At 48.8% G+C, this 222974-nt stretch overlaps 1 protein-coding gene across 1 annotated transcript; it reads left to right on the top strand.

Moving 5' to 3' along the window:
- The first annotated feature begins 51863 nt into the window (after positions 1-51863).
- On the top strand, positions 51864-215181 carry SERPING1 (serpin family G member 1). Its single transcript, XM_078674150.1, has 8 exons — positions 51864-51934; positions 91474-91547; positions 105680-106736; positions 118174-118317; positions 152640-152843; positions 183247-183380; positions 199320-199539; positions 214808-215181. Exons 2-8 carry the CDS (start codon positions 91497-91499, stop codon positions 215059-215061), a joined length of 2064 nt encoding a protein of 687 aa, XP_078530276.1. The 5' UTR covers positions 51864-51934; positions 91474-91496; the 3' UTR covers positions 215062-215181.
- Positions 215182-222974: the final 7793 nt, after the last annotated feature.

Here is a 222974-nt window from a genome sequence, read left to right as displayed (position 1 = left end):
GGGTTGGTCTGTACGCTTTTGTTGGTTTGGTGGAAGCGGATCGGTCAGCGGCGTTGGTGATCTAGGCGTTGAAGTTCACTATTGTCTAGTCCAAGTTTATGGTGATGTTAGGCTGTGTGATGCTGAGGGCGTTAGTCCGTTGTTGCTGAGTGGTTTTGGTCCAGCTGGGGTAGGGGGCACTGTGGCAGTTGGGGGTGATGCGTAGAGGTCCGACGAGGGTGAAGTGTACGATGGAGTAGTCTGACTAGGTGAGTTCCGAGCTGTGGCTGTATCTGATTTTGTTACTGGACGTGAAGATTGGGTCCAACGTGTGCCCTGCTTTGTGCGTCGGGTCAGTGACCAGCTGCTTGAGGCCGATATTGTCCAATCTTTCCAGGACGTCAGTGGTCTTGGGGTATTGTCCATGTGAAAGTTGAATTCTCCCAGGAAGTCATAGTGTTTGGATTCGACATCGACCGGAGTGATGAATTGTGTAATGGCGTGGTTCGTGGTCTTGGCGGTCTGTATGCAAATTTTCCATTGTTTTTTTTCTTTTTTTTCTGTTGATAATTGTTTTTTTTTGTTGTTTTTTTTATAAACTTTTTATTGTTGCATCAGAAGGATCATATACATAAATGAGGTCACACGGCAGAGCGTCAACATTCCACTCCCGCCGCCTATCATGCAACTTTTCTGTTATTATAAAATAGTGTACCCTCATATTGAACTTCATGGCTCTTGCACCAGCAACAGCAGTAAAACATGTAAACCGAAAAACCAAAAGAACCCCCCCTAAGCAGCAGTTTACCACCTCGAACGTTCCCTCCTCCCTCACTCCCGTCCCCCCCTTTCATCAGTTGTAAGTACATCCGGATACTCCAGAGTCGTAGGCAGAACATCTACGGTATATATACATTGTTCAGACAGTTCCATCTTATAGGGGATCTCAGCCAGGGACCCATTGACCTTAGACATTCTGGACGTAGTGACTCATTCCAGACCATGGTAGTGTCTCCATTTAGTCCATATTTTCCGGACTTTTTTGGGGCAACCTCTGGCTTTATAAGTCACTATCTCTGCCGCCATGTACAAATCTAGCCCTTTCCTCCATTCCTCTAGGTCCGGCTTTCCGGGTGCCCCCCCAGAGTCGTGCTATGTCTCTCTTCGCTACCACCAGAGCCAGCAACAAAAAGATAAGCAGAGGGCGTGTGAGATCAACTTCTGTGGTCACGCCCAGGAGCGCCAGTCTAGGGTCCCGCTGGATGTCTACCTCCAGCACCTCGCCCAGTTCCATGAACACAGTTTCCCAGTATTCTTGAATGACTGCACATCCCCAAATTGTATGAAAGAAATCGCCTGTGTGTTGGTGGCATCTAAGGCATGTTGTGTCTGCAATCCTACCGAGTTTAAAGAGCCGCACCCTGTCAAAATATACTCGGTGTAGCACCTTAAATTGTATGAGACGGAGTCTCGATTTTATCGCCACCTCACGAGGATGCATGAGCGCAAGCTCCCATTCCAGATCCTCCATGGCGCCCACGTCGGTCTCCCATTTCTCCCTCAGGGCCCGTAGGTCGCCTAGCATATTATTCGTCAGGGTCTTATACGTCAGTGATACTGCCCCTCCCTGTATCTGTTCCTGTAGCAATCTGCCCTCCAGCGGTGCATACTCCGGAATGTCAGTGAGTGTAATGTGTTGTGCCCTCCATGCATGTTGCAGTTGAACGTATTTGTAGTACTGGGTGTTGTAAAGGCCAAATTCGTCTTTGAGCGCCTGGAAAGTTTTCAAGTCCCCCCGTGCTATCACGTCTCCCACAGTGGAGATGCCGATGTCATCCCATCTGCCGAAGCCCTTCAGCTTGCTGAGCTCTCCCAGCCATTGACAGCACCAGAGTGGCGTCTGGCGGGTGGTCCTCTTGTCCCATCCCATTCGTGATGTCGCTCTACGCCATGCCGACAACGTAATTCTGGTGGCAAGGAGGAGCTGTTGACCCCCCTTCCCTCCATAGAGGAAGTGTAGGATAGTCGTGTTCGACCACTTAGACCTCTCCAGTGAATATGTAGGGTGGTCGGCTGCTGCATGCAGCCACTCATTAATGGGGGCGAGGTGTTCTGCCCAATAGTAGGCCTCCATGTTAGGAAGCGAGATCCCCCCACTATAGTGATGTCGTTGCAACGTGGTTAGGGCCACTCTTGGCTGTTTCCCCAGCCACAGGAAAGTGCGGAGATCCGCATGTATCTTGGTTAAGGTCATATTTGGTAGGGGATAGTACTCATTTTGGAGCGCATAGAGATACTTGGGCAAAAGGACCATTTTATATAGGGCGGCACGACCCAATATAGTGAGCGGGAGTTGTCTCCATCTGTCCATCTCCGCCTTCGCACCCATCATTATTCGGTGTATATTGGCAGCAAAGGAGCGATCCCTATCTAAGGTTATAAAAACCCCTAAGTATTGAAAGCCCTCCTTAGTATGTATAAGTAGCTCCGGTAGACACTCCCATCTCTCCCTACCTTGTGGATCATAAAGGACCGATTTGTGCCAATTAATTGCGTGTCCTGCCCTCGCCCCGAAGTTGCTCAGCTCTTCGAACAGCGCCGGGATTGTCCTATTTGGGTCAGTCACGTATAGTAATACGTCATCCGCATACAGGGATATCTTTTCCTGTGTCGCGTCTGACCTTCCCCAAGTAAAGCCTTTAATGCCTTGATTATGTCGGATTCGTAATGCTAGAATTTCAATTGTAAGTGTAAATAGAAGGGGGGACAATGGGCATCCCTGACGGGTCCCCCTCTCAATCGGAAACTCGCGGGACAGCCGCCCATTGATCCGCACTCGAGCCCTCGGGTCTGTATATAGGAGTCGAACCCAGTGTAGGTATTTGGGTCCAAGTCCGAACCGTCGGAGCGTCTCCATCAGGAAAGGCCAGTGGACTGCGTTGAACGCTTTCTCCGCATCCAGCGAGAGGAACCAGTGAGGTTCACTCCTATCACGGACCTCTTGCAACCAATTATGGGTGCGGCGGAGATTAAGTTTGGTTGCCCTGTCGGGCAGAAAGCCGGATTGGTCCATATGTACCAGGTCTGTGATGACCTGCCTCAATCGTCTCGCTAGGATGGTGGCCAAAATTTTCGTTTTTATGTTCAGGAGAGAGATCGGGCGATAGGAGGAGCATTGATCCCTCGGTTTGCCCTCTTTGTATATCGGGACAATAGTGGCTAAAGCCAGGTCTGGGGGGAGGTTCCCGGCCTGGTACGAGTCCGTGAAGAGGGCCATCAAATGCCGTTGCAGCAGATCCGTTGTTCGTTTGAAAAACTCCGCCGGGAAACCGTTGGGTCCTGGGGTTTTCCCCGGTTGCAGTGCTGCCACGGCTTCCGTTATTTCATCCAGCGTCAAGTCCGCCTCAAGGTCAGCATTAGCCTCCTCGGACAAGGTAGGTATCACCATATCACAGAGGTAGCGCTGTGTGTCCTCACAGTCTCCTAAATCCCTGGCCCTATAAAAGTCTTCGTAGTAGGTCGCGAAAGCCTCCGTTATGGCCACATCTGAGGATACCCGTCTGGTTCCAGGCAACTGGATTTGGTCCACCCACCGGGCCTCTCTCTCCCTCCTGCCCAACCAGGCTAAAAGTTTCCCGGATTTGTCGCCTACATCATATAGTCGGTGGAGAGTCGCCAGTGCCTGAGTGCGCGCCTCGTCCGTGGCTAGCTCCCTGTAGTGCCTTTGAGTGTCTAGTAGCTTCCTGAGGCGTGTCTCACCCTTCTGTTGTAGGTATTCTGCTTCTAGATCCAGAATGTTCGCCTCCTCGTTCGCTATTGCCTCGTGGCGTTTCCGTCTGGCCTCCCTCAATCTGCTCTGAATGCGATCCCTTAACACTGGTTTCATAGCTTTCCACAGGGTCGCCCCCGATTGAACCGATCCCTCATTTTCTGCTATGTAGACCCGTATGTCCGCTCGTAGGCCCCCTAGAATTTCCGGCGTTTGAATGTCCCATGGTGCTAGTCGCCAGTGTGCCTGCCTTCCCCCTCTCTCGCGCCCTAGGTGAACAAATAGCGGTGAGTGGTCGGAAATCCCTCTTGCCTTATATTCCGCTAGATCCCCCTCCGAGATCTCCTGCCTAGATGTAAAGATATAATCTAATCTAGAGAAGACTTTGTGTGCCCCAGAGTAGAATGAATATGTTTCTTGTGTGGGGTGTAGCCATCGCCATACATCAGTGAGGCCGATAGTGGTCATTTGGCGCGCTAAGGCTGTCGTGGTTGCTATATTGTGGGTCGACCCCGATCTATCTTGGGATGGGCACATTACATCGTTAAAGTCTCCCCCCACAATTTGTGTCGTGTCAGCTGTGTCCAAGAGGATATTCAAGACCGCCTTCAGGGTGCGTGGCTGGAGCTTGGGTGGGGCATATACAGAGAGTATCGTGTATTTACGTCTCCGCCACAGCCCCTGAACCCCCGCGTATGTCCCCTGCGAGTCTAACCAGGTACGTGTAATCTTGAATGGTGCTGTTTTCTTAATGAGGACTGCGGTTCCTCTGGAGCCCATCGTGTAGCCTGCGTGTGCTAAGACCTCATAACGCCCACGTGCTATGAACGTGCAGTGGTTGCCCCTAAGGTGTGTCTCTTGGAGGAGAATTATGTCGGGCGCCAAGCGTTTGAGATACGCATTGACCAAGCTTCTTTTTTTTTTTTTTTTTTAACTTTATTTTTGTGCAGGTATGAAAGGACACAGGTGCCGCCCGCCCCCATCATCACATCAAATATCCATTATGTCACCTTTCCACAGCCGTCATGCCCACATCCCTGGGGCTGGGCGGCAACTTCCGACACATCAATTAGTGTATAATCGTGCTAAGGCTTACGCGCTCCACACGCAAGCCTCCAATCCTGCTTTTCGTTTTCTACCCAACAACTCCCTCCCCCTCCCCCCCACCCCCCTGCACATCAATAAACGGATAGCTGTATCCCCTAAAAGGGAAGACAGTCAGTTCTACTTTCTCTCTGTCCATGAGTCACGTATTCCTCGGTGCCATTCGTATACAAAGTACAGTAGCTTGTCTCCCTACCCCTTTCTGTGCATATCACCCCATATGTGTGGTGAGTTCGGGTTCTCATTGTCGCTGCCTTCCCTCAGGCACGTAGTGCAATCCAGTGGTCCCCACTTCCCCGCTCCGCCCTCCACCCCTCTATGTGTTCCCCCTATCACCCCACTTCTAGGCCGTGATATTGTCTCCACTTGTTCCACACCTTCTGGAATTTTTTGGGACAACCTCTAGCCTTGTATGTCACTCGTTCTGCTGCCATATAGAGGTCTAGCCCTCTCCTCCACTCCTCTATTTCCGGTCTCTCTGCCACCCCCCAGTATTTCGCAATATCCCTTTTGGCCACTACTAGAGCCAGCACCAGGAAAGTGATATGCGGGCGGGGCAGGTCTACTTCCGTTACCATTCCCAGGAGCGCTAGTTTCGGGTCTAGTGTTAACTCTATCTCCAGTACCTCCCCCAGCTCAGCGAAAATGTGGGACCAATATTCCTGTATTACTGCGCATGACCAGATGGTGTGGTAAAAATCACCCTGCTCAGATCTACATCGAAGACATGTGGCGTCCGTTATCCTGCCCATCTTGAGGAGGCGCCTCCTATCGAAATATGTCCTATGTAACTCGTTCAATTGGATCAGCCTCAACCGTGACTTAATGGCACGTCTCGGGGGTGCATCAGGATTAGCTCCCAGTCTAGGTCCTCCAATTCCCCTACTTCCGCCTCCCACACACCTCTGAGTTTCGCCAGTGTCCCCAGCATATTATTTGTGAGTGTTTTGTATGTGAGGGATACTGCCTGATGTGCCATCTGTTCCTGCAGGAGTCTCCCTTCTAGAGGTGAATATTCCGGTATGTCTTGTAGTGGTATCTTCTGCGCTTTCCAGGCATGTGCTAGCTGTACGTGTTTGTATTGTTGTGTGTGGTGTAGTCCAAACTCCGCCCGCAGCATCGTGAATGACTTCAGCTCACCGTTCCTGATCACATCCCCAATAGTGGATATCCCTATGTCATCCCACCTGGCGAAGCCTCTCAATTTTTGAAGTTCCGTGAGCCACTTGCAGTGCCATAGTGGAGTCTGTATCGTGTTAGCCGCCCCTCCCACCCGGTGGCTCTCGTAGCCCGCGTCCACGCTCGGAGTGTAATCACCGTAGCGGGCAAGAGCGTTTTCCCTGTCTTCCTGCCATACAGATAGTGAAGTATATTGTGTGTTGACAATTTATGCCTTTCCAATGCATACATGGGGTGGTCCGCTGGTGCATGTAGCCAGTCATTTATGGGGGTCAGGTGTTCCGCCCAGTAATATGCCTCTAGGTTCGGCAGCGAAATCCCTCCACTATATTGGTGTCGTTGGAGCGTCTGAAGTGCGATGCGTGGTTGTTTGCCTAACCATATGAATGATCGTAAATCTGCGTGGATTCTGGTGATAGTGGTAGTCGGGAGCGGATAGTATTCATTTTGAAGTGCGTATAGGAATTTGGGTAAGGTGATCATTTTGTACATTGCCGCTCTCCCCAAGAGGGTGAGCGGCAACTGCCTCCATCTCGTCATGTCTTCCACCGCCTCCTTCATTATTCGACCCACATTCCTCTGGAATGAGAGCTTCTCGTCCACTGTGATATAGACCCCAAGGTATTGGAACCCCTCCATAGTGGTGAGTAGGCGGTCTGGTAGCGCTATCCCCTGCACCGCACCCTGTGGTGTGTACAGGATTGATTTATGCCAGTTGATGGTGTGGCCCGCCATTGCCCCAAAGTCCTCCAGCTCTCTGAACAGCGCCCCTACCGTGACCTCGGGGTTCGTAATGTACAGTAATACATCGTCAGCATAGAGTGAGATTTTTTCCTGAGACCCCCTTAGTGCACCCCACGTAAAACCATGGATCTCCGGATTTTGTCGAATTTTGGTTGCCAATATTTCTATTGTGAGTGTGAAGAGCAGAGGCGACAGCGGGCATCCTTGTCTGGTGTCTCTCTCTATTCGAAATTCTCACGATAGGCCTCCATTCACCAAAGCCAAACCGTCTCAATACCGCCATAAGAAAGGGCCAGTGAACTGCGTCAAACGCTTTTTCAGCGTCTAATGACATGAACCAGTGCGGCTCCGCCCTATCTTTCACCTCTTGGAGCCAGTTGTGCGTCCGTCGGAGGTTGAGTTTTGTCGCTCTATCCGGGAAAAACCCGGATTGGTCCGTGTGAATAAGGTCAGGGAGTACTGTTCGTAGGCGCGCCGCCAGAATCATAGCCAGTACTTTCACTTCCATATTCAGGAGCGAGATGGGGCGGTACGAGGCACAGTCCTCCATTGGCTTGCCCTGTTTGTAAATTGGTACTATGGTTGCCAATGCTAAATCTCGTGGGAGGCTCCCTGTCTCGTAGGCTTCGGCATATAGGTCCACGAGGTGGGGGGTCAGCAGGTCGGCTGTTTTTTTAAAGAATTCCGCCGGGAACCCGTTGGGTCCCGGTGTTTTCCCCGTTTTCAGTTTATTAATGGCTGTGGTTATCTCTTCCCGAGTGATTCCCTCCTCTAGTGTGGCACTGAGTTCTACCTCCAGTGATGGAACATCTACGTTTACCATATAGTGCATGGCCTCGTCCACTGTCCCGAGTTCTCTTCCTCTATAGAAGTTCTCATAGTGCTGTGCGAATGCTTCTGCAATGCCTTTGTCGTTTGTTTCCAAGCCTCCCTCGTCCCTCCTGATTTGGGCCACCCACCGCGCCGCTCTTTCTTTTCTGCCTAACCATGCCAGCAGTTTGCCCGATTTGTCGCCTACATCGTATAGGCGGTGTAACGTTGCTAGTGCTTGCGTCTTTGCCTCATTAGACATCAGTTCTCGGTACTCTCTCTGTTTGTCCTGCAGCTGCCTCAGTAAATCCACCCCCTTGTGTGTATGGTAGTCTCTTTCCAAAGTCAGGATGTCAGTTTCTAACACCGTCGCCTCCCTGTGCTGCCTGTTTCGCTCGTCTCTCAGTCTCCCTTTAAGTCTGTCTCTCAACACAGGTTTCATGGCTTCCCAAAAGGTAATTTTGGAGTCTACCGAACCCTCGTTTTCGGCTACGTACACTTTTATGTCCGCCCTCAGACCACGTAGTATCTCTGGGCTTTGTATGTCCCATGCTGCCAGGCGCCATTCCGTCTCCCGTCGTTCCGTGGTCTTCCCCAATTTCGCATACAGGGGGGAGTGATCCGATATCCCCCTCGCCTTGTACGTGAATTCATCTCCCTCTGACATGTATTGCCTTGCCACGAAAATGTAGTCTAGCCTGGAGAAGGCCTTATGTGCCCCTGAATAGAAGGAGTACGCCTCCTGTGTCGGGTGTCGCCATCGCCATGTGTCAGTGAGCCCCATTTCTGCCATATAGGCCGCTAGTGCTGTCTGTGTCCCCCCTCTACGTGTAGGTCCTGAACGGTCTAGTTCTTCTGACATTACGTCATTGAAGTCCCCCCCCACTATTTGCATCGTGTCTGCCGTTTCCAGCAGGATAGAAGCCACCTCTCTGAGTGTGCGTGATTGTAGTTTCGGTGGGGCATACACTGAGACAACTGTCATGTTTAGTCTATTCCACGTTCCCTGTATCCCCACGTATGTACCTTGTGGATCACTCCATGTGCGAGTTACGGTAAAGGGGTGTGTTTTGTCAATTAGTATTGCGACTCCCCTGGCGCCTGACGTGTAGCCCGCGTGTGTCAAGACTTTGTATCTCCCCCTCGCTATGAATATACATGTTCCCTCCCTCAGGTGCGTTTCCTGCAGGAGGATAAGGTCTGGGGCGAGCCTCTTGATGTATGCATTGACCAAACCTCTCTTTATTTTGGACCCCAGTCCATTAACATTCCATGTCAAAATGGATATCCCCCTGTGCCTTCTTTCTGTGGTCGTCAATGTACCTGCCATACTGTGCAACATTTCTGTAGTTCTGTAGGAGATCCTCGCCACTGTGTGTGCCCAATTCGATTCTCATGTGTCTGACCGTGGTCCCTCCCGTGCACCCTTTCCCACTGCCCCCCCCAACTTCCCCAACGTGTAGCAACTCCTCGTACCCTACTCCCGCCCCCCTCCCCACCTCTCTCCCCCTCCAGACTCGTCCTCATCAAGGTACAAGCCGTCGGTAGAAGTCGGTCTGTCACCCCCCCTCTCCCTCCCTCTATTCAACTATGTCCCACAGAATCTGCCTATATTAACCCCTGATGCATCCCCCACGCCGGGTGAGGTCCCCGGCCGAGGTATATACCACTCCCTGTGCTTGCGTTAAGGCGATGGAACAACTGTTAAACTAACAAATATACAGTTCCTGAAAACAGAAAAGGGTAAAAAAGGAAAAGAAAACAACAACTAAAAGGGTTGTGGCCACTTGCGTGTCATGTCCGTGCCCCGACCGACCATTAAGCCGTCCACCTCTTCCACGTTCAGGAGTGTGAGTCTTGCATGGTCGGTACCGTGCTGCAGTTCTTATCGGGCATGTCCTGTTCTAACTGTCGTATCTCTGCTTCTAATGGATGTAAGGAATGTTGGTCACTGTCCGACATCTCATCATTCCTGTCCGAGTCCCTGAGGCGTTCCCTTTCCCCCTCCGAACAGGCCTGGTCCTGGTGCCTCATCGGAGACTTGTGTGCCCTGCTCGACGTCCCCGGTGATTCAGATCTCCCTCTCCTGGTGCCTGCCGACGGGCGTGGCTGGTACGGGGTCCCCGTGTATCTCGAGTGCAGTCTCCTGGATTTCCTCCTCTGCTGTTGAGGTGAGCCCCACCGCGCCTTTTCTTGTGCTGCTTTCGCCAGTTCCTCTCTCCCTGCCGTTTCCCGACTATTGAGAATCGGTCGCTCCTCCAGCCATTCCCATGCGTCGTCCGGGTGGTTGAAGAAGTGTGCTTTGTCTTTGTAGATGACCTTGAGCTTTGCCGGGAAGAGTAACATATATGTCATGTTCAATGATCTCAATTTGACTTTCACTGAGTCGAAGGAGCGCCGCTGCCTCTGGACCTCTTGGCTATAGTCCGGAAAGATCATTATGGTGGTGTTCTCCAGTCGGATGTTGCCCATCTTCCTCGCTTCACGTAAAATCAAGTCTCTGTCAGCGAAGTTTAGGAAGCGGGCGATCACTGGTCTGGGTCTGGCGCCCTCCGGAGGTTTCGCAAGGAGCGCCCTGTGCGCTCTTTCGATCACAAAGCAGGATGAGAAGCGGGCTTCTGCGAAAGTGTCCGTGAGCCATGTATGCAGGAATGCCGCCATATTGTTCCCCTCGATTCCCTCTCTAAAACCCACGAATCGGAGGTTATTGCGCCTGGCCCTGTTTTCCGCATCATCCACCTTCCAGAGTAGCTGTCTGTGTGACGCCTGAAGCTCCGCCATATCTTTCTTGAGCGTCGTGATCGAGTCTTCGGCCTCACCAATGCGCTTTTCAGTCTCGGTCACTCTGGCGGAGAGGTTCTTGAAGTCCTGCCGCAGTAGCGTGACCTCCGAGCCTACTTCCCCAATTTTAACCTCCAATGCTGCTCGGGAGTCCTGTATGTCAGCTCTAGACGCCTGGATCGCTGCTAGTAGCCTGTCCGTGTCAGTGGCTCCCTCCGCTGCGGCACCCGCGTTGTCTTTGGACGGTTTCGGCGCCGTGAAGGTGTCCAGCGTGCCTTGTTTGGGGGGCTTGGGTGGGAGGTGATCTTTCTTCACCATCGTCCCTGTGTTATTTGGTGTGCCCTGCGTCGAAGCGTGTAGGCCGATCTGACTTGGTTGCCTCCTCGTAGTACGCCTCACAGTGCGCCGATTGCGCCGGGGGGTGTCCACCTTATGTCCGATCTCCGTTACCGGCTCTCTTGTTAATTGGCCCCACCTTGCACGCCCCTGGATAACTGTTCCGAGTGTTGCACTTGCTGGGCGTCCTGTTCCCTTCCGATCGGTCCGTCAATGTCCCCTCCGGGTGTGTGCCTCCATCTGGTCTCCCGCTCCGCTCTTTGGTTCGCGGCACCTTCACCCAAAGGAGCACAGGTCAGTCCCACTCTATGGCACTGCAGTGGTAGCGCTGCCTCTGGCGTCCCAGCTGCCACTCGCTGCCTCAAATCACCTCCGTGCCCGTGCTGCAGCTACCGTCCCAGTCCCACCTCCCCAGAGCTACAAACGTGGACCGCGTAGCTCAGCGGGTGTCCTCTCCCAGTGCCGGCAGTCCGCGTGAGCGGTCACTCCCCCGCGCTCTGCGTGTCGGTAGGGGGGTCGTGGTCTGTAGCGTCGCTCTTGGGGCTCACCCCTGTGTGGTGTTCCGCGGCTCCCCGTGTGTTCAGACTTCCGCGCCGGGTGTAGTTGCGGTGGGGGGGGGGGTTCTGCCACAGTCTCCCCCTATGGCGTATCAGCGTGTCACTCACACCCCACCGCGCGGTCCAGCTCCCTCGGCCTCACCGTTCCCCCGGTGGTCAGCACTCTTCACGCACAGCAACCCACTGCTGTAGTGGCCGCCATCTCGGTAAAGGATGGTTACCTCCGTGGTCTCTTCTCCAGCGACTCTCCCGCTCCGGCCGTCCCCAAGTACCTCCTCTGGGCCGTCGCTGCAGTGGTGATTGGCAGGAAATCGGGTACTCTTGCCGCTGGCACCTCCGGTCACTCCTCCGCTCGACAGTAAGGTGTGGCGGCCGCCATCTTGAGTAAGGGCGTCTCGCGCCCCGGTGTTCTCCGCCGCCCCCGCTGCACCCAGTTGGCGGTCCGGTGTCCTTCTCACGCCCCCGTCCAGGTGTCAACAGACGGGGTCCCTCCGGTTCTGGTCACCGTGTACCCCACGTCCTTGGGACAGTTTTTCCGCCGGTGCACCTCTATCCCACGACGGATCCTTGACCGTTAGGTCTTCCGGCCACTCCAGGTGTTACTTCGGCCCCCCCAGGTTTCTCAGGCCGTTCTCCTCCCCTGTGGGTGCAATCGCCCGGTATATTGGTGCACTGCCTCTCCGTCCGTTCACCGAGCCGCCATCTTGTCCGGCGTCCTCTCCTCTCTCATGTGTGCCGCATAAAGCTCGGTTCAGCTCACTCCAGCGGCTCCGTTTGTGCGCACCGGACCGCTCTTTCCCCTCCAGGTGACCTCCGACAGTTTTGGGCGATTTTCAGCTCGTGATGGTGGAAAGTAAGTCGGATATTTAGACGTCGGCCGGGAGCTCCCGGGAGACACGTCTAGTCTCGCATGCTGCTGGCCACGCCCCCAGCTTCTTTTTATTTTTGATCCCAGGCCGTTGACGTTCCATGTTAACACGGTGACCCCCAAGCCACCCATGTGTGGATTACCTAGTGTATCTGCCATTGTATGACCCAGTGTCCACCATGTGTGGGATCCCGGTGATGGGATGGATCCAAGTGTGGGATGTCATTTCTCTGCTGTTTCTCTACTAACTCCCCCTTCCCCCCCCTATACCCCCAGAACCCCAACATGTGGTAATTCCCGTGCCAAACTCCCCTCCCACCCCCCTCCCCACCTCCCTCCCCTTCCAGCTGTGTCCCAACTGGGGACCAGACTATCCATGGGAGCAGGTCAGTGGCCCTCCCACACATCCTCCCCGCACTAAACAATAACTATTTCAAGAAATTCAAGAAAAAAGAAACAGTAGGGGGTGTGCCAACTTGCTTGCTCCGTTATGCCGAGCTGCTATCATCTCCGAGCTTCGTGCACCCATCATCACGAATGTGAGTCCTGTGTGTCCATGGTCGGGCCCTGGCCCGAGGAGTCCTGTTCCAACTGTTGTATTTCTTTGACCAGCGGGTGTAGGGAGTCGCCCAAGGATTCGTCCTCCTCCCCTCCGGATGTGGGGCCCTCCGACTCCTCCACGTCATCTCCCTCAGAACGGATTCCCTTCCTCAGGCAACTGAACCTTGAGCCCGCAGCGGAGACATTGCCTGGGGACTCAGATCTGCCTTCTCTCTTTTCCGCCATGCCTCGGGTTCTGTAGGGTGTTGCCGTTGACTTCTGTTGCGTCCTCCGTGGTCTCCGCCGCTGCGGTTTTGGCAGCTCCCATCTCGACCTTTCCCTTACCGACCTGTCCAGTGCCTCTCGGCCAGCCGTTTCCCTGCTATTCAAGATGGGTCGTTCCTCGAGCCACTGCCACGCGTCGTCCGGGTGTGCGAAAAAGGTTGATGTATCCTTGTATATCACCTTGAGTTTGGCGGGGAAGAGGAGCATATATTTGATGTTTAACGACCTCAACTTCGCCTTCACCAAGTCAAACGAGCGGCGTTGTTTTGCGACCTCCTGGCTGTAATCAGGAAAGATCATTATAATATTGTTCTCTGAGCGGATCTCTCCCAGGGCTCTGGCTTCCCGTAGGATCATGTCTCTGTCCGCAAAGTTCAGGAAGCGTGCTATAACTGGTCGTGGTCTCGCACCCTCCGGTGGCTTGGCTAGTAGCGCCCTATGGGCCCTCTCAATTATGAAGCACGGGGAGAACTGCGCAGTCGGGAAAGTAGTTTTCAGCCAGGTTAGTAGGAAGGCAGACATGTCCTTGCCCTCAATCCCTTCTCTAAATCCTACAAAACGGAGGTTGTTGTGCCGTGACCTGTTCTCCGCATCATCCACTTTCCATTGCAGTTGGCGGTGGGAAGCCTGTAGTTCCGCCATGTCTTTCTTGAGCGTAGTGATCGACTCCTCGTCTTCCTTCAGTTGTGCTTCCGTCGCCGTCACCCTCTCAGCCAGGTTTCGAAAATCCTGTCGTAGTAGGGTTACCTCAGACCCCACCTCCCCGATCTTAGTCTCCAGGGCCGAACGCGACGCCTGAATGTCTGTCCTGGACGCCTGGATGGCCTCCATGAGCATGGCCGTGTCGTTGCGTGCGCCTGGCTGTATGGGCTGGTTATCCGCCATCAGCCGTGGTGCTGCGAAGGTATCCATGGGGCCCTGCCGCGTGACCTTGGGCGTCTGTTCTGTCTTCCCCATTGTCTTGCCGCCTGCAGACTCGGGAGTAGGCGCGGAGAGCCTTGCCTGTGCAGACGTATGGGGCCACTTCGGATTGTATAGATATAGATATCGGCCTCTGGGGGTACAGTATTACTGGCCTCCCCCGCGGTCGCTCAGTGGCCTCCTCCGCTTCAGCTGTTGTCCCTTCTAGATTTACCGGTCCTCCGCTGGGGGCTCCACTCCGCCACGTAGCAGCACACACTCCGTGTGGCAGGTCTAGCAGGGGGACTTACCCCCTAAGTTCAGCCCTCGCGGGCCACAGGACACCTCACCCAGCACTGTGTCCCGGCGTCTAGCTCTCAGGGCCCTCGGACCTTCCCGCCGCCATATTGGTGTAGGCTGGTGCCGCAAGAAGGGGGTTCGTCGCAGCTCCGCAGGTGCTGTGTGGCCGGCTCCTCGCTCCACTGCCCTGCAGCCTCTATGTAGTGTCACGGCGGGGTCCGGGTGGGGCCGCCGTGTGATCTCGTCGGTGTCAGCCGTTTCAGTCTCTGCCGGCCGCCATCTTGGTAAAGGCGGCCGGCCGTCCGCGGTCACTTCAAGCCGCCGTTGTCCACCCGCCGCCCGCGTCCAATTTCACCTGGGAGCAGGGCAGGTCCAGCAGCCTCCGACAGGACTGCTTCCAGCCGTCTGATCCTCGGGAAGGGCTCTAGGGTGGCCGGAATCCTCAGCGCCTCGCGGCCTCCATCATGGCCGCCGGGTACCCGCCTCGGTCAGCTTCATGGACGGTTTCCCCATGTAGTTAGGCGAGCGCCGGTCGAGCGGCGCTACATCCAGGTGCCACAGTGTGTAGTCGCCCTTCCGGTGCCTCGTACAGCTCATACAGGATGGTATATGTCGGATTTTCTGGGCAGCTCGGCATTTTGAAAGGATGCATAAGAGTAACAGGGACCTGTTATCATATGCATGCCTTGACAGTGTATCGGCTAATATCAGAGGAGGAGATCGCCTCTTAAAACTCAGATGGCTGGAATCCAGGTACATAATTGATTTGCAAAGCAAAAATCCACACGGCCTTAACATGCATGAGGAGTTATCAGTACATCTGGGTTGAGGATTGATGAACTTGCTTTCTTGCAAAATCTTTAGACCTATTATACAATAACTGCACCATTGAACTTTTCCCTGTGTTCCTTGTATTTATGAATTTTGTATATATTTTTTTGATAATGGGTTTTATTGATTTCATGTATGATACATCTTATATGAATTAGGGTCATTCTGTTTGATGAACATTTTGTGGATTTGAAGCTAGCAATTTATATATGCCCATCCAGGGCAAGATTTGAATTTATATAGGTAACAGCAGGAGCAGCACTCTATGAATGGATTTATACTTCAGAGTGCTAATGTACATATGCAATAGTTATATTTATAACCGGTATTTGCATAATGTTAAGGTCATTGTAGCTTGTCTACATGCCAGAAGAGGGCGGTTGTTCTTGGCGCTATACATTGTACCATAGTCCTTTCCGCATTTCAGTTTTGTGATTTTGCTTATGCTTCAGATATGCCCATTCAGGGCGTGATTTTCTTTGTTTATATGCACATATTTGGACTACATCTATTAATTATGGTAAACACAGCGTGTTCGGAGTCTGGACCGTTGTGGTAAATTTTGAAATTGTATATATGTATTTACATTGAACAATTTTGGTTATACTTGAAATGGGGCTGCCTGTGTGATCACTGCTTAATGATAATTTTATCGTTATAAGATGGCGGCCTTTTGTGACAATTATGTTATAGTCCTTCTTTGCACTTTACCTTTTTTGAATGACGTCTTTTAAGGAAGACGGGCGCCTCGGCTCTGCACAATTTGACAAAGCCCGATGGCGAAACGCGTCTTGTTGCTGTAAAGTTCCCGCAATAAATTCTTCGTGGAACTGCCCCCTGCGTGTGCTACGTTCTTTATGGATTGAGTATCCGTGGACATTGGAAGCATTGAGATATATATATATATATATATATATATATATATATATATATATATATATATATATATATATATATATATATATATATATATATATATATATATATTAATATTATAAAGAGACAGCCCAAACCTTTGAGGCGGGTAATCTCAGGGACCACAGGACCAATCACAACACCCAATACAGCATGGGAAAGGGCAGTTGGAGCAGAAGGACATAGGCTATACAGATGCCCTCCATATACATTAGAAAGGTAAAAGAACCTTACCAGCAAAGTAGTCCCTTGTGGGCGTGGGCGGGGCGCGGCATGACGACAAAAAAAAGCGTTCCTTAAACGTGTGCGTTGTTCTGGGGGCGTGTGCTGTGGGTGTGAACAAGGCCAATGGGCGCGGCAATTGCAATTGCGCGGCAGCAAGGGGTGTGGCCAATGGGCGCGACAACCGGCAACAATCGCGCGGCATATCCCAAGATTTCGTGTGGAAAACAAACGTGTGCATTGGGCCAGGGGCGTGGCCAAGGCCAATGGGTGCGGCAATTGCGCGGGAGCAAGGGGCGTGGCCAATGGGTGCGGCAATTGCCAGGGCTTAGGCGGGGCAGACGCGACTGATCGTGCATGCGGGGACAATAACTGCACAGTATCCTGCGCGCTGTCAGCCAGTCAACTCTCTACATAAAGGACCGTGCCTGCGGGGACACTAACTGCGCGTCTCCTGCGTGCTGTCACACACTCAACTCTCTGCATAAACGAATTGACACCAGGCGCACAACATCAACCAGGGCTGGAGCCGGGCTCAGGCGGCAGATGACGCGACTAAGTGCGCCTGCTGGGACACTAACCTTTGAACTGACTGCACTTTCCCACAAGTGCAGGGTCTCCAGCGCGCGCTGTCACCCTCTCAACTCTCTGCATCAACGACTTTACACCACAAGCACAACATCACACAAAACTGGAGCCGGGCCTCAAGCGGGGGATGACGCGATTCAGCGTGCCTGCAGGGGTACGAAATTTACAACTGAATGCACTTTCACACACGCTTACCTACGGAAGTGGAGTACATACACACTAGAGACATTTGCTAATACTGCTTACTCCAAGGTACACACAGTATCTGCACACATGCCTAACTAATGTGACGCTTCATGCTAAAAATGTTCTCTACCGCGAGATTTTAAAATAAATTTCCCTTGCCTATTACACACATTCTATTTCATACCCGGACAACGTCGGGACGGGCTGCTAGTAAAAATAATAAAAATAAAAAAAGACATAAAAATAATTACAGCACTCATTAATGCCCGCTCCCTAGGAAGGCACAGACAGGACATAGCAGATCTGATCTGTGACAGGAACTTAGACACATTATTTGTTACTGAGACATGGATGGATGGTGAATCCGATCCAGACTTAGTGGTCGCTGTACCACACAGATATAAGGTCTTTCGTCAGGACAGACAGGGAAAGAAGGGAGGTGGTCTGGCAATAGTTGCCCGTTATACCTTCTCCGTGAGAACGTCCCCTGTACCTTCACCTACTTGTGAAGCAATCCAATTTGCCATCATGCTGGCCCCCTCGTACAATTTCAAAGGAGCACTTGTATACAGGCCGACATCTATTCCGAGTTCTCAGCTAAGGACAAGGCGGCAATTCCTCTACTGGGTACCAAACTCCTTGACTGCTCACTAACTCAATTTAAAGAAATTGAGGAGGAGCAAACAATGGGTATCATGAAACGCATAAAAACAGGGTCAGCCTTAGACCCTTGCTCTCCCAAAGCCCTTTTTCCCGTGATAGATTCCATAACGGATGTTATTACACAAGTATGCAATGCTATGTTTAATTCAGGGATCTATCCGGACATGTTGAAGAACACCCTGTTAAAACCACTTCTCAAAAAACCTGGCTTAGACAAAGACGTGCTCAAGAACTACAGACCAATTGCGAGCCTGCCGTTCTTAGCTAAAGTGGTTGAGAAGGCTATGAACGGTCAGCTGTCCGAATACATTGAGAAACACAACTTGCTAGATGACACACAGTTTGGGTTCCGCAAACTTCACGGCACGGAAACTGCCCTAATCAAAGCCGCTGATGATATTAGAGTCATCAGAGACCAGGGAGGGACAGCAGTGCTTATATTGCTGGACTTATCTGCGGCGTTCGACACGGTCGATCATTCCACTCTGATCGACCGTGTCGGAAACATGGGCATCCAATCAAGAGCAAATGACTTGCTGGCTTCCTTTTTAGCGGGCAGAACGCAGGCAGTAACGTTAGGACCTTTTCAGTCGGCAGAACTAGTTCTGCCCTGTGGCGTTCCTCAAGGCTCATCCCTAAGTCCGACACTTTTTAACATCTATGTGTCGGACCTAGCTAGAGTTATTAAAACTTATGGGATGAGCCTTACCTCCTATGCTGATGTTCGCCGTCAATAATGATGGAGAAGAGGTAGCTGAGCGCTTCCAAGAAGGCATGTTGGTGATCAGAGACTGGATGGCCAGTAACTGCCTTAAACTTAACACCGAGAAGACGGAGGTTGTCATCTTTGGGAAAATGTCCCCGGGTTGGTCATCCGTATGGTGGCCTCCAGCATTGGGAGCTTTGCCTATTCCTGCCCCAAGGGTGAGGAATCAGGTAGTCATCTTTGATGAGAGTCTTAATTTTGTCTCCCATGCCAATCAAACAGCTTCCACGGCTTTTCACAAGCTCAGGCTCATAAAGAAAATTATCCCGTTCCTTCCAGAAAGTGCCAGAAAAACTGTGGTTAGCACACTGGTGCTTTCCTCTCTGGATTATTGCAATGGCCTATTTTCCAACGTACAGGCTCGGTGGTTAATAAATTGCAAACGATTCAGAATGCCGCGGCAAGACTGCTCTCTAGGACCCCAAAATTTATATCGATTATGCAAATTATTCGGAATTATCATTGGCTGACGATTAAAAATCGGATCAAATTCAAAACCTTATGCCTGACATTCAAAGCGCTACACAAACAAGGCCCGCAGTTTCTTAGGGAGCAGCTCATATCCTACTGCCCTACCAGACAACTGAGATCTATGACACAGTATCAACTAGTGGTACCGCGGACGAGGACGGTCTCCTGGGGAGATAGGCGTTTCGTGGTCACAGCAGCCAGACTGTGGAATTCACTTCCGGTACTGATTAGGTCAAGTAACTCTCTTCCTCAGTTCCGTAAAAGGTTGAAGACCTGGTTGTTTAACCAGTAACCTGGCAATACACCTAGTAACTGGACCGGTTTCTCTCCCTCTTCCTTCTTAGGAGGCATTAACTGATTCTATAGCGCCGAGACGCGCACGGGCATTTGTTCGCGCTTTAAAAATACCAAAAATAAATAAATAAATAAATCTGGAGGGAGTCAGACTCATTAGGAGGAGTGTAGGGCTGCAGTCTGTGCCATGTGTAGTGAGTCACATTCATTAAAGGAGGTGTAAGGCTGCAGTCTGTGCCATCCGTAGTGAATCACACTGATTAAGGGAGGCTCAGAGCTGCAGCCTGTGCCACCTGCAGTGAGGGAGTCTCACTATAGGAGGAGCAGGGCTGCAGCAGTGAGTGAGACTCACTACAGGAGGAGCAGGGCTGCAGCAGTGAGTGAGACTCAATACAGGAGGAGAAGGGATGGAGCAGTGAGTGAGACTCACTGCAGGAGGAGCAGGGCTGGATCAGTGAGTGAGACTCACTACAGGAGGAGCAGGGCTGCAGCAGTGCGTGAGACTCACTGCAGGAGGAGCAGGGTTGCAGCAGTGAGTGAGACTCACTACAGGAGGAGCAGGGCTGCAGTGAGTCTCACTCACTGCTCCACCCCTGCTCCTCACTGCTGCAGTGAGACTCGCTGCAGGAGGAGCAGGGCTTGAGCATTGAGTGAGACTCACTACAGGAGGAGCAGGGCTGGAGCAGTGAGTGAGACACTACAGAGGAGCAGGGCTGGAGCATTGAGTGAGACTCACTGCAGGATGCGCAGGGCTGCAGCAGTGAGTGAGACTCACTGCAGGAGGAGCAGGGCTGGAGCAGTGAGTGAGACTCACTGCAGGAGGAGCAGGGCTGGAGCAGTGAGTGAGACTCACTACAGGAGGAGCAGGGCTGGAGCAGTGAGTGAGACTCACTATAGGAGGAGCAGGGCTGCAGCAGTGAGTGAGACTCACTACAGGAGGAGCAGGGCTGCAGCAGTGAGTGAGACTCAATACAGGAGGAGAAGGGATGGAGCAGTGAGTGAGACTCACTGCAGGAGGAGCAGGGCTGGATCAGTGAGTGAGACTCACTACAGGAGGAGCAGGGCTGCAGCAGTGCGTGAGACTCACTGCAGGAGGAGCAGGGTTGCAGCAGTGAGTGAGACTCACTGCAGGAGGAGCAGGGCTGGAGCAGTGAGTGAGACTCACTGCAGGAGGAGCAGGGCTGGAGCAGTGAGTGAGACTCACTACAGGAGGAGCAGGGCTGGAGCAGTGAGTGAGACTCACTATAGGAGGAGCAGGGCTGCAGCAGTGAGTGAGACTCACTACAGGAGGAGCAGGGCTGGAGCAGTGAGTGAGACTCACTGCAGGAGGAGCAGGGCTGGAGCAGTGAGTGAGACTCACTACAGGAGGAGCAGGGCTGGAGCAGTGAGTGAGACACTACAGGAGGAGCAGGGCTGGAGCATTGAGTGAGACTCACTGCAGGATGCGCAGGGCTGCAGCAGTGAGTGAGACTCACTGCAGGAGGAGCAGGGCTGGAGCAGTGAGTGAGACTCACTGCAGGAGGAGCAGGGCTGGAGCAGTGAGTGAGACTCACTGCAGGAGGAGCAGGGCTGGAGCAGTGAGTGAGACTCACTACAGGAGGAGCAGGGCTGCAGCAGTGAGTGAGACTCACTACAGGAGGAGCAGGGCTGGAGCAGTGAGTGAGACTCACTACAGGAGGAGCAGGGATGGAGCAGTGAGTGAGACTCACTGCAGGAGGAGCAGGGCTGGAGCATTGAGTGAGACTCACTGCAGGATGCGCAGGGCTGCAGCAGTGAGTGAGACTCACTGCAGGAGGAGCAGGGCTGGAGCAGTGAGTGAGACTCACTGCAGGAGGAGCAGGGCAGCAGCAGTGAGTGAGACTCACTACAGGAGGAGCAGGGCTGGAGCAGTGAGTGAGACTCACTGCAGGAGGAGCAGGGCTGGAGCAGTGAGTGAGACTCACTACAGGAGGAGCAGGGCTGGAGCAGTGAGTGAGACTCACTGCAGGAGGAGCAGGGCTGGAGCATTGAGTGAGACTCACAGCAGGATGCGCAGGGCTGCAGCAGTGAGTGAGACTCACTGCAGGAGGAGCAGGGCTGGAGCAGTGAGTGAGACTCACTGCAGGAGGAGCAGGGCAGCAGCAGTGAGTGAGACTCACTGCAGGAGGAGCAGGGATGGAGCAGTGAGTGAGACTCACTGCAGGAGGAGCAGGGCTGGAGCATTGAGTGAGACTCACTGCAGGATGCGCAGGGATGGAGCAGTGAGTGAGACTCACTGCAGGAGGAGCAGGGCTGGAGCATTGAGTGAGACTCACTGCAGGATGCGCAGGGCTGCAGCAGTGAGTGAGACTCACTGCAGGAGGAGCAGGGCTGCAGCAGTGACTGAGACTCACTGCTGGAGGAGCAGGGCTGGAGCAGTGAGTGAGACTCACTGCTGGAGGAGCAGGGCTGCAGCAGTGAGTGAGACTCACTGCTGGAGGAGCAGGGCTGCAGCAGTGAGTGAGACTCACTGCTGGAGGAGCAGGGCTGCAGCAGTGAGTGAGACTCACTATAGCCCTATTTACAAGAGAGTACAAACATGCATAATCACATATTAGCACCCTTTTTCCCAGTGCCTCCCTTTGCATCTCCAATGAGATGCAAAGTGGCGTCACTGGGCGTACCCCAATGGACTACCTTGTAAAATATCGCTGATGTTCACATTGCGATATTTACAAGGCAGACCACAGGATTTTAGCACACGTTAGATTTTGGCGAAAATGGCGGTTTTTGCCAAAATCTACGTCTGCTAAAATCCTGACTTAGCTATCCCTGACATAGGGGGTGGATTATGCAGATACAACCACAGGGTCGTATCAGCAAGGAACACGGAACATCGCTGGAAAACCAGCGATGTTCCATGGGTAACAATGCCATCGCTGGGAAATTATCGCCATTGCGCTATGCGTTGTTAATACAGCGCTAGCATGGCGATAATTTTCTGTGATAGCAGTCGATTACTATTTTCTCGCTAAACGCGGCCAGCGATAATTAGCGCTGCCACTTGTTAATATGTCCCAAAATTGGCTGCGAAGTTTCTTCCCTCACGAACTGCATTTAAGCAAAGGCAAAAATATGACGTAAAAAAACACAAGTATACATTTGGCATACCTCTGCCCCCAGTTCTTAGGTGTTTAAACCCAATGGCGATAAAAAATCCAGTGATAGCGGGGAAAAGCAGAAATAGCGCGAGAATACCAGCGCTAAATTAACTGCGCTAATGAAAAGCTTGCTAATAGGCAAGTGTGTACTTAACCTAAAAATCCACCCCCCCATTGACAAGATGGCTAAGTCAAGTTTTTATCAGGCGTTAAAATCAAGCGATAATCTCGGTTAACAAGACTTTTTTTTTTAATCGCTTCGCGGGAATTGATAATAGTTGGAAGTTGTGTTTGCGACTGTTTCCCTTTACTTTTAGTGGGGAACGCCTACTTTGCATGTCATTAGCGATAAATATCTGAGTTGTTTTGTCAGGTGGTTGTTTCTTGGGAGACCTGCCTCTCCCTCTATGCTCACAGCACTCCTGTCTCTCATGCCCTGTTCTCTTGGGCTGGACTCTGAGGCCTGCAGACAGGCTCTGCTGATGTTTGCTTGTCTCTGGTAAACATCTGGCTGTGCCAAGGGCTCTGTGCATTCCTCTCGGGCCCTCTGAGGGTGGGAGGAAGGGGCTGGACCCGGCTGGTGTTGCAACAGAGGGGGAAACCCAGAGCAGGGAGGGGGGGGCAGCAGAGGGGCAGTGACCCAGAGGCCTTCCTACATCTACTTTCGGTTTCTCAGTCTGATCACACAGGCACCAGAGGCCTCTGTGGAGCTGCCAAGTCCAGAGGCATCTGTGTTTTTTTATTTATTTTTATTTAATGCATTTTTATAAAGAGCAGACTTTACCTGAAGGTGTCAGAGCAATAGAACCAGTTACGTTACATGAGAGAACTGTTACAAAAATGGAACAAACAAAGGTAGCGGGAAATAGAATCAAAACAACGCAGGCAAAAGGCACACATTATTTAAACACAGAATGTACAAACAAAAATATATGAGTATATATGACAAATTTACAATGACTAAAGAAATTCCTGGCGAAAAATAGCAGACCATAGAAACAAAACAATGCAGGTAAAAGGGAACACAATATCAAACACAGCAAGCACAGAATGTACAAACAGAAATATACATATATATGACAAATTTACAATGACTAAAGAACTTCCTGGTGGGGTCCGAGAAGGAGGGAATTCGTTCTGAAAGTGTCTTTGGAATAGAAGAGATTCGAGGTCCGCTTTGAAGACCTGGATGGAGGTGAACGCACGGAGCGTAGGAGGAAGCGAGTTCCAGGTTCTCACCGCATTACCTGAGAACGATTGCGCCATCAGTTTTTCTCTTTTGAAGGAGGGGGTTCAAGAAGGAACTTTTCCGCATTCCGAGAAGGTCTTGAGCCTCCAGACAATTTCAGTTTATTCGCCAGATAGCGAGGGGAGGAAGAGTGCAAAGCTTTGTGGGTGATGGACGCCATTTTGTAAATAGCTCTCGCCTCGATGGGAAGCCATCGGAGAGAATACAGGATAGGAGTGATGTGGTCACTTGGTTTGGACCTTGAAATGAAGCGAGCTGCTGAATGGAGGACGGAATTGAGGGGAGAGAGGTGAGATTTGGGTAGGCCAGTCAGAAGAGAATTACAATAATCCAGTCTAAAGAGAACGAGCGATTGGACAAAGGTTTTTAGGTCATTCTCCGGGAAGAACTGACGAATCCCCCATAGAAGGCGCAGCTGATAGCGTGCGCTCTTGGCCATGGAGTTGATGTGTGAGATTAGGTTGAGTCTTTTGTCAAGTATGACACATAAGGATTTAGCGCAGTCCACAATGACGGGTTTACTGTTGAGTAAATTCAACTGATCCATCCAGGATTGAACAGGAGTCGGGGAGAGAGAGCTAGAGAAGAGGAGGAATTCCGTTTTGGAGGGATTGAGAATGAGTTGGTGAACTAACATCCAGTTGTGAATAGCGTTGAGAGTAGAGCTGAGTAGTGAGAGATCATGAGGGGAAGACACCTTGAGGTAGATTTGGGTGGCATCCGCATAGAGATGGTAGGGGATCCCAGATTTGCTTAGGAGGTTCCCCAATGGTTCCAGATAAAGATTAAACAGAGTGAGAGCAAGGATAGAACCTTGAGGGACGCCTTGACCAACCACCAGTGGAGACGAGAGACTGTTCGAAATCTTGATCATTTGGGATCTGTCCGAGAAGAATGAGGCAAACCATTTGAGGACTGTGACGTCCGAATTTGCAGTGCTCCTCTGTGCCACGTTTACCAGCCTCTCTTGACACTTTATCGCAAGCACTTTATCAAGAAAAGGTTACTGAGCTGAGATCCCAGCCCTCTTCCTTCTCAAACTTCGAATTCCTGTAGTTTTCTGTTTGTAATGAAAATAAAAAAGACTACAAGTACCAGAATGCATTGTGAAATGACATTTTGATGAACTGACAAATGAGATGGGAGAAGTTAACACTTACAGTGCTGAAGTAAATGCCTGGGGTGCCTGGAAAGAGAGTGATGCATGCTGCCCCCGTGCCTTGGCTGGGGGGGGCCGGTGGGGGCTTGGAAAACAGCTCGGGACCGCCAAAGCAGCCAGGTGTGGGACACTGGGCAACTTATAACTGGGTTGAACTTATAGTCAGTGCAGTGGTATAAGTAAGGGGTGCATGTCCAGGTGTGGGTACCCGTGCTACATCCCACTAGAGCGGCCAGCGGCCAGGGACAGAAGGTGGGTATTTGGGATGGGTGGCTGAGAGCATTCTGGGGGTACATTCCATGGCGCTCTCCTTTAACCCCTTGCATGCTGATGACGGCCCCCGTGCGTCATGCATCGCGGTGCTCGTGTGCTGATGACGGCTGGGGGCCGTCATGAACCTGCCCACTTGCGACTTTGCCGCACAGGCGCAGAATCGCAGCCGCATGCAAGGGGTTAAAGTACTGCCCTCCTAACCCTGGTAAACAGCAGCACTGGGCAGATGTTTACTGGAGAGGGCACTGTGTAGTAAATTAGTAAGGTTTATTCAAGCAGGTAACAAGTAGTTATGTTCCGAAGGAGAGCCCTGCCAGGAGCAGCCGGCCCGCGGCTCAGCCCGTGCTCCACGGTCCTTCACCTCTATATGTCCCAACATTCCGAGGCACATCAGACTCCAACTTTCCATCGGGCACAGAACACAGGCACCGGCTGAGGAGGAGGTGGAAAATACATTACAATACATAGGCAGGATACTAACACTGCGTTCAGAAAAAATAAAATAAAAGGGCAAGCATTTATTTAAAAGTTAACTGTAGATAAATCAAGTAAACTTGGGTGTCCTGCACCATTTAAATTTAAGAACACCCTCATTAGGTTCAAGCTTTAGGCACGAAGTAGTAGAGTATGGGAGACAAGCTGCCCTCACTCTCCGACCATATTTTTCATTGGCTTCTGTGTTTGTCCTTCGTAAATTCTGTCTTCTGATTGATTATGAGGCTTTTTACTACCGCCTTATTATGCCAGGTCGTCATTTATACCCTCCTATGGCTATTGGCCCCTTTACTTCGAGTGTTACACTGTACGGACATGTTATTTAGAGGACTATCAGCCACATGCATCAAGCGATTTAGGAATCGCAAACGGTGCGAATCGCAAAAATCGGCCGTTTGCGATTCCTAAATCACTATTTGGGATGCATCAATCAAAAATACAAGAAATCGCTTTTTTTGCGATTTCAAAAAATGCGATTGCATTTAAGGAATCGCAATTTGCGATTCCTTAAATGCAATGCATGACATCTTTAAAAATTGCGAATTCGCAATTAGGAGGAAAAAATTACCATGAGGTTGGACCTCATGGTAATTTGCGAAAAATCTGAAAAATGCATTTTTGTGCTTTTTTCAAACTGTCATGTTGTGCACACACATGCCCTTAGGGCATGTGTGTGCACAACATATGTGCATAGATTGATTTCAGGGGTGCAACAGGGTGTCCTTTGGACACCCCTGCACCCTTGAAATCGCAATCTCAATTTAGCTAATTGTGAATCGCAAATTGAGATTGTCTTCCCATTCATTCCTATGGGCCTTTTGGCCCATAGGAACCAATGGGAAGGGATTCCTTAATTGCGATTTGCAAATTGTGAATCGCAATTAAGGAATAATAAGGAATCGCTAAAAAAATTGAGATTTTTTGATGCATTGCCGTTTGCGATTCCTTAATTGCGATTCCTTAATTTTCGCAATTAAGGAATCGCAAACGGCAACAATGATGCATGTACCTGTACATTTTTCCGTGCCTTCTCACCCACTCCCCCACCTGCACTCCCGTTTACCGTGTCTTCTTCCCCCTCCCCCGCACTCCCGCTGTCTGCGCCTTCTCGCATCCCGTCTCCCCGCCCGCACTCCAGCTGTCCGTGCCTACTCACCCCTCTGCCCCCGCCCGCCCTCCCATTTGCAATGCTAAAGGTCTTGCGTAAACACGAGTCCTATTGCATTGCAAATGCTTGTTTTTAAAGACCTCTTGCAACAAACGTGTAAAAGGCTTAAAAGAAGGGTATTTCATGAACACGCAGAAGCGTTTCACCTAAGTACATCAGATTATATCAGTCCAGTGAGAAATATTTTTGTAAAAGTGATAGTTTTCAAAAATGAGCATGGAAACATTCGTGCTCCCCCGCCCTGACAGCAACGCCAACAGTGAATGAAGATGCAAGTCGCTTGTTATGTGCATGCACCCTTTGGGTGTCCGGGGTTGCCCTTATACACGGACAGCATGATATTTTATTAAATCAAACCCAAGAGGAGGTTTTCTAGAGTGCACACCCTAAAGCCATGTATTTCGAGGTCCTCTTTTTTCTTAAGTGGAGAAGTGTGGCTCAATGGTTAGAGCGGCAGACCCTGATGCAGAGGTCTAGCCTGGGACCAGGGTTCAATTCCCCGCCTCGGCGGGTCTAGAGCTCAAAATTCCACGGACCTGATAATTCTCGCCTCGGTGCCTATTCCAATCATGGGTACCACTCAAACTCTGGGCAATAGCTTGCTTAATCTCCACAACGGCCCCCACAACGCTAAGGATGCCTGGCCTCCACCTTGGGGGTGCCCAGGAGTGGACACCTCACAGGGAAAGCCAGGATGGGTTCCACAGCGGTATTCGTACAAGGGCCTTGAGACCCTTGCGGGTGGGTAGTGCGCTATACAAGTATCAATTTACAATTTACTCTTTTTTGCAATAATGAAGAAAAATTAGGGAAAGTGGAAATAAACTGTTGGCTAGAGTCACACAATTGGTCTTATGGGGAAGCCAGGATTGATCTCAGGTTTTCTGCTTTCACATTTTGCAATTTAGCCACTTGTGGTAAATAAATAATTAATTACCGGTACTATTTTTGAATACATTAATAATAACAGATAGCTCAATAAATAAGAGGCAGGATCCGGGGTATCTGAGTCTAACAGGCTTTAATCAGGCACAAGGGAAGGGACAGGATCGGAACAGCCTGAAATAGAATGGCATAGAAGGCAGCTGCAACGTCTCATTAACAGTACAAGGTATATATAGTAAAACATCACAATTACATTACATACAGTAGGCGTAACAAGTGACAAGCGTAAGATAAGAGTACATGGGCGTGAAAAGAAGGCGTGCACAGGGCGTGCACGTAGACATGTGATGAGAACGTCACAGAAGTGTCATAAATGGGTGGATACATGGAGGGGGCTACCTGAGCAGCTGAGACCTTTAACCTAGTGGTGCGCGCAAACGGACAATGACGTGTTACCGGGGAGAACTGGGGGCTATGACTTCTGCACTAGAAGAGGAGACTAAAGTCTGCGGTGTCAGGACGACATGTACCTATAGCATATCTGGTATCTGGTGTTTGGAGTACATGTTGATAGAATCTAAAAGTTATCAGGGCAAAGGCTACTTGACACTAAGGCTGGTGCATGCATATATTCTACATGTATTGCGTGTGCTATGAATCTTCCATTAATATTAATACAGTAATTCACTTGCATGGAGACAGAAAGACTAGACTATAGATGAAGCTGTTTATGCAGTTCGCTAGCTTAGGAATGTGAAGACGGAGAGCTGAACTGATAACTAGAGGCATAACATATTCTTGGCAGACAGGCAGGCAGAGCCAGGCCGGGCACCGCGCTGCGCGGCAGGAAGTAAGTGAAGGGTCAGGGATGCAGGTGGGGGCTGCATCGCTCCTCAGAGTGGGTTCAGGAGACAGGAGCTTGAATCTGGTGTCCGGGCCCTTTTCAGGCCTAGAAACGGGGACAATGCGGGGAATATAACGTGCACACTGTAAAGCGTGGCAACATAGGCCTAATACTCGTTGCTTTCACGAGAACTGGAAACTGGCATACTAGAGTTGGACACAACTATAATTGCGTCTTTAATCGATCATAGGGGGATATATGCATATCGATCATGCACATATAACATAGGATGGGGAACACGTAGGCACATATGACAAGGCAAAATTCAATTTTCCTCATTCCCTCCTTGTGCCCTACGTTTCCATCAGGAAACATCAATATTCATGATACCATCTATCTGTTCATATAGCATCATTTGCTCGTCTCGAATTTTCTTGGAACGGGACTTAGGACTAGGAATACAAGAGGTAGCACACAAGCCGCAAATCGCAGGGCCACATTGTAAACAGAGACAGCAACTGAATATAATCATTACTGCTATACCCAGGAATGACAATACTTTCCATCCCCAGGCAGATATTATACTCCAGAGCCAACCGGACCATGTCCAGGTGCCTGGATTCTGGTGTAACTGATGGGCAATTTTATGAAGTCTGGTTATAGCTGAATAAACAGACGGTGCGTTATTAGGAATGAAAATGCAGCAACTAGATCCGATGACTCTACAAGCTCCTCCCCTATCGGCCAGTATGACGTCAAGGACGAGACGATTTTGGAGCACGACAAATCTCATAGCAGATTGCTCTTCAGTTAAGTTACCTAGAGCGGAAGTAGTCTCATTCACTACTGCTTCAAGGGTTCTGGTTAGCCTACGTATTAACTTACTATTCTGGACAGGACCTATGAAGAAAAAGAAACCTTTATTGAAATCTTGATACTGTTCTAAGGCAGTTTCAGTTTGATCGACTATTGGGGACTCGGTCTCCCTTCTATGTCGAACGTGTACTAGATGTGTGTTTCTGTGATAATCGGATGGGGCTACGAAAACTGGTGGCAGTAGGAAGGCAATATAACATGTTCCATCCCAATCGAGGGGCAGACGAACATATGCGGTCTGACCGCACACAAAATAAGAATGACGTGAGGCTTTGAAAATAGATTTCCCACTGTCACTATACTTGACCACAGTAGTACAATCACTATGGCCTACATGTGCGGAACCATTCTTTCTGACACATAATTCGCCTTTCACTGATAGAACTGAAATAGCAGGCAAATCTGGAGTAGTCTCGGACTGAACATTCAAAACCATGAAATTGGAGGAATAATTACCTAGATCATATACTTCATTTTCTAGATCTAACCCTGTTCTATGGGAAAGACCTTCCTTGTCTGGGAAACATGTTCTATTCAGAAGGGACATATCATTTGAGGATGACGTTAACGTGGACCATGCTCCACACGAACCATTATGTGAAAACGGATAAGGAAACAGTGGCAGAACTCCCTTCGGTGTCTGGAAAGGGGGGAGTCGACCACACACCCAACAATTAGTGGCATTGTTGGTCTGGTGTGAATAGTGTAACATTCGGATAAACGTGTTATTGCGCATGGCAAGACGATAGGATAACTCGTGAGGAGGCAGGTCACTAAAAGTGTGCTCTACTGTAACATTAGAAAACATACGTGCATGTGAATTAATAGGAAAACATAAATGTAAGGCATAACTTATGCAGGTAACCATAAGACTCAGAAATATCATAAATACAAGAGTAATAATACATCTACTTCGAAGATTCTTTTGATAACGTATTCTCTTAGAGTTTTGACTAACTCTCTCACTGTGTGGGTCTATCTCATACATGTCAGGAACCTGTCTAACCGTTTCACCCGAGAGGGACTTAGACAATTAAACTGGCTGACTTACTAGACCTTAACTTTTCTTTATACTCCTGCTGCAGAGTTTTCTCTAACAGGGGAAGTTTAGATTCAGTGTCTGGGCAGTCCTTGAGAACGGGGCAGTCCTTGAAAAATGTTTTTGGCCGAAGTCCATGGAATCGCTTCACATGACTGGAGTGCAACCACCCCTTCCTGCCCTCCACCTTGATGGCCGTCCTTGTTGTTAGTAGTACAAGTCTTGGCTCTTTCCAGCGGGGCTCCAGCGGACTTGAACGATCAAAATTACGAATCAAAACGAGGTCGCCTGGTATGACCTCATGCGGTTTCACTTGGGTGTTGTCTGGAAAAGCAGCGGCAACCTGTGAACGACAAGAGAGTAGTGCAGACATCAAGGAAGCCAGGTAATCTGTCAGCATATTACTGTCAACATCTGTAATTGTACGTGGTCTAGGTGTACCCCACATGTTTGGGGGACGACCGAACACTACCTCATAAGGGGACAGACCTGAACGGGAGTGAGCGACCATTCTCATATAGAAAAGGGCGACTGGCAGTGCTACTATCCAATCTACGCCTTTCTCTGCACATACTTTGGCAATGCGGATTTTCAGAGTCTGATTATGTCTCTCTACGAGACCGGCTGCTTCAGGATGTCGTACACAATGGAACTTCCACTGGTACCCTAACAGAAGAGATACTTGTTTCATGAGCTCGGATGAGAATGGCTGGCCGTTATCTGAATACACGACCCTAGGCAATCCATAGCGGGGAAAATACTCACGAACCAACTGCCTGGCAGTGGTCGCGGCGGTGTAATCTGGAACTGGATATGCTTCTGTCCACCTGGACAAAGCGCATACAACTACGAGAACATACTTGAAACCTCGACATCGCTCCATCTGAATATAATCCATCTGGAGGACTTCAAAAGGGTGGTCAGGAGGATGGAATCCACCTTGTTCCACCGGGACACCTTTACCTGGATTGAACTGACAACAGATCATGCAGGTACGCACTTTCTGTTTGGCTGCTGCTCGTAGATGCTTGTTAAACCAAAGGTTCTGAATACTGTCTAGCATGGCTTTTTCTCCTAAGTGTGCTGGACTATGTGCGGTGTTAATAATGACTTGAACCATAGAGTCGGGGAGAAACCATGTGGCTTTTCCCTTCGTCAACCATCCTTGATCTGTCTGGACCCCTCCTTGTTCGGACCATTTCTTGATTTCCTCGGGAGTAGCATGTGACTGTATATCTAGTACGTCTTGTGTAGGGTCCTTAACTGTCATACAAGTCGTCTGAACTGGAATGTCTGTCTGTGTCATGTTAACTGGAATGTCTGGAGTCTGAGCTGTGAGCTTGGCTGTTCGATCTGCTAGATCGTTACCCTGGGAAATGATATCAGTGACTTTCGTATGTGCCTTGCACTTCATGATGGCGATAGCTGTCGGTAAATGTATTGCATCTAACAGAGCTTGAATGAGGGGGCCATGCTGAATCTTGGTTCCATGAGAAGTCATAAAACCTCTTTCTTGCCAGAGCACCCCAAAGTCGTGTACGACTCCGAATGCATAACGTGAATCTGTGTATATGTTTACTTTCAGGTTCTTAGCTCGTATGCAGGCTTGGGTCAGAGCGACAAGCTCTGCTGCTTGAGCAGACACTGTGTCAATACGATGTGTTTCTATAACTTCAGTTTCAGTAGTCACTGCATACGCGGCTACTAGTTCTCCTGTACTTGTTCTCATACATGAACCATCCACATAAAGTGTCAGGTCGGGATCAGGTAATGCAATGTCTGTCAAGTCTTGTCTTGGCTTTGTCATGGTGTTAACAACTTCCACACAGTCATGTGTGGCAGGATTAGAAGTAACTGAAGGTAACAGTGTAGCGGGATTTAAAATGTTGCAGCGTCTGATTTCTATGTGTGGCTGAAACAGTGTCAGTTCATAACCTGTTAAACGTGCAATTGTCAAGTGCTGAGTCTGTGTTCGGTTTAAAAGAACTTCCACGGAGTGTGGAACATGTACTGTCAGGGAGTGTCCTAACACTATGGAATCACTTTGTCTGATAGCTAGAGCTGTGGCTGCAACTGACTTGAGGCACGCAGGCAGAGCCGGGGCCACTGGATCTAATGTGCTGGAAAAATAAGCACAGGGCTTGTATTGTCCTGCTTGATCTTGTGTGAGAACAGATAATGCAGTACCATCACGTTCAGTGACAAAAAGTGTAAAAGGCTTACTGTAGTTTGGTGTTGCTAGAACAGGTGCTTGGCATAAAACTTTCTTTAACTCATTGAAAACAAGTGTATGTTCCTGGGTCCAAGGGAGGACAGTCGATACGGCTGCCTCCTGTGTCGTTAACTGTATCAGTGGCTTGGCTAGATATGCGTACTGAGGAATCCATTGTCTGCAGTAAGAAGTGAGGCCGATAAAAGCTCGTACCTCCTTCTGAGTCTTGGGCTGTGGAAGAGGTGCTATTAACTGGATACGGTCAGGTGTCAACTGCCTACCCCTCTTGGACAGTAAGTGTCCAAGGTAGACCACTTGCTGGACACAGAATTGTAATTTAGAAGGGGACACCTTGTGCCCCATCTCGGCCAGAAAATACAGGACCGTAAGTGACGCACGTTCGCAGTCACGCTCAGAACGGGCTGTGATCAATAGATCATCGACATACTGGAGCAGAGCAGTGTCAGTTGGCATGTGAATATTGTCTAGTTGTCTTTTAAGTGCTTGACTGTAAATGCTAGGGCTTTCTGTGAAACCTTGAGGAGCTCGTGTGAATTTGTAGCTCCTTCCATTTAAACAGAATCCGAAAAGGAATTGACTGTCTGGATGAATGGGGACACTAAAGAATGCGTTCTTGAGATCGATAACAGTGAAGAACGTAGCTTCAGAATCAATGGCAGTCAATAGGGAAGAAATATCTGGAACCACTGGGTACTGGGGTATGATACATTTATTAAGTTCTCGAAGGTCAATCACTAATCGATAAACTGGAGGTGCATTTGGATCAGTACGTTTCAGAATCGGAATGATAGGAGAATTACATACATTGGAGTCAGTTTCTACAACTACTCCTTGAGCAATGAGTTCATCAATAATTTTGGATAAGGCTGCTACAGCCTCAGGTGGCAATTTGTACTGTCGGATTCGTGGTAATACAACAACTTTCTTCAGAGTGACACGATGGGGTGTGATGTGCATACAACCTACATCAGTTGGACCTTGCGCCCATAAATGCTGTGGTACATTCAATAATCTTGGATCAAAATCACGTAATACATAATGACCTTTAAAGTCTCTTAGAAACAATCGCACCCCCTCTGGGGAACAGCATATAACTGCTCCTAATTCTTTCAGAGTCTTAATGCCTAGTAAATTTTCTGGACATGATTTCGTGAGTAACAAGTCTGTAGTTCGGGACAATGGACCAACTTCTAGAGTAACTGGTTTCGATATTTCATTAACAATAGGCTTTCCTGAAAATCCAAGGGAAACATTTCTAGAGCCTGAGAGTGGAGCCCCTGGAACCTCGTCATGACTGATGGTAGTCCTACTTGCCCCTGTATCAATCAGAAACTTTCTGTCTTTCCCTAATACTTGACTGTGTACATAGGGACCCTCTTGATCTACAGGAATCTCGATGAGAGGCAAGCCAACCTCCCTCTCTAGGCTGTTTCATGAATACGGCTGATAATCTGGATACTCTGACTGTGCGTACTGGTACATCTGCTGTGTAACATGTTGTGTTGCAGCTATAGGCTGCGGTACTGTAACTGTCTGTTGTGCGTTCTGTGGTGGCTGGGAAGTCTGTGAAACTTGTTCTTGTCTAGGTGGACGTGGTCTCTCTTTCGTTTTACCAGTAGCTATGTTGTGTTTCAGAACTGCACATTTGTTTATATAATGACCTGGCTGTTTTCAGTAATTGCATGTCCCTTTAACGGGAACTGCAGGATGACTGGCTTGATTCGGACCCCTCTTCTGACTGTCTTGTGGCACAGATTGTGCAACTAATACTTTCATTTTCGTGTCTTTCATACGTCTCCTTTCGTGTTCCTGCTCCTCCCTAATTCTGTTCTGGTGGTACTGTAGCATCTGGAGCATTTGTGACGGAGTATTAGCTTGCCAGGTACTTTCGACTTTCAGTACTCGATTTTTAACTTGTGGTAAAGAATTCTCAACTAACTTGGTAACAAAAAGATGTGGATACGATTCACTACTTGTTTTCAGACCACTATTAATAATGAAACATTTCTCAAATCTAGAATAAAAATCACTAGTATCTTCGTCTTGTTTCTGTTTACAGGTTGAGATGGCATCCCAGTCTTCCTTTTTCGTGGCTAGTAATCTTGGCAAGACTTGTATTAACAATTCGGGCAAAGCTTTAGCTTTATCCCCAAGACCGGTACCTGGAACTCGTGTGTTATCTTCAGTTTCTAATGCGGTCCAATCTATCTTATTCTCTCCCACCTCCCATTCTTTTTCTTTAAGTTTTTCATATGTGCCCGCAGGCAACAGGACTTTTAACATTTTAATGATATCCGGATACGTGTATTCTCCCATACGGAGCATGTCCTTTAATTCACGGTGGAACCCTGCTGGATCTTTATCGTGACAGGGTATTAACTTTTTCATTTCCAGAAGTTCTATTTTCGTGATAGGGGTGTAAACAAATACTCGTTCTAGACCACCCCCCTCTCCCTTAACTGGATGTACTTCTCGTAACGGATTCTGTCTGTCTATGTAGAATGATTTTCTTTCTGGGGGTGGAACGGGAACAAAATGTGGATTCAGGAACGTTCTGTATTTGTGGCGCTGTTCTAAAATGACACTAATTAAATCGGTACCTAGACCTTTCCATCTGTTTAGGAGTAACTCGTTCAGTACATCATGTAAAGGACCTGGATCAGAATGCTGATCCTCATACAGTGTAATGAGGTGCTGGATCATATACGTACCCACCAGACGCTGCTCGGCTGGGGCAGTTTCAGAAACGTTTGGGCCACTATTTCATCTGGAAACGTGGTAGAATCACTAGTCCATCGGACTGCTGATCGGGCTAGTTCTTGTTCATGCATTGTACTAAGCTCGCTATAACCTATTCGTGATTTCAGAATTTGATCGGTGGCCTGGAATACTTGTTCAAGAGAACACTGTTCTGGTACTGGAGGAGGAAAGACTTTCTTGTAATCTAGGCGTGAATGTCTGTCGGAAAATCTAGTTCTACCTACATACGCTATTCTGGAGGGATTCTCGCTGTCTACCTCTTCACTAGAAGAGTCATTCTCTTTCTCGGTTCCTCTTTTTGCTTCCTCCTTCTGGTGTACACTTATAACTTCCTTACGAATTTTCTTGTACATACTTTCTACACTACCTTGTGTCTTGTGTTTTCCCTCGGCTATATTGTCACTCCACCTGATCAGGCCTTTCATCTCGTCTTTGTCTTTACCAGGATAATCTTGCTCTCTTATTACACAGTTAATCAAGAACTGTAAAATCATATGTTGAATCTCGGCTTTCCTGTGTGCCATAGCTTCGTGAATACTTCCTGGATTCTCCCCTGTACGGACAAAACGATATATTCTGTCTAGATGTTCCTTCATATCGGGCAGGGTGACCAAAAAGTTGGCAACCCTTCTTAAACGTACTGAATATAATACCATGTGATCTTCGCCTGGAACTGGATCATATATACAGTCAGAGAGAAGTCGCTTGAGGTCTGTGTATGTAGCCACTTTTGGCGTACGCTGTAACGCTGCTTTTCGCGGCGTCAGTCGTCTTACTTGAGGCGGGGTGATAGGAGCACCTCCCCCCGCTGCTCCTAGACTAGAATCGTCAGTTAATACTGTACGTGCTGGTAGAGTGACTGGCAAAGCGGATACATTTAATGTGGGCTGGTCCGGGGGTACTGGCACATTAACTTGGTCCCCTGGACCAGTGGCTGGAGGAACAGGAATTACATTATTTACAGGGTGCTGAGGGTGAGCGGGCGGAGTACGATTTGCATATGCTGGGACTGTGTCGTCCAAGTAGGACGAAAGAAAAATTTCAGCTGCGGTCGGTTTATGACGTAGCTTAATCGGGACCAATGGTGGCGGTAAATTACAGGGTGCTTCCGGGGTTGCCTTCGGCAAGCCCTCGACAAGAAGAGGATACATACCTTTAATAAGGGCATTTCTCTGTCTGTCTGACTGTTCTGCTCTAACTCGTTCACCTTCTTCGATTAATTCCCTTTCTTGGGCTTTTTCTGAGGATTCCCTACTTAATTCTGTTTTTCTGAATTCTTTTTCGGTTCTTTTATGAGATTCTTTGCGCCATAACTCGATGGCATCTTTCTGGGACTGTCTGGCTTTCTTTTTCCATAATGCCTCTTCTACTCGCATGATGCACTCGGCATCCCATGTACCTGATACGGGCCATCTATATTTCTCTTCAAGATCCTTCGTGTAATCCGCCCATAAGTCTAGATATAATATGGCATCTAAGCCGTGCTTGTGATACATGAAATGTCCAGGACTGTCCCTAGGAGGGACAGGAACTGCTTCTTCGAGTAACCCTTTTCTAGTTTTTATCTGACGTAACTTCGAAAACAGAGGCATGGCTGAGTTGTACTTGCGAACACAATACACAATAATCACAGTAATGAAATGGCAAACAAATCACTCATACCACGACATAGTAATACATTAATAACAGTTCGAACAGAAAACATAACACTTGAATTTCTCGAGAACGGACTTACTAGAATTACTGGATGCACTGCTAAAACAGTACAGAACATACCGGTCTCGTAAAGAGACACGTTATACCGTATCCACCTAGATGAATACTTCGGACTGGATCTGTGTACCCAAACCCATCGGACCAGGAACAAACTAATGAACCTGTCTAGATACTTCCCCCGCAACGGTACTCACCGGGAAGCAGAAACTGAAGGCCTCGGACTGGACTGGACTGCTACGACGTCGGACTACGAACTTCGGACTTCAGAAACGGGTGGGCCTCCGGATACCTCGGACCTTGCTCTCTCGGCTTGGGCTCTGGTCGGGACGAACCGCATTCCTCACGGCCTCGTCTGGATGCTGGACCGCAGGTTCCGTCTCCTCCGTGGGCCTGAGGGAGACTTGAAGCAGAAATATCTGCACGTGCACGGTAGAGTTCCGTCACGGCTGTAGAAGGGTCAGGGGGCCTGCGTTACATCGCCGGCGCGTGGGGAAGGGGCACGTTCCTGTTCGGGCGCCATTTATGTGGTAAATAAATAATTAATTACCGGTACTATTTTTGAATACATTAATAATAACAGATAGCTCAATAAATATGAGGCAGGATCCGGGGTATCTGAGTCTAACAGGCTTTAATCAGGCACAAGGGAAGGGACAGGATCGGAACAGCCTGAAATAGAATGGCATAGAAGGCAGCTGCAACGTCTCATTAACAGTACAAGGTATATATAGTAAAACATCACAATTACATTACATACAGTAGGCGTAACAAGTGACAAGCGTAAGATAAGAGTACATGGGCGTGAAAAGAAGGCGTGCACAGGGCGTGCACGTAGACATGTGATGAGAACGTCACAGAAGTGTCATAAATGGGTGGATACATGGAGGGGGCTACCTGAGCAGCTGAGACCTTTAACCTAGTGGTGCGCGCAAACGGACAATGACGTGTTACCGGGGAGAACTGGGGGCTATGACTTCTGCACTAGAAGAGGAGACTAAAGTCTGCGGTGTCAGGACGACATGTACCTATAGCATATCTGGTATCTGGTGTTTGGAGTACATGTTGATAGAATCTAAAAGTTATCAGGGCAAAGGCTACTTGACACTAAGGCTGGTGCATGCATATATTCTACATGTATTGCGTGTGCTATGAATCTTCCATTAATATTAATACAGTAATTCACTTGCATGGAGACAGAAAGACTAGACTATAGCTGAAGCTGTTTATGCAGTTCGCTAGCTTAGGAATGTGAAGACGGAGAGCTGAACTGATAACTAGAGGCATAACATATTCTTGGCAGACAGGCAGGCAGAGCCAGGCCGGGCACCGCGCTGCGCGGCAGGAAGTAAGTGAAGGGTCAGGGATGCAGGTGGGGGCTGCATCGCTCCTCGGAGCAGGTTCAGGAGACTGGAGCTGAATCTGGTGTCCGGGCCCTTTTGAGGCCTAGAAACGGGGACAATGCGGGGAATATAACGTGCACACTGTAAAGCGTGGCAACATAGGCCTAATACTCGTTGCTTTCACGAGAACTGGAAACTGGCATACTAGAGTTGGACACAACTATAATTGCGTCTTTAATCGATCATAGGGGGATATATGCATATCGATCATGCACATATAACATAGGATGGGGAACACGTAGGCACATATGACAAGGCAAAATTCAATTTTCCTCACACTAAATGTACTTGCTTCGCTTCCCCTACACCCACCTTACAACCCCCTGAACCTCAATCCCTCCAGACTGCAACCCCACTGACATCAATCTGGCCCTTGGTCTCACCACAGGCCAAACATTTTGGCCCCTGAGAGAATATTTGCAAGTACCTGTGCTCTAGCAGATGTAGGTCAGGGCTTAATTTGAGCCTGTGGTTTCAGATGCTTGGCACCCGTACTCAATTGTCAGCACCACCACTTATGACAGCCTGCCACATTGTGGCGCTGTCTAATTTAAATGCATCTAACTGTTTGGTGCAACCCTTGCGACCCTCGACCCTGATCCAGGCAGGTCGCTCCCCACGCCGCGCAGCTCCACTGTGTCCTGAGCCCGGCTGCTGCTGGGCTCAGGACACGGCTGCTGCTGACACTGCTAAGAGTTCGAGGCCCACCTCCACCCGGAGGCTACCACCTGCGCCTCATCCCTGGTGGCCAGTGGTAGGCCCTAGGTTTGCTTACTTGCTTTTTGCCTGTTTTTGGCGCTGTTGCCTGTTTTTGTAATTGTTTACTTGTGCTTGTTTTTTCTCCTCCTTTCATTCCCCCTGCTTTGTTGTGCCCATTTGTTTGCCTTCTGTATCCTTCGCCGGTCCCGCTTTTTGCCTGTTTTTTGTTGCTGTTGCCTGTTTTTGTAATTGTTTATTTGTGCCCGTTTTTTCTCCTCCTTTCATTCCTCTGCTCTGTTGTGCCCGCTTTTGTCTTCTGTGTCCTTCGCCGGTCCCGCTTTCCCGCTGCTGCGTCCGCTGTGGCCCGCCCGCCTGCTCCCATTCGTCCGCCCCCCCCCCCAGCTGACTCCTCCCTCCCACCTCCCCTTCTTATGGCAGCCGCTGCGCAGTAAAGGGAGCGACCCTTGACCCTAATCCAGGCAGGTCGCTCCCCACGCCGCACAGCTCCACCAGCCTATGCCCGTGTCCTGAGCCCAGAGGCTACCACCTGCGCCTCATCCCTGGTGGCCAGTGGTAGGCCCTAGGTTTGCTTACTTGCTTTTTGCCTGTTTTTGCTGCTGCTGCCTGTTTTTGTAATTGTTTATTTGTGCTCGTTTTTTCTCTTCCTTTCATTCGCCCTGCATTGCTGTGCCCAATTTTGCCTTCTGTGTCCTTCGCCGGTCCCGCTTTTTGCCTGTTTTTTGCTGCTGTTCCCTGTTTATGTAATTGTTTATTTTTGCTCGGTTTTTTCTCCTCCTTTCATTCCCCCTGCTCTGTTGTGCCCATTTTTGCCTTCTGTGTCCTTTCGCCGGTCCCACTTTCCCGCCGCTGCGGCCCCTGCGGCCCGCTCCTATTCGTCTGCCCCCCACCCCTTTCAGCTGCCTCCTCCCTCCCACCTCCCCTTCGTATGGCAGCCTGTCTGCGCCAGTCCACGCCTGGACTGCGCCTAGGGCCAGAACCCCTGGCCACACAAATGCCACGGCGCCCATCTCCGCTACGATGCCAGCACCCTCCACGCACTCAACACCGGACGAGCACACTCCTGCTTCCAGGTCGCCCCGAAACACACCCAAGGACCCTTCTCCTGCCGGAACTGCAGCTTCACCAGCAGCAGACCCGCCAATCCACCAACCAGGACAGCACGCAACCACCTCAGATGCATACTCCTGAACACCCGCTCCGCACGCAAACACGCCGTCGAACTCTGGGACCTGCTCGACACATCCTCCCCGGACGTCGCCTTCCTGACAGAGACCTGGATGAATGACTTCTCGGCACCCGACATCGCCATAGCCATCCCAATGCCTACAAGATCACCCGCAGAGACCACACCAATGGAGTAGGAGGTGGAATCACCATCATACACAAATCCACCCTCAAGGTCTCAACCAACTCCGACGACACCCTCAACACCGCCGAACACCTGCACTTCCAGATACGCACTGATCCCAACACCATCCTCAGAGGAACTCTGATTTACAGGCCCCCCGGACCCAGACCACAGTTCAGCGACTGCATCGCCGACTTCATCAGCACGTACACCCTTGCGTCCACGGACTACAACCTCCTCGGGGACCTGAACTTCCACCTCGAGACAACAACGACAAAAACGACACCAACTCCACCACCCTGCTCGACAACCTTGCCAACCTCGACTCAAACAACTTGTCACGACTCCCACCCACTCCGCCGGACACACGCTTGATCCCATCTTCTCCACAAGCTCCCACGTCTCCTTCAGCCACACCAGCTATTCCACTGGACTAATCATCGCTGCATCCACTTCACCTTCGAGAAGCCTACCACGCAACACCGCACCCAACAGATCCCCCACCGCTGCTTGAGCAAAATTACCGAAGACCAGCTACACACCACCCTCGCCCAAAGCCCACCCACAGACCCCACCGACCCTGACGGCAGCAACTTCAGACGCTGGATCAATGACTGCGCCAACACCCTCGCCCGATCAAAAACCCCTCCAACAGTCGCACCAACAAGACTGCCAGCTGGTTCACTGCTGACCTCCAAGCAAAACTGCCAAAAGCTGGAGAAGAAATGGTGCCACGAACACACACCAGAGAACCAAGCAGCCCACAAGAACGCCATGCGCCAACATCATCACCTCATCAGATCCGCCCAAAAAACCTCCTTCAAGGACCGCTTCGACAACAACGCACACAACCTCTAAGAGCTCTTCAACATTGTGAAGGAACTCTCCAACCCCAGCTCCAGCACCAACGACATCCCACCTTCGCAAGACCTGTGCAACTCCCTGGCCTCCTTCTTCCACCGAAAGATCATAGACATCCACAACAGCTTCGACAACCAGTCTACCACGGCAGTCAACGACACCTCAGACCCCATGGCCACCATCCACGGTGATCCCCTACTCACCTGGACCAACATCAACAACAACATCACCATCAAAATCATGAGCACCATCCACTCCGGCTCCCCATCGGACCCGTGCCCTCACCACATCTTCAACAAAGCCAGCGCCACCATCGCACCCCACCTCCGCAAACCCATCAACATCTCCTTCAAGACCGTGACCTTCAGGGAGAGCTGGAAGCACGCCGAGATCAACGCCCTGCTCAAGAAACCCAAAGCAGACCCCAAGGACCTCAAGAACGTCCGGACCATCTCCCTGCTCCTGTTCCCGGCAAAGGTCATCGAGAAAACTGTTAACAAACAGTTGACCCGCTACCTAGAGGAGAAGAACATCCTAGACCCGTCCCAGTCTGGGTTCCCGTGCAACTACAGCAACGAAACTGCCCTCATCGCTGCCACCAGTGACATCAGGGCCCTGCTGGACAACGGCGAGACCGCGGTCCTCATCCTCCTGGACCTATCAGCCTCTTTCGACACAGAGTACAACCGCACCCTAAGCACTCGCCTCCACGATGCAGGAATCCGAGGCAAAGCACTGGACTGACCACCTCCCTCCTCTCCGGCAGAACGCAGTGCGTCCGCCTCCCCCCCTTCCGATCCGAAGCCACCAAGATCATCAGCGGCGTACCCCAAGGATCCTCCCTCAGCCCGACGTTGTTCAACATCTACATGGCCCTGCTCGCCCACGTTGCCAGACTGCACAACCTCAACATCATCTCTTACACCGATGACACACAACTGATCCTCTCGCTCACCAAGTACCCTCTCACAACCAAAACCAACCTCCACGAAGGAATGAAGGCCGTCGCCAAATGGAGGAAGAACAGCCGCCTAAAGCTGAACTAGGACACGACGGAGGTCCTCATCCTCGGCTCCACCCCTCTGCCTGGGACAACTCCTGGTGGCCGACCACCCTGGGAGCAGCACCAACACCCACCGACCACGCACGCAACCTGGGATTCATCCTCGATTCAACACTCTCCATGACCAAGCAATTAAAGGCCTTCTCATCCTTCTGTTTCAACACCCTCTGCATGCTCCTAAAGATCTACAGGTGGATCCCCACCGACACTAGAAGAACGGTCACCCAGGCCCTCGTCAGCAGCAGACTGGACTACGGAAACGCCCTCCATGCGGGAGCCCCGGCCAAACTGCTGAAACGACTGCAAAGCATACAGAACGCCTGATCCTCGACATCCCTCGCCACAGCCACATCACACCCCACCTGAGAGACCTGCAGTGGCTTCCCGTCAACAAAAGGATCACCTTCAAGCTCCTCACCCACGCACACAAAGCAATCCACTACACCGGACCAGCATACCTCTACAAACGACTCACCTTCTACACCCCGAACCACCAGCTCCGCTCCGCTGACCTCGCCACCATCCCTCGCATCCGGAGAGTGACCACCGGCGGCAGATTATTCTCCTACCTCGCCGCCAAGTCCTGGAACACCCTCCCCATCCTACTACGGCAGACCGAAGGCCTACTTAACTTCAGGAGGCTACTCAAGACCAGGCTGTTCGAGCAGTAGCAGCAGCCCACCCACCCCCTAGCGCCTTGAGACCCTCATGGGTGAGTAGCGTGTTTTACAAATGTCTTGATTGATTGATTGATTGAGTGACAACAGGACCTAACAAATTCTCCCTACTGTCAGTAGCACATATCATTTGCACTTTGCCCTTTCAAAAACTGGGGTACTAATTCTTTAGCAAAAGAAGATCCATAAAATGTCCAGTCGTCCCAGAATCTATTAACATATCTATGGAGATATTTTTATAAGGTACCCACTCTAGGTGCACAGGTATACGAAGAGGACGCATACAATCCTCAAGCGTAGTATTGCCAAGTTCTTTGAAGACCCTGAAGCCCTGATCACCTACACGTTGGGTCTCAGTAACTACTGGGCAACGGCCCTTCTCTCTTCTTCATTGTTGGCAGAGGCTATCTTTAGTTTCACTTCCGGTTTGCCGGTACAGCCTTGTAAAACGCGGCAGCCCGCCCACACTATACACAGAGCTTTTGATCCTGCGTCTCTCCCGCGCTTCCTTAGTGCGTGGCCCAGGAACGCCCCCATTTTGGATAGGTTCACTTTCGTTCACCACGTTAGGTTTGGATCTGTTTTCCCTAATGAGCGCTATCATCTGATCAGTTCTACCACAATCTTTTTCTCTTTCCAATAAACAGTGATCGAATTTGACCACCAACAGAGGACTGACTACTTGGCCCAGTAAGTCAATTCATCCCATAATCCCAGATCAAACAGCAAGGCTCTTGTTTCTTCTGGCCACCCAGATTCAGCGAACACTTGATTAAAAGTGGTTAGCTAATTGATGACGGCCTTACGTCTTGTTTTGAATTCAACAACTCTGAATCTACAGATTGCATAAACATATCTTTATCAAAGAGATTCTTCCTCTCTTCAATTTATTTTTTTATCATTATAGGAAAGGGGGTCATCCCTTGCAACTAATGGAATGGACCATGGAGCAGCGGAGTCCCTCAGGTAGGGGAGTATATAAGCGAAGCCGAACTGATTTCTAGAAAATAAGCAGGTTTACTCAGGTGACTAACTTAGCTGACTCCCCAAAGAAGTGTTCTGGGGGTGCTAAAGAGCCTGTGTGAAGAGTGCCTATGTGAACTACTGTGCTTGAACCCACACTCCTACCTGCACCCTCACTTTCTTCTAATGCTATAAGTGTAAGAGTGTGAACAAAGGTAGGTGGTTTCAATGTAAGGTTTGCTGTAGCTCCTCCAACCATGGATTGTTTTTCCCTTAGGTGAACACTGCTACCACTGAGGGGATTCTGTAATCCATCTAACCTTTGTCAAAGTTGTCGTGTTTCTGCATTAGACGGTTGTACATCCCTGGTATCAGTCTGTAAGGTTACCAATAAACTGATTGCCATCAGCTAAAGACGGGTTCTGAGATTCGCCCTCGCTCGGCCAGGATAGTATACATGGGCTATCGTTCTGTAACACCTGAGCACCAACCTGCTTGAGTTTGTGATCCTGTAGGAGTGAGATACAGTCAGAGCGGCTAGTCCCAAACACCACAGCGTGAACACAGATTGCACTCCAGACAGAATCTGTCTTCAGGGGAAAGGGGAATGGGATTGACGTAAAAAGAATAAACTTCTTCCGTACTCTTCAGACCTTGGGTCCGATTCACAGAACTAACTTGAAACAAATTCCTAAACTTACTACTTTTGGTATTCACAGAAGTTAGGATTTTGTCTTAAAACAGACTTAAGACAGAATACTAACTTAAGTCTGTCTTAAGTCAAAATCCCAACTTCTGTGAATACCAAAAGTAGTAAGTTTAGGATTTTGTCTTAAGTTAGTTCTGTGAATCGGGCCCCTTCTTCCTACTGGATGCTAGCGAAGGTATGTATATGTGTACCTACCAAAGAAGAGAAAGAAATAATGTAAAGCAATTAAAATGTAAATCCTATTCTCCAACTCAACCGTCAATCTCCTGTGTTTCTCCTCCTTAACTAAAAGTTCCCACTAAGAATTCTACTCTATGTACAGGACGGGGTTGGGCCTTTTTTAGTTTTTACACAGGGAAAAGCAGCATGTTAGTGGGGTTTAATAGGATATATTCCTAATCAGTAGTTTAGGCTACCCACAACACAACTCACGTTGAATACCTGGTTTTCAAGTCAGAAAGATTGTGTACGTTTTCAAACTCAGAAATTAAATCATCCTTCCCAGGTGACCCCTGCAACCTTTTCTTCCTTATTCTTATCACTAAATGGAAGAAACAAAGAAAAGGGCTGATGGACAGGTACAGAAGATTACCAACATCAAGAATCAATTGAGGAGTCTTCAGATTATTATTAGAACATTGGAATGTTGGGAGCTCCATTGAAAACAATGGGGTGCTCCGGGCTTGTAATGGCTGGTATAAGCCCGGAGCTTCAACATTCCAATGTTTCTCTGTTCACAGCTCTGGCTGTCTGCAAAGCCTTCAGGGAGCCTGAGGGAATTGCAATCCCCTCGCGCTCCCTGAAGGCTTTGTTTTTTTGTTAGAACATTCTGTCCTCTAGTGACAGAATGTTCTAATAGCCTTATAGCCCTTCGTAGTCGGGCTATACCGCTATTAAAGTCCCTCTCCCTTGTTAAAGGCCCTCGCCTTCAGCTCGGGGCCTTTAACGCTGGAGAGGGCCTTTAATAGCTGGTATAGCCCTCTACGGCGGGCTATAAGGCTATAGTAAAGAACAAACATTTAGGGCCCGATTCACAGAATGAACTTAAGACTCGATCCTAAATTTACTACTATTTTGGTATTCATAGAATGAATTTAAGACTCAATCCTAAACTTGCTACTATTTTGGTATTCATAGAATGCACTTACTACTTTTGGTATTCACAGAAGTTAGGATTTTGTCTTAAGTCTGTCTTAAGTCTGTCTTAAGACTAATTTAAGACAAAATCCTAACTTCTGTGAATACCAAAAGTAGTAAGTGTATTCTGTGAATGCCAAAAGTAGTAAGTGCATTCTGTGAATGCCAAAAGTAGTAAGTGCATTCTGTGAATACCAAAATAGTAGTAAGTTTAGGATTGAGTCTTAAATTAATTCTGTGAATTGGGCCCTTGTAGCTTAAATGTTGACAGTGTTCCTTTCTTCACAGAATAACTATAACAATGTCCTCATCTTTCAGGGACCCCAGAATCCATTGCAGGCGAATACAAGGAATAGGGGTGATAAGTATGAACCCATCACATAACTGAGCATGCGCGTCTCACCGCCTTAGCTTTGCAGGCGTCTGTTGGTAAGGGTTCCTTCATGCGTGTCTCTAGAGGTTTCTTCTGCAATATACTCAGGGCGCCTGGAATTACACGATTGCGTGGCTGCAGCGATTTTCGCATAGTTTTAAATTTGCTGAAATTGCCACATAATTCATCAATTGCAGCATAATCTGCAGATTGTAACAAAAAAAATGTTTCTAGCACAAATGCTTCAATCGTTACTAAAAAAAGTGACAAGTGTTGCTGCTCAGTGGAAGGCTGTCTTAAGTCTGTCTTAAGTTTGTTTTAAGACAAACTTAAGACAACATCCTAACTTCTGTGAATACCAAAAGTAGTAAGTTTAGGATTGAGTCTTAAGTGCATTCTGTGAATACCAAAATAGTAGTAAGTTAGGATTAAGTCTTAAATTCATTCTGTGAATCGGGCCCAGTGTTACTAAGTGTAGAAATGACAACATAATGAAGTAATACTGTTACAAAATGTGCAGCATTTTGCTGCATAATTTGCCTTTTCTTGACACATGATTTACTCAACCCTGCCGCATAATTTGGCCCTCTCCTGCCACATAATTCCAGAGGCCCTGAATATACTATATGCAGGCGGCAGTCCGGGAAGGATTAGGCGGTGAGCATGAACCTTGAGGGGACAACAGGCAGAAGTTACAGAAGAAGAAGCGCCTCTCCCCCTGGGGGCTTGAACTGGGGGGGAAGCAGGATATTCAGGTAAGTCAAAATGTGAGCCTAAAGTAACAGGCACGGGTTAATGCATTGACAGAGCTTTTGTAACTGCAGCATCCCAAAACATGGCGACCACTCCCAGCCTCCCGACCGCCACAGTTACTCCCAGCTTCTTCCACTCTCTTAGGGCCAGATGTAGGTAATCTCAATTGACCTATTCTTAAATACCGAATCATACCAATTCGGTATTTAAGAATAGGTAAATGGGAGGTAGGTATTTTTTTGATAAAAATTACCGAATCGGTAAGTTCTATGGGTCTGGAGGCCCATAGGAATGAATGTCAATTACCGAATCGGTAAATACCGATTCGGTAAAAGGGGGAAACATTGAGGGTGGCAGGGTGTCACTTTGACACCCTGTTGCACCCCTCAATTGTGTATGGGTGCACATGGTGCAGACATACATGCCCTAAGGGCCTGTATGTCTGCAACATGGCACTGTTGGAAAAGCAAAAAAATATGCTTTTTCAAAGTTTTTCTTTTTTTTTCCACCAATTTAGTTGATGGTAAATAACGAATCCTTAACTGAGGAATGCACCAACTTGAGTGCTCCCTACATCCTGGATTCAGTAATTTACCAAATCGGTATGTTAAGAATTCGGTATTTTACCGAATCCTTAAATTACGATTCGGTAAAATACCGAATCCTACAAAAATGCCACCTACATCTAAAAAGCCCAATACCGGTCGGTAACGGCCAAAATTTGGTAATTTCGGCCGTTACCGACCGGGATTGGGCGACCTACATCTAGCCCATAGTCTTTCTTTTGTCCCAGTCTCCACACGGCCACAGTCTCGCTCAACCTCTTCCACTCTCATAGCCTCTCCCAGGTTCCTGCCTCCCCATAGCTGTGTCCGGGTCAAGAGACCCTCAAGACCTGAGCGCCCCTTTGGGTTCTGTCGGACTTCTCCCCAAGTTCTTCCTTGCAGCCTTTCTTTTTCAGGTACTTTTGCCATTGACTTTACCGTGCAGCGCTGGAAGCTACCAACACGACCAGCACCTCTGCACCCGGACTCCCCAGGACAGGTAAAACCAAAGTGCTGGTGGTTTCTTGGACCTTGGCCCCTAAGCACCTTAAGTTCTGAAGGGCACCCTCAAGAACCGCTCGTAAGTAAATGTATGCAGTGAATGTTTCTCCCATAGGATAATAACTGCTTTCGAGGCTCGTACCTCAAAACGGATGTACGTCACTACAACGCGGGCTATTGCCACACGTGCCATTACAACGCTGTTTTTACAACGCAAGTCGTTACAGCGACTTGCGCTGTAAGGGCTGGATAGTAGAATAGTTTAATTTTCTATATCAACTCCAGCCCACGTTGACAGTAGGGAAGGTGTTAGAATAGAAAATTAAACTATTCCTTTGCCAACAGCGCCCTCCAGCGCAAGTCGTTGAAACGACTTACGTTGTAAAAGCAGCGTAGTATTTGCAGCGCGTGGTAATGCCCGCGTTGTAAAGGCTGTTCCCCCCTCAAAACCGTTATTTGAGTGTATTTTTGCTAATACTACAAAAATCCATAACTCCGGAAGTACTTACCTGATTCCGATGATCTTGGTGTCTGAAATTATATAGAAATCAGTGTTGTTTTTCTAACTTGGTTTCAAGTTTCTTCTTGAGTGTGTATCTCATTTATTGACCTCGGGGGCACAACAGCTGCTTAACACTCCTCTATGATAAGCCTAAGCTCCTTGAATACACTACCACAAAAAGAGCACTTGGGAGTATTCATTTAAGCCCTGTACAACAGTAAGAGTCATCTGTACTTTGTGCACGGTGGGCCCTTACATAGGCACTACCAGATAAAAAACTGTTTCCTACAGTCTCATCCTCCCACCCACCACAGACTCTCTCAGTCTCTTGCACGCTCATGGCCTCTACCAACACTGCACTGAGTCAACCCACTCCAAAGGCGCAATCCTGGAGCTTGTTATCTCTAAAGCAGGCATGCTTTCTACTACTACCCCAATTCATGTAGACTGGTCTGACCACCACCTCATCCCATTCTCCCTTCAACTTTCACACTCTATAACTCTTGGCCAACCCAAGAGGGCCATCTCCTGGTTCCGTGATGCCAAAAATATTGATGTCCGTCCCCTCTGTGAATCAGCTTTGTTGTCACTTCCAAGGCTAGACCCGAACATAGCTGTTGACGATCTCACCTCCCAATGCCTCACAGTTCTTGCAGCTGAAATTAATAACGTCGCTCCACTCAAAAGCAAAAGGATAAGGCCCACTCCCTCAGCACCTTGGTTCAACAAATCCCTTTATGAGGAAAGGAAGCAGCTAAGATTCCTGGAGAAGCAATGGAGGCAAGTGCCCTCCACTGACAATGTGGCCACGCTTCGCTCAGCAAGATCCAAGTACCACAAGCACATCTTCCTTGAGAAAGCGACGCACTTCAAAACCCTCCTTGACTCCGCCAAAAATAGACCCAAAAAACTATTCGATCTCTTCAAGACTCCGAGCTGCTCTCCCCCAACCTCCAAGGTGGAGGATTCTACTAAGAGAGCAGCGGATTTCGCTATTTTCTTCAATGGAAAAGTGAAAGCACTTGTGGATCAGGTCGCTCATCCTACCCCTCCAGAGGAGCGCAAATCCTTAGCCATTTGGCAGAGCTTTGACCCCATATCTGAAGATGCCCTTCTCAAGTGCATACGCGAAACAAAGCCCTCCAACCATTCTCTTGACCCTATCCCCAGTGCCATTGCCTTTGACTTCTATACCCATTCCCTTTCCTATTGGACTAGCCTGATCAACCTCTCCCTCTGGCAAGGCTCCCTTCCTGTCTCCTTCAAAACTGGGCAGGTCACCCCTCTGCTTAAAAAGCCCACTGCTGATGCGAATGACCTCAACAACTTCCGCCCCATCACTAACCTACCCTTTCTTGCGAAGATCACAGAAAGATGTGTAGCAAAACAACTCTCTCGTCATATCAAGGACAATGATCTTCTTGACAATTGTCAGTCCGGCTTCATCCAAAACTGCAGCACTGAAACAGCCCTACTGCAAGTGGTTGATGATGTGCTGAGGATACTCGACTCAGGTGGGTCCTGTCTGCTAATTCTCCTTGACCTTTCCGCAGCCTTCGACACTGTTAATCACAACACCCTCCTCAATATTCTTCAACAGAGAATGGGCATGGAGGGCACTGTACTTAAATGGTTTGCTTCCTTCCTCTCTGATAGATCTCAAATGATCAAAATAGCGAACAGTCTTTCATCTCCTGTGGCGGTAGGTCAAGGTGTTCCCCAAGGCTCGATACTAGCACCAACATTGTTCAATCTCTACTTAGAACCACTGGGAAACCTCCTAAGCAAATCTGGGATTCACTATCATCTCTATGCAGACGACACTCAACTCTACCTCAAGGTTGCCTCCACTCATGATCTCTCCATCCTAAGATCTACTCTTGACTCCATTCAAAACTGAATGTCAACTCATCAATTGATTCTGAATCCCTCCAAAACTGAGTTCCTCCTCCTCTCCTCCTCACTCTCTCCTCCCCCGGTTCAATCATGGATGGATCAGATGAATCTACTAAACAATAAACCCATCATTGTCGACAGCGCAAAATCCCTTGGTGTCATTCTAGACAAAAAACTCAATCTAACTCCCCACATCAATTCTATTGCAAAATCTGCTCGCTACCAACTGCGCCTTCTTTGGGGAATCCGTCGCTTCTTCCCGGAGCAGGACCTTATAACCCTGGTGCAATCGCTGGTCCTTTCTAGACTAGACTACTGCAATTCTCTACTTACTGGCCTCCCCAAATCCCACCTGTCCCCACTTAAGTCTGTCTTCCACTCAGCAGCTCGTTTCATTTATGGGGCCAAAAGAAGCGATCACATCACACCGATGTTATCCACCCTCCGCTGGCTTCCCTTCGAGGCTAGAGCTATCTACAAGACTGCCTGCATCACCCACAAAGCCTTGCACTCCTCCTCTCCGCGCTACCTGGCGAATAAACTGAAACTCTCTGGTGGCTCTAGACTTTCACGCAATGCGGAGAATCTACTGCTTGAACCTCCCACTTTCAAGAAGGAGAGAACAATGGCCCAATCCTTTTCAGGCAACGCGGTGAGAATCTGGAACTCCTTTCCACCTCAGCTCCGGACGACCGCCTCCTCCCAGGCCTTCAAAAGGGACCTCAAAGTTCTCCTCCTCCAGAGACACCTCCAAAAGTAACTCACGTCCTCTTGCTATTTGTGAGGAAGACTTCCCACTACTGATAATTTCCATGACCATGGAAGTGCCTTCCCAGTGTATGCCTGTGATTGGAGGGTCTGCCTTTTTGCAGTATTTTCCATGTACTGGTGTTCGGTGCCCTTGTGTAACATGCACACACCACTTTGCCCTTGCAACACACGGCTGCTACCTCTCACATGTCTTTGCCTTTGATACTTGCACAAGTGCCACCTTGCCCACGTAACGCTTGTTCCTGAGCCTGAGTGTCTAGCACCTATTGCAGGACTATACCTCTAATTATACTCTGTTTTCTCTTATAACTGCACACTTGTCACTTTCATTTCCTCTTGTGCACTTTTGACTACCTCATGTATTTTGGTTGCTCACAATTTTTACTCAAGTATTTTGTTTGCTCACAATTGTCACTATTACCTTATGTAAGTAACGTATGTTTTTGCAATCTTTTCTTTTGTAATGTTTCTCATTATGTTCCATTTCTGTTCCTAATGTGAAGCGCTCTGACGCCTTCGGGTAAAGTCCGCGCTATATAAAAATGCATAAATAAATAAATAAATACCAGGACCTGTCTCCCCCTCACCCACCCCCCCCCCCCTCTCCCTGTCAGGCCCCCTCGTGCTTGTTCTTGTGCAATGGGATTTACGGGAATCGGAGAATCAATGTCTCTTAATCTTTAACTCCCCCTTCCAGGGCCAGGCTGAGCCCCGCCCCCGCACCCCCCCTCCTGCCCCCCCCCCCCCCCCTTCTCTGCAGCTCTCCAGCCCGGAGCGCACCGGGTCAGTACCCGAGGGACCCCAGGAGCAGGTAGGAGACCTCCGCTCTCCCCTCACGACCCTTCTTGTACCTCACCCCCCCCCCCCTACAGAGAGCGAGCAGCCCCCCTCTACCCTGACCCCCCTCTCTCTACTGGCCTCGTAACGCACGGGCAAAGTGTGCCCTGGCCCCGGGCCCCAGTCTACCAGGGGCCCCCGATAGAGCCAGATCTCTTCTGCAGAGCTTCGCCCTGATGACCATTAAGAATTCTTAAATTGATTGTTTTTGATATAGTTTTCCTTTAATTTATTTGTAATTTGGGTGATGAACAGAGTCTATTACAGACAATTTTACCAGAAAGTGTGTTTGGGCTTCATGCAAAAGAAATACAAAAGTTTCTGTTAATTCAAAACTGGATCCTGGATATGAGAAATGGGAGGATGTCACCGAGATTAATTGCAGGAATATGACTGAGCTGCTGCTGTGTGACAATATTGAAAACACATCACTAGCCCTGAATATGACACTTTTAGAGTGTGGAGGAGTGCGCCTGTGGGAGACCGGGCCAAAGAGGGGGCGAAGGGGCAGATATTGGATCAGAACAGGGGCCCCCTAAACACGCCTGGCCCAGGGCCCCCAAAATTGCTAGGATGTCTCTGTCAGGACCCTCTCTCTCTCCCCTCCCCCCGCGCCCCCTCTTCAGGCAACGCGGTGAGAATATCCTTGTACCTGTGTCTGGTTCTCTTTTGTAACTTGCACACGTCACTTCTCTCTTGTAACACACAGTTTGCTCCTCTTACATTTTGTTTGTTTTCGATACTTGCACAAGTGCCACCATTGCCGACGTCACGTTTGTTCTTGTGTTTGAGGGTCCTCCATTTATTGCAGTATATTACCTCTAAATGTACTTTGTTTCTCTTGTAACCGGCACACTTGTCACTCTTTCCTCCTGTAATGCACTGTTTACTACCTCATGTATTTTGTTGCTCACAATTGTCACTTTTACCTCATGTAACTTATCGTCTGCTTTTGTAGTTTGCTCATTTATAATTTTCTGTTCCTAGTGTGAAGCGCTCTGACGCCTTCGAGTAAAGTCCGCGCTATAGAAAAACGCACAAATAAATAAATAAAACTTGCAATCTGCCCGGACGCCCCTCCCGCACTCTCCCCCCCCCCCACACTCACCCTCTCTCCTGCCGCCCCCCTCCTTCGTCAATATACAGTGTTATCGCTTGTTTATTGTCAAACCTCTCCTCTTTGGGTTCCTCCTCCCTCCCTCTCTGTCTTTCCTTCATCACCCCCCCCCCCTCACCCCCCTCTCGGTTCTTCTTCCTCCGCCCAGAGTCCTCTCCTCATGTTTGCAGTCACCTCTAGCGACTGTCCCTGCACCACACCCCCCGTGCTTCTCTGACTGTCCCCCCTGTCTCCACTCCCCTTTACCCCCCCCCCCCACTCTGTTCTCCCCTTCTCTCTCGGTGTCGGGGTGTTTGGACTCAGAACGGGGTGCAGGACAGCGCCCCTTCCTCATACGCGCTGTTTTTTTACGTGAATTCGGAGATTGAGATAGGGAGGCTTTCTGAAGGGTCTGGTGATGGGAGCTGCAGCTGTGGAGACCTAGAGTCTGGTGATGGGAGCTGCAGGTGTGGAGACTGTCGAGTCTGGTGATGGGAGGTGCAGCTGTGGAGACCTAGAGTCTGGTGATGGGAGCTGCAGCTGTGGAGACCTACAGTCTGTGATGGGAGCTGCAGGTGTGGAGACCTAGAGTCTGGTGATGGAAGCTGCAGGTGTGGAGACCTAGAGTCTGGTGATGGGAGCTGCAGCTGTGGAGACCTACAGTCTGTGATGGGAGCTGCAGGTGTGGAGACCTAGAGTCTGTGATGGGAGCTGCAGGTGTGGAGACCGTAGAGTCTGGTGATGGGAGCTGCAGGTGTGGAGACCTAGAGTCTGTGATGGGAGCTGCAGGTGTGGAGACCTAGAGTCTATGATGGGAGCTGCAGGTGTGGAGACTGTCGAGTCTGGTGATGGGAGCTGCAGCTGTGGAGACCTAGAGTCTGTGATGAGAGCTGCAGCTGTGGAGACCTAGAGTCTGGTGATGGGAGCTGCAGGTGTGGAGACCTAGAGTCTGTGATGGGAGCTGCAGCTGTGGAGACGTAGAGTCTGTGATGGGAGCTGCAGCTGTGGAGACCTAGAGTCTGTGATGGGAGCTGCACGTGTGGAGACCTAGAGTCTGTGATGGGAGCTGCAGCTGTGGAGACCTAGAGTCTGGTGATGGGAGCTGCAGGTGTGGAGACCTAGAGTCTGTGATGGGAGCTGCAGCTGTGGAGACGTAGAGTCTGTGATGGGAGCTGCAGCTGTGGAGACCTAGAGTCTGTGATGGGAGCTGCACGTGTGGAGACCTAGAGTCTGTGATGGGAGCTGCAGCTGTGGAGACCTAGAGTCTGTGATGGGAGCTGCAGCTGTGAAGACCTAGAGTCTGTGATGGGAGCTGCAGCTGTGGAGACCTAGAGTCTGTGATGGGAGGTACAGCTGTGGAGACCTAGAGTCTGTGATGGGAGCTGCAGCTGTGGAGACCTAGAGTCTGGTGATGGGAGCTGCAGCTGTGGAGACCTAGAGTCTGGTGATGGGAGCTGTAGGTGTGGAGACCTAGAGTCTGGTGATGGGAGCTGTAGGTGTGGAGACCTAGAGTCTGGGGATGGGAGCTGTAGGTGTGGAGACCTAGAGTCTGGTGATGGGAGGTGCAGCTGTGGAGACCTAGAGTCTGGTGATGGGAGGTGCAGCTGTTGAGACTGTAGAGTCTGGTGATGGGAGCTGCAGCTGTGGAGACCTAGAGTCTGTGATGGGAGCTGCAGCTGTGGAGACCTAGAGTCTGTGATGGGAGCTGCAGCTGTGGAGACCTAGAGTCTGTGATGGGAGCTGCAGCTGTGGAGACCTAGAGTCTGTGATGGGAGCTGCAGCTGTGGAGACCTAGAGTCTGGTGATGGGAGGTGCAGCTGTGGAGACCTAGAGTCTGTGATGGGAGCTGCAACTGTGGAGACCTAGAGTCTGGTGATGGAAGCTGCAGCTGTGGAGACCTAGAGTCTGGTGATGGAAGCTGCAGCTGTGGAGGCCTAGAGTCTGTGATGGGAGCTGCAGCTGTGGAGACCTAGAGTCTGGTGACGGGAGCTGCATGTGTGGAGACCTAGAGTCTGGTGATGGGAGCTGCAGCTGTGGAGACCTAGAGTCTGGTGATGGGAGGTGCAGCTGTGGAGACCTTGAGTCTGTGATGGGAGGTGCAGCTGTGGAGACCTAGAGTCTGGTGATGCGAGGTGCAGCTGTGGAGTCCTTGAGTCTGTGATGGGAGGTGCAGCTGTGGAGACTGTAGAGTCTTGTGATGGGAGCTGCAGCTGTGGAGACCTAGAGTCTGGTGATGGAAGCTGCAGCTGTGGAGACTGTCGAGTCTGGTGATGGGAGCTGCAGCTGTGGAGACCTTGAGTCTGTGATGGGAGGTGCAGCTGTGGAGACCTAGAGTCTGTGATGGGAGCTGCAGCTGTGGAGACCTAGAGTCTGTGATGGGAGCTGCAGCTGTGGAGACCTTGAGTCTGTGATGGGAGCTGCAGCTGTGGAGACCTAGAGTCTGGTGATGGAAGCTGCAGCTGTGGAGACTGTCGAGTCTGGTGATGGGAGCTGCAGCTGTGGAGACCTAGAGTCTGGTGATGGGAGCTGCAGCTGTGGAGACCTAGAGTCTGTGATGGGAGCTGCAGCTGTGGAGACCTAGAGTCTGGTGATGGGAGCTGCAGGTGTGGAGACCTAGAGTCTGGTGATGGGAGGTGCAGCTGTGGAGACCTAGAGTCTGGTGATGGGAGGTGCAGCTGTGGAGACCTTGAGTCTGTGATGGGAGCTGCAGCTGTGGAGACCTAGAGTCTGGTGATGCGAGGTGCAGCTGTGGAGACCTTGAGTCTGTGATGGGAGGTGCAGCTGTGGAGACCTAGAGTCTGGTGATGGGAGCTGCAGCTGTGGAGACCTAGAGTCTGGTGATGGGAGGTGCAGCTGTGGAGACCTAGAGTCTGTGATGAGAGCTGCAGCTGTGGAGACCTAGAGTCTGGTGATGGGAGCTGCAGCTGTGGAGACCTAGAGTCTGTGATGGGAGGTGCAGCTGTGGAGACCTAGAGTCTGTGATGGGAGGTGCAGCTGTGGAGAGTCTGGTGATGGGAGGTGCAGCTGTGGAGACCTAGAGTCTGGTGATGGGAGGTGCAGCTGTGGAGAGTCTGGTGATGGGAGCTGCAGCTGTGGAGATCTAGAGTCTTGTGATGAGAGCTGCAGCTGTGGAGACCTAGAGTCTGGTGATGGGAGGTGCAGCTGTGGAGAGTCTGGTGATGGGAGCTGCAGCTGTAGAGACCTAGAGTCTGTGATGGGAGCTGCAGCTGTGGAGACCTAGAGTCTGTGATGGGAGCTGCAGCTGTGGAGACCTAGAGTCTGGTGATGGGAGGTGCAGCTGTGGAGAGTCTGGTGATGGGAGGTGCAGCTGTGGAGACCTAGAGTCTGTGATGGGAGCTGCAGCTGTGGAGACCTAGAGTCTGTGATGGGAGGTGCAACTGTGGAGACCTAGAGTCTGGTGATGGAAGCTGCAGCTGTGGAGACCTAGAGTCTGTGATGGGAGCTGCAGCTGTGGAGACCTAGAGTCTGGTGATGGAAGCTGCAGCTGTGGAGACCTAGAGTCTGTGATGGGAGCTGCAGCTGTGGAGACCTAGAGTCTGGTGATGGAAGCTGCAGCTGTGGAGACCTAGAGTCTGTGATGGGAGCTGCAGCTGTGGAGACCTAGAGTCTGTGATGGGAGCTGCAGCTGTGGAGACCTAGAGTCTGGTGATGGGAGGTGCAGCTGTGGAGACCTAGAGTCTGGTGATGGGAGGTGCAGCTGTGGAGACCTAGAGTCTGGTGATGGGAGCTGCAGGTGTGGAGACCTAGAGTCTGTGATGGGAGCTGCAGCTGTGGAGACCTAGAGTCTGTGATGGGAGGTGCAACTGTGGAGACCTAGAGTCTGGTGATGGAAGCTGCAGTTGTGGAGACCTAGAGTCTGTGATGGGAGCTGCAGCTGTGGAGACCTAGAGTCTGGTGATGGAAGCTGCAGCTGTGGAGACCTAGAGTCTGTGATGGGAGCTGCAGCTGTGGAGACCTAGAGTCTGGTGATGGGAGCTGCAACTGTGGAGACCTAGAGTCTGGTGATGGAAGCTGCAGCTGTGGAGACCTAGAGTCTGTGATGGGAGCTGCAGCTGTGGAGACCTAGAGTCTGTGATGGGAGCTGCAGCTGTGGAGACCTAGAGTCTGGTGATGGGAGGTGCAGCTGTGGAGACCTAGAGTCTGTGATGGGAGCTGCAACTGTGGAGACCTAGAGTCTGGTGATGGAAGCTGCAGCTGTGGAGACCTAGAGTCTGGTGATGGAAGCTGCAGCTGTGGAGACCTAGAGTCTGTGATGGGAGCTGCAGCTGTGGAGACCTAGAGTCTGTGATGGGAGCTGCAGCTGTGGAGACCTAGAGTCTGGTGATGGGAGGTGCAGCTGTGGAGACCTAGAGTCTGGTGATGGGAGGTGCAGCTGTGGAGACCTAGAGTCTGGTGATGGGAGCTGCAGGTGTGGAGACCTAGAGTCTGTGATGGGAGCTGCAGCTGTGGAGACCTAGAGTCTGTGATGGGAGGTGCAACTGTGGAGACCTAGAGTCTGGTGATGGAAGCTGCAGCTGTGGAGACCTAGAGTCTGTGATGGGAGCTGCAGCTGTGGAGACCTAGAGTCTGGTGATGGAAGCTGCAGCTGTGGAGACCTAGAGTCTGTGATGGGAGCTGCAGCTGTGGAGACCTAGAGTCTGGTGATGGGAGCTGCAACTGTGGAGACCTAGAGTCTGGTGATGGAAGCTGCAGCTGTGGAGACCTAGAGTCTGTGATGGGAGCTGCAGCTGTGGAGACCTAGAGTCTGTGATGGGAGCTGCAGCTGTGGAGACCTAGAGTCTGGTGATGGGAGGTGCAGCTGTGGAGACCTAGAGTCTGTGATGGGAGCTGCAACTGTGGAGACCTAGAGTCTGGTGATGGAAGCTGCAGCTGTGGAGACCTAGAGTCTGGTGATGGAAGCTGCAGCTGTGGAGACCTAGAGTCTGTGATGGGAGCTGCAGCTGTGGAGACCTAGAGTCTGTGATGGGAGCTGCAGCTGTGGAGACCTAGAGTCTGGTGATGGGAGGTGCAGCTGTGGAGACCTAGAGTCTGGTGATGGGAGGTGCAGCTGTGGAGACCTAGAGTCTGGTGATGGGAGCTGCAGGTGTGGAGACCTAGATTCTGTGATGGGAGCTGCAGCTGTGGAGACCTAGAGTCTGTGATGGGAGGTGCAACTGTGGAGACCTAGAGTCTGGTGATGGAAGCTGCAGCTGTGGAGACCTAGAGTCTGTGATGGGAGCTGCAGCTGTGGAGACCTAGAGTCTGGTGATGGAAGCTGCAGCTGTGGAGACCTAGAGTCTGTGATGGGAGCTGCAGCTGTGGAGACCTAGAGTCTGGTGATGGGAGCTGCAACTGTGGAGACCTAGAGTCTGGTGATGGAAGCTGCAGCTGTGGAGACCTAGAGTCTGTGATGGGAGCTGCAGCTGTGGAGACCTAGAGTCTGTGATGGGAGATGCAGCTGTGGAGACCTAGAGTCTGGTGATGGGAGCTGCAGCTGTGGAGACCTAGAGTCTGGTGATGGGAGGTGCAGCTGTGGAGACCTAGAGTCTGTGATGGGAGCTGCAACTGTGGAGACCTAGAGTCTGGTGATGGAAGCTGCAGCTGTGGAGACCTAGAGTCTGGTGATGGAAGCTGCAGCTGTGGAGACCTAGAGTCTGTGATGGGAGCTGCAGCTGTGGAGACCTAGAGTCTGTGATGGGAGCTGCAGCTGTGGAGACCTAGAGTCTGGTGATGGGAGGTGCAGCTGTGGAGACCTAGAGTCTGGTGATGGGAGGTGCAGCTGTGGAGACCTAGAGTCTGGTGATGGGAGCTGCAGCTGTGGAGACCTAGAGTCTGGTGATGGGAGCTGCAGCTGTGGAGACCTAGAGTCTGTGATGGGAGGTGCAGCTGTGGAGACTGTAGAGTCTTGTGATGGGAGCTGCAGCTGTGGAGACCTAGAGTCTGTGATGGGAGGTGCAGCTGTGGAGACTGTAGAGTCTTGTGATGGGAGCTGCAGCTGTGGAGACCTAGAGTCTGTGATGGGAGCTGCAGCTGTGGAGACCTAGAGTCTGGTGATGGGAGCTGCAGGTGTGGAGACCTAGAGTCTGTGATGGGAGCTGCAACTGTGGAGACCTAGAGTCTGGTGATGGAAGCTGCAGCTGTGGAGACCTAGAGTCTGGTGATGGGAGGTACAGCTGTGAAGACCTAGAGTCTGTGATGGGAGCTGCAGCTGTGGAGACCTAGAGTCTGTGTTGGGAGCTGCAGCTGTGGAGACCTAGAGTCTGTGATGGGAGCTGCAGCTGTGGAGACCTAGAGTCTGGTGATGGGAGGTGCAGCTGTGGAGACCTAGAGTCTGGTGATGGGAGGTGCAGCTGTGGAGACCTAGAGTCTGGTGATGGGAGGTGCAGCTGTGGAGACCTAGAGTCTGGTGATGGGAGCTGCAGCTGTGGAGACCTAGAGTCTGGTGATGGGAGCTGCAGCTGTGGAGACCTAGAGTCTGTGATGGGAGGTGCAGCTGTGGAGACTGTAGAGTCTTGTGATGGGAGCTGCAGCTGTGGAGACCTAGAGTCTGGTGATGGAAGCTGCAGCTGTGGAGACTGTCGAGTCTGGTGATGGGAGGTGCAGCTGTGGAGACTGTCGAGTCTGGTGATGGAAGGTGCAGCTGTGGAGACCTAGAGTCTGTGATGGGAGCTGCAGCTGTGGAGACCTAGAGTCCGGTGATGGGAGCTGCAGGTGTGGAGACCTAGAGTCTGTGATGGGAGCTGCAGGTGTGGAGACCTAGAGTCTGTGATGGGAGCTGCAGCTGTGGAGACCTAGAGTCTGTGATGGGAGCTGCAGCTGTTGCTGTGGAGACCTAGAGTCTGTGATGGGAGCTGCAGCTGTGGAGACCTAGAGTCTGTGATGGGAGCTGCAGCTGTGGAGACCTAGAGTCTGTGATGGGAGCTGCAGCTGTTGCTGTGGAGACCTAGAGTCTGTGATGGGAGCTGCAGCTGTTGCTGTGGAGACCTAGAGTCTGTGATGGGAGCTGCAGCTGTTGCTGTGGAGACCTAGAGTCTGTGATGGGAGCTGCAGCTGTGGAGACCTAGAGTCTGGTGATGGGAGGTGCAGCTGTGGAGACCTAGAGTCTGTGATGGGAGCTGCAGCTGTGGAGACCTAGAGTCTGTGATGGGAGCTGCAGCTGTTGCTGTGGAGACCTAGAGTCTGTGATGGGAGCTGCAGCTGTTGCTGTGGAGACCTAGAGTCTGTGATGGGAGCTGCAGCTGTGGAGACCTAGAGTCTGTGATGGGAGCTGCAGCTGTGGAGACCTAGAGTCTGTGATGGGAGCTGCAGCTGTTGCTGTGGAGACCTAGAGTCTGTGATGGGAGCTGCAGCTGTTGCTGTGGAGACCTAGAGTCTGTGATGGGAGCTGCAGCTGTGGAGACCTAGAGTCTGGTGATGGGATGTGCAGCTGTGGAGACCTAGAATCTGTGATGGGAGCTGCAGGTGTGGAGACCTAGAGTCTGGTGATGGGAGGTGCAGCTGTGGAGACCTAGAGACGAGTCTGTGATGGGAGCTGCAGCTGTGGAGACCTAGAGTCTGTGATGGGAGCTGCAGCTGTGGAGACCTAGAGTCTGGTGATGGGAGCTGCAGCTGTGGAGACCTAGAGTCTGGTGATGGAAGGTGCAGCTGTGGAGACCTAGAGTCTGTGATGGGAGCTGCAGCTGTGGAGACCTAGAGTCTGTGATGGGAGCTGCAGCTGTGGAGACCTAGAGTCCGGTGATGGGAGCTGCAGGTGTGGAGACCTAGAGTCTGTGATGGGAGCTGCAGGTGTGGAGACCTAGAGTCTGTGATGGGAGCTGCAGGTGTGGAGACCTAGAGTCTGTGCTGGGAGCTGCAGCTGTGGAGACCTAGAGTCTGGTGATGGAAGGTACAGCTGTGGAGACCTAGAGTCTGGTGATGGGAGCTGCAGCTGTGGAGACCTAGAGTCTTGTGATGGGAGCTGCAGGTGTAGAGACTCCAGAGTCTGTGATGGGAGCTGCAGCTGTGGAGACCTAGAGTCTGTGATGGGAGCTGCAGCTGTGGAGACCTAGAGTTTGGTGATGGGAGCTGAAGCTGTGGGACCTAGAGTCTGGTGATGGGAGCTGCAGCTGTGGGACCTAGAATCTGGTGATGGGAGCTGCAGCTGTGGAGACCTAGAGTCTGGTGATGGGAGCTGCAGCTGTGGAGACCTAGAGTCCGGTGATGGGAGCTGCTGGTGTGGAGACCTAGAGTCTGTGATGGGAGCTGCAGGTGTGGAGACCTAGAGTCTGTGATGGGAGCTGCAGCTGTGGAGACCTAGAGTCTTGTGATGGGAGCTGCAGGTGTAGAGACTGTAGAGTCTGTGATGGGAGCTGCAGCTGTGGAGACCTAGAGTCTGGCGATGGGAGCTGCAGCTGTGGAGATTGTAGAGTCTGTGATGGGAGCTGCAGGTGTAGAGACTGCAGAGTCTGTGATGGGAGCTGCAGCTGTGGAGACCTAGAGTCTGTGATGGGAGCTGCAGCTGTGGAGACCTAGAGTTTGGTGATGGGAGCTGAAGCTGTGGGACCTAGAGTCTGGTGATGGGAGTTGCAGCTGTGGGACCTAGAGTCTGGTGATGGGAGCTGCAGCTGTGGAGACCTAGAGTCTGGTGATGGGAGCTGCAGCTGTGGAGACCTAGAGTCCAGTGATGGGAGCTGCAGGTGTGGAGACCTAGAGTCTGTGATGGGAGCTGTAGGTGTGGAGACCTAGAGTCTGTGATGGGAGCTGCAGCTGTGGAGACCTAGAGTCTTGTGATGGGAGCTGCAGCTGTTGCTGTGGAGACCTAGAGTCTGTGATGGGAGCTGCAGGTGTGGAGACCTAGAGTCTGGTGATGTGAGGTGCAGCTGTGGAGACCTAGAGTCTGTGATGGGAGCTGCAGGTGTGGAGACCTAGAGTCTGGTGATGGGAGCTGCAGCTGTGGAGACCTAGAGTCTGGTGAGGGGAGCTGCAGCTGTGGAGACCTAGAGTCTGTGATGGGAGCTGCATGTGTGGAGACTGTAGAGTCTGTGATGGGAGCTGCAGCTGTGGAGACCTAGAGTCTGTGATACGAGCTGCAGCTGTGGAGACCTAGAGTCTGTGATGGGAGCTGCACGTGTGGAGACCTAGAGTCTGTGATGGGAGCTGCAGCTGTGGAGACCTAGAGTCTGTGATGGGAGCTGCAGGTGTGGAGACCTAGAGTCTGGTGATGGGAGCTGCAGGTGTGGAGACCTAGAGTCTGGTGAGGGGAGCTGCAGCTGTGGAGACCTAGAGTCTGTGATGGGAGCTGCACGTGTGGAGACCTAGAGTCTAGTGATGGGAGGTGCAGCTGTGGAGACCTAGAGTCTGGTGATGGGAGCTGCAGGTGTGGAGACCTAGAGTCTGTGATGGGAGCTGCACGTGTGGAGACCTAGAGTCTGGTGATGGGAGCTGCAGGTGTGGAGACCTAGAGTCTGGTGAGGGGAGCTGCAGCTGTGGAGACCTAGAGTCTGGTGATGGAAGGTACAGCTGTGGAGACCTAGAGTCTGTGATGGGAGCTGCAGCTGTGGAGACCTAGAGTCTGTGATGGGAGCTGCAGGTGTGGAGACTGTAGAGTCTGTGATGGGAGCTGCAGGTGTGGAGACCTAGAGTCTGGTGATGGAAGGTACAGCTGTGGAGACCTAGAGTCTGTGATGGGAGCTGCAGCTGTGGAGACCTAGAGTCTGTGATGGGAGGTGCAGCTGTGGAGACTGTAGAGTCTTGTGATGGGAGCTGCAGCTGTGGAGACCGTAGAGTCTGGTGAAGGGAGCTGCAGGTGTGGAGACCTAGAGTCTTGTGATGGGAGCTGCAGCTGTGGAGACCTAGAGTCTGGTGATGGGAGCTGCAGGTGTGGAGACCTAGAGTCTGGTGAGGGGAGCTGCAGCTGTGGAGACCTAGAGTCTGTGATGGGAGCTGCAGGTGTGGAGACTGTAGAGTCTGTGATGGGAGCTGCAGGTGTGGAGACCTAGAGTCTGGTGATGGAAGGTACAGCTGTGGAGACCTAGAGTCTGTGATGGGAGCTGCAGCTGTGGAGACCTAGAGTCTGTGATGGGAGGTGCAGCTGTGGAGACCTAGAATCTGTGATGGGAGCTGCAGCTGTGGAGATGTAGAGTCTGGTGATGGGAGGTGCAGCTGTGGAGACCTAGAGTCTGGTGATGCGAGGTGCAGCTGTGGAGACCTAGAATCTGTGATGGGAGCTGCAGCTGTGGAGACCTAGAGTCTGGTGATGGGAGGTGCAGCTGTGGAGACCTAGAGTCTGGTGATGGGAGCTGCAGCTGTGGAGACCTAGAGTCTGGTGATGGGAGCTGCAGCTGTGGAGACCTAGAGTCTTGTGATGAGAGCTGCCGCTGTGGAGACCTAGAGTCTGTGATGGGAGCTGCAGGTGTAGAGACCTAGAGTCTGTGATGGGAGCTGCAGCTGTGGAGACCTAGAGTCTTGTGATGAGAGCTGCAGCTGTGGAGACCTAGAGTCTGTGATGGGAGCTGCAGCTGTGGAGACCTAGAGTCTGTGATGGGAGGTGCAGCTGTGGAGACCTAGAGTCTGGTGATGGAAGGTACAGCTGTGGAGACCTAGAGTCTGGTGATGGGAGGTGCAGCTGTGGAGACCTAGAATCTTGTGATGGGAGGTGCAGCTGTGGAGACTGTAGAGTCTGGTGATGGGAGGTGCAGCCGTGTAGACCTAGAGTTTGGTGATGGGAGCTGCAGCTGTGGAGACTGTAGAGTCTGGTGATGGGAGGTGCAGCTGTGCAAACCTAGATTTTGGTGATGGGAGCTGCAGGTGTAGAGACTCCAGAGTCTGTGATGGGAGCTGCAGCTGTGGAGACCTAGAGTCTGTGATGGGAGCTGCAGCTGTGGAGACCTAGAGTTTGGTGATGGGAGCTGAAGCTGTGGGACCTAGAGTCTGGTGATGGGAGCTGCAGCTGTGGGACCTAGAATCTGGTGATGGGAGCTGCAGCTGTGGAGACCTAGAGTCTGGTGATGGGAGCTGCAGCTGTGGAGACCTAGAGTCCGGTGATGGGAGCTGCTGGTGTGGAGACCTAGAGTCTGTGATGGGAGCTGCAGGTGTGGAGACCTAGAGTCTGTGATGGGAGCTGCAGCTGTGGAGACCTAGAGTCTTGTGATGGGAGCTGCAGGTGTAGAGACTGTAGAGTCTGTGATGGGAGCTGCAGCTGTGGAGACCTAGAGTCTGGCGATGGGAGCTGCAGCTGTGGAGATTGTAGAGTCTGTGATGGGAGCTGCAGGTGTAGAGACTGCAGAGTCTGTGATGGGAGCTGCAGCTGTGGAGACCTAGAGTCTGTGATGGGAGCTGCAGCTGTGGAGACCTAGAGTTTGGTGATGGGAGCTGAAGCTGTGGGACCTAGAGTCTGGTGATGGGAGTTGCAGCTGTGGGACCTAGAGTCTGGTGATGGGAGCTGCAGCTGTGGAGACCTAGAGTCTGGTGATGGGAGCTGCAGCTGTGGAGACCTAGAGTCCAGTGATGGGAGCTGCAGGTGTGGAGACCTAGAGTCTGTGATGGGAGCTGTAGGTGTGGAGACCTAGAGTCTGTGATGGGAGCTGCAGCTGTGGAGACCTAGAGTCTTGTGATGGGAGCTGCAGCTGTTGCTGTGGAGACCTAGAGTCTGTGATGGGAGCTGCAGGTGTGGAGACCTAGAGTCTGGTGATGTGAGGTGCAGCTGTGGAGACCTAGAGTCTGTGATGGGAGCTGCAGGTGTGGAGACCTAGAGTCTGGTGATGGGAGCTGCAGCTGTGGAGACCTAGAGTCTGGTGAGGGGAGCTGCAGCTGTGGAGACCTAGAGTCTGTGATGGGAGCTGCATGTGTGGAGACTGTAGAGTCTGTGATGGGAGCTGCAGCTGTGGAGACCTAGAGTCTGTGATACGAGCTGCAGCTGTGGAGACCTAGAGTCTGTGATGGGAGCTGCACATGTGGAGACCTAGAGTCTGTGATGGGAGCTGCAGCTGTGGAGACCTAGAGTCTGTGATGGGAGCTGCAGGTGTGGAGACCTAGAGTCTGGTGATGGGAGCTGCAGGTGTGGAGACCTAGAGTCTGGTGAGGGGAGCTGCAGCTGTGGAGACCTAGAGTCTGTGATGGGAGCTGCACGTGTGGAGACCTAGAGTCTAGTGATGGGAGGTGCAGCTGTGGAGACCTAGAGTCTGGTGATGGGAGCTGCAGGTGTGGAGACCTAGAGTCTGTGATGGGAGCTGCACGTGTGGAGACCTAGAGTCTGGTGATGGGAGCTGCAGGTGTGGAGACCTAGAGTCTGGTGAGGGGAGCTGCAGCTGTGGAGACCTAGAGTCTGGTGATGGAAGGTACAGCTGTGGAGACCTAGAGTCTGTGATGGGAGCTGCAGCTGTGGAGACCTAGAGTCTGTGATGGGAGCTGCAGGTGTGGAGACTGTAGAGTCTGTGATGGGAGCTGCAGGTGTGGAGACCTAGAGTCTGGTGATGGAAGGTACAGCTGTGGAGACCTAGAGTCTGTGATGGGAGCTGCAGCTGTGGAGACCTAGAGTCTGTGATGGGAGGTGCAGCTGTGGAGACTGTAGAGTCTTGTGATGGGAGCTGCAGCTGTGGAGACCGTAGAGTCTGGTGAAGGGAGCTGCAGGTGTGGAGACCTAGAGTCTTGTGATGGGAGCTGCAGCTGTGGAGACCTAGAGTCTGGTGATGGGAGCTGCAGGTGTGGAGACCTAGAGTCTGGTGAGGGGAGCTGCAGCTGTGGAGACCTAGAGTCTGTGATGGGAGCTGCAGGTGTGGAGACTGTAGAGTCTGTGATGGGAGCTGCAGGTGTGGAGACCTAGAGTCTGGTGATGGAAGGTACAGCTGTGGAGACCTAGAGTCTGTGATGGGAGCTGCAGCTGTGGAGACCTAGAGTCTGTGATGGGAGGTGCAGCTGTGGAGACCTAGAATCTGTGATGGGAGCTGCAGCTGTGGAGATGTAGAGTCTGGTGATGGGAGGTGCAGCTGTGGAGACCTAGAGTCTGGTGATGCGAGGTGCAGCTGTGGAGACCTAGAATCTGTGATGGGAGCTGCAGCTGTGGAGACCTAGAGTCTGGTGATGGGAGGTGCAGCTGTGGAGACCTAGAGTCTGGTGATGGGAGCTGCAGCTGTGGAGACCTAGAGTCTGGTGATGGGAGCTGCAGCTGTGGAGACCTAGAGTCTTGTGATGAGAGCTGCCGCTGTGGAGACCTAGAGTCTGTGATGGGAGCTGCAGGTGTAGAGACCTAGAGTCTGTGATGGGAGCTGCAGCTGTGGAGACCTAGAGTCTTGTGATGAGAGCTGCAGCTGTGGAGACCTAGAGTCTGTGATGGGAGCTGCAGCTGTGGAGACCTAGAGTCTGTGATGGGAGGTGCAGCTGTGGAGACCTAGAGTCTGGTGATGGAAGGTACAGCTGTGGAGACCTAGAGTCTGGTGATGGGAGGTGCAGCTGTGGAGACCTAGAATCTTGTGATGGGAGGTGCAGCTGTGGAGACTGTAGAGTCTGGTGATGGGAGGTGCAGCCGTGTAGACCTAGAGTTTGGTGATGGGAGCTGCAGCTGTGGAGACTGTAGAGTCTGGTGATGGGAGGTGCAGCTGTGCAAACCTAGATTTTGGTGATGATAGGTGCAGCTGTGGAGACCTAGAGTCTGGTGATGGGAGCTGCATGTGTGGAGACCTAGAGTCTGTGATGTGAGCTGCAGCTGTGGAAACCTAGAGTTTGGTGATGGGAGGTGCAGCTGTGGAGACCTAGAGTTTGGTGATGGGAGGTGCAGCTCCGCAGACAACAGAGTTTAGTGATGTGATGGGCACCTGTGAATACTGTAGTGTTCGGTGATGGGAGATGCAGCTGTGGAGACCGTAGAGTTTTGTGATGGGAGGGGCACCTTTGCAGACTGTAGGGTTCGATAATAGTAGGTGCAGCTGTGAAGTCCTTAAGGTTTTGTGGTGGGAGGTGACACTGTGGAGACTGTAGGGTTTGGTGATAGAAGGTACAGCTGTGGAGACCTAGGGTTTGGTGATCGAAGGTATAGCTGTGGAGACCTAGAGTCTGGTGATGGGAGTTGCTGCTGTAGAGACCTAGAAATTGGTGATGGGAGGTGCAGCTGTGAATACTGTAGGGTTTGTGTTGGGAGGTCCAGCTGTGGAGGCAGTATAGTTTAGTGATGAGAGATGCATCATTGAGGCTGTGGAATTTGGTGATGGGAGGTGCATCTGTTGAGACTTTAGAGTTTGGTGAAGGGAGGAGCAGATGTGGAGACCTAAGGTTTGGTGATGGGAGGAGATGCAGCTGTGGAGACCGTAGAGTTTTGTGATGGGAGATGTAGTTATGAACTCCTTAACGTTTGGTGGTGGGAGGTGAAGCTGTGGCGACTGTAGCGTTTGCTGATAGGAGGTGCATCTGTGGAGACCTAGGGTTTGGTGATGGGAGGTGCAGCTTTGGAGACCATAGAATTTAGTGAGGGGAGGTCTGGCTGTGGAGACTAAGAGTGTGGTGATGTGAGGAGCAACTATGGAGACTGTAAGGTTTCGTGATAGGAGGTGCAGCTGTGGAGACCTAAGGTTTGGTGATGGTAGGTCCCGCTGTGGAGACCGTAGAGTTTAATTATAGGAGATCTACCTGTTGAGATTTAGAATTTAATGATGGGAGGTGCAGCTGTGGAGACTCTAGAGTTTGGTGATGGGAGGTGCAGCAGTGAAACTGTAGAGTTGGTGATGGGAAGTGCAGCAGTGAAACTATAGAGTTGGTGATGGGAGGTGCAGTAGTGAAGACTGTAGAGTTTGATGATGGGAGGTGCAGCTTTAGAGACCTTAGAGATGGTGATGGGATTTTCAGCTGTGAAGACTTAGAGTTTGGTAATTTTGTTCATGGGAGGTGCATCTGTGGAGACCTAGGGTTTGGTGATGGGGGTTGCAGCTGTGGAGACTGTTGGGTTTGGTGATGGGGGTTGCAGATGTGGAGACTGTTGAGTTTGTTGATAGGAGGTGCAGCTGTGGGGACCTAGAGTTTGGTGATGGGAGTGTGGAAATGAGCCTTTTTAGGGGCCCATCGGTGCAAGGGTTCACCCTTATCTGTCCACTGGTCCTTAAACCAACAAAACAGAGATTGGCACGGAAGCTGGAATATCAAATAACAAGTTTATTAATCAATCATGAGTGGGACTACATCAGTACAACAACCTCGGGCACTGTATGAGGTAGTACATGGAATACAGAAACCAGGGGCCTTTTATACACATTTTGTAGCTGAGTAAGCATGGAGACTCAAATAGAGGGTACAGGCATACACAGGAATAGCTATTGACGAACATGGACAAATAGAAACCACTTTGTCAGCAGAGTGGGAGGGGAGACAGAACTGCTTACATCAGTTAGAATAGCCTGACAGTTACATTCTAAAACAGGTGCATTCTAGCAGCAACAGGCCTTTCTGAGCTTACATAGTGCTCTGGCTCAGTACTGAAGGAGTTAAATACAATTGATGACTCAAGCAGAATAGAAAGGCAGGCAACAATGAAGGCGGCAGAATCACACGGCTAACAAAATGGATGCCGCTAGAAAAAATGGCTTCAGCTTATGCTAACGGCTATTATCTGCGATTTCCACAGACGGCCCTTTTAGCATTAGCTGAAGACATTGCTATAAAGTAGAAGTAACATGGAAGTTATCACAAATATCAATCGACATTAGTTGACTTATTTTTTTTGAGTCAGATACTAGTCGGGCATTTATATTCTTGGCATTTTGTTTGGTTGGTATACGTGAGGTACAGGTAGAAGCACAAAGGGAGAAAATAATGGCTATTATCACAAACAGAACTGTCAATATGTTCCAACCCCAAGCAGAGAGCAAATCCCAAAACCACCCAGTCCAATTCCAAGTTCCAGGGCTCTGATGTATTTCAGTAGCTATCTTATTCAGATTGGAAATAGCCCACAGCATGTGTCTAATGCAATGTCTAAATAAAAACATTATCTTGATAGACCTTCCAGTGTTCTTCTTTATGAGGGCTAGAGTACCAATGATATGTTCAGGGGGGGCGGAGTAGTACTTATCAAAGTGTGCACAAAATATTTTTCTTGCAGAAAAAACAGTATTCTAAATACGAATAAAATAATTGTCACAACAACAATCTTTGTTTTGGGGGACCAGGAGGACCAAACGGTCCATTGGATTTAGGACGAGGAGCCACAAAGGGCTGCTCCTCCTCAAAATGGGACGACCAAAGGGATACATTGCTAACGAAAAAGTACTTGGGGAATTGAAGCCACTGTACAACCAGCCAGAGGGGAGTCTTTTCCTTGTGTCCGTCTGAGCCTCACAGGCAGGCTCTTACTGTTCATCAAGTGTTCACTTCTCCCACGGTGGAGCTGCACAACTTGCAACTCAGAAAAAACAATACCGGCCCAGGCTAAGGAAAAAGTATTTCTTTCAGGATAGGGCAATCACTCTCCAGGGCAAATACCCTCAACGATCCTGTCCAGTGTCTCAGGCATAGCACCAGTATTTTTCACTCTGATCTAACAGGCACCAGAGGCACAGCACCTGTACCCTGAACTCAAGTCCTTCCCTACATCTTGTGTTACTCTGCTGGCACACTGCTCTTTCGTCGGGGCCGCAGATTGTACCTAGTGTGCCCAGGCACCTCCTTATCAACAAGCAAAGGTGCAGACTTGCATTCACTTGGGGACCGGGTCCCTTATAATGCTATCTGTTTCCAATATGACAGCAATGTGCTGTACTCTAATGTCCTCACAGAAACCCAAAAAAGTTAATAAACCACTCATTACCTCCGTCTGCTTTGACAGACATCTTCCTTCGGACAGACAGCTTGAGCAGCTGTTAAAAGCTCTCTTTCTGGTGCTGGGAATGAGGCTCAGTTCATTCTATTAACAAGCATTTACAATGCAACGGTTTTGCCTTTGTAAAAGTTAGAGCTATTGGCATTGTAAATGACAAATTTTTTATTTATGTGTTCGTTTTGAAAACAGATAAATAAATGGCATTGTCATTTACAATGGCAATAGCCTAATCTCTCGCAAATGCCACACACACACACCCACAGAGAGCCCCCCCACACAGAGCCCCTCCACACAGAGCCTCCCCACACACACACACACACACACAGAGCCCCCCCACACACACCCACACAGAGCCCCCCCACACACTGCGAGCCCCCCCCACACAAAGAGCACCCCCTCACACTGCGAGCCCCCCCCCACAGACTGCGAGCCCCCATCCACACACTGCGAGCCCCCATCCACACACTGCGAGCCCCTAGAGAGTAAAATACATAGGGCCTGTGCAATGAGTAAACAACACCAAGTCCCTCCCCCCCCTTCCAGAAAGATGCCACGGAGGTGTTATCTGTTAGCAAATACCTCGGATCGAACCAGGGACCGTGGCTCTAAAGGAAAACGCTTTCCTTACGGCCATCAGAGAGCTCCGGCTGGGCTAATGCAGGCGCGACCTGGTCTTAGTCCAATGTATTCTATTGGAATTAACTGAACGCAAAGTTCCAGAATCTATTCGCATGGTGTCCCAGAATGATATGGATTATTGACTAACCTTTGCTACTAAACACAAACTTTAGAATTTAAAATATGCTTCAGCAGGAACCTTAGATTCTGAGATAGACCTATGGAGTTCACCTATTTAAAACTATCAAAGCGTTTGCAGAGGCAAGTCCATACATTCCGGTCTAAATCAGCAAGCTGAAGCACTGGAAATCAAGAATACTTCCTACTAAATATCGAGCACATTAAATCTGATTTAGAATTGCACAAGCCTGTATAGTTTTGGATTGGAGCATTCTAGCACATCATCAATCTGCTTTACGTGAATGATATCAGGTGCCTGAAACTCGCAAATGAGATGACAAGATGATTCTTGCTGAAGGTCTTGAGTAAGCAGTGTTATCAAAAAGCATCAACAATACTTGCAACATAACTTCTCACAACAACAAAAACAACGGTTGGTAACCATCAGCCTACAGACTAGTGTGACATGGAACAAGTGCTCTCTACCACCTCCAAACAATCAAAAATTGCAATGCTGAGAAACCAAGTATACAACTGCATCGTGCAAGACTAATAAAAAAGGCTGTTATAACACAAACATTAACATTTGTCTCTAAGGCTGTACATCAATCACACAGCGTTTGCAGGACCTAGCCACTTGGCAATCAATGTTTGAGAAATGCTGGCTACATTTGTGTACTCACATCAAGTACATATATATATATATGCCTTGCGCTTACAGGCGGACACATTCATTATGCTAGGCACGGGCATCATTGATTTGCCCAGAATCACAGGATGTTGAGATTCCCTGCCAAGACTCGATCCCTGTTCCCCAGCTTCGAGGTCGATTGCTCTGGCCGTTAGGCCACATCCTTGCAATAGCAACCCCATTCACTTGCCAAACAAATCAACGCAGTAACAATGTTAGCAAAGTACTTATAACTGCCCCGTGTTCCGAAAAGGGGCTTGGTCTCTATTCTGTACAAGCCTTACCTGGATCCACTCGTGAAGGTCACTCGGCGGTCTTCTGCGGTGTAATAGTGCCCCAGGAGGAGGGTGGAGAGGGTGACAATGGCCATCCAAAAGAGACCGCAGCGGTTCAGCCGGGGAGCCCGGGGGCAAAAGACTTTCATCCCTGGAGGCTACGTTTGGGGATTCTGCCCCTCCCCTTAACAGTTACTTCAGGCTCTGCAGGAACGCGAGCGTGGGGCTCTGGGCCCCTCTAAGAGCGCGCGGTGAGGCAATGTAGTTCTAGCATGTGTACTCCGCGGACCATCTGTTCCAATCTCGGTAGGTTAATGCGCCGGCTGCAGAGCTCTGTGCGAGCCGACGAGGTCAAAGGTTCCAGTAGAAGTGTAGGGTGGGTTAACGCGCCGACTGTGGAGCTCTGTGTATGCCCGGGAAACTACAAATTCGAAGCCCATCAGGGTGGCAGTAGGCGTACAGCTAAATGTACCTTCACAAGTCACTTGTACTTCCAAAAGAGTACTTCAAGCCCCCCCACCGAGCTCCGCGGGGACCCGGTGCAGCGCCCAGCGAGCTGCCCCCGTGCCCCATCTCTGACGGACTCACTTCCTCCCCATCGGGGCGCCGGCCGGGGTTCTGTGTTGTAGTCTGAGAGGTCCCTCCCCGGGGGTGCAGCACACTCACGGGTCCCCACTCACGGGTCCCCTCCCACGCGCGCTCCTGCCCTCTTGTTCTTCTTCCTCCCCTGTGCCTTCCTCTCACAGGCACCAGCCGGCAGCTGCACCTTCTGGCTGCGAGGTGTTGATGCTGTTACTTGTTGCTAAGAGGGCGGAGGGGCGGGCGGATGGTGCGAGGCACTGACTTTTCGACCGGTTTAGACTTGCCAAGGGTACACCGAACGAACCCAGCTATTTCGCGCCTGGGTCCTCTTCCCTGTGTTTGGGATTAAACATTTGCTTGCTGCTGTCATGTGGGCAAAAATGCAGGTGCACATTCCGTACTTCCTTTTACCTGCCCCTCCCATAGCAAAAAACATCAGACGGTGCGCGCGCGTTTACATGAGAAACAGAAATGCAGGTACTCTGTCTCAGAGGAGGCGCAGCAGTGCTGCACAGTGAAAGACACTAGAGTCTTGCTAAGAATAGTATGCAATCTCATTAAAATAATTAGCAAGTCAATGATACAGCACTCCTGGGGAGGGGCCGGCGGGAACGGGGGAGGGGGCGGGTTAACGGAAACACTAACAAAGTTAACAAGACGAGAGGGGGGGCCGGCGGGAACGGCGGAGGGGGGCGGGTTAACGGAAACACGAACAAGTTAGACAGCGGGAGGGGGGGCGGGAACGGGTACACACTTACCTGCTCGGCAACATAAATCGCGCAGCCCACTCCTGCAAAAGGCAGGACGAGAATAAACAAAACACGGCTTGAGAAGAAAAAAAAAAAACCCCGCCCACCGTAGCGTGACGTCGCCAAAAGGGAAAAATTCTCGGGAACGCCCCCGAATCTGGTCCGGGATTGACGGACAGAGCCGTCTCCCAATGGCTAGCCTCCATTTATGGAGCTAGTCAATGGGAGCAGGGGGCGAGTCCCTGTTCACCACTGTAAGACATAAGATTTTGCTAGCGCATGCGTACTTCGTACGCATTTTGCTAGACAAAACCTAAAAACCAGGCATTCAAAGACAGTCAAAATCTATCATTTGCAGTGTGGTAATAGGAGGATGCTTTTATTTTAGCAGCAACCAATTACTCATATAATGTGAATGCCTTTTAATATTTAATAAGATGTATCTAAGAATAGTGCGGTAACATTTTGCACAGCTGATAGGCAGTACTAACAAAATGCTGGGCATCTATTTTTAATTTTGTTAAGTCCTAGTTCTGCAAAACACACAAATTCGCTTTTCCCTGTGAGGCCTACTTTCCCTACTGAGTGCCTTTTTCTAGGTAAAGTTAGTTTAAACATTATATAGCTCTAGCTATACCCAAAGGTTTCAGAGCGCTTTATTTGTTGTGAGATAACATTTTCTCTTTTTATATGGAATGCTAGGCAATTCTGCCTCGAGTTTTAATTCTAATTTTTTTACCATTGTGGCAATATAATAATTGAATGTTCACACATTTATACTTTGTTACTGCTTTACTTTCCATAGTAGCGTGCAGCTACTTAACATATTTTATATAATACATTCTTTGAAATTTAAAGTGTAATTCTTCCAATGGCAACTGCGGAACACAATGACGACAACAAACCAAATTGAGATCATTCCAGACATTTTCAAGGAGGGGCCACACACTCATAACACACAACACAGCTTGCTAAGGCAAGCCATCCTTACACAAAGAGCACAGTAGCTACAAGTACTTCACAAGCATAACCACCGGTGTCAGTCCACAAACCTCATAGACACTCAAATACACAATCAACCCACAAATCAACACCAGGACAAAAACAAGAGGCATCCCACAGACTGTACACAAACCAAACTAATTGTAAATCATACAAAAGAGCTCTCAAAAGCAGTCCAGAGACTGCACCAGGACAAGTAAACAGCCAAAAGACTGTTTCATGTTCATCAAACAAATATCATAAGGAGAAAAATCCCCACATTTGTACACAATCAAACATATCTTGCCGACTCTTTTGTTTAAACAGACTCTGCTCAACATACTGAATCTTTATTAAATCAAATGGCCCATTTACTGGCCATCGTAGATCAGGATCCTTTTTCGTATATTTGTTCCACAGTGTACTATACATTATGGAAGAAATACCATATTTAATATACATAAACCTATTAAGTGTCCCCTCTAGGGGAGCCGGCTGACTTCTTTCTAGTACCATATGGGTACCTCCAAGACAGCAACACATTCTACGAAGTATGCTGGGAGCAGGCATTCCAAAAATATTATAATCAAGTATAATATTATAATCAAGTAGTATTTATAACAAGTATATCAAAATTAGAGACAAAAATCTCCTCATTACCTGCCTTTATTTATTGCAATAAATAAACAAACAAAACCAAAATCTTGGCCAAGCAAATCCAAAATCAAGAGTGTCGCTTCAGCGACCTTACCAAACCACAGTCTCCAACCTCCACCTGCCAAGCTCTGGGTTGACCTAATGGTCACTGCAATACTTACGCCAAAGGAGATCTCAGTCGGGACCAGCCACCACCTGGAGGGGCAGATCGGGAAAACCAGAAAAATACGCCGGTCTGCAAAGACAAAGAGTCTCCTTGTGCAGGGTTCCTCCTCAGTAGATTCCATTCCTCTGTCAAGACCACTCCTTCGGGCGGCCGCATCTCCGATGAGCCCCACGAGTGGGGCACCAATTTGTGGAAATGAGCATTTTTAGGGGCCCACGGGTGCAGGAGTTCACCCTTATCTGTCCACTGGTCCTTAAACCAACACTATAGAGATTGGCACGGAAGCTGGAATATCAAATAACACATTTATTAATCACTCATGAGTGGGACAACATCAATACAACAACCTCGGGCACTGTATGAGGTAGTACATGGAATACAGAAACCAGGGGCCTTTTATACACATTTTGTAGCTGAGTAAGCATGGAGACTCAAATAGAGGGTACAGGCATACACAGGAATAGCTATCGACTAACATGGACAGATAGACACCACTTTGTCAGGAGAGTGGGAGGGGACACAGAACTGCTTACATCAGTTGGAATAGCTTGACAGTTACATTTTAAAACAGGTGCATTCTAGCAGCAACAGGCCTTTCTGAGCTTACACAGTGCTCTGACTCAGTACTGAAGGAGTTAAATACAATTGATGACTCAAGCAGAATAGAAAGGCAGGCAACAGTGAAGGCGGCAGAATCACATGGCTAACAAAATGGATGCCGCTAGAAAAAATGACTTCAGCTTATGCTAACGGCTATTATCTAAGATTTCCACAGGAGGTGCAGCTGTGGAGATCGTAGAGTTTGGTGATGGGAGGTGCAGCTGTGGAGAAATAGACTTTTGTGATGGGAAGTGGAGCTGTGGAGACTGAAGGGTTTGGTGATGGGAGGTGCAGCTGTTGAGACCTACAGTTTTGTCATTGGAAGTCCAGCTGTGAAGACTGTAGAGTTTGGTGATGGGAGGTGCAGCTGTGGAGACCTAGAGTTTGGTGATGGGAAATGTAACTTTGGAGACATTAGAGTTTGGTGATGGGAGATGCAGCTGTTGAAACTGTAGAGTTTGGTGATGGGGTGCAGCTGTGGAGTCCGAGGGTTTGGTGATGGGAGTAGCAGCTGTGGAGACTGTAAAGTTTAATGATGGGAGGTGCAGCTGTGGAGTCTTGTGATGCCATTTCAGTTCCCAGAGGTTGGACAATCTTGATATCCTCAGTGGTATCCTGAATTGGTTCTATTGAAAGTAAAAGGTCAAAGGCCACTAGTGTAGGTGCCAAACACCATCTTTTCTCAAAGATTATAGGAGAGACTGGTGAGGGACACAGTACATGCGTGATCTTCCATTCTGACTGTCCGGGGCCATTGCCCATGTGGACTAAAAGCACCAGAAGTAGATACCTGCAAGACCTAGGCGCTGCTACGCTAAACGATCCACCCCACAATCTTGAGGCTAGCCTTGAGCTTGGTATGGTCTCTAGCTGGCTGTTCATCTGTATACAATGGGTATATCTTCGCAACATACGTCCTCCGTTGCAACCTGTGGGGAGGACATGTTAGGACCTGCCTTGGCAGCAGCAGTTGTTTTTCAAGTCCATGGAAGCTAGATATGGCCTTGTGAAAAGACACACTCTGGTGGTCTGAAGTTTAGAGTTTCACAATTCTTGTCTCCCAGCTTCCCTTGAGGTAAAGAAAAGGCGACCAGCAGGAGGAAAACAGGCCAACTTGCCCTTGACTCCTGGTCTTGCACTTCTCTTATCCTGCACTGAGTCGGAGCTGCTGCTCAGGTCTGTGCAGTCTGTGTCATGTACAGAAGAAACCATCCACCATCTTGCCGATCTGTCTGGTGCTTGACCTGCTGATCTGTCTGGGTGGGCTTGATCTGCTGGTCTGTTCGGGTGTGCTTGACCTGCTGATCTGTCTGGGTGTGCTTGACCTGCTGGTCTGTGCGGGTGTCCTTGACCTGCTGATCTGTGGGGGTGTCCTTGACCTGCTGATCTGTGCGGGTGTCCTTGACCTGCTGATCTGTGGGGGTGTCCTTGACCAGCTGATCTGTGGGGGTGTCCTTGACCAGCTGATCTGCCCGGGTGTGCTTGAGCTGCTCATCTGTCCGGTTGTGGTTGAACTGCTGATCTGTACCAGTTGTGCTTGACCTGCTGATAAGTCCGGGTGTGCTTGTACTGCTGATCTGTTTGTCCGGGTGTGCTTCACCTGCTGATCTGTCTGTTTGGGTGTGCTTGGCCTACTGATCTATTGGGATGTGCTTGACCTAGTAATCTGTCCAGGTGTGCTTGACCTGCTGATCTGTCCGGGTGTGCTTGACCTGCTGATCTGTCCGGGTGTGCTTGACCTGCTGATCTGTCTGTTCTGGTGTTCTTAACCTGCTGCTGTGTCAAGGTGTGCTTTACCTGCTGATCTGTCTGGGTGTGCTTGACCTGCTAATCTGTCCGGGTGTGCTTGACCTGCTGAACTGTTTCAGGTGCGCTTGACCTGCTGATCTGTCTATACGGGTGTGCTTGACCTGCTGATCTGTCTGTCCGGGTGTGCTTGACCTGCTGATCTGTCTGGGAATGCTTGACCTGCTGAACTTTTTCAGGTGTGCTTGACCTGCTGATCTGTGCGGGTGTCCTTAACCTGCTGATATGTCTGTCTGGGTGTGCTTTACCTGCTGATCTGTCTGAGTGTGTTTGACCTGCTGATCTTTGCGAGTGTCCTTAACCTGCTGATATGTCTGTCTGGGTGTGCTTTACCTGCTAATCTGTCATTCCAGGTGTGTTTGACCTGCTGATCTGTCTGTCTGGGTGTGCTTGACCTATTTAACTGTTGAAGGTGTGCTTGACCTGTTTAACTGTTCCAGGCGTGCTAGACCTGTTTATCTGTCTGGGTGTGCTTGACCTGCTGATCTGTCTGTCTGGGTGTGCTTAACCTGCTGATCTGTACGGATGTGCCTGACATGCTGGTCTGTTCGGGTGTGCTTAACCTGCTGATCTGTACGGATGTGCCTGACATGCTGGTCTGTCCGGGTGTGCTTGACCTGCTGATCTGCATGGGTGTGCTTGCCCTGCTGATCTGTCCTGGTGTGGTTGACCTGCTGATCTGCATGGGTGTGCTTGACCTGCTGATCTGTCTGGGTGTGGTTGACCTGCTGATCTGTCTGTCCGGGTGTGCTGGACCTGCTGACCTATTGGTTCCGTTGGGCTTGACCTGCTGTTGTGTCCAAGTGTGCTTGACCTGCTGATCTGTCCGGGTGTGCTTGACCTGCTGAACTGTTTCAGGTGTGCTTAACCTGCTGATCTGTCTGGGTGTGCTTTACCTGCTGATCTCTTTGTTGGGGTGTGTTTGACCTGCTGATCTATGCGAGTGTCCTTCACCTGCTGATATGTCTGTCCGGGTGTGCTTTACCTGGTAATCTGTCGTTCCAGGTGTGCTTGACCTGCTGATTTGTCTGTCCGGGTGTGCTTGACCTATTTAACTGTTCCAGGTGTGCTTGAACTGTTCATCTGTCTGGGTGTGCTTGACCTGCTGATCTGTCCGGGTGTGCTTGACCTGCTGATATGTCTGTCCGGGTGTGCTTTTCCTGCTAATCTGTCGATCCGGCTGTGCTTGACCTGCTGATCTGTCTGTCTGGGTGTGCTTGACCTGCTGATCTGTACGGGTGTGCCTTACATGCTGGTCTGTTCAGGTGTGCTTGACCTGCTGATCTGTCTGAGTGTGTTTGACCTGGTGATCTGTGCGAGTGTCCTTAACCTGCTGATATGTCTGTCCGGGTGCGCTTTACCTGCTAATCTGTCGTTCCGGGTGTGCTTGACCTACTGATCTGTCTGTCTGGGTGCGCTTGACCTACTTAACTGTTCCAGGTGTGCTTGACCTGTTTATCTGTCTGGGTGTGCTTGACCTGCTGATCTGTCTGGGTGGGCTTGCCCTGCAGATCTGTCCTGGTGTGTTGCCCTTCTGATTTGTCTGGGTGTGGTTGACCTGCTGATCTGTCTGTCCGGGTGTGCTGGACCTGCTGACCTGTTGGTTCAGTTGTGCTTGACCTGCTGTTGTGTCCAAGTGTGCTTGCCCTGCTGAACTGTTTCAGGTGTGCTTAACCTGCTGATCTGTCTTGGTGTGCTTGACCTGCAGATCTGTCTGTCCATGTGTACTTGACCTGCTGATCTGTCCAAGTGTGCTTTACCTGCTGACCTTTATGTTGGGGTGTGCTTGACCTGCTGATCAGTGTGGGTGTCCTTTACCTGCTGATATGTCTGTCCGGGAGTGCTTTTCCAGCTAATCTGTCTGTCCTGTGGGTTTGACCTATTTAACTGTCCCAGGTGTGCTCGACCTGTTTTACTGTTCCAGGTGTGCTTCACCTGTTGATCTGTACAGGTGTCATTGACTTGCTGACTTTACCTACTAATCTGTCATTCCGGCTGCGCTTGAGCTGCTGATCTATCTGTCGGGGTGTGCTTGACCTATTTAACTGTTCGAGTTGTGCTTGACCTGTTTAACTGTTCCAGGTGCTTGACCTGTTGATCTGTCTAGGTGTGCTTGACCTGCTGATCTGTATGTCTGGGTGTGCTTGACCTGCTGATCTGTATGGGTGTGCCTGGAATGCTGATCTGTCCAGGTGTGCTTGACCTGCTGATCTGTTTGGGTATGCTTGACCTGCTGATCTGTCTGGGTGTGCTTAACCTGCTGTTCTGTGTGTCCGGGTCCTCTTGACCTGCTGATATGTCTGTCCGGGTGTGCTTGACCTGTTGATGTGTCTGGCTGTGCTTGAACTGCTGATCTGTCTGTTGAGGAAAGATTGCCCTGCTCATCTGTCCGGGTGTGCTTGACCCGCTAAACTGTTCCAGGTGTGCTTAACCTGCTGTTCTGTCTGAGTGAGCTTGACCTGCTGGTCTTTCTGTCAAGGACAGCTTGACCGGCTGATCTATCTGGTGGGATGAGCTTGACCTGCTCATCTGTCCGGGTGTGCTTGACCTGCTAAACTGTTCCAGGTGTGCTTAACCTGCTGATCTGTCTGAGTGCGCTTGACATGCTGATCTTTCTGTCAAGGACAGCTTGACCCGCCGATCTGTTGGGATGTGCTTGAACTGGTGATCTGCCCGGGTGTGCTTGACCTGCTGAATAGCTTCTGGTGTGCTTGATCTGCTGATCTGTCTGAGTGCGCTTGACATGCTGATCTTTCTGTCAAGAACAGCTTGACCGGCTGATCTATCTGGTGGGATGAGCTTGACCTGGTGATCTGTCCGGGTGTGCTTGACCTGCTGAATTGCTTCTGGTGTGCTTGATCTGCTGATCTGTCTGTCCAGGTGTGCTTGACCTGCTGATCTGTCTGTCCGGGTGTGCTTGACCTACTGATCTGTCTGTACAGGTGTGTCTGACCTGCTAATCTGTCTGTTCGGGTTTGATTGACCTGCTGTTGTGGCCACGTGTACTTGACCTGCTGATCTCTAACGGTGTGCTTGACCTGCTGAACTGTTTCTGGTGTGCTTGACCTGCTGATCTGTCTGTCCAGGTGTGCTTGACCTGCTGATCTGTCTGTTGGGATGTGCTTGACCTGCTGATCTGTCCGTGTGTGCTTGACCTGCTGATCTCTCTGTTGGGGTGTGCTTGACCTGCTGATATGTCTGTCTGGGTGTGCTTGACCTGCTGATCTGTCCGAGTGTGCTTGACCTGCTGATCTTTCTGTCCGGGTGTTTTTGACCTATTTATCTGTTTCAGTTGTGCGTGACCTGTTGATCTGTCTGAGTGTGTTTGACCTGCTGATCTGTGCGAGGGTCCTTAACCTGTACTTTACCTGCTAATCTGTCGTTCCGGCTGTGCTTGACCTGCTGATCTGTCTGTCCTGGTGTGCTTGACCTGCTGATCTGTCTGAGTGTGCTTGACCTGCTGTTCTGTGTGTCCGGGTCCTCTTGACCTGCTGAAAAGTCTGTCCGGGTGTGCTTGACCTGTTGATCTGTCTGTCCGGGTGTGCTTGACCTGCTGATATGTCTGTCCTGGTGTACTTGACCTGTTGGTCTGTCTGTCCGGGTGTGCTTGATCTGCTCATCTATCTGTCCGAGTTTGCTTCAACTTCTTAACTGTTCCAGAAGTGCTTGACTTTCTTAACTGTTCCAGGTTTACTTGACCTGTTGAACTGTCTGTCTGGGTGTGATTGCGTGTGCTTGATCTGCTTAACTGTTCTGTCTCCTCTTTCTCGCTTGTACATTCGCGAGTTAGTGTTTCACATTGGGTGGGAAACCAACTTGGAATGTGCGAAGCTGGTAAGATTTGTGACTGAGTGAAACTGAGCTCAAAATATTCAAGAGCAACCCATACACGAGGTGGTCCCGGGTAACCTCAACCCCACGCCTCAGTGGTTCATCAAGGCAGTGGGGGCTGATGTGTGTTTGGTTTGCCCGACTAATTGCCTGCAGTAATTACTTGGTATTCATTTTACAAACTTCCTTAAAAGAGAATTTGGTGAACCACTCTTTCTTGTGAGTAAAAACTATGGCTCCATGCAAGAACTCTTTTCTATTGTATTCAATGCAGATGTGCCTCTGATTATCCCCATTTTAACCTCAGCAGTGTTTTTATGTACATCAGGACAGACATAATGTGACCTTGGGACAGATGTATGAAGCTCAAATCAATCAATCAATCAATCAATGCATTTGTATAGCGCGCTACTCACCCGGAGAGGTCTCAAGGCGCTGGGGGAGAGGGACCGTTACTGCTCGAAAGGCCAGGTCTTAAGTTGCTTCCTGAAGGAGAGGTGGTCTTGGGTCAGCCGGAGGTGGATGGGGAGGGAGTTCCATGTCTTGGCTGCCAAGTAGGAGAAGGATCTCCCTCCGGTGGTGGCTCTGCGGATGCGTGGAACGGTGGCGAGGGCGAGGCTGGTCGATCGTAGCTGGCGGGTGGGGTTGTAGAAGGTCAGGTGGTTGTTGAGGTACTTTGGGCCCAGGTCGTGGAGAGCCTTGTGTGCGTGGGTGAGGAGTCTGAACGTGATCCTCTTGCTAACGGGGAGCAGGTGCAGGTCTCTCAGGTGGCCGGAGATGTGGCTGTGTCGGGGGATGTCCAGGACGAGTCGTGCGAAGTCGTTCTGGATGCATTGGAGTCTTTTCTGAAGTTTGGCTGTGGTTCCGGCGTAGAGGGTGTTTCCGTAGTCCAGTCGGCTGGTAACGAGTGCCTGGGTGACCGTCTTCCTGGTTTCGGTGGGGATCCACCGGAAGATCTTTCGGAGCATGCGCAGGGTGTTAAAGCACAATGATGAGACGGCGTTGACTTGTCTGGTCATCGAGAGGGAGGAGTCCAGGATGAAGCCCAGGTTACGTGCGTGGTCCGTTGGCTTGGGAGTGGTGCCCAGGGCAGGGGGCCACCAGGAGTCGTCCCAGGTGGAGTGCGATGATCCCAGGATGAGGACTTCCGTCTTGTCAGTGTTCAGTTTCAGGCGGCTGTTCTTCATCCACTCGGCGACGTCTTTCATCCATTTGTGTAGGCTGGTCTTGGCGGTGGCGGGGTCGTTGGTGAGGGAGAGGATCAGCTGGGTGTCATCGGCGTAGGAGATGATGTTGAGGTTGTGTTGGCGTGCGATGGCTGCGAGGGGGCTCATGTATACGTTGAAGAGGGTGGGGCTGAGTGATGATCCTTGTGGTATGCCGCAGAAGACTTCGGTGGCCTCGGATCTGTACGGGGGGAGGCGGACTCTCTGGGTTCTTCCGGCGAGGAACGAGATGCTCCACTCCAGTGCCTTCTCTTGGATTCCGATGTTGCTGAGGCGCTGCACTAGGGTGCGGTGGCAGACAGTGTCAAACGCTGCGGAGAGGTCCAGGAGGATGAGGGCCGCTGTTTCCCTGTTGTCGAGCAGGGATCTGATGTCGTCAGTGGCTGCGATGAGGGCGGTCTCGGTGCTGTGGTTGGCGCGGTATCTGGACTGCGAGTGGTCGAGGGATCCGTTCGTCTCGAGGAAGGCGGCAAGCTGTCTGTTGACGGTCTTCTCGATGACTTTGCCAGGAAAAGGGAGGAGCGAGATGGGTCGGTAGTTCTTGAGGTCGGTGGGGTCCGCTTTTGGTTTCTTCAGGAAGGCGCTGAGCTCGGCGTGCTTCCAGCTCTCCGGGAAGGTGGCGGTGTTGAAGGAGGTGTTGATGATGTCCCGGAGTTGGGGTGCGATGATGGAGTCGGCCTTGTTGAAGACGTGGTGGGGGCAGGGGTCGGTCGGTGATCCGGAGTGGATGGTGTTCATCGTGCGGGTGGTGTCTTCGGTGCTGACCGGGGTCCAGGCGCAGAGGGTGGTGGTGGGGGGCGTTGGTTGGGAGGTTGGGTGCGTGGTCTGTGCGCCGAAGCTGTTGTGTATGTCGGCGATCTTGCTGTGAAAGAAAGAGGCGAGTGAGTCGCAGAGGTCTTGCGAGGGAGTGATGTCGTTGTTTCCGGCGCTGGGGTTGGAGAGCACTTTGACGATGCTGAAGAGTTCCTTGCTGTTGTGGGCGCTGTTGTCCAGTCGTTCTTTGAATACTGTATTCTTGGTGGTGCAGATCAGCTGGTGGTGTTTGCGGGTGGCGTGCTTGAGGGCAGTCATGTTGTCTGTGGTCTGGTCATTGCGCCAGGCTTTCTCGAGGGTGCGGCAGTTCTTCTTGGAGTTCTTAAGTTCGTCGGTGAACCAAGAGGCTTTCTTGGTGCCGGGTCTGCTGGGAGGGGTCTTCAGTGGTGCGAGGTCATCTGCGCATTTGGTGATCCACTGTGTGAGGTTCCTGGCTGCTTCGTTGGGGTCCGTTGTGCTGGCGGGAGGGTTCTGGCTGAGGGAGGTGGTGAGCTGGTCGGCGGTGATCTTGTTCCAGCTCCTGCGAGGAACCTGTTGCGGGTGGTGGTGAGTCATGGTTCTTCTGAAGCTGAAGTGGTCGCAGCTGTGGTCAGTCCAATGAAGTCCGGTGGAGTGGCTGAATGAGATGTATTTGCTGGAGGAAAAGACTGGGTCAAGCGTGTGGCCGGCGTAGTGGGTGGGGGTGTTCACCAGTTGCTTGAGTCCAAGGTTGGCGAGGTTGGCCAGCAGGGTGGTGGTGTTGCTGTCCATGTTGTTCTCCAGGTGGACGTTGAGGTATCCTAGGAGGATGTAGTCAGCGGAGGGGAGGGCGTGCGGGCTGATGAAGTCTGTGATGTCTTCGCTGAATTGTGTGCGTGGTCCCGGGGGTCTGTAGATGAGGGTGCCTCTGAGTGTGGTCTTGGGGTTGGTGTGTATCTGGAAGTGGAGGTGTTCGGCGGCGGTGAAGGTGTCGTCGGAGTTGGTCGTGATGCGGATGGTGTTCTTGTGTACGATGGTGATGCCTCCTCCGGTCTGGTTGATACGGTCCCTCCGGGTGATCTTGTATCTGTCCGGGATGGCGATGGCGGGCGCTGAGGAGGCGTTCATCCAGGTTTCCGTGAGGAATGCGACGTCTGGTGATGTTGTGTCGAGCAGGTTCCAGAGTTCCACGGCGTGTCTGTGGACGGAGCGGGTGTTGAGCAGGATGCACTTGAGGTGGTTACCGCTGGTGCTCGGCTTGGTGGGTGTGGTGCAGTTCCAGAGGCAGGTGAATCGGCAGGCTTGGCAGGTGAAGGGTCCGTGGGTGCGTTTCGGGGTGGCTCGGCAGCAGGCGGGGTTCCGGCCGGCATTGAGTGCGTTGAGAGTGGTGGCGTCGTAGGTCCGTCGGGTGGGCTGGCAGCGGCGGGGTCCAGGGGTTCTGGCGCTGGGCGCGGTCCAGGCGCGGACGGGCGCAGACGGGTTTGCCTTCGGCGCACCAGCGGCGCGGTCGCGCAGTGGTCTCCATAAGAGAGAAGGAGGGGAGGAGGGGTCAGCTGGGAGGCAGGAGGGAAGAAGCCAATGGGTGTGGGGGGGGGGGGCCGCATGGGAGGCAGCGTCGGGAAAGGCGGGAAGACGGGGCTGAAGAGCCCGTCTGGAGAACGAATAACAAAGACAAACCACTCACTCACTCGGGGGTACAGAAAAAAGAGAAGGGGGCGGCCAGGCACACGGGGCACACAGTCAAGGCGCAGGCAGTCCAGGCGGCGCTCGTGCAGGGCAGTAGAGCGCCGATCTGGATGGAGGAGCAGGCGGCAACAAAATCAGCAGACAGAGCTGTAGCGGTGGGGAAGTGACCTACCCGAGGGTCAAGGGTCACTGACTCCGCCGCGCAGCGGTCTCCCTAAGAAGGGAAGGAGGGGAGGAGGGGTCAGCTGGGAGGCGGGAGGGAAGAAGCCAATGGGTGTGGGGGGGCGGGGCTGCATGGGAGGCAGCGTCGGGAAAGGCGGGAAGACAGGGCTGAAGCGCCCGTCTGGAGAACGAATAACAAAGACAAACCACTCACTCACTCGGGGATACAGAAAAAAGAGAAGGGGGCGGCCAGGCATGCGGGGCACACAGTCAAGGCGCAGGCAGTCCATGCGGCGCTCGTGCAGGGCAGGAGAGCGCCGATCTGGATGGAGGAGTAGGCGGCAACAAAATCAGCACACGGGGCTGTAGCGGTGGGGAAGTGACCTACCCCAGGGTCAAGGGTCACAAATGGGTTCGCAAACGCTGAAATTCGCAGAATTTCGGCGTTTGCAAACTCATTTTTGCTAAATGGTATGTATGTAGCAAATTTGAGTGCACAAAAAGGAATGGTAAATTTGCGATTCCTTATTTTGCGATTGCATTTGCATGTATGAAGCACCCAGACGTGCGATTTCTCATTAAGAAATCGCAAATTACAACCAACTTGGAGTTGGTGGTAATTTGCGATTTCTTTCACAAAAGCACTTTTTTGCATTTGTGAAGGTGCCATGTGGCGCACATACATGCCCTTAGGGCATGTATGTGCGCCATATGCGCACACATGTGAATTTCAGGGGTGCATCAGCACCCTTGAAATTATTCTCAATTTGGATTCTCAAATTGTGAATCGCAAATTGAGCATAACTTGACATTCATTCCTATGGGCCTCCTGGCCCAAGAAATGAATGGGAAAATTATTCCTTAATTGCGATTCGCAATTTTCTAATCGCAATTAAGGAATTTTAAGAAATCGCAAAGAAATGCAATTTTCTACATACATACCAATTTGCAAATCTCAAATAGTGATTTCTAAAAAATTGCTATTTGAGATTCGCAAATCTGGATGTTGATACATCTACCACCTTATTCCTTCTAACGTGTATTTAGTAGAAACTCAGGTTTAATGCACTTTTAGTTTCTGGAATTCAGGGCCGGTTCCACCCCATGTATGTAATGGTTTTATTCTCTACTGTTTTGACACTGTATCTGCACAATAAACCATCCATTGCTCCTGTAGTTTCTACCACCGAGTCGAATGGTCTGCTCTCTTCCCAAAGCTTGGGTTTAAGCGCATTCACTAAGACAGTCTTGGTCGGTGGACTCTTCCATTCTGCTCTTTTCCAATACGTACCCAAGTCGGACGGTAGGTCACAAAGGCCTGAGATGTAGCGTTGAACCATCACGATAGCTGGGTAGTGATGGTTGTCTAGAACTCTGTCCATGATCTCAGTCTGGCTGGTGTGTGGTCCACTGCACCTGATGGGAACACTAAGGGGAATCACAGGGACCCACTCGATGTTAGATTGCGTCTATTGACCTCAACAAGATGCATCCGTTGGGCCAAAATACAGGAGTCCACCGATTGTATTCCCATCATTTATAAAACATTGAGGACTACTATGGAAGGCTTGAGTGCTTTTATGGAGGCAAAAATATAGAAAACAGGTTTAAGGAAATGGCCGTGATTCACCCGCTTTGAGTAGCTGCACTGAGGGGTTTTTTTTTTTGTCGGATCAAGGTCCGGAGAGAATAAACAAATCATTCCAACCTGGTATAACAAGCACTGCAGAAAAGCTAAATCCACCCTAATAATAGCAATAAAATCTAAGGACAAACCCCAGATTACAAGAGTCCGAACTAGGCATAAGGATGCCCCATCAAACAGGCCAAGATTGAGTGGGACATGGCCAAATGGGAGTCTCCCCTACAGGCCCTCAAACAAAAAGATCCAAGAGCATTTTAGAACATAGTCTCCTTTGCCAATCGGGAAGGGAGATATACTCTAGAGCCAAACATAACAGCCGAAGCCTGGAATGATCATTTTCATTCACTTTATGATGTCCAGGATCACTCTGAGGTAGTGGTTCCGAAAAATGCAGACCATCAAACATATGACTTGAACCAGGCTGGTATAAAGGCTAATGAGGACTTACCCATAATTTCTCTTGAGGAAGTATGTAGAGCTATCTCAAGTGTGCCCCCTCACAAGGGCACATCTGGCTGATATTTGGGCTACATTTGGTTTTTTTTGTCTCTGGTGGCCATCTTTGGGCTACATTGGGCTACATTGGGCTACATTTGGGCTCTAACATATATATAGCCCAATGTAGCCCAATATATATTTTTTCAAAGTTAATTTAAGTTACGAATTGATAAGATACCAGGGGCTTGTATCGTTCTGAGCCAGATGTTTTGGGGCCCGACCTGCAAGTCGTCTTTAATGATGTATTGGGTCGTATGCCCATCCCGGAAATCTGGGCCAGTGCTGACATAATGCCTGTGCATTAGAAAGGTTCCCCCTTCAACTGGGGAATTAAAGGCCTTATTGATGTGATGCAGAAGGTTTTCTCAAGAGTCATCCTAGAACAGCTCAAGAGTGGATAGAGGTCCATGATTCTCTTAGCACTCTCCAAGCAGGTTTTAGAAACCGAACATCCACCATTGATCAGGTATTCTGCCTCCAACTCCTCTATTGGAAAACAGTGGTGCTGGAGGGTGGCGGTTTGTATCTGATCTTCTTAGACCTAAAATCTTCCAAACTCTGGTCTGTCATGTCTCACATGGGGGTTCCCACCTACCTCTGTAAAATCCTTAGGAGGCTGCATGAAAAGAACATTGCACAGGTTCTTTGTGGGAAAGTAGGGGAGCTTTCGGAACCACTTCCGGTAACCAGGGGCATACGACAGGGCTGTGTGTTGGCACCGACCCTATTTACTTTGTATATCAGCGGGTTGCTGGATACCCTAAATGGGTTCAGCGACTATGACGCTCCTATGATTTGTACCACAAAAAATCCAGCCCTGATGTCCACCGATGATACCCTCCTCCTATCCAGACTTGCAAAGTAGCAAGGAAACATGCGCTAACGCTTGTTATCATGTCCTTGTAAATCGCGCAATAAAAAATGTGCTGCTTTTTAGGCGCTATGTGCCGAGAAAGCTGCAAAATATCCCTTGATAGTATGCCCCTCAGCCCTTCTGTTACACTGACTAACATAAGGCGCTAGAAAAGGGAGCGGGAAAGGAAACATACCTATTTTATTCCATGATAATCCTTGCTTGATCTTGTCCTGGCGTGCAGAAGAGTAGAGGGATGGGGTGATGCAGACGAGATGGTGGGCAGATGGGGAAAGGAAAGGAAGAAAGGGGGAGTGAAGGGACAGAGAGGAACGTAGCGAGGGAGAGGAGAGAGAGGGAGGGTGAGAACAGATAGATTCCCTAGTACATCTCTGGCTGGGATTATGAAGATTGGCGAGGAAAACTGGTTCCGTCCCCTCACAGAAGATCTCCCGCTCCCCCCTCCTCCCCCACCCCTGACATCACATGGTGCACAGTGGAGCAGATTTGTGCCGTTTATTTATTTATGCGTTTTTATATAGTGCAGACTTTACCCGAAGGTGTCAGAGCGCTTCACAATAGGAAGAGAACTGATACATGAGAACATTACAAGTGAACAAATTACAAAAGCAGACGTTAAGTTACATGAGGTAAAAGTGACAATTGTGAGCAAACAAAATACAAGAGGAGCAAACGGTGCATTACAGGAGGAAAAAGTGATGTGTGCAGGTTACAAAAAGCGTACAAAGTACAAGTAGAGGTATAATACTGCAATAAATGGAGGACACTCAAACACAAGAGCAAACGTTACGTGGGCAATGGTGGCACTTGTGCAAGTATCGAAAGCAAACAAAATGTGAGAGGTAGCAAACAGTGTGTTACAAGAGAAAAGTGACGTGTGCATGTTATAAAAGAATACCAAACACAGGTAAAAGGGTAGTACTGCAATAAATGGCAGACTCTCAAACCACAAGAACACACTGGGAAGACACTTCCATAGTCATGGAGAATAGAAATTTTCTATAGTAAGAGATCTTCCTTCAGATAATAGAGAGGGCATGGATTAACTTTGGAAGTGTCTTTGAAGGAGGAGAACTTTGAGGTCCGTTTTGAAGACCTGGGAGGAGGTGGTGGTCCGGAGCTGCGGCGGAAGTGAGTTTCAGATTCTCACTGCGTTGCCTGAAAAGGATTGGGCCATCGATCGTCTACTTACACATCACCTATAAATTATCCTTCTGGGGGTGGGTTGCTTAATAACTCTGAAAGAAATGCAATTAAGTACAGTAGGCACAGAAAACATTCGCCCAAGGCACGGTGAAGCTGGGAAGGGCAAAGTACATTGCACCTTAATCAGAGAACACAAACAGATTGGTTGCAGGTCAGCGCCATCTTGTGGTTGGCTGAAGCAGCTCTGTTTGTGATGTTTCTTATTGGACCCCAGCAATATTCAAAAGGTTTGATTGCAATTGCAGTTTATTTGGAAAACATGTTTTATTTACTTCACACAAGGCGAAATAATCATCCCTGCTTTCACCCCTCGTACACAGGATGAGAACGAGAGTTAAAATCTGAGTCTCACCTCGCCCCAAACAGTATGGACCCGATTCACAGAATGAACTTAAGACTCAATCCTAAACTTACTACTATTTTGCTATTCACAGAATGCACTTACTACTTTTGTATTTACAGAAGTTAGGATTTTGTCTTAAATCTGTCTTAAGTCTGTCTTAAGTCTGTCTTAACTTTGTCTTAAGACAAACTTAAGACAAAATCCTAACTTCTGTGAATACCAAAATAGTAGTAAGTTTAGGATTGAGTCTTAAATTAATTCTGTGAATCGGGCCCGTTACTTTTAATTATCTAATTTCATACATTTCAGGGGAAATTATTTCTCATCACTATCCCTGAACGTCCTAGTTTGCCAATTTTCGAATAGACTGAATGCTAATTAAACAAGCAGTGTTTAGTTATCCAGCACAATATCCTTGGGGCAACAACATCAACTGTTGCATGGCTAAACACTAATAAGGTCCCAAAGGCGAGACCTATTGGCTATGCCAATGCTTGTTACTTTTGGTGGTGTTGAAATTGTGTTGGGTTTTGGTTTTGCTGGTGCTCATGCTGCAATCCCAGGTAGTGTTTCGAGTTGCTTGTATATTGGTGGGCGGTTGCATTGTGCTGTTGTTGTGTTTGTGGGTAGTTTTAGAGGTCAACAAGGTGTTGGATGTTAATTTTTCTGGCATTAATGTTTTCATGTGTGGCCTTTCCTGTGCTGGTGTACCCGTGGGTAATTTGTATGGCGCAGAAGTTGTGGTACAGGATAATACTCCTTGTAAACAAGTTAGATTAGGCGTTACTTTAGCTGTTACTGCAGTCTTCACGTGTAGTCTCTTGAGTAGGCAGGTACTGGGGACAATTTTTCTGCTGCTTAGTTAGGTTGCATGATATTTTTGCTGCTCTTGTGTTCTTGAGATGTTTCTATTGTTAATGTAGTTATGTTGGTGTAGCAACTGTGTTGATTTGTAGTTTTGCTTTAGATGAGGTTACTTTGGATCATGGGGTTGGCGGTGAGTATGTTGTTTAAGTGTCTAATGTTGATACGTTCATGACTAATGCCCTGTTCTGATGTTGTCGCTGGGTTTAGAGCATTTCTTTCCGGTATACAACGTTTACAACGCAATTTTTACAACGCACTACCATTACAACAAAACTTTTACAACGCAAAATCCATTACAACGCATGCATTTACAACCCAGTCATTACAACGCATGGCACTACAATGCACACCACTTCAACGCATACCATTACAACGCAGTCATTACAACGCATACCATTACAACGCATAACTTACCATCCAACACTTACCCTACTGTTGCACCCCCTGGAGTTAGAATAGTAATTTTAACCCCTACACTATCCAACACTTACCCTACTGTTGCACCCCCTGGAGTTAGAATAGTAATTTTAACCCCTACACTATCCAACACTTACCTTATATGCAAAGTAGTGTAATGCGTTGTAATGGTATGCGTTGTAAATGTACTATGCGTTGTAGTGGAATGCGTTGTAAAGGTAGTTTTAAAGTATTCGTTGTAATGGTATGCGTTGTAATGGTGTGTGTTGTAATGGATGTTGCGGTGTAAAAAATGAGTTGTAATGGTATGCGTTGTAAAAGTGTGCGTTGTAACGTCATACATCCTTTTTTTCCTGGTGCTGATGAAATTGTGTTGTGTTTCTAGTGGGTGGTGATGCATTCTGCATCATTTTGAATGTGCTGAGGGTAGTTGGGTGGTGGTTTGCTGTACCACACTTTATAGTGAACATTTAATTTTCTGGTGCTTAATTTGTGTTGGTTGTTTTCTAGTAAGATGGAGTGAAACTATATGTATTGAACAACTACAGAGTTTGGAATAAAGTATTTAAGAAATGTTCCATGGCTCGGATGCTCCTTGTCTATTGATGAACCGTATGGAAATACACCTGACCAACCCCTAATGAAGTTTATTGATGGACTGTTTATTATTCTAATCAATATATGTAGTAACTTATATTTGTGGATCTCTGTTATTCTATTCTTTTCATCACATCTCTTGCTTTCTTGCGCTTTCTCTCCCCCACTTTCTCTCTTTATCTGTCTCCCTCTCTTTTTTCGCTATGCCTCTTTCCCATACTTGTTTCCTCACTCCTTCTCCTCTTCTGACTCTCTTTTTCTCTCTCTCTCAGACATAGGTTCAGAAGACGTCCAAATGAGGCTGTGGCTCTCCTTCCTGGCCCTGGCAGCCTTGTGTTGTCCGGCGGTGAGTACATCTTCCACCCTCGTCCAGTGACAGCCCTCAACATTTAAAACACCTCAGACCGGATTTAGATCTTGGCGGTCAGTATATGGTGTTCACTTATGTAAGTGTAGCACCCTGCACTAACCCGGGCGACCCTTATGGTGATTTTATGGGTTTAGATAACCATGGAAAGCTCTCTAAGTGGTAGCTGTGGAGAGCAGCCATCAGCATAAGCTAAGAGGAGTGCAAAGCAGTTTGGTTCACCAGTATCCAATCGTTTAGTGTAGACTAAATGAAAAAGACTCACACAGTGTCCTTATAAAAATAACTATTTATTACAAGCACTCACTAACACGTTACGGTATCTCCTACCCAGAGATATTCCCAATGCACACAATACTTTGGACATAAAACAGCAGTTAGCACCAATACAAAGTGGTCCCCAGGGGGGAGACAGACTATATCAAATACTTCTACATCTCCTGGGTACAGAAGACTGTACCCAGGAGATGTAGAAGAGTCGGGGACTCAAGAAACCACCCCAGGTGAGAGTCGTGGGACCCCCCAATGGTCAGGTGAAAGGGAATACTTGACCATACACTCAATCCTGTTCAGCGGTTATGTCGTGGTTGCAGTCTTACCACTGAAGGGCAAAAGAGTCTGTTGCAACTCAGAAGCGAGTTCGGAGCGAAGAGTACCTGAGAGCAGAGGGGACAGAGTCTGTGCCACACCGGAACGTCCAAGAAGCACTGACGACGAAGGCCGCTCGAGTTCAGGAAGACAAGTTAAGTGAACTTGGGGACACCGAAGCGGTAGCTCTTCCTGAGCCATCGGGATCAACCGAGTCGGTCCGTCCAACCAACTGCATCGGCACAGGTCAGTTATAGCGGGTACAGACTCGTCGACAGAACCTTTTGATGGGTACAACTCGGTTTAACACAGGTCGGGGTAACCATTGCGGTCACCGGGTGATTGAAGCGATGCAGCAACACGGTTCACAGGGGTTCAGTTCTGAGGCGCTCTACGAGGGAGGCTGACTTCAACCCGACGAGATCACAGCGGATTCTCAGGTGAGAAGCAGTGAGTGCACGGGACGACTGTGGGTGCATTTCGGAGGCGGCCTGCATGACAGCTACAGAGTGTGCCGTTCTGTGGGCTACAAATGCAAACACAACAGTTGATGGACATAATGCAGAAAAATGTCATAAATTCACCCCAATACAGAGATCTGGGCTTAAATCCATTGTTTTTTTGCTCACCATGCCATTCCAGTTTGAACCCAGCCATATTCAAATCAGTCTTGACCCTGTGCCCAATGAGAACAGTCCAGCCCAAACTGCCATGCCAGGTCCTCCCTGGACTTGAAACAAGCATCCTAGGACCAGTTTCGGGCTTTCAACCCTCATCAGCCAGTATAGCTTGATTCCAGTGGCATGGAGAGCACGGGACTCACGTCTGAGCATACCCAGCCCACTCGGGGTGACAAATGCAAAAACAAGTGCCACTATCCAAGATTGAACTGTGCGGTCAGTAGCTTGTTGGTTCAATGCAGAACTCCGACTTAATTTGCTACCACATGTGCACTGATGAGCTACTATTTCCTTGCCTACATTTATAAACCTCGCACATGTGCTGGAGGGTGCCCCGTGTTGCAAAGGGAGGAACTGACATCTATTAAGACCGCTGGGGAGCCCTGCTCTGCACCTATCTAGGTGCCAAAGAGACTCTGTAAACTGCTTGGCCAGTAGGCCTGCCCATTCCCATGCAGACCATTGTACACTTTAAAGGCTGCATGCTGACTGAGATCAGTCCTGTGCTGGACCGCTTGACCCTAAAACTCTTGCGATCAAATTAAACTAAGCTCTGCTGCAGTCTGAGTTCGCTGACTGCACCCTGCACAGTGGGTCTGCCTGACACCGGGCCCTTGAACTGGATCTTACACAGGCAGGGGGTCCACAGCCTGCTCGTGCCCTCCAGGGAGCTGGGGAGAAGCGGGGTCGACTAACTGCGGGGGCTTACCATTGGTAGTCATAATCCACCTGAGACCCCAAGGTTAGCTGCGGTCGGACCAGATTGCATGGGGACTGTGGACGATGCGGTGCCCGTGCCATGCTTGCGTCCCTCTGGTGGTCAGTGACTGGGACTGAGGGAGCTGCATAGGCGGCCATGGCTGACTGGAGCTTGAGCATCACGTCACACGGCCAGCATGATAGCGGCACACACGAAGCCTGAACTCTTCAATGATGGGAAAGACATATGCGAAGCAGGCTAAGCTAGCTTTGAGCACTGGAGGCAGACGCGCATGGTGGAATTCCTCCACGACTGACCCCCTACAGAACCGAGGGGGGGGCCTTGTTCCCTGAGCAAGAGATAAGATCTATGTTCTTAGAGTTAAAACAAAGCCTCAAGGAGATTTACATGAAAATGGACCTCATAGCGGATAGATTCAAATACCTCAAAGATAAAATTGGCAAAGATGACAATCGAATAGAGCAGCTTGAACATTATACTTCCGAGGTGGAAGTTGGTCAGTCAGTATACAGCAAAAATCTTCTCCGCATGGAGAAGGTGTTAGAGGTCAAATGAAATAAGAATAAAGACCTTGAGGCTAGATCAAGAAGGAACAACCTTCAGATCCTTGGAATACCCAAATCCACGGCTATGGACAAAATGTAGGATTATGTGGAGGGGGTGTTAAGAACTCTGGAGAAGCCCTCTCAGCTACGTTCTCAGTGGAGGGCATCCATCTCTCCCTGGGCCAGAGGCCTTCTCTTGAGACGCCAGCCTGGCCTATCATTGCCTGCTTGTTAAATTACAGGGACCGAGATGTGGTCCTGTGCCTGGCTGGTGAAAGGCGCCCATTGCAGTATCAGGGAAATCAATTATCAATTTATCCAGACTCCACAATGGCGGTGCAGGCCGCTAGGTAAGACTTTTTGCCAGTGGAACACGTCCTTCAGAGCACAGACACTTAATATTACCTGGTATGTCCCGTCAAGCTGCAAATTCTCCAGCAGGGAAAAGACTATTATTTTACAGATTCCCAGAATGCGGCAAAGTTTGGTAAAACTATTTCGACAACGAAGATTAGCATTCTACCTGCCTCCAAGATGGGGAATGTGCACCAACTCAGTGACAATGGCAAATCCTCTGCTACCTACCAATAGGATGAGATGACAGATTTGCGGTCTATCTTTATATCTGTAGCGGCTTTGACTCCAGGGGCTTGGCCGGCCCTCACTTAGCCGTTGGTGCCCATGCAGGTGATGCACCTGTGGAGCACTGTTCCGTTTACTCTTGGTAAGAGGGTATGAACCTGGGATAAATGTTGTTCTGCTGGATGCAGACTGCATTGATGCAGTGGGAGGTGGGGCTGTGAGCAGGTAGTGGGTGGAATGTTTATGGGACATTGGTGGTTGTGGCGTGTTGGCTGCTTTATTCCCTTCCCTTCCCTTCCCCTCCCCTTCTTTCCTTTTAGACTTCCCAGTGTAATTTCACTATGTGGGTCATGGCAAATGTTGCCTCTGCAGTTGAGCCCCCCAGTCTGTTGTGTTGGTTTGTATGTAGTCAGTTAAGGTTATCACCTGGAATATACGTGGTCTCATTGACTGCCATAAAGTGCAACAAGTTTTAGCGTATCTGCAAAGACACTCAGTGGATATTTGGTTTTTACAGGAACTGCACCTTACAGAGAGTACCCAGGCGCAGCTGCGGGTTGGCTAGGTGGGCGAGCAACAAATGGCATGATATTCTAGTTATGCTCGGGGTGTCGCCATACTTATTCGTAAAGGAGTGGCATGGCAGCTGCGGCGCACTATTTGCTACCAACTGTGGAGGTATCTCATGCTGGCAGGGGTTCTGTATGGCCACCCGCTTAAGCTCATTGCTGTTTACAGGCCAAACTCAGATGATCCCCAATTCTTTCCCGAGGCGTGACACCATGGGGTGCAGATTTCCATGTTGTTCTTGACCCAGAGGCAGGCAAGTCCAGAGATTCCAGACATCCCCACGCAGGGGCAGCTCCCCAACTGCGCTTACTCATAGCTGACTATGCTCTTGCCACGCTAGACACCTAAATACTGATGAGGGAATTTGTGTTACTACAGAGCATGCTACCTAGTCGCAAATTGATTATTGGTTAGCCTTGCGTGATGTAGACACATGGACCAGGGACATTTCACACCTCCCACAAATGCTATTTGATCATGCCCCAGTGCTATTGGAACTCAATGTCCCAGGAGGCCCCCCACTGGCATTCACATGGAAACTGCCGGCAGGGGCACTGCGCGACCAAGTATTTAGAGATGAAATTAGAACCGCGATCATAGAATACTGTGAGCACTGATAGGCCTGAGATGGGCGATTCAGGTTATGGGAGGCTTTTAAAGTTGTCGTCCGGGGTGCATGCATTACAAAATAGACCGGGGTGCTGTGCTCGCTGTGGGGAAAATAGGCGTATTTAGAAAGGGAGATCAGAGAGTTGGAGCTTCAGTGCTGGCGGCCATTGTTATGTTATGTTATGTTATGTTAAATTGTCTCTTCTATAGCGCACGGCTACTCCGAGGAGTGTCCCGGCGCATTGGCGAAGAGAGAGACAAGGAGAGATACAGCATGACAGTGCTCCAGAAAAGACACAATTTACAGAGAGAAAAGCCAGGTCTTTAGCTGCTTTCTAAAGGCAAGCAGATTGGTCTCCAATCTTAAGGATCGAGGGAGATCGTTCCAGCACCGAGGAGCAAGGTACCGAAAGGAGCGACCTCCGATTCGAGTGCGCCTGATGGAAGGAACCACGGCTTTGGCCTCAAAGGCAGACCTGAGAGCTCTTCTGGGGACATAGAAGGCGATCCGCAAGCATGCTGGCGGAATATGAGGAGACCGCACAGAGGGAGAGTAATGATCTGGATGGGGCATCCTGTGCCAAACACTACAGTGAGAGGGATAGAGCGGGCGAGACCTTAGCGCACATGCTTTGCAAACCCTGGGCAAGCGATTATTTCACAGAACTACAGGATGACAACAATGATGGCTGGGTGGGTGATGACGCTATTCAAAGGCTAATGGTAAATTTATTTTCCTCGCTGTATCTGGCTATGCAGAACACGCCTCCTCCGGATTTTAACAACTACTTTGATTCCATACAGCGCCGGTGGTTTGAAGAAGGTCATAGAAAATAGGAAGTAGTAAAAGTCATAGCTGGCATGCCTGCAGATAAACCACCAGGCTTGGATGGCCTCATGGATGTTTTTTATAAAGAATATGCGCACATACTAGCATCCCACTTGCTCGCTATGCACGAAGAGTCCCTTTCAGCGGGAGTCCTACCTCAATCATTGCGTGAAGCACTAGCCGTTATGATTCTTAAGCCTGGCAAGGACCCCAAACGTTGCAAATCTTATCGCCCACTATGTATGATTAACATAGACAACAAGATCCTTGCTTTGCGATTACGGTCATACCTATTGACCATTGTGAGACCCGACCAATCTGAATTTGTGCCGGGACAGTCCACCTCCTACAACCTGCACACCTTCTTCACTCTTTATCATGCCATCGAGCCACGCCTAAGTGCTGCGGCGGTTTTCCTTGATACCACATATCTTTTTGCACTGCTGCTGCCTCTGGGTGTTAGCCATCGCTTTATCTGTTTAATTTGGCTTCTGTAAAGTCAACCTGTTGCTCGGTTGCTGAGCGGGACCTATCAGGGGTGACCTCTCTCTCCCATTTTATGTCAGTGTACGCAAATGATGTCATCTTATATGTTAGGGATCCCCAGACCAATCTGGAACTCCTGTTATGTGAATTAACTTGGATTAATTGGGCTAAGTTGGTCCTGTTCCCCGTAACGGAAGCAACAACGGTGTTCACTCCCGAACACCCACTCGAATGGGCAGATGGCCCGGTCAAAACCTTGGGGTCTGGCTGAGCAGGGATGTCGATACTCTATGGTGGGACAACTATGGGCAGCTGATGACGTGGCTGAATGAGCATGTAGTAAGCTGGCAGAGAGATGCCGCTCTTCCTGACTGGCATGTCTGCCATAGCTAAAACGGTGGCCCTCCCAAAATGTATTTATCTGTTCATAAACCTGCCGATCCCACTATCACTTGCCTTCCTCCACAGGCATTGCTGTGACCTGGTTGTCCTTTGCATGGGTACAAAGGCAGACAAGAATCGCCAAGGAAATCCTCACGCTCCCCTTCGAGCATGGCGGATGCTCCCTTTCGAGCATGGCGGACTTGGAGCGCCGGATATATCTTTAAAATGCACCCAGGGGCTATTTGTGCATCACTGGTGTTTCCCAACACAGTTCCAGGCCCGCGCTGCCCCTGAGCATGACCATGCCTGGCCTTGCCCCCTCCAGATGACGCTTATCTTGCCCCCACGATGTCCACGTGCACAAGTAGATATAGTGGTATGTACCGTGTGGGTGTGGCAAGAGCTTCGGCAGCGTTCTTACCTGCAGCACCTATACGCCCTGTTTGTGCCACTTATTGGACACCCTGAATACCCCATCACAGCTGATGCTGGTGCTCCGGCCAGTTTGTGTTCTCTGGGCCTGACTTCCATGAGCTCGATTTATCAATATGGCTCCTTTATGCAGCCACAGCAGGGCCCTGGCCCTGGCTTTACCCAGCTTTACTTACTACAACTTTTGGGCCATGGTTAGAGCGCTCCCCTCGAGCTGTACTGTTGGGATATGTGAAGGATGCCCAGACAGAGGGCCGCAGGTGGACGGCGCTCCTACTCTTGCTAGCGAAACGCTGCATAGCGATATGCTGGGTACGGCGCAGGATCCTGCGCATCTCAGATTGGTAGTGGTGCAGATGTGTCCTCTTGCAAATATCAGCACCAGCAAATCTAATGACAAACATCAGCAGAAACAAAACTAATCACAAATACATTAGTACCAGCAAACCTAATCACAAAAATCAGCGCCTGCAAAACTAATCACAAATACCACATCAGCACCAACAAAACTAATCACAGACACAGCATCAGAACCAGCAAAACTAATCACAAATACCACATCAGCACCAACAAAACTAATCACAGACACAGCATCAGAACCAGCAAAACTAATCACAAATACCACATCAGCACCAACAAAACTAATCACAGACACATCAGCAGAACCAGCAAAACTAATCACAAATATCAGCACCAGCAAAACGAATCACAAATATCACATAAGCACCAACAAAACTAATCACAGACACAGCATCAGGACCAGCAAAACTAATCACAAATATCAGCACCAGCAAAGCTAATCACAAATATCAGCGCCAACAAAACTAGTCACAGACACAGCATCAGAACCAGCAAAACTAATCACAAATATCAGCACCACCAAAACTAATCGCAAATATCAGCACCGGCAAAACTAATCACAAATATCACATCTGCACCAACAATACTAAGCATAGACACAGCATCAGGACCAGCAAAACTAATCACAAATATCAGCACCAGCAAAACTAATCACAAATATCAGCATAACTAATCACAAATATCAGCACCAGCATAACTAATCACAAATATCAGCACCAACAAAACTAATCACAGACACAGCATCAGAACCAGCAAAATGAATCACAAATGTCAGCACCAGCAAAACTAAACACAAATATCAGCACAAACAAAACTAATCACAGACACAGCATCAGAACCAGCAAAACTAATCACAAATATCAGCACCAGCAAAACTAAACACAAATATCAGCACAAACACAACTAATCACAGACACATCATCAGAACCAGCAGAACTAATCACAAATACCACATCAGCACCAACAAAACTAATCACAGACACAGCATCAGAACCAGCAAAACTAATCACAAATATCAGCACCAGTAAAACTAATCACAAATATCAGCACCAACAAAACTAATCACAAATATCAGCACCAGCAAAACTAATCACAAATATCACATCAGCACCAACAAAACTAATCACAGCACAGCTTCAGGACCAGCAAAACTAATCACAAATATCAGCACCAGTAAAACTAATCACAAATATCAGCACCAACAAAACTAGTCACAGACACAGCATCAGAACCAGCAAAACTAATCACAAATATCAGCACCACCAAAACTAATCACAAATATCAGCACCGGCAAAACTAATCACAAATATCACATCTGCACCAACAATACTAAGCATAGACACAGCATCAGGACCAGCAAAACTAATCACAAATATCAGCACCAGCAAAACTAATCACAAATATCAGCATAACTAATCACAAATATCAGCACCAGCATAACTAATCACAAATATCAGCACCAACAAAACTAATCACAGACACAGCATCAGAACCAGCAAAATGAATCACAAATGTCAGCACCAGCAAAACTAAACACAAATATCAGCACAAACAAAACTAATCACAGACACAGCATCAGAACCAGCAAAACTAATCACAAATATCAGCACCAGCAAAACTAAACACAAATATCAGCACAAACACAACTAATCACAGACACATCATCAGAACCAGCAGAACTAATCACAAATACCACATCAGCACCAACAAAACTAATCACAGACACAGCATCAGAACCAGCAAAACTAATCACAAATATCAGCACCAGTAAAACTAATCACAAATATCAGCACCAACAAAACTAATCACAAATATCAGCACCAGCAAAACTAATCACAAATATCACATCAGCACCAACAAAACTAATCACAGCACAGCTTCAGGACCAGCAAAACTAATCACAAATATCAGCACCAGTAAAACTAATCACAAATATCAGCACCAACAAAACTAATCACAAATATCAGCACCAGCAAAACTAATCACAAATATCACATTGGCACCAACGAAACTGATCACAGACACAGCATCAGGACCAGCAAAACTAATCACAAATATCAGCACCAGCAAAACTAATCACAAATATCAGCACCAACAAAACTAATCACAGACACATAATCAGAACCAGCAAAACTAATCACAAATATCAGCACCAGCAAAACTAATCACAGACACAGCATCAGGACCAGCAAAACTAATCACAAATATCAGCACCAGCAAAACTAATCACAAATATCAGCACCAACAAAACTAATCACAGACACATCATCAGAACCAGCAAAACTAATCACAAATATCAGCACCAGCAAAACCAATCACAAATATCAGCACCAGCAAAACTAATCACAAATATCACATCAGCACCAACAAAACTAATCACAGACACAGCATCAGGACCAGCAAAACTAATCACAAATATCAGCACCAGCAACACTATTCATAAATATCAGCACCAGCAAAACTAATCACAAATATTAGCACCAACAAAACTAATCACAAATATCCGCACCAACAAAACTAAACACAGACACAGCATCAGAACCAGCAAAACTCATCACAAATATCAGCACCAGCAAAACTAATCACAAATATCAGCACCAACAAAACTAATCATAGACACAGCATCAGGACCAGCAAAAACTAATCACAAATATCAGCACCAGCAAAACTAATCACAAATATCAGCACCAGCAAAACTAATCACAAATATCAGCACCAACAAAACTAATCACAGACACAGCATCAGAACCAGCAAAACTAATCACAAATACCACATCAGCACCAACAAAACTAATCACAGACACAGCATCAGAACCAGCAAAACTAATCACAAATACCACATCAGCACCAACAAAACTAATCACAGACACATCAGCAGAACCAGCAAAACTAATCACAAATATCAGCACCAGCAAAACTAATCACAAATATCACATAAGCACCAACAAAACTAATCACAGACACAGCATCAGGACCAGCAAAACTAATCACAAATATCAGCACCAGCAAAGCTAATCACAAATATCAGCGCCAACAAAACTAGTCACAGACACAGCATCAGAACCAGCAAAACTAATCACAAATATCAGCACCACCAAAACTAATCACAAATATCAGCACCGGCAAAACTAATCACAAATATCACATCTGCACCAACAATACTAAGCATAGACACAGCATCAGGACCAGCAAAACTAATCACAAATATCAGCACCAGCAAAACTAATCACAAATATCAGCATAACTAATCACAAATATCAGCACCAGCATAACTAATCACAAATATCAGCACCAACAAAACTAATCACAGACACAGCATCAGAACCAGCAAAATGAATCACAAATGTCAGCACCAGCAAAACTAAACACAAATATCAGCACAAACAAAACTAATCACAGACACAGCATCAGAACCAGCAAAACTAATCACAAATATCAGCACCAGCAAAACTAAACACAAATATCAGCACAAACACAACTAATCACAGACACATCATCAGAACCAGCAGAACTAATCACAAATACCACATCAGCACCAACAAAACTAATCACAGACACAGCATCAGAACCAGCAAAACTAATCACAAATATCAGCACCAGTAAAACTAATCACAAATATCAGCACCAACAAAACTAATCACAAATATCAGCACCAGCAAAACTAATCACAAATATCACATCAGCACCAACAAAACTAATCACAGCACAGCTTCAGGACCAGCAAAACTAATCACAAATATCAGCACCAGTAAAACTAATCACAAATATCAGCACCAACAAAACTAATCACAAATATCAGCACCAGCAAAACTAATCACAAATATCACATTGGCACCAACAAAACTGATCACAGACACAGCATCAGGACCAGCAAAACTAATCACAAATATCAGCACCAGCAAAACTAATCACAAATATCAGCACCAACAAAACTAATCACAGACACATAATCAGAACCAGCAAAACTAATCACAAATATCAGCACCAGCAAAACTAATCATAAATATCAGCACCAGCAAAACTAATCACAGACACAGCATCAGGACCAGCAAAACTAATCACAAATATCAGCACCAGCAAAACTAATCACGAATATCAGCACCAACAAAACTAATCACAGACACATCATCAGAACCAGCAAAACTAATCACAGACACAGCATCAGGACCAGCAAAACTAATCACAAATATCAGCACCAGCAACACTATTCATAAATATCAGCACCAGCAAAACTAATCACAAATATTAGCACCAACAAAACTAATCACAAATATCCGCACCAACAAAACTAAACACAGACACAGCATCAGAACCAGCAAAACTCATCACAAATATCAGCACCAGCAAAACTAATCACAAATATCAGCACCAACAAAACTAATCATAGACACAGCATCAGGACCAGCAAAAACTAATCACAAATATCAGCACCAGCAAAACTAATCACAAATATCAGCACCAGCAAAACTAATCACAAATATCAGCACCAACAAAACAAATCACAGACACAGCATCAGAACCAGCAAAACTAATCACAAATATCAGCACCAGCAAAACTAATCACAAATATCAGCACCAGCAAAACTAATCACAGACACAGCATCAGAACCAGCAAACCTAATCACAAATATCAGCACCAGCAAAACTAATCACAGACACAGCATCAGAACCAGCAAAACTAATCACAAATATCAGCACTAGCAAAATTAATCACAGACACAGCATCAGAGCCAGCAAAACTAATCACAAATATGAGCACCAGCAAAACTAATCACAGACACCGCATCAGAACCAGCAAAACTAATCACAAATATCAGCACCAGCAAAAGTAAATACAAATACAATGTGAGAATCCCGGTCAGTATATGTGTGTGGTGTGTGTGGTGCATGTGTTGTGTGTGTGTGTGTGTGGTGTATGAGGGGTGTGTGTGGTGTATGTGTGTGTGTGTAGTGTGTGGTGTGTGTTGTGCCCCTGCCTATGTCACGGCATAGTTATCATGGTCTTTGGTCTTTTTTTGCAATCTGTATGAGATGTTTCCAATGCTGATGTGTTGAACAGGCCCTAACCAGTTCAGCGTCATCTCTGTTTGAGTAGCTCTTGTGCTGTCTGTTCCTCTGTCTACTGCTTCCCCGAGTGCCTCAGACAGAACACCTCACCTTCCAACAGACTATTTTTTAGTGGAATAATGCTTTTATTTGCAAACAGCCTGCAAATGTTTCATGACCTAGGAATCTTCTCACAATAGCATTCAAAATTCTTGGCATAGTAGAACCCTGTCATTAGAGACTAAACTGATTCTCAGGGCTTCTAGGATTACTCTGCCAAGAAGAAGCAAACATTGGCAAAGGAAATAGACCTGGCTTCTTGTTAAAGGAAGTCTTTTGTAATTCCTGGGTAGTGCGTCATGGTGAGAAAGAAAATCTCCCAATGAGGCAACATCTTGAACTACAATTTGGAAGTTGGTAACTGGGCCCTTTCACTGAACAGACTGTGCTGCACACCCAAAGAATGAATAGCCTTCAGAGGGTGGCGTTTGAGTGCTAAGGTTTTTCATTATATGTTGCCCTTTGAGGATGCTTCTCTGGGCAACTACATGTTTTCTGGTGTCTCTGGGGCTTGAATCTCGAGCCCTCAAAATCTTGACCCGAGAATTCTGGCCCAAAAGGCTTCAGACCCAGAGATCCCATTAGGAGCTGTGGGGGTGCAGGCTCTCCGTCCGCCCTCATACATTCATCGGGCAGGGGGAGACAAAAGTACCTCATCTGAAGTGAACGGAAATATGTCCTAATGATGCCCTCACCCACAAACCACAACTCACCGCATAGGTTATATATATTTTGGTGGACGGGATAGTCATCACTGTTGTGACGAAGTAACCCGTCCGCCAAGATCTATATCAGCCGCTAAGAAAGCACATGTTTCCCGTACAAAAAGCCGTAAATCAGCAATTAGAATGCTGTGTCAGCAAAGTTAAAATATCAAAGACACATGCTGGCGAATATATGACGTTACAACACAAACAATTACAACGCATGCCTTTACAGCGTGGTTTTTACATCGCAACTACCGTTACAATGCATGATTTTACAACGCATGCCATTACAACGCATTTTAGAAACTGCCATTACAACGCATACCATTACAACGCATACCATTACAACGCATAATACTTTTGGGGTAACCGGGGGGTAAGTGTTAAATAGCGTAGGGGTAAAAATTACTATTCCTACTTCAGTGAGTGCAACAGTAGGGTAAGTGTTTGATGGTGTAGGGTTACAGATACTATCCCCATGTACCCCAAAACCCATACCCACCCTAAAACTAAAAAATACCCACTACTTACCTTATATTGTGTTGTAATGGCATGCGTTGTAATGGTATGCGCTGTAATGGCATGCGTTGTAGTGACATGCATTGTAATGGCATGCGTTGTAAAGGCATGTGATGTAAAGGCAGTTGCGTTGTAATGACTGCTGTGTTGTAAAGGTAGTGCATAGTAATGGCTGCGTTGTAATGGTTGTTTCACCATTCGGGCTCTCAGTCACAAGCTACACATCTTGTCACATCTGCAGTCTAACAAAAGGCCTGCTTGATGCCACATTATCACACCCAAGGGGATCACAAGTCTGACAATTAATCATACAAACATTTCTTGGCCTCGATGGACTGCCCACCCAGGAAGGCAAACCATGAAAAACACATGAAAGTCAATAGCTTCGGGGAACAACCCATACCACACTCTTTCTCTGGATTTAATTGTACTTGTTTGAGGAATGGGTGACATGAGATCTTCAAGAAGCTAAATATGTCTGTAGCGAACCCTAGAAAGGTTTGTCTTGACATGTTTTATTAGAGTGGTTCCACGTAACTCAGGGGGGAGCGAGTGGGGCAGGAGGATTCCGAGGCTAACCACTCACTCCGTAAGTCACTCCCAGCTAGACTCACTCTCTGTAAATGAATTTTATGTGAATGATCTGGCGCTGGTATCGATGGCTCCCTCCTCTGCCATGGACCAACACTGGGTACGTCTGGTACAATCTCCTGGGATCAGTAAGACATCATTCAACTGCAGCCTAACCCTGAGCCTCCAAGAAATAATGCTTGAACTCCCTGTAGATATCTGTTTCTGCCGAAAAGAATTCACAGTGGAAAGATAGTCTCCAAGCAGAGAATGAGCAGCAAGTGATGAGTGCTGGAGTAAACGATTAACCACAAGTAACTTTTCGCCCTACTTTTTGTTGTCTTGGATTATGTACAAAGACCTAATTGTGCAAGCCCCTAACTCTTCTCTTTGCCTTTTGTTTTCCTATTCTTCTTTTTCCAGATTGCAGATGAGAAAGCACTACCTGATTCTACAAGTGCTGCAGGAAATACAGCAACCGGGATTAAATGCCCACCACCCAGGGATTACAAAATATTTCAGCGAAAAGGGGAATCCTTTGTGGAGATCACCGCTTCTTTGCTGCCACAATCAGAGACTGATAGAGAAACAAGTGGTTCATCTGTGACTGATCACCAAACAAGGCCAGATGTGGCAGAGACTGAGGGCTTGGTGAATTCAAGCCATCAGCAACTTCAGCAGGAGAGACCTCCAGAAAACACAGACCTTCATAAGCCCCAGCAAGACAGACCTGGGCTCCAGGAGCAAAAGGACAATGAACAAAAATCAGAGCATGAGAGACGAGACTCTGCAGGAGAGACTGAGGTTAAGCCTCAGAACACAACTGATGAGAAGGATCTTGAGCAAAGTGAGGACATGAACAGTCCCACAAGTCGTATTCCATCGAACGAGAGCAGCCATCAGGTACAGCAGACTGAGGTCAAGCCGCAGAACACAACTGATGCGAAAGATCTTGAGCAAAGTGAGGACAGGAACAATCTCACAAGCCGTATCCCATCAAACGAGAGCAGCCATCAGGTACAGCAGACTGAGGTCAAGCCTCGGAACACAACTGATGAGAAAGATCTTGAGCAAAGTGAGGACCGGAACAATCTCACAAGCCGAATTCCATCCAACGAGAGCAGCCATCAGGTACAGCCGGAGCCAAAAGTGATCCATAATGAGACAGAGGAAGACAGCCCTGACTACTGCGAGCATCAGCTTCACTCGACTGACGAGGTCACCACTACGATACCCTCTACCACCCAGGAACCCACAACCGTGACCACGGAGGATCCCAACTGGTGCAGGCAGAACAGATTTGTGAAACCCTGGCCGCAGTGCGCGGACGAGGCGGAGCGGAATGACACCAAGAATCTGGCAGAAGATCTAACCAAGTTCTCATTCAGGCTCTTTCACCAGGTCCTCAAAAAGGATCGCACTGCAAACGTGATCTTCTCACCACTCAGCATCGTGATGGTGCTGTCTCAGCTCCTCCTCGGTAAGATAAGGGACCCTCATAAGTGAGCCTATATTTTGATCTCCTTCGTTCACAAAAAAAGAAAAGATGGCGGATACTGCTTCCATGGTATTAGGGCTGGGTGGGTGCGTTTGCCAGCGACCGAAAGTTTGCATGAGCGGCACATTTGGTGTCCCTGTGCATAGTCCAATTCAGACTGCTTCCAAGGTGAGGGAGTGTGTGAGTATGAGTGAACGAATCACTCAAAAGAGCGAGGGTTAAGAGAACGTCTTTAAGAATTGGATCGGCCACATCACCTCTCTACCCAATGAGGATAGGCAAGATATACCAAACCATTTTGCTTTCTCAAACCCAGCATTTCACAAACTTGTGACTACAACATTACTTTCTGCTATGTCATTAACCCGTTTTGTGAGTCAGAAAAGTTTTTCTACTTGCAAAATAGGTTCTGCATTGCAGTTCGGAATGGGAATGAAGGGGTTTCCCCTTCTAATTGCAGTTGTATGACAGAGGCACATATGGCTAAACCATGCGTGCCTCTACAACGCAGCCTGAACAACAGATGCATCTGAACAACGCATTCCTTAACACACATGCATTTGCCACGCACGTTCGTGATAAAAGCATGATGGGTAAAGGGTTGTGTGGTAAAGATCACACCCCAGCCCCTCCACCCTGAGCACTTAAAACCTGGCACCTGCCCAAAAACCAACCTGACCCCCTGAGCCCTAAAACCTACCCCCATTCCTCAAACCTAAAGCTACCCCAACCCTCACTGCCCTGGGCTCTTAAAACCTTGGCCCTACCCCTATAAACAACCAGACCCCCAACCCTAAAAACGACCCCATTCCTAAAACCTAAAATTACCTCGACCCCTCCTGCCCTGAGTCCTAAAACCCTGGCCCCTGCCCTTTAAACAACCTAACACACCCCATAAGAGCTAAAAACGACCCCATCCCTAAAACCTAAAACTACCCCAACCCCCCTGCCCTGAGCCCCAAAACCCTGGCCCCTGCCCTATAAACAACCAGACCCCCAGCCCTAAAAACAAGCCCATTCCTAAAACATAAACGTACCCGGCCCAGCCCTGCCCTGAGCCCTACCTGGCCCCCTGCCCTACAAACAACCTGATTCACCCCCTGAGCCCTAAAAACCAGATCCCTTGCCCTAAAAACAACCCGACTCCCCAAGCCCAAAAACTACCCCTACCTTTAAAACTACCCCCCCCCACTTTCCAGTCCGCGTCCTCTCCCGATCCCTCCTCTTCCTATACCTGCCTATCCGCGCATCTAGATGGCATACTGCGTTAACCAGGCAAGTGCGTGCTTAAGGCAGGCATGGTTGCGCTTGTGGGGAAAGGCACACATAGCTCAGATCACTCTGTAAAGGCCGTTACCCTCTAATTGTATTTCATAATGGTATTTATCAATCGATAGCAAACACAATTGTGGTTTTAAACCATTCTAAGGAGTTGGTAACATATTTACAAAGAGGATAATTGTCCCCATTGGACAGCTTCCCATGTCCTGCCCATCGATGGCTTCCCAAATGGAATTTTCTTTCCCATATTTCTTTTATTGATTTTGTGCAATCAAACAGTACTGAAGAGACTAACATCCCCCCGTCTCCCTCCTCAACCCTGCAGATCCAGATAAAGAGGCATTGCTTGGCAAACTCGCTTCGCTGAAGCCAGGACATGACATTGGAGCAGCATAAATATAACTGTTCACATCACACACTGTGGCACCAGCGCCCTGTGAACACCGCACCCCTCAAGCCTTCCGGCATAGTCCTTTTTTACTCATCGCCTGAGTCCGCTCCATCCCCCACAATGGCTTCCTCAATTTCTTGCTGTAAGCAGATCTCCGCCATGTCCCTCTCCATTCTAGCCCCTGTCCCCGGTCAGTCCCGCTATATCCCAATCTGTGTTGTACCCCACACTCCGCTCGCACCCCTCATGCCAAATCCTAAAGCCACTGGGCCCGATTCACAGAACTAACTTAAGACAAAATCCTAAACTTACTACTATTTTGGTATTCACAGAATGCACTTACTACTTTTGGTATTCACAGAATGCACTTAGTACTTTTGGTATTCACAGAAGTTAGGATTTTGTCTTAAGTTTGTCTTAAGACAGACTTAAGACAGACTTAAGTTAGGATTTTGTCTTAAGTCTGTCTTAAGTCTGTCTTAAGACAAAGTCCTAACTTCTGTGAATACCAAAAGTAGTAAGTTTAGGATTTTGTCTTAAGTTAGTTCTGTGAATCGGGCCCACTGTTTCCTAGTAGTTGACCGGTTAGTCAACCAATGTGTTGCTATGCCTTTCTTCGTCACGGCTAAACCCAGTTCAACGACCTTCCCTGCATGTTTACTGTGCTGCTTGGGTCGGGTCACAGGGCTCAGAGGGCACAGCCGCATCATGGGCTGGGATACTTACGGGTGACTACGCGCTTTATAAAATTTATTAATAATAATAATTAATAATATTAATAATGGGCAACATTTGTACTTCAGTGAAAACACCAGTATTGGAATAACCTCGCTCCAGAAAACTCCCACAACAGGGCACATGGACCCCATATGGAGCCTCCCCCCCCGCCCCCACAGTGCCTTGAGGCCCTCATGGGTGAGTAGCGCGCTTTACAAATGTATTGATTGATATAAGTCCCTGGGGCTCACCGACCGGCACCAGGGGCAGTGTTTCTGCTTGGTCAGGCCTCATCTGTGTAGCCACAGTGCTCGATTCGGGGTTACAGGCAAGTACACGGCGTCCCCACACTCTTTTCACAGGGTAGACACCATCCCCCCTGCCAAGAAGTTGGGCCCCACAGTAATATCCTGAATTTGTCCCGGTGTATTTTCAAACACGTTCAGCAGCACCTGCACGTTGCCGGCTTTCCATTCCCAGCAGCAACGAGCAGGCGGTGAGGGGGCTTTATTTCACCTCCAGCTGGGCCAAAGTTAAGGGGACATCCGGCCTCCATTTGTTTGTATATGCTGACTGGGGGCCGCTGGGAACCTCACACTTAAGCAGTTTACTGCGGCGGACATTCCACCGCGGTGCCGACGTTCCACGGAGTGGGCGGGGCTGCGTCAGCCGTTGGTCGTGCGCAGCACCCCAGAGGTAGTGCTCGCGTCGGACAACGGCCGACGCGAGCACGCAACGGGTTAAATGTAAATGCCACAGAGGGAAACAAAGGCACACAGCTTACCTGCTCTTCACAGGTACGTAAGGGAGGCAGCTTTTGCCTTTGTTCTGTTCCTGTACATAAATGCAGACACTGTAAGACTTTCAGATGGGTTTGTCTGTCCCAGTATTTACACAAATATTTTAAATAGCACTATTTTATTTATTTTATATTGCTACGTCGCGACCTCATGAGGTCATTTGCATAATGTCTTATTTGGTCAGTCCCCACACTTCTTTTTATAGGATTTGTGCCCTGCCTGGGTACACATTTATAATGTATCAGCTTTAACCGCATGTTATGGGTCACCCTCCTGCAGCTGCCCAGTTTAGAAGCCAAATCTCGTTCGGATTGGTCAGGCCATCATCAATTCTACAGGGTCGGTCCCCCCTTCCTGAAACCATTCTCTCGTGTGTTGAATATGAGCTGTCAAGTAATACATCCTGAAGTTCAGAGCCTAAAATACCCCGCTATCCCATGGTAGTGAGAGGATTTTTTTTTAATTACCACCAGATGCTTTAATGGCAATTCAAGAACAAGGATTGTGGTCAACTCTTCCATGCAAGTCACCATCCACGTTTGGTAGCCAATCCTCCGAGATCACAAATAGCGACCTTCCAAAATAATAGTCATCAGACAGGTTGTTGTACAATCCCCTTCAAGTGGGCATTTTGCAGTGCTGTCTATATGTGCATCGCTCGCACTGCAAAATTAAAAAGGAGCTGCTAAAAGTCGGTGCACAATTTGTGACCCTTTAATGCAACCAGTGTTTCTGTACATCTGGCCCTGTACTTTTACCAACATTAGACAAGGTTCTTATTTGTGAAACAAATAAGTGGGTACTGATGAGAACTGTGAACATCGGGGACCATCTTTAACGCCTTAACCGCAGCGGTTTTTCCACTGCGGTGCTGGCATTAAATAGGGTGGGTGGGGCCGCGTCGGCCGTTGGATATGCGCAGCACCAGCGAGGTAGCGCTCACGACGTCCAACGGCCGACGGCAGCACGCAAAGGGTTAAGGACTTGTACCATTCTCACCTATAGAAAACCAAATAATTGATCAGTGTACCAATTCCACCAGAAATTTGTTTATACACAGTCGGAGAGGATTGTTGGAGGGGGCCCTAAGGGATTTCCAGCATGACTAGTAATGTACGCACTGTAACGCCTGCACATTCACTTGGTGGACAGAGAAGACATTTTCATTGGATCCTTATAACATCACACTCTTCCACATACTACATTCCACATACTACATACCACAGCACCAGGAACTGTGTACCGTAGTCAAATATTTGTTCAAAATCAAGATTAAACCACAGTCATTCAATGTTAACGAAGTATAAAACATGGTTAGCAATAATTTACCCACGAACATCAGCGAATCGAGAATAAAAAGGTATTCACTTTCGGCTACAACTTTTCTGTTGGATGCATAATCTGCACAGGAGAGGAAGGGGCGATCGGGGGCTGCGTGCCAGTAGATCCGCGTATCATATCCACCAGTGCAAATCAGCGGTGCTCAATCCTCCCACAATACTTCTGACAGAAGCGGGATCACAGGAAATGGATACAGCAGGCCAGAGCCCACATGAAACCTGAACCCATCCCCCAGGGAATCATTTAGAGTGGAGTGTATGGTACAAAACTGAGGATGCACCCTGCTTTGGGCTATTATGAAGAGATCCATGAATGGAAACCCTAGTCTGGAGCTCGCCTCTGTCGCTTGAATGTGTCACTCCCACTTGTGGTCCTCCAGTATCTGTCTTCACATTGAGGAAGCCTGCTAGGTGAGCGGTTACCGGGAAGGCTCCCCATCGCTACACCCACATCCGCAGGTGAATCGCTTCCCAACCCTGCTCTGCCCTGCATGTTGACCTAGTGGTCATTGTTGGTGTTGTCCAACAGGTCTAGATGCTGCTGTCTGTGATGGAAGACAGAACGACCTTCAGGACAAGAGGGACCACCCCCAGCCCAAGCACATTTACGTGCAAGCGATGCTCAGACACGGTCCAAAGGCCCTGTTCTGTCATGTATTTCAGATGAGCAACCATGGACGTATCCATGTCCACGCTAACCTAAACCTGTAACGACTTGAATTGGCGAAGGGTCAAGTCTCTGGTGCAGATCCTGATGCATCAAGTGGAAGATCTGCACCTGAGCCGAGAGACTCTCCCGATGTTGCAACCACGGCCTCCGCAGACACAACTGTAGGGCATTCATCCACCTCCTGGTGTGAGGCACCAGCAGGATGCAGGATATCTTCCCAGACCAGCGTCGGGATGTTGGTCTTCACCAGCCAGTGGTCCAAGTTTGGCACTACAAACCTTTGCAGAGAAGCTGCACCTTCCACCAGACCCCTAGGGTTGCTGTCAGTCAATTAGAAGACCTTCATCTGAAAGTGTTGGGACCACCATGAACCTCTAGTAGTGCCTGTGAGTGTGGAGATTTGAAAGCTTAACTTAGGAGTCTAGGAGGTCAGTGGACACCAACCATGAGATCAAGGCCAACAGGACATGGCTCAGGGTCAGCATCATGAACAGGTTCAGAAAGAGGAGATGAAGACAAGTGTCAGGCCTTCGTCCTTCTAGGGGCCCAAAATATAAATGGAGTAAAACCGCATGCCACTCTCTGCCAGGTTGCAACTTCTAGACCCCTTTTGCAGAAAGGCCAGGGCTTCAAACTGCAGGATCAAAGCATTATCCCGCATCACCCGTTGGTGTGGGTGGAGGCTAGGAAGGACAGCACACAGCTCTAAGGATCAGCTGGATCCCCCAGTGGTCTGTCACAAGCGCCTATTATTGAGTGATAAAATGGGAGACCCCCTCACCACAGAACTGGATCTGCTGCAGTTGCTATTAGTGATGCCTGCCGGACCCACCCTTGCCTCTGAAGGAGCAAAAGATGTGGTGTGCAAAGCCTGCATGACAGAAATCACCCACTGGATGACGGCCACCTGTCTAAAGCTGAATACGGACAAAACCAGAATAATGGTCTTTGGGAAGAACACATCACCGTGGGTCTCCACCTGATGACCAGAACGAGCACTGACGCACACACCCACCACCCCCGCTAAGAACCTCGGGATTGTCAAATTCAACATGATCGCCCAAATCACAGTCTTGTGCTTCCATACCCTGAAGATGTTGAGGAAGATTTTCCAATGTCTCCAAATCAACACCTGGAAATCCTCATGCATGCCCTGGTCACAAGCAAGATGGATTACGGGAACATCCTCTGTGCCGGAATCAGCAAAAAAACTCATCAGAACACTGCAGACTATTCAGAACTCGGAACCCATAATCACTCTCATCCTCCCACGCCGCACTCACTTCACAGCACACCTGAAGTTGTTCCACTGTATCCCCATACACGAACGAGCACAATTCAAACTCCTCACCCACATTTTCAAGGCACTACAAAATATTGGCCTAGCATACCTCAATAATTACATCAGCTTTCACAAACCCTCTAGACACCTTCTACTTGCACACATTCCAAGCCAGCGAAAAACTAGATCCGGCTGTTGAGCCTTCTCCTACATCGCTCCTAAAGGGTGGAACCACCCGCAACTACACATAAGAGCCTCTTCTTTACTTGAAATCCACAAGAAGTGGAGCATCTGGCTTTTCGAGTAGTCCCACTGGGCCCTCGGCTTGGCTAGACTCACACCTGCTCAGCACCAGGATACCCTCTTGGGTGATAGTGTGCTGTACAAATCCACATAACATATGGCGTTTGGGCGATCTGAGCCGGCTGCCATTCTCAGCACTGCACAGCGCTAGAATAACCACGGAGCTTCCAATACTGATAGTGCAGGGAAAGCTAGGCCCAGGCCACGGGCTGCGGCCACGCAGTTCTTGAAACATGCCAATGCTGAGTCAGCATTCTCTCTATATTGATACTTACAGTAAAAAGGTATGTCTATGAGCTTGAAATGGACTCCTGCAGAAACTCTAGTGAACTCATCCATGCACGTCGGCACAGAATGACGACCATCCCCACGGGCCATACAAACATGTATTTAGTGTCTTAACCGAACTGCAAGATCTGTTTTGATGCTTCCAGGGCAGCCCTCACCTGGTCAGTATATTACTTCTTCATCTATCAGACTGAGGGGACTGATTCAGATCTCGGCGGACACGTTACTCTGTCACAACAGTAACGGATATTCAGACTGCTGAAATATAAATCCCATTATATCCTATGGCCTTTATACTTTGGTGAATGGGATATCCTTTACTGTTGTGATGGAGTAACCTGTCCGCCGAGTTCTAAATCAGGCCGAAAGCTATCAATTAGACAGAGGCATTCAGGATGGAATGTAGTTTCACTACCAGAGACCTCTGGAGCCCCCAATGCTGGTTGATTCCAGCATCCACCTGGACTGGTACCATGCTCTGAACATCACAAAAGTCTACTGCCACCTTCCTTTCCAGGCTTCAAAAGGCCTCTGTACCCTGGGAATGTTTAACATTCATTATTGTATTTGCCCTCTTTTTTTCTTTTTACACTACACTTTTTTCCCCGCTGGCCCTTTATTTGCTTCTCACACACCTCTTGTTTGCCGTGGTAATACAATTTACAATACAAGAAATGTATACAGCGCAGAGCTGCCTCCGAAGGGGCGTCCCGTCGCAGTAATCAATGTTGCGCGTGAACTGTCAACACCAAACAAGACTGATTCTGGCAAAACCCATTGCCCTCTACAAGTTCCTGTACTAGACTATTGGGACATGGTTGTATGGTGGAAACACGCAGTCCCCACCAACAAAGGGCTAAACAACGCGGTCTTAACAACGACCAGGTCATAACCACCCATTGCCTTTACAACGGATTCCCTTGAAATGGCATAGTTGGTAAAGGCATATGCGTGGTTAAGGTTACACCCTAGCCCCTGCCCTGAGTCCTAAAACCAAGGCCCCAGCCCTTAGTATGAAGCTGACTCCAGCCCTAAAATCAACACCCCAGTCCCCCGCTCTTAGTCCTAAAAGCAGACCCTAGCCCTAAAGACAAACCCCACTCCAGCCCTAAGAACACCCTAGCCCCCGCCCTGAGCCCTAAAAAGCAGCCCCCTGCCTTGATAACGACCCCCAACTCCTCTTGCCCTAAGGCCTACAAACTTGACCCCAGCCCTAAACAACGTCCCTGACCCCACCCTGAGCCTTAAAACCGTCTCCACAGCCGTACAAGTTCCTTGACCCCCAGTCCTGAAACCCTAAAGCACAGCCCTACAAACTACCCAGTCCCCCACCCTGAGCCCTAAATGCCCCCCCGCCATTAAAAGTACCCTGACCCCCTGTCCTGAAGCCCTAAAACAAGGCCCTACAAACTACCCAGCCCCCCCACCCTGAACCCTAAAATCAGCCTCCCCGCCCCACAAAGTACCCTGATGGCCCGCCCTGAGCCCTAAAACCATAAAAACGTCCCCACTCATTTGCTCCGAGTCTAGAGCGCTAACTACCACTAACGTCTAAGCCACGCATGTACATGCTAAAAGTATATGTGTGGTGTAGACATGCGTGGCTCCGCTTGCGTTGTTTAGCCATGCGTAGGCTGCGTGGTTCTGGCTGTTTACCTCTGGACACGAATGTTAACATCTTACCCTACTACCCCCAAAACATCCCAGGCTACACACCTTCAAACCTGTGCTCCCCAAACAGGTCTAAAACACCCTACAACTCAACCCAATTAGATCCTTTCAGCTTTCTGATCCCCCCTTCCGCCATCTTGTGCTCTGTTACAGACCCGCAAAGAGCTTGTTTCAACGCTGTCCATGACTTTCAATAAATAGAAGGGAGAAGAGTATTACCACCAAGACACACAGAGGACAATGAATCTTGAAGCCAAGAGGAACACTAAAAAAGTGGTATTTGCAGCAGCAGATAAGTGAAAAAGACCACAGTGGTCTCTAAGTGCCCTTGACTGTTCTCTCTTGGAGAACTCACTGGATCGGAGAATTGTTAGGGCAGGGGTATTCCCAGGGGCGTAGCTTCAGTGGGAGTGGTCGGGTGTGACCCCACCAAATAAATGCATTCTTGGCTTGATAGTTGGGTCTGGGGAGCCTGAGTCAGGTCTGATATGTCTGTATTGGTTTTTCACCTCATCCTGATTTCACTAAGAGGTTTTAACATGTTTATTTTTGTTGAATCAGGAAATAAGGGGCTCATTTACAAGAGGCCTGCGCCGCTAGAGGCGCAGGCCTCTCAATCATATCTATGAGGCGGCGCAAAACCACCCTGCATGGCTCTGCATGGCCGCCTAGATATGAAGCAAGGCAACGCAAAGCACAGCATTGCCTTACTCTGCGTCAACGAGGCGTTCCATGGGCGTTGCGGTGGGCGTTCCAAAACTGCACCCATGGGGCCCGATTCACAGAACTAACTTAAGACAAAATCCTAAACTTACTACTTTTGGTATTCACAGAAGTTAGGATTTTGTCTTAAGTTTGTCTTAAGACAGACTTAAGACAGACTTAAGACAAAATCCTAACTTAAGTCTGTCTTAAGTCTGTCTTAAGACAAACTTAAGACAAAATCCTAACTTCTGTGAATACCAAAAGTAGTAAGTTTAGGATTTTGTCTTAAGTCTGTCTTAAGACAAACTTAAGACAAAATCCTAGCTTCTGTGAACACCAAAAGTAGTAAGCTTAGGATTTTGTCTTAAGTTAGTTCTGTGAATCGGGCCCATGGATTTTGACGCTTCCCCATATTTAGAATCACGTAAACCTGGGCATCGCCAAAACCTTACGCCTCCCGAGAGCAGGCGCAACGAGGAGAAATGTTTTCATTTCTCCTCATTTGTTCCTCTTTTCATGCGTGCTGCAGAAGAATGAGTAAAATGCCTCCAAGGATTGTTTTTGTGCAGGAAGGTGTCCCTTCCTGTACAAAAACAATCCTGCCAACAATGCCGACGCCCCTGCGTTGGTGCGAAGCTCCAAATTGTGTGCCAGCGCTGGCTGAAAGGAACGGAATGCGCCGTATATATTGTAAATACAGCGCATACTTGCCCATTCTTTTTTATGCAGGGCAGCGCAACAAAGTGACACGCTGTGCTGCCTTGCGCCAAAAACTTGTAAAAGAGGCCCCAAATATTTATAGTTTTATAGTACATATATTATATTTATATTTATAGTTTTCCTAAAAAGTAGCAAATCTGCACCCACATAAGTACTTCTCGAATGGATGCAAATGTACTTCTTTCTGGAATTCACACACATTGGCAGTAGTAGGCTTGGAAATCCTCACCAGTCTCATGTTTCCAGACATATTACTGGCAACAAAGCACCCAAAAGGTGATGGGACGAATGCTTGCAAATAGTATAACCACTTCCCTCGGTGTAGCATTCCAAGCCATCAGATTCGCCCGCTGTGCCACTCTTGACAGTGGGTCTCATTTAGGGTGTGAAAGATGGAGTAAAGGCAGACAGGGTGGGGGTGGGCTTTACGTCAGCCACCCTGCCTTTATTCCGCCTACAAAACTTAGAGATGTCCGGCAGCCCCACGGACATATCTATACATTGGCAGGTACTTCCATCATGGCGGTTTCTGTCGAAGTAGGAAAATATTTGATGGGTGGCTCCGTCAAACGCAATGGCCAGCCGTCAAAGTTTTCCAAAGTTTTTTTTATTTTTCTCAAACTCTTAAAGCAGGAGTTTGTTTTTGAAAAATAAAACACAAATGATCCCCAGTCCAAAGGAGTTTTCATCCACATTTGAAAAGAAGTCATCCAACCATCCACTTTACTCCATCGGGCTATCGGAGGGAGTTTTACTGCAACTGAATTTTACTCAGTCGGTGTAAAATTTGTAGTGCGCCTGACTCAGAATCGGTACCCTGTTCACAAAACTCTAAATCAGCCAAAGAGGTACACCTAAATGCCAATCAGTACTGACCCCACTCCTCAAGGGATCAAGCCATCCTGACCTTGGTCATCTCACTCAGTCGCACCCCGTCCACTACTTTTTTTAGTTGGGAAATTTGAGATTCAAACCCCCTCGAATCTCACTGTCCAAGGGCCTAATTTAGATTTCGGTAGACGGGTTACTCCATCACAACGTTGACAGATATCCAGTCTGCCGAAATATCCTACTGGATATTATGGGATTTATATTTCGGCGGACGGGCTATCTGTCACTGTTTTGATGAAGTAACCCGTCCGCCGAAATCTAAGCTACGCCTTAGGGCATTCCAGTTTTACCACTATTTACGAGTGCTGTTTCATGCTTCCTCTTCCATAAGCTTACCTTATCTGCTGGTTCTCTTTGCAGGTGCCCGTGGGGACACGAAGGACAACCTCCTGGATGCACTTTTTGCCCTGAAGTCCAGCGAGTCAGACTGCGTCCACAGCACGCTAGGAAGCATGGTCGCCTCCCAGGGCTTTAAGTCTGCCTCGGGCATGTTCTACCAGAAAGGTAATATTGAGGCTATGTCCAAATAATATAGCCACGCGCAGGCACTAAGGCAGGGCACAAGCATGTCTTAAAGGAACAGCTCTGCTCAGCAGCGGGGGACCATAGTCTTCAAGGCGCTAGTTTATGACTTAGTCCCTCATGGACCTGTGTCTTGGAAGAGCTTATAATTGGTGCTTCTACCAGGGGCAGCTCCACCATGTGGGCGGAGGAGCGTCGCCCCACTGCTTTCTCATAGTACCAAATACCATTTTATGTTTCTGCTTCTCATACTCCGTACTGCTAATTTCTAATTTCTAATTTAAAATGCTTGTAAAGCGCAGCATACACCTTGCGGTTTCTTGGCGCTGAGGGTTCAGTGGCTGAGGGGAAGGAAGACCGGGGAGAAAATTTAGGCGGGGAAAGCCTGGCTAAATAGGAAAGTTTTCAAGTCTCCACGGAAAGAAAGGTACTGAGTTGCGGAACGGAGGTTATCAGGGAGAGAGTTCCAAAAGGAAGGGGCCAGAGTAGAGAAATTGGATCCACCCCATTTTTTGCGCGAGAAACGGGGGATCAGGAGAAGGGACTTGGAGGAGGACCGGAGGTTTCTTGCAGGGACGTAGGGTTTGATAAGTGAAGTGATGAAAGCAGGGGCAGTGCCCTGACGGGCCTGGAAAACCATGCACCCGATTTTGAAGAGGGAACGTTGTTTCACGGGGAGCCAGTGGAGTTTCTTTAGGAGGGGGGTGGAGTGGTGATAACGTGGGAGGCCAAATATCAGTCTGGCCGCCTGGTTCTGGATGGCTTGGAGTCTACGCAAACTATAGGCAGGGATGCCATGGAAAAGAGCGTTGGCGTAGTCCAAACGCGAGATTACCAGGGCGGCCATGATGGTCTTGAGGGCCTGAGGGGTGAAGAAGCGGGAGACAGAGCGGATGGTTCGAAGAGTGAGGAAACAGGAGGAGACCACGGAGCTGATGTGTGAGTGAAGAGTGAGCTGATTGTTCATTTTTACACCCAGTGTTTTGACAGTGGTGGAGGGGGAGGGTGCAGGGCCGAGAGAGGGGGGCCAGAAAAGAGAGTTCCAGGGACTGGACGAACCACCAGTGAGAACCAGCTCAGTTTTATCAGGGTTCAGTTTAAGGTGGTTGTGATTCATCCAGTCCCTGATGAATGTCATAGTAGACTGGAAATTGGAGACCGAGAGAGAAGAGGGGGACAGATCAAAGATGAGCTGGAGGTCATCCGCGTAGTTGAAGACGGTGACCTCCAGCTGCTGGAGAGCAAAGATGAGAGGAAAGATATAGAGATTGAAGAGAAGGGGGGAGAGGGAGGAACCCTGGGGAACACCGCAAGTGACAGGGAGGGGAGTGGAGGTGAAGTCGCCTAGACGGACCGCCTGGGTGCGGTCCCTCAGAAAGGAGGAGAGCCAGACAAGGGCTGATCCCCCGATGCCAGCCGCCTTGACACGGGTGAGTAGGATGGTATGGTCCACCGTGTCAAAGGCGGCGGAAAGATCGAGGAGGACCAGTGCCTGGTGGTTGTTGTCATCCATGCCCTTTCTGAGGTTGTCTAGGACGGCGACTACGACCGATTCTGTTGAGTGCCTGGGGCGGAATCCTGCCTGACGAGAAGCCAGCCCCCCATTAGCCTCAATGTGGGTGCTCAGAGCCGCGGTAACATGGCGTTCCATCACCTTGCCCAGAAAGGGCAGCAGGGAGATGGGGCGAAAGTTGGACGAGATAGAAGGGTCCGAGCCGGGTTTCTTCAGCAGGGGTACGATGGTGGCTGCTTTTAGTACCGGGGGCACCACACCCTGTGCCAAGGCGCTGTTGAGGAAGGCAATCGGGGGATCAGGGCAGCTAGAATAGATTTGCTGTAGGATGCGAGCGGGGCAGACATCCGCCGGGGACCCAGATTTAACTTTGGGGAGAATCGACAGAAAGGATTCCTGAGTGAGGGGAGGGATAACAGTGAAATGATTTTGTACTGGGGGGGGGGAGGGATCGACGAAGGTAGGCGAGGGTAAAGGGATATTGGCCTTGATATTGGTGATCTTATCCACGAAGTAGTTGTTTAATTGGTCGCAGAGAAGCTGGGAGGGAGGGATTTGGGGCGAGGCTCGATCTGAGAACGCCAGGTCGTTTACGATGTCAAAAATAGCCCTGGGTTTGTTGGCGGCCGACATTATTCTCGTAGAGAAGTAGTCGGTCTTTGCAGCTAGGATTGCTGATTTGTAATCAGCCAACAGTGTCAGAAAGTGGGTTTTTAATAACGGGCAGTAGTTCTTCCTCCACTGCCTCTCCGCCCTCCGAACGCTCAGCTTAAGTTCTTTTAGATGGTCGTTAAACCATCGGTTAGAGTCCTTAAGCCGGCGGATGGAGATGCGTCGTAAGGGGGCCTCTGAGTCACAGGCTCCAGCCAGCCAGGTGTTAATGGCCTTGGCCTGTGAGGCCGATGATAAGCCAGAGAGGGGGGGGATGGAATTGTGAAGCAGGGAGGTCAGGGAGGGGAGATCCAACCTGTTCCAGTTCCGCGCCCAGGTGTTTTTGGCAAGCGGGGTTTTGGGGGATGAGTTGTGGGGGATGGAGAAAGAAATGAGGGCGTGATCGGACCAAGGGCAAGGGGAGACCGCCACCGAAGCCAGTGGGAGGTTAAGAGCCCAGACCTGATCAAGTGTGTGCCCGTGAGAATGAGTGGGGACAGAAATGTGTGGGACAAAGTTGAGGGAAGACAGAGATTCGGTAAATTCTTTTGAGGCGGAGCACTCGTGTGGGTCTGAGGGCCAGTAATTAAAATCCCCCAGCACCAAAACCGAGGCAAAGTTGACCGCCAGATTTGCCAGCAGGTCATGGAAGGCAGGTAGAAATGAAGGCGAGGGCTGAGGGGGGCGGTACATGAGGAGACAAGTGATGGGAGGGGCGGTCTGGAGGGAACGGGCCACCAGGAAGTCGACAGGGGCCATAGGGGGAGAGGGAAGTAACTGGAAGTGCAGATCTGACCTAGTAATTAGTGCGACCCCACCGCCCGCCCTGCCGGCCGGTCGATCGGCACGTAGGGCCACGTAAGACGGTGGAAGGGTGGCCAGGAGAGCGGGAAGGGAGGTATCGCAATACCAGGTCTCGGTCAAGAGCAGTAGGTCAGGTTTCTCGGTATCGAGTAGGACGAACAGCTCGTGGTGATGCTTGACCGCCGACCTGGTATTGAGTAGAATAACGGACAGAGCTGGGGTGGAGGGGGGTGGGTCAGGGCAGGGGAGGCAGGGTGGCAGGGGAGATTGCGGCGGGGAGTGCGGCAGTGCAGGGAGGGTGAGGGCAAGGCCCAATGAATCGACGAGTCTACGGACAGGGTCCGGAAGTGGCCAGGTGCCTTGGAGGGCGATAAGGTCTTTGGAGGAGTATGATATAGTTTGGGCATAGCGTCGTGCCCCTTGCCCCGGTCGGCCGCGGACGGGCGCAGACGGGCTTGACTTATGCGCGACTTCGGCGCGAAGTCGGCGCTCCCGCTGCGCTCGTCCGCTGCGCGTTCTGTATTGACACATTAATAAAGGCGGCCGTAAAGGCGGTAAGGGGGCGTGGCCTGGAAGTGGGCGTGGCCAGCCGGCAGGAGGGCGTCACGTGAGCGATGGATCCGCTGCACGGAGCCCTCGATGTGCAAACAGCAAGTAGCAGCAAGGTACAGTTTTAAAACACAATTTTAGAGTAAAACACAAAGCGTCTCCCGGCTTCCGCCTCAGGAGCAATGAACCAGGTGAGCGCTCGATAGCTGGCGCTTAAGAAGGGCGGTAAGGGGGCGTGGCCTGGAAGTGGGCGTGGCCAGCCGGCAGGAGGGCGTCACGTGAGCGATGGATCCGCTGCACGGAGCCCTCGATGTGCAAACAGCAAGTAGCAGCAAGGTACAGTTTTAAAACACAATTTTAGAGTAAAACACAAAGCGTCTCCCGGCTTCCGCCTCAGGAGCAATGAACCAGGTGAGCGCTCGATAGCTGGCGCTTAAGAAGGGCGGTAAGGGGGCGTGGCCTGGAAGTGGGCGTGGCCAGCCGGCAGGAGGGCGTCACGTGAGCGATGGATCCGCTGCACGGAGCCCTCGATGTGCAAACAGCAAGTAGCAGCAAGGTACAGTTTTAAAACACAATTTTAGAGTAAAACACAAAGCGTCTCCCGGCTTCCGCCTCAGGAGCAATGAACCAGGTGAGCGCTCGATAGCTGGCGCTTAAGAAGGGCGGTAAGGGGGCGTGGCCTGGAAGTGGGCGTGGCCAGCCGGCAGGAGGGCGTCACGTGAGCGATGGATCCGCTGCACGGAGCCCTCGATGTGCAAACAGCAAGTAGCAGCAAGGTACAGTTTTAAAACACAATTTTAGAGTAAAACACAAAGCGTCTCCCGGCTTCCGCCTCAGGAGCAATGAACCAGGTGAGCGCTCGATAGCTGGCGCTTAAGAAGGGCGGTAAGGGGGCGTGGCCTGGAAGTGGGCGTGGCCAGCCGGCAGGAGGGCGTCACGTGAGCGATGGATCCGCTGCACGGAGCCCTCGATGTGCAAACAGCAAGTAGCAGCAAGGTACAGTTTTAAAACACAATTTTAGAGTAAAACACAAAGCGTCTCCCGGCTTCCGCCTCAGGAGCAATGAACCACTGCGAGAGAGCAGAAGGGGTGGTTGGGGGAGGGCGGGTAGGTGGTCCTGCTCCAGGGCAGTGGAGGAGTGGCTTGCCCACCGTTGTTGGCGCTGACTGTTTGGTCGGCCCCAGAGCTGTAATAGGCGGGATGGATGGATGGATGGACATACAGACAGATAAGTGGTCAGTATGTTTGAACCTCCATTACCTCCTCATCCATCGTTCTGTCACAGTCCTTATGCCTTTCAGTCCTTATGCTACAGTCCAAGTAGCTTTATCTGCTACATTTGTCCTCTGGTCACAGACTTAAGTCTATGACTGGAGCACAAATCTGCACCACTACAAATAATGGACTTCAGTCTATGACCAGAGGACACATCTGCACCACTACCAATGATGGACTTCAGTCTACGACCGGAGGACACATCTGCACCACTACCAATGATGGACTTCAGTCTATAACCAGAGGACACATCTGCACCACTACCAATGATGGACTTCAGTCTATGACCGGAGGACACATCTGCACCACTACCAATGATGGACTTCAGTCTATGACCAGAGGACTCATGTGCACCACTACCGATGATGGACTTCAGTCTATGACCGGAGGACACATCTGCACCACTACCAATGATGGACTTCAGTCTATGACCAGAAGACACATCTGCACCACTACCAATTATGGACTACAGTCTATGACCAGAGGACACATCTGCACCACTACAAATAATGGACTTCAGTCTATGACCAGAGGACACATCTGCACCACTACCAATGATGGACTTCAGTCTACGACCGGAGGACACATCTGCACCACTACCAATGATGGACTTCAGTCTACGACCGGAGGACACATCTGCACCACTACCAATGATGGACTTCAGTCTATGACCGGAGGACACATCTGCACCACTACCAATGATGGACTTCAGTCTATGACCAGAGGACTCATGTGCACCACTACCGATGATGGACTTCAGTCTATGACCGGAGGACACATCTGCACCACTACCAATGATGGACTTCAGTCTATGACCAGAAGACACATCTGCACCACTACAAATGACGGACTTCAGTCTATGACCAGAGGACACATCTGCACCACTACCAATGATGGACTTCAGTCTATGACCAGAGGACACATCTGCACCACTACCAATGATGGACTTCAGTCTATGACCAGAGGACACATCTGCACCACTACAAATGACGGACTTCAGTCTATGACCAGAGGACACATCTGTCCCGCTACCAATGATGGACTTCAGTCTATGACCAGAGGACACATCTGCACCACTACAAATGATGGACTTCAGTCTATGATCAGAGGACACATCTGCACCACTACAAATGACGGACTTCAGTCTATGACCAGAGGACACATCTGTCCCGCTACCAATGATGGACTTCAGTCTGTGACCGGAGGACACATCTGCACCACTACCAATGATGGACTTCAGTCTATGACCAGAGGACACATCTGCACCACTACCAATGACGGACTTAAGTCTATGACTGGAGCACAAATCTGCACCACTACAAATAATGGACTTCAGTCTATGACCAGAGGACACATCTGCACCACTACCAATGATGGACTTCAGTCTACGACCGGAGGACACATCTGCACCACTACCAATGATGGACTTCAGTCTATAACCAGAGGACACATCTGCACCACTACCAATGATGGACTTCAGTATATGACCGGAGGACACATCTGCACCACTACCAATGATGGACTTCAGTCTATGACCAGAGGACTCATGTGCACCACTACCGATGATGGACTTCAGTCTATGACCGGAGGACACATCTGCACCACTACCAATGATGGACTTCAGTCTATGACCAGAAGACACATCTGCACCACTACCAATTATGGACTACAGTCTATGACCAGAGGACACATCTGCACCACTACAAATAATGGACTTCAGTCTATGACCAGAGGACACATCTGCACCACTACCAATGATGGACTTCAGTCTACGACCGGAGGACACATCTGCACCACTACCAATGATGGACTTCAGTCTACGACCGGAGGACACATCTGCACCACTACCAATGATGGACTTCAGTCTATGACCGGAGGACACATCTGCACCACTACCAATGATGGACTTCAGTCTATGACCAGAGGACTCATGTGCACCACTACCGATGATGGACTTCAGTCTATGACCGGAGGACACATCTGCACCACTACCAATGATGGACTTCAGTCTATGACCAGAAGACACATCTGCACCACTACAAATGACGGACTTCAGTCTATGACCAGAGGACACATCTGCACCACTACCAATGATGGACTTCAGTCTATGACCAGAGGACACATCTGCACCACTACCAATGATGGACTTCAGTCTATGACCAGAGGACACATCTGCACCACTACAAATGACGGACTTCAGTCTATGACCAGAGGACACATCTGTCCCGCTACCAATGATGGACTTCAGTCTATGACCAGAGGACACATCTGCACCACTACAAATGATGGACTTCAGTCTATGATCAGAGGACACATCTGCACCACTACAAATGACGGACTTCAGTCTATGACCAGAGGACACATCTGTCCCGCTACCAATGATGGACTTCAGTCTATGACCAGAGGACACATCTGCACCACTACAAATGATGGACTTCAGTCTATGATCAGAGGACACATCTGCACCACTACAAATGATGGACTTCAGTCTATGACCAGAGGACACATCTGCACCAATACCAATGATGGACTTCAGTCTATGACCGGAGGACACATCTGCACCAATACCAATGATGGACTTCAGTCTATGACCAGAGGACACATCTGCACCACTACCAATGACGGACTTCAGTCTATGATCGGAGCACAAATCTGCAGCACAACAAATAATGGACTTCAGTCTATGACCAGAGGACACATCTGCACCACTACCAATGACGGACTTCAGTCTACGACCGGAGGACACATCTGCACCACTACCAATGATGGACTTCAGTCTATGACCGAAGGACACATCTGCACCACTACCAATGATGGACTTCAGTGTACGACCGGAGGACACATCTGCACCACTACCAATGATGGACTTCAGTCTATGACCAGAGGACACATCTGCACCACTACAAATGACGGACTTCAGTCTATGACCAGAGGACACATCTGCACCTCTACCAAAGATGGACTTCAGTCTACGACCGGAGGACACATCTGCACCACTACCAATGATGGACTTCAGTCTATGACCAGAAGACACATCTGCACCACTACAAATGACGGACTTCAGTCTATGACCAGAGGACACATCTGCACCACTACCAATGATGGACTTCAGTCTATGACCAGAGGACACAACTGCACCACTACAAATGATGGACTTCAGTCTATGATCAGAGGACACATCTGCACCACTACAAATGACGGACTTCAGTCTATGACCAGAGGACACACCTGCACCGCTACCAATGATGGACTTCAGTCTATGACCAGAGGACACATCTGCACCACTACAAATGATGGACTTCAGTCTATGATCAGAGGACACATCTGCACCAATACAAATGATGGACTTCAGTCTATGACCAGAGGACACATCTGCACCAATACCAATGATGGACTTCAGTCTATGACCGGAGGACACATCTGCACCAATACCAATGATGGACTTCAGTCTATGACCAGAGGACACATCTGTACCACTACCAATGATGGACTTCAATCTGTGACCGGAGGACACATCTGCACCACTACCAATGATGGACTTCAGTCTATGACCAGAGGACACATCTGCACCACTACCAATGACGGACTTCAGTCTATGATCGGAGCACAAATCTGCAGCGCAACAAATAATGGACTTCAGTCTATGACCAGAGGACACATCTGCACCACTACCAATGATGGACTTCAGTCTACGACCGGAACACACATCTGCACCACTACCAATGATGGACTTCAGTCTACGACCGGAAGACACATCTGCACCACTACCAATGATGGACTTCAGTCTATGACCAGAGGACACATCTGCACCTCTACCAAAGATGGACTTCAGTCTATGACCGGAAGACACATCTGCACCACTACCAATGATGGACTTCAGTCTATGACCGGAGGACACATCTGCACCACTACCAATGATGGACTTCAGTCTATGACCAGAGGACACATCTGCACCACTACAAATGACGGACTTCAGTCTATGACCAGAGTACACATCTGCACCTCTACCAAAGATGGACTTCAGTCTACGACCGGAAGACACATCTGCACCACTACCAATGATGGACTTCAGTCTACGACCGGAGGACACATCTGCACCACTACCAATGATGGACTTCAGTCTATGACCAGAAGACACATCTGCACCACTACAAATGACGGACTTCAGTCTATGACCAGAGGACACATCTGCACCACTACCAATGATGGACTTCAGTCTATGACCAGAGGACACATCTGCACCACTACCAATGATGGACTTCAGTCTATGACCAGAGGACACATCTGCACCACTACCAATGATGGACTTCAGTCTATGACCAGAGGACTCATGTGCACCACTACCGATGATGGACTTCAGTCTATGACCGGAGGACACATCTGCACCACTACCAATGATGGACTTCAGTCTATGACCAGAGGACACATCTGCACCACTACCAATGATGGACTTCAGTCTATGACCAGAGGACACATCTGCACCACTACAAATGATGGACTTCAGTCTATGATCAGAGGACACATCAGCACCACTACAAATGACGGACTTCAGTCTATGACCAGAGGACACATCTGCACCGCTACCAATGATGGACTTCAGTCTATGACCAGAGGACACATCTGCACCACTACAAATGATGGACTTCAGCCTATGATCAGAGGACACATCTGCACCACTACAAATGATGGACTTCAGTCTATGACCAGAGGACACATCTGCACCAATACCAATGATGGACTTCAGTCTATGACCGGAGGACACATCTGCACCAATACCAATGATGGACTTCAGTCTATGACCAGAGGACACATCTGTACCACTACCAATGATGGACTTCAATCTGTGACCGATAGACACATCTGCAGCCAATGATGGACTTCAGGCTATGTCCAGAGGACACATCTGCACCTCTACCAAAGATGCACTTCAGTCTACGACCGGAGGACACATCTGCACCACTACCAATGATGGACTTCAGTCTATGACCAGAGGACACATCTGCACCACTACAAATGACGGACTTCAGTCTATGACCGGAGAACACATCTGCACCACTACCAATGATGGACTTCAGTCTATGACCGAAGGACACATCTGCACCACTACCAATGATGGACTTCAGTCTATAACCAGAGGACACATCTGCACCACTACCAATGATGGACTTCAGTCTACGACCGGAGGACACATCTGCACCACTACCAATGATGGACTTCAGTCTATGACCGGAGGACACATCTGCACCAATACCAATGATGGCATTCAGTCTATGACCAGAGGACACATCTGTACCACTACCAATGGTGGACTTCAGTCTATGACCAGACGACACATCTGCACCACTACCAATGATGGACTTCAGTCTATGACCGAAGGACACATCTGCACCACTACAAATGATGGACTTCAGTCTATAACCAGAGGACACATCTGCACCACTACCAATGATGGACTTCAGTGTATGACCGGAGGACACATCTGCACCACTACCAATGATGGACTTCAGTGTATGACCGGAGGACACATCTGCACCACTATCAATGATGGACTTCAGTCTATGACCATAGGACACATCTGCACCACTACCAATGACGGACTTCAGTCTATGACCAGAGGACACATCTGCACCACTACCAATGATGGACTTCAGTCTATGATCAGAGGACACATCTGCACCACTACCAATGATGGACTTCAGTCTATGACCAGAGGACACATCTGCACAACTACCAATGATGGACTTCAGTCTATGACCATAGGACACATCTGCACCACTACCAATGACGGACTTCAGTCTATGACCAGAGGACACATCTGCACCACTACCAATGATGGACTTCAGTCTATGACCGAAGGACACATCTGCACCACTACCAATGATGGACTTCAGTCTATGACCAGAGGACACATCTGCACCACTACAAATAATGGACTTCAGTCTATGACTAGAGGACACATCTGCACAACTACCAATGATGGACTTCAGTCTATGACCGAAGGACACATCTGTACCACTACCAATGATGGACTTCAGTCTATGACCAGAGGACACATCTGCACCACTACCAATGATGGACTTCAGTCTATGACCAGAGGACACATCTGCACAACTACCAATGATGGACTTCAGTCTATGACCATAGGACACATCTGCACAACTACCAATGATGGACTTCAGTCTATGACCGGAGGACACATCTGCACCACTACCACTGATGGATTTCAGTCTATGACCAGAGGACACATCTGCACCACTACCAATGATGGACTTCAACCAATGACCAGGGGACACATCTGCACCACTACCAATGATGGACTTCAGTCTATGACGGGAGGACACATCTGCACCACTACAAATAATGGACTTCAGTCTATGACTAGAGGACACATCTGCACAACTACCAATGATGGACTTCAGTCTATGACCGAAGGACACATCTGTACCACTACCAATGATGGACTTCAGTCTATGACCGAAGGACACATCTGCACCACTACCAATGATGTACTTCAGTCTATGACCGAAGGACACATCTGCACCACTACCAATGATGGACTTCAGTCTATGACCAGAACACACATCTGCACCTCTACCAATTTGAGATGCACAGGATCCTGCGCCATACCCAGCATATCGCTATGTGGCGTTTAGCTAGCAAGAGTAGGAGCCCCACCCACCGGCGGCCCTCCGGCAGGCCATCCTTCACATATCCTAACAGTACAACTCGAGGGGAGTGCTCCAACGCACCCCTGAGCATTGCATCAATCGCAGCAAACACCATCCTGAAAACTCTGCACAGCAGTACACTCGAGCACCAGCATTAGCTGTGATGGGGTATTCAGGGTGTCCAATAAGTGGCACAGAGAGGGTGTATAGGTGCTCCAGGTGAGAACGCTGCCGAAGCTCTTGCCACAGCCACACGGTACATGCCACTATATGTACTTGTTAACGTGGCCATCGTGGGGGCAAGATAAGTGTCATCTGGAGGGGGCAAGGCCAGGCATGGTCATGCTCAGGGGCAGTGTTGGCCTGGAACTGTGTCAGTAAACGCCAGTGATGCGCAAACTGCCCCTGGGCGCATTTTGAAGATATATCCGGCGCTCCAAGTCCGCTATGCTTGAAGGGGAGCGTGAGGATTTCCTTGGCGATTCTGGGCTGCCTTTGTACCCATGCAAGGGACAACCAGGTCAGAGCGATGCCCGTGGTGGAAGGCCAGTAATAGTGGGATCGGCAGGTTTATGAACAGATAAATACATTTTGGGAGGGCCACCATTTTAGCTATGGCAAGCCTGCCAGTCAGGGAGAGCGGCAGTCTCTGCCAGCTTACTACATGCTCATCCAGCCACGTCATCAGCTGCCCATAGTTGTCCCACCATAGAGTATCGACATCCCTGCTCAGCCAGACCCCAAGGTTTCGACCGGGCCATCTGCCCATTCGAGTGGGTGTTCTGGAGTGAACACCGTTGTCGCTTCCGTTAAGGGGAACAGGACCAACTTAGCCCAAATAATCCCGAGTTAATTCACATAACAGGAGTTCCAGATTGGTCTGGGGATCCCTAACATATAAGATGACATCATCTGCGTACAATGACATAAAATGGGAGAGAGAGCTCACCCCTGACAGGTCTCTCTCAGCAACGGAGCAACAGGTTGGCCTTACAGAAGCCGAATCAAACAGATAAAGCGATGGCTAACATCCAGAGGCAGCAGCAGTGCAAAAAGATATGGCCACTCCAACGAATCAAACGCATAAGTGGCATCAAGGAAAACCGCAGCTGCACTTAGGCGTGGCTCGATGGCATGAAGAAGAGTGAAGAAGGTGTGCAGTTTATAGGAGGTGGACTGTCCCAGCACAAATCCAGATTGGTCGGGTCTCACAATGGTCAATAGGATTGACAGTAATCGCAAAGCAAGGAGCTTGGCCAGGATCTTGTTGTCTATGTTAATCATACATAGTGGGCGATAAGATTTGCAGCGTTTGGGGTCCTTGCCAGGCTTAAGAATCATAACGGCTAGTGCTTCACGCAATGATGGAGGTAGGACTCCTGCTGAAAGGGACTCTTCGTACATATCAAGCAAGTGGGATGCTAGTATGTGCGCATTTTCTTTATAAAAAGCGTCCATGAGGCCATCCAAGCCTAGTGGTTTATCTGCCGGCATGACAGCTATGACTTGTACTACTTCCTATTTTCAATGACCTTCTTCAAACCACAGGCGCTGTATGGAATCAAAGTAGTTGTTAAAATCCGGAGGAGGCATGCTCTGCATAGCCAGATACAGCTAGGAAAATAAATTTACCATTAGCCTTTGAATAGCGTCATCACCCACCCAGTCATCCTGTAGTTCTGTGAAATAATCGCTTGCCCAGGGTTTGCAAAGCATGTGCGCTAAAGTCTCGCCCGCTCTATCTCCCTTATTGTAGTGCCAGGCACAGGATGGCCTTCCAGATAATTAGTCTCCCTCTGTGCGGCCTCCTCATATTCCGCCAGCATACTTCTAATGGCTGCCAACACTGCCGTGTCACAGCCATCATAGTATTGAAGCTCCAACTCTCTGATCTCCCTTTCTAAACACGCCAATTTGCCCCACAGTGAGCACAACACCCTGGTCTATTTTGTAATGCATGCACCCCGGATGACAACTTTAAAAGCCTCCCATAACCTGAATCGCCCATCTCAGGCTTATCAGTGCTCACAGTATTTTATGATCGCGGTTCTAATTTCATCTCTAAATACTTGGTCGCGCAGTGCCCCTGACGGCAGTTTCCACGTGAATGCCAGTGGGGGCCTCCTGGGACATCGAGTTCCAATAGCACTGGGGCATGATCAGACAGCGTCTGTGGGAGGTGTGAAATGTCCATGGTCCATGTGTCTACATCACGCAAGGCTAACCAATAATCAATTTGCGACTAGGTAGCATGCGCTGCAGTAACACAAGTTCCCTCAGCAGTATTTAGGTGTCTAGAGTGGCAAGAGCATAGTCAGCTATGAGTAAGCGCAGTTGGGGAGCTGCCCCTGGGTGGGGATGTCTGGAATCTCTGGACTTGCCTGCCTCTGGGTCAAGAACAACATGGAAATCTCCATCCCATGGTGTCACACCTCGGTAAGGAATTGGGGATCATCTGAGATTGGCCCGTAAACAGCAATGAGCTTAATCAGGTGGCCGCACAGAACCCCTGCCAGCATGAGATGCCTCCACAGTTGGTAGAAAATTGTGCGCCGCAGCCGCCATACCACTCCTTTACGAATAAGTATGGCGACACCCCGAGCATAACTAGAATAACATGCCATGTGTCGCTCGGCCACCCAGCCAAGCCGCAGCTGCGCATGGGTCCTCTCCGTAAGGTGCAGTTCCTGTAAAACTATATATAGAACCCTACACAAGAAGGGAGTACATGTCACCTGCCTACGGTATAGGATGAGCGTGTGGCGTCTCTCAATAAGCAAAGGGATGTCCCTAGCGGGGAGCAGAAAAATGAGTAACATGACCCATAGAAAATGTAAAATAATATAGATATCAAAAATGCTTTATACAAAAATATGTTATTAAAGGTAGAGAAATCTATCAATATTTTCAATAGTTTTTATAATATTTTAACATATATAATAAAACAAATCAATTAAACTGAACGTACATATTCTTCTTCAGAATGCACCCACAAAAACAATAATGTATCTCAAAAATGCCCCCCAGTCCAAGTGAATCAAGGCAAAATAATTGCTATTAAAATCATCAATTACACAACACCACTCTCTCATAAAGTCAGTCATACCCCAATCATATCCATACATTTGCCATACTGTCAAACCGACCAATAAAAAATACGGATGAAGACAGGGACCACAGATCAGACTGGTAGTGGTATAATAAGCAAACAATTATATAAATGGAAAGATACAATGTTATACAATGATAAAAGATAGTTTTTATCCGAAATGTAATAAGTATCTATATCTGTTATGCTGATAACCAAGCATTCTTATTTACATTTTCTTCAGTTAAATAACATATATTCCATGTACTTATGAAAAGAGGAAAGTAGGTTGGAAATGTTTAAACAAATCTTGTTCCTCTTGTTCTTTCCTGAGTGGTTCCAGTCATAGAATGTGCCGACGCGTGTCTCGGTGAAGGGCTTCAATGCAGCCACCACCTTCTTCGGGGCACAAGAAAGATGGAGAAAAGAGGGTGCCACGTGGATGGTGGGGGAGAAACTGGGTGCCAAAAAAGGGGCAAAAATCAGGGCTCCATTAAAGACGAATAATGACCCTTGGCGTTTATACACGGTCAATATTAACGTATGATGCGGCTTCAAGCCGAGAAGCTGGATAGCTTAGATAAGAGATCTTTCATGTACTTGGGTGAGAGAGACTTTGTCTGTAAGGAGAAGACAAACACCCAGCTCGGGGCGTAATGGATACCGCGCCCGGGAGAGAAAGGACCACCAGGAAATCACGACTGAGAACAATACCTGTCCAGTGATGGAACAGACAACTGAGGGTCCATCCTGGGGCGAGAGCCCCCTCTAGTGCGGTCGATAGACGTGGGCCCCAGGAGGCGTCAAGGATATAGGAGTCAGAGATGATCTGGCTGTAAGAGGAAGTTTATCATGGGGCTCTGACAGGAATTTCCGGTGCCACTGATTTGCTCCAAACAAATCAAGAGTGCCTGTAAAAACCAAAGATCCACTGAGCGTCTTTGCAGATACACTAACACTTGTCGCACTATATGGCAGTCATTGAGACCACGTATATTCTAGGTGATAACCTTAACTGACTGCATACAAAGCAACACAACAGACTGGAGGGCTCAATGCAGAGGCAACATTTGCCACGACCCACGTAGTGAAATTGCACCGGGTAGTCTAAAAGGAAAAAGGGAAGGGGAAGGGAAGGGAATAAAGCAGCCAACAGGCCACAACCATCAATGTCCCATAAACATTTCACCCACTACCTGCTCACAGTCCCACCTCCCACGGTGATCAACGCAGTCTGCAGGCAGCAGAACAACATTTATCCCAGGTTCATACCCTCTTACCAAGAGTAGAGTAAACAGAACAGTGCCCCACAGGTGCCTCACGTGCATGGCCACCACAGGCTAAGTGAGGGCCGGCCAAGCCCCTGGAGTCAAAGCCGCTACAGATATAAAGATAGACCGCAAATCTGTGTCATCTCATCCTATTGGTAGGTAGCATAGGATTTGCCATTGTCACTGAGTTGGTCTACATTCGCCATCTGGGAGGCAGGTAGAATGCTAATCTTTGTTACTGGAATGGTTTTGACAAACTTCGCTGCCATCTGGGAATCTGTAAAATGATAGTCTTTTCCCTGGTGGAGAATTCGTAGCTTGGCAGGACATAACAGGTAATATTTAGTGTCAGTGCTCTGAAGGACGGTGTTCCACTGGACAACAGTCTCGCCTAGCGGCCTGCACCGCCATTGTGGAGTCTGGATAAATTGATAATTGATTTCCCTGACATTGCAATTGACGCCTTTCACCAGCCAGTCACAGGACCATGTCTCGGTCCCTGTAATTTATCAAGCGGGCAATGATAGGTCAGGCTGGCGTCCCAGGCGGAGGTCTCTGGCCCAGGGAGAGATGGGCGCTTTCCACAGAGAACATAGCTGAGAGGGCTTCTCCGAACAGAGCTCTTAACATCCCCTCCACATAATCCCCCATTCTGCCCATAGCCGTATATTCAGGTACTCAAAGGATCTGAAGGTTGTTCCTTCTTGATCTAGCCTCAAGTTCTTCATTCTTATTTCATATGACCTCTAACACCTTCTCCATGTGGAGCAGATTTTCGCGGTCTACTGACTGACCGTCTTCCACCACGGAGGTAAAATGTTCATGCTGCTCTATTCGATCATCATGTTTGCCAACTTTTTTTTTGAGGCAGTCAAATCTATCCGCTAGGAGGTCAATTTTTGTGTCAATCACCTTGAGGCTTTGTTTTAACTCCAAGCACACAGATCTTATCTCTTGCTCAGGGGACAAGGGGGGCCCACCACTCGGTTCTGTGTGAGGTCAGTTGCAGGGGAATACCATCATGCACATCTGCCGCCGGTGATAAAATGTTCACTTAGCCTGTTTTGCATCTTTCTTTCCCACCATCTAAGTGTTCAGGCTCATGTGTGCCGCTATCAGGCATACATGTGACGTGATGCTCAAGCGCCAGTCAGCCCTGGCACCTATGCAACTCCCTCAGTCCCAGTCACTGACCACCAGAGGGACACAAGCATGGCACAGGCACTGCATCGTCCACGGTCCCCACACAATCTGTTCCGACCCCGCTAACCCAGGGGTCTCAGGCGGATTATGACCACCAATGGTAAGCCCCCCCAGTTAGTCCACCCTCCTCTCCCCAGCTCCTGGAGGGCACGAGCAGGCCGATGACCTCCCGCCTGTGCAAGATCCAGTTCAAGGGCCCAGTGTCAGGCAGACCCACCATGCAGGGCGCAGTCAGCGACCTCAGACTGCAGCAGAGCTTAGTTTAATTTTATTGCAAAAGTTTTAGGGTCAAGCGGTCCAGGACAGGACTGAACTCAGTCAGCAGGCAGGCTTTAAAAGCTGCAACAGTGTAAAATGGTCAGCAAGGGAATGGGCCGGCCTACTGGCCAAGCAGTTTACAGAGTCTTTGTAGCACCAAGATAGGTGCAGAGCGCCCCAGTGGTCTTAATGGACAAGGTCAGTTCTTCCCATTGCAACGCGGGGCACCCTCCAGCACATGTGCGAGGTTTATAAATGTAATCAAGGAAAATAGTAGCTGATCAGTGCATATGTGGTAGCCAATTAAGAGGGAGTTCTGCATTGAAACAACAAGCCGCTGACTGCACAGTTCAATCCTGGATAGTGGCAGTAGCCCACAGAACGGCACATTCTGTAGCTGGCATGCAGGCCGCCTCCGAGATGCGCCCACAGTCGTCCCTTGCACTCACTGCTTCTCACCTGGGAATCTGCTGTTTATTTTCTCTCAGGGCCGCGCAGGCCCGCCACGCTGTTGTACTCGCATCAGGGCGGTCGGGCTCTCTATTTCGCCTGCAAGGACATTAACAGGAAACTGGGCCGCAGAGGCGTCTCACCTCATCATTTGGATGCACCAGGCACAGGGCCTCTCGTTTCACTGCTGCCAAATCTCCCGATCCGGACTCTGTGGAACCTGGCCACTAGTTGCAATCCACACCTGTCCCTAGCAGCAGTCACAACCAGGGCCCGTCTAGCCCCAGATCAGCAGAGCGGCCTTACTCTGTGCAGAAGCGATATCCCGTCAGCCGCCACGCACCTCCAAAACGTTGTCGGGCCGCCATGCCGTCCCTCAAGTTGGTAGTTCCAGGCCAACAGGTTAAAAATTAACGCACCCCAGAATGCTCAGCCTTTTTTATCATGGGGTCAGGGAACCCGCAAAGGGAGGAACAGGAAGGGCAACAATGTCACCTGGCAACCCGCAATGGAAGCAGACCCCAGGGTGAGCACGAGGAGCATGACTGCGAACCAAGCATCAACGAGCAGCAGGGGGACTTAGTTATTAACATAACCCCATGGCCCCTGACCCATTTACAACTTGAAGTACTCATCAAAGGCTTAGGGTACGTCCCGACTAACAAACCTGACATTTTCCTCCTACACAAAGAAATCCAGGACTTCATCAGAACAATCAAACTGAGGGCTTTCTTTAAAGACAAAGAACTACCTCAGGAAACTTCTGATACCGGATTAAGACCAAAGTCTAACTTTACACCTCTAGACAACCAACTACCTGTGGAAGTTTTGGCTTTCGAGAATGCCATCATGCTTGAACTAAGCAAAATAGATACCAAGCAAAGGGTGTTCCAAAACTTGAGCAAACTGGAAAATGAGGCGATAAAGAATTAAAGATAAATAAATAAAGATAAAAGAATTAAAACAAAACGAAAATCTGGTTATAAAACCAGCAGACAAAGGTGGGGCAGTAGTAATACAGACTACCACCTCATATGACAGAGAGTGCAGGAGACTCCTTTCTGACAGAAGGAACTATCAAATGCTGGCGGAAGACCCAACGGAGTCCCTACGAGTAAGGATTGAGGTTATGATTGAGGAAGCCTTGGCGCACAACTGGCTCACTAAAAAAGAATCAGAATTCCTTGTCCAAAAAAACCCTTGCATTCCCTACTTCTATACTATACCTAAGGTCCACAAGAACCTTCAAAATCCACCTGCCGGCCCATTGTGTCTGGCATTTCATCCATCCTTGAGCCACTGTCGAAGTTCGCGGATGCCTTCTTACGTACCTTAGAGACACCAAAGCAGTTCTACAATTGTTAAAGGACCACCCCTTTAACCCCGAATCACAAATGCTGTTGAGCCTTGATGTGGAGAGTCTCTACACCGGCCTCCCACGCGATGAGACACTACTTATCATCGAGGAAGTACTCTACTCTGATTGATGGAAATACCAAACCCCTCGGGGAGTGGTCATGGAGTGTATCTCATTAGCTCTTACAAAAAACTTTTTCGAGTATGAGGGAACTCTCTACTGGCAAAGCCATGGAACCAGCATGGGGAGCACATTTGCCCCGAGTCTGGCGGGATTATACGTTCACCATCTTGAATCTTCAAAAATTCTCCACCCAGACAACCCCTTCAGGGAGAGAATCCACACATGGCGTCGTTACATCGATGACATTCTGGTGATCTGGGAAGGGGACGGCCAATCAATAAGTGATTTCATGCAGTGGCTCAACAACCAGAACTCTTTCCTTAAGTTTACCCACCAAATGTCTAACAGTTCGATGGTCTTCTTAGATCTCAACATCTACCACGAGACAGGTGTGTTAAAAACAGAGACCCATTTTAAACCGACGGCGCGGAACTGCCTCCTCAGGTTTGACAGTTTCCATCCACGTCACCTGAGGGAGAATTTACCATACGGGCAGTTCCTACGCCTACGTCGCAATTGTAGCGACATAACTAAATACAAAGCTCAGGCAAAAGACCTAGGTATGAAATTGAAACAGAGAAAATACCCGGACCAGGTTATTCAAAAGGCAATGAAAAGAGCCAGAAATAACAATCGTGAGGCCCTTTTGGAAGACAAACCTGCGAAAGACAACCAACCGAGCAGAACAGTCTGTGTCACCACTTACAGCCCAGTCTCAAACCAAGTTACCAAACTGGTCAATAAACATTGGCGCACTCTGACAAGTGGCTCATTGAACCTAGAAAAACCACTATTTGCCCATAGACGTGGTAGGAATTTAAAGGACATGCTTGTCCACACCAGACCTCCCACCAACAGAGTGGAACAAACAAGGCTACAAGGAGTACATGGCCACCATCCCTGTGGCAACTGCAACAGTTGTCATTTAACCAAGAAAAGCCTTACTCTCACCTTCACGAACGGTACCAGTTGGGAACAACGCAGTTTCACCAACTGCAACAGTAAGAACGTCGTGTACCTGATCACATGCCCCTGCAAAAAAGAATACGTGGGGATGACAACTAGGCAAGTGAGAATACGGATCAATGAGCACAAAAGCAACATAAGATGCAAAAAGTCAACTACAAAAATGGCAGCCCATTTTTTGGAATTCCAACACTGTGTGAATGAAATACACTGGACAGTCATTGAACAGCTCCCTACAGAGACAGGACTATTTGAAAAGGAGCAGAGGTGGGTGTTCCGCCTTGGGACGGACACCACTGGGTTGAATGACTCCATTCCATGGAGCCAGTTACGCTGATCGGTTAGGATCACAGTTTTGTATCCTCTTGGATGGCAACGTAACTAGTTCATTACGTGCCTACTTTGAAGGCTGTAACAAGACATTTGCAACTGATGTGTTTTTTTCAACATAGAAATTACCCCCATAGAGTTCGGAATGGGCACATAGTAGCGCTGCACTAGGTATTAAGACTCTAAATCAATGTGCCTAAGTTACGTCTTACTGGCAGCGCAACGAGCTTCACAACCTGTTTGCTTTGAAGGTTGCTATTAGGTAATCGCAATTTACAGTTTTTTTTGTTTAAATATCCCCTCATAGTGTTTTTTCAATATGCCCCCGTAGTGTTCAGTATGGGTACTAGTATTGTTATCCGGGATACTGAAACCAATTGCTCGAGTTCCACCTCCCACGCTGTGAGCATGCGCAGACCTACACGTCTGCTTCCAACGCATGCGCCTCGGAACGGCGCGGGGAATGAACACGAGTGCGCTAGTATAGGCACGCCGATCCCTAACACATGCGCAGTCTAACCACGATTCACGCCCTTGCCTGTAGCGCATCACCGGACCTCCCTTCGCATTAAACCCATGTAAGGGCAGGCTTCCGCTTTCAATTTAATCACTAATTGATGCGCTCTGCAGTATATAAGAAGCCCCACCTCGACCTGACTCTCCACTTCATCGGAGCCGCGTTGAGGGGAAGGCAGTCGACTAGACCGTGCAGTAACCATGAGTTTGTTTGAAGAACCGAGGGCTATCCAATTCTTTCTCTTCGCACTACTATTTGAACCTAAAAACCTACCCTTAACATTCTTTAGGTTGCTATATTAAGCTGTAAGGAAGGATTCCCCCAATACCACGCCTGGGCTTATGAGGTCAGAGAATCTTGAACTATAAGTAAGCCTCCTATATAGACTTTGCCTTCTTTTTCAGCTAGTCCTTTGGGACGGACATTTTGGCGTATTTCTACTACGTGTGTGTCTGTGTCTAATGTGTGTCTTCTTTTTAGTATTTTTTCACAGGGTCCTTGGGCCACAATTTTGGTTCATTTACACCCTAAAATAACAGGGATTTTATTTTTTTCCCTTGTTCCTGGACGTCCGACTGTGATGTTTACTGTATGTTTTGTATTCCACAGGTTCTACTCACGCCAATTGGGCGCAACGGAGCTTACAAAGAAACACTGATAGGTACATTTCACCTAGTTTTTTTGTAAATTACCCTTTTACATTTACATTTTTTATCCATGTGAGTAAGGTGGGGATTAATGTGCAGATCCCCGTCCTGAAGAAGGAGTCCCAGCACTCCGAAACATGTCGACGCTTTTCACAGGTTGACATACCCTAATACGTATATTTAGTCAACCTTACCTTGCACCTTTTTAATAATACCAGCCGAGGATATAATAAATAGTTCTTTTTCCTACGAGCCAGGTATTTTTTATCTCTCACCTTTTCACCTCACCTTATCACTCACATTCCTACACACACATACACATAGGTCACTACTAAGTGCTCCTGCGTATCCGTGAAGTCGTAGCACGCCGCATCCCGTAGAGGGGTGCGAAGGCCCCAATGATGAAGCATGACACCAAGGGGCCTGTTGGTGTGTGCGGGGCATTTAAACAACACTGTGTGCTCCCCATCACTTTAGGGATCATTACCACTCTCTAGGTGGATTCCATTATGTTTATACAAATTAGCAGGGGAGACTGAATCCACTATCTCTCCCTCCCCCCTCTTGTTATGTTTACACCTATGCAACTCCCTCAGTCCCAGTCACTGACCACCAGAGGGACACACGCATGGCACGGGCACCGCATCGTCACTGGTCCCCATGCAATCTGGTCCGACCCCCCCTTCCTAACCCAGGGGTCTCAGGTGGATTATGACTACCAATGGTAAGCCGCCCCCAGTTAGTCGACCCGCCTTTCCCCAGCTCCTGGGGGGCACGAGCAGGCCGATGACCTCCCGCCTGTGCAAGATCCAGTTCAAGGGCCCAGTGTCAGGCAGACCCACCATGCAGGGAGCAGTCAGCGACCTCAGACTGCAGCAGAGCTTAGTTTAATTTGATCACAAGAGTATTAGGGTCAACCGGTCCAGCACAGGACTGATCTCAGTCAGCAGGCAGGCTTTAAAGGTTGCAATGGTGTACAATGGTCAGCAAGGGAATGGGCAGGCCTACTGGCCAAGCAGTTTACAGAGTCTCTGTAGCACCTAGATAGGTGCAGAGCAGAGCGCCCCAGTGGTCTTAATGGAGAAGGTCAGTTCTTCCCATTGCAACGCGGGGCACCCTCCAGCACATGTGCGAGGTTTATAAATGTAGTCAAGGAAATAGTAGCTGATCAGTGCACATGTGGTAGCCAATTAAGAGGGAGCTCTGCATTGAAACAACAAGCCGCTGACTGCACAGTTTTACTAACCCCAATGAAATTACCCCCATGACAAACTGAGAGTCAAAATATTTTTGGGGGAATGGGCATCTTCACGTAGGGCCGCTGTAGAAGAACGCAAACCCACTGTTGGTGCCTATAGAGTAATGAAAACAGAGGAAGGAATGGAACCTTATCTTGCCCTCATGCACAACGCACAAGACAGATTTTTATTGACCCGTTTTAGGCTCAACCTTTTACATCACATACTGGCTGATCCACCAGGTTTTACTTCAACGGTTGAGCAGAAGGGTACCTGCGACTGTGACAATAGGTCTCCGTAGGATACCCTTCATTTTGTACTTGTATGTTCATTTTACACTTTACCGAGGCGTAGTTTTTTAGTAGGAATTTTAAAACAGGCAAAGTTTAAACACGCCAAGGTTGCTTTATTGTTTCTGCAAAGGGCTAATGATCCTCACACTCTGTTTTGTATTATGAATTTTATTAAGGTCTCTATAAGGCAACGGAACTCAAGAGGGCGGTGTTGAATGTATCTCTTTTTGTCTATTGTTTAATTACTGGCACATGTATTGTATTTTATGGATTTTAACAGTTTATCATATACTTTTATGGTATTTTTTGAATACCGAATAAAGATCTATTGACTTGACTTGACTTGACTGCACAGTTCAATCCTGGATAGTGGCAGTAGCCCACAGAACGGCACACTCTGTAGCTGGCATGCAGACCGCCTCTGAGATGCGACCACAGTCCTCCCTTGCACTCACTGCTTCTCACCTGGGTATCTGCTGGTTATTTTTTCTCAGGGCCGCGCAGGTGTACTCGCATCAGGGCGGTCGGGCTCTCTATATCGCCTGCAAGAACATTAACAGGAAACTGGGCCGCAGAGGCGTCTCACCTCATCATTTGGATGCACCAGGCACAGGGCCTCTCGTTTCACTGCTGCCAAATCTGCCGATCCGGACTCTGTGGAACCTGGCCACTAGTCGCAATCCACACCTGTCCCTAGCAGCATTCACCACCAGGGCCCGTCTCACCCCAGATCAGCAGGGCGGCCTTACTCTGTGCAGAAGCGATATCCCGTCAGCCGCCACGCACCTCCAAAACGTTGCCTGGCCGCCATGCTGTCCCTCAAGTTAGGCCGACCGACGTGGTTGAAAGAAAAGCGAGAGAAGAGAGGGGACACGGTTAGAAGCGATGTGTTACAGAACGGTGTCTGTCTTGGACAACAGAGTGTGCCCCAGCGACTAAAACACACAGAGAAAAACCGAAGATCTCGAAGAGAAAAAGGAGCAGGAGACCGGTTGCTATGTAGTTGTACTTGAAAGACGACTAAGTTTAAGACTAGTTTGGAGATAACATTAGCGCATCTCTTTAGGTGCTTACCCAGCCATTTTTTGTGCCCCTCAGTGAATATAAGATTGATGATGGACCCTTGAAAGCCCATTTCCTGATGAGGCCCATAGCCAGAGGGCTGAAACGCGTCGACAGTTCCACAAAGACACCCCAGATGAAATTATAAAAAGTATTGGTATAATAAACAAAAGAGAGTACACAAAAATATTGAGGTGGAAGTATTACACCTTGGGTACTCCATTGTTCCAAGGGTGATCTGTATCTAAAGGAATGCCATTTATAATCTTTAAAGCATCCTTTTCTTGCGAAAGTATAGGGCATTAAGGTCCAACAGGTGATTTGGCCTACAATGTATAAAATGTGTGTGTATATATTTATGTAATTTTTTGTATATTTGTTTGACAAAAAAAGAAAAGACAGTACTTAAAGCATTGAAAAAATGAATTTGATATATGCTTTGAAAAATAATTGTTCGATCACGCTTGCTGGATTACACTTGGTTATACACAGTTTTTGAGAAATAGATACATTGATTATTTTTTCTTTATTAATTATTAAAGGTAGGACTAATTTATGTTTTCCTGCTACAAATAGAGTGAGTATTGATCCCCTGGCATCATTTTTTTTTCTACAGTTTTGTAACTTACCCAGATGCCATTGGGTTACTTGGGTTCCCCCCCCCTTATATTGCTAGGTCCCTCAAGTTAGTAGCTCCAGGTCAACAGGCTGATGCGTCCGGGACCGTTACCTCACACCACAGATTGCACGCTCTGCATACCAGCTCAGGGTCAAACCAGGCCTGATCTCGCAGTGGGACGTGGAAGGTGTAGTTCACAGGTTTTTCACTCCGATGCCTCAGTTTATACATGATAATGAATGGATAGATCACTCTGGCCGGCACAGCCTCACTGAATGGCGGCTATCTTGCAGCCGGGCTCTCTAGCGTCCCTCCCCACCTTGGAGAGAGGTTTAAAGGCTTTAGACTTGTGTTTACGCGTTCTTTGGCTAGAGCCAAAGGGGTCTTGAGAATAGGAGGTACGCGTAGTTATATCTACTGGTTTGGTCATTGGTACCTAATAGAAATTACCAGATATTATGTATACATGGTCCCTATGATATAGTTTAGCCAGTAAGCCCCCTTGTTGCTCATTAGGCCTGTTGTCCGTAGCGCTAGGACCCCCGAGGGTAGCTAACGCGCTTTATAAATGTTCTTTCATTTCATTTCATTCATTGTTTAGGCAGCCAGGAGGCCCCATTTGCCGGTATCCTTCTCTGATCCTCCAGAAGACCCAGCATCTTCAGACGTGATTCGTTGCACTTTACAAATGGATATATTATAACATTACATTGCCTCTACCCAATGTCTCAGCGCTTAGCTCTTCAGATGGCTCAAAAGGGGTTGAAGAGCTTTGGCTTACGCTTTGTCCACTGACTGCTGGACTGAGTTGCCAGGGCTTAACATCGTTATCGAGATAATTTTCATAACAGTCATGAGAGCCCTCAACATCAAAATAAGATTAATCCATATTAACAATATATGGGAAACATCCTTTACGACGCAACTTTTACCACGCAGTGCCTTTACAACGCAGGTTTTTCAACGCAAGTCATTACAACGAATTGCGCGGGGGCGCTCTAGGATAGGTAATAGTTTAATTTACTATCCAACACCTTCCCTACTATCCGCGGGGACTGGAGTTGGAATAGTAAATTAAACTATTCACTATCCAGCACCCCCCAACGCAAGTCGTTGTAACGACTTGCGTTGAAAAACCTGCGTTGTAAAAGCATGCGTGGTAAAAGCATGCGTTGTAACAACGTACATCCCAATATATTACCAGTCCTAGACAGATTGATTAGGAGAGCAGATCCTCAGGGACGTCAACAGAGTATTAGTTACTAATGATTAACAGAAACTGAAAAAAAGCGTGGAGGAGGTGGAGTTGCTCTGGGAGGTACCCACATTCAAATTACTACAACCCTTTCTATAATACGATAAGGGCATCCGTGGGACAAATGACTGAACAGAAGTAGCCAGCAAACCATTCACTAACTCTCTCCTACTTGCAGAGTGCAAATAAACTTGTCCCACACTGGGTTTGAGCACTGATCAGCAACTCTAGGCACCGGTCAAATTATTATGCCCCAAGCGAGAGGTCACTCTCTGACAAGCCAGAGCTGATGTGCTGGGGTTCGCTCACCGAGAGCTGGCAGTAAAAAATAGGTTGTGCACCTATGCTATGCTAGGGGGATTATAAAGCGCATGGCGACCCGGAGGCATCCCAGCGCTGGCGGACAGAAAGAACCACTCCACCAAGATCAGAAGCATCATCTAAGAGGTCAGTTCCTAAACAGCCAGGTCTTACGGGATTTTGGACGCTCAACTCATTATTCATGGATCGAATGGCCAGAGAAAGAGCGTTCCACAGTTTGGCTACGTTGAAGCCAAAAGACTGCCCTCCACTTTGAGCTCTTCTGACAGTGGATGTGGCTAAATATGAGTTGGTAGGTCTAAGAGGCCTTTTCGAGGATTAGGGAGTAACCAGTTGGTGAGAGATGGGAGGGCCACTCGCATGAAAGACTCAGGAACGAAGCAGCTCCAGAACAAAGGAGCGCAGCCAGCCCAAAACTCCTGCTCCGTGATGAAAACTGCAGCGGTGGTTAAATGGGCACATGTGGAAGCAAAAAAGCCCACACAAAAACTTGGATCAAAGGTGTGAAGTGGCGTCGGAAACCGTAGTCGAACTCAATGGAGTACTTCAGAAAGATGCCGCTGCTTGAGAAGGTGAAAGTGTCCGGTGGAATCCAAAGGTGGATCCAAGATGTGAAGTACCTGCCAGCAGAGTCTATCCCACTCAGGAATGACCAGGAGGCACGGAAGACGAATGTCGGGTGCTGCAGGAGAGCTGGCGGTGACCTTGAACTGAGCTGTGCGGACCATATTACTTTGTGGAAAACCAGGAGCCGTTCACAAGCTGTCCCACATCGGATGTCAAGAGTTGAGGGGTCGGTGTCTGTCTGCACCAACAATCCTTGGCAACTGCAACCAATGTGGAAAGCGAAAAAGGTGCACTGTTGGGACCAGCAAGGTCCAAGTGACTCACCACAAACAGGGGAGTTGGAGTAGTCCCTGAGCAATCATGGGACCCCACTGAACCAAAGAAGACCCTCAAGATGACCCACAGGCCGAAGGCACTGGAGTCGCAAGAGTACCTTGAGCAGCTCACCAAACATGCAGGCCCACGGTGCAAGAGTTGTGGTGAGGACAAAGAACTTGGTCACAGGAGATGCTTGTGGTAGAGGCTACTTGGAGCCCAAAGATCTCTGAAGAAGAGAGCCAACACAGCTTTGCAATGACAAGTTGATGGGGGGCACAAGGGTTTGGCTCCTGGGGCTCCGTTGAGGGATACTGGCCTCAAACTCTCTGAGAAGACAGTGCAGGCCTCAAGGGAGTTGTAGAATCACAATCTGTGTTGCTGAGCCTTTCGGAATCCATGGGAGCCCAGGAGCAGCAAACCGGTTTGCTTGGTTGTGGTGCCTGCAGATGCAGGGGAGTGACTCCTTCATTTCAAGGGAGATTCCTTCAGGTGTCTTAGATGTCTACAGGCTTTGGAAAGTTCCTGTATGGACCAGCAGCAGCAGGAGTCTTCCCAATTGCAGTCTGCGTGCTCAGAGCAAAGTCCAGCAAAGTCCAGAGTGCCCAGACAGTCGAAGATGAAGTTGTGACTTGACCTGAATCTGATTTTAGGGCCCCATTCACAGGTAAGCCCTTAAGTACCCTAAGGAAAAGGTTGGGATGATTCAGGGGTCCCTCCCAGGGGAGGGTCTGGACAGTGGGGAGGATACTCCCATGTCCTTTGTACAGTTTTGTGCCAGAGTGGGAGCCAACGGCTCCCTGAACTGGTTTGAACTGGAGTGCGCAAGTTAGGGCAAGCGCCCTCACTCTGCCCCAATAGACTAAACCATGTCTGGGAGGTGGTCATACCCTCCTGTGACAGGATGCCTATTGTTCTGCCTTCCCTTGCCCGAGCTTGGCTCAGCAGCAGGAGGGCTGAAACAGGTCTCTGGTCGGCAGCAGCCATAGCTTGCTGTCCGGTTCTTGAAGACGGGTACAGGGAGCACTGAGGATCTCCCAAAGGAGCAGCTTTACAGATACTAATCACGACAGGGTTAATTCCAGCCAGTTTAGAGATGATCATCGCATAATGACGCATGGCCATTCTATGTATCGTAAGGGCTGATGCACTTACAACCCGGGAGAATGGACTCTGAAGTTTTTAGGGTTGTCCTGCTCGTGCAGGGGCACCCTCACACTTAGAACTGAACACCCTGCCTTCAAGTTTGAAAGGCCTACCAAAGGGGTGACTTAAAAGTTTTAAGTGCATTGACCTCAGATATAGGGAAACCTATATCTGTTGTAAGTGGTGCAAGTACCAACTTACACAGGCTGCAATGGCAGGCCTGTAGTCAGAATTTGAGTGGTCTCTCCTGGGTGGCATAATACATGCTGCAGCCCAGGGGAGAACTCTAGTGTACCTATGCCTTGGGTATCACAGTACCATATACTCGGGACTTATAAGGGTACACCAGTAGCCAATCTGGGGTGTACCTAAGTACTCACCATAACCAATTTAGGGGAGAAAGCACAGAGGCTGGGGCCCTGATTAGCAGGATCCCAGTTAGACTAATCAGAAACAGCATAGCACCAGCGTGAGAAGTTGGCCTGGTATATGATGTCCACTAATTAAAGTGGGCACCTTGCACCAGTGCAGGCACAAGAGTCGTGAGGGGACTTCGAGCAGTGTAACAAAGCAGCAGCCCACGGAGCTCTCAGTGCGAGGAGGCTGGAGTTCTTTGTAGGAAATGGTGGCAAGAGGTTGTGGCTAATCAGATCCCAGTGCACTGGTTTTGGAAACGCCAACAAGCATATCCACTTGCAAAAGTACCCGATGCACAGGGGTATGGGTAATGCAGCCCCCACAAGGGATTCTGACCTCAAACTTGGTAAGAGGGCAGCTCGGACCCCAGGGACTTGGAAACCCACTTCCTGTGTTGCGGGAGTCTTCGGAGTCCATAGGAGCTCAGGAGCAGCAGACCAGTCCGTTGAGATATGGTGCCTGCGGTTGCAGGGGAGTGACTTCTTCACTCCAAGGGAGAAATCTTCAGGTGTCCTTGATACTCCACGGGTCCTGCACAGAGCGTGTATGGTGCAAGGGAACAGACGATGGTTCAGGCTGAGAGGGAGATGAAGTAGGGCCCAAACGAAGCCCAGCGAAGTTCAGAAGGTCCTGACAGTCAAAGTTCAGTGGTTTCTGGTTCAGAATCTTTTCCACGTCTAATCTAGGGTCCTACATCCAGGTACGCCCTTTTGCACCCATGGGAGAGGGTTGGACAGATTCAGGTGACCCTCCCAAGGGAAGGTCAGGACAGAGTGGAGGTTACTCCCATGTCCTTTGTCCAGTTTTGCGCCAGCTCCCAGCTCCCAGGACTGGTTTGAACTGGACAATCCAAAGGGACACCAAATATGCCCCTCATGCAGTCTTTCGGTCAATGGCAAGCGCACCCACCCAGCCCTAGTACACTAAATCCTGTCTGGGAGGTGGTCACACCTCCCTGTGACAGGATGCTTATTGTTCTGCCTTTCCCTGCTCCAGCTTGGCTCTGCAGCAGGAGGGCAGAAAGGTGTCTCTGGTCTGCAGCAACCCTTTTGAGCTGCCCGGGACAAGAAGACTGGTACCGGGAACACCAGGGACCTCACAAATCTCATTTCTAAGGGGTGGAATCATACCTCCCCCACTGTGGGGATATGATTCCACAATGTTTGATACAAAACATGATAGGGTTACTTTCAGCCATTTTAGATTTGGTCATTACGCTGCCGCTTAATGCCACTCTTATGTCGTAAATGGCGGATACACTGACAATCCGGGAGAATGGACTCCGTAGGCTGCAGGGGTGTGCTGCTCATGCAGGGGCATTCTCTCGCTTAGAACCAAGCACCTTGCCTTCAGGATTGTTAAGACCTGCTATAGGGGTGACTTATAGGTTTTAAGTGCAGTGACCCTTAGATATAGGAAACCTATATCTAAAGTAAGAGGTGCATGCACCAACTTACACAGGCTGCATTGGCAGACCTGTACATCCATTGTGCATGGCCTCCCATGAGTGGTATAATACATGCTTCAGCCCATGGGAGGCCTGTGGGGTACTGATGCCCTGGGTACATGGGTACCATATACAAGGGACTGGCAAGGGTACCCCAGTATCCAATCTGGGTTGTACCTAAGAACATGGCATAAAAGTTTTGGGAGAAAGCAGATAGACTGGGGTCCTGGATAGCAGGATACCAAACAGACTAGTTAAAAAACTGAGACATCAGCAAAAAGTGGGGGTAACCATAAGAAGCAGATCCTACTTTCCTACAATACTGTATATAGGACCCGGCAGTCATACACACCTGCAGCTCTAGACTGTCTATATATGTATCTCTATATATGCAGAACCTATGAGTTTGGCTGATTATTAAATCCACTTTGCATATAATCCAGCATGGACATAATCATTTGGCACTAGGTGCAGCAGTATGTGCTCTGTGTGTTGTCCAGCATGGAGGTACACAGGACCAGACGCGCAACACCCATTGGGCTCACCAGGCTTCAGCCCCCCCCCCCGTCGTGTGTCTCAGCCCGGGCTGACACAGCTTCGCGGCTACCGACGTTTTAATTGCAGCCGCACATGAGTACTTCACAGGTCTGTAAAAGACCATTTCAATGTAAATGAGGTTTTTGTTATGTTTTTAGCCCTTCTTGAAGAATTAGCCCCCCCCCCAAATCTTTTTCAGCCCCCTCCGAAATTTGACTCTAGTTGCCGCCTGCCTCTTGTCGTCGCCTCCACCCACACACCTCTGCTGATTGTTTAAATTGGGGTGCATTGTAAACCCAGCCTGATGGCGTGAAGCGAGACTTTATTTGCTGGGAGGTGTGAAGGTTTTAACGTGACAGTGGAAAGAAAAAAAGATGGACTACCCAGAATCGTGAATGTCCTGAAAGCTGTCTCCACTGAAGTCTGGAAATAGGCGTTACGTGAATAAGGAAATTATGCAGTATTCTCACGTTTCCCCATTCCTTGCGCTAGAAATGTCCAGTTAACGTTTTCTCTGCATTCTGGTTCTTGTAGTCCTAAATTTGTAACGGGATGAACACTTCTATAAGTGCCTGAATTTACAGAAAACCCTTAACTGGAAAAGCTACTCGCGCACAGAAACAAGAGGCCTGAAACCTGCTTGAACGTTGTGTAAATTGCTGAGGTTCAAAGAAGGGAATAAAGGAAGCGTACTCTTTTATCTGCAGAACTTCTGCTGTTTGTAGACAATCCACGTTCACGAGCAGTTGTGAAAAAGTGGGTGTTCTCAAAGCTGCACTATAAAAAGAATGTACGTCTTCTGCTAAATGGGAATAGTGAAGTGGAATGGCCAGGGGACGGCAGTGCAAAATGTAGGTACACAGCTACATATGAGTGTACATATCTGCCAGGCGCGCAACACCCATTGGGCTAAAGAGGCTTCAGCCCCCCCCCCTCGTCTTCTGCAGCCCGGGCTAAGATGATCATGACAGCATGACACTTTACTGACACGCATTAAAATAATTAAAGCATGGAAACCCCTTTCGGAGAGGCCCAGAACCAACCCCTGCCAGCCCACCTCTGAAAGGTTTCAACAACCCTCCCTGCCCCACACCTCTTGTTTTGTTTGAGACGGGCTGCCACCGAGGTGATATCCTTGCCTGAATGCAGGGATTTCACCTACGCACTTTTGGTGTGTTGAATTTGTATTCAGTTGTTTTAACAAGGCAAGGCAGCAGCTGCTTTGAGGGGAACATTGGCCGCAGACGGAGAACTATGCTTGAAGATAGGTGGTGCATGTTGTTTTGGGCACATGTCAACGGTTGTTTTAAGAGAAATGGTACATGAGCGTCAAGGCACCTGGGACATCATGGGCATGGTGTTAGGATCGATTTTCAGTATGGACGAGACTGCATAATTTCTGTCAAATTCACTCAGTCTCCTATGATGGTGAATATCAACAGTGGTTGAAGTGAGGTCTGTCACTGACCCTTGGGAGGAAAAAAGGGATAAGGCGGAGAGAAAAGGGAGACACCCCCAAAAGATCACCACAAGGACGCGCCAATCAATGCGTTGCCATGGTCCATCTATCAGAGGGAAAGTCTGGAGTAGGTTAGAGAAAATATGATCAAATACAAAGTAAGAAATGTGAACCAAAAGATCTCTACATTAGCACAGAGAATTTTACTGCTAACATTCAGAACAAGAGTGTGACCAGTCTCCCAGCTGCCTGAATCCAGCCTGAGATCCTAAGAGAAGAAAGGCAGGATACTTTGCTGAGGTGGAAGACACTGTCAACCCCATAGAAAGAAGTGAAGTAGCTGCAAGCTCCAGATTCAGGTCCACAGAGCCAACCCCATACGGAACAAAATAAAACTGTAGTGACACAAATATGTGATAGAGCATCGTGGAGTGAAGGTAACTCACCAACTGCTGTCGCAGGTGAGAATAGTCAGGGGACTGTGGCTCTTATTCTATCTCTGCTCATCCCTTCCTGGGTGTGCTCCCATAACCAGTGTTCTACCAAATCTGTGCCATAAGTGTTTCCATCTTTGTGACCCCAATCTATACTGTCAACCACTGCATCCTTCAGCCATAGCCTGTTTGGAATTCTCCTTCGACCGGACAGATCAGTCCTACCAATTCCGACACTTTTCATCAATAGTTGAGATACGTTAATGCAGAGAGCAGGCACAGTCCTCACATAGTCATTGTGTTCCAAGAGAGACACACAATGCAGGGCGTATTATATTGTATTTGTAGAGCACTTACTACCCCTATGTGCGATGCTGAAGCACTTGTCCATGCGGGTAGCAGGTTACACCTTATGCTTGTGTGGTTGGAAGAGTGTTGTCTTTGCTTTGAGCCTCTGTGGAAAGCGTCTCCATGCGGTGCATGATGAATACCAAGGTGCAGTTTTGTAATGCAGAATCGCCACTTCTGTTTCTCAGCTTGGCCTGAGCATTACCTGATCCTGATTGTCTGCCATTTTAGCTCCGCCCCCTTGATTAACTTTAGCCACGCCCCTTATTTGCTATGTTAGCCACCCCCGAAGTTAAGACCTAGTTGCGCCCCTGCACAGGACTTTAGGTGATCCATGTATTGCCCCAAGAATTGGAATGCCTTACCCCCTGAAATCAGACTCAACCCCTCACCTGCTCAACACATTTCTGTCTTAGAATCCACAAACTCTACTCCTGGATACGACGTGTCCCTCAGTCTGCACGCATGCTTATCTCTCTGCATGTTATGTTCTTATTTTTGGCTTTTGTCTGTCTTGGACCCTGTGGGGATTTTTCTTGGGCATCCTGTTATAACTTGTTCCGTCCCTGATGATGGTTGTACTTTATTCCACCTGTCTCCTTGCACCTTGTAAAGCGCTCCGATGCCCGTAAAGGTCATGTTAACGCGATATAAAACTTTACAAATAAATACAAAATAAATACATTAAATATATGCGTTTGTGTTGCATGTGTGACCCAGCAGATAAGTATAGAAATGGATTAAGTTATCATGCACATATTTTATATGTGACCCAGCAGGCAGGTACATAGGACTTTGTGTGATCCATGTATGCAGTGCATGTATTTTCTATGTTGCATGTATGACCCAGCAGGCACGTATGAACAATGTAACTGAGTGATCATCCATATAGTTTATGTATGACCCAGCATGGACTTAGCTGTGGCTTTGTGTCATACATGTATGAACTGCATGTATGGCACAGTATGCATATAGATGAGTAGTTTTAGGGGCTCCTAAAGTCCTGTAAGAACGAGCATCTCTTGCACACACGCATTTAAACTGACGCGGCACTCACTGGTGAAGAGGAGGCAACGGTCCCAAGGCTGCGTACTTTAGTCTACAAGCATTGGTTGGATATCACAACCCACAATAACCCCCCAGATTTATTGTGTGACCCTCTGTTTCTCACTGCAGACCTCAACATGAACCCCTTCTTTTTGAATCAGTCTGAAGAGCTCTACAAAGTGACACCACAGCCGCTCACCGAAAGCCCCAGCGCCAACCTAAAGATGGTCAACACCTGGGTGGCGCAACACACCAACAACAGAATCAAGAAACTCCTGGACGAGATACCGCCGAACGTGAAACTCCTCCTTCTCAACGCCATCTTCTTCCAGGGTAAGACCATGTGATTCTTATACATGCCTCGACTCCGCGCTCCCACACTGAACACTTGCATGACTCCAAACTTGAGATGTCGGTCTACAGGTCAGTAGTCAAATCAAGAAGGTCTCCCCAATAATGGTTGCCTCAACAAGGGTGATCGTGAGGCCAAACGGTCATTTGAAGTCTTTATTTCAATTCTAGCACTAGCAGGCTACGTTAAGTAAGGATAACTCTGGCAATAATGCATTCTTGAAAAACAATTTACACTCCATACTCATCCCAAACTCTTGCTTTATAACTGATGTAGGTTTATAGATATGTGAGCGCAGCCCAAGCGGGAGCATCTCATTGAGGCATAGGAAAATGATGGTTGATAAAAACCTCAAGGCCTATGGAGCGTTGAAGGTCCCTGCCACTGTGCCCATGTGACCGCCCGCACCCAATGTAATCCTTCTGGTAGACGCAGAATGCTTTCTTGTACATTAGACACTTGTACCCAGACATGGCTGTGGTTTTAGCATGTTGCTCACAGCAAGAGCCTACAGCTAGACTCCTTTAAGGGATTTGGTTCCATCTAAAGTGGTGCTCCTCTGGGCTTGAGTAACTTCCTCTCCCATGATCAGTCTATGACACTACCAATGGTTAGTACTGGTTGATAATAGAACTAGGGTACAGGCCCTTGTACCAGAACCCCACCAGCGGAGACCGCCTACCTGCTCTCCCTGGTAAATCAAAGTTGTTTGGTTTCAGGAGCTACTGGGCCACAACTGTGGTTGTCGGAGTCGCTTGCCTCTGGTATGGATACTTTCCGCACTTGGCCATCAGGCTACCGACAGCGAGTAGTTAAAACTAACCCTGGGCGTAGTAGCGCTACATGTAGCTATGTGAAGTGCACTTTGCACTACGCAAGCTACGCAAACTGCGTAGTGCACTGTGCAAAATGCTACTCGCAATGAGAAACCTGACTTTCCCGCGTTGAGAATCTCGCCGGGAGGTTTATTTTCGACGCTCGCGATCCGCAACTTGATGTTGCTGATTGCAAATGAGAAAAAAGTCTCGCCGGAATGTTATTTTTATCGTTCGCGGTCGCCAACTTCACATTGAGGGCCACGAGCAAGCAAAAAATGCCCGCCACGCTATGCTACCCGTTTTGCACTGTGCTATGTGCAATTCGTGTAGCGCGTAGTTGCGCAAACTACACGAGTGTAGCGTACTCCTACGCTCAGGGTTAGTTAAAAGCTTCTCAGGGGAGGAATTAGGGGGGAAGAGAGTCAGAGCTTGAACAGTTATGCAACAGAGACATTAAATTATGCCCAGCCCAGAGCTTTTCATGATAGGAAAAGAGAAGTATTTTTATTACAGACCACATAAGTTAAGGGCCATCAAGCACAGGGTTCTACTAAGGGTGGTATGGGGTTACAGTCACACAGGATATGATAGGTGAGATCATGGCATGCTCACTAGGGCATGTGTGAGCAGCCTTTCTGCCTCAGTAACCCATAGGTACTTCAGTCATGTTCCACTACTAGAAAGGTCGTCCGGTTCTTCAGTGTGTAAAGAGGAGAAACAGTAGAGGCACAATCAGTGTTCGAGTCCAATTGGTTGCTTTACCTGAACTATCAGAATTCTTGATGCTGAAGCCCACAGACAACAGCAGCACCAGTGATCCTGAGAATCAAAATGTATGTATATATAGTGTAGGTGTGCGACTGCGGAGCACCGCAGTACCACAAGCTTGCAACGTGTGATCTGAGAGGCCGGCCGCAACACGTGGCTGCCATCTTACGACTTGTGGACTCAGTTGGGGGGTTGGCCGCCTGCGAGGGGTGGGCCGCACAGCTTTTTGCTTTACATAATACATCACTCATGACATGTTCTATGACATCATTAATAACACCAAGCAACATCTAAAATGACATCATTGATGACCACACTGATGTAATCACTCAAGCTTCGTTTGCAGACATTGCTCTATAAACAAGTGCAGCCTTAGAGGCCTGAAGGAACAAAACAGATCAGAATAATATGAAGCAACATTAATGCATCGCAGATACAACTCCCTTAGGTGCAGCAAGCATGGGTGATGTGCAACATTTACCCTATAACATTCATTTCACATTAACAATCATCCCCAGATAGATGGGAAACCCTCATTACATACGGTGTCAATATGTATACAACTGTGTGGAGAAGTGTGGCTCACTGGTTAGAGGAGGCAGACCTGGAAGCAGAGGTCAGCCCGGGACCAGGGTTCAATTCCCGGCTCGGCGGGGTCTTGAGTCCTAAAATGTCCATGGACTCGACAATTCTCGCTCCGGTGCCTACTCGATTCACGGGTTCACACTCTGCGACTCTGGGCAATAGCTTGCTTAATCTCCACAACGGCCCCTCGCGGCGGTATGCCTGGCTTTCACCTTGCGGATACCCTGCCGGGGTTATCTCACAGGGGAATACCAGGACGAGTTCCCTAAGCAAGCGCTTAGAAACCGCTTGGTGATTTGCGCTATATAAATTCCTGTACATTTACATTTACAACTGTTCAGAGAAAGCCAAGTTCCTCACAAAACTCAACATCTGTTCTAAAATGAAAGCCCTACTATAGCGCCGGGATGCCTCAGGGTAGCTGTGCGCTATATAAGTTTTAATAATAATAATAACTATGGACAGCCTTTATCTGCATCAAATCCCTCACAGTCTCCAAGTCCGAACCTACATTGAGAAAAGAAAATGATATGAGTAAAAAGTGGGTATTGTAAACAGTGTTTACTCTATGGAGAAAGTTTACTCTGTAACACACTGTTTGCAGACAGTGAAACTCTTATGAGAAATACACCACAGCATATTAAAAAGTATCTACTAAGAACAGTGTACACTCTATGCAACACTTGTCAAAGAAGGCACTGGTCACTTAAAATAACCAAGGCCTGAAGGTGCCAATCATCATACTATCTGCAGAATTCATACTATAAATAGGGCATTGTTCTGAAGCTAACAAGCACTTGTACATAGGTTAGTATCTGGTGCACACGGTCTTCTATGTTAAATAGAAATTGTCATGCGGAGATGATTCTATCTAATAACTCAAGGCTGCTTAAAATACTTGCCCTTTTGGAAACTTTTTCTGCATAGACACAAGTCGTCAGCTGTCAGTTGCAGACAGAGTTACTCCTCAAATCAAAGTTGAATAACATGTTTAATACGTCTATACACCTATGATGCATTTCAAGCACATGCGTTTTGTAAACACTAACATCCATTAGCTGGACAGTGGCTCTACAAAATTAGGTAGAAAAGTAATATAGTAGTTACCCGGCATTATGTAAATTATAAAATAAACTAGCATACTCATTTGAAATGTCAGCAGTGATGTGATAGAACATGTCATGAGTCCTGCCGATGCGGGGGACCGCGGCTAGGGTGAGGTCGGCAGAGCAGGGGTTTCGCTTGGGGGCGTGAAAGGAGATTAGTTTGTTGAGGTTTTTGGGGTCCGGTGTTATGGAGGGCTTTGTAGGAGTGTGTGAGCAGCTTGAAGGTTATTCTCTTTTCGACGGGGAGCCAGTGGCGGTCACGGAGGTGTTGGGTGATGTAGTCATGTCGCGGGCTGTCGTGGATGAGTCTGGCTGCTGCGTTCTAGATGGTCTGGAGTTTGCAGACGAGTTTTTTGTTGATTTCGGAGTAGAGAGCATTTTCGGAGTCCAGTCTGCTGGTGATGAGTGTATGGGTGACGCTCTTCCTGGAGTTGGTGGGATCCATTTGAAGGTCTTGGAAAATATGCAGAGGATGCTGAAGCAAGTGGAGGACACAGCGTTGATCTGGTGGTTCATGGTGAGTGAGGATTTGAGTCTGATGCCAAGGTTGCGTGTGTGGTCTATTGGGGTGAGTGGGTTTCTCATGGCAGGAGCCACCAATTTAAAACAATTTCCAATTTAAAACATTTATAGAGCGCAACGTTCACCGTACGGTTTCTTGGCGCTAGTAAAAGGTCCGGCAACTGAAGCAAAATAAGCCAGTCATATGACAGGAGTGAGCCAGTTTACTCGGAAAAGGCCTGTTTGAAAAGGAAAGTTTTTAGGTCTTTACGGAAAGAGACATAATGGGTGGCAAAACGTAGGTGGGCGGGAAGGGAGTTCCAGAATGTGGGAGCCAAGATAGAGAAATTGGCTCCACCCCACTTTTTGCGCTTAAAGCGTGGAATTTGAAGGAGAGACTTGGAAGAGGAACGAAGCTCTCTGGTGGGAACGTATTCGCTTATCAGCGAGGAGATGAAGGCAGGGGCAGTGCCTTGACGGGCCTGAAAGGTCATGCAGCCGGTTTTAAAAAGGGAGCGTTCCTTGACAGGAAGCCAATGGAGCTCCCTAAGAAGGGGTGTAGAGTTGTGGTAGCGTGGGAGACCATAGACTAGCCGGGCCGCCTGGTTCTGGACCATCTGGAGCCTCCGCAGGCTGTATGCCGGGATGCCGTTGTAAAGGGCATTGGCATAATCCAGCCGCGAGATTACTAGTGCGGCCATGATCAATTTGAGTGCCTGGGGGGAAAAGAAACGGGAAACAGTGCGGATTGTTCGGAGGGTAAGGAAGCAGGAGGAGACTACGGAGCTAATTTGAGAATGAAGGGTAAGATGATTGTTCATTTTGACTCCCAGTGTTTTAACCGTGGTTGATGGTGTGGGGGCGGGACCGAGAGAGGGGGGCCAGAAAAGGGAGTTCCAGGGACTGGACGAACCACCAGTGAGAACCAACTCGGTTTTGTCCGGGTTCAATTTGAGGTGTAGTCCCATGTGGAGGGGGTGGAGCCAGGGATGAGGACTTCTGGTTTCTCTGAGTTGAGCTTCAGGCAGCTGTTGCTCACCCAGGTTGTGATGTATTTTATCCCTTCTTGGAAATTGCGCCAGGTGATGTCGGGTTCCTTGGTGAGGGAGAGGATGAGCTGGGTGTTGTCGGCATATAAGACTATGTTGAGTCTGTGTTTTCTGATGATGGTTGCGAAGGGGGCACTTAGACGTTGAAGAGGGTGGGGCTGGTGGTGTGTGTGTGCCTGGTGGAAGCGTTCACTGACGGCTGGTGGTGTTTGTGCCCGGTGAAAGCGTGCACTGACGGCTGGTGGTGTTTGTGCTTGGTGAAAGCGTGCACTGACGGCTGGTGGTGTTTGTGCCCACTGAAAGTGTGCACTGACTGATGGTGTCTGTGCCTGGTGAAAGTGTGCACTGACAGTGTGGTTGTGTGTGTGGTTGTGTGTGTGAAGCACGTCTATAGTGTATGAAAAAGTCCTCCAGGACAGTGCTGTTCAATTTATACTATGGGTGTAACTATTGATAGACTAAAAATCAATACATTAGACGTTAAATAGAGAAGACTCTCGTGTTGGATTCTTTTTTTAATCTGATTTCATTGACCAGGCTGTGGTAAATTATTTCGCTGCTCTCAAATCAGCTGCTGTTTAAGTTACTTTGTGGTGGAAAAATGCCTATGAAATAATGTCTGCTTTAAGAAAAGTGCAAACACGATGTCATAAGAAACGAGTTTAAGCTATTGGCATTGTGAATGACAATGCCCTTTATTTATGTTTTTAAAACGAAAACAAAAATAAAAGTCATTGTCATTTACAATGCCAAAGGCTCAAACTCGCGTAAATGCGAGACCTATTGCATCGCAAATGCTTGTGTTTTTTAAGCAGTGTTGGCGAGTAACTCTGTCCAGCGAAAGATGTTCGAACGTATGTCACGAAGACTTCTGTAAAAGTTTATGCACTTACTTCTGTAAGCATGTGAACATGTGATTTGCCAGTGGAACACAATTACCTATTAAAAGACGGACCACCTATAATAATGCATTTCCTGTTTATTTTAATGCTTTTTTTTCTCATATAGTATTCTGGTTGTTAATATTTTTGTTTGCCTTTATAATCAAAGATAATCCATTCGAATCCCTCCAGGTTGCCACTATGACTGTGCGTGATACAGAACTAAGACATTGACAAAGTATTTTTGTGCTGCATCTTGATGCCTCTTAATTTTGAGAGTTTCCGTAGTTGGACGGGACAGAAATGTTGACATGTTTGTTGGAAGCAGTGTGGAGAAATGTGTGATCACCTCTGGCTGCGGGAGGGTGCTGGAAGCTTTGATGAAAGGGAGGGCGTAAATGGCGTGACCTTAGAGACTTGGTAGGGTCAGTGCCCACTGCCCAGATAGACTTGTTGGCTTTGGAAAGCAAAGCTTTACACGCGTGTGTAAAGGAAACATTTGTTTGCAATGCTGTGCCCACATAGGTCACCGTTGGTGTAACCACAGTGACATTGTACATGCTTTTTGGGTCTTTCTTGGAACCAGCTCGTCTGTGTGCATATATACTCACCAGGGAGGGCACTCAGTGAGGCCATGGAGATATAGTATATAGTTTATTTATTAGAATAAGGGCACATGTCTCTGAATCCAAGTGTAAGAAAGGGAGAAGTGGTTAATTGATAGGTGCCCTCTAGAATTATGCACCGCTCGGCCTCGGCTGCACAGAGAGTGTTAGTATTAGTGCACAAAGACTGATGTTCCATGTCAACCGCACTATTCTATATCAGACTAGTCAAGGTACATAATTGTCCCTAACATGAGGCCTCACCAAAATGACATTGCCATGAACTAAATAGAAGGTGAGAAAATTCTGCACATACGTCTGGCGGCCTGAGAGATTCCTGACACCTTAAATCATGATGGGCAAAGTTAGTTTATACTATTGTCGTTAACGTTTAGGAAACGGGGTGGTGTCAGATGCACCTTTGCTGTGTGCCGAAGTAGCTTGGTAAGTGAGGGTGCATGCTGAGAGGGCGGCCATGTGCAAACAGCAAACAATAGTTAACATATCCCAATTATACCACAGAAGCTTTCACCCATTAACAGTAAGCGCTTAGGCAGACTTACTTAATTTTGCTGCAGGGGGAGGGCGGCCAGTGAAAGCAGCAGCATACTCGGGCCGGCAGGAGGTCTGGGTCACATCTGTGTCAGTGTGGCAGCCCTCTGGTCTCTAGAGCTACGAACGATGGACCACCTCTCTGTCGGCGGACAAAGTGGTCATGTGTTTCAGCCTCCACCCGCGATCGGGCCCGCCGCCTGGCCTGGGCCCGGCTGTGTCGGCATTGCGGGAGCTGAGCTCCTGATAGTAGGAAGCACTGCAGCATGAGCAAAATTAAACAAATTTCAGATATAGCGCCACACCGCGCATTATTCAATTCTAGTGTTACACTGTAACTGCACCAATCTCCCCCTTTATCGCATGAAAATAGTTGATTTGATCCGAAGAGAGATAATGCATTTGTTTTTCTTGTCGCAAGCCTCGCATTCTAGTGATCTACGTTAGAAGCATAAACCTTAACTGTTGGTATTTGGCTTCAAGCGTGCCAGACACAGACTATTATCTCAGGCATTAATTATCTGCCTGGGAGTGGACGCTCTGTAGCTGAGATGATCACTGTGCGATCAATGATGAGATCCGGCCGCTCGTGTTTAATGATTGCTGTAAAGAGAAGCTGATACGGAACGTTTTGGGTTTTTTCCGCCGCGCGATTATGAAACATGAATCCAAAAGCACACAGGCTAACTTCTCAGAAGAAAAACAAGCAGCACTGAAAGCGATCGCTATAGGCATATGTCTTCAATTATCTCGCCCGTGTTGGCACAATAATTGAAGACATATGGGCTTTGGTGCACGTAACAGACACCAATAGGCCATGGGCGGAGCTATGCGACCGCCTATGGCCTATTGCTTGTTCTGTTTAAAAACAACACGCACGCAAAGCCAAATCAAAATGGACCTAGGAAATAAACGCACAAGCTGTGTGGAATTTCCAGGTCCATTTTGAAAACCCCTACAAAATGGCTCACCTGCGCGAGCACTGCTGCGCAGTGTGCTCGCGCAGTGCATCACAAGGGCTCGCCCTAAAAATGACAGAAAAAGGCAAACAGAAAAAGACAAAAAGGCAGAACAGAAAAGGATGACACATACAGCGCAGACTAGCAGAAGAGCAGGCTCTTCCACTAGACCACGAGGGATAAGGTGCAGGCAGGAGCCTGCGGGTGGAGGAGGGTCTCGAACACCTACCTGAAGCTCAACTTGGTTCTAAGGACAGAGCCTTAACGGTGGAGCTGCGCGAGGGAGAGTAGTGACTTTGACCAGATAAATCTATGTTGTTTGCGTGCTTGTGGGTGAGAGTGTGTTTATGTGTGAGAGAGTGTAGATATTTGAATTTATGTAAATGTGTAAGTATATGTGTGTGAGTGAAAGTGGAGGTCAAAGGACGTGTGATGTCACTTCTGCTACCCATGGGATTTCGGTGAATTTACGTCCATGTCTTAATTATCAACATCTTCACCTATGACAGTCTGCTGTATGGTGGCGCTGTTTTTCTTCTTTGGTACAGTTGTGTATTAATTTAGTATACTTTATAGTACCTGCCGCCCAAGCTATTCTTATATCTTTTGGGGGCCTGGAAAAGTTTGAATTGTCACATTTATAGCGGTGTGATGGTTAGTAACTTTGTTGGTAGTGTCATTTGCACCAATGGCAGGGGCAATGGGTGGTGCAAGCTGCAGGGGCCCTTGCTGAGGGCCTAACCACCTACTTTCTTTTTTTTTTTTTACTAATTAAACACTGCCCTCCGGTATATTCCCACACCACATTCTAAATACACGTCCTCTATTGGAAAGAACAGGTCTCCAAATACTGCTAAAGCTGCCTGCAGCCCAGACATTAAAAAACACACAGGGCCCGTTTCACAGAATGAACTGTGGAGAGGTGTGGCTCACTGGTTAGAGGCGGCAGACCTGTAAGCAGAGAACGGCCCGGGACCAGGGTTCAATTCCCCACGCAGCAGGGTCGTGGACCAGGGTCAACGGACTCGATAATTCTCGCCTCAGTGCCTACTCTAACCAGGGATCACACTCGGCAACTCTGGGCATTAAGCTTGCCTCATCTCTACAATGGCCCCCCACAAACGCCGGGATGCCTGGTTTCACCCTGGAGATACCCAGAAAGGGACCATCTCACAGGGAAAACCAGGACGGGTTCCCCAGCGGTCTACAGCGCCAGGACACTCGGGTAGAGTAACAGTTGGCTTTACAAGTATCCAACATTTACATTTAACTTAAGACTCAATCCTAAACTTACTACTATTTTGGTATTCACAGAATGCACTTACTACTTTTGGCATTCACAGAATGAACTTACTACTTTTGGTATTCACAGAAGTTAGGATTTTCTCTTAAGTTTGTTTTAAGACAAACTTAAGACAGACTTAAAACAGACTTAAGACAAAATCCTAACTTCTGTGAATACCAAAAGTAGTAAGTGCATTCTGTGAATACCAAAATAGTAGTAAGTTTAGGATTGAGTCAAATTCATTCTGTGAATCGGGCCCACACATACTAGTTTCAACAATGATTCCAGAATGCATTTACTTTTGGAAATATATATGAGTTTGATGCGCCCTCTAGTGTTTACTATGTGTAATACAACACTTGCACAGCCATATTTATATGACAATTTTAGCAAAGCGTTTTACATTACATACAACACGTTTTGTATAGCAGACATTCAGTTCTACTACCTATATCAAACTCAAGTGCTTAACTCGCTGAGTTACCGGCAATATGAGTGAGGAAACAGGTATTTGCTAGAAACCACGTTTGTATTTTTATGTCACAATATTTTATATTATTTTTCAAACTTGGTATGGAACTAGAATTTTTGGTTACAAGGGGACGATTTTGCAGTAAATTTGCAAAACCGGCCCCCAGTAATAATAACAGTCCCCACCGGTCCAAAACCTGCCCCCACCCTTCCGACTCACCGGGAAAACACCTGGTGCCCGCTACGGCCAGTCCGGCTCTGTCTCGGAAATATATTTGTGCAGGTGAGTTATGATAGATCTAATCGACATTTCTTAGCCTTTCAGGGAGGTTTATATGCTCTAAAAATACTAGGGCTATTTATCGAAGATGAATATCATTATTGAGAAAAACAGCAGGGCACCAACTCCTCATGACATTAGGAAGAGGAAAGAGGCAGGCGGGAGTTTCAGGTTAGGGATTCCAGAAGACCAAACTGAAGAAAGAAAAAACAAGGGGCAAAAAGAATGTGAAGTGGGTAAAGAAAGTGAAAAGATCTCGGCGGACAAGTTACTCCATCACAGCGGTGACGAATATCCTGTCCACTGAAATATAAATCCCATAGGACAGAATGAGATTGATAATTCTGCGGACGACATATCTGTAGTGACGGAGTAACCCATGCCCCCGAACTCTAAACAGGCCCAAAATATAAAGAAACAAATACGCTGCGATGCACATTGCTCTCGCGACTGTCGACCTCAAAAGTGATTAAAACAGGAACCCTTACAACAGGAAAATATTCAGTTCCATCTCAGATTGGGAATCTCAAATAGTATCTCTACCAGGATGTATGACATTACAACGCATGCTTTTACCACGCATGCCTTTACATCGCAGTTTTTACAACGCATGCTGTTACAACGCATAGCGTTAAGGGGTGCTGGATAGTGAATAGTTTAATTTACTATTCCAACTCCAGTCCCCGTGGATAGTAGGGAAGGTGTTGGATAGTAAATTAAATCTATTCCCTATCCTAGAGCGCCCCCCAGCGCAATGCGTTGTAATGACATGCGTTGTAATAGTTGCGTTGTAAAGGCTCTGCGTGGTAAAAGTTGCGTTGAAAAGGATGTTCCCCTCTCTACTATCTTGCGAATGCCTGTTAATATGTCCTGACCACACCCATTTTAAGGAGGTTATGGCACACGGGTGATGATAGAAGATATTGAAGTTCACCATTTTCCGTTCCACGTTGGATTCCAGCCCATGTCCCAGGACCCTGTGGGCTGCAGCGCGAGGAGCTCTGCTTTGTTACCTGAAGACATTGAACCTTCGATTAGATCTTGACATGACTCCTTTACACGTGTAAACTGCAAACGTGATGGGATACATAGTGGTCTGAGAAGCACTGGGATGCCTATGGGTAGCGATGCGCTCTACAAGTGCTTCATAGAATAGAACAGAATAGAGAAGTTATACACCTGTTTAATATTGTGGAAATATATCAAGTCCCCTTAGCCAAGAGCTTCACCCTGAGGAGACCTCAGATGTGAGTGTCTAGTGAAGAAGCAGAGTGGCAGGGACTCGGCATGTAGCTTGCAATATAACTTGAATTCTTCTAAAATATAAGTAGGTAGCAACTTTTGTTCAAAAACCTACACTGTGTCGGGAGGCTGCCAACACTGGGTTGAGATCAAGAGACTCGGGGGTCCGAACTGTGAGTTTACCGGTTTATCCCTCCATCCTAGCCAAGGAGAAGAGCTTGCAGTTGCCTCATCACCAGCAGAAGTGCGCCTCTCAACTGCGTCCGACTTCTTCCCGGCTACAGATTGGACGAAACCTCTCTGTCTCCAGAGCACCAACATGGCGACCAGGGCTCTCAGGGGCAGGGCTTCATCAAGGCCATTGTAAACAGCTACTTTACAGAGATAAAACCAATGGCCACAGGAAAACGCCAGACAGCAGCATACGCCTCAAGCATGGCCTCGTTGCTGGCGGAAATGGAATGACTAAACAGCAAAACATCATTTTGCCTAGGGCTTCAAAACTCCCTGCACTGGAGATCTTTACTCTGTGTCATTATCTCTGCATGTTGCACAGTCTTTACATACTCTATAAGGCTCTACCTCAAGTATGAGATAAGCAAGCCTGTTGCTTGTATATGTTTTTGCTGTAGAACTGTCATGTGTTTCTTGCATGGCCCATTGAAGTTTTCCCTATGTTAGCCTAACTGTACATGTTGTAGGCCTCATTTTCCTTTGCATGCATTACTAAATAAGCACTCTTGCCTTTGTGTCACACTGTAAATTCACACGGAACCTTTATATGTTTTCGCGTTCTCTTTTCCTGAGATTTAGTCTGAACACCACCAACAAGGTCAAACAACAATGTCCCTTGTTATTCTTTCTGGCCAGGCACTAGCACCTACACAAAACACAAGAAAGCAGCTGTTGTTTATGTGCATACAGGTCCTATCATATAGATGACTATATGAGCCACAAACAAACACATGGAATGACAATTCTGAGACAGACAAGAGCGCTGTATCCGCTGAGATGTAGAGCGTCCATCTGTGCATGTTAAGGTACGGGGTCTGCAAGTAATCCCAGAGATCTTTGATATATAATCATTGAGCTTCAGTCGCAAGGGGAGGAGGGTTTTGTCACTCTGAACTATAAAATGACAGGGCTTTTCATGGTATTTGGATTATAAACCATGTTAACAGTATTTATATTATGCATCTTTTTTCTAATTGTGGCACGTATACTGCATTTCAGAGCACGAGAGTTTGAATACATATTTTAAACTTCCTTTGTGTCTCCTGGTTATCTCATTGTGGAAAAGTAAGAGCGAAAGGGTCTGTCCTGTTACTGTGATCCTTGAGAGGGTCGAGAGGGTTGTGGTCTGGGGGTGCCAGTTCACTTGTTTCTCTGGTAAGGTTAGTAGGGCAAGTGATGCACTATAGCTAGTCGGACCCGGACTCATGGACACTGAGGTGGTACGGTGACTCAGTTCGTACATACTGATGTTCTATGGTCCCGAGCATAGTCCTGTTCCAGTGTAGAATCCCTGCAAAAGAACTAGAAGTCAAAGTAGAAAGCCTCTGGGAGGGGGAGTCCTACTTTGTTACCTGTGACTATATAAAGCCACACTCCTTCTTCCTGCCCTTACCCTGCCTTATTAAAGGCTCAGCTCTCGGGTGGAATTTAGTGAGGGTGGCCGTATGAGTGTGTCAAGGAAGTTCAGATTCTGATTAAGTCGACCAGTCAATAATCAGGCATTTTCACACACTGGCTGCTCTCAGGTGGAATTTAGTGAGGGTGGCGTGTAGGAGTGTGACAAGACAGTTCAGATTCCAAGTAAGTCTACCAGTCAGTAATCAAACATTTTCAAGGACTGGCAGGTAGATGTCCTGAGGGTGAAGTACGGGCTGCACACAGCTTGCACTGAGGGAGGCATCGGAACTCCTAATGTGAGTGACACACATTAGTCCACAGAAGATGCTGCTGTGCAGGTCCTAGTTTTACTTTGAAAATCAGCAAAAGAATATCATTAGCATCAAATGAATTTAGGACAATGGACCTGAACTAATAGAATATTTGAGTCATCCTTATTTAACAATGATTTCAGTGCAATGTGGACACCTAAAATGGCCCTGAAAGGAGCCCAGTTCGGTGAATGCATAATGAGGATGGAAGTAGAAGGATAAATATAGAGATTGTGGTCACTCCTGACTGACTTGATAGTGCTCAGTGGCAATGCTCCAAAACCAGTGATCCTCCAGAGTTAGGAGGCTGGGGAGAAAATGTATCCTTACGGCGAGAGGGTTCGACCTCGAAGCTGGGGAACCGGGTTCGAGTCTCTGCAATGAAGCTCAACATCCTGTTATTCTGGGCAAATCACTTAATGTCCCCGTGCCTAACAAAAATGTATGTGTCCTTCTGTATCGAAACTGGTGCTCGTGTAAAGCGCTCTGATACCCAATTTCTCGGGTCTAGTTTGCGCTACATAAAACTCTTAACCGCATGCGCGCTAGCGGTTTTCCCGCTGCGCGCTGCGATTCGCAAAAACCCTCGTTACGTGACAAGGTCAGCTCGTCACACGCGCAGCGCAGGTAACGCCCATGACGAGCTGACCTTGTCACGCGCGTCAAAAGGGTTAAAGAAAAAAAAAAGATAGGCATTTACTAACCAAGTATATCACAATGTAAGCTCTTCAGTGAGTGCATAGGGGAGATACTTACAATAAAGTGGCGAAGCGTGCCGTTAAGCCAAGAAGGCTAACAACATGCTTTGTTACTTTAGAAATGCAGGGCTGCACCATATTTACTAGAATATGGTGCAGCCCTTCGTTATCCCCTGCACTGGCGCTACACTAAGCAGCCTAGCGCAAACGTAGGCACCCTTGTAACATAGTGCAAGGGTGCCTGTGTTGAGGGGAAAATTGTTTATGTGCAAGAAGGTCCCCCTTCCTGCACATAAACAATCTTTAAATGCCGGTTTGTAACTTCTATGGGTGCTGCTTAATGCAGCAGACATAGAAGTTGCAAAACTTCATATTTTTAAATGATTGTTTATGTGCAGGGAGGGGGACTTTCCTGCACATAAACAATCATAGGCAATTTGCTGTTTATATGTGTGCTGTGCAAAGCATCACGCAAGGAAACAGCAAACATGAGGAGAAATAAAGCATTTCTCCTCGTTTTACCTGTTTAAACCAGGTTTTGCCTGGTCTTAATTTTGGTGTTGCCTCCTATTTTACGCTGCACTTGTAAATAAGGGGCAGCGTCAAAATCAATGGGTGTTGCAGTGGAACGCCCACAGCAACACCCATTGCCCCCCCATCACACTAAACACAGCGTGAAAGGAGCCTTATTTACAAGGCAGTGTTAAGCCACGTCAACGCTGTAAATAAGGCAAGGCCCCTATCGCCACCACAACGTCACTGGAAGTGACATGGTGGCGATAGGGGCTTGTAAATATGCCCCAAAGTATCTCAGAGATTGGTATTTACTAACCAAGTATACTGTTGTGTTAGCTCTTCAGCGACTCCTCAGAGTGTCTCAGAGATTGGTATCAACCAATCAAATATATGAACCTGGATAGCTTCACCCAATGCCAAGTCACTTGAAATCACCTTGGACATCAACCTCTCCCTCCAGGAACACCCTGCCACAAAAACAAAGACAGCTCTCTCTTATAAAGAAAGCAAAACTGTTTCTTCCAGGAAGTGACTTCAGAATGGCTGTCGCTTCTACTCTCGCCTCTGGATGGAGGTAACCCTCTGCTCCATGGCCTTCCAGACTCCACCACTAGGGGCCTCCTCCCCACAGCGGCACATGTCATCCAGGTCCTGAAGAAATATGATGATATCACCCCCATCCTGGTGTGACTTTGTTGGCTCCCCCAGCCATTCCGCACAATTTTCAAACTATCTGCTTCCTTTACAGAGCCCTTACAATCACCACTCCCACTTTTCTTGCAGACAAGCTCACCATCTCTTGCAGTTCTTGGTACCCCTGCTGCCAGGACACCATCTGACTGCATACTAAAAAGTGTAAAAATAGGAAAAACAAAGCAGCAGCCCTTACCTTCTATGCACCCAGAACCTTGAACAACATCCCGCAGCCTTCAAGACCATCGCTAAAATGCTCCAACCTAATGAACCTCCAGTCCAGGCTCGCCCTATCGCACGCTCCCCAGCAGCTCCGCTCACTGAGCCCCCTGCCTCTGTGTTGGAAGCCCTCCGCCTCCAGATTCGCACCAGCTGTGCACCGACGCCGCAACACTCTCCTGGTCAGGTCTGCTCCAGCTAGGAGACTCGTCTCCTCCTCACTTTATTTTTATTATTATTTATTTTAAATCTCTCACATTCTGGGCACAAGACAGTATCCCTACTGGTCCTGTACCCATTCCCGGTAGCCTTTTCCTGCCGCTAGAGCCCCACGGCCCCGCCCACCGTCGCAGCCCAGCTCCTGCCTCCCCACGTCCAGTCCCACCCCCCTCCCCTACTTTATGGCGGCTGCTGCGTGGTCGCGCCGCTGGCGTGCCAAAGGCACGCATAAGGCAAGCCATTCTGCGACCGTCCGTGCCTGGACCGCGCCCAGTGCCAGACCCCCTGGCCCCCGCGAGCGCCATGACACCCGACGCCACTATGAGGCCCCCTTCCTCCATGCGCTCAACACCGGCCGATCACCAGACTGTGTCCAGGCCAACCCGAGGACCACCCACGGACCCTTCTCCTGCCGAAACTGCAGCTTCACCAGCCACCGAACACCTGCACTTCCCGCCCCACCCGTCAGGATAGGACGAAACCACCTCATATGCCTTTTACTCAACACCCGCTCCGTCCACAAACACGCCATCGAACTCTCGGACCTACTCGACTCAGACGTCGCCTTCTTAACAGAAACCTGGTTGAACTCCTCCTCGGCACCCAACATTGGCATTGCCATCCCAGATGGCTACAAGATGACCAGGAGGGACCACAACAACAGACCTGGATGAGGAATTGCCATCATCTACCGGAATACCCTCAGAATCTCGACCAACATAGCAGACACCTCCAGCACCGCCGAACATCTTCATTTCCAGATCCACACCGGCCCCAACACCACCCTCAGAGAAACACTCATCTACAGACCCCCGGGACCCGGGCCACAATTCATCGACGCCATGTCTGACATCATCAGCACGCATGCCCTGGCGTCCAAGGACTACATCTTCCTCGGACCCCTGAATTTCCACCTTGAGAAAACCGGCGACAGCAACTCCATCGCTCTGCTCGAGAACCCTGCCAACCTTGGACTTAAACAGCTCGTCACGGTCCCCACCCACACCGCTGGACACATACTAGATCCTATCTTCTCTGCCAGCAAACACATCACCTTTAGCCACACCGCCGGACTCCACTGGACCGACCACCACTCCGTCCACTTCACCTTCAAGAAACCCACCAAGCAGCACCACCCGCAACAAACCCCCCACCACAGCTGGAACAGGATCACCGAAGACCAGCTCATCACCACCCTCGCCCGCAACCCACCTACCAACACCACTGACACAGCCGCCCGCAACCTCAGGCAGTGGATCGACGGCTGCGCCAGCACCCTCACCCCAAAACCCCCCCCTGCAAACAGACGTACAGACAGAAAGACCAGCTGGTTCACCACCGACCTCCAGGAGTCCAAACGGAACTGTCGAAAACTCAAGAAGAAGTGGCGCCATGAACAGACACCGGACAACCACTCAGCCCTCAAGGACGCCAGCCACAAGCACCACCAACTCATTCGAGCCACTAAAAGGACGTCCTTCCAGGAACATATCAACAACAACGCGCACAACAGCAAAGAGCTTTTCAATGTCGTGAAGGAACTCTCCAACCCCAGCTCCAGCGCCGACAACCCACCATCGCAAGACCTCTGCGATTCACTAGCCTCCTTCTTTCACTGCAAGATCGCAGGCATCCATGACAGCTTCAACACCCAGACCCTACCAACAGCCGCTAACACCATCGATTCACCACCCCCCAGCCTCACAAACCCCCTGACCTCCTGGACCCACGTCAATGACGACGATACCATCAAGACGATGAACACCATCCACTCAGGCTCACCATCTGACCTCTGCCTCACCACGGGCCCGATTCACAGAATGAACTTAAGACTCAATCTTAAACTTACTACTATTTTGGTATTCACAGAATGCACTTACTACTTTTGGTATTCACAGAATTAACTTACTACTTTTGGTATTCACAGAAGTTAGGATTTTGTCTTAAGTTTGTCTTAAGACAAACTTAAGACAGACTTAAGACAGACTTAAGACAGACTTAAGACAAAATCCTAAGTTCTGTGAATACCAAAAGTAGTAAGTTCATTCTGTGAATGCCAAAAGTAGTAAGTGCATTCTGTGAATACCAAAATAGTAGTAAGTTTAGGATTGAGTCTTAAGTTCATTCTGTGAATCGGGCCCAGGATCTTCAACAAAGCAAACCGCATCATCGCCCCCCGACTCCGGAAGATCATCAACAACTCCTTTGAGACCACCACATTCCCGGAATGCTGGAAGCACGCCGAGGTCGACGCACTACTCAAGAAACCCACAACGGACCCAAAGGACCTCAAAAACTTCCGCCCCATCTCCCTGCTCCCGTTCCCGGCGAAAGTCATTGAAAAGATCGTCAACAAGCAACTGTCCCACTTCCTCGAGGAAAACAACATCATGGACCTGTCCCAATCAGCGTTCTGCAGCAAGCATAATCAATCAATCAATCAGGTCATTTATAGAGCGCACTACTCACCCGTAGGGTCTCAAGGCGCTGGTATGGGGGGGGGGGGGTGCCGTTACTGCTCGAACAGCCAGGTCTTGAGCTTCTTCCTGAAGGAGAGGTGGTCTTGGGTCAGGCGCAGGTCGGTTGGGAGTGAGTTCCAGGTCTTGGCGGCCAGGTAGGAGAAGGACCTTCCTCCTGTTGTCGCTCTTCGGATGCGGGGGACGGCGGCGAGGGCGTGGCTGGTTGATCTGAGGAGGCGCTTGGGGGTGTAGAAGTTGATCCGGTTGTTGAGGTAGCTCGGGCCTTGGTTGTGTAGGGCTTTGTGTGCGTGGGTGAGGAGACGGAAGGTGATTCTCTTGTTGACCAGGAGCCAATGCAGATCTCTCAGGTGTCCGGAGATGTGGCTGCGTCGGGGGATGTCGAGGATGAGCCTGGCCGAGGCGTTCTGGATCCGCTGGAGTCTCTTCTGGAGCTTGGCGGTGGTTCCGGCGTAGAGGGCGTTGCCGTAGTCCAGTCGGCTGGTGACGAGGGCCTGGGTGACCGTCTTCCTCGTCTCGGTGGGGATCCACCGGAAGATCTTGCGTAGCATGCGCAGGATGTTGAAGCAAGACGAGGAGACGGCGTTTACTTGTCTGGTCATGGAGAGGGAGGAGTCCAGGATGAAGCCTAGGTTGCGTGCGTGGTCCGTCGGTTTGGGTGCGGTGCCCAGGGCGGGGGGCCACCAGGAGTCGTCCCAGGCGGAGGGCGCGGAGCCCAGGATGAGGACCTCCGTCTTGTCCGAGTTCAGTTTCAGGCGGCTGGTCGTCATCCATTCGGCTACCTCTATCATCCCTTCGTGCAGGTTGGCTCTGGCGGTGGCGGGGTCGTTGGTCAGGGAGAGGATCAGCTGGGTGTCGTCGGCGTAGGAGATTATGTTGAGGTTGTGTTGCCGTGCGATGGCCGCGAGGGGGCTCATGTAGACGTTGAAGAGGGTGGGGCTCAGTGAGGATCCTTGAGGGACGCCGCAGATGACTTTGGTGGCCTCTGACTTGTACGGTGGTAGGCGGACTCTTTGTGTTCTTCCGGCGAGAAAGGAGACGATCCATTCCAGTGCCTTGTCCTGCATTCCGATGTTGCCGAGGCGCTGTATTAGAGTGCGGTGGCAGACAGTGTCGAAAGCCGCGGAGAGGTCCAGGAGGATGAGGGCCGCTGTCTCTCCGTCGTCCATCAGAGTTCGTATGTCATCGGTGGCCGCGATGAGGGCGGTCTCGGTGCTGTGGTTCGCTCGGAAGCCAGACTGTGAGGGGTCGAGGGATCCGTTCGTCTCGAGGAAGGCGGCCAGCTGTTTGTTGACGGTCTTCTCGATGACTTTGGCCGGGAACAGGAGGAGCGAGATGGGACGGTAGTTCTTGAGGTCGGTGGGGTCTGCTGTGGGTTTCTTGAGAAGAGCGCTGAGTTCGGCATGCTTCCAGCTCTCAGGGAAGGTGGAGGTGTCGAAGGAGGTGTTGATGATGTCCCGCAGGTGGGGTGCGATGACAGCGTCGGCCTTGTTGAAGACGTGGTGAGGGCAGGGGTCAGTCGGAGATCCGGAATGGATGGAGTTCATTGTGCGGATGGTGTCTTCGGTGCTGATCGGCGTCCAGGTGCGGAGGGTGGTGGTGGGTGGCGTTGTTGCGGTTGTGGCTTGCGTTGGTTGGTTGCTGAAGCTGTTGTGTATGTCCGCGATCTTGTTGTGGAAGTAGGATGCGAGGGAGTTGCAGAAGTCCTGCGACGGGGTGATGTCATTGTTTCCGGCGTTGGGGTTGGAGAGCTCTTTCACGATGTTGAAGAGTTCCTTGCTGTCGTGTGCGTTGTTGTCCAGCCGGTCCTTGTATGCATTTTTCTTGGTGGCGCGGATCAGTTGGTGGTGTTTCCGGGTGGCGAGCTTGAGGGTGGTCATGTTGTCCGTCGTTGGTTCCCTTCTCCAGACTTTCTCGAGGGCTCGACAGTTCTTCTTGGAGCTCTAGCACCGAAACTGCCCTCATCACTGCCACCGATGACATGAGGACCATGTTGGATAATGGTGAAACCGCGGCCTTCATCCTCCTGGACTTCTCGGCCGCCTTCGACACCGTCTGCGACCACACCCTTCGCACACGCCTCCATGACAAGTCCCTGGGCTGGATCACCTCCTTCCTCACCGACGGAACCCAGAGTGTCCGCCTCCCCCATTCCACTCTGAAGCCACCAAGATCATCTGCAGCGTGTCCCAAGGATCATCCCTCAGCCCAACCATTTTCAACCTCTACATGGCCCTGCTCGCCACCATCGTCCGCTCGCACAACCTCAACATCGTCTCCTACGCCAACGACACCCAGCTAATCCTCTCACTCACCAAGGACCCTGCCACTGCCAAAACAAACCTCCACAAAGGACTGAAGGCCGTCGCCGACTGGATTGAGAACATTCGACTGAAACTGAACTCAGACAAGATGGAGGTCCTCATCCTCAGCTCCTCCTCCTGCACTGGATCCACGTCAACAAGAGGATCACCTTCAAGCTCCTCACCCAGGCTCACAAAGCACTCCACAACGCCGGACCAGCATACCTCAACAAGCGTCTCACCTTATACACCCCAAATCGCCAGCTTCGCTCCGCCGACCTCGCCCTCGCCGACGTCCCATGCATACACAGAACCACCACCGGCGGCAGATCCTTCTTCTACCTCACCGCTAAGATGTGGAACTCCCTCCCCACCCATTTGCGTCAGACCCACGACCTTCAGGAGGACTCTCAAGACTTGGCTGTTCGAGCAGTAGCTGCTATCACCCCCCTCAGTGCCTTGAGACTCTCACGGGTGAGTAGTGTGCTATACAAATGGACTGATTGATTGATAGATTGAAGGAACGGTTGAAGTTGCATCTCTTTAAAGAACACTACATCACAGCGCATTAACTGTCCACAAACCAGCTTCCTCTCCTATTGCTCATTCAACTTTATACTCATCTTTAACCCTGCTTTTCAGACTCCCCTGACCCCTGACCCTGCCCACAGGTCGGGGCGCTCCCCACACCACACGGCTCCCCCTGTGCACCGTGACTCCTACCCCTGCTGCTGCCACCGAGAGTTCGCCACTGGTGTGCTCCTGTGGCCACGATCTGGTGACTGCCTGTGCCTTACTGCATTTTTCTCTATTTTGAATTGTCATTTCTTTATTTGTGTTGCTGTATTGTAGGCGCCCTTAGCGCCCCTTGCCCGCTGTACCCCCCGCTCCCCGCTGCTGCAGCCCTGCGGCCCCGCCCCTTTGCCTTCTGTTTCCCGTCCCCGTTCCCCACGCCCATTGGCCACCCCGCTCCCGCCTCCCAGCTGCTCCTCCCTCCCACTTCGCCTCTTATGGAGGACGCCGCGCGGACGCGCGCAGCGAGCACGCTGCTGGCGCACCGAAGGCGCGCCAAAGGCAAGCCCGTCTGCGCCTGGAGCGCGCCTAGCGCCAGAACTCCTGGACCCCAAGGCTGCCACATCACCAGACTGCACTACGACTCCAGCACCCTCCACGCACTCAATCCCGGACGAGATCCCCCTGCTACAGGGCAACCCCGAAGCGCACCGAAGGGCCCTTCACCTGCCGGAACTGCAGCTTCACCAGCATCCAGCCCCCCAAACCATCAAACAGAGAACCTAACCACCTCCGATGCATCCTCCTCAACACCCGCTCTGCTCGCAAGCACGCCATCGAACTCTGGGACCTCCTAAACTCGACCAACTCGGACGTCGCCTTCCTGACGGAGACCTGGCTGAACACCACCTCGGCACCAGACATCGCCATAGCCATCCCAGAAGGCTACAAGATCTCCCGCAGAGACCGCACCAACGGAGTGGGAAGGGGAATCGCCATCATCCACAAGGACACCCTCAGAGTCTCAACCAGCACCGACGGCACCCTCACCACCACCGAGCACATGCACTTCCAGATCCACACCGACCCCAACACCACCCTCAGAGGAACACTCGTCTACAGACCACCCCGACCCCGGCCACAGTTCAGCGACTCCATAGCCGACCTCATCAGCTCCCACGCCCTCGCCTCCACGGACTACATCCTCCTCGGGGACCTGAACTTCCACCTCGAGAACAACAACGACGCCAATTCCACCGCCCTGATCGACAACCTCGGACTCAAACAGCTCGTGACGACACCCACCCACGTCGCTGGACACACACTGGACCCCATCTTCTCCGCAAGTCCCCACGTCTCCTTCAACCACACCACCGAACCCCACTGGACAGACCACAGATGCGTCCACTTCACCTTCAAGAAACCCACCACACACCACCGCACCCAACAGATACCACGCCGATGCTGGGGCAAGGTCACCAAGGACCAACTGATCACCGCCCTCGCCCTGGAACCACCCGCCGACCCCACCGACCCCGACACCGCCGCCATCAACCTCAAACAGTGGATCAACGACTGCGCCAACACCCTCGCCCCATTCAAGACCTTCACCACCAATCACACCAACAAGAAAGCCGCCTGGTTCACCGAAGACCTCCGGACCTCCAAGCGCACCTGTCGGAAGCTGGAGAATAGCTGGCTCCGCGACCGAACACCAGCCAGCCACACAGCCCACAAGAACTCCACCCACAGACACCACCAACTCATCAGGACGGCCAAGAGGACCGCCTTCAAGGACCACCTAGACAACAATGCACACAACAGCAAAGAGCTCTTCAATATCGTGAAAGAACTCTCCAACCCCAGCGCCAACACCAACGACATCCCACCATCACAAGACCTGTGCGACTCACGGGCCACCTTCTTTCACCGCAAGATCACCGACATCCACGACAGCCTCAACACCACCACCCCCACCTCCACCGCCGAGACCACCACCCCTGCGACCACCACGCGCACCAGCCACCTGACCACCTGGTCCAACGTCAGCGACGAAGACACCATCAAGACCATGAACTCCATCCACTCCAGGTCCCCATTTGACCCATTCCCTCACCACGTTTTCAACAAAGTCAGCACCACCATCGCACCCCATCTCCAAAAAACTATCAACATCTCCTTCGAGACAGCAACCTTCCCAGAGAGCTGGAAGCACGCAGAGATCAACGCCCCACTGAAGAAACCCAAGGCGGACCCCAAGGACCTCAAGAACTTCCGGCCCATCTCCCTGCTCCCTTTCCCGGCGAAAGTCACGGAGAGCATCGTTAACAGGCAGCTGACCCGCTACCTCGAAGACAACAATATCCTGGACCCATCCCAGTCCGGCTTCCGCGGCAACCACAGCACCGAGACCGCCCTCATCACCGCCACCGCCGACATCAGGATCCTTATGGACAACGGAGAAACAGCCGCCCTCATCCTTCTGGACCTATCAGGAGCCTTCGACACGGTCTGCCACCGCACCCTAACAGCACGCCTCCACGACGCCGGAATCCGAGAGAAGGCCCTGGCCTGGACCACATCCTTCCTCTCTGGCAGAACCCAGAGTGTCTGCCTCCCACCCTTCTGCTCCAAGGCCACCGAGATCATCTGCGGCGTTCCCCAGGGATCATCCCTCAGCCCGACGCTGTTCAATATCTACATGGCACCACTTGCCCACGTCGCACGACAACACAGCCTCAACATCATCTCCTACGCCGACACCCAGCTGATCATCTCCCTCACCGAAGACCCCCACACACCGCCAAAGCCAACCTCCACAGAGGAATGAAGGCCGTCGCCGATTGGATGAAGGACATCAGGTTGAAGCTGAATTCAGACAAGACGGAGGTCCTCATCCTCGGCTCAACCCCCTCAGCCTGGGACAACTCCTGGTGGCCAACATCACTAGGAACAGCCCCAGAACCCACCGACCACGCACGCAACCTGGGGGTCATCCTCGACTCCGCCCTCTCCATGACCAGGCAGGTCAACGCCGTCTCCGCTTCCTGCTTCAACACTCTCCGAATGCTCCGCAGGATCTTCAAGTGGGTCCCCTCCGACACAAGAAGAACCGTCACCCAGGCTCTCGTCACCAGCAGACTGGACTACGGGAACGCCCTCGACGCAGGAACAACAACCAAGCTCCTGAAACGGCTAGAACGCATCCAGAACGCCTCGGCACGGTTGATCCTCGACGTCCCCCGATGCAGCCACATCACACCCCACCTGAGAGGCCTGCACTGGCTCCCCGTCAACAAGAGGATCCCCTTCAAACTCCTCATCCATGCACACAAAGCCCTACACAATGCCGGACCAGCATACCTCAACGACCGACTCAGCTTCTACACCCCCACCCGCAGCCTCCGCTCTGCCAACCTCGCCCTCGCCACAGTTCCACACACCCGGAAAACCACCGGCGGCGGCAGGTCCTTCTCCTACCTCGCCGCCAAGACTTGGAACACTCTCCCTACCGGCCTACGACAGACCCAGGACCTGCTGGCCTTCAGAAGACTTCTCAAGACCTGGCTTTTCGATCAGTAGCAGCTCCCCCTTCAACCCCCCCACCCCGCCACTCCCCCCCAGCGCCTTGAGACCCTCACGGGTGTGTAGCGCCCTTTACAAATGTAATGATTGATTGATTGACTCCTAACCTGGGCCCCCATCAAAGCTGAAGTGGAGATGGCAGGTAGAGGCCTCAGTGTGGCTCGTCTTTTGCCAAGAAGCCCGGCTCTCCACTGCATACATATGTTTTGTATCATGAACAAAATGATCGCTAGTGTCCAGAGGGATTAAAGGTCACCAGAAGTTGGCAGACTTTATCACAGAGATTCCTGGAGCACGGTGTGCTTCTCTCAGTCTTATGGACACCATTTTTTATAGTAGGTTCCCTTGGGGAGGACAGAGAGATGCTACCCCAATACCCCATACTACAGAAGGCGAGACCCACTAATTACAAGAGATTCTTTTTTTGTATAAACAGAGAATTTACAAGACTTTTGTGTCATGGCCCCATGTCAAGTCTTTTTCCGGCCCCAACCCTGCTGTCGCCCACATCACCTGTCAAAACAAGACCACAAAGTTGAGTGACCGCAACACGGTGGAGATTAAGACTCAAAAATTGAAACATACGGCTGAAGTTTTTGAATTTGTGGTTTGTCATTGAGATTTGAGTATGGCTCATCTCCTGGTTCGTTACCCTGGTTTGGCAAATACACAGGAAAACCAAGTATGCCCAGACAGCTCTGAAGAGTAGAGACCTGAGTCAATTTAAGGGAGTGTGATTTAGATGCATTGTACAATCTCCCCTTGCCCTGCAAATGTCAAGCGTCAATGAAAAGCTTTATCCCTAAAATAAACACAGCAGTGAGTACAGGATTTGAGAGGCTGTGGCAAAGGTCCTACCAGCAACAGTCTGGCAAGAGATGGGTGCAGGTCTGGCGATAGAGAGATACGGACGACTGATACCAGTAGGTGTTACAGAGATATGGGCGACTGATACCAGTAGGTGTTACAGAGATACGGCGACTGATACCAGTAGGTGTTATAGAGATACGGGTGACAGATACCAGTAGCCAAAGTGTCACCCAGGGCTGGTAAGTCACTGGTGCCTTCCAGAATGATCCCCAAAGGAAAGAAAAAGCCCAGAAGGGTAAAAAAAACTTCCAGAAGATGTCAAGTCAAGTCAAGTCAAGAAATTTATATAGCGCGCTACATACCCAGAGGGTCTCAAGGCGCTTGAGGAGGGGTGGGGAATTACTTCTCGAATATCCAGGTTTTAAGTTGCTTTCTGAATGCTAGGTGGTTTTGAGTGAGGCGAAGGTGCAAGGGAAGTGAGTTCCAGGTTTTGGCCGCCAGGTAGGAGAATGATCTTCCTCCCATGGTGGTTTTGTTGACGCGGGGAACAGCAGCGAGGGCTTGGTTGGAAGAGCGTAGCTGGCGGGAGGGGGTGTAGAAGGACAGTCGCGTGTTGAGGCATTCGAGGCCAAGTTCGTAGAGAGCTTTGTGTGCGTGTGTGAGGAGGCGGAAAGTTATCCTCTTATTGACGGGGAGCCAGTGGAGGTTTTTCAGGTGAGCAGAAATGTGTTCTTTGCGCGGGATGTCTAGTATGAGTCTGGCTGATGCGTTCTGGATGCGTTGGAGTTTTTTCTGAAGTTTTGCGGTGGTACCGGCGTAAAGGGTGTTTCCGTAGTCCAGGCGGCTTGTGACCAGTGCGTGGGTGACCGTTTTTCTAGTTTCGGTGGGGATCCAGCGACATGTTTTTTTGAGCATGCAAAGAATGTTGAAGCAAGATGAAGAGACGGCGTTGACTTGTCTGGTCATCGAAAGTGAGGAGTCCAGGATGACGCCTAGGTTCCGTGCGTGATCCGTCGGGATGGGTGCTTTTCCAAGGGCTTCTGGCCACCAAGAGTCGTCCAAGGCGGAGGGGGAGGTGCCTAAGATAAGGACTTCTGTTTTGTCTGAATTCAGTTTCAGACGGCTGTGCTTCATCCATTCGGCTACCTCTTTCATTCCTTCATGAAGGTTGGTTTTGGCGGTGTTTGGGTCTTTGGTGAGTGAGAGGATCAGTTGAGTGTCATCGGCGTAGGAGATGATGTTGAGGTTGTGTTGGCGTGCGATGGTTGCGAGGGGGCTCATGTATACGTTGAAGAGGGTGGGGCTGAGTGAAGATCCTTGTGGCACGCCGCAGATGACTTCAGTGGCCTCTGACTTGAATGGTGGGAGGCGTACTCTCTGAGTTCTTCCGGCAAGGAATGAGGTGATCCATTCCAGTGCTATTCCTTGGATTCCGATGTTTCTGAGTCGTTGTAACAGGGTGTTATGACAGACTGTGTCGAAGGCTGCGGAGAGTTCGAGGAGGATGAGGGCGACTGTGTCTCCATTGTCCAGTAGAGTTCGGATGTCGTCTGTTGCTGCGATGAGTGCGGTCTCAGTACTGTGTTTGGCTCGGAAGCCGGACTGTGAGGCGTCGAGTGATTTGTTGGCTTCGAGGAAGGCGGCGAGTTGGTTGTTGACAGCTTTCTCGATGACTTTGGCCGGGAATGGAAGGAGCGAGATGGGGCGGTAGTTTTTGAGTTCGGAGGGGTCAGCTGTGGGTTTTTTCAGAAGGGCGCTGAGTTCGGCGTGTTTCCAGCTTTCTGGGAAGGTGCCGGAGTTGAGGGAGCAGTTGATGACGTCTCGGAGGTGTGGTGCTATGATGGAGTCTGCTTTGTTGAAGATGTGGTGAGGGCATGGGTCTGTGGGGGATCCTAAGTGGATGGAGTTCATCAGGCGGATGGTGTCTTCAATGGAGATTGGGTTCCAGTCATTGAGGATGTTCATGGGGGGTGAAGGTGCGGTTGAGGGTTGGTCTTCGGGTTGGTTGCCAAAGCTGTTGTGGATGTCAGCGATTTTGTCGTTGAAGAACGAAGCTAGGGAGTCGCAAAGGGTTTGAGAGGGGGTGATGTCGTTGGAGTTGGCAGTGGGGTTGGAAAACTCTTTGACGATGTTGAATAATTCCTTGCTGTTGTGGGCGTTTTTGTCTAGTCGGTCTTTGATTGCGGTTTTCTTGGCAGTCCGGATCAATTGGTGGTGTATGCGGGTGGCGTTTTTGAAGGCGTCCCTGGTGTTGGTGTTAGGGTCTTTTTTCCAGGCCTTCTCAAGGGAGCGACAGAGTTTCTTGGATTTCTTAAGATCCTCGTTGAACCAGGGGGCGTTTTTGCTGCCTAGTTTGATTTGACGTTTTTTCAAAGGTGCTAGGTTGTCGGCGTTGTTGGATAGCCATTGAGTGAGGTTAATGGCTGCTTGGTTGGGGTTCGATGAGTGGGCAGGGGGGTTATGAAGAAGCGATGTGGAGATCTGGTCGATGGTGATTTTGTTCCAGTTTCTTCGCAGGGTAGGTTGAGGGTGGTTGTGGGTTATGGTCTTATTGTAAACAAAGTGAATGCAGCTGTGGTCCGTCCATTGGAGAGCTGTGGAGTGACTGAGGAAATATGTTTGCTGGAGGAGAAGATAGGGTCGAGAGTGTGTCCTGCGTGGTGTGTGGGGGTATTAACAAGTTGTTTGAGTCCGAGGTTGGCGAGATTGTCCAGAAGGGTGGTGGCGTTGCTGTCGTTGCTCTTTTCCAGGTGAAAATTGAGGTCTCCCAGTAGAATGTAGTCCTCGGAGGAGAGGGCGTGTTGGGTGATAAAATCAGTGATGTCTTCAGTGAATTGTGCATGGGGTCCTGGTGGCCTGTAGAGGAGGGTGCCTCTGAGTGTGGTCTTGGGGTCGGTGTGGATCTGGAAGTGAAGGTGTTCGGCGCTAGAGAGGTTGACGTCCGAGCTGGTTGTGATGCGGAAGGAGTTCTTATGGACGATGGCGATGCCTCCTCCTGTTTGGTTGATGCGATCTTTTCGGATGATCTTGTAGCCTTCCGGGATGAATGGCTATGGCGATGTCTGGGGCTGAAGAGGCGTTCATCCAAGTCTCAGTTAGGAAGGCGACGTCTGGAGAGGTGGTGTCTAGTAGATTCCAAAGGTTGATGGCGTGGCTGTGGACCGATCGAGTGTTGAGTAAGATGCATTTTAGGTAGTTGGCGTCAGGTCTATGTTTGGTGTTAGTGGATGAGGAATTGGTGTTTGTGCCGTCAAACTTGCAGGAGTTGCATGTGAAGGGTCCATGGGTGTGTCCGGGTGCGGCTTGGGCGCAGATGGGGAGTCGGCCGGGGTTAAGTGCAAGGAGGGAGGAGGAATCGTATGTAATGCGGGTGGGCTGGGCCTTACGGGAACCAGGGGGTCTGGCGCTGGGCGCGGTCTCGGCGCGGACGGGCGTAGACGGGCTTACCTTTGGCGCACCTTCGGCGCGGCCGTAGCGCGTGGACGCTGCGCGTTGGGTCATCAACCTTAAATGGATAGTGGAGGGGGCGGAGCGTGGGAGGGTCAGCAGCTGGGAGGCGTTAGCGGGGAGGAGGGGCGGGCCAGGGAAGAGGCAGCAAAACAAAATGGAGGTCAAAGGGGAGGCGAGGCAGGGGCAGCAAAACAACTGTCATACCGAGTGCAGCTAAAGTCTCACCAGGCACTTCTAAGACTCAGCAATGTCGCGCTTCTCCTAACAACAATGCAAGCGGCACTATGGTAGTGCTATATATTGTAATATGCAGGCGACGCGATGTAGATCTAATACCAGTCACAAAAGCACAATTCAAGCACAATGACAAATGCCAAAACGATACCACTGGATTTCTAATGCGTGGCGCGATATTGCAGGCTGCTTCCAAAGGTGCGATCAGCAGATAAATGCAGCGTGAGGTCGGGGAGCTGAGGGGGAGCGACCGATCCGGAGCGAGTCCAGGCGGTCACCCGCGAGGGTATCCAGGCACCGAGAGCCAGGCTGCTTGGGTGGACTGAGTTGAAGAACCTGATCTTGAGTCCGCTTCTGAATTCCTGAAGGGGGGTTGAGGTCCAACTTCTACTGAGATAAGATGGAGTCCTGGGCCGGAAAAGCTGAAGATCAAGCTGGAGCTGCAGGAGGAAGGACCCGGGCAGAGATAGTTCCAATGGATGCTGCAAAAATCTATGGACAAAAAAAGAAACGGCGGGTCAAAGAACGTGATGAAAAATACAGTGCAAGGGTTGTGGCACAGCAGCCTTCTCCAGGTTTCTGCTTCTATGCCCTTCTGGCAGGAAGCTATCCCACAGTGCCTTCAGTCGGCCATCTTGGATTGACATAGACAAAATGGAAGAACTGGTTCTATTGCCATCTCAAATTGATCTATAGAAAAGGAAACTCCACCTCTTCTTCCTCCGAAGGCTGCTAGGAAGAAGCAGAGGACGATAGCATCTGGGAATCGCCTGGTGTTATGGTTGATTGATTGATTGATTTGAGCCTTGTATAGCGCAACTTTGCCCAAAGGCGTCAAGGCGCTGGAGATGGAAAGAAACAAGCTGAGTGTGAGGAAGGGGAAAAAAAATGGGTGTTATGGTAAGTTAATATGCGCAAGCCCAGACACACTACCTAAATCTGTGCCACGATGATGCAGAGCTTGAACCAGCTGAATCAAGGCTTCAATGCCAGGGCGTAGACACGGACAATGCTGAGCTTAAACCTGGGAAAGCAGAATATCTGCTGCGGCAGAAGAGGGGGGAGAAGCCTCCAGCTCGCGAAGACCAGCTCCAGCGCCTACAAACATTAACATGGGCGATGGGTCTCTAGAGGGAGTAGTGCAAGCAGTAATAACAATCAATTGAAGAGGATTTATGGAGCACTGCCAATCGCCCGCGAGGGTATCCAGGCACCGAGAGCCAGGCTGCTTGGGTGGACTGAGTTGAACAACCTGGTCTTGAGTCCGCTTCTGAATTCCTGAAGGGGGGGTGAGGTCCAACTTCTACTGAGATATCATATGTGTGGGTAAGCCTGTAGTGGAAACAGCCAACCCAAGACCCAGAAATCTCAGAAACCTGCTTTTGAAACAAGGAGCTGTGGGACCCACTTAGGTTGAACCTTCCCACACAGACTCAGAACCCTCCAAGGGAAGACAGGCGGGCAATCGGACAGATGATCCAACTTTTATTAACCCTTTTGGCGGGCAATTGAAAGAGGGTTGGAAATTGTCAGTCTGCGAATTGGATGTTAGAGAGATAGGCCAACGAAGGCGGACAGCAAATTAAATGGAATAACTAACGTTCTTTCATCTTCTCTCGCAGGGAAATGGAAAACCAGATTCAACCCGAAAGAGACCTTGCAGCAGTCGTTTTGGGGGATTTCGAAAAGAGTTCCTATGATGACCAGCAAGAAGTACCCACTGGTGTCTGTCAGTGACCCGATCCTCAAAGCTCGGGTGAGTATGGATGGTAATATCTGTAAGAAATACAACTTGTAGGCTCAGGCGGTAGAACGCCTACAGAGGGCCTATCACCTACAACAGACAAGTGAGGGGGGCCCTCCAGGGCCCACCAAAAATCTTGCAAGAATATCCCGTTCTTACATGTCAGTGGGGCGAGCCATCGCTTCCTCTTAGAAGTGTTGCATAAAAAGCAATATAGTAGCAAGAAAAAAAATAAAGGTATAAACCAGGTCTATACAAATACAAAAGTATAAATATTGAGCTAAAGACAGTCTGGTAAAAGAAAAACAGAGACATCTGGGCTTGAGAGTTCTAATGAAAGTCAGGAAGAACAATCTGTTAAAATGGGCTTCTGAAGAATGGAATGCAAAGTTACAGAAATAGGTGATGATGATAAAACAAAAACTGCACACCTACAATGTAAAAACCCAATTTCCTGGCAGAGCCGGGCAGCTAAGAAGTCACGGAGGCTTGCATGCACTCCAGTGCCCCACAGCAGACAAGCAGGATGACGCCAGAAGCCAAGTGCCCTGTTGGAAGGGAAGGTTGGGCCCAATTCACAGAACTAACTTAAGACAAAATCCTAAACTTACTGGGCCCGATTCACAGAATGAACTGAAGACTCAATCCTTAAACTTACTACTATTTTGGTATTCACAGAATGCACTTACTACTTTTGTTATTCACAGAAGTTAGGATTTTGTCTTTAGTCTGTCTTAAGTTTGTCTTAAGTTTGTCTTAAGACAAACTTAAGACAAAATCCTAACTTCTGTGAATACCAAAAGTAGTAAGTTTAGGATTGAGTCTTAAGTTCATTCTGTGAATACCAAAATAGTAGCAAGTTTAGGATTGAGTCTTAAGTTCATTCTGTGAATCAGGCCCACTAACATTTTGGTATTCACAGAAGGCACTTACTCATTTCGGTATTCACAAAAGGCACTTACTCATTTTGATATTCACAAAAGGCACTTACTCATTTCGGTATTCACAGAAGTTAGGAGTCCTAACTTTACTACTCCTAAACTGAGAAAAATCCTAACTTTAAGACCTTCGGTATTCACAGAAGGCATTTACTCATTTTGGTATTCACAGAAGTTAGGAGTCCTAACTTTAGGACTCCTAAATGCCTTCTGTGAATACCGAAAGTCTTAAAGTTAGGATTTGTCTCAGTTTAGGAGTAGTAAAGTTAGGACTCCTAACTTCTGTGAATGCCAAAATGAGTAAGTGCCTTCTGTGAAGTTTAGGATTTTGATTTAAGTTAGTTCTGTGAATCGCACCTGTTGTGCTGCTGATCCAGCTCAAAAAGTCATGTTCAGTCTCACAGGAACTTTGGTACAGGAGTGGAAGCCTCCTCCTCTTCTGCCAAGAATCAGGACTCTTGTACAGCACCCAGGACTGACACAACTTCAGTGGGTCTCCATTAAAGCTCTGTACGGGAGGGGCTGGATTTCTTTGGTGTGATTCCCACGCCTGAAGTAGATCAGTGGTAGGTTGTCCATAAAATCACCTGCATCAGAGACTGACCTCATCAACAATCCTGCGATAGTCGCTTGTTGGTTACAAAAGTCTTTTCCTGCTGTTTCTGCTAAGGCAGAGGGTTGATCTCTGCCAAGAGCTCCTTGTCCTCTCTTTCTCATCACCCTGTATTTAAAAGTGATTGAGTGTAATGAGGTAAATTAGAAGGAATGGCCCTGGCTAGATTTTGAGTAACTTTGCAAAGCCTCCAATAAAATAAGAATTCAGAAACAGTGTTTTGGACAGGGCGTGGCTCGGCACCCGAGCAAGATGGCCACGTAGTAGCGAAGATCCACACCTGGCGCCACATATTACGAAAACATCCCCACAACCCGCGAGCTTGAGTCGCTGAAGCTACAGCTTTGAAGCAACATGGCTGCTGTCAGCGCCTAAGAAATGAGAGGAAAGTTGACTTGCATGCCGAAGCCTGCCTTGGTGGCAGAAGGCGGTCAGTGAGGGAAGCTTATGGCATGGTGGGGCTGCATCCTATCAATGCTAACTGGAGGCGGTGCTGCTCTTAGGGCACAGCGCAGCGCAACCTCGCTGCACGAGCCGGGCTCTGTACTGGACACATGTGCATTGCAACAGCAGAGCAGGTACCAAAAGCATCTGCAGCTGACATTTTGGGGGAGAAAGAAATAACACCATACCAGAAACCCAGTGACCTCATGTGGAGGTGGGGGCAAATGAAATTGTTTTCTCCTTTGCTCCAAGACATGTGTCTTTGGGGCACCTGTACCTTTAAATCCCCCTGGACCTGTGGTTGGGCTAAGAAAGGCATCAGGGTTAGAAGGGAATCTCACCATCTTCATCACATCATGTTACCCAGATGCAGACAATATACAAGAAGGATATAAAGATTATAGATACAATACAGCATGACAAAAGGCATTAAGAAGTGCCGGAAGAGGGTTAGCGCACTTCCCACTCCATCATGCTAACTGTATCCTTCCCAATCCAGAACAAAACACAAGAACGTACATTTAAGGCACGAGTGACGTATAGGTTACCAACAGATCTCTGGAGTGGGTCCTTAAGTTACTGAGATGAATGTATAGGTGGATGAGTGAGTGAATATGCGAGTTGTGGCAACACTCTCGCCTGGGTGGTAATCCTGCTGTTATCAGTCGGAGACTTTCTGTTTGCGTTGATTCTTTGATATTCCATGGATTGAGAAGTAGGCGTCACTGAATAGGTCTCTGTTCTTTAGAGCAGCTGCACTGCAGTGTAACTAACTATGCTCTAAACAGGCAGAGAAGTGCCAACGCCTTCCAAAAGGTTTTGAATGCACGTGCACAAGGTGATGTGCAGTCCCAGGCTCAGTGCTGCACCTGTTCCAAATGTTGAGGTCCACCAGTGACACCAATGACCGGACAGCAGATATAAGCTCACCTATCTTAAAATATTTAAACATTAATGTTTGATTCATGTCCAAGGGGACAGCACTATTGGAGGCCTTAATTTGATCTTGTGCGTACAGGAAGTAAAGATCTCAACAGGATGGAGTTCCAAGAAACATCCGCAATCAGATCCAGCAGGTGGAGACTCAGGGTCTGATTCAGGGTTTGGTGGACGGGTTATTCGATCACAAACTTGACAAATATTTCATCCATCGTACTACCACTGTATATAGCGCCCTTATCATAAAGTGGGCAGGATACCCGTCATGATTGTGAAGTGTAGCCCGCCCGACAAACTCAAAATCAAGCCCTGAATTAGATGCCCTTCAGGATCAAAAGACAGAGCACTACTGACGAGACTAAATCGAACACTGTTATTATCCATGGAGTGCGCCCGCATCAGAGTGGCCCTCTTAGCCACATGATATAATTGATCGGGACAGAGAATAAGGCATACAGGGGGGTAATACTCCATGTAGTTAGTAACTATTATCAACAGCTGAACACCCCTAGTTCCAGTGTGGATGAATCTGCCTGAAGGAAGTGCACAGCCATGGTTAGAGCATACCCACAGACCATTCTTGTGAGATTCCACAAGTCTGTCTGACATGAAGCTCACCATTGGTGATTTAGCTGGGAGTGAGTTCCAGGACCTGCTCGTGCCACACCTGTTAAGTGTCTACGGCGAAGCACTGGCCAACGAGAAGCTCCCACAGTCCACTACAGATGTAGTAGATACAATTCTATAGAAACCATGCAAGCCGACTATGCACACCCGACAGGCCACTATCCCTAATAAATGTTGATTATACCATGTTGATGAAGGTGACACCCAATTACCTTGCTCCATCTTAGTCAGGATTGAGCAAACTTCACCAGTCAGGGTCTATACCAAACATTCTACCTCGGGTAATTTACACCTACTGTTTGCTGTGCTGCACCACCTAAAACTGTAGCTGGACTGCTGTGGGGGAAGGGGGGTTCTAGATGCACAGAAGGCCTTTGATTCACTAGAATGGCCATTTCTCATGACCATACTGCCCCAACATGGGCTGGTAGAACTACATCATAGGGCTAACATACATATATATTTAAACCCAAGTATAACAGTCAGGGTTAATGGACATGTTTCAAATGCTCTGGATATCCCCAGAGGGCGTAATACGACAGGGCTTTCCTCTCTCTCTCTCTTCTATTGTTTGTGCCGGACAAGGAGTGACAAACACCCTTTCCTCTCTCTCTTCTCTGCTGTTTGTGCTGTACATGGAGTGACAAACACACTTTCCTCTCTCTCTTCTCTGCTGTTTGTGCTGTACATGGAGTGACAAACACACTTTCCTCTCTCTCTTCTCTGCTGTTTGTGCTGTACATGGAGTGACAAACACACTTTCCTCTCTCTCTCGCTCCTCTGCTATTTGTGCCGGACAAGGAGTGACAAGCACACTTTCCTCTCTCTCTCTCGCACCTCTGCTGTTTGTGCCAGACAAGGAGTGACAAACACACTTTCCTCTCTCTCTCTCGCTCCTCTGCTGTTTGTGCCGGACAAGGAGTGACAAGCACACTTTCCTCTCTCTCTCGCTCCTCTGCTATTTGTGCCAGACAAGGAGTGACAAACGCACTTTCCTCTCTCTCTCGCTCCTCTGCTGTTTGTGCCGGACAAGGAGTGACAAACACACTTTCCTCTCTCTCTCGCTCCTCTGCTGTTTGTGCCGGACAAGGAGTGACAAACACACTTTCCTCTCTCTCTCGCTCCTCTGCTGTTTGTGCCGGACAAGGAGTGACAAACACACTTTCCTCTCTCTCTCGCTCCTCTGCTATTTGTGCCAGACAAGGAGTGACAAACGCACTTTCCTCTCTCTCTCGCTCCTCTGCTGTTTGTGCCGGACAAGGAGTGACAAACGCACTTTCCTCTCTCTCTCGCTCCTCTGCTGTTTGTGCCGGACAAGGAGTGACAAACGCACTTTCCTCTCTCTCTCGCTCCTCTGCTGTTTGTGCCGGACAAGGAGTGACAAACACACTTTCCTCTCTCTCCTATGCTGTTTGTGCCGGACAAGAAGTCACAAGCACACTTTCCTCCCTCTCTCGCTCCTCTGCTATTTGTGCCAGACAAGGAGTGACAAACGCACTTTCCTCTCTCTCTCGCTCCTCTGCTGTTTGTGCCGGACAAGGAGTGACAAACGCACTTTCCTCTCTCTCTCGCTCCTCTGCTGTTTGTGCCGGACAAGGAGTGACAAACGCACTTTCCTCTCTCTCTCGCTCCTCTGCTGTTTGTGCCGGACAAGGAGTGACAAACACACTTTCCTCTCTCTCTCGCTCCTCTGCTATTTGTGCCGGACAAGGAGTGACAAACACACTTTCCTCTCTCTCTCGCTCCTCTGCTGTTTGTGCTGGACAATGAGTGACAAACACACTTTCCTCTCTCTCTCTCGCTCCTCTGCTGTTTGTGCCGGACAAGGAGTGACAAACACACTTTCCTCTCTCTCTCTCGCTCCTCTGCTGTTTGTGCCGGACAAGGAGTGACAAACACACTTTCCTCTCTCTCTCTCGCTTCTCTGCTGTTTGTGCCGGACAAGGAGTGACAAACACACTTTCCTCTCTCTCTCTCGCTCCTCTGCTGTTTGTGCCGGACAAGGAGTGACAAACACACTTTCCTCTCTCTCTCTCGCTCCTCTGCTGTTTGTGCCGGACAAGGAGTGACAAGCACACTTTCCTCTCTCTCTCGCTCGTCTGCTATTTGTGCCAGACAAGGAGTGACAAACGCACTTTCCTCTCTCTCTCGCTCCTCTGCTGTTTGTGCCGGACAAGGAGTGACAAACACACTTTCCTCTCTCTCTCGCTCCTCTGCTGTTTGTGCCGGACAAGGAGTGACAAACACACTTTCCTCTCTCTCTCGCTCCTCTGCTATTTGTGCCAGACAAGGAGTGACAAACGCACTTTCCTCTCTCTCTCGCTCCTCTGCTGTTTGTGCCGGACAAGGAGTGACAAACGCACTTTCCTCTCTCTCTCGCTCCTCTGCTGTTTGTGCCGGACAAGGAGTGACAAACGCACTTTCCTCTCTCTCTCGCTCCTCTGCTGTTTGTGCCAGACAAGGAGTGACAAACACACTTTCCTCTCTCTCCTATGCTGTTTGTGCCGGACAAGAAGTCACAAGCACACTTTCCTCTCTCTCTCGCTCCTCTGCTATTTGTGCCAGACAAGGAGTGACAAACGCACTTTCCTCTCTCTCTCGCTCCTCTGCTGTTTGTGCCGGACAAGGAGTGACAAACGCACTTTCCTCTCTCTCTCGCTCCTCTGCTGTTTGTGCCGGACAAGGAGTGACAAACGCACTTTCCTCTCTCTCTCGCTCCTCTGCTGTTTGTGCCGGACAAGGAGTGACAAACACACTTTCCTCTCTCTCTCGCTCCTCTGCTATTTGTGCCGGACAAGGAGTGACAAACACACTTTCCTCTCTCTCTCGCTCCTCTGCTGTTTGTGCTGGACAATGAGTGACAAACACACTTTCCTCTCTCTCTCTCGCTCCTCTGCTGTTTGTGCCGGACAAGGAGTGACAAACACACTTTCCTCTCTCTCTCTCGCTCCTCTGCTGTTTGTGCCGGACAAGGAGTGACAAACACACTTTCCTCTCTCTCTCTCGCTCCTCTGCTGTTTGTGCCGACAAGGAGTGACAAACACACTTTCCTCTCTCTCTCTCGCTCCTCTGCTGTTTGTGCCGGACAAGGAGTGACAAACACACTTTCCTCTCTCTCTCTCGCTCCTCTGCTGTTTGTGCCGGACAAGGAGTGACAAGCACACTTTCCTCTCTCTCTCGCTCCTCTGCTATTTGTGCCAGACAAGGAGTGACAAACGCACTTTCCTCTATCTCTCGCTCCTCTGCTGTTTGTGCCGGACAAGGAGTGACAAACACACTTTCCTCTCTCTCTCGCTCCTCTGCTGTTTGTGCCGGACAAGGAGTGACAAACACACTTTCCTCTCTCTCTCGCTCCTCTGCTGTTTGTGCCGGACAAGGAGTGACAAACACACTTTCCTCTCTCTCTCGCTCCTCTGCTATTTGTGCCAGACAAGGAGTGACAAACGCACTTTCCTCTCTCTCTCGCTCCTCTGCTGTTTGTGCCGGACAAGGAGTGACAAATGCACTTTCCTCTCTCTCTCGCTCCTCTGCTGTTTGTGCCGGACAAGGAGTGACAAACGCACTTTCCTCTCTCTCTCGCTCCTCTGCTGTTTGTGCCGGACAAGGAGTGACAAACACACTTTCCTCTCTCTCCTATGCTGTTTGTGCCGGACAAGAAGTCACAAGCACACTTTCCTCTCTCTCTCGCTCCTCTGCTATTTGTGCCAGACAAGGAGTGACAAACGCACTTTCCTCTCTCTCTCGCTCCTCTGCTGTTTGTGCCGGACAAGGAGTGACAAACGCACTTTCCTCTCTCTCTCGCTCCTCTGCTGTTTGTGCCGGACAAGGAGTGACAAACGCACTTTCCTCTCTCTCTCGCTCCTCTGCTGTTTGTGCCGGACAAGGAGTGACAAACACACTTTCCTCTCTCTCTCGCTCCTCTGCTATTTGTGCCGGACAAGGAGTGACAAACACACTTTCCTCTCTCTCTCGCTCCTCTGCTGTTTGTGCTGGACAATGAGTGACAAACACACTTTCCTCTCTCTCTCTTGCTCCTCTGCTGTTTGTGCCGGACAAGGAGTGACAAACACACTTTCCTCTCTCTCTCTCGCTCCTCTGCTGTTTGTGCCGGACAAGGAGTGACAAACACACTTTCCTCTCTCTCTCGCTCCTCTGCTATTTGTGCCGGACAAGGAGTGACAAACACACTTTCCTCTCTCTCTCTCGCTCCTCTGCTGTTTGTGCCGGACAAGGAGTGACAAACACACTTTCCTCTCTCTCTCGCTCCTCTGCTATTTGTGCCGGACAAGGAGTGACAAACACACTTTCCTCTCTCTCTCTCGCTCCTCTGCTGTTTGTGCCGGACAAGGAGTGACAAACACACTTTCCTCTCTCTCTCGCTCCTCTGCTATTTGTGCCGGACAAGGATTGACAAACACACTTTCCTCTCTCTCTCGCTCCTCTGCTGTTTGTGCCGGACAAGGAGTGACAAACACACTTTCCTCTCTCTCTCGCTCCTCTGCTGTTTGTGCCGGACAAGGAGTGACAAACACACTTTCCTCTCTCTCTCTCGCTCCTCTGCTGTTTGTGCCGGACAAGGAGTGACAAACACACTTTCCTCTCTCTCTCGCTCCTCTGCTATTTGTGCCGGACAAGGAGTGACAAACACACTTTCCTCTCTCTCTCGCTCCTCTGCTGTTTGTGCCGGACAAGGAGTGACAAACACACTCTCCTCTCTCTCTCGCTCCTCTGCTGTTTGTGCCGGACAAGGAGTGACAAACACACTCTCCTCTCTCTCTCGCTCCTCTGCTGTTTGTGCCGGACAAGGAGTGACAAACACACTTTCCTCTCTCTCTCGCTCCTCTGCTATTTGTGCCGGACAATGAGTGACAAACACACTTTCCTCTCTCTCTCGCTCCTCTGCTATTTGTGCCGGACAAGGAGTGACAAACACACTTTCCTCTCTCTCTCGCTCCTCTGCTGTTTGTGCCGGACAAGGAGTGACAAACACACTTTCCTCTCTCTCTCGCTCCTCTGCTGTTTATGCCGGACAAGGAGTGACAAACACACTTTCCTCTCTCTCTCGCTCCTCTGCTGTTTGTGCCGAACAAGGAGTGACAAACACACTTTCCTCTCTCTCTCTCGCACCTCTGCTGTTTGTGCCGGACAAGGAGTGACAAACACACTTTCCTCTCTCTCTCGCTCCTCTGCTGTTTGTGCCGGACAAGGAGTGACAAACACACTTTCCTCTCTCTCTCGCTCCTCTGCTGTTTGTGCCGGACAAGGAGTGCCAAACGCACTTTCCTCTCTCTCTCGCTCCTCTGCTAATTGTGCCGGACAAGGAGTGACAAACGCACTTTCCTCTCTCTCTCGCTCCTCTGCTATTTGTGCCGGACAAGGAGTGACAAACACACTTTCCTCTCTCTCTCGCTCCTCTGCTATTTGTGCCGGACAATGAGTGACAAACACACTTTCCTCTCTTTCTTACTCCTCTGCTGTTTGTGCTGGACAAGGAGTGACAAACACACTTTCCTCTCTCTCTCGCTCCTCTGCTGTTTGTGCTGGACAAGGAGTGACAAACACACTTTCCTCTCTCTCTCGCTCCTCTGCTATTTGTGCCAGACAAGGAGTGACAAACACACTTTCCTCTCTCTCCTCTGCTGTTTGTGCCGGACAAGAAGTCACAAGCACACTTTCCTCTCTCTCTCGCTCCTCTGCTATTTGTGCCAGACAAGGAGTGACAAACACACTTTCCTCTCTCTCCTCTGCTGTTTGTGCTGGACAAGAAGTCACAAGCACACTTTCCTCTCTCTCTCTTGCAGCTGCCGGTTCAATGTCATCTAGGAACTACTCCAACCATAGCTATCTTTCCATTGAAGGAAAGCCAAAGTTCGAGTTCCTACTTGTAGCTTGGCATGCAACAGATTTAGCTTATATTACCAATAAGCATTCTTTCTTTGGGCATTAGATATTTCACCGGGCTCAAGGAGGACATCCCACAATTGCCCAAGGCCAATGTTTGTGAAGGTAACCCTAACATACTTAAGCCAGGGGATATCAGTTGCACCCATACTACATAAATCTCTGGCAAGCCTGCATGATAGGATATCAGCTTCGGAGTAGACCAGAACGTCTTCCAATATAATATGGGCTTTAGGCCGACCACGTCTGTTAAGTTGTTTTTGCCCCATGTGTGGCCTAAAGGTAAACAATGGGGTGCTGATGGGAAGCCCTGTTAGTTCTAGCAAAAAAACTATTTTCAACAAGCCCAAGGGAAGAGACATCCCTGTGCCTCCAAAGCTCTTCTCGGTAAAGAGCTGAACCAGGTGCTTGATGGTTAAAGACTTGCAATGCCAGAGAAATAGAGCGAAAGGGGGAACCCTTTTGCATTTTTTCAATACCCCGAGGTTTGTTAAGCCTTAACCTGCTCCTAGTTATGTGTGATTGCCAATTGAGGTGCTCCTTGAGGGTTATTCCCAAATACTCAAACATGCGGGCACGCTCCTGGTGAGACCCTCTAAGGACAGGGTTGGACCGTGTGGTACTACAGGGATTGAGTACCATAAATTTTAGTTTTTGTAACATTTATGTCTAGGCCTTTAAGGGTACAAAAAATATCAAATCTGTCCAAGTGGGGGGACTTCGAAATAAGCAGTGTATTGTCTGCAAACATCAGTGCTGGTATCCTGATGTTTGCAAGGGATGGAGAATCGGAACCACCACAGTTCGCAAAAGTTGCTATATCATTGGTAAAATTGGAAACGAGGGTTAGGACAAGGATGCATCCCTGCCTCGCCGCCTTTTGGACAGGAAAAGGCTCAGTTATTTCACCCATCTGACCACATCTCACTTGGGCAAAGTTATTTGTAGGCACTTGATCATGTCCATAGCTTGAGGCGGGGAACCAAATCAAAAGCTGATGTAAGATCAACAAATGCTATATGAAGCCCTCCGCCTCAATAAAACAAATTTCCTATAAAGGAGCTGAAACCGGAGCACCTGATCCGATGCCCTGATCCGTTCTCTGAATTCTGCCTGCAAAGGTGTACGTTTCTGGGACACAATCATCCACTCTAGAAGGCCATTCTGCACAACCCTCGCAAAACGTCAATTCAAGGTGAGTCATTCACCACGGTCAGTCCAAGGTGAGTCATTCACCACGGTCAATTCAAGATGAATCCGGCAGGCACACCGCCCAATTAAAGCTAGGTCATTCAGCTTGGTCAATTCAAGGTGAGTCATTCACTATGGTCAATTCAAGGTGAGTCTTTCCCCACGGTCAGTTCATGGTGAGTCATTCACCATGGTCAATTCAAGGTGAATCCGGCACAGCACCCAATTAAAGGTCAGTCTGTAACTGCAGTCTACTCAAGATGAGTCATTCACTATGGTCGATTTAAGTCGAATCACTCACCATGGCCAATTCAGGATGAGTAAGTGACCACAGGCAATTCCAGGTGAGTTAGTCTCCAGGGTGAGATTGCAAAAGTTCCTCTTATTTATTTATGTATTTATTTATAAAGTTTGATATAGCGCCAACAAGATCCCGAGGGATAGCAGAGTGCTTTGCAATAGGATGGGAGGAATGACATAGATGCAAAATCAAGTAGGAGTAAAAAACAGGAACGATCACATATTCAGGGACAGTTGCACAAAACAAGAACCATAACAAATGATAGTCCAGCGGAAGTAAGAACAATGTCTTCGAGCAGGTGCACCTAGCCCAATTAGGGTAAGAATTTATTCATAAAGAATTTTTTGGCTTCCAATTTGAACGCCGACATTGAAGAGATTCGGTGTACTTCCGGTGGAGGAGAGTTCCATAACTTTGGTGCAGCGCCGGAAAAGGCTCTGTGACAAGTTCTCTTTTTCCTAAAGATGAGTGGTTTCAAGAGGAAAGTCTTGGTGTTTCTTGAGGCTCTTACACCACAAGAAAGCTCCAGTTTTTGCGCCAGGTACCTCGGAGTATTGAAGTGAAGGGCTTTGTGTGCAGAACGGCGATCTTTAACTGAATACGTGCTTCATAAGGCAAACATTTAAGAGATTTTAGGGCTGGGGATATGTGCTCATTTCATTTGGTGCTTGTAACCAGTCTCGCCGCTATATTCAGTGATGCCCTTAGTGGAGCCAGGGAGTATTTGGGAAGGCCACAGAGGGTAGCGCTTCCGTAGTCAAGCCTCGGCAAGACAAGCGCTTAGACCACCTGCTTGAAATCGTTTTGTGGAAGGAAAGGTTTGATATTTCTAAGTGTCCTCATCAAGTGGTTTGCTCCCTTGCATACCTTACTGATGTGATTTTTCATATCCAGGTGCTTGTCCAAGGTGACTCCGAGCGATTTGGCTGAGTCTATGATGAGAGGGGTGCAGTTGAAGGCAGTGAGGTGATTCAACCAGAGGTCAAGCTTGGGGGTTCGGTTCGGAGGGGAGATGACCAGGAATTCCGTTTTGGAGGTGTTGACTAGAAGATGATCCTCAGTTAACCAGTTTTGAGTAGACGTCAGGGTTGAGTTGAGAGAGATGATACTTTCAGGGGAAGAGAATTTCAAATAGAGTTGCGTATCGTCCGCATACATAAGAAAGAGAGCGTTTGAGGAGTTTAAAGAGTTAGCTAATGGTTCCAAGAACAGGTTGAAGAGGATCGAAGATAGGGAGGATCCTTGGGGAACCCCCATGAGAACTAGAGAGGGCTGGGCGAGAGAGTGGTTTGCCTTGACCCTTTGAGATCTGTGGTGGAGGAAAGACAAGAACCATTGTAGCACCTGACCAGAAAAACCCATCGTATTTTTCAGAGTGGCGAGGAGGTTGTCATGATTAACCATGTCGAATGCGGAAGAAAGGTCAAGAAGGATCAAGAGGCAGGATTCATTTTGGTCAAGCATTTTTAACAAGTCATCCATGACGTGAGTGAGCGCCCACTCGGTGCTGTGCATCTTCCGAAGAGAAACAACCTTTACAACGCAACTTTTACAACGCACTACCATTACAACAAAGCTCTTACAACGCAAGATCCATTACATCGCATGACACTACAACGCATACCATTAGAACGCAGTCATTACAACGCATACTATTACAACGCATACCATCACAGCGCATGTTATCCTACTGTTGCACCCCCTGGAGTCAGAATAGTAATTTTTACCCCTACACTATCCAACATTTACCCTACTGTTGCACCCCCTGGAGTGAGAATAGTAATTTTTACCCCTACACTATCCAACATTTACCCTACTGTTGCACCCCCTGGAGTTAGAATAGTAATTTGTACCCCTACACTATCCAACACTTACCCTACTATTGCACCCCCTGGAGTTAGAATAGTAATTTTTACCCCTACACTATCCAACACTTACCCTACTGTTGCACCCCCTGGAGTTAGAATAGTAATTTTTACCCCTACACTATCCAACATTTACCCTACTGTTGCACCCCCTGGAGTTAGAATAGTAATTTGTACCCCTACACTATCCAACACTTACCCTACTGTTGCACCCCCTGGAGTCAGAATAGTAATTTTTACCCCTACACTATCCAACATTTACCCTACTGTTGCACCCCCTGGAGTTAGAATAGTAATTTTTACCCCTACACTATCCAACACTTACCCTACTGTTGCACCCCCTGGAGTTAGAATAGTAATTTTTACCCCTACACTATCCAACACTTACCCTACTATTGCACCTCCTGGAGTTAGAATAGTAATTTTTACCCCTATACTATCCAATACTTACCATACATGCAATGTAATGGTATGCGATGTAATGGTATGCGTTGTAAAGGTAGTATGCGTTGTAATGGAATGCGTTGTAAAGGTAGTTTTTAGACAATTCGTTGTAATGGCATGCGTTGTAATGGAATGCGTTGTAAAGGATGTTGCGTTGTAAAAAATGCGTTGTAAAGGCATGTGTTGTAAAAGTATGCGTTGTAACGTCATACAACCCTTCCAAAAGCCTGATTGATGCTGGTCAAGGAGATGGACATTCTCTATATGCGCACAGAGTAAGGGATTGTATGCATTTTCTATGAGTTTCACTAGGGTGGGGATGTTGGAGGTAGGCCGGAAGTTATTGAGATCCGCTTTGTCAGTGTTAGTTTTTTTTACTATAGGTGATACCGGAGCTGCTTTAAGGCTGTCGGGTGTCGTAAGCGAGGCGTTTACAGTACTTGTCCAGGTGGGGATGAGGACATTCTTGATTTCTTTGAAGATGGCCGGGGGTCACGGGTCACTGAAGTGGTTGGATGGGTTGATATTCAGCAGGATCATGTAGATGTCTTTTTCACTAAGTCGAGTAAAGGTGCACCATGACGCATTGTTCTTGGTGATCAAGCTGGTAGATCTGTGCTTTCCTGAGAGGTCATTGGATGGTATGTCCCTGGAGGAAGACAATAGAGCCTTCTTAGAGGCGAGGTCAATGGAGATGAGTCTTGCTTTCTACGTGAAGAAAGCAGCAAGTTCGTCGCAAGAGGGAGGTGTGGCAACAGGGTCAGAGTGGTTGGGACCTACTACTGATTGCTGTTTGACCAATTCAAAGAGTTTCTTGGGCCGGTGTGCCGCTTGGTCCAGTTGGTGTCTGAAGTAGTCGGACTTAGCACTCTTGATGTGTTTGTTGTAGAGGCTCTTAGCCTCTCTAAGGAGTTTTAGTTGTTCCGAAGAGGGATTGGATCGCCAGGAACGTTTGAGTGCTCTAAGGTTGCGGCGTTCCGTGTTTAAGTTGTCATTATACCAGGGTTTGGATATTTTTATTGAGGCATTTTTCGTTGGATTCGAGCAATGTCATCCATGATGTTGGAGTCGGTCGACTCGTAGGAGTCGGTGAGTGACTGAACCTCAACCAGGTTGGCTAGGGAGGCGAGGGCCAAATTACAGTGGGCCGCTATTTCACAGGAGTCTATTGATCTAAGGTCCCTTTTCCATATCTTTAATTTTGTTGGTTGAGCCAACCTCATCGACATCTCCCTATTGATATAAAAGAGGATGCAGTGGTGGTCGGACCAGTCACACTCGGTAATGGAATCCAAGGTGATCGTCTGCTCTTTGTAGATAATGAGGTCTAAACTTTCTTCTTTAATATGAGTTGGTTGGTGACAGTGCTGAGTCAGATCTTGATCATTTAAGAAATACTTAAGTAAGGCAGGATACTTAATGTAGGTTTTGTGAAGAACAATTCTCAGCACAACCTGGTCTTACTGGGTGATTTGCTAAATCAAAAATGATTTTGCAGAAAAATAATTCAGTCTCAACTGAAAGAATGTTTATACACAGCTTAGGTTTTACATACTGTTTAAAACTTTGTGAAGCTTCAAACTAATTTAGCAGGAAATTGTTCAAATTTGGCTACTACAAATTTCTATCAGCCTCACTATAGTTCCTCTGTCGATTCGTGTTGTGGTGCATTAACTGAGTGATCTGCTTGACGAGGAAGCAATTAGGACACTTACACTGCCGCCAAGGTTGGTGATTACTTCTCAGTGCTCTCGCGTGGGGACCACAACGTATGGTGCTGCCATCTCTATGCTCACCGTGTGTGGCCCACCACGAGTGGTGATGCCTTCTCTGTGCTCTCCTCTGGGGCTCACTGCTGGTGGTGACGCCTTCTGTGGGCTCTTCCGTGTGGTTCACCATGGGTGGGGAGGTCTTCTCTGTGCTCTAACGTGAGATCCAACACAGGCGGTGATTACTTCTCAATGCTCACCCATGGGCTGGGTCCACCACGGGTGGTGATGTCTTCCCTGTGCTCTTCTGTGGGGTCCACTGCATATGGTACTGTCTTCTCTGTGCTTTCCCATGGGGCTCACTGCTGGTGGTGGTGACTTTTATGGGCTCTTCCATGTGGTCCACCCCGGGCGGTGGTGCCTTCTCTGTGCTCCCCCATTGAGTCCAACACGGGTGGTGATGCTACTCTGTGTTCTTCGTGGGACTGACTCCTACTCCTCAACAGCCATGGAATGAGGCTCAGAATTGGCTTCCACTGGGTGAACAGTTTTCATTGTTAGTTCACTGAACATGGGTAAGAGTTCAGCTCTATCTCCAAGCGAACAACACCCTCAGAAGGCCAAGCTCCTACAGACGGGAGCGTTCAGGCTCTGTTTTTTATATGTACACATTCTATGAGATTTTATGAACAGCCGGATACAGTATAAACAGTCGTATAAAAATCTTTACTGAACTATAAAATAATAATAAGAAAAGCTAACAAGGGCAGATGGTGGATTCCAAAACCACAGGAGAGTGTGCAGGGATGAGGTAGATTTTTGGCAAACAACAGAGAGCCTGGTGAAGCTGCCACGTGACACCTACACCTTGGGAGTAAACCGCGAGCATTCAGCTCTCGGCGGTGTTTTTCACTCAAGGCACTGCTGATGGAGGCACACCAGGCACTGCTTTCTTCTCACTCCTTCCCGTCTCTTGCAGGTTGCCCGCTTTCCTCTGTCAGACGACATGAGCATGCTCATCTTTCTGCCTCACATCGGCCACCTCCCGCTCACGGAGATGGAAGAGAAGTTCACCGCAGACGTCCTTCAGGCGGTCCTGGAAAAACTAGACCGCTCCCACGTCAACCCTCACATGGTCTCCCTGCCCAAGTTCAAAGTGGACTCCACCCAAGACCTCGTGGCACTTTTCAGCAACGTGGGTGAGTAAGACGCTGACTCCGGACCTGATTTACTTCTTGGTGGACAGTTCACCCCGGCTCAACGTTGACGGATATCCCGTCCTCTGAAATATAAATCCCATTATATCCTATGATATTTATATTTCAGCAGATGGGCGGTCCGTCACCGTTGTGACGGGGTAACCCGTCTGCCCAGATCTAAACCACGCCCTCTATGCCGTCATTGGTTACCTGCAGATGGGGGAAAGTGCTGGCTGAATGCATCTGTAGTGCGAGCATTGGCTGAAGGTTGTTGTAAACTGTGGAGTTTCTCAGTGGCAAACCTACTTCACTAATTTTTTTTTCATTGCATAAATTATAGGCACAGTTCAAACTTCCAGTTGATTTTACAGTGTATAACTATGAATTTGTAGTGCACCAAGAGAAAGTGAACAGGAAACTCAACACCCACAAATGTAAACAGAACAAATCAAATCCAAAAGGCAGACTGGAATTTTGGGACACTTCCATAATTTTTGTAGGAGGCAGTTTCTTGGTCGTATGTTAAGTATCTCATGTGGTGCACACTGGTTGAATATGTTGAGTCTGTGCTGCGTGAGTTTGGTGGTGAGCATTGGATGAGACTGTTGAGCTTGTTGGTAGGACCAACTGGTTGGTGTTCACCATGTCAGTTATTTGTGCCTGTGCTGAATATATTACTCATGAGCATTGGGTGAGGGTGTTCGGGCTGTGTGGACTATGGTGCTGGCTGTGCATGGGACAGGCGTGTTGTGCCTGTACACGGTGTGCTGGTTGGTGTCTTTTAGTTGAAAGGAACAAAGCTAGCGATAGTGTGGAGGGACACGCTGTCGCCAGCAGGAGGAAACAGCTACCTGAGAATGGAGGACCCGCGGCCTTGCATACAAAGAACGCAACTGGCATACAATCATACCCTGCAAAGCACACACATTGGTCACAATAGTCTTTAAAGATTATTAGTGAAGCGAAGTTTCAAAAACCTAAATTTGTGGAGATGAATAGGAGATGATAAGTACATTTGGTTTCAGGATGAGGGAGCCACGCGGGAGACATGAGGGCCAGGCACCATGGCTAAGCGCATCTACAGAAAAACGAAGGATTAATATTAGTTCTTAGGAAAACTTAATTTATCATTTCTGGATGTATGACGTTACAACGCACACTTTTACAACGCATACCTTTACAACGCATTTTTTACAACGCAACATCCATTACAACGCACACTTTTACAACGCATACCATTACAACGAAATCTTAAAAAATACCTTTACAACGCATTCCACTACAACGCATACTACATTTACAACGCATACCATTACAATGCATTACATTACATTGCAAATAAGGTAAGTGTTGGATATTGTAGGGGTTAAAATTACTATTCTAACTCCAGGGGGTGCAACAGTAGGGAAAATATTGGCTAGTGTAGGGGTTAAAATTACTATTCTAACTCCAGGGGGTGCAACAGTAGGGTAAGTATTGGATGGTAAGTTTTGCGTTGTAATGGTATGCGTTGTAATGACTGCGTTGTAATGGTATGTGTTGTAGTGGTGTGCGTTGTAGTGTCATGCGTTGTAATGACTGCGTTGTAAATGTATGCGGTGTAATGGATGTTGCGTTGTAAAAGTTTCGTTGTAATGGTAGTGCGTTGTAAAAGTTGCATTGTAAACGTTGTATACCATCATTTCTATACAAAACCAACTTAAACTACCCAGCTTAGAAATTGAAAGTGTATAGTTATAACTTAAAGTTATAATATGCACCCCGTGCAAAACAGCAGTTTCACATGGCGTCCTGCTAGACGCGAGCAGCACTGCCGTATAACATTCTGAACGTAACGGTTTTTGTACCGTTAAATTTATCATATTTTGAAACTGGCTGACAGGGGTGAGCAGTTGTATGCAACAAGTATATCCTGGTAATCGCAATTCTGTTTGAGTACTATGTTGAGGGAGTAATGCGTAGTTATGCACAGTATGCACAGTACAGATCGGGTTAACGGTGATGTACATTTCCTTCGAAGTATTAACCATTGCATGTTTATTATGGAGTTTTACTTTGGCATACTAACAGCACAGAATAAGTGACGGTGATTTGAACTTTTCTCTATTTGCTGTGCCTTCGTGCACGCTATGGTGATGCATGTTTGCATTTTTATATTAGTAACCATTTCTAACGGTGAAACAAAGTTGTACTTCGAAATAACACTTCTGGTTGCTTCATATTTTTGTTTGACAACAACTCCATTTTTTAACACTCACATCCCAATACACAATGACATGCGCTTTGAAGTAATATGCTAGAGAGTGTTTATATTTTTATTTCAAAGATAATTTCCTGATGAAGGACACCATGTCTGAACTGCATTGTGTGTGAAGTTTTATATAGTGCTAACTAGACCCGAAGGTAGCAGAGCGCTTTACATGAGCACCAGTTACGTTACAGACTGACACATTCATTTTTATGAGGCACGGGAAGATTAAGTGATTTGCCCAGGATCACAGAACGTTGAGCGCCCATGCCGAGACCCAAACCCGGTTCCACCAGCAGGGTGAATTTCCGCAGAGCGGGTCCTGGCCCTAAGATGGCGCCCATGGTCTAATATCAGCAAAATCGCCTCAAAATGGCTCCTCCTCCTTCCAGGGAGTTTTGAGGACTGGAGGATACCTTAATCAATCCTTCATTAAAATGTTGTTAATACTTCAAAGTGGGATACGCCTCGCCTGACCCTAAAATGGCACCCGCCAGGGAAGTACCACTGGAGAGAGAGGCTGACCCATCATGTCCGATGTATAAACTGGATACAATGCATAACAGAGTAAAATAATCACAGAGCCAGAGGCAAAGACCAGCTACAGAGTCACGGGGTTCAACTGATCCCTATAATCATCGCTCTATACCGGGGACATAGTGAGACCTGCTAACTCAAGGAAAGGTCAGGCCCAGGCTTGCCTGACTCTAACATGGCACCCAGAAGCAATCTCTGCAATGTCACTATGGGGGCCTATTGAGGACTAAATTCTGATGAGGATCAGGTTTCTATTCACAAATCCTCTTTAGTTTCACTCCTGACAAGTAGACTGAAGGAAAGAACGATGGGTTGTCCCACAATTCTACAGACTTTGGAACTGTCTCTTACATCTCTTCTCTCCCCACTCTTGACCTGGGGGCGAGCTGGAGGACGAGGTGGTTGGAGCTTCCCAGTAACACTGGGACCGGTGCTTTGATGGAACTATGACGATGCCTTCTGGGCGGATACCTTAACTGTTCATACTTACAGCGGAACCCGAGCAACCTTGGATGATGTCCGGTGGAGCTGTCCTATGCAGCTATAGAGGAGTTTGGCTCTGGTTCACCCCATTGGCCAGCACCTACCCAGCCGGACATCTGACACTGTTTTCCTCATCTCCCTGCTGTGTTTTCCTTCCCTCCTCTGTCCCTGCCCCTTCCCCTTGTCTTGGCTATTCCTACGCATTTCCCAGTAACACAGGGACCAGTGCTTTGATCGAATTATGGCGATGCCCCCTGAGCAGATACCTTAACAGTTCGTACTTACAGCGAAACCCGAGCAACCTTGGCCGATGCCCGGTGGAGCTGTCCTATGCAGCTACAGAGGAGTTTAGCTCTGGTTCACCACCTCGGCCGTCACCTACCCAGCCGGACATCTGACACTGTTTTCCTTGTCTCCCCGCTGTGTTTCCTCCCCTTCCCAGCCTCTTCCCCGTGCCTTGGCTATACCTCGCGTTAATTACCCATTATATTGTGTAATCTCATGTTTTTCTCCTATGTCTATACTTGGCTCCTGTAATTGATGTAGTTATGTAACATGCAAATCGCTGATCCTCATGTAAAGCGCTCTGATACCTCCGGGTCTAGCCAGCGCTATATAAAACTTTGCAAATAAAAAACAAATGAATAAAATGTCAAAGTTTGGGGTGCCTTCAGGAGGCGCAGGCTGACTTTCTTCCAATCTAGCATCAGCAGAACAACAACGACGACAAGAAACTCAAAATTTACTACACATGAGTATTTCTAAAAATATACTAAATTCGTATGTTGCCCGGCCAAGGGTTCACAGACACTTTGTGCCAAAAGCTGTCTTTAAAACCGCACGAAATCCAAAGGCGTTCCTCAAACCGCACCAAATACAAACCAAAATGGTACTATATTCACAAAGAACCAAAACACACTCACCTGGTGCATGCAGGTCAAACAAATGTATTCTCCACTGCCGACTCTTCGGACCAAACGGTCAGATCTAAGGGTTTTGCCGTTCAGGACCCCAGCCGGAATGACCACTGGGCGAGGCACCGACTACTTAGACAGACGGGGCAGCTGCGAGTTCAAGACTCTCTTGTGCAGGGATCGCTGGCCCGCCCGTCCGACCCGACGATGGCCCGACCACCCCACCCGTCCGCGGGCGAGGATGGGTCACCCGATGAAGTCCCTGTTTGGGCGCCAACTGAAGGGAGTGGCCTGTTTAGGGTCACCTGGATCACTCACGACTACTGTGAGAAGTTGGCCTGCTATATGATGTCCACTATTCTAGTGGGCACCTTGCACCAGTCCAAACGAGTGTTATATACAATACAAGGAACTTAGGGGCATATTACCAACAAGTAGCGATAATTATCGCTAAATAGGCTTAGCGATGATTTTTTTATCGCTGCCTATCGCTGGATATGTTAGCGGAGAAAACATGCTATTAGCAACGTTTTTCTCCATTATGCTACAATATCCAGCGATAGCGGCGAAATGCGTGAAATTTCGCTGAGAATACAGCAATATTCACGCATTAGCGACGAAATGCTCTTAGCCATTTTATCCACCTCCCATTGGATAACATGGCTAAGAACTGGTCTGAGCAGGCGTTGGTTTTTGGCGATAGCGGGAATATTTCCATCGCTACGCCTTCCTTGCTAATAGGCGATAGCGACATTAGCGACTGCTTTCAGTCGCTAACAGGTTGGGTACGCCCACTTTGCATGTCATTAGCGATAAATATCACTAACATGCAAAGCGGGCCCCAAACCGCTCGCTATCGCCTAAAAGCTGTGGATAACATCAGTTAGCGACAGCTTGCTAATAGAGCGATAGAATTATCGCCGCTTAGCGGCTGAAAACATCCGCTAAACCGGCGATAATTGGCTATCGCCACCCTTGGTAATATGCCCCATAATTAGCATACGATAAGTTGCACAGTATACGTTATGCCGTAGGAGCCTCACAAACCATATACTAAAATAGTGGTATAAGAATCACGTGAGAGTTAGAAAGCAGGCCTATGGCCTGTAGAACCGCTGGGGCTACCTGGAACCACCAACGGTTAGGATGCAGGAGGCCACCGGGGGACGCGTGCAGTGTCTAAACAGAGCCGTGGATCACTATTGACTTTCTATGGAGAACGAACAAGTTACAATTTTAAAGATTAAGGGCACTTCTAGGTGAACTACGATGGGACCCTTTAGACTTAGACACTTCGAGAGTCAAGACCCACGGGAGCACCGGAGTGGGAGCAAGTCTGGAGCAACCAGGAAAGCTCAAGAAATCAAAGATTGGCCTTCGAGGGGGCTCACTAGCCAACGGACTAGGAACCGCGAAGCCGCCTCGAGCTGAAATGCACAAAGCGGGTCAACAGGACACTCGTGGAGTGTAGGCCTCTGCGCTTCGGTGCAAAAGGTGCTCGGGGCAGGGGCTTCAAATACCCCAATGCACAACTTCGGGATACCTCGGGAAGTAGGTGCAATTGCAAAGATGCAGGATGTCCAGGAGTTCCAGTCCCACGTTTCTCGTGTCCGCTACGGGTCTCAGCTTTGCTGGTAGCTCGGGTCAGTGTCAGAGATGTCTGGAAGTCCATGTCCTGTGTCGCAGATTCTTCGGGATCCGGCGGGAGACTCGAAAATGCAGACGGCAAAGATGCAGTTGGTGCCTGTTTGCACTGGGTGGTCACTCCTTGACCACAAGGGAGATTTCTCCCGTCTTCCAGTCGATATGGAATGTCAAAGGTCCAAGATATATGTTGCAGAGTTTCATCCAGGGTAATCTAAAGTCCTAGGGACTGGGATCCTATTCTTATAGCAAGATTAGGGGTTGGGCTAACTCTAGGGTCCCACCTATGGGAGGACCTGGGGAGGTGAGAAGCACCTTCACCCCAAGCAGGTTTTGTTCCTGACCCACGAGAGCACAAGGGATCCCACCTCTGGGGGTCAGAAACATGTCTGCGTGTGGCAGGCTGGTGTAGACGAGTCAGCTACACACTAGATAATTGGTTGTGTTTCAGGGGACAGCTCGATGATGCCCACTGGCATCAGTGTGCGTTTATTATGCTGAAGAGTTTGATACCAAACTCCTTGGCATTCAGTAAAGCTATCATGGAACTGTACAGTTTGTAATGACAAACTCCGGCCCATGTACTCAATATGACTCCACAGCACTTACAATGTCTGTGAATGTCTCAGACACTGCAGGGGCTTGCTCATGCAGCTATACCTTCAACGGTGGTATAGTGCACCCTGCCTTAGGGCTGTGAGGCCTGCTAGAGGGGTAACATACCTATGCCACAGGCAGTGGTTGTGGGCATGGCACACAGAGATGTGTTGTCATAGCATAATTTAGTTTAGCGGTATCGAGATATCATCAAATACAACAGTTTCTGGGTAGTCCGGACAGATCACGGGTCCTACCAATCATTCAGATGTCAGAACTTTCTACGTATGTAGGAGCATGAATAATGCACTGCACATGGGTACTATCGAATTACATTAGATCACGTTTCTTTGTTCACGTTTTTTTTTACCTTCATATGGCATGGTTTTCAGTGATGGTTCACTTAGCATGCTGGGAAAGTGAGTTTACTCACAAAGAATGGGTATAGTTGCAGCAACAGTTGCATGATGGGACTAGCCATTTTAACAGCATCCTATGCTTTTCATTTTAATTTATGCTTCACCAGCACACACCGTATTTTTCCACCATAGGATCCGCCTCTACCGGGGTCAGGACTCAGATTTCAATTCCCCACTGCTTTACCGAGTTTACGACTAGGGGTGACCAGTATAACAAGTCTAATGACAAACTTCCAATAAGTAAACATGAATTATATATTAATTGATTGTAGTGACCCCTGATGAAGGGTTTTTCTAGACCTGAAATGCGTTGGGCTTGTTTAAACGGACAGTAACAAGAGAACATTGTAACTTCCATATTGGACAACACAAATGTGAAGACAACATTTGTGAAAAGAACTTGCCATTTATAATCAACTGGACTAAAGAAGCGTTTTGTTTCTTTGTTATAAATTTCATTTTTAATGTTTCCGAGCGGACTGTTTAAATCATTTTGTTTTACTGGATTATGAGGCAGCCTCAGGGCACAGTCGTACACACAGTGTCTAGGACATTCGTTCTGTAATGAGAAGTGTTACAAAGAAAAGAAACAATATGGCCTTGATCCAAAAGGAGCGCTTTAATTCATCAAAATTCCCAAGTTAATTTATCGTTATGTAGCTCAATTCACAAAGAGTCCATAGGCGGTCCTATATGTATCCAATGAATGCATTTTATTTCACAATGTTCTCTTCATAACTCCAGATCACACCATAATAATCAATGTCAGCCGACGCGTTTCGTCCATAAGGGACATCATCAGGGCTGTAAGTTAAAGAAACAATACATACATGAGTGATCCCCCCCCAAAATTTGTTTAATTTTTTTTACTTCATTTCTCAGTAAACCCATCGATCATACAATGTACAAACCATAGAAAACGCTAACACATAAAAAGCTAAACAATAGTCCCTGCCTACATCCGATTTTCTTTCTCCACAACACATAAATAGTAGCCTCATGAGAGTGCTTCAAAGTGTGAAACCAGTGCACATCCTGTACTTTCACACCTATACTCAACTTTAGTTTCAAAATCATTGTTGCAGTGTCATTCCTGCGTTACCGCACCCTTTAAATCCTTCTTTTTCCTTCATTTATTTTTTGTATTTGGTTTCTTTTTTACACCACGTCCACCCAATACTCCCCCAATTTACTCAGAAAAAAGAGTCTCTATGTGACCAATGTCAACCAAAACTTATTATCAAACAATCAATCAATCCATTTATAAAGTGCACTATTTACCCGTGAGGGTCTCAAGGCGCTGAGGGGGAGGTGGGGGGTGCTACTGCTCGAAGAGCCAGGTCTTGAGGAGTCTTCTGAAGGTGAGTAGGTCTTGGGTCGGATGTATGACGGTACGACGCGGGCTATTACCACGCGTACCGTTACAACGCGTGTTTTACAGCGCAAGTCGTTACCACGACTTGCGCTGTAGGGTGCGGACTTAGGAATTTTTTTATTTACTATTCCAACACCAGTCCCCGAGGATAGTAGGGAAGGTGTTGGAATAGTAAATTAACTATTCCTTGTCCTTGAGCGCCCTCCAGCGCAGGTCGTGGTTAAGACTTGCGTTGTAAGAGACGCGTCGTAATGTTAGCGCGAGGTAACATCCGCGTCGTAAAGGATGTTACCCCTTGGGTCTGCCGTAGTTGGGTGGGGAGGGTGTTCCAGGTCTTGGCGGCGAGGAAGGAGAAGGATCTGCCGCCGGCGGTCATTCGTTGGATGCGGGAAACGGTGGCGAAGGCAAGGCTGGCGGATCGGAGATGGCGGGTGGGGCTGTAGAAGCTGAGTCTGCCGTTGATGTAGGCTGGTCCGATGTTGTGGAGGGCTTTGTGTGCGTGGGTGAGTAGCTTGAAGGTGATCCTCTGTTTGATGGGGAGCCAGTGTAGGTCTCTCAGGTGAGGGGTGATGTGGCTGCGGCGAGGGACGTTATGGATGAGTCGGGCAGAGGCATTTTGAATGCGTTGCAGTCGTTGCAGGTGTTTGGTCGGGATGCCTGTGTTGAGGATGATTCCCAGGTTGCATGCGTGCGTGGTCGGTGGGTGGGTGACCATATATTTCAAATAATTACCGTAAAACATTATTATTTGCAGGTCGTTTTTAACTGTATACCTCTCTTGGCAGCATCTGTCTGTCCTTTCAATTGTATGTGTGATCTGGGGGAAATAGGAAAATGGTATAACTGTCAGTCTAATGGAGTTATGAAGAGAACATTGTGAAATAAAATGCATTCATTGGATACATATAAAACTGCCTATGGACTTTTTGTGAATTGAGCTACATAAAGAGTTATTAACTTGGGAATTTTGATTAATTAAAGCGCTCCTTTCGGATCAAGGTTATATTGTGTTTAAAATTGGTCCAGTGGCGGTGGGACCACTGAGAGTAGAGTGCGTCCTAAACAATTAGAAATACAGTTACCAGGATTATACACCTGTGCACCCGATTCTTGCCCGCACCGCTGGACGTTGTGTTTCAGTATAAAGAAAAGAAACAATAATGCATTTTCAAATGCATATTAAAAAGTACTAATCCTTGTAAATAAAATGTGAACTGCGACTATTAGTCAGATGAAATACATCATTGTTATAAGCATTATTACCATGGTGAAAAACACAAACAATTCAACCATGTTAATTGTTCCTAATGTTACTCCGATCTATCAGCAGTACTTCTATTCTAACAAGAGCATATTGAAAGTATCCTTTTGCCAAAACTATTTGGAATGATCTAATCCCACACCCGACCCCCTCCCAAATTAGTCTTATTGTGAGGTTATCATCAGATTGTTTTTAGGGCAGGAAATTTGATTTATTTGTTTTATGTCTCAGGAAGCCGGCCTCCGTGCATTAAAAATACACACTGACTAAATGTGCAAGCCTGCACACATTTCTGCTTGCACAGTTATCTTACTTCTTAGGATGAATGTCGGGGCCTGCAGGACAGAATCTCATTCACAGCTCTCTGAACATTCATGATAATACCGGTGCGAATTGCCTCTCACCAACTTAAACACAGGCACGGTTTAACTAATAAAACCCAGTCTTATCACAGTCTGCCAGAGACACAGAATATCAATGTTACTTAATCTGAGGGGATAAAGTCATCTCCTACGAACACATAATAACAAGGACATCGCGGTCTGACATGTGTGTTCCTGGAACTAATGGGACAGACTGTAGAACAAAATGTCTACTAAAAATAAAAGTGTGCATGGCACATTCTCATATTAGCAAAAAAGATGTGCAAACCACCATCTCAAAAAGATGCTAAACTAAAAACGAAAGCTAAAATGGAGACCACATTGAAGCCCTACAACAGTAGAAGCAGGACGGTAAACTACGGCCATGCGTCCTGAAACTCTTTTGCTACTAATTCAGAGCAGTAGTAGAAAACGCGTAATGTACCAGCTCTATTTTGGCCCTACATTTTCCAAGTGCTGCAAAGCACCCTCAATTTAGTTTTTTGTTTTTCTCTGGCCTCACCGCAGAGCTCTCATCATTCAGCTTCTCTGCAGTTCGGAACTTAATGTGATTTCAGGTCATTAATGGATAAAGCTGGATGTATGACGTTACAACGCATACTTTTACAACGCCTACCTTTACATCGTAAGTTTTACAACGCATACCATTACAACGCATAGTGCTTTGGGGTGCTGGATAGTGAATAGTTTAATTTACTATTCCAACTCTAGTCCCCGTGGATAGTAGGGAAGCTTATTGGATAGTAAATTAACCTATTCCCTATCCTAGAGCGCCCCCCAGAGCAATGCGTTGTAATAGTTTGCGTTGTAAAAGTTGCGTTCTAATGGTAGTTTGTTGTAAAAGTTTCGTTGTAAAGGTTGTATACCGATAAAGCTGTGCTTTAACATTTTTTAATTCATGCCACTGAACAGTGAGGACACTACTTGCACATGGTAGTAGTAAGTATTGTACTGAAGTCTGGAAGGGGCGCAGAATAAACACATTCTCTGCCTCAGTGCAATGCACGAACTTTAAACAAAGGCAAATTGAACGCTTTCGATCTGGATAAACTTAAAGGTGACAAATGTCACCCTGCTCAAACCCAGATTATTTTTAGGAAGATTTGATTTGCTTTTATTTTGAGGGTTTATAAAGTGCAAACTCGACCCAAAGATATCAGAGTGCTCTACAAAGCGACCCCCAAAACCTGTTATGTAACATATATTATCCCAGAAACGGATGTATCACATTACAACGCATGCCTTTACAACGCATAGTGCTTTGGGGCGCTGGATAGTGAATAGTTTAATTTACTATTCCACCTCCAATCACCGTGGATAGTAGGGAAGGTGTTGGATAGTAAATTAAACCTATTCCCTATCCTAGAGCGCCCCCCAGCGCAATGCGTTGTAATGGTATGCATTGTAAAAGTTGCGTCGTAAAGGCACTGCGTGGTAAAAGTTGCGTTGTAAAGGATGTTCCCCCCCAGAAACAGAAACATAATAATCACAAGAGAAAGTTTGTGGTCCATGATAGCCTTTCAGGTGTCGCGCTCGAAGACAGCGGCATCTAGGTAAGCAAAATTACCCTGATATAACCAAATTGAGCTAGGCTACAACCTAGTTTATAACTATAGATCAACAAAAAAACAGGGTGAACTTGCTATTATGATCAGCACATCACTATTGCATTTTTCCCGTAGTGGTAATTTTTCCAGTCACACAAAAATACTCAATTTAGGAGTGCCCAACTGATCGGATGCTTATTCACCCTTAAGCAATTTTCGTCACGATAATCTACCCACAGAGGGTGTGGTAGAGTTTCATGAACCATAAATAGAAACAATTCGACCAGTGCACATCCCTACTAGTTACTTTTCTCCAATTGGATTACAATTCAATCACTTCAGTAGTTCAATTTGCTTCAGGTCCACACAAATATTCAGGTAGTACACAGTCCATTAGTGCTTTAAAGTTCTTATTTATTGATTATTTTCTTGCCACATCGTCACAGCCGACGCGCGTTTCGCCCTCCGCGGGCTTTTTCAAGGCAAAAAAAATAGTATGGTGAGTGGCGGTTTTTCGTATCGATCAATAAAAGACGTAAAATTCTTACTGGTCCTCAAAGCCTTAAATAGTGAATGTGATAATTGTGCCTCATAGTATTCGTGCTTATAACTCCATTCGTCACTCAGTTGTATGTGCATTAAACGAAGAATAGAGGAGCCATGATAAGTTCCGTCGCAATTGCGAGACCGGTCACGTCTCCGCAGGGCGTTTCTCTTCCGCGTTGATTTTGCAGGTCCAGTAAGAATTTTACGTCAATCAATAAATAAGAACTTTAAAGCACTAATGGACTGTGTACTACCTGAATATTTGTGTGGACCTGAAGCAAATTGAACTACTGAAGTGATTGAATTGTAATCCAATTGGAGAAAAGTAACTAGTAGGGATGTGCACTGGTCGAATTGTTTCTAACCTAGTTTATAACCTTCCGTTATGTAAAGAATCTGTCTTGTAAAATCCTCAACCTCTTTCTTGAAACCATTGATCGATGGGTTCGACTGAACCTCTGGTGGCGGGCAGGTCCATATTCTCTGCGCTGATCGGGAGAAGGTGGGAGTCCTTCTTCCAGTCTTTCATGATTGGGAGCACACTACCAAAGTGAAGACTTGTGATGCTCCTAAGGTGAGCTTAAGGCTGCTAGAACCATTTCACAAAAACAGAGTTGTTGGACGTGTTGCTATGATAGGCCTCCCCAGTGAGGTGGGATGGGGTGCTGCTAGATGTGCGGACATGATTTGCTGGTACAAGACCCCACCTTGATGGCCAGGACCCATTGATGTTTAGTTGATGGATTACTAGGAGCATCAACAAATGTTGCTGAATGCTAAGATGAGTGCCTTCAGAGCACAGGGCAAGCACATCAAGGCCGTTCAGAGGCATAATCTAGCTGGATCTCACCGAGCTCATAAAGATGAATATATACCCTTACAACTCATGCAAATACATCGCATGCCATTACAAACAACCCCGGTCATTACAATGACCGCATTGTTAGAACGCATACCATTACATCGCAAGTCATTACTACAACTTTCTGTTGGGGCATGCTGGACTTAGGAATAGTATTATTTAAAATTCCTACTCCAGTTTGTGCAACAGCAGGGAAAGTCAGGGGGGCTTATTTATGAGGCCTTGCGTCAATTTTGCGCCGCCGGTGCGTCACTTTTTGTGACGCACCAGCGGCGTAAAAAATGCGCCTTGCTGCGCCATATTTAAAAAGTGACGCATCTAGGTAGATGCGTCACTTTTTAAACCCCTGCGCCACATTATACCTGCGTCAGGTATAATGTATGCAGAGGGGGCGTTCCCCCGCAAAAAGCCTCGTAATAGTGACGCAGTGAAATCTATGAGATTTCACTGCGTCACTTTTAGGACGCTGTTGCGTCAAAATCTTGCACCTGCTTCACAGCAGGCGTAAGACTGACGCAATCCCTTTCACATGGGGCTTTCCCCATGTGAAAGGACGAATTGCTGGAGTTGCGTCACTTTTGTGACACACTCCAGCAATGCGTCACTTTTGCGCTTACAGATACGTCAGAAATACTGCGTATTTGTAACTCCTTGCAACATGATGCGTCATACATTAAATATGACGCATCATTGGTGTCGCAAGGAGGGCGCAGTGAAAAGTGACGCCTCGCTGTTTTCACGCAGCGATGCGTCACTTTTCATAAATGAGGCCCTTGGATTCTGAATCCAACACCTGCGCGCCCCCTACAGCAAGTTGTAGTAATGACTTGAGATTTAATGATGCGTGGTAACAACGTGATTGTTGTAACGACCACGTTGTAATGGTACCATGTTGTGGAGACAGCGTAGTAAACGCTGTTTCCCCATACAGATATTCCACTATTCTTAAACAGCATACCCCTCCATAACCACACAATGACATGCTAAACTAACACACATGTGACATCCTACAGCTATTCTGGCTTACAGAGATACTGTGAGCACACTGAACACTGCTTTGGAGTGATGAAAATGCCTTACAGGCTGTGGTGGAAGTGTTTTATAGGCCAGGTCACTGAAATTACATGGCTTGAGAGGACCAATTTATGTGGCAGAGCTGCCTAAATTATGTGGGAAGAAAATACAAATTATGTGGCGTTATGCAGCACAATTTGTGACAGTATTAATTATTTTGGGGCATATGTAGGTAATTTTCGTTTTGCGATTCTCAAATTGCGATTTTTAGGTAATCGCAATTAGAGAATCGCAAAACGAAATGTAGGTAGGATTAGCACATTTTTTTGTGAATCCCACTTATTCCTTATTTGCGAATCGCAAATTGAGATTCGCAAATAAGGAATACCTTCTCATTCATTCCTATGGGCTAGAAGGCACATAGGAATGAATGGGAAGACATTCTCAATTTGCGATTCTCAATTGAAGAATCGCAAATTGAGAATTCAATTTCAGGGTTGTAAGGGTGTCAATAGGACACCCTTTTGCACCCCTGAAGTTAACATGTGTGCACATGTGGCCCACATACATGCCCTATGTGACCCACATGGCACTTTGAAAAATGCCCAAAAGTTTTTTTTAAAAGAAATCGCAAAATACCACCAACCTGAAGTCGGTGGTATTGTGCGATTCCTTAAGCCAAAATTCGCACAACTTGGGTGCTTCCTACATTGCATTTAAGGAATCGTAATTTGCGATTCCTTAAATGCAATAGCAAAATAAGGAATCGCAAATTTAGCGATTCCTTATTTTGCATGTGGGATTTTGTGTGCTACATAGCACACTGCCCTAATTGCGATCGCAAATGCTGAAATTGTGCAAATTTCAGCATTTGCGAGCGCAATTAGGCTTCCTACATATGGCCCTTTGTCCTTTTTATACGTTAGCACTATCTGGGCAAAAAGGTACAAAAGGTGCAAAATGTACGCCTCAGTAGTACCAGTCTAACACCTAAATATAGCAATCAGCAACAGAATGATGGCCAGGTAATCTTCTTGAAGGTCTTCCATTAAACTGCAGCACGCGTGGTAACAATTTTAGTAACCTTTTTATCCATTTGAATTTAAAAAACTTTAAAAAACAAAATCTGTAAATTTTGCAGCAAATGGGGGGTTACGCGGCAAGTGCAGAAAATCCATAACTGTGCAGAAAATGCTGCAGCCGCATAATTGTGTGATTCCAGTGGCCCTGCTTAAAGAGCGTGATCAACATGCCTCATCAACTTGACAGAATCGTGCTTTAGGATGTGGTGAGAGTGCCTTATAAGAAGTAATGGACGTTCTGAGTGAGATGAAAGTGCATGACAAGATGGCATTGAATGAAGAGCAGGTGACTGAGAGGCAGGAGCGCTCAAAGCTTGATTCATCCCACATCCAGATGTTGTGTATTCTCTTTCCAGGGTTATCAGACCTCCTGGGGAGCGCCAACCTGTGTGGTATCTCAGACTCGGAGGAGCTGATGGTGTCGGGTGGACAGCATCGGGCATTGCTGCAGATGGACGAGGCAGGGGTGGTGGCAGCGGCGGCGACTGCGGTATCCTTGGCGCGCACTGTGTACGTCTTTGACGTTCGCCATCCCTTCATCTTTGTGGTCTGGAGCGAGCGGAGCAGAATCCCAGTGATGATGGGGCGGATCGCCGACCCCAAGGCCTGAGAGGTGGGGCAGCATGGCCCGCGCCCCACCGGAGATCAATAAGATGCTTTGTCCCTACTTGCTCATTCTTTTTTCCTTTGGTTTACTGTTTTATATATATAAATCATATTTGCAGATGTGTGGGGAGGGGCCATGACTCATGAGAGGCGAGGCCTCATTCTGCCCCGCCTCTTTATCTATAATGTTACAAATAACAGCCTGCTCTCAGCAGATCTGCAAGTCTGGCCTGTTTGATGGAGTTTCTGCATGTTTATGTTTATGGGATTTATAGAGCACGTGACTACCCTTGGGCATCTCAACACATGTGCAGTAATTATAAACAAAGGTACACAACCGGAACATCAAGGGTTACTCTCTCTTGGTTCAGTACAATAAACAGACTTTTAAAAAAATACGGCATTTTATTGTCTCTTTAGGGAGCCAACCTTCTTTTAGACCTCACCTGAAGACGTATAATCCATGTACATAAAAGATCAATGTTGTGTGATATCAATGGGTGTCCCTGACACACCAGGGGCCCGATTCACAGAATGAACTTAAGACTCAATCCTAAACTTACTACTTTTGGTATTCACAGAAGTTAGGATGTTGTCTTAAGTCTGTCTTAAGTCTGTCTTAAGACAAACTTAAGACAAAATACTAACTTCTGTGAATACCAAAAGTAGTAAGTGCATTCTGTGAATACCAAAAGTAGTAAGTTCATTCTGTGAATGCCAAAATAGTAGTAGGTTTAGGATTGAGTCTTAAGTTCATTCTGTGAATCAGGTCCCAGGAGAGCAGAATTGTTTATCAGGTCTGCATTGGAACCTAAAACACAATGTACCACACACAGTCCACTAGTGCTCTCAGAGCCCCGCTACTGCTCCTTGACTGTATCTTTGCACCTTGCACAGCGCTCTGCTGCCTTTTGGCTATGTTCACACTAAATACACACACATACACACATACATGCACAATGCAATGAGTGAGTGAGCATAGTGAGCAAAGTCAGTCTTTTCCAGCAGTTTCCTCAAAATAATTTTGGGAACGGTAGGGCTATACATATCAATGTCAAAAGAAGAAATGATGGACGGAATGCTCAGCAAATTTTCTCCAATCAGAAATCTGGGCCTGAACCCATTGTTTTTTGCTCACAACACCATTCCAGTTTGCACCCAGCCATGTGAAAATCAGTCTTGAGCCTGCTACCCTAGGGAACAGTCCAGCCCGAACTGCCAGGCCAAGTCCTCCCTGGACTGGAAACAAGCATCCAAGGACCAGTTTCAGGGTTTCACCCCTCATCAGCCAGGATAATCTGAATCCAGCAGCATGGTGAGTATGGGACCCACGTCTGGGCATATCTGTCCCACCCGGGGTGACAAAGGCAAAAAGAACAAATGATGGACGGAATGCTGAGGAATGTCAAACAAACCCCCAGTCAGAAAACTGGGCCTAAATCCATTGTTTTTTTGCACACCACGCCATTCCAGTTTGGACCCAGCCACATACAAATCAGTCTTGACCCTGCTCCCCATGGGAACAGTCCATCTTGAACTGCCGAGCCAGGTCTCCCCTGGACTGAAACCAAGCATCCTAGGACCGGCTTTACGGTATCCCTGTAAAAGAAGGTCTAATTGGTATTTTTGTTTTTAGGTTGAGCGCATGCGCTGCTCTAGGAAAACGACCTCTTGGAATCACTCTGGACTTTCCACACGCTCGTGCATGTGTTTTTTTCTGCATTATTTCAATAGGTCTTTGTGTGTGTCTTTCTAAAAAGACAGCACGCAATTGGGCAAAGGCGGCTGCATGTCCCACCTTTCCCAGTAAATGTATCCACCCACGGCCTATGGCTTGCAGTTATGAGCCGGGGCGCAATCTGTTCGGGGTCATGTCACCATCTGTTTTTAATTAGCGCATTCGCGTTCACCACGCTGCCGTGCTCACTCGCCCCCCGCTTCTCTCTCGCGCCATTCTTTTTAACCCAACCCTCCCTTCACATGCCACATGCACACACACTGCTCTGCCAATGCTCTGTTTGCAATGAGAAACTTGTGCATTCGCTGTAATGCTAGGCCCATTGCTGTTGACTTGCAGAAGGAGGAAAGCAATCTTAACTTTAAGGCAGCACTCTATTAATCGTATGTTTAACCTCACAACCGCGGGTTCGAACCCCAGTGCGTCTGCTCAGCCTTTCATCCTACTAGAGGCCGACAAACTAATTAACATTCATTTGGTTGGCAAAAGACATTTGTTACTCTGCACCAAGATGCAGCATACTCCAGCCCCACCTTCACTTGCATACTGGGATAACTCACTTTCGCCTCCTTTCAATTTGGCTCCTGATTTTCTCTACTGTGCTCGATTTCTGATTTGGTACTGGCATTATATAAGAGGAGCCAGCAGCAGTGGCACGCAAGCTGCCAGTTTTGGGTTAGGTTTCATTTCCAGACCTTGCCGCTTTCATTAGAAGGCGCGACCCCTCCACCCCACCTCCACAAGAGTGCGCTTTCATTTTCTCTAAAACACAAAGGAACAGAAACAAAATCAATTACGGTGACATCTTACTTTTCAGCGGAATTGTCAGCACCGTCTAATGACCAGGCCTTGGCTAACAAGCCTACCCTGGAAGGCAACAAGCAGCTGCTACAGTAGTGAAAGCTCCTTAAAGGCCACTCATGTCTTGGGGAGGAAGGGAACCATCCTCGTGGGGTTTCAGTAAATAGCTACATTGTGATGCTTAACCATTTGTTGACCGGATGATCATGCTTCTGGTTAAATAAAACAGTAGCACGTTAGCAATTAGCATTTTACCCTAACAATTTGGGGCGAAAAACCAAAAATCTACAGCAGGTAGGCACAGGGTAACTCTACAGAGTGCATCTTTTCGCTCCCCAACTTCAGAAATCTGCAAGCACTTCTCCTTTATTCCTTTTTATTTTTTGCATTATGTATCACGAATGAAGCTATCAAAGCACTTTACAGTGTCTGTATGGCAGTGGTATGTTTCATCATAAGTCTGCAATAAAAATTGTTAAAAAATAAATTTAAAAAATCAAAGCACTTTACATAAGTACTAGTTCCATTACAGGAATCTACCTGGTGGAGGATAATGTGCTGCATGGCTAAACACTATAAGGTCCCAAAAGCGAGACCTTTTACCTATGCCAATGGTTGTTTGGTAAGGGACTAACCCACGTTAACTGCCGCTGTTTTGGTTTCCAATAATGGCTGAATGGAAATGTCTATTGATGAGCTCGTGTTTACGTAATCTTTGGGCACTTCTGGGTGCACCTGATCGGGATGTTGGTCCTCTCATTTCTTTGAAATATTTACATGGTATATTTGTCTCTCCCTTTGAACATGGGGGTTATCCACTGTATACGTCGCTGGAGTCACCTTTGATGAGATAGGGACCCTGTCTGGTGGCTTGCAGCTTTTTTATGTTTATGTTTATGTTTAGGCAATTTTTAAAGCGCGCAATTACCCGGAGGTGTATCTGACAATGGTAATAGAATCAAGAGCTACTGGCCCACAGTAAAGTACCGTAACACTGCCCCTAGGCCATAAGCCTGTTTTGGCATTTTCTGAGCTCTTTCCAAGTTGTTATGGACCTCCTTCCACTAGGTAGACAGGGTTTCTATAAGTGAAGAGGTGTATATACCAAAAGTGGTACCCCTCTTCCCCTTACTCAATCCACTGTTCTGAGGCCATATTTGAGGCCAGTGGAGTGGTGTGGCTAACTGGTTAGAGGGGGCAGACCCGGAAGCAGAAGTCGGCCCGGGACCAGCGTTCGATTCCCGACGCGGCAGGGTCTTGGACCAGGGTCAGCGGACTCGATAATTCTCGCCTCGGTGCCTACTCTAACCAGGGGTCCCACTCGGCAACTCTGGGCATTAGCTTGCCTAATCTCCACAACGGCCCCATCAACGCCGGGGATGCCTGGCTCCACCTTGGGGATTCCCAGCAGGGACCATCCCACAGGGAAAGCCAGGACGGGTTCCCCAGCGGTATACAGCGCCAGGACGCCGACTGGCAACAGTACGCTTTACAAGTATACACATTACATTACATTATATCCAAAGGAGTGCAAGGTTTTCTCTGAGCAATCGTTCAAAAGGGGAGAATCCTGTGGATTTCTGTTCATGAGTCCTGATGGCAAAAAGGACCAAAGGCAGCTTTTGGTCCCAGCCCCTCCTTGTCTTATTTATAAATGTCCTCAACATCATTTTGATGGTCCTGTTATACCTTTCTACCAATCCGTCTGTTTGTGGGTGATATTCAGCAGTACGGATTTGTATATATGCAAGAGTTTACAAACCTGACCCATCTGCCGGGAAATAAAGGGTGTGCCCTGGTCAGTGAGTATTTCATGGGGAAACCCCACTCGGGAGAATAGCAAGATCATGGCCTGTGCAACTGTTGTGGTGGTCATGCTGGCCAACGGGATTGCTTCAGGATCATTTATTGGTACTTTTGGAATACCAGGTTGAGGAAAGAAGGTATCCAATTGTCAACCAGTGGGTGGATTAAAGAAGAGAGCATTCCATTGGCATATGTGGAACAGGACCCTCTTGTACCGGGTAACATCCAAGGAAGAGCAACAAGGGCTGGTTTGGCCTTAAGGTCTGACATTCAAGGAATTCCTTGAAAAGAGATGCGCAGAGCTGGGAAACTTCGTTTGTGTTACCGTTTTCAAAGAGTTTTGAATTTGGATGAGAAACTTGGTTGGGGTTCTTAATTCTTTAACAATATAGTACATCTAGACCTTTGGTTTATCTGTGATGTTGATGTTTTGCTATTCCATAATTTAAAAGTTTTCCCATTTGAATTCACTGTCAAATTTGCAGTTGTGCATTAAAATTCATGGTTACCTGCAGGTAATTCTTATGTTTGTTCTATGAAAAGCCTCCAAGCTTTGCTGCTCCTTACAAGTAATGACTGGGATAGGACGAGGGATGTAGAAGTAATTGCCTGATAACTTTCCAGTAACGTTCACTGCTTTCAGACCTAGTCATCCCCTGCCCAAGCATCATGACTCACTCTGCCTCCCTCTCATAAGTGCTTTAACCCTTCCATGCTCATGACGAGCTCAGCTCGTCATGCAGTACACTGCTTGTGTATATGAAAATTTCAGCACCAGGGTAAAATACCTCTAGCATTGAAGGTGTTAACAGTGCTTAATTTCTGGGAGGATGGAGAATGCCAGTCCTATGATGGCGCCCAGTTAAGGGAGGGCAAAGCTTACAGTTCAGTAATCCTGTTTGTTTCCTTTCTCAAGGGGTGGGATTCACCTCCCAAGTAATGACTGGGATGAGGACAATTAGAATGAAGAGTAATGAAATTTAACAATAAGTAGTCAGGCCATCAATCACTCAATCAGGGGTTTGCAGCGCGCTACTCACCCGTGAGGGTCTCAAGGCGCTAAGGGGGACAATTGGGGGGGAGTGCAGCTCCGGATCAGCCGAAGAGCCAGGTCTTGAGGGTCTTCCTGAAGGTGTGCAGAGTAAGGGAGCATCTGATGCTGACTGGGAGTTCGTTCCAGGCTTTGGCTGCGATGTAGGAGAAGGCTCTTTCACCCGCTCTGAATCTGCGGGTGTGCGGGGTTTCTGCTCAGGGCGAGGTCGGTGGAGCGGAGGTTCCTTATGGGTACGGGACATTTGTCTGGTAATAGTGCTCACGCGGCACACCACGTTTCATTCCCCCCCTGATATTTGGGGCATCGATTTGCTTTCATTTTCCTTATTTTTACTTTTTATTTTAATTGTGCATAAGAATGCTTTGTGGCTTTAATTTTTCTTCTAATATTGTTTTATTTATATTCGCCATATTATTATGTGTTATGTTTAATTTCTTTCTAGGTGCCCACCAGTCTCTTGTCCACACGTTGAGTGCCTTAACTTCGTAGTTTAACATATGACAAACACATCATACTTAGCACCAATTGTAAGCCGAGCCGTGCTTGTCTACGCGTGAGCCCAGGAATCCTGTTCACTCCTCCGGGGCACTAACTCTGAGGCTCATATGAGGCAACTCAACACTTATCATACTCAGCGCCAGAGGCGTGCCTGTCAGCACTGGGCCATGGCATGGGGCACGAGTCCTGTCCACTCCTCCAGGGCAATAACTTTTAGGTTCGTATATTGTGGAAAAGTAAATTTTGCCATGTTCTGTGTCCCTACGCCTTATCCATCATATGTTATGTGTGCATGATCAATATGCATATGTTATTCCCCATTTCTGATTAAAGACGCAATTACAGTTGTGTCCACCTCTAGTATGTTAGTTTCCAGTCCTCGTGAATACTACGAATATCAGGCCTATGTAAGTAATGTTGCCACGTTTCTCAGTGTGCACGTTATTTAATTATAAAGTCTCCGTTTCCAGGCCTCAAAAGGGCCCGGACCACAGATTCAGCTCCTGTCTCCTGAAAGCCTCGCTGAGGAGCGATACAGCCCCCACCTGTATCCTCGACCCTTCACTTACTTCCTGCCTTGCAGTGCCCGGTGCACCCCGGCTCTGCCTCTGAGTCTGCCAAAAGTATGTTATAGTTCCAGCTATCAGTTCAGTCCTCCTCCTCTGCATTCCTAAGCTACTGAACTGCATCAATAGTTTCCGTCATTGTCTAGCCTTCTCGTCTCCACGTTAGAGAAATACTGTATTTAATGGTCATTTAGTATTCTTCATCACGCACTACATGTAGAATAATGCATGGTCCAGTCTTAGAGTCAAGTTAGCTTTTCCCCTCATGACTTCTAGTTTATATCAACATGTTCCCTAAACAGTAGATACCAGATAGGGTTTAGGTACATGTCGCTCCGACCCTCCAGACTCTAGTCTCTGCTCCTAGCACAGAGTTCGTAGCCCCCAGCTTCTCCTAGTAACACGTCATTGCCAGTTTTCGCGCACCATTAGGTTAGAGGTCCCGGCTCCTTAGGTAGCCCCCTCCAAAGTTTCCGCCCATTCATGACATATTCTGTTACGTTTTGCATCACATGTCTAAGTAAACTCCCAGTTACACCTCTTTTTACTGTTATCTCTCGCGACTGCTACGCGTCACGACTTCTGCTCCACCCACTGCTACGCCTACTGCAATGTAATGCTATGTGTTTGCGCTATGTATATAAGTCAATGTTTTGTTATTGAATGTTAGCGCGCTCATCCCAGACCCAGCCCCGGCAGCTGCCGGGCCTTATTGTCCTATTCCTATGCAGGTTGTCCTGATCCTGTCCTTATGCTGTAATAAACCTGCAGAAACTCCTACTACCTCGAATCTTGACTCTTATTTTATTGAGCTATCTGTTATGCTATAAGTCTAGTCAAAAATAGGGTATTATTTATTTATTTACCACATAATGGCGCCCGAACAGGGACTTGCCCTTTCCCCACGCGTCGGTGAAGCCACGCCGACCCCCTGACCCTCTGCAGTCGTGACGGAACCATACCGTGCACTGGCAGATATTTCTGCTCCAAGTATCCCTCAGGCCCACGGAGGAGACGGAGGAGGCGGTCCAGCATCCGAACGAGACGGTGGAGGAACGCGGCGAGTCCCGACCAGAGCCCAAGCCGAGAGTCCAAGGTCCGAGGTATCCGGAGGCCCACCCGTAACTGAAGTCCGAAGTCCGAAGTTCGTCGTCGTAGTCCAGTCCCGTCCGAGGCCTTCCGTTCCGTGCTGCCCGGTGAGTACCATTGCTGGGGTAGTGTCTAGACAGGGTCAGTCTAAATTGACTCCTGGTCCGTGGGTTGGTGGTACCCAAGCCCACAAACGAAGTGTTCACCTAGGTGGATACGGGTCTTGATGCGTTCCTTTATGGGACCGGTATGTTCCGTACTGTTACAGCAGTGCATCCAGTAACTCTAGTCTGTTCCGTTCTCGAGAATTCTGTTCTGTTTCTGTTTTCAGTATTTTCAGGTAGTATTCTGTTCGAACTGTTATG

Source organism: Lissotriton helveticus, chromosome 1_1, assembly GCF_964261635.1.
Source record: "Lissotriton helveticus chromosome 1_1, aLisHel1.1, whole genome shotgun sequence".
In the NCBI taxonomy this organism is placed as follows: domain Eukaryota; kingdom Metazoa; phylum Chordata; class Amphibia; order Caudata; family Salamandridae; genus Lissotriton; species Lissotriton helveticus.
Note: the sequence above shows the minus strand (reverse complement) of the source record. Positions and strands in the feature narration are given on the sequence as shown.

What these genes read in the sequence shown, in the direction of transcription:
- SERPING1 (XM_078674150.1), top strand. Translation starts at nt 91,497, where the DNA reads ATGAGGCTGTGGCTCTCCTTCCTGGCCCTGGCAGCCTTGTGTTGTCCG. An exon ending in GGGCATGTTCTACCAGAAAG is followed by an intron (nt 118,318 to 152,639) that starts GTAATATTGAGG and finishes TTCTCACTGCAG; the next exon opens with ACCTCAACATGAACCCCTTC. An exon ending in ACCCGATCCTCAAAGCTCGG is followed by an intron (nt 183,381 to 199,319) that starts GTGAGTATGGAT and finishes CGTCTCTTGCAG; the next exon opens with GTTGCCCGCTTTCCTCTGTC.